The 225508-nt window shown below is 41.6% G+C and overlaps 2 protein-coding genes and 1 non-coding gene across 6 annotated transcripts; 2 read left to right on the plus strand and 1 right to left on the minus strand.

Annotated features, from left to right (window-relative positions):
* Positions 1 to 32003: 32003 nt before the first annotated feature.
* LOC124105587 (U6 spliceosomal RNA) lies at positions 32004 to 32110 on the minus strand. Its single transcript, XR_006855786.1, has one exon. It is a non-coding gene; the product is annotated as a U6 spliceosomal RNA (small nuclear RNA).
* A 29096-nt stretch (positions 32111 to 61206) lies between these two features.
* Seh1l (SEH1 like nucleoporin) lies at positions 61207 to 85667 on the plus strand. Of its 2 annotated transcripts, none has more exons than XM_046462704.2 (9): positions 61207 to 61428; positions 64933 to 64983; positions 70086 to 70232; positions 73077 to 73288; positions 75635 to 75733; positions 79396 to 79536; positions 80477 to 80634; positions 81945 to 82095; positions 84993 to 85667. In XM_046462704.2, exons 1-9 carry the CDS (start codon positions 61318 to 61320, stop codon positions 85198 to 85200), a joined length of 1278 nt encoding a protein of 425 aa, XP_046318660.1. In that variant the 5' UTR covers positions 61207 to 61317; the 3' UTR covers positions 85201 to 85667. The 2 variants fall into 2 exon arrangements, with proteins under 2 accessions (XP_046318660.1, XP_046318661.1); XM_046462705.2 differs by lacking the exon at positions 84993 to 85667 and adding an exon at positions 83363 to 83844 and having other exon boundaries at positions 61211 to 61428.
* A 2794-nt stretch (positions 85668 to 88461) lies between these two features.
* Positions 88462 to 191508, plus strand: Cep192 (centrosomal protein 192). Of its 3 annotated transcripts, none has more exons than XM_046462706.1 (46): positions 88462 to 88559; positions 89077 to 89247; positions 92482 to 92649; positions 93828 to 93953; positions 103722 to 103897; positions 107162 to 107214; positions 108029 to 108146; positions 109742 to 109890; positions 110986 to 111130; positions 111708 to 111835; positions 116924 to 117284; positions 117867 to 118010; positions 123595 to 123659; positions 124517 to 124726; positions 127732 to 127858; positions 128805 to 128935; positions 135370 to 136189; positions 136270 to 136393; positions 142463 to 142661; positions 143930 to 144827; positions 145665 to 145813; positions 147220 to 147450; positions 153309 to 153434; positions 153603 to 153746; positions 153858 to 153921; positions 154342 to 154481; positions 154575 to 154667; positions 155200 to 155318; positions 156210 to 156386; positions 160406 to 160496; positions 160648 to 160824; positions 163616 to 163876; positions 164133 to 164248; positions 165581 to 165690; positions 168255 to 168405; positions 172394 to 172572; positions 173131 to 173254; positions 174740 to 174845; positions 175258 to 175465; positions 177529 to 177608; positions 178397 to 178492; positions 181316 to 181435; positions 182091 to 182212; positions 184291 to 184417; positions 184716 to 184774; positions 191065 to 191508. In XM_046462706.1, exons 1-46 carry the CDS (start codon positions 88465 to 88467, stop codon positions 191201 to 191203), a joined length of 7917 nt encoding a protein of 2638 aa, XP_046318662.1. In that variant the 5' UTR covers positions 88462 to 88464; the 3' UTR covers positions 191204 to 191508. The 3 variants fall into 3 exon arrangements, with proteins under 3 accessions (XP_046318662.1, XP_046318664.1, XP_046318663.1); XM_046462708.1 differs by having other exon boundaries at positions 142463 to 142634; XM_046462707.1 differs by having other exon boundaries at positions 103734 to 103897.
* The last annotated feature ends 34000 nt before the right edge of the window (positions 191509 to 225508 follow it).

Raw genomic sequence — 225508 nt, forward strand, 5'->3', positions numbered from 1 at the left:
TTGTTGAGTACATAGAATATTAAAGCCTCGGTCAAGGAGTTGGGGGATGGAGATTCTTTTCTGCCTTCTCTTCAGAAACCAGAAGGGAAGGGACAGGGACAAAACTGCTATCACACCACAGTTCCAAGGAAAAGTTCCACTGTTTCCCACATTGGCTTCCACCTCCTTTTAAACCAGAATATGCTCTGGAGAAAGGTGTCCTGCTTTGTTGCATTGTTTTTTATTTTGTTTTTCTTTTGGTACTGGAATTAAACTCAGGAGTGCTTTACCGCTGACTATATCCCCAGTATTTTTTATTTTTCATTCTGAGACACATCTCACTAAGTTGCTGAGGCTGGTCTCCAATGTGGGATTCTCCTGCCTTCATCTCCTGAGTAGCTTGTGAGGCATCACCACCCCCTTTGTTCCATCTATCCTGGGGTTTAATGTAGGTGAATAGATGACCCAACTATGTGCACAAGGCTCAGGGGCATAGTTGAACCTGGAAGTTCCTAGGGCTTGTTTGAAGAAGACCTAAATAAAATTAGGAAGAACACAAAAACAAAGGCTCAGTGGGTTTGCTCTGAATCCACAGCCCGATCTCTGATCTTTCCTAGGGGGCCCTGAAAGTGCTCAGACTCAGCCAGCTCTGAGTGTAACCATGGCTTTTGTAACCTAGCCTGTTACTGGCTTAGTCCTTTTTTTCTAGCTCAGAATTTTAGAATAGAAAGATCCCTTTGCCAGGAAGACGTTCATATACGCAAAATTTTGTGTATATGAAAAACTGTGTATATGAAGTTCATATGCCCTTCTCCTTAGGGACCCATGCACCTTGTGTGAGAAAGTCCTGTTATTGTCAGCAAAGTTTGCCAAGCTTTTCCCCTTCAGTCCAACTGGGTTTTACTATTAAGAATATGCAGCAGGGGCTGGGGATGTGGCTCAAGCGGTAGCGCGCTCACCTGGCATGCGTGCGGCCCGGGTTCGATCCTCAGCACCACATACAAACAAAGATGTTGTGTCCGCCGAAAACTGAAAAATAAATATGAAAATTCTCTCTCTCTCTCTCCTCTCTCTCTCTCACTCAAAAAAAAAAAAGTTAAAAAAAAAAAAAAGAATATGCAGCAGATTCCGGTACCATCTATAACTCCAGGAAGTGCCTGCAGTCCCTCTACCCTGCAGGCTTCAAGGTGGAATTTCCTGGTTTTTCTGATGATAGGTCCTTCTTTTACAATCCAGCCCAGGCTGGGGATGTGGATCAGTGGAAGAGCACCTGCTTAGCATGTGGGAGGCCCTGGGTTCAATTGCCAGTATCATGGTTTGGATATGAGGCATCCCCCAAAAGCTCCTGTGTTAATGAAAGATTGTTCCAAGGTGAAATGATTGGACTTTGAGAGCTGGAACCTAATCAGTCTATCCTAAGTTACATGGACTGACTGGATAGTAACTACAGGCAGGTGGTGCTTGGCTGGAGAAAGTGGGTCACTAGGAGCGCACCCTGGAGGGGTGAATATTCTCCAAGGCCGCTCCCTTTTCCTCTCTGCATCCTGAGGTAAGCAGCTTTCTTCTGCTATGCCCTTCCACCATGATGTTCTACCTCATCTTGGGCCCAGAGCAATGGACTTGGCTTACCATAGGCTAAAATCTCTGAAACCTTGAATCAAAATAAGCTTTCCCTCCTCTAAGTTGTTTTTGTCAGGTATTTTATATTTCAGTCACAGCAATGAAAAGGAGAGTTACATACCCAGTATCCACACTTCCTGCCCACCCTCCCACCCCCAAATGAAAAAAGAAAAAAACACGTCAGGAAGGAGTGAACCATTTAGCATGGATGAAATTGGCACTATATGGCCTTCGGGGCCCTAGGCCAGCAGTGTAGTTAGACCTTTTCCTTGTATAGTTTGGACTTCAAAAGTATTGCTCTTTGTTATGCAGTAATGATGTGGTAGACCAGAAATAAGGCTCCTGTTAATCCCAAAGAAAATTTAGGTGATATTGCTTGTGTTTTTCATCAGTGTCCACCCTTTAGGGGGTGTCCCTCTGCCCTCTTCACTCAGCAGCCTCAACCTCCACCTGAGCAATGGTGAAGTTGGCCAGACCAGGTTAGACTTGAAAATATGCTCAACAGTGTTACGCTTTATATTTGAAATGTCCCCAGAAGCTCATGGATGAGACAGTGTAAGAAGGTTCAGAGGTGGTAACTGAAGGCAGGTAGGGAGTAGCTGGAGGAGGTGGATCATGGGGAGAGTGACTTTTTAGTTTATATTTTGTCATGGCAGAAGAAGTCTCTCTTTTTCCCCACCCCCTCTGCTTCCTGGTGCCATGTTCCCAGCTGTTTTCCTTCACCTCATCCTTCTTCCATGATGTTCAGCCTCACCTCGAGCACAGAGTGACATAGCTGGCTGTCCATGGACTGAGACCTCTGAAACCGTAAGCCTCCAAATAAACTTTTCCTCCTCAGATTGCTCTTGTCTTTTGTTCGGGTCTTTTGTTCACAGCAGCGAAAACTAACTGTCGTGTTCCTGGGCCTTTCACATCAGCCTTGCTGCAATTTTGGCTTGTCAGATTCTTAAACATAGCTGTGAAATTGAGTTAGAGTACACAATGCCTTCAATGTGCCAGATTGTGAGGTAATTAATTAGGCTGCTTGGCTCCGCGAAGACTAGATGTTATGGATGCTTCTCTTGTACTGTAAAGCATTATGAAATCAGATTACTTTAAAATGATGTATCATGAAGTCATGGAAAAGCAGTTGTGGGTCTGACGCCCAGAGTTTATCTCTCAGATCTGTCAGATATTAAATATGGGGACAGGGGCTGGAGTTGTGGCTTAACAATAGAACATTCACCTAGCACTTGCGGGGCTCTGGGTTCTATCCTCAGCACCAAATAAAAAATAAAATAAAATAAAATAAAGGTACTGGGTCCAACTACAACTAAAAAACAAAATATTAAGAAAATATACATGGGAACAGTGTTTCTGCTCTTGCCTGTAAGATGGAGCTCATATCCTCTGGCCTGTCTGCCTCACTTGGTGGTGAAAAGAATTAAGCAAAATAATAGTTCTTAGCTTATAATTCTATATGAAGAAAAGAAGTTCTCCTTTTAAAAATTGTGATAGTTATCATAACAAAGAGAAAGAAAGAAATGGCAAGCCAAAAAGTAGAAGTTTTGCAGGGGACAATCCAAAAAAGGAACCAGGCCCCAAAGCTATAAGGGATGCTGTGGAGACAGCTCCATAGGAAAGTTGAGGAGCCATTCAAATAGGGATTTCACGAAGAAGTACAAATGGCCAGCAGACACACCAACCTTGTCCTCAGTCACAGGGAATGCAAATTAAAACCACCTCACCCCAGCAGTAGGGTATGAATGGGAAGCAACTGCAGATACCACCCATTTTATAATAACAAACACCCAAGATGGTCAACTCAGTCAAAGGTTTATTTTGGCTCACAGTTTTGGAGGTTCTGATCCAGGATTGGTTAATCCCTTGCTCTGGGCCCATGGCAGCACATCATGGTGGGAGCAGGCATTAAAATCGCTCACCTGATGCTAAGAGGAGAAAGAGAGAAAGAGACTGACCTCCCACAGTCCCCTTCACGAGCAAACCCACAGTGACCTGAAGACCTCCTGGGGGTCCCCTCTTAAAGGTTCTGTCACCTACCAGTGGCACCAAACCAGGGGCCAAGCCTTTAGCACATGTACCTGCTGGAGAGGTATATTTTGACTAGAATGAGGTAAGATTCTAGCAAATTGAGCCGTGCTGAATCATTCCAGAGAACAGAGGGTGGCATAAAGTCTGCTGGGACAGAAGTTGCCAAGGAGACATGAATATGTAATTTGCCTCTTTGTTACAATAACTATCACAATTTTGCCTTGGTCAGTGTTGGAAGGAGGAAAAAATAATGGGTAAAGGGAGATGAAAGCTAGGTGACTAGGCAAAGTGACACCTGCCTATGATCCCAAGTACTTGGGAGGCTGAGGCAGGAAGATTGCTTGAGTCCAGGAATTCAAGACCAACCTGAACAACAAAGAGAAGGAAATGAAAAGGAAAGAGGGAAGGAATGAAAGAAGGGAAGATAGAAGAGTAAGAGAAAGGAAAATCCAGTGAGCAATCCAGCTGGGTCACTTTGATCGGGAGTCTAAAAGATGAGTTCTCAAGATACTTTATTACAGTCGTGTCCTACTGGATGTGTTAGGTGGTTCTCAGTTCTTCTTAATCATTGAAATCTGGGGCTTCCAATTTATTTTGATACTACAGCTCTGCAGCTATCAATGTCCCACTAGGATATAATTGTAAACTTAAAAAGGATCATCCAAGAGAATTTAAAGCCAGAACAATTTATGAAGTTGCAGGCAAGATTTTTTTTTAATCAATAAAACTGAGTGAAAACCCTGAGTTAGCCTCACTGGGAAAATCCTACAATCCAAAGTTCTGAAGTGGAGGGAAGGGAGCAGTCACTGAGACCCAGAGAACAGGCAGGAGAGGGTGAAGGATGGGGCTGGCTTTCTTTAGAGCAGGAATATATCGTGTATTAATTTCCTATTGTTGCTGTAACAAGTCACTACAAACTTAAAGATTTAAAACAACACAAATTTATTATTTTAGCGATCTCGAGGTCAGAAGCCTGAGAACAGGTATTATGGGTTAAAATCAAAGTGGTGGCAGTGCTGAATTTCTTCTGGAGGCTCCAGAATCTGTTCTTGCCTTTCCCAGCTTCTAGAGACTGCCTGTATTAGCCCTGCACAGTGGTGCACACCTGTAATCCCAGCAACTCAAGAGGCTGAGCCTCATTAACTTATCAAGAGCCCATCTCAAAATAAAAAGGGCTGGAGATGTAGCTCAGTGGTAAAGCACCCCTGGGTTAAATCCCTTATGGCATGGGAGGTCTGTATTCCTTAGCTTAGGACCCTTATTGTTTGGATCTTAAATGTTCCCTGAAGTTCTGCCTGCTGAAGGCTTGGTTCCCAGCCTGTGCCACTATTTGGTGATGGCGGGGGGGGGGGGGGACTTTTAGGATGTGGGGACTTAGGGAAGGAAGTTAGGTCAGTGGGGACGTGCCCTCGAAGAAGATATTGGAACCCAACCCCTTCCTCTCTCTTTCTCTCTGCTTCTCAGCCACCATGAGATGAATAGCTGGTGGCCCATGGATGGGGACAAGTGGCAGAGGGAAAACGAACAGAAAGAGTGGCATCATGGTGAGAGAAGTATATCTCGAGCAAACACAGAAATTCCGTGACCATGGAAATTTGAGGGGAAGGAGCCATGTCTACAGAGAACTCCTGTGAAGGGTTCTGTTGTGCATATTGCGTAAACTCCTGGATGAGTCTTTAAGAAGCCCCGAGGTCTGGCACGCAATCCAGTGGTAGAGGGCATTTGTGTTATACTCGAGCCTTGGTTTCGATTCCCACCACCTCAAAAAAAAAAAAAAATCCTATGATAAAGACCTTCTTCAGGGTTTCTGTAGTTAGGTTTTTGCTGTTTGGGGGTAAATTTTCATACTGACGGAGGTCTTGGAGCCTTGGCTTATCTTCAAGTCATATGAGGGTCTGTAGAAGTGAAACGATGTTGATGCAATCTGTAGAAGTTCAAATTTGGTGTATCCTAATCTGAATTCAATACTTTAACATCTGCTTCTCCTGAATCCTCTATTCCAGTTAGTGACATCACTCATTTTCCCAAGCAAAAACTGGAAAGTTCTCTTTAACACCTATCCTTTATCCTCTGTATCTAATGGGAGCATTTGGTTCTTTTGATTCTTGCCTTCAAAGAATCCCTCCCACCTGAGCTCTTCTGTCTCCCCTGCTGCTGTCCTACTTCAGGTATCCTAGTTTGTCCTGTTCCTGTGTCCTTTCTGCCCCATTTCATAACATTCTATTTGGTACCTCAAGTGCCAGCAGTGCCCAGAATAACGTAGATGGAAAAATCAATGCCATTGAAAGAACAGCTGAATGGATCTTTGTTGGATTATTTCAATTGTTTCCAATTCTCCTATTACAGGAAAATGTTGTAATGTCTTTTATGGCTATAACTCCTCCCCTCCTTTTAAAAACTTGTTTCCTTTGGATAAATACCCAGGAGTAGAATCACTGGACAGAAAGGTATCGCTGTTATCTCTGGGTTTTCTCAGAAACAAACCCTGCAATGGAGATTGGAACACAAGTATTCTATGTGGGAGGTGAGGCCAGGAACGCTGGGAAGGGATTAGGGAAGGGAGAGAGGGGGAAAAAGGAAGCCAGTGGAGGGCTCATTGGCAACCAGATACCATGTGGCAATTGGACCATCCTCCTGGGGAAACCCAGGAGGCCATTCAGAACATACTGTCAAACCAAAGAGCAAGGAAGTGGGGTATCATCCACCAACTCCCCAACAGTTGTGGTTCAAAGGATGTTTCTAGCTTATTAGCTCTAGCTTACCCTGTGTATACGCTGAGTTTGTTTTCATGGCCATGGGAAAAGAAAGGTTTAAGCAGAAAATAATCTCAAAGTATGTAGGTGAATACAGAGGGTATATGGGAAAGGCCCTGCTGAAGATGCTCAGTGGCTTTTGAAATATACCACTAAATTGCTTTATGGAAGAATATAATCAATGCATACTATAAGAAGCAATTCAAAACTGAGGGAGTTTGTCCACGCTCCTACAACCTGGGTAATTATAATTATTCTTAACAAATACAATTTTGGAATGCACATCATTGTTTTTCTTTTGCTTTTAATAAATTAATTTTTTATTTATATATGACAGTGGAATGCATTACAATTCTTATTACACATATAGAGCACAATTTTTCATATCTCTGGTTGTATACAAGTATATTCACACCAATTTGTGTCTTCATACGTTTACTTTGGATAATAATGTCCATCACATTCCACCATCATTTTCTTTTGCTTTTTTTTTTTTTTTTGCAGAAGGAGTTACTAAGGATTGAATCCAAAGGTCCTCTACCACTGAGCTACACCCCCAACCCCTTCTATTTTATTTTGAGACAAGGTGTCTCTAAGCTGTTGAGACTAGATTTGAACTTGCCATCCTCCTGCCTCAGCATCCCAAATAACTGAGAATAACAAGTATGAGTCACAGCACTCGACTAAAGGAAGGCTTTATGATCAATTTTGGCTAATTAAACGGTGATTCCACTTTTAAATAAAATATTAATATGGTTTAGATATGAGGTGTCCTCCAAAAGCTTATATGTGAGACAATGCAGGATCGTTCAGACATGAAGTGATTATAAGAGCTGTAACTGAGAAAGAGTCTTAAAGGAAGGGTCCATGAGCCACTGAGATGCAGAAAGCTCAGTTGTAACAGTTTTTGAGCAACAGGCCCTTGGCCTATTCCCTTGTAAAATGAGGGAAATACTCAAGTGCAGGGAAAACTGGCATGAAATTGTGTAGCTTCACCTTGGCTCCACCAGGAGTCTGGCCCCTGATACAGCCCTTATATAAATGTCCAGACCCCAGCCCAAGGCAAGGCTTCTCACTCTCAAGGAGCCCACATTCTTCCTAAATAAGCCTCTGTCTAGTGCATGCTGAAATTCTTTTTTCCAACATGTATGCCAGAAACCCTGCTGGTTCTGGATCCATTTCTCCCTTCTCTCTCGGAACTCCTTGGACCCTTTTCCAGCGACATCTCCTCTCCTAAGACAGTAACCTAATTAGTGGATTAATAATCCACTTGATGAATTGATAATTTGAATGGAATAATTGACGGTAACTGTAGGCATGTAGGGCATGGCTAGAGGAAGTAGGTCACCAGGAGTATGCCTTTAGGGTTTATAATTTGTTTCTGGGGAAAAGAGATTTCTCTGCTTCCTGATTGTCATGAACTGAGCATCTTCTTCCACCTTCTACCACCATCGGGCCTCACCTCAGGCTCAGAGCTACGAAGTCAGTGGTCCATGAACTGAACCTCTGAAATCAGGAGCCCAAGTGAAGTTTTCCTCCCCTGAGTTGTTCTTGTCATGTCTTTTGGTCATAGTGATGAAAAGATGGCTGAAACAAGCACCAGCACGTAAGCCTTTGTCTCAGACCCTGCTTTCAGGGAACTCAGGCTGAGTTGTTTAGTCTCAGATGTGGTCCTAGAAAGAAGTCTTTCAGGTTAGGGTTTTGGAGCTGAGTCACCCAGCAATACGGAATGCACTGCTGGAGTAAGTGGCATGTTGTCACAGCACCATTGCTAAGGACCCACTTGGAGCTTGGGATGAGGTACAGGTGGGAGGTAGAGTACTGGGCTTGGTGGCAGCCCAGCAGTAAAGTGGTGTTGGTCGATGGTAATTATGAAGATTTTGGAGGTTGCTGGTCTTTGTCAAATGCTTTAGAAGTTTTGTAGATGAAAAGCAAAACACAGAATTTTGTCTGCCAGCTGTCAATAAAAGGCAGGTTAAGGAAGCAAAGGAGCCTCCATGACACAGAATGTGCTAGATAGTAATCAGGCACAGAGATGCACATCAGGAAAATGGACGTAAAGGAGAATGATTGCATGAAAATCATTGACCTGAGAAATCATTGTGCACTTGGACTGGCCTGAGACCTGGCAACTCCGGATGCTTTGGGGCCCTGAAGGCCAACTGATGTATCAATTCTGTTAGATTTGACACCTAAGAAGGTGTCTCCTGATACTGACTTCTCAGGATTGACCCCAGCCATCACTCATTACCTCTAGATTGAGAATCAGGGTCAATGTTCAGCACAGCTTGAATGGGGAAAAATAGTCCATACTCCAGGAAGAAAGATCATACATTGAAAGAATTGTAAGACCTGGGTGATATGAACTAACAGAAAAGGAGCGGGAAATGGACAATTGTAAATATTCAAACACAGGATCAAGGAAGAGGCAAGTGCAGGTATGAGTAGAGGAGAATTTACTGATGTAGGAACACACCCCACTGGCTTGTGAGTTCCAGTGAAGACGTCTGAATCTGCTTCTCATTCACTGCTGAGGTAGCCTTTGGATGATGACTTACAGTTAATGCGGAAGAGATGCTTGAATTTCCTTGACAGAATCCTGGAAAGGCTCAGGGAGGTTAGAAGTTAGATTGGACTTACTATGTGGGATTGATCATAGAACCCACCACCTGGCTATGTTCCTTGAGAGAATTCAGGAGGACTCTCTTTTTAAAGCATAAAGACTATACTGGCATGGGAGTTGTGGCCATCTTTGAGAAGCCTGGTAAGAACTGTCCTTTACAGGCTAGAACTGATCAGTGTGCGATGTTCCCACAGGATGCCACATATCAGTGGGAATGGGAGAATTCTGAAATAGCTGAGGGCAGGTAGCAGCAAAAAGGGAATGGAATTACCATAATGGGCAGCAAGGCCAGAATGGCAATTAGACTCTCTTGACCTGCAGGGATCTGTGGTGGTGCTCTGTTCTAGAGGGTGAGGTAGATGGATAGCTAATTAGGATATGACTTGACTTGGATAATTTATTCTTAAAAACCAAAAGATGGAAAGCTGAAGTTTGAAAGTAGTCACTGTAATGGAAAATCATCATTCAATCTCCAAAGCTAAATCTGACTTGAAGCAGATTGATGGGAAGCCGGCCAGTTCTTAGAGATGAAGGACTCTGTGACACACTAAAGGTAAAAATGATAAATATTACCCAATTCTTCCTTATGGAACCAATTACCATTTAGCAGGCATAATGATACCTACAGAAATGGATAGAAAACTTGAGTTGACAGTTACCACTGGACTTGAAATGCCATTATGTTCCTCCAGTTAGAGTCAGGACTTATGAAGGGAAGATAGTAAATGGAGTTCTGACCAAAGCTACTTTACAAGCGTCCCCTGAGTCCAAGGACCTGCCCTGGGGTTATTTTCTCAGTTCCCATAGGTACAATTGGAATGGATATATTCTTAGATGGCTTAAAACTTACAATGATTTCCTGACATGTAGAATGGGAAACATAGGGGACAAGTCCTTGAAATTGTCCCCAACCCAACCAAGATAAAAATCAGAAGTGTTACTAGGAGGAATTGCAGAATTGAGCACCACCATAGGAGACTTCAAAGTTGGAAGTTAGTGGTCCCCATCAACTTACCCGATGGCCCTTATAAAAATCAGATGGATCATGGTATATTCTGGCATACTACTGTAAACCTAACTAATCTGTAGCCCAACCATGGGTGTCTTGCTTGATGCAGTATGGACTGACCAACCAACATAGTTGGTTCCAGAACTCATGGAATGGCTATGGGGCCATTAACATCATTCTTCCTAAAACTCATCAATAAAGAGAATCAAAAGCAGTTCTTTTTCACTTGGAGAGAGCAGCAAAGTGCATTCACTGTCTTGCCCTAGGACTTTGACTTTCAGACACAATACAGTTCTCAGGGATCTTGGTCTTCTCAGCATCTGCAGAGTAGGACATTGACCCATTATTTGAGGACCTACCATGAACTGGACCTGGTGAGCAGGGAGTAGCAATTCTCTGAAAGCCTTGGTAAGACACATGTTTCAGCGTGTAGGAGGTAAACTATAAATGTTAAGAAATGAAATATTAAGAAATTCACCACATATTAAAAATTTTTAAAGATGCAATGGTCTGGACATAATGGAACATTCTAGAGTAAAGGACTAATTATTATACCTTGCATCTACCTATCATTAAGAAGCAGGCACAGCATTTGGTGGTCACCTTTGAATTTTGGCATCATCATATACTCTACTTAGAAATTCTGCTTCAAACCATTTCTCAGATAACTTCCAGTTTTGAGTGGAGCCCAGAGCAGAATGAAAGTCATTGTGCAATCTGGGCTGGAAGATCTGGAAGATCCATTTATGCTAGCAGTATCTGTGATTTCAAAAGATGCAGTTTGTGGCTCAGTGGTGGCGTGCTCACCTAGCACACGTGAGGCACTGGGTTCAATCCTCAGCACCACATTAAAAAAAATGAAATAAAGATTGTGTGTCCACCTACAACTAAAAAATAAAATTTAAAAAAAGATGCAGTTTGGAGTCTCTGACAGACCCCAACAGCAGAGTCATAGTGCAGACACCTAGGATTCTGTGACAGAGAATTACTTGTCACTTGAAAATAGATCCCAGGATGCTACCGGGCTCTAATAGACTGAGCATATGAACGTGGGATCCAGAGTGGCCGTGCAAACAGAACTGCCCTTCAGTAGCTGAATATTATCAGATCTGTTGAGTCAGAAGGTCAAGAGCTGCAAAAAGAACATTTAAATATTAGGCTCGAGGGGTCCAAGAGGAATGTAGGCACAGGTAAATTGCATACTCGGGTGTCTTGATTTCCCATGGCAATGCCTCTTCCTTATCTCTCATGTTCGGCTTCATTGGGAAGTTTCCTACCACCACCTGATGGATGAGGAAAGAACACTGGCTTAGCTTACAGGTTGGTGCCAGTAGTAAATGGACTATTGCAACCTTACAGCACCACTCTGAGATGATGTCCCAGTGGGTAAAATTGGAAGAAATACATTTGGCATTCATTTAAATAAAGAGAATGGTGTCTGACTCCATCACTGTGCAAAATAGGTTGATTGGTTAGTAACTAGTTTGTTGAGATCCTAGGGTGTGTAAAATTCACAGATTGAAGACAAGGAAGGCTGGGTAAGGGGCCTGTGCATGGGCCTGGAGGTGTAGGCTCAAAGTTGAGCAGATAGTTGTTCCTCATGTTAACGTGCATCAGGCAACATCTACTAAAGAACAGGTGCTAATGGCCAGGTAGAAAGGACGAGTGTGTACACCTGCTGGCCTTGATCCCAGCCCCTCCGAGCCTTGCTCAATGGACTCATAATGAGAATGGTAGCAGGAATGGAAACTCCAGATGGTTCCAGCAGAATGGGCTTCCTCTCACCAAGGCTTCCCTAGCTTTTACCACAGCTGACCACCAGTCTGCCAGAGATAACCCAACACTGAACCCTCAATATGGCACCCCCTCATGAGGAAAATAGCCAACAATTTTGGGCAGCTTTGTTACATTGGAATTCCTCCACCTTAGAGTGGATAGCAATGGCTGATCTATCAGCAGGGTGTCCTGCATGACATTGTCTCAGACCCAGGGACCCCTTTTATGGTAAAGGAGAATTGGTAATGATCATGGAATTATGACATATACTTCTTTTCATATGCCTTATCATTCAGAGGCAGTTGGATTAATAAAACAATAGGATCTCAAGTTAAAGGCTTATTTGAAATGTGCCAGCCCAGGGATGACCCTCTGTGGGATTTGAACACTGTCCTTAAGAATTTGGTGAGGCTGGGGATGTGGCTCAAGCAGTAGCGCGCTCGCCTGGCATGCGTGCGGCCCGGGTTCAATCCTCAGCACCACATACAAAACAAAGATGTTGTATCCGCCGATAACTAAAAAATAAATATTAAAATTCTCTTTCTCTCTCTCTCTCTCTCTCTCTCTCTCTCTCCTCTCTCACTCTCTCTTTAAAAAAAAAAAAAAAGAATTTGGTGAGTATGTTGAACCACTGTTCAATGTATGGTACTGTGTTCCAGTAGATGGAATTCAAGGTCCAGACCATCAGTATTTCCTGTAACCTCTTTGCAGAAATGTGTGTTTCCTGTACACACCATGCGGCTCTGCTTGATCAGAAGTACTCATTCTCAGGCTGGGAAATGCTTCCATTAGAAACAAAATAATGCTTCTCTGAACTCAAAACTACAACTATCACCTGGTCACTTTGGGTTCCTTGTGTCTATGGAGCGCATTGGAGGATTGTGTGAAACCCAAGGGATTTCCTGCAGTATCTTTTAGTGGTTCTGTGCACAATTGATAATGGCGAGTGAACAACTACAGAATAACAAAAGCAAGACAAATAAGGTCATAGATTCTACAGGGATGAATGTTCAAGTCAACCTCACAGTCAAGCCACCTGGACCCGTTGTCAACTCCTTGCACAACTCAGTTCTGGGGAGAAATGAGTTGTGTAAGAGAGGAAAATTGAATTGTGTAAGGAGCGCATTGTATTTTGTGCTTCTTATCTCTTGCTCCAGCCACTAAATGTTTTAAACATGTCTGCACAAGAGCAATGAACAGTGCCTCCTCTCTTGCGTACATACCTCTTGCTTCCTTCCCTGGGGATTTAGGGAATGACTGTAAGAACCCACCCTTCATTCACCAATGGGCAACCCAGAAGTGCTGAGTAATGGACGCCGTAGATCCACCCTTGACCATGGAGGGTTAGGAGAGGACCGATAAATACTTTCTCTTTTCATTATCTGGGCATGCAATTCAAAGTACATTTCATTAAGCTCCTCAAAAAATGCTACTTCAATTGAGCCCCAGTGGCTTATGGTAATGTGTTCTTTCTGGGCTTTCCTTCTTTCTGTTTCACTCCCTCTTTTCTGCACTTCTTCCCCTTCAGGCCCCTTTTGAAATGATTTGCTTATATGCAAACCTTTGTCTCAGGATCTGTTTTCAGTGGCAGCCAGGTGAAGATAATTCCAACTAGGTTTATAAGTTTTAAGTCCCTGATCTAGTTTAACATAATTAATTTTTGTGTATTGTACGGGAAATTAAGATTCATTTTCCCCCGTATGGATGTCCAGTTGTTTCAGTGCCATTTACATTGTATCAGTAATTTTGATGAGGAACAATTGAACAGATATGTGTAGATTCACTTCTAGACTCTCTATTTCATTGGCTTATCCACCTCAGGCTCTTCCAACCTCAGAACTATTGACATTTTAGACTGGATGACTTGTTGTTGTCTTGGGGAGCAAATTTGTGCATAGTGGGATGTTTGGCACCATCCCTGGTCCATCCACTTTATGCCAATAGCAACTCCTCAGATGTGACTGCCAAAAATGTTGCCAAACGTTCCCTTGGGAGTAAAATTGCTCTGGGTAAGCACCATCGGTTATCCATCTCCAGATCTCATTGCTTAATAATCATATGGCAATAAAAGTGCTTGTAGGCCTGGGACCATGAGGTTCCCTGGTGGTGCCTTAGTCCTTCTCATTCCAAAGTGGCCTAATCAACCAGCGGAATGTTTTGTAAGGGGCTCATTTAAAGTACTAGGCAGGGTAAGTCTTTCACATTTGCTCATGGAATTCAAAATTGTTTAGGCCATTGAAGAGCCTTTGAATTTCCATTTAAATTTTTTAATATTTAATGTGTCAACTTCTGTTTCTAAAAAAAAAAAAAAAACTTCTAAATTATTGACTTGGATTGAATGGAGTCTGCAAATTCAAATTAGAAGGAGAATGAACATGTTAACAATGCTGAGTCTTCAAGTTCATGAATATGGTACATCATTCCATTTATTTCAGTCTTTAATATCTGTCAGATACAGATCTTTAAAACTTTTTTATATTTATTTTTTAGTTATAGGTGGGCACAATATCTTTATTTTATTTTTATGTGGTGCCGAGGATCGACCCCAGTGCCCCACACATGCAAGGCAAGCGCTCTCTCTCTGAGCCACAATTGCAGCCGATGTCAGAAATGTTTTACAGAGTTAATGAGACATTTATATACGATTCATTAAGGCTATTTGTAAGTATTTTATCCTTTTTGGTACAATTGTAAAGTATATTTTTAAATTTCATTTTCCAATTGTTTGATATTGATATATATAGAAATATAATTGATTTTTGTATATTGGCTTTGTGTCCTGCAGCCTTGCTAACTTCAATTATTCTGGTCAGTTTTTGTGTGGTTTCATTAGGCTTTTTTATGTAAACAACCATGTTGTTAAAGGCAGTGTTGAATACTTTTCTTTTTTTCAATAGCTAGAATCTGTAGTACAGATTAAGTAGAGGTGGTGAGAGTGTTCATTCTTCTCTTGCTCCTGAACTTAGGGAGAAGGCATTCTGCCTTTCACTAATAAATATGATTCTAGCTGTAGTTTTTTTGGTAGATACTCCTTTTTTTTAGAGAGAGAGAGAAAATTTTTTAATATTTATTTTTTAGTTTCCGGTGGACACAACATCTTTATTTTTTATTTGTATGTGGTGCTGAGGATCAAACCCAGCACTGCACACATGCCAGGCAAGCACACTACCACTTGAGCCACATCCCCAGCCCTGGTAGATACCTTTTATCAAATTTTGCAGCTCCTAGCTACTCTAGTTGACTTAAAGATTTTATCATGAGTGGTGTTGAATATGATAGTTGCATTTCATATTTTAAAAAATATGTGACTACCACACACCTGTAATCTCAGTGGCTTGGGAGGCTGAGGTGAGAGGATCGAAAGTTCAGAGCCAGCCTCATCAACTTAGTGAGGCCCTAAGCAATTTAGCAAGACGCTGTCTCAAAATAAAGCATCTGAAGGGCTGAGGATGTGGCTCAGGGGTAAAGGGCCCCTGTGTTCAATCCCAGTGCCCCCCCAATAAAATAAAAATCTATTAAGGATTTCTTCTCCTTCTTCTTTTAACTTCTAATGTGTTTACTGGAATGGTTTCCCTCTCATTTTGATTCATGATGCTTTTGGTGCTCCCTCCTCCTGAAGGAGGGTCCTAGGAGCTTTGCTTTTCCTCCTGAAGGCTAGCAGAGAATAGAGGAGCAGCTACCACCTACAGCTACCATGGCTAAAGACTGTGGTGATTCTACAACACCCTGGGAATTCACATCCATGAGGTCGGGACTGGGTCACTGCACCACAAGCTTCTTTTTGTGTTTCCTTTCCTCCTCCTCTGGAAAGGGGTGGAGATTCTTTTAAGAGCATGTTCTTGCAGGGAGATTGTCATTGCTGGGAAAATCTATTAAGGATTTCTGCTTCCGTGTTCATGAGTGTTTGTCTGAAATTTTCTTATAAAGTCTCTCTCAGGTTTCGTTATCAAAGTTATCCTGGCCTCATAGAATGGATGGAGATACGGTCCCTTCTCTTACAAGGGATTCTGTTGGATTTCTTTGTATCTAGTCCCCCTCTTCTCACTCTGGAGATTTCATACCTTCCTTCTGATGGCATTTGAGTCCTTTCATATCAATAGACATCTATCTTTGCCTCTGGAGTCTCCTCACTGTACTAGACAGGACCTAAGACCACCCCAACCAGCTCTCCTTTTCACCTGGCCCACCATCTGATTTCTAACAGAAATTAGTCATGCATCTGGGCACAGTGGCACCCAACTGAAATCCTTGCAACTTGGGTGGCTAAGGCAGGAGGATCACAAGTTCGAGGCCAGTCTTGGTGACTTAGTGAGACCCTATCTCAAAATAAAAAAAGATTAAAAGTCTGGAATTGTAGTAAAGCAGTGGTAAAGCACCTTTGGGTTCAATCTCCAGTACAAAAAAGAAAGAAAAGAAAAAGAATCAACCATGCATCCTTTGCCTTCACAAGCTTGATGTGATAGGTTATTTTGTATCAACCTTACAGTGCAATGAGGAACCCATGCTAAACATTTCTGGATGTGTCTTTGAGGGTGTTTCTGGATGAGATTAATGGGAATTGGTAAAGCAGAGTGCCCTCCCCAATGTGGGTGGTCATCCTCCAATCTGATGAGGGCCTAAGCAGAACATAGAGATGGAGACTGGGAATTTTGTCCCTTTTCCTTCCTGTCTCACCATTTGAGCTGGGACATCAGTCTTCTGCCCTTGGATTGGTATCTACATCATTGATTCCCCTAGTTCTCAGGCCTTTGGACTTGGACCAAATGATTGCCTGGTCTGGTTCTCCATCCTACACAAGACGGATTATGGGACTTCTTAACCTCCACAAGCACAGGAGCCAATTCCTCATAATAAATCTCTCTCATATACATATATATACATGTATATGTATATGTATTTTATATGTACATGCATGAATGTGTATGCATGTATGGAGGGAGTTTTATGCATACAGTGATATGTACATGCATATATACCCATATGTACTTTTGTGTATATATATGTACATGTGTCTATGTGTAAATACACACACACACATATATATGTAAATGTGTATCCTATTGGTTCTGTGTCTCTGGAGAATCCCGACTAGCATACTTGGGCAGGCAGCCATGCTCTACACAGCAAAATATCCTCAGAGCAGCTAGCAAGTCAAAGGTTCTGGTGTGTTATAGTTTCAGGTATGAGTTCCCCATGCCTCCCCAGCTCCAGGAAACCCATATCAAAATCTCAGAGAATTTCTGTTGAAATCCCTTTCCTAAATATCCACCCTCACCTTCCCATCCAGGAAGTAAGCTCCCTCCAAAAATGCTTTTCTGATATTCACCACCTGGGCCACTTTCACTTTTTCATTTCCCTCCTGTGGGTAAAGGGGAAAAGGATCACTAAATTCATTTTTAGCTTCCTACTTTTCACAGATGATCTTAATTTGGAATGTGAGACTCATTTGCATATATTTTCTTCAGGGCCCCAGTTGAAACAAAGGCTTCAGTTCTGCTTAATTGATAACCTTTATTTTATTTATTTGTTTGGTATCAGGGATTGAACAGGGGTGCCTACCCCCTGAGCCACATCCTCAGCCCTTTTTTCTTGTTTTGAGACAGGGTCTTGCTGAGTTGCTAAGGCTGCTGATGTGTAGACTCCATGATGTTAAATGATTCATTCACACTATCATGCAACCACCATCGCTATTTCTAGAATTTCTAACCAGAATAAAAACCCTATGTCTTAAATTATTATTTTTAATATTATTTTTTAAATTTTTAAATATTTATTTTTTAGTTATAGGTGGACACAATATCTCTATTTTATTTTTATATGGTGCTGAGGATTGAACCCAGTGCCTCACGCATGCTGGGCGAGCGCGCTACCTCTGAGCCACAACCCCAGCCCCAAATTATTTTTTTTAAATAATAAAATTATAATAGTTAACAAATATTTTTAAAAACAAAAATGGGAACAATTACATTTTTTCCCCCAAGGGTGCTAGCAGGGTGGCAGTCACCACGACAGAGCACTCAGTGGGCGAGGCCACTTCCCAACTGACCCCAAGGACTGCGTAGAGTCTGAGGCCCTGGGGAATGCACTCTGCCCTCAAGGCCTGGGTGACCACCTCAGCCTTCGAGTCTCAGTTTAGACACTGCTTCACTGGGGGGTACTGCTCCATCCTGAAGGCTTCCCTGCTCCCTAAGACTGAGTTATCCTTGCTCCTCTGCCCCTCAAGAGTACCCTGAAGCACCCCTCCTCTGTTTGCTTCCTCGCTCTGCATCTCAACTCCTCAGGGCCGAATTGTGCGGAATTTATCTTTGCAGGTCCCACTTGGCATGGCGCCCAGCGCTGAGGACCTGCTTCGACAAGTTCTGTTAACTTTCCTAGATTCTTGGCTCAAACAGGGTTTTGCAGTGAGATCTAAGCTGGCAGAAGGACTAAGAGCATTGGATGTATGTGGATGCCCTGAGGGAAAAAGGGTCCTTTTTTTTGGTACAGGGGATTACACCCAGGGGTGCTTAATCATGGAGCCACATCCCCAGCCATTTTTTATATTTTATTTAGAGACAGGGTCTCTCACTAAGTTGCTCAGGCCTCACTATGTTGCTGAGGCTGGCTTTGAACTCTCAATCCTCCTGCCTCAGCCTCCTGAGCTGCTGGGATTACAGGCATATGCCAATGCATCTGGCTCCTTGGAAAATATTTAGAGAAACCATCTACTGGAAATCTTAGTTCTCATGCTGATACTCATGAAAAAAAAAATGTAGATTCCCTTAATTTTCATTTTAAAATACAATAGCTGGTGGGGCGGAGCTGGGGCTCAGTGGCAGAGTGCCTGCCTCACACATGTGAAGCACTGGGTTCAATCCTCAGCACCACATTAAAAAAATAAATAAGCAAAATAAAGATATTGCTTCCATCTGTAACTAAAAATATTTTTTAAAAATAAAATAAAATACAATAGCTGGGGGCCGGGGCTGTAGCTCAGTGGCAGAGTACCTACCTCATGTGAGGTCACTGGTTCTATCCTCAGCACCACATAAAAATAAATAAATAAAAATATTGTGCCCATCTACAACTAAAAAAAAATTTAAAAATACAATAGCTGTTCTTTAGATTTCAATTTTATTTTAATATAATCCCATTTAAATGTCCCATTTAAAATGTATTTATTCAGTCCCCTATTATTGGACGTTTTTATTGTTTCTATCTTTTACTTTTAAATAAAAGTAAAAGAAAGAACATTTAGATTCATGATCCCCAGTTTCTCTTTGGGGAAGCTGCACTACAGTGGTACCTTGTCTGTGGTTTTGCTTTCTGAGATTTCAGTTACCCATGGGTCAAACATGGCTTGAAAATATTAAATGAAAAATTCCAGAAATAAAAAATTCACAAGTTTTATTCTATACCTAGAAGATCCAAAAACTTTCACCAGAAAACTTCTAGAACTAGTAAATAAATTCAGCAAAGTAGTAGGATATAAAATCAATACCCATAAACCAAAGGCATTTCTATATATCAGTGACAAATCCTCCGAAAGGGAAATGAGGAAAACTACTCAATTTACGATAGCCTCAAAAAAAAAAAAAAAACAAAAACAAAAAAACCTTGGGAATCAACTTAACAAAAGAGATGAAAGATCTATACAATGAGGACTACAGAACCCTAAAGAAAGAAATCAAAGAAGACCTTAGAAGGTAGAAAGATCTACCTTGTTTTTGGATAGGCAGAATTAATATTATCAAAATGGCCATACTACCAGAAGCATTATACAGAATTAGTGCAATTCCAATCAAAATCCCAATGGCATTCCTCATAGAAATAGAAAAAGCATTGATGAAATTTATCTGGAAAAATAAGAGATCCAGAATGGCTAAAGCAATCCTAAATAGGAAGAGTGAAGCAGGTGGCATCACTATACCTGACCTTAAACTATACTACAGAGTAACAAAACATACATAGTAACAAAAATAGCATTGTACTGGCAACAAACAGATGGGTAGACCAATGGTACAGAATAGAGGACACAGATACTAACCCACAAATTACAATTATCTTATATTAGACAAAGACACCAAAAACATACATTGGAGAAAAGATAGCCTCTTCAACAAATGGTGCTGGGAAACTGGAAATCCATATACAACAAAATGAAATTAAACCCCTATCTCTCGCTATGCACAAAACTCAACTCAAAGTGGATCAAGGACCTAGGAATTAAACCAGAAACCCTTAGTCTACTAGAAAAAAAAAGTAGACCCTAATCTTCATCATGTTTGATTAAGCCCCAACTTCCTCCATAAGACTCCTACAGCACAAGAATTAAAACCAAGAATCAATAAATTGGATGTATTCAAACTAAAAAGTTTCTTCTCAGCAAAAGGAATAATCACTGAGGTGAATAGAGAGCCTACAGAATGGGAGCAAATTTTTATCCCTTACACATCAGATAGAGTACTAATCTCTAGGGTATATAAAGAGCTCAAAAGGCTAAACACCAAAAAATAAAATAACCCAATCAATAAATGGGCCAAGGACCTGAACAGACACTTTTCAGAAGATGATATACAATCAATCAACAAATATGTGAAAAAATGTTCATCATCTCTAGCAATTAGAGAAATGCAAATCAAGACTATTCTAAGATTTCATCTCATTCCAGTCAGAATGGCAGCTATTAAGAATATAAATAACAACAAGTGTTGGTGAGGATGTGGGGAAAAAGGCACACTCATACACTGCTGGTGGGACTGCAAATTGGTGCAGCCAATTTGGAAAGTAGTATGGAGATTCCTTGGAAATCTGGGAATGGAACCACCATTTTACCCAGCTATCCCACTCCTCAGTCTATACCCAAAGGGCTTAAAAACAGCATGCTACAGAAACACAGCCACATCAATGTTTATAGCAGCACAATTCACAATAGCTAAGTTGTGGAACCAAACTAGGTGTCCTTCAGTAGATGAACGGATGAAAAAATGTGGGATATATACACAGTGGAATTTCACTCAACAATAAAAGAGAATAGACTCATGGCATTTACAGGTAGGTAAATGGATGGCGCTGGAGAAGATGCTAAGTGAAGTTAGCCAATCCCAAAATACCAAATGCCAAATGTTTTCTCTGATAAAAGAAGGCTGATTCATAGTGGGGTAGGGAGGGGGAGCATGGGAGGATTAGATGAACTCTAGATAGGGCAAAGGGGTGGGAGGGGAAGAGAGAGAGAGCAGGGAGTTCGAAATGATGGTGGAATGAAATGGACATCATTATCCAAAGTACATGTATGAAAACACAAATGGTTTGAATATACTTTGTATACAACCAGAGATATGAAAAATTGTGTTCTATATGTATAGCATGAATTGTAATGCATTCTGATGTCATATATAACAAATTAGAATAAAAATTTTTTAAAAATTCACAAGTTTTAAATAATGTCTAATGCAGCATATTATTATAATTGCTCTATTTAATTATCTCTAGTTGTTGATTTCTTACTATGCCACCAAAATGACTGAAAAAACTTTTTTTAAAAAATTTTTTTAGTTACACATGGACACAATGTCTTTATTTTATTTGTTTATTTTGTACATGGTGCCGGGATTGAACCCAGCCTCACACATGCTAAGCAAGCGTTCTACCACTGAGTCACAACCCCGGCCCAATGTTTTTGTTTGTTTGTTTTTTGGTACCAGGGATTGAACTCAGGGGTACTTAAGCACTGAGCCACATCCCCAAACCCTTTTTTATATTTTATTTAGAGACAGGGTCTCACTAAGTTGCTTAGGGCCTTGCTAAGTTGCTGAGGCTGGCTTTGAACTCTCAAGCCTCCTGCTTTAGGTAACTGAGCTGCTGGGATTACAGTCAGTACCACTGTGCCTGGTGACAAAAACAACTTAAATGAGGAGAAAATTATTTTGGCTCAGTTTAATAGGTTCAGTCCATGTTCAGCTGACTCCATAGCTCTGGGCCCAAGGTGAGGCAGAAGGGTGTGGTGGGGGAAAGCTACGCAGTTCCTGATACTCAGTTCAGGAAGCAGAGAGGAGTTGGAGAAGCGTACAAGGAGCCGGGGACAAAATATATAATCCCCAAGGCAAACTCTTTGTTTGACTGGAGCAAGTGAGCTGGATACATAAATCTGATGCCCAGACTGTCCTGGTGTGCACAGTGTCCCAGACCAACAAACACAACTTGTTCTAAAGCAAAAACGCACACAATTTGTTTTAAGATTGTGTAACAAAATTATTGGCCCCGTGACTTGTCAATCAACTGATAAAGATTTAGGATAATGGACAGAGGCTGCAGTTCTGCATCTCTTTATCCTCCAGTGTGTGGACATGAGGGTGCCTGGCAGAGCCCGGGCTCCATCTGCGCTCCATCTGCTCTTGCTCTTCTCTGAGTGCTCCTTCCTGTGTAGGTTTCTCTCTCCCATTCTGAGAAAAAAGGCAGCAACACTATCATAGCTCGCCAGGCCTGGCTCTTAGAGCCACTTGTGCTGGAACAACGTGGACCTTCCTGCCTCTGCAGCTCCCCGGGAGCCGCACTTGTGAGCTCACAGTGTCCACCTGCTGCCGTCAAGGCTGGACACTGTGACTCCACTTTGTTGCTGTGCGTCACGGATGACGTCACAGGTGCAGGAGTATGCCGGAAATCACAAAGGATGACTCATGTTCTGATCTTAGTAAATTCACCACTGCAGTGATTATGGCTTAGAATTCAAGAAAAAACCTGCTTGGAAGATTGTTGCTTTCCACCTCGGAGATGCATGAACAGGACTGCCACAGAATAATGAGTGCTACAGGACAGAAGCTTTAGTTTGGGGACTTTTTAGCACTAAGGGAAAGTAACAATCTTCCATCCATGTCTTTTTCTGAACCCTAAGGCATAATCACTGCACCTTAGAATATGATCTGTCACTGTTGACCCCTCCCTGCCTTCCACACCTTGCCAAGGTGGGGTAGAAAGGTAGACATGGAGGCCATGGGCTGAGCAAGAAGCTCATCCTGAGAAAACAAGTCACAATTGGAACCAAGAGAAGATGATTGTAGGTCCCATGAGCACTGGATGACAGAGGCCGGGCAAGTCCGCTGAGGAGACAGTAGGTGGTCTGAAGGGGCATTAAAGTTGCCACTTCAGGTGCCAAAGGTGGGGGCATAGGGGAAAGGACCCTGCTGCCCTTGAGTGCTATCAACCATACAGCATTCAACCCAGGTGGGCTAAGTTGGTCCACACGTAGTAACTGGGAGCTCCAAGCTTGTCATGTGCCTGAAGTGATTGAGGACCACCCAAACCAGGATTTTAGCATCACTCCGATGACCCAGTCTCTCAAGATTCTGGGAAAGAAATGCCGTCGTAGTGAGGGTGTTTAATCTATTCATCTGCTGGAACTGCAGTGGCCACGAGGCCCTGGAAGTACTCCAGAGACAGGGAGCCTTCCCTCGCCTTTGGCCACCTCTGCACTGCTGGCCAGCTGTTTGGGATGAGGAGCTGTGCTCAGGGTGGGAAGTGGAGGGCAGAGTGTGAAGGAGAGAAAAGGTACTGATACCTCTGGGGGAGTCTGGCCTGAGCCTGAGGGGCCTGTTAGGTGCTCCGATCCAGGTGGGAGACTTGGGAAATGACAGGGTGGGCTTCTGAGACAAAGCACCTAGATGCCAAGGCAGAGTGGTGACATCCACCCACAGCAGCCACCGGCTGACGACTTCCACAGAATCTTCACCGAAAGTGGAACTATTTTTGTTCTCAGGGTTGGTGGTGAGTCTAAGACTGGTAGGAAGCAAATGTGGAAAATCTTGTGCTTTCCAACCAGGGGTACCTCAGCCCTCTGTTAGCCAGATTGCTGGCAAAGGTACAGTAACGGCTTATAGAAGAAAGGAGGGGAAGTAGGGAACACACAGTTCTCGTCAACTAAAAATAACCCTCAGTGCTTATTTTTTTAGTAATACTCTTCCAGCTATAAATTTGCTTCATAGGGTTTTGGATGCTTTTCTCCTTTGCTGAGCTCCGAGACTAACTTTTGTTAAATGTTGTAGAAAGGAAGGCTAATGTTTTCCTAAGCCTTGCCAAAATAGATAGGGATGAGCTCTTTTTTTATAACAGTTCCAGGAAACATGGAATGACTTTTTTTAAACAAAGAATTTAGAATGTGGATTTGTGAAAAATGCTGTCCTGATGCTAGCTATAACATTTTGGGGAAGCTTTTAAAGCAAAAAGAATGGTTTAATGAACCAAAAGACATGGTTTAAAGGATTGTGTGTGGGTTGTTGGAATTTTTAAGCTGATTTTAAAAATCTTTTTATGGGCTGGTCAAAATTTCCCTTATATTACCAGGGTAAACAACAGTCATCTGCCTTCATTACATAGATTTTTAAACTCGATAAAATGTGAAGTTTTCAATCATCCTGGGTTTTTAGGTTCTGGCATCAGCTTTCAGATGAAAACTTGATGTAAGCAGTTCTGCCCTTCTAACTTTCTGCCAAGGAAGAGAGAAAAGAAGAAAGGGGTATGGAAGGGCTGGGGCTGGGGCCCAGTGGTAGAGCGCTTGCCTAGCTCATGTGAGGCACTGGGTTTGATCCTCAGCACCATTTAAAAGTAAATAAATAAATAAAGTGATAAATAAAAGAAAGCAGGATGGAAGGAAAGATGGAGAAAAGGAGAGAAAGAAAATAGAAGTTTCTGGATTCATAGTTATGAATCCTCTATCTAATCATGTTGAATGTCCACAAAAAGCCCACATGTTAAAGACTTGGTCCCCAGGCTGGCACCACTGGGAGGTGGTGGGACCTGTAGGAGATGGAGCCAAGTAGGAGGCCTTAGTCACTGGGCCTGTGCTCCCAAAGTGCCCTGTAGAGCCCTGGCCACCTTCTTGTCCCTTGTTTCCTGGTCATGCACTCCCCGCCATGGCTAGCCAGTATGCCTGCCAGAGACTCAAAGCAATGGGTCTGCTTGACCATGGACTCCACCCTCTAAAACTTTGGGCCCAAATAAACCTTTTCCCTTTTAAGTTAATTATCTCAGATCTTTCTTTTTTTTAAAAAAAAAAATAATTTATTTAGAGACAGGATCTCACTGAGTTGCTTAGGGCCTCGCTAAATGAGTAAGGCTGGCTTTGAACTGGCGATCCTCCTGCCTCAGCCTCCCAAACTGCTGGGATTATAGGCATGCACCACCGCACCAACTATCTCAGGTATTTCACTGCAGTTATGGAAGGGGAATAGCACACATCCACTTAAAGGACATGGCCAGCTGCTGAGCATGGCTGTCATGGGTACAGGAGTTGGTGAGAATGACTTCAGAACACTGACTTCTCTCATTCAGACATAGCTTTTCCAGAGCAAAGTATTTTCAGAACATTTCCTGGCAGCATAACACAGATGATATCACAGAAGTAATTCCCGCACTGCTGAGCTGCTTAAGTCCCCAGTTAAACACGCTCTTGTGTCAACAGCCCACAACCAGGAGGACTGCCAGAGTCATGCCACACTTAAGAAGGCCTCTGACCACCCGGGAATGCCGCTTTCCCCTCATCGTAATTTCCAATAAGTTACGCTTTTTTGCTAATCAATATTTGATTTATTTCAGGTTTGAGATTTTAACTACAACTTGAAAATTTGCATTCATTTCGAATGGATTAAGCCTGATGATCCTCTCTATATACTAACATCATATAGAATCAGGGTTAGAAAAGATATGCAGTTGTGGTTTTGTATATTTGCCACACCTTTGTCTCAGGAATATGTTAATTAAGAATGTGGAAAAAAATCAAGAGTATTGGTATCAGAAAGATTATCTTTTAAAAAAAAAGATATCTAGTCCCTCTGTAAGTCTGGTCCTAAGTTTCAATATGTTTTGCATATATGATGGCATTTGTGTATTCTAAGGTCCCTTATAATAGCTTTATCATTCTAATAACTCACTATTTCACCAAAGAAGAGAAGAATTTATGCTTGGGACAAAGGAAGGAATTTAGAGTGCTATAGTTTGGATTTCAATGTCCCATAGTTCTTGGGTTGGTGCCTTGGTTCCCAACCTGGGCTGTTTTGGGGAGGGAGTAAAATCTTTAGTAGGCGGGGCCTCATTAAAGGACCTTAGGTCATTGGAGGTGGCTGTGAAGGGGGTATGGGCACCCTGGCCTCTCCTCTGTCTTTCTTTTTTTGTTTTCCAGCCACCGCCAGGTAAGCAGCTTCCGTGCCAAGGGCTCCACCATGATGGCTTACCATAGGCCCCAAAGCAATGGGTCAACAGATCATGGGCGAGGCCTCCCAGACAGTGAGCCAACACAAATTTTTCCTCCTTTTAAGTTGCCTTATCTTAGTTATTTTTCCCAGGAACAGGAAACTAACACAGTTTCCAAGAAAGATCTTCACTACCAACAAGATCTTGCATTACACTGTAAGAACACTGGGTATAACAGGGGATGAGTAGCCAAGCTTGGAAGATGCGCTGCCATTCCGAGGGCGAGGAGTGCCCGTGCCTTTCCAGATACTCGGCTTCCAGAAAGCATCGCATCCACATTCCTACCAGCCCTACGGCAGAAGACTGCTGCCCCTGGAATTGCGAAGAGGAGTTAGGGCAGGAACTATTTTCAGAGGTGTGGGCAGGGTTCGGGGCACCGACTAGGGACATCAAGGACTATCAGAAGCAGAGAGCCTGTGATACTGGAGCCCAGTGAATTGACCCCACCCCAGGTTATAGCCAACGAGAGGACAGCACTGACACCTTTCACCCAGAAAAACCAATCCCCAAGCTGGGCTAAGCTAGTCATTCTCAAGAAATTGAACATTGCTATCAGAGAGCTCATCACACAGGGTAAGACCCTGGAGCTCTGAGGTCCAGCAGAGCTGCCACCAGCCAGTGACAGCCATATGTAAGAGAAAGCAAGGAGCCACGAGGAGGCTGATCTTGAGAGAGGACAGATCAGAGTGTGTAGAATGACCCTGAGACCCCCAGAAACACAGAGAGATGGCCTCTGCAGAATCTTTGAATCCCACAGTGGCCAGTGTCACTCCTTAAGTCCTTATTTATTAGTGAGTTACAGCTCTTCTATCTTTTGGTTATGCTGGCTTAGAACAACCAAATTCTTCTAAACACTCTTAAATAGTCAATAGTTCATAATGAGAGCAACATACCCCACTTATGAATTAATCTGTGGCTTATTGAATAATTCCCCTATTATTTTCAACATTTTGCATTATAAGCATCTTTTTTTTTAAAGAAAGAGAGAGAGAGAGAGAGAGAGAGAGAGAGAGAATTTTTTTAATATTTATTTTTTAATTTTCGGCAGACACAACATCTTTGTTTGTATGTGGTGCTGAGGATCGAACCCGGGCCGCACACACGCCAGGCAAGCGCGCTACCGCTTGAGCCACATCCCCAGCCCCAAGCATCTTTTTAATTTTATATCTGTGTGTCCATTTTTTTCTAGAGATGCAGTTCAAGGTGCTGGACTGAATGGATATTTTGATGTGTATTGCTTATTGCTTTTGGTTTGACTAGTTTCTACTCAAAACAGGGTATATGGCAACCCAATTTCAACCTGACTTCTAAATATCTTAATTCTTATTTTCTTTTCCATGCCAGTATATTAGATTGAAAACAAGTACTTCTTTGTTAATTTGTATCTTATTGATTGAAACTTTCCCCAAATGTTGGTACACATTTGTTTATGCATATTTGGAGTTTATGAATTTATTTGCTATTGCTATGGTTAACTTCTTTTTTACTGGTTTGTAAGATATTTTCAAATGATCTGTCATCATAGCTTGAACATTTTTTGGGTTGCTTGCTTGCTTTTTTAAAAATCTTGTGTTTTGACATAGAAGTTTCATAATCCCCCATTCATTTTTAAACTAGGGAAATAAACTGATTATCAAAAAACCAAAACAACAAAAAAGTACATTTGTTTAAAAATTGTGAAATCCCCATCTAAACCTTGTCCCAGAGGTAAATGTCAGCAGATGTCTGATATGTATCTTACCATTTTCTAAACAAAGATAGACATATTCATTTGGAGTTTTTGAAAACAAAAATGAGATCATTATATAATTCTACAACTTATTTTTTTAATTACATACTAGAATATATTATAGACAACTTCCCAAGTCAGTAATAAACATACTTCATTTTAAAAAATACATAATATGCGTACGTCTTGTGCTTATGTAACGGCTAACCCATTGATAAACATTTAGGCTGTTCAGTTTGCTTTTTTGCTTGTTTGCTTTTAGTACCAGGGATTGAACCCAGGGGTACTTAACCACTGAGCCACATGCCCATCCCTTTTTATTTTTTATTTTGAGACAGGGTCTCATTAAGTTGTTTAGGGATTCACCAAGTTTCTGAGGCTGGCTTTGAACTTGTGATCCCCCAGCCTCAGCCTCCTGAGCCTCTGGGATTACAGGATGCGCCACCACGCACAGCTAGGCTGCTTTTAATATCATCAACAATACGGCAAGCTAGCATAGGAGACTGAGGCAGGAGAATTGCAACTTTGAAGCCAGCCTCAGCAACTTAGCAAGACTTGTCTCAAAGAATAAAGAGGCGGGGGATGTAGCTCAGTGGTAGAGGACTCCTGGGTTCAATCCTCAATACAATAATAATAGTAATAATAATAATAAACATTACAGCAATAGTCACCACTATACAAGTACTTCTGTGTCTTATGTGAGCATTTCTATGGAATAGATTACCAGGAGAAATTTCTGGATCAATGGGTACATTTAAAACTTTGATACTAACTGTCCTTTAGAAATGCTAGATGAAGAAGAAAAAAAAACCAAAAAACCACTAAACCAAATTACATTTCCTTTGCCAACTGGGAATAAAAGAACCCATGTCCCTCAGTAGATGTTATCAACCTTCTTACTTGTTTTTGATCTCCTAGGTAAAAAGAGCAGATATGTACTTCTACATCCATTTAATAAAACAGTGTTTGTAATAGCAAAACATTGACTAACGGAGATGTCTGTCAACAGGGAACTGTTTAAATGCATTATGGGAAAACATGTACTGGAATCCCATGCAAACATCAGCAAGGAAGAAGGAAAGTTGTGGAACATACTTACTTCGGATATACTGCCTCTTGGTGAAGTGATTAGTGAGGGAAGCATATCTTCACAATATTAGCTGCTTTTCATGTTTCAATTTCTGTGACAGTTTTCTGCTTGCTTATTATAGGAAATGCCACATTTCATTTAATTTAAAGCACCATTGATCATAAGATGCAATACTATATTTTTGTGCAACAAAGAAAAGAAATTGCTGCCAATTAACAGATGGTGTGACTTGATGGGCTTGTCCTAACTTCAGGGACTTTAACATGTAAAAATTTTAAAAAAATCAGAATATCTCATATCAATTATTAAAAAAAAAGTCTTGGGGCTGGGGATGTGGCTCAAGCGGTAGTGCGCTCGCCTGGCATGTGCGCGGCTCTGGGTTCGATCCTCAGCACCACATACAAATAGAAGATGATGTGTCCACCGAAAACTAAAATAAATAAATAAATAAATACTAAATTCTCTCTCTCTCTCTCTCTCTTAAAAAAAAAAAGTCTGGGGCTGGGATTGTGACTCAGTGGTAGAGCACTTGCCTAGCATGTGTGAGGCACTGGGTTGAATTCTCAGCACTGCATATAAATAAATAAAATAAAGGTCCATCAGCAACTAAAATATATACTTACATATATACATATGTATGTATTTAAAAAAAAAAGTCTGGACCTTAGATTCAATGAAACATGATCACACATTTCTTTGTGGTTTAAGTCAAATGAGTTCATTACTTGCAGATATAAGCATCCGCTTAGTACATCCCAGGCTTCCCCAGCTGTAAGAATATGTCTCGAAGATGCACTAGCCAGGTGTGAGAAGATTCTGGGCAGGAAAATTCAGTATTTGTAGTAGTAAAATATTATAGAGGCATACCTTGTCTATGGAGAATAATGGAAGAGTGCATGCTACGCTATGCAGAGCCACCATTTCTGTATGGGTGTGAAAATGTACTTTTATACACATATGTCTTTGTTATACATAATGTATCTCCATCTCAAATGGGACTCAAGAATTTGTAAACATGGTTGCCTCCCAAGAAAGGGACCAAGGAACAGGGAGATTTGCCTTTCATTTTAAGACAACTTTTCACAATTTGATTTTTAAAATATGAATATGTATTACTAATTAAAATTGCATAGTTAAAGAGTTGGATGGGGAGGTGTAGTCTGGTGGTAGAGCACTTGCCTAGCATGCATAAGGCCCTGGATTTTCCATCCCCAGCATGAGACAGGGGGAGTGGAGAGAGGGAAGGGGGTGGGAGGGAGAGGGAGGGGGGTGGGGGGAGAGGAGGGGAGAGAGAAAGAAAGAAAATCTCATACCAAAAAAATACACAAAGAAAATCTCATGCCAAATAATCTCATACCAAGATTGCATAATATTTTTATTCTGTAATTTCTATGATATTGTACTCTGTAGATTTTTCTTCCAGTTACACTAAATACCCGTGGTGTTAGTTTTGGAGCCTCTTTTGAACACTTACCCCTTTAGTAAAGCCATTTGACTGCGTGGCTTTATATACTTCTGATCTCAAACTGATATTCAAATTTCTGTCTTCTACAGATGCCCTCTCCTCTGAACTCCAGGCTCAATTTCACATGTTTCCATATTGATATCCAAAAGCCATCTCAAATGTAACATGCCTATGTCATTAGGAATCTTTTGGCTCTGGGTATGTGTCAGCCACCTCTTTATTGCTGTGATAAATTCCTGAGAAAAAACTATATTTTTGGCGCACGGTTTCAGGGGTTCCAGTCCATGGTTGGCTGACTCCATTGCTGTGGAGCTGAGTCAAGACATAAACTGGTGGAGGAAGAGCATGGCAGAGGAAGCTGCTCAGCTCATGAGAGCCAGGTAACAGAGACAGGAAGGGGCTGGGATAAGAAATACCCTTCCAGTGCATGTCCCAGTTGACCTGCTTCCTCCAACAGGCTCATCAACTACAGTTTCCATCACTTCCTGGTAGCTCATTCATCGATCAAATGGATTAATCCACTGATGATGTCAGAGCCTTCGTGATCCAGTCACTACCCAAAGCCCCACCTCTGAGTATTGCTGCACTGGGACCAAGCTTTCAACACACCAGCCTTCAGGGAACATTCCAGACCCAAACCACAACAACGTCATATAAAATCCAGTTTAAACTCAGGTAATCGTTGACGTAGGTAAATGAAGAAGTCCTGAAATAGCTTGTGGATCAGCAGCAGTTCAATAAGCTCCAGGCTCTTACTGCCACCCCTCTGTGAGGTTTGCTTTGACCTCCAGCTGGATTCCACGTGATTGTGAGAGCACCAGTGGGCTTCTTCACACCACAGTGTTCAGAGGAAGAGGCGCATTGGTTTTTGGTGGGTTCCTCTCAAAGAAGAAAAACATTATTCTCATAACTCATTCTTATATTCTCATAAACATTATTCTCGTTTCTGAACTTTCCTCTTGCCAAGGGGATGCCTGACGTTGATTGACTTAGGCCAGGATTCCTGAATTATTCCATAGAAAGGAGAGATCCAATTACCTTCAGGCCCATTTGGCCCACTCTTGAGAAGATGCGGTCAGCCTTCCTGAGCCACTTGTGGTATATGAGAAACTGGTAAATTCATGAATGAAATCAGAGTGCATCAGGCCAGCTGAAAGGGATGCTGGGTAGGCAGTCCTCAGTGCCTACAGACCACCCAAGAGTTGTGTTTGTTTGTTTGTTACTTCCCTCCCTCCAAGTGATTCCTTCCTAGTTCTCTTTTAGTAAATGGCAGTGGCTTGAGTACATAGGTCTAGTGGCAAGCATAGCTACCTTCTGGGGAATGGCACTGCCACCATCCTGGCTGTCCAGGACCAACCCCCAGGAGCCCTGTTTACAGATCTCTCTGATCTTCTGTGCTATTGCTGACTTAATATGTCTCCTAACACCCATGATATTATGTTGTTACTATTGTCGTCTTACACAGCACATGAAAGAAATTAAAAGAAAAAAATATTATATTCACTAATTTCTTTGTACTTTTTCATATTCCTCATCTCTCCCTGTAGATCTGGGTTTCCATATGGTATGATTTTCCTTCAGCTACTGCTGAACTAGAAATGTCTTATTTTACTTTTGGATAGAGGGTGACAGGTGGCTAGTTTTTTTCCCTTTTTGTACTTTAAAAATGTCATCTCACAGTCTTCTTGCTTTATTTTTCTTATTTCTGTTTAATATGGAATGCTTCATGAATTTGTGTGTCATCCTTGTGCAGGGGCCACACTAATCTGCTCTGTATGGTTCCAAATTTAGAATATGTGCTGCCGACTTGAGCCCTGGCTTGCGTTATTTCTAATGAGAAGTCAACTATCGCTTTTTAATCATTGTCCTGTTGTGTTTTTTCTTTCTCCTCTGGCTGCTTTTAAGCATTTTCTCTCTTTTTGGCTTTTAGGAATTGATAATGCACATAAAGGTAACTTTATTTGTATTTTTCCTGCTGAGCTTGTTGACTTTTTTGAATCTACAGTTAACATTTCTCATTAAAATTGGCAACCTTAGGGATGGAGATATAGCTCAGTTGATAAAATGCTTGCTTTACATGCACAAGGCCCTGGATTCAATCCCCAGCACCAGGGAAAAAAAAAAATTGGGGAATCTTCGCAACAGCTTGGGAGGCTGAGCAGGAGGATTGAAGTTCAAAGCCAGCCTCAGCAAAAGCAAGGGGCTAAGCAACTCAGTGAGACCCTATCTCTAAATAAAATACAGGATAGGGCTGGGGATGTGGCTCAGTGGTCAAGTGCCCCTGAGTTCAATGCCCAGTGCCAAAAAAAGAAAAAGAAAAAAAAGAAAGAAAAAAAAATTGGGAATCTATGGCCATTTTCTTCATGACTTTCTCTGCCCCACCTGTTGTCCCCTTCTTTGTGCCACACCTATTACACAGATACTGGATTGCTTGGTGTCAGAAGTTACTGGTGTTGTATTTATTTATTTATTTTCAGTCTTTTTTTTTTTAAATTTTTTATTGTGGGTTGTTCAAAACATTACAAATTTCTTGACATATCATATTCCACACTTTGATTCAAGTGGGTTATGAACTCCCACCTTCACCCCATACACAGATTGCAGAATCACATCAGTTACACATCCATTGATTTACAAATTGCCATACTAGTGTCTGTTGTGCTCCGCTGCCTTTCCCATCATCCACCCTCCCCCCTCCCCACCTCTCCCCTCCCCTCCCCTCCTCTCTGTCTACCTCCTCCACTGTATAACCCTGAGGGTCTCCTTCCATTACCATGCAATTTCCCTTCTCTCTCCCTTTCCCTCCCACCTCTCATCCCTGTTAAATGTTAATCTTCTTCTCCTGCTCTTCGTCCCTACTCTGTTCTTAGTTACTCTCCTTATATCAAAGAAGACATTTGGCATTTGTTTTTTAGGGATTGGCTAGCTTCACTTAGCATAATCTGCTCTAATGCCATCCATTTCCCTGTAAATTCTATGATTTTGTCATTTTTTAATGCAGAGTAATACTCCATTGTGTATAAATGCCACATTTTTTTTTTATCCATTCGTCTATTGAAGGGCATCTAGGTTGGTTCCACAGTCTTGCTATTGTGAACTGTGCTGCTATGAACATCGATGTAGCAGTGTCCCTGTAGCATGCTCTTTTTAGGTCTTTAGGGAATAGACCAAGAAGGGGAATAGCTGGGTCAAATGGTGGCTCCATTCCCAGCTTTCCAAGAAATCTCCATACTGCTTTCCAAATTGGCTGCACCAATCTGCAGTCCCACCAGCAATGTACAAGTGTACCCTTTTCCCCACATCCTCGCCAGCACTTGTTGTTGTTTGACTTCATAATGGCTGCCAATCTTACTGGAGTGAGATGGTATCTTAGGGTGGTTTTGATTTGCATTTCTCTGACAGCTAGAGATGTTGAGCATTTTTTCATGTACTTGTTGATTGACTGTATGTCCTCCTCTGAGAAGTGTCTGTTCAGGTCCTTGGCCCATTTGTTGATTGGGTTGTTTGTTCTCTTATTGTCTAATTTTTTGAGTTCTTTGTATACTCTGGATATAAGGGCTCTATCTGAAGTGTGAGGAGTAAAGATTTGTTCCCAGGGTGTAGGCTCCCTATTTACCTCTCTTATTGTTTCTTTTGCTGAGAAAAAACTTTTTAGTTTGAGTAAGTCCCATTTGTTGATTCTAGTTATTAACTTTTGTGCTATGGGTGTCCTGTTGAGGAATTTGGAGCCTGACCCCACCGACTGTAGATCGTAGCCAACTTTTTCTTCTATCAGATGGCGCGGCGCGTCTCTGATTTGATATCAAGTTCCTTGATCCATTTTGAATTCACTTTTGTGCATGGCGAGAGAAAGGGATTCAGTTTCATTTTGTTGCATATGGATTTCCAGTTTTCCCAGCACCATTTGTTGAAGATGCTATCCTTCCTCCATTGCATGCTTTTAGCCCCTTTATCAAATATAAGAAAGTTGTAGTTTTGTGGATTGGTTTCTGTGTCCTCTATTCTGTACCATTTTTTTCCCATTTCAGCCTGGATAATTTCCAATGAACTCTCTTCAAGTTCCCTATATCTTCCTTTAGTGTCCAATCTGCTGTTAAACCTATTCTGTGAATTTTTAAATTTATATATATGTATGTATGTATCTGTGTATACAGACACATATGTGTGTGTATATGTGTATGTATATATATATATACATATATGTATGTATATAATTAGTTCTAAAATTTCCATTTGTTTTTTTCCTAAAGATTCACTTCTCTCTTGAAATACCGCTCTCTTTACCTGTATATGTCTTTTGCAAAACTCTTATCATGTTTATAATGGATTTTTAAAATTCCTGTTTGCTAATTCCAGTAGCCAGTTGTCTGTGGATATGTTTCTACTGACGGTTTTCCTTGGTTGTGGGTCTCATTTTTCTTCTTCTTCACGTGTATCATTATCTTTCTATCACTTACATCACAGGGTGCTTAAAAGGTCAGTGGAGTCTGCACATAACTTTGTAGTGTGTGTTGTTTTCTGGCCAGCGCAATTCCTTAACTTTGTCCAGTGGTGATGGTGGAGGCTGACCACCGGGGTCCTTGTGCAGTTGTTGAGTTGGCATCAGGCCACCACTTCAGTTAGGCTGAGTTTGTATGTGACTAGCCTGCCCCTAAGCTCCTCTGTAGCAAGCACTTTCTTGATCCTCTCACAGTTTGATATTGAAGAGAGTTGGACTACAGTTTAGATATTTTTTACTGAACTTTGGCTTAACTCCAGCAGGACCCCAGACCCCAAAAGCTTTGAGGGCTGCCTGGGACTATGCAGTTACTTTACCCCTGCCCACCAGCCCTTCCTCCACTGCTGCCCATTCATTCAGCACCTCTAGGTGAGTTTGAAAATGGGGGGGTATTGTGGGAAATTAAGTTGTATATATTTGGGCTTGGGAACTCTTACAGATTCCAATCGATCCTTCCAGCCTCCGTCATCTGAGGCTTAGCCAGTGTCTCCTCTTCAAGTTCCTCATCTAGAAAGGCTCGTTTCTCCTGCCCTGTGCCAACTGGGTCGCTGCCTCCAGACAGGAAAGCTGGTGCAGCTCTCAGGCCACCTCTGAAGACCTTCCCCTAAGTTCAGTTCACTGAGGCTTACTGCCTGTGCAGAGAAATCACACAGAAAAGTATTTTGTTTGTCCTGTTACTATGGGAAGGAAGCGTTTTCATGTCCCTCTACATCCTGACAGGAATCAGACTGTGTGTTTTAAATTTTCTTGATTATTTTTTCCTTCACTTCTCCCATCCAATTTCTCTGCAAACTCTGACTACCACATCTACACCCCCGTAGTCTCTGCCTCCCGGGCTTCCTCCTCAGAGAGCAGCACCTGTCACTCATCACTTGCCCACTAACTCATCTCCATGTTTGTCTTCTGGACCTCTTTCTAATCCACTGTCCATAGAGAAGTCAGAATGCTCACTTAAATAAAAATCAGAAACTGGGGGTGGTGGCGCAGGCCTAGGGCAATCCCAACTACTCTAGACCCTGGGGCAGGAGGCTCTTAAGTTGAAGGCCAGCCCCAGCAACTTATCGAGACCCTGTTTCAAAATAAAAAATAAAAAGGGCCAGAGATGTAGCTCAGTGGTTAAGTTCTCTTGAGTTGAATCCCCAGTACCCCCCAAAAAAATAAGGCTGGGGAAGCAGTGGTAAAGCACCCCTGACTTCCATCCACAGTACCACATGAAATAAGTAAAAACAAACAAATAAATACAGAGCTGACAAATCAGCCACAGCTTCCACAGCAGCTGGCCCCTCTTGCACCGCTGATCCCGTCTCAGGAGCCTCTTCCTGTTACTCAGCGACTGCCACCTGCACTGGCTTGCTAACTTTGCTACCAGGTGCCCCGGTGTTTCCTTTGGTTCCCCACCTGCTGGCCTTGGCATTGCTCCTAGTTGCCGGGAAGGAGTTGGCTCTCTGCTCTGTTCTTCAGACCCGCCCCCCATCCTCTCTGTGTTGCATGAAACCTGCAAGTGTTCTTCCTGAGGCTCCCTCGCCCACCAGAGGTTGGCTGGCTTCAGCCAAGGAGAGGCACTTGTGAGGGGTTAGTGTGGAGGGAGGGCTTCCCTCTCCTCTGCTGCAGGAGGGCTCTTCAACGGAACCTGCATCTTCTCTGTGGTTCCATTTCTCACCAAGGCCCTGCCTGGGCTCTCGTAAGAGTACCTCCTTTGTCTCTCTTGTGGTTAGGAGTGATTTCCTTCCTGCTCATCTCTGGGATGCTGGACCACACCCTATTTGACGTGAGGGCTCTCCTGACACCTCTGTTTAACTACCTGGCACGAGTTCTTTTTTCCTGAGGGAATTTGGCTCCTGCCCTGGGCAGTGTGTCAACATCCTAGACTAAGCTCACTCACCTCTCTTCAGAAAAACACCCTTGATTTTGTTAGTCAGCCTCGTGTTACTGTAACAACTACCTGAGATCACGGGCTTGTAGTTTTGGAGACTTCAGTTCCTGATCAATTGATCCCATTGCTTTGGGCCTGTGGAGAGGCAGCACATCAGGGAAGAAGTGTTCACAAAACCGCGCACCTCGCAGATGGGACACAGGAGAGAAGGAAGAGCCCAGGGCCACATGGTTCCCTTTGGAAGGCATGCCCGTGTGGCCCACAGACGCCGCTGGGTCCACCTCCTAAAGTTTCTCCCTCTTCCCAGCAAAAGTGGGGACCACCAGCCTTTACCACATGGACCTGGGGAGATACTCAAGATCAAACTGTAGCACTGACCGTCCTGGCCACAGTGGCCTCCCAGTGACTGGACATTTTGCACTCACTTTACCTCATTGGCCCTCTTCTCCCGAGAGAACCCAGACTTCAAGAGAGTTCTGTTGGGGGCTGTCATCTCACGCTGAGAATGAGATATCTCCAACTTAGTAACACCTCAACAAATACATGTGGATCAAATGAAAGTTTTTTTTCTATGTGATTTTAAACTCTTATCAACATTTTAATCCATCAAAATATGTTTTATATAATGTAAAAGATAGGTGTAGATTTTTTAAATTAAATAGCCATTGGCTTAAACCCATTTATTGAAAAATTGCTCCTCCCACATGGTTTGCACTGATCCCTTCCTCACATACTAAATCCTTACACATGTTTGTATCTGCCATCAAGCTTTCTATCCTGTTTAACTGTTCAAATATTTATTCAAATAAGAAAGATGCAAATAATACATCAATTTAATTATTGCATGTTTATAATAATACACTGTAATAGTTGATGGATTAAATTCTTCCCTCAGTATTTTTTAATTTTTAGCTTATTTTTTTTTATTGATGCACTACAATTATACGTAATAGTGGGGTTCAGTATGACATGTTCCTACATGATGACATTTCAGTGTTATTTTTAAAAATCTAACATATATATACAATTTTTATTGCTCTAATGTACTTTAGAATACATTCTAGAGGTCAAAATGCCAAATGCCAAAATGCCATTCAAAATGCCAAAATCTTGTTGGCATTTTGGTGGAATATATAGGTTAATTTTGGGGAAATTGATTTTACAACATTGAATCGCCCTGTGATAATTAGTGTTTCTTTCAATTTGTTCAAGTCATCTGTGTATTGTGCAGTATTTCAGTACAGTTTTTAGAATTCTCCTCACATAAATCCTACATATTTTTTCTTATTAATAATAATAGCTAATATGTATGAGCTGCTATTATGTGTCAGGAATTTTTAAAAATACTATGAGTATGGAGCTGGGGGTGTGGCTCGAGCGGTAGCGTGCTCGCCTGGCATGCATGTGGCCCGGGTTCGATCCTCAGCACCACATACAAACAAAGATGTTCTGTCTGCTAAACTAAAAAAATAAATATTAAAAAATTCTCTCTCTCTCACTCTCTCTCTTTTAAAAAAATACTATGAGTATATTAACATAATTTAATCCATGCAATAACCCTATAGATAGGCAGAATAACATTATTCCTGAATAATTGATGTTTTTTTTATCACCAGGTGAATGGGATGATTTCCCTTGCATTTTCTAACTGGGTATGTTGATATACAGAAAACTATTGATTTTGTAAATATATCTTGTAACTGGAGCATGTGTTTTCTTCCTTCCTTCCTTCCTTCCTTTCTTTCTTTCTTTCTTTCTTTCTTTCAACAATTTAGAGAAATTGCCAGCTTAACAACCACTATGATACATAACTTGTGATTATACACATGTTCACATAGGCTTCTTAGCAAACTTTGTTGAGTATTTGTCATTGACGTATTTAACAAGAATGGCTACTAAGATTTCACTATGTGACAAAGCTGTACTTGACACCTTACGTGTTTGATCTCACCAAATCTTGCCCTGAAACTCTGTGGTAAGAATGATTACACCCATTTGCAAATAAAAAAAAAAAAAAAAAACTGAGGCTCAGAGAGAGTAATTTCTCCCAGATCACACGTTTCTATTCTGTTGTTTTAAATATAACTTGTAAGCATACACCAACTGTGCTCGGTTTTAAAAAGTGTTGATTACACAAGGCTAAATCAGACTTTCATAGCCTAAGATAAAAAGAAGTGAGACTCGTCCCACATGGGATGGATTTCTGTAATGCTGTGTTCTTAAATTTTGGCTTAGAGCAACAGGTTTCCTGTCTCTGAAATTTCACCACAGTTCAAGACAGGAAGGTGTGATGTCGTTCTGAAGGTGCCTTCTGATTCTACTAGCCTATTAGCCTAGAAGGTCATATTTTCTTCTCAAAAAGCTTTAATTTCTCAGGGTAGTAGGAAAAAAAATTCAAAAGAAAATCATATGGATTGTTTCCTACCACCAGGTTATTTGCCTGGACTTTTCATGTCTATCTTTGTATCTTAAGGTATGTCACGGCTTTATCTCAAGCTGTCTCGTCTCATTTCTCCTCAACTTTTTTGCAGCATGCTGATAATGGAACAATTATTCCCATTTTTTTTTCTTTTTCATGATGTGCCAGGTAATAACCAGAAAAAAAGTGATATTTTTCCTTCTTCTTGGAAATCACACCTTTTCTTTCTTTGAGAAAGCTCTTTCTCACAAGGTGCTTTTTATGTTTGAACTTCTTGTTTGAGTTCAGAGTTGCCCTTAAAGTGAAATAGAGTTATTTGACTTATGTAGACACCAGGAGAGGCTGATATTAATGAATTCAAGCAGGATATTTGTTTGATCAAAAGCCTGGGCCCAACCAATGATACTGAATTTGTAAAATTTATTAGAGCTAGGACAAATAAATTAAAGGTTGCTCTTTAGTTTGCAAATTCACTACTAAAAGAAGGACAGTTACAATGAACTGTGATTTTTAGAAATTAAATTTTTTAGGAATTTTAGAAATTAAACTTTTAGAAACTTAATGGCTTTTCATCAAAGACCCGGAGATCACGTAGACTGCTTCACAAAGAAAGGGGACTTGTGTCCCTCATACCACTTACAATAGCATGCCAAACGACATGTCAAGGAGAACGCTGAAGAAAGGCTTCCCGGCCAAACCACAAGCTGATCTGAAAGTGCAAAACAGCAAAGTGAGAAGTTAAACAAAATAAACACGCCAAGACTTCGCCAAGCAGCATGAACCACAGGCCTTAGAAAAGCACACACCGCCCCCCACAGGCCTCACAGTCACACCCAGGACTGCCCGGGAGGTGCCACATGGGGTCCACGCCACACCTCTCACCTCTTGTATGTGGGACCACAGAGGATGCTGGGCCGGGCAGTGTGCCTGCTGGCTGCACCCAGTGATCTTATGTGGACTGTCCTCTCTGCCTTGGCACACACAGAAGTCTCCCTGATGGCTTCAGAGGTTTTTATGTTGTCAAGGAAAATGACCCAAAGTAGCCATCTGCACAATCAATTGTGCCCAAGCCTTTCTCACAAGGCACTTGGTACCTAACAGTTTTATTATTTCCCAAATAAATCACATTGATTAGGAAAGCAGGAAAAGATCTTATTTGTACCCTCAAGCTGCCACTTTTAGAAAAACCTTTTAGCTATTTTAACTGTGAAATAGGCAGATATATACCAAAAAGCTTCTCTAAGCATCTGAGATTACATTTTAACTGCTTATGATAAAGTGAACCTTGAGACATTTCCACGAATAATATCTTGCTTTAATGACTCATTTTCTTTTTTTTTTTTAAAGAGAGAGGGAGAGAGAGAGAGAGAGAGAGAGAGAGAGAGAATTTTAATATTTATTTTTTAGTTTTCAGCGGACACAACATCTTTGTTTGTATGTGGTGCTGAGGATCGAACCTGGGCCGCACACATGCCAGGTGAGCGTGCTACCGCTTGAGCCACATCCCCAGCCCCTAATGACTCATTTTCAAAAGTCAATATATCATTCAAAGGAAGAAGGTGGGCATTGTACAGTGCAGGATTATATACTGTTCAAAGACCTGTACTGAAAATATATACCTCTCAAATGAAGAGCTTAATTGTGGTAAGCTTAGTCAAGAAGATTTCATTAAAGAAATACAATTTAGAAAATGAATTTTTAAAGTTCTTATTTGTTATTGTATTGTTTATAACAGCAACAGATTGAAATCCAAATGACCACCAATAGGAAACTAGTAAAAATTCCTGGCATGTAGTAAATGCTCACTAAATGTTTATTGATTGAGCAAATGAATGGCACAGTTTCCATTGCCTAGAACACTCCCTTGCTTCCCACCCATTTTCCAAGTCAGATATCTAGCTTCTTGTTGATTCTGAGTCTCAATAACTTTCCAATAAATTCTGCCTATGCTTAAGATGGCAACCAAAAAAACCCAAGTGATACATGCATCAAATGTGACAAATACCAAACTCCATCCTATAGCAAACAGTATGACATTTCAGTTCCAATATAATTATAAAGGTATACCTTTTGAATTAGTTTGGTCACTTGCTCATATACCAAATCCCACTTCAGCCCATAAATGGTTTGGAAATAAAGTGAGATCTCGTCACTTGGGTATTGGAATGGAGCACTGGTAATTAAGAAGACTTCTCAGAGATAATAAGCTTCAACTGACAGAGACATGTTCCAAGTGTGCACAAAATAAATAAGGGCACACCAGTGAGAGTTAGTGAGATGCACAAAGTGCATATTGACTTAGTTGCAAGGAGGACCAGCCAAGTACGACAATGAAGAAAAAATACCAAAGAACTGCAAGGAGTCAAGGCTAGCAGATAGTGGTGCTTTGCTGTAGGGCATGGCACATAATAGGTGGTAGGAAACCCAACAAAGTATGGAACCTGAAGTTGAGCCCTGATGGGGAACAGGATAATGCAGCGACGCTGCCCTCCACAAATGCTATCCCCTACACGATCTGTGCTTATTCTTCCAAGCACCCTCACGAGGAGATGAAAGCAGGGAGATGGAATATCCACCAGTGGTGTGCACTTGTTTTCGTTTGGAAGACCCAGAAGGCAGAGCCTGAGCAGAGCCAGTGGGTCCCGTCTGACAGGGAGTGCAATCCAGGACACAAGCCTGAAAAGAGGAAGAGCCAAGGTGACACAGTGGGCCTCCAGCCGGCCACCCTGTGTCCTACCAGATGGAAGTTTACCTCCCAGGAAGCAATGCTCCATCCTCCTGGCACTGAGAGGGCTAAATCTGTGCACCCCGCCTCAGCCGACTGAGAACCCCAGGCAGAGGGCACACAGAGACAAAGCACTGCTCGGCTGCTCCTGCCTGAGGCCAGCTGAAGCCACACAGAGCTGCTTCCTGCAGAGCAGCTGAAACTGAAACATGGAAGGAGGGCAGACCGGAAGTGGGGCCTGGGAAGTGTCTGACATGGTGCTGGTCAGCTGGATCTGCGATGGGTTCCGGGTCTTCCATTATGTCTGGATGATGGAGAGCCTGCAAAGGTAAAGGAGGAGATAGTTATGAGAATCCTGGGAGTATTTATAGTATGATGTAGGACTTTCCACGTAACATACATGTATATTATTACATTTTAATAATAGCATACCTGGACAAAACTGTGGTGTAGGTACAGCCAGAAAGCAATTGCCTTCATGCTGCTCAAAAGATGGTAGCTATTCCTTATCACCACTTGTAAAACACCCTTAATTTGACGTGAGGAATGGAATCAGCCTCAAAATGGGTGAATCACAAAAATATCTGTAGACTGAGGTTCATTTTTGAATCTGATATCATCATTGCCGCAGGTCACACAATGGATATTGAGTTATTATTAGCAAGTTTTATAAGTTGCCTGGAAAACATCCGTCACGAGGTGGTGCAGCACTAACGGGCAGGAACAGGAGCTGTGCATAAAAGCACATTACGTCACCCTCCAGCGTCACTGGAGAAAAATGGCTGCCTGGTAATTCATTGTGAAGGTCCTGACTCCAGGAGGACTTCATGAATAACAAAGTCAATCTCTTCATTCATCACGGGCAGTGGCTGATGTGTGTTTTTCATGCAACTTTCTAAGAATAAAAATTTATTCAGAGAGACAAATACGTGTCATTTTTTTCCTCTGGATGAAATTCTATGTTATGGTCCTGAAAATCAATAATCTAATTTGAATTTACTTGCTCTTCTTACCATCATCTAAGTCATTATTAAATGAAGCCAAATGATACACTTCTCCTCATCTCTAAATGGAAGAGCACATTCAATTTATTTTAAAACATTTTGCAAAGCAGCATCACTTTCGGAAAACACTTAATAATTGCCTGGCAGATTATCCTCTTATGCTATTCTCATCGTCGTCAGGAGGGTCCTGATGCAGGAAAACCTCAGGAGATTGAATAGAAACATTTTCTCTGTTCCAAAATTGGGCCTAGATTCCAATCTCTCTCCCAAAACTTGGACCTTAAATGAGTTAACTTTCACCCTCCTGACCTTGTCTGCTGATAGCTTGGTTAACTCCCATCTCTCTGTTGTACTCAGGCCAAAGGTGCCACCTTATGTGCAGCAGAATAAGGGACGTGAGGCTAAGGGGGAGACAGGGCACCCAGCAGCAGGAAACCTGGGGCGTTGGTAGCCTCTGCCAGGTCTCTGCTCAGTGTGGCTCTTCCTAGTTCAATAGGAAACTGTTTGCACTTCTTCTGGGGGCTCAAACCTAGGAGAGACAGTCTAATACACAAAGGGCAGGCCGTGGGGCACAGATGATTGGAACAACTACTTGTCAGGGATCTATCTGATCTGGTACTTCCCAGTTCAAGGTCAGCCTGCTTGGACCCCTAACCTGCCTCCTTACCTCCGCACGCCCCTGCTCCTTGGGAGTGATTCTAGATACCAAAGAGCAACCAGCACACTTCAGGAGACATGGTCTAGGGCAAGAAATGTGGGAACTGGGCTCTCCTCTGGACAAATGATGGGGTAGAATGAGCCTCAAGATGACAGGAGATGAGAACAGTGCCAAAGAAAGTAAAATAGAAAAAAGACAGACTCATGCCCCACTGACATGTGCTAGGGGACTAGCTCTCCCAACTCCTGGGAGCTGCTCTGTCTCCTGATGGGTGGCTGGGAGTTGATCTCTGTAGCTGGCCGGCTTGGAGCAGTCAGAGACAGCTGCTCTTGCACACACCTGTATCTGGAGCACAGTCCCATGGAAGAAGGCAGGAGTGGTTCAGAGAGAAGACAGCCCCTCAGCATGTCCACTTGGTGTGCTTCTCCTGCCTGACAATACCTGCTTCTTCAGGGAGTTTCACTGACAGCTCAGTTTCCAGGGAGGATTTGGGGAATCCGGAACCTTCCTGCCCAGCTGGGGGGTGCCACACCACTTCCTCCTGTGGGAAAATGTCTCAGTGTGGACAGGTCCCTCAGCCCTGCTGCCTGTGGAACATCCTGATGCCAGTGCACCTGTTGCATCTCAATCACTCCCTGCCGTGGCACCAACACACACCGACACATTTGTAGATAGGTCCAGAATGAGAGGCAATCTCCAGGCCACAGTGGAGCCCTGCTCCCAGGCTGCAAGTCACACTTTCTACATTGTCACACTTTCTTCTTTCCTCCAAGACAGAAGTCCTGGTGAACCTGAGGCCCTCCCTACCACCTCTCCAGCTGCCTGTCTTGGAGGCTGTTAGGAGAAGACCTCTTCTGGTGCAAGGACGCTTTTCTCACCTGACTGTGTTCTTCAGCTCTACCCCCTAATTATTCCTAGGAAAAGAGGACCACATCTCAGGCAAAATGGACTGTGATTGGCAGATCAAGGGGACTTACCCTTGGGTGGTGGTATCTGGTGGTATCAGCCAACTTCTCTGCTCAGAGATCTGTAAATAAAATAATTACTATTGAAGAATGAGACATGTGGCTGGTTGATTCATTAAAATGGAGAGTACGTGCCTGTTGCTTAAAATATGCTCCATGCAATCAGTGTCAGCACCTCCTGGATGTGTATCAGAAATACAAGACCCTGCTTATTTTTTGAGACGGGTTCTTGCTATGTTGCACAGGCTGATCTTGAGCCCCTGGGCTCGAGGGCTTCCCCTGCCTTGGCCTCCTAAGAAATTATTAAGTGACTTGCCAAAGATCACATGGCAGACAAGTGTTGAAGGCCAGCCAAAGCCAGGCAGTCTGACTCCAGACCTGTGCACTGAACCCACCTTTGTCATCCTAGGAGAAAAAGAAAATGAGTCCTAGGCTGGGGGTCTTGACCTTGGCCACACATTGGAATCACCATGGGCACTCTAGAAGACACTCATATCCCACAGACTGGGACAAAGCATTCACAGTTAATTATATTGTTATATTGAGTGCATGTCTCCATATGTAACTGCAAATACCATCTTTATGTACATCTAAAAATGCACCAATAAAAATGTGTGAAAAAAGAAAAAGAGGAAAAATAAATAAAATACATATTACAGTAAAAAGAAAATCCACAGTTTATTTATCTGACATGTCCTATGTCAAGAATCTATAAAGAATCCCCAGGAGTGGGGCTGGGGATATGGCTCAATAGTAGAGTGTTTGCCCAGCATGTGTGAGGTACTGGGTTCCATTCTCAGAACCACATAAAAACAAATAAATATAATAAAGGTGTTGTGTCTATCTACAACTAAAAATAAAAAACAAGAAAAGAATCCCCAGGAATGAACATTAATAAGACATTTCACCTAGAGTCTAAAAACAGGTGAGGGCCTGAACAAATGCTTCATACAAAAAAAAAAAAAATACACAAATGTCCAATAAATACCTGAAAAGATGCCCCCCAAAAGATGTCCTTGTCATCAAGTCTGAAAATGAAATAACAAAGAGATGTTCTTTCATACTCACCAGGAGGGTTAACATTGAAGAGGCCAGCACCCCCAGGGACGGGAAAGATGCAGAGCAACTGAAACTGTCACTCGCAGCTGTGGAGGGTGTCAGGTAGTGGGCTGTGCCAGGGAGCTGTGGCCAATCCACATAGGTCAACATGTCGCCTGAAGGATTGCACTCCCACCTGCTGAGTGGGCATGGAAGTTACTGTACGGTTTCCCAAAGACTGACACCCTCCCAAGGTCAGGGGCGACGGCCAACATTTCTCCTGCTCACAGATCTTGTGGTCAGAACAGAGAAGGGCCACAGTGTAGCAGTCTTTATCTGCCCCAGGATGGCCAGCGTCTGCCATGGCTGGTCTCCAGATGGCTCATTCACCCATCTGGCCTCAAGCTGCACCAGGACTTTCAACCAGTGTCCATCCCTGTGGTGGTCTCAGGGTCCCAGACTTTTCCCATGGCTGCTCAGTCCCAGCTCGAAGAGCCGCCTGGCCCTTTTGTTTACATGGCCTTATGGATTGTATCCCCTGAAGAGCCGCACTGTCCGTGCTAGTCTGTGTGGTTATCCTGCTGTGCCGCAGGCTGGGAATGAGCCACAGGTACTTGCTCTCTCACAGTTCTCAAGGCTGGGCAGTCCCAGGTCAAGGTGGGGTGGCAGCTAATGGATGTCCACTTTGGTCTTTCCCTCCATGTGGAGGGAGAGGGAGAGAGCTCTCTGTCTTTTTGTTTCTAATTTTTAATTGGTATATAATATATAGTGTACGTATTGTAATTCAGTACATGTATAATCAGGTAATTAGCACAGCCATTTCCTGGGATGGTAACATTTCTGCCCATTGGGACCCTTCACACCGCTCTCCTCTAGTTAGGTTGAAATGGGAAACATTGTAGCCATAGTTGCCCTATTCCATTAGAACTACTTCCACCCTAACTGCAGTGGTACCCATGATTCTCCTGTCACTGTGCCCTCCCATTCCCCTTCCTAGCTTCCAGTCACCTCTATTCTACTCTCTACTTGTAAATGGCCAAATTTTTTAGCTTCCACAAATGAGTGAGAATGTGCTATATTTGTTTTTTTCCTCTTTTATGCAACATGAGGCCTATTGAATTAGGTCCTGTTCTATGAATTTGTTAATCCTTAATTACTTCCCTAAAGGCTCTCCTTGCAAATACAGTAATACTGAGGGGTAGAGCTTCAACATAGGAATGGGGGGGGGGCAGGATTCAGTCCAGAATGTTGTCCCTGCCACTATTCTCTGTGAACTGAAGCAATCACAAGCCTGTTGGCTACAGCAGGAGGGGACATAAAGACCACGTCTGATGCAGGAGTGTCAAAGACGGTGTAGCCATGCTTTAAAATCAGGATGCAGGGCCTGGGATGGAGTCTAGTGGTAGAGCAAGACCCCGGAGGGGATCCTCAACTCTGTAAAAATAAGTAAATAAGTAGAGTCCCTCTAAGTTCTATTCATAGCAGCCCCAAACTGCTAACAACTCCCAAATACATCAATATTGATATGGATAAGCAAGTTGTAATATATTCATATATCAAACATTACTCAGCAGTAAAAATAGATATACAACCACATGGAAGAATCTCAAAAACCTAATTTCAAGCAAAAGAAGCAGACCCACCAAAACCAGAAATGCCTTGTGATACCATTTACATCAAGTCCGAGAACACAATAAACTCATCCATGATGACAATGCAGGGTGACCTGGGCAGATCGTGGGCAAGAGGACCTTCACGACTTCCCCACGTGTGTCCAGTGAGCAGTGCAGCTGAGGAGCAGGGCTCAGGCGGCACAAGGTCCTCAGGTGGGGAGGACTCCGGAGCCCCCTTCAGTAAAACCCAGTGCTCGCTCTGTGACTAGCTCTCACACATGTAGCTTGGAACAACCCCAATTTATGCTTTTACGTTCTAAACATCAGAGGTTCAAAGTTAGTCTTAAGGGGATAAAAACCAAAATGCTGGTAGTACTGTGCTCCTCTAGAAGTTCCAGGAGAATATCTTTCCTTCATAATCTGTTGGGGCAGCTACAGCAAAATGCCATCAATTGGGCAGCTTATAAGCAACAAAAATGTATTTCTCACAGTTACAGAGCTTGGAAAGTCCAAGATCAAGGTAAATTTGATGTCTGGTGGGGGCCCGTCTTCTCCCTGTAACTTCAATGGTAGACAAGAGGGCTGGCTGTCTTTTATCAGGATGCTAATCTCAACCATGAGGTTCCACCCTCCCGACGTCCCTAAAGCTCCATTTTGTCATGCCATCACTTTGGGGGGTTCAAATGGAACACACAAATTTGGAGGATACAATCACTTGGACCACAGTATCTCCCTTGCCTCTTCCAGTTTCTAGAGACTGGCCACATCTCTTGGCTCATGGTCGCTTCTCTCCACTCTCTGCTTCTCGTGACATCACCTCCTCCTCAACTCTGATCCTTCTCCATCCCCATCTCAGGATTCTTGTCCTAATCACACCTGCAGAGTTCCTTCATCACATAAGGTGACCCATTCACCAGTCCTGGGAATTCGGATGTGGATGTATTTGAGAGGATGATTTTTCAGCTTACTTCACTGTCCTTTTGGGAAATGTACTTTTTCAGATGTCAAAAAGAGAACAAAATCCTTACACCAAATACTGGAACCCAAAGGACTTAGGAAGTTTCCTCTTTTATCTCAAACGATTTTTTAAAAGTGACCTACAAAATGCTTGTCATCTCCCCAGATGACAGTATTACATCAGCTGTCCCAAATAACCAGGCCCAGGGGTGGTGATCGCATTAACAGAGAACTCAACTTCCCTTCTCAGGTCCCAGGACAGCAAGCCCCGTTACAGTGTGAGAACTTGAGAACAGCCACTGTCCTTTGCTACAAATGGGACAGGAGGTGGAGGACAGGGAGCAAGACTGTAGAGGCTCGTGTTCTCAGCTCTCCTTGTATGTGAGGATGAGAAGTGGGCACCAGCGGACTTGGGACAATGTGTGCTGAAGGACCCACAACAGCCCCTCCTGCGCCCACACTCTCTGACTCCGAAAGCTTATATGGTAAAGAACATGGGGAAAGGGCTGTTAATTCTTCCCTGCACTCTCATTCTTCTGGTTTCTTCCAGGACGTTCCTGCAGTCAACTATTTCCCCACATGTGGACTTGCTCCCCTTGGCCTGCAGGGTGAACACAAAGGTCCCTGGTCTTGTCTGTATTGCATCCTTGGGCAGGATCCACCATCTGAACCTCACACTCCAGCCCAACCAATCTAAGGAGGGACACAAAACTGTCTTCTGTTGTGTTGCTTGAGCACTAAATTCTGGTCATAAATGTCACTAAGGGCCTGTCCTTCCTGCAGGTTATGGCTAAAGATGCCGAGACTGGCCAGTCTTGAAGTAGCTTGAAGACACTACCCACTTTGCAAGGGGTTCACCCCTAATCCCATTCAAGGGCTGCTTCCTCATGCCTCCGTGAGGAAACTTGGACTTTGTCGGAACTGTAGCACCACCTTCTCTCTCTTCTTCTGCTTCATTCAGAAAGGAAAACATGCCCCAGGGCTGCTCCTGGTGAGATAGGGTCTCCCCTCTAAGCTCAAGAGTGAGAGCCCAAGGGTGTCTGTGTGACAGCCTACTGGAGAAGAGGGAGAATGTTGCTCCCCATAGGTTCAGACAGGAGCACCCCCAAGACTGCAGACCTCAGGCATCCACTACTGCCCAGATTGCAGCCTCCTGGTTTGGAGGATCAAGATCAGTGCTCAAGAGGCTAGAGATGTCACACTGGAGCCACATCCTCTGACCCCTTCAAAGGAAAGAGATCAAGTCCTCCATCCCCAGCCCAAAGTTACTGCTTGTCCATAAGAGTGGCTTCCAGTCTAGAGCTCTTCCTGGCCCTCCCAACCTTCCCTTGCCTTCCACACTCCTCTGGTTGTGAGATAACTCTCAGTGGGTGGATGTCCTGCAGTTCTGCATGTCTTGCAAGCAAGGAACTGGCTTTCCCTGGTTCTGGATTATCTTCTCAAGGACGGAAAGTCAGTCTTGGAAGACAAACAATGGTGTCTTTCTCCAACTCAAAGGCAGTTTGCTTTCACACTTTGAAATACAAAGGAGAGCTGGAGATGTGGCTTAAGCTGTAGCGTGCTCGCCTGGTGTGCATGCGGCCTGGGTTCAATCCTCAGCACCACATACAAATAAAGATGTTGTGTTCACCGAAAACTAAAAAATAAATAATAAAATTCTCTCTCTCTCTCTTTAAAAAAAAATAAAAAAATAAAAGATTTCCATTAAAAAAAAAAGAAATACAAAGGCTATTTCCCTCAGGAGCAAAATATCTCTTACCAAATATTCAGGGTCTCCAAACTCAGAGATCCTCCTGAATTATAAGACCCTGAGTATGCTAGTGTTGTCCAGCTTCAACAATGCCTGTGCTCAGGGGCAAGAAATACGAATACTCTGGCTACTACTACTGTTGGGAAGAATTGCACAGCTTCTTCCAGTACCCAAGGAACTGACAGCCCAACTCACTAGCTAGCAAACAGGGTGAAGCCTCAGGCCCTTCTAAGGTGTCTATGCTCCCTAGTGCTAGACTTAGTGCAAAGCAACCCATCCAGACATCCTGTGTCCTCAATAAACATGTCAAGTTGATTGAGTCAAATAATGTCAGATTTAAAATGTAAAGATTTCATTTCCAATTCGACAAGACACTGCTGCTGTTGCAGTCCACTGAAAATTTCAGAGGTTGCTTACACCTGGGACTTTTGAAGTTAGAGCCTTTCAAAGCTTTATAGGAGCTGTTTTAGCGCCACCTACTGGTGATATCTGATAAGGACCTTCAGATGGGCACATGGGCCGACCTATTCTAAAGTCCATCAGTAGCTGAATGGCTACACCTGGGCAAAGTAGAGGTGAATCTCTCAAATATAACGGGAGAGGGGCAAGGGAAGGAATATTTGGTAAGGGATATTTTGCTCCTAAGGGAAATATCCTTTGTATTTCTAAGTGTGAAACTATAAAAAACAAGAGAAACTAATTGAAGCAGTTTTCCACTCACACAGATCTAACAGGAGATAGATACAGATATATATTTTTTTAGTTGTAGTTGGACACAATACCTTTATTCCATTCATTTATTTTTATGTGGTGCTGAGGATCGAACCCAGGGCCCCGCGCATGCTAGGTGAGCGCTCTACTGCTGAGCCACAATCCCAGCCCCCACAGATATATTTTTTAAGGGACTTAAAGGAATTGGCTTATGTGATTGTGGGGTCTGGCAAGCTAGGAATTCTTGTAGAATTTCTGTGTCAGTTTAGAGGTGAAATTCCTTCCCCTTCCCTGTAAAACTTTAGTCTTAAGGCCTTCCATTGAATGGATGGGACACATCTACATTATCAAGGATAATCTCTTTTTTTAAAATTTATTTATTTATATGTGGTGCTGAGAGTCTAACTCAGTGCCTCATACACGCTAGGCGAGTGCTCTACCACTGAGCCATGACTCCAGCCCCAAGGGTAATCTTATCAAAGGCAATTTTCTGCACAGCAACACTCTCTAGTGTTTGAGCAAACAGCCGGGCACCACTGCCTAGTCAGGGTAACACATATAGTGAACCATTACAGGCAATCCTTATTGATTTGGCATTACTCTACCTGACTTCTTTTTTTGTTGGGTGGGATGGGTACTGGGGATTCAACTCAGGGGCACTCGACCACTGAGCCACATCCCCAGCCCTATTTTGTATTTTATTTTTATTTAAAAAAATTTTTTTGCAGTTGTAGATGGACAGCATGCCTTTATTTACATGGTAAGCAAGCACTATGCTGCTGAACTATAGTCCCAGCCCCTATTTTGAATTTTATTTAGAGACAGGGTCTCACTGAGTTGCTTAGTGCCTCGCCGTTGCTGAGGCTGGTTTTGAACTTGAGATCCTCCTGTCTCAGCCTCCTGAGCCACTGAGATTATAGGTGTTTGCCATCATGCCTGGCTGAACCTAACTTTTAAAATCACACTTAATCTCCTCCAAATAAAGACTATAACAACATTAAATTTCTACCTAACCTGATACAACTATCCTGAGTACAAAACTTCACTCCTTCCCAGAAGAGGAGGCAAAATCCTTGGGAAATGCTTATCTTCCTTTTTTTGTTTTTGTTTTTATTATTTTTTAGTTGTAAATGGATCTTTTATTTTATTTATATATTTATATGTAGTGCTGAGGATCAAACCCAGTGCCTCACATATGCCAGGCAAGTGCTCTACCACTGAGCCACAATTCCAGCCCTCTTTGACATCCTGAAATTTAAATACTACCATGGAAAGTTAGTACATCTTAGGTTGTATAAAGGAATAAGAGAGGGAAGGGAAGCAACGATATTATGTATAAGGATTACATTTATAACCAAAAAAGAAAGAAAGATTCATGACAGTCTTAATTTCTGTAACCAGCCATGTGGCTGGGATTTGTAGCTAGTATCCTAGCTGGTATTTGTGATAATTACCCTCTTCCACTGTCATTCCACATTCCCTTGGCCCTCAGCAAGCACTTCAGATAGTTGTGGTTCTTCACCTGGTGAGATGATGACATCTTCATCCCTGAAAGGTCTGGGCCATTATTGTTCCCATCTGCATTAGACTGTTGTGGTTTTCCATGGACCTTAGTCATGGTAACAGTAAGAGATGCCCCACAGGAGCTCTTGCACTCCAGATGTGCTATCCCCTGCTTCCACTGTAGAGTGGCTGCCCAGTCTGCCCTGAGCAGCCAAGATCAGTTCTCCCACAGCATCTGTTGGTTCAGAGGCCTGAGCAAAGCATTTGCTGGCTGCAGGAGAAGCAGCCCATATGTTGCATGCTGATTCAGAGAATACACAGCATTCTGGAGAACCTTGTCCCAGCCTTGCAAGATATAGCCCGTCACTATGCTACATCTGAGTCTTCAAAAGGCCATTTCACCCGTCATTCAATGGAGGGAATCATTGTTAAATCCACGGATTCCATGAGTGTGGGCACACAGAGCAGCGAGTTCCTTGTTCAGAAGCACAGCTATGTGAAATCCACCATCATGGTGGACCAGGCAATCTGCAAGTCCACAAGTGATAGTTTTGGCAGAAGCATGGCCTACAGGGAGGGTGAAGGCACATCCACATATGGAATGTATCAATTCTAAGAAGGATAAAATTCTATGATGGAAACAGTCCACCACACTGGGGAACAACGATGTACCAAGGACTCGGTGTCAATCTCTGCTGCTGACAGAGGCATTCGATGGTGGTCATTGCCAGGTCAGCCTTAGTGAGTGCAAGTCCATGTTGCTGAGCCTGTGTACAATCTTCGTTACTCCCACCATGGCCACTTTATTCATGAGCTTAGTGGGTGGTGACCAGGGTGGCTGCAGAAGGAGACTCATTGTTAGTCACAGAATGGGTACATCCTATGCACTCAATTATTGAAGTCCTTCTCTGCTGAGGTGACCCTTAGGTGAGCATTCATGTGGGACATAAATATTTTCATGGGATTTTTTCCTGCCCACTCAGAGGTTTATCCACCAGAGCTCTTTGTGGGTGCAGGGGTTCCCCCTCTCTTGTTTATTTCTCATTTGTGCTGAAATTGTTTCTCCATCGAATAAAGGTTGTGTGGGTGTTTCTGTTTGTGAATATCCAGTGAATACACTTAAGATATGTGTACATTTTGGAATGCATATTATATGTAATTAAAAAGGGTTAAAATGGTAAAGATAAAGGTAATAAGACAAAAACCAATGGAAACAAGAGAAAGACATTACATTAGATATGTAAAAATTCTAATTTTTTATTGGTGCATTATAGTTGTACCCAGTGTTGGGGATTTGTTGTTATATATTCATACATGCACACAATATAACAATATAGTTTGGCCAGTATCACCCCCAGCACCTTCCCCTCCCTCCTCAATTCCTCCACATTGATCCCTTTCCTCTACTGATCTCCCTTTGATTTTCATGAGATCCCTCCACCTTTCTTCTTCCTCTCTAGCTTTCACATATGAGAGAACACAACCCTTGGCCTTCTGAGTTTGGCTTATTTTGCATAACGTCATGTTGTCAAGTTCCATGCATTTCTGCAGATGACATAATTCCATTTTTCTTTACAGCTGAATAAAACTCCATGGTGTCTGCATTCTCTTTATCCATTCTTCTGTTGAAAGACACCTGACAGACAGGTTCCATAACTTGGCTGTTGTGAATTCTGCTGCTATAAACAGTGGGTATTCAGGTATGACTGTAGTAAGATGACTTTAATTCTTTAGGCTAAATACCGAGGCGTGATATAGCTGGATGATATGGTGGTTCCATGCTGAGTCTTTCAAGGAAACTCCATATTGATTTCTATATTAGTTTTATTAATTTACAGTCCCACCAACAGTGTAAGTGTTCCCTTTTCTAGATGTCATTTTTTTAATTATAAAAAATTACTATTTAGGGATTGGCTAGCTTCACTTAGCATAATCTGCTCTAATGCCATCCATTTCCCTGCAAATTCCATGATTTTGTCATTTTTTAGTGCTGCGTAATACTCCATTGTGTATAAATGCCACATTTTTTTAATCCATTCATCTATTGAAGGGCATCTGGATTGGTTCCACAGTCTAGCTATTGTGAATTGTGCTGCTATGAACATCGATGTGGCAGTATCCCTGTAGTACAATCCCTAAAAATCAAATGCCAAATGTCTTCTTTGATATAATGAGAGCAACTAAGAACAGAACAGGGAGGAAGAGCATGAGGAAAAGATTAACATTAAACAGAGACATGAGGTGAGAGGGAAAGGGAGAGAGAAGGGAAATTGCATGGAAATAGAAGGAGACCCTCACTGTTATACAAAATTACATATAAGAGGTTGTGAGGGGAAAGGGAAAAAAAACAAGGGAGATAATTAAATTACAGCAGATGGGGTAGAGAGAGAAGATGGGAGGGGAGGGGAGGGGGATAGTAGAGGATAGGAAAGGTAGCAGAATACAACAGTTACTAATATGGCATTATGTAAAAATGTGGATGTGTAACCGATGTGATTCTGCAATCTGTATCTGGGGTAAAAATGGGAGTTCATAATCCACTTGAATCTAATGTATGAAATATGATATGTCAAGAGCTTTGTAATGTTTTGAACAACCAATAAAAAAATAAAGTATAATAATAATAAAAAAATTACTATTTATATATATACACATATAATGTATATATTATGTCTGTATACACTATTTATTGATATATATATTTAAGTATCTTGGTAAAATGATTGACTTTTTAAGGAAAATATGAATAATCAAAACTGATTTGAGCCTCTCAGCGTCACCAGTTGCTATGTGCGTGCAAAGGACTGAGCTAGCTCGCAATAAAACCTCTTTGCTGCTTACGTGGATCTTGGTCTTTGGTGGTCTTTTGGGGGTCCTGAATTTGAGCATAACATATGGGGGCTCATCTGGGATCCCCCCTATAAGCCTACTCAAGACACCCCAATTGAGAGGTGATGAAAACGCGGCTGAAGCACTCATCCCCAGATGTCAACCTGTTTTTCCCCAACCAGACTTCAAATGGAACTGACTTCTAAAAGGGAACTCACGTCCCCCATTTCATCCCCTACGTTGTTCCCCACATCGTCGAGCCCCCCTCACGTTCGACGCCCTCTTTCAGCTCTGAAGTAGCCAGAACGAGCCGTCGCCCCTTCTCCTTACAGCAATAAGGAGTTCCTAAAATTAGAGGGGGGAATGAAGCCAGAAATAGACAGACAGTGTAGATAGGTAAATCGAGTCAGGTTGGATCTAGGAGGCCAATTTTGAGTGAGTCTGGGAAGTTGAAGACTGTCCCCTGTGGGTTATTGTTTACCAAGATGTAGAGCCTGCCCAAATATACCCCAAACTGAGGGAACCATGATTTATTCCCAAGTTTCCAGACAAAGGGGGAATGAAAAACCAGCCTCTACCTCAGAGCAAAGCCTGTCCAAGGAAGGGGGCATGACCTTTGTCCTAGGAAAGACCCACAGAGCACTCCAAGGCACATACCCACCCTGCTGAGTTGTTTATCTACAAATAACAGGAGACATCTGCTGTGCCAGATGAGATAGGGAAATACCTGGGATGCCAGATGACCCTCCCAGTAGTTTATGGTGTTTGATAACATGTTGGGAAACCATATAGTTCAGCACGTACACCCCTCGTGGCTTAAAGAATCAGTTCAAACAAATCCCCCTCTTGTACTAACCAATCACCCTTACCCAACTTGTTCCCGCCAGTGAATGTGCTAATCATGTTTTAGAGTTGTTTTATGATTTTCCCGCGGTGTGTGATGATGATCTGCTAAGAGATGCTATGATGTATGTGAAGTCCCTGCCTTCCCCAAAGAATGTACAAAACTGCTGCAAACCCTGGGCTAGGGGCCTCTCAGTGTCACCAGTTGCTGTGTGCACGCAGAGGACTGAGCTAGCTCACAATAAACACCTCTTTGCTGCTTAAAAAAACAAAAACAAAAACAAAAACAAAAAACTGACTTGACAAAAGGCAGAAACATGAAGAGACCAATATTAAAGTAATTTTAAAAGGTGCTTAAAAGTCAACCACCTTATTACCAAAGGCCTCAGGCCTGTTTAATTTTATGGATGCCATCTATCAAATATTCACAAAACAGTAGTTCTTATGTGATTTAAACTGGCCCAGAGCAGCCAAAAACAAAACAAAACAACAAAATCCTTCTTAACTCATTGTAGGTTAATATATTTCATAAATCAGAAAAGGACAAGAACAGCACATAAGCAAAGTATACACAAACTACCACATATTTTAAGGGAAAAAAAAAGAACAAAAAAGTAAAACAAAAACAAGGAAAAATTATCTACCAATATTCCTTATCAATATAAGCAAAAATCTTAAGTGAAATATTAGCGAACCACCAGTGGTAGAGCAACAGGAGTGGAAAAGAGAGAGAGAATGAGAGAGAAATTAAAAGTTCATTTGGTTAATCAGGTTCAGTCACTCTCAGGGACCCTCAGTCCTCTGAACTAATTGCTAGATGCAACATGCTTAGAGAGATCCAATTTGGATGCCAGTCTTGGGGCTTCCAGAACCCTGAATTCTAACAGCCCAATGTGGAGGTGTGTACTTGTGGTCCAAACTACTCAGAAGGCTGAGGCAGGAGGATTACTTGAACTCTGGAGTTCACGGAGAGCCTCAGCAATATGGTGAGACTCTGTCTTTAAAACAGAACAAAACAAACAAATAAAAATAATAATGGTTCAGCATTAGGAATTTTATTAATGTACTGGCAGGAAAAAGTGGATACAGTAAAACAGTATTTCCTATCAAAGCTGTTCAAAAGCTGGAAATAGAAACTTAACCTTGCAAGAGATTCCACTCCAGTAAAAGCACTTTCATTAATATCAGAAAGAGGACAACTATGATCACAGCTATTATTCCACAATGTGCTAGGGTTAGTTCCGGCTTTATCCTCCACCCCTCTTCCTTTCTGTAATACAGAGAACTGAAGGTCTCCAAACTCGTTTCCCAGACTCTACCAGCTCTTAGGTTCTGCCTACAAGAGGTGGTGGTAGGATGTTGGAATGTGGGAGAAACAGAGGCACCTTTGCCTCTCAGAACAGGCAGCTCAGACAACTGCAGTCGCAGTGGCACTGGGAGAGTCTGGCTGCCTGCTCAGGAGTGGATTCTGACAGTGGCCATTGCAGCTTCACTCAGTTCTGGCTGCCGCAGCAGTACCAGCAGCAGCAGCTCCAGGAACCTCAGCTGTTGAGAGCTTGTGGGTCCTTGTTCCTCTGGCCATTGCTAACCTTAGACATCCGTACGTAGTCAGCCGGGGCACTGGCTCCTAGCTTCCTGTCTTATGACGGCAAATGTCCCAACAGCCACCTCAGAGGGTCAGAAATGGCTGTCCCTGGGGAAAACTATATTTTCTTTTATTCTTCCAACCTGAAGACGGGGAACAGTTTCCTTATTAATCTTGGGTAATCTCACATGTTCCCATTTTGCTCATAGTTAACTCTTCCAATGTATTTGTAACCAATTTTTTTATGTGTGTTAAATTATCTGAAATAACTGAAGGGGAAACTGTATTTGTGATTAGATGTTGATTGATACAAAGCATATATACAAATATTTTGCAGATTATGTTTTTACAATATATATATATACCTACAAGAATCAGTGTGCAGTAAAGGAACAGGAAAAAAAAAGTAAATAAGCAAAATTAATAGCTTTCACCTGTATGGTGGTGCATCTCAACAACTCAGGAGGCTGAGGCAGTAGGATCACAAGCTAAAGAGCAGACTAAGCAATGTAGTGAGGCCTTGTCTCAAAATAAAAAATAAAAAGGACTGGGGATATAGCTCAGTGGCAAAAAGCTTCAGGGTTCAATTTCAGTATCAAAAAAAAAAGTTTTTTATAAACAATATTAAAAAACCTCACTCACAAGTGTATAAAAACCATAAAGCATTTTTAAAAAGCCTAATGAGAAATATGCATGACTATATAAAGGAAAACTTTAGAAATATTGTGAAACATATACAATAAAAGCTATATGCATAAAAGAAAGGAAGCAGGCCTATGTTGATCTTATTGTATGTTAGTGCATAAGCAGGGGGATGATGGATAAACTAAAATGTTTGTATTTTGGTTAGAAAGAATAAAAAAATGAATGAGACCCACCATAAAAATATCTTTATGACTTAGTATTTTTTTAATAACCAAAAAAAAAAAAAGATTTTGTATTAGTCTGTGAGAGAGAGAATTTTTTTAATATTTTTTTTTTTTAGTTTTCGGTGGACACAACATCTTTGTTTGTATGTGGTGCTGAGGATCGAACCCGGGCCGCACGCATGGCAGGCGAGCGCACTACCGCCTGAGCCACATCCCCAGCCTATTAGTCTGTTTTCTTTTATCACAATGAAATGCCTGAGGATGGGTAACTTTTATAAAGAAAAGAGGCTTATTTAGCTCACAGTTTTGAAAGTTTGCTAGATTTTGGACCTGGAGTGTGTCTCAAGGGTTCATGTGCTAAAGGCTTGGACCCCAATGTAGCATTGTTCACATGTGCTACTTTTGGGATGTAACTGGCTCATGAGGGCTCTGATCTCATTCAAGGGACTAGTCCAGTGTCAGATCATAATTTAATGGGCTATTGGGAGGTGGTAGGAACTGCAGGCGGCAGAGCATGGTTGGAGGAAGGTCACTGGGGATGTGACCTGGAGTGGTGTATCTTGCCCCAGGCCCTTCATTCCCGGCTTTCTCTGCTTCTCAGCCTTGTGGTGGGCAGCTTTGTTTGGCTGGGCCTGTCCAGGATGATGCTGTGCCTTACTCCAGGCCCAGGGAATGGAGCCAGCCAAGCATAAACTAAAACCTCCAACACCATGAACCCAGATGAATCTTTCTTCCCTTAGGTTGTATTTCTCAGTTATTTTGTCATAGTGACAAAGAAGTGACTAACACAAGGTTCAAGGATGTGGCCCTGCCACTGGCTTAGCTTAGCTCTGGCGAGGCCCTTTTGGCTGTGCATACAAGGTGGAAAGTTAAAGTTGCCTTTCTCCCACAATCTAACCTCCTGTTAAAGAATAAAAATTGTTACTCTGTACCTCTCTGAACTTTTCTTTGTACTTTTATGTAATATAAAGAGAATTTGTGTGTCTTGTCTGCAGAAATTTTGTTTGAATTTTTAAAAATAAAATTTAAAACACCTGCTATGGTTTGGATGTGATTTGTCCTCAAAGGTTACTGGAGCCTTGGTCCTCAGCTTGGAGTGGGACCTTCAAAGGGTAGGGCTTAGTGGGAGGTCTTTAGGTTACTGGGGGTGTGCCCTTGAAAGGGAAAGCAGGTATCCTGGAGGCAGTTCCCAGGAGAGTGACTTTTTATAACTCTCTTTGGCTTTCTGTCTGGCAGTGTGATCTCTCACTCAAAAACAAAACAAAACAAAAAACAAAAAAACACCCCAGAAAAGCCAGGTTGTTTCCCCACCCCTCTGTGTCTGTTTCTGTGCAATCCTTCAGGAGACAGCTGGGACAACCTGTTTTGAAATCTTTCTAACTTGCTTATTTTACCCTGTACCACATTCTTGCCATTCCTGGGCACAACAGGAAGAGCAAGCCCCTTCTGCAGGCTCACTTCTGAATTTTTTCTACATTTTCTCACCCTTGACCCAGGCTTCTGCTCTTTCCCATTCTCCCTAACTTGACCATTAGCCCCTTTTTCTGACCAAAAACACCCCCCCCCCCAAAAAAAGTCATTAAACGCCCTGAAGAATGTTCCTCTGCTTTTTGATCTGACTGAATCCTTGATCTGATCACTACCCTTCACAGGTCTCTCTCTGCCAGTGTTCTTAACATCACCATTGAGGGACTGCAGCTTTCATTTGGGGGTCCTGCCATCCCCATAGATGTCTTATGTTTCTATAAGGAGAACCTTTCATTTGTTCTATTTCCTCATCGCCTGTTCACTTGTTCCAGGGTTGAGGACTTCCAGGAAACCGAGGCAGTGCAAAGTCCCCTTCACACCCCTGTTCTTGCAATCAGATTTCAGACATGTTGCTCACAGTAACAGGCAATGAATGAGTTTATCAGAAAGGATGGGAAAGGGGAGAAGGGGACATGGTGAAGGGACAGAGTGGGTCCTCTCAGAGAGGAGAGGAATAGGTGCCTCTCCTGCACTCCAGTTTTATTGGGGAATCCCAGAGAAGTTTCCAGATAGTCTCACCCAGGTCCACCTCTTGACTTTTGACTGACATCAGGATGACATCACTTTCAAGTGCCTGCTGCCATGACAACTCTAGGTCACTTTGGCCCATGGTGAAAGGTTCTAACTGGATTCTGAGCCATAAATTCTTTTTTTTTAAATTTTGCAGCCCATGAACCAAATCTAGGGCATTTTAAAATATTTATTTATTTATTTTATTTTTGGCAGACACAACATCTTTGTTTGTATGTGATGCTGAGGATCGAACCCGGGCCGCACGCATGCCAGGCGAGTGCGCTACCGCTTGAGCCACATCCCCAGCCCCAGCCATAAATTCTTACACATTTTATGACTAGGAGGAATTATCCTTATCTCTGGGAGTTTTGGGATTTGGTCTATGAATAGGGTCTCTTACCGACATTATTTTGATTCTTCATTTCCCTGCAGATAACAGAAGAGTAAGTAAGCCAACATATCCTGTTCACTTAAGCCAAGGAGGGTACAGTTAAATTGCTTCTTGAAAAAGAAAGTATTGAATTTATAGAATTATTTCCTTACCTCGTGTTCCCACCACTGGCCTGTCTGCCCCATCAAACCTGTGAGGTCTTTGCACACTCTTCCCACTGTGTCGGGCCCTGCCCTCCTGGTGGACCTCCCCAGCTTCTCACCTCTCCCTTCAACTCCATCCCTCCTCTATCCATCCTTCCTGTCCAAATCCAGCAGCTCCGAGTCTCTACGTGTTTGGGGGAGAAACTTCCATAGCTGGCCTAAATAAATTGAAGGCTGTGGATGATATTTTTCACCTTTTCATTTTCTAAATTCGCACTAATATCCAAGCTTTCGCACTGCTCTCACCGCAGGCTCTAGGCACCTTCCAGAGGCAGGCTCTGTCTCGCGTTCGTCACGGGGGCGTGGCCAGCGAGACGGGGGCGTGGCCCACGCGACGGGGGCGTGGCGAGGGGCGGCCCGGCGTGGGGCGAGGTGAGCTAGCCGAGCTCGAGGTGATCGAGCGGGGGGGCGCGGGGCGAGCGGGCCGAAGGAGGCGCCTCGGCGGCTAGGTCCCCGAGCCTGCGGGCCACGCGCCGCCGCCGCCGCCGTCGCCGTCGCCCTCTTCGGAGGCGGGAGGGGCTGGCGGAGGAGGCGCGTCGTCGGAAGCCATGTTTGTGGCGCGCAGCATCGCGGCGGACCACAAGGATCTCATCCACGATGTCTCTTTCGACTTCCACGGACGGCGGATGGCCACCTGCTCCAGCGACCAGAGCGTCAAGGTGCGCGCGGGGCTTCGTCCGGCGGGAGAGGGAGGGAGACCGGCGTGGAGAAAGGGGACTTGTCCCAACTCTAGGGCACGCCACCCAGCTCGAGGCCCGGCGCTCCCGGGGCGGCGGGCGGGTTGCGTGGGGGTCCGGACGTGGCGAAGGCCCTCCGCGCCCGGTATTGTGGGGTCCCGGTCGCGCCGTAGGCCTGCGCTCCGTCCTTGGGCTTCCGGCGCGCCTGCGCAGGCCGCCACGTGCGCGCTCCCGCCGCAGGGCACCGCGGCGCAGGCGTGGCCCGCGCTTCCGGCGTCAGGGTGCGGCCTCGGAGCGGGGAGGCCGGGCCTGGGCTGGCGCTCTCCCCGCTGCAGTAGCGAGGGCCACCCGTGGAGAGTCTCCACTGCCGTGGCCCTCACCTGGGGACCTGGTCCTCAGCGAGTTTCGGATCAGTGCTCGCTTTGTTTCCCAAGAAAGAAACGTGAAAAGCCACTTGCAGTCCCAGCCACGGTCCCTCCTGGGGTCCAGAGTTGTAGTGTTCCTCCACGTTCCCTGAACACCGTTCTCAGAGTCCGCAGGGCTAGGAGACGCGGACGGCGTCTGGGACTTGGGACCCTGGAGATCAAGGGTACTGTCCTGGAGATGAAAGGTCGAGCGTGGGTTATTTGCATTCTGGACAGCTCCAGAGCGCCTGGAAATCTAAGGACGGCTTTTCCTCCTTTTTCGCCTTCAAGTTTGATACCAGTGATCTCTTGAAGGTCAAATTGTAACACCCAGTTACCTATCGAGGAGCCAGTGTTGCAGTACTGGAACGGTCTAGTGTCACTGGGAGAAGTATCTATGTGGTTAACAATATAACCATTTCAAGGCGTGCAGTTTGGTGACATTAAACAGCGTTCCCGTTGTGCAGCCGCTGTCGATGCAGAAGCTCTCCATCATCCTGCCAGGAGCTCGGCTCCCAGCAACTCCTTCCTCCCCAGCCCTCACCCCCGGTAACCTCCCTTCTGCTTCATGAACTTGCCTATTCTGGGTGTCTCATATAAATGGAATCATAGTCTTTATGTCTGATGTATTTCATAACATAGTATTGTCAAGGTTCATCTATATTGTAGCATATGTCAGAACTTCATTCCTTTTTAAAACTGAATAATAATTTGTTGTGTGTATTTATCACATTTCCCTTACTCATTTCATCCATCCACTTTTTGTCTATTGTGAATGTGGCTGCTGTGAATATTGATGTGCAACTATCTCCTAGTTCCTCTTTTCCTGTTTTGGGTATACATTCTCATGTATATAGCTGTCATAAATTGGATGATATGAATAATGTAGGCATATCGATTAAATATATAGGGGAGAGGGTTTATGCTCTGTATGACAGCCTCAGAATAAAACAGACAGCCCTTGTTTTATTGATTTATAAAAAGGTTGTGTGGGAAGGGTGTTATTTTTACAGAAAGTCTTAACTGAGAATAACAACAAAGTACAGGGGTTTATATTTCATGAGTTTTTAGGTTTTTTTTTTTTTTTTTTTTCCTTTTCATTATTTTCTGGCCTAATACCCATTTTTTTCCAGAATACTTTTTTTCTACTAAAGAGCCATATAAATATACACACATATAATTTATTTGTGAAAATGATATATTTCACTTTTAGAAATGTTACTTATAGCTACGTGCAGTGTGGCACATGCCTGTGATCCCAGCTGCTCAGGACTCTGAATCAGGAGGATCACAAGTTCAAAGTTAGCTTCAGTAACTTAGGCCCTAAGCAACTTAGTTAGACCCTGTCTCAAAATATAAAAAGGGTCCAGTAGTTAGCATTTCTGGATTCAATTCTTGGCACCAAAAAAAAAAGAAGTGTTACTTGTAGTTTCATTGCTATCTCAACACTTGTTAATATTTATTGGTAGTCTCTGTTCTTTTGATATTTTAAAAAATTAATGTAAAAAAATTTTTTTTCCATTATTGCTGCACTGTTTCAACAATTACCATTCCTAATGGCATAAGTAATATCTGTTAACTGAACAGACCATACAGTTTTTTCATCATCTGCTTAGTACTGGATCTTTTAGTTGATCCTTCAGTTTGTAGGTTGTCTGTCAGATGTCAATAAAAACTTCATTAACTTAGCATATTATATATTTTGAATTATTTCTTTAGTCTAATTCCAGAAGAGAAGTTAGCAAATATTTTAAAAGCTTTTAAAAATTACTGGAAAATTGCCTTTTTGCACCTTGTTTTTTCTCCCCCTGTAGTGCTGGGGCTCAGATCTAGGGCCTGGCACATGCTAAGTAAACCCTAAGCTACATTCCCAACCCACATTACATTTCTAGGGTGAGTATTGATTTGATAGAATCATTGCCTGTGTTGAGTATTACCATTAAATTTCTTTTTTTTAATATATATTTTTTAGTTGTAGATGGACATTTTGTATTATTTATTTTTATGTGGTGTTGAGGATTGAACCCTGTGCTTCTTCACACATGCTAGGCAAGTGCTCTACCACTGAGTTTACAACCTCAATCTCCCATTACATTTTTTTCACAGGTTAAATTGGCACTTTTTTTTTTTTTTTCCCAAACTAATCTATAACTTTAGGGTATAATAAAATTCAATATTTTACTTTAACTTTTGTTATATAAACAGTTGATCCATGTTATTTATAGAATCTTTATTTGTGAATTTTCTTATTAACTAAAATTTATTTGTACCCACTTGTGCTTTTCCAGTCATTTACAGACTTGTAGAATGGTAAAATGTTTAAATTCCTAGACACACTGTTTCAGCTGAGGTAGAACAAGGTGACAGACACTTTGTGTTTTGACTCACACTATGAACAAATTCTTAGTATGTTCCTTTAGTGCCATGATTTTTGTGTGTCTTGTTCTTTATTAGTGATATTATAGCCTGAAATGGTGTAGTGCTGAAGTGCTGCTTACTGTTCCTAAGCGCAGGCAGGCTGTGACAAGCCTTACAAAGAAAAGCCTCCCTCAGGCCCACATTGCAGTGTTTTTGCCGGCAAGAGCAATGTGATGAATCAACAATGTGTTTTGATTAGTTGATGAAAATGTTAGACTAGAGGCAAGCAGAAGCCTGACCCTGCATTTCCCTTAGGAGCAGTGATACAGAAGTTAAGGCAACTTTACAGAATATAACTACTGTTCGTAATGAGAACAGAGGGCCCAGGGTGTAGCATAGTGGCAGAGTGCTGGCCTAGAGTGCATAAGACTCTGGGTTCAATCTTCGGCACATCAACAAAAAGGAAAAAAAAAGAAAATTGACTGTAACGGTAATTGTCTCTGTTACCTGTTAGAGCTTGGGTTCCTGGATCCCTCAGTCTTGCTTGGCCCAGTGCCTGACACATTCAAGGTTCTTAATCAATAGTTGATTGAAGGAACATTTTCTTAATGGTTTTATTCTTTTGTGAAATTTATTTTCCCCTCTTTGCCTAGACACTGATTCAGTTATATAGCTTATTTGTGGAAATTCTTTGCATAAAATATCTGCCTTTTGTTTTTCATAGGTCTGGGATAAAAGTGAAAGTGGAGATTGGCATTGTACTGCTAGCTGGAAGGTAAGTATTTAATTTCTGTGAAAATATAGCAATTAAAAAAATGAAATAGCTGAGCGTAGTAGTATACACCTGTAATCCCAACAGCTTGGGAGGCTGAAGCAGGAGGATTATGAAGCAGAAGGATCTCAAGTTCAAGGCCAGCCTCAGCAACTTAGTGAGGCCCTAAGTGAGTGAGACCCTGTCTCTAAATAAAATACAAAATAGGGCTGAGGATGTGGCTCAGGGTCAAGTGCCCCTGAGTTCAGTCTCTGGCAACCCCCACCCCAAAACAGAAAATTGCTGGGAATATGGCTCAGTGGTTAAGTGCCCCTGGGTCCAATCCCTAGTACCAAAAAAAAAAAAAAAAAAAAGAAAAAGAAATATTTACTATTTGGTTGTATCAATGAATTGCTGTTCAATTTTGGGAAAATTATAAAATTTATGCATAGTTCTTTTCCTGGAAATATATTTTATTCATTTTTTACTATTAAAGTAATAGAAATATGTTTTGCAATACATGTTTATTTTTTGTAATTACATAGTCAGGAATGAGAATAAGGATTTTTTTGTTCATCATAGGAACATTGCTGGCTTTTGTTCCTGTGGCGAGCAAATGCATCCCCATAACCTCTAGAATTAAAAGTCAAATACAAACGAAGCATGTTTGGTATCTGTCATTAATAGAACATTATTTAGTGACACAACTCTATAGAGAAAAGTCAAGTTATTCAACTCAAAAAATAACTTAAATTTAGGGCTGCAATGTAGAAACCTGTGGAATGAAATTCTGTCTGAAAAAGATATTTTTGGTTAGCATTTACAGGTGGGCATTTTAAAAATGCAGGCTCTGAGTAGCTCCGGTAGAAATCTAGAAATATGCTTTGGAGAATTTTTTTTTTTTAAGTTATAGATGGACACAATATCTTTATTTTATTTTTATGTGATAGTGAGGATCGAACCCAGTGCCTTACACGTGCTAGGCAAGGGCTCTACCACTGAGTTAAAACCCCAGCCCTCAGAGAATTTAGGAATAAGAAAATCTGTAATTCTGTTTCATTCTACATGAGTAGTATTAGCATTTCAACATATTTCTTTACCTTTCTCCTTGACATATATTTTCTTAAAAATATTTTAGTTGTATATGGATATAACACCTTTATTTTATTTATTTATTTTTTTAAATATTTATTTTTTAGTTGTAGTTGGGCACAATATATTTTATTAATTTATTTTTATGTGGTGCTGAGGATCGAACCCAGGTCCTCACATGTGCTAGGTGAGTGCTCTACCACTAAGCCACAACCCCAGCCCAATATTTATTTGGTTTTATGTGGTACTGAGGATCCAACCCAGTGCCTCACATATGCTAGGCCAGAACTCTACCTCTGAGCCTACAACCCCAGCCCCTGACATATTTTTAATAGTTGTGATGTTTTATATGTAGTTTTCTTACTTTTATTTATTTATTTATTTATTTTGGTACTGAGAATTAAACCCAGGGTTGCTTTACCACTAAGGTATGTCCCCAGCTCTTTTTATTTTTTATTTTGAGACAGGGTCTTGCTAAATAGCTGGGGTCTTGCTAAATTTCTGAGGCTGGCCTTGAACTTGAGATCCTTTTGCTTCAGCCTTTGAGTCACTGAGATTATAGGTGTGAGCTATCGTACCTGGCTTAGTTTTATTTCTTGATTTTTTTTTTAAATTTATTTTTCAATTAAAGCACCTTTAGCTGGAGATGGTGGAATATCTCTGTAATCTCAGCTGCTTGGGAAGCCAAGCAGTAGGACTGCAAGTTTGAGGCCAGCCTGGGCAACATAGCAAGACCCTATCTCAAAAATTAAAAAAGGGCTGGAGGTTTAGCTCAGTGGTAGAGGACTTGCCTAGCATGCTTGAGGTCCCAAGTGCAATCTCCAGTACTGTAGAAAAAAAATAATAATAAAAATGAAAACACCTTTGGGGCTGGGGATGTGGCTCAAGCGGTAGCATGCTTGCCTGGCATGCGTGCGGCCCGGGTCCGATCCTCAGCACCACATACAAACAAAGATGTTGTGTCCGCCGAAAACTAAAAAAAAAAAAAAAAAAAAAATGAAAACACCTTTACTCAAGAGTTTTTCATAACTTAAAGGGTCATCAGTTTTAAATGTACAGTTCAGTGAGATTTAGTAAATTTAAATGAATGTGCAGCCATCATCACAGTCCAGCTTTAGGATACTTCATTAGCTTAGAAATTTCCCTTTGCCCATTTACAATTAGTCCCTAGTCCCATTTCAGACTCCCAGCAACTGCTGATCTACAGTTTCATCTTTCCTAGAAATTTCATGTACATGGAATCTTTAAATATTTAGTTCTTGGTGGGTAACTGCTTTCCCTTAGCATGTTGAGGTTCGTCTGCATTATGTAGTGTCAGTAATTTGTTCCTTTTAAAGCTGAATAGTCGATGGTGTAAATATGCTACATTTTGTTTATCTAATGATCAGCTGATGAACATTTGAATTGTTTTTAGTTTTTGTCTATCATGAATAATTTATATTATTCAACACAACACATAACAAAACACCTAAAGTAATAATAAGAGAAAAATTGCATGACTGGTGTGACTATTGTATACAGCCAGAGGAATGAGAAGTTATGCTCCGTTTGTGTACAATGTGTCAAAATGCATTCTCCTGTCAGGTATAACTAGTTAGAACAAAAAAGAGAGAAAAGTAACTGGCTCTTTACTTGTTGGTTGGTCCATTGTTTTTGGGCCTGTGGTGAGGCGGTAGATCATGGCACGGAAATGTATTGGAGCACAGCCATGTGGCCAGGGAGCAAATTGAGAGAGAAGGGGTTGTCCTCCAGGGCACACCTTCAGTGGCAGAAGGGCCATACACCAGGCCTCACCTCTTAAAGTTCCACTGCTTCCTAGTAGCACCTCTGAGGGAACAGGCTTCCAGCACATGGGCTTTTGGGGATGTTTGAGATCCAGACTACCGTAGTGTTGTTAAGAACATGCCATGCAGGACTTTGTTTGGACATATGTTTTCATTTCTCCTGAGTAGATGTTTAGGGTTTATTTCTCTTGAGCAGATGCTAGGCTGTATATGTTTATTAGCTGCCAAATCTTCCGAAGTGACTGTGTCATTTTATATTCGCACAAATGATATATGAAGGTTATAGTTTCTACGTTTTTTCCTACAGTTGATATTATTGTTGTTGTTGTTATTATTATTATTACTTGTTTTGGGGGGGAATGGGGTCTCATTAAATTGCCTTAGGCTGGCCTCAAATTGTCAGTCCTTCTGCCTCAGCCTCCCAGTATCTGGGATTACAGGCAGGTACTGCAGTACCCATCTTCTCTTTTATTATTAGCTTTTTTAGTGGGCATGAAGTGCTATCTCATTGGAGACACACACATACACACACACACACACACTTTAATGTGGTTCTGGGGATTGAACCCAAGGGCTTGAGCATGCTAGGCCAGTGCTCTACCACCATGGTACATCCTCAGACCTTTTCCTATTTTATTTTGAGACAGGGTCTTACTAAGTTGTCCAGACTGATCTTGAATTTGTCATTCTCCTGCCTTACCTCCTGAGTCTCTGGGATTTTAGTCTAACAATATATTTTAAAAATACTTCCCTATGTTTTTAAAGGCTGTATAAATAATAAATATTACCTGTTTTGCTTAACTGATGAATTTTTTTTATTGTGAATATTTTTGTACACACTTTATTCTTTAGTTAGATGTGTTTATTAGGAACCTAACATTTAATAAAATCCTCTGTGTTAGTGCATTTTTTCCAAAATAACTCTGAATGAGAATTGAAGGTGAAGCATAAAGGACTAGAGCAAGCTGGATGAGAAGGGTGCAGAGTGTACCATTGCTGTTACCATGTAGCTGTTCTTCTGCTACTGTCTGTAGAAAGTGCATGAATAGACCCAGCCTACCTGACATCCTTGCTTGGCTGCGAGTGCCCTGTAAACTGTCTGTTATCTCCTTTCTGGATGGTGTGGCTGACTGGTAACTGTATTGTCTTAAGAGGCTGATGTTGTGTGTTGTTTTTTCGGGAAAAGATCAAACCTCACAGTTTGAAGTATCAGTTTGAACCATTGTAGGTTGATGAACATCTGTATTTTCTCAGGGTCCAAGGATTTCAATTTCTCATATTTAACCAGATATCAGTTAGAATCATTTAAACATTTTGTTGTTACAGTCTTTATATACTGTTAGTCTTTTGAATCAAGTTTATTATCATTGCTAATATTATTATTGTACTGGGGATTGAACCTGGCTTTTCTAAGTCACATCCGAGGTCCTTTCTTTCGCACATGCTAGGCAAGCACTTTACCACTAAGCTACACAGCCAGCCTCAAATAATTCTTTTTAAACCAGAATAGTGGTTTTCTTTATTGTTATAATCTGTATGCCATAATATTTACCCATTTAAAAAGTATACAGTTCAGGGAGGCTGAGGGTATAGCTTAGTGGCAGAGCACTTGGCTAGCATGAAATAGGCTTTGGGTTCTATCCTCATTACCACAAAGAAGAAGGAAAAAAACCTTTGACAAGTGTAAATTTAGAGATAGTCAGAATTCTGCACCTATCACCACTTGATAATTCCAGTCCATCTTCATCATCTCAAGAAACCCTGTGTAGTAGCCACTTCCTATTCTGCCCTTTCCCAGCCCTTGGTAACTGCTGATCTACTTTCTGTTTCTATGGATTGTGTAGCAGATAATTTTGGTTAATCCCATTTTATTTATTAGGCTGATGTGTCCTGTAGAAAGAATTGGTAAGTAAAAAATTGTGGACTGGTAGAATCTGTTTCTAAGCTTCATAAAGCCAACCTCTGAAGCAAGACTGCTGCTATGGACACAGGAAACAGTGAACTTTATCCAGTTGGGTTTGTCTTTATTAGTAAAATATTAGGAAAACAACTTTAGGGGCCACTGTTCCAAGTAGAGAATATCTTCTAAAGGTTAAAAAATTCTAGAACTTAACTTTTTATTAAAATATTAAATAGACTAGCTTTTTCCTCTTACTAAAGTAAAAATATCTATTGTTTTCTCAAGTAAAGCCTTGTCAAACTTTGTATGAAATATGAATTAACTATGTTTTTTTTTTTTAAATACCCCAGACCCATAGTGGATCCGTGTGGCGTGTGACGTGGGCCCATCCTGAATTTGGACAGGTTTTGGCTTCCTGTTCTTTTGACCGAACAGCTGCTGTATGGGAAGAAATAGTAGGAGAATCCAATGACAAACTGCGAGGACAGAGTCACTGGGTAAGACTCCTGGTAGTGTTCCTGGGTTGGGGACATATGAGACCACCTTTTAAGAATATCTCGGGTACTTGATAAAACCCGACCCCTTCCTCTATATTTACCAGTTCCACTGTCTTTTCTTCTGTGTTTTTTTCCTACTTGTTTATTTAATTTTGTCTTAGGCCTGAAATGATACTTAGGAGCACTTCTGGCATTAATTATAATTATGATGATGAAGCCAGAGTACTTGATTAATGTTTTGATTTTGCACTTCATATGGTAATTAGTATATAACTTTTCCCACACTCTAAAATCTTTGAAAATTTGTTTTTTCTATTTTGTGGTTACGTGTGTGTGTGTGTGTGTGTGTTGTTGTGTGTTTGATGCTGGGGATTGAATCTAGGTCCTTACTTGTGATAAGCATGTGCTTTACCACTAAGCCACACCCCTAGGTCCTCTCTCTCTTGTGGTTGCTTTCGCTCTACAAAATATACTCTCTTTTATGTGCATCAATTAAATTCTAACTCTGCCTTGATTGGACAATTGATTTTGGACAAGAACATAATCTGTGGGCTACTTAATAAGTTAGTTCCTCAGTCTGTTAGAAAGTTGAACAACAACAACAACAACAAAATAGAAAATAAGTGTTGGAGCCGTCTTAGAGAATATGAAGTGGTATCTCATTATGTTTTTTTTTTTTCATTTTCCTAATGATTAATGATGTTGATAATCTTTTCATGTACTTGTTGGCTAATTGTATATCTTACAGAGGGAAATATTTGTCAAATCCTTTGCCCATTTTTTAATTGAATAATGCGTTTTGTTGTTACTGAGTTGTAGTTCTTTATATATTTTAGGTATTAATCCCTTATCAGATATATGATATGTAAATATTTTTCTTCATTTGTGGGTTGCTTTTTCACTCTCCCTCTTTTTTTTTTAAACCAGGGATTAAGATCAGGGGCCTCAACCATTGAGCCACATCCCCAGCCCTATTTTGTATTTTATTAGAGACAGGGTCTCACTGAGTTGCTTAGCATGTTGTTGTTGCTGAGGCTGGCTTTGAACTCACAATCCTCCTGTCTAAGCCTCTGGAGCTGCTGGGATTCCAGGCATGTACCACTGCGCCCGGCTAGCTTTTTCACTCTTGATCAATATTCTTTGATGCACAAAATTTTAAAATTTTGTTGAAATCGAATTTATTTTTCTTCTGTTTCCTGTGCTTTTTTGTTAGATGCGAGAAATCATTGTCATGAAGACTTTCCCCAATAATTTGTTCTAACAGTTTTATAGTTCTAGAACTATATTTAGGTCTTTGATCCATTTTGTGTTAATTACTTTTGAGGCAGGGCTTTACTATTGCTGAGGCTGTTCTCTAATTTTTGTGCTCAAGCAATCTACTGCCTCAGCCTCCTGTGTAGTTGGAACTATACATGTACACCACCACACTCAGCTGAGTTAATTTTTGAATATGGTGTAAGATAGGGTCCACATTCATTCTTTTGGATGTGAATATTCAGTTTGCCCAACACCATTTTTTGAACAGACTGGCCTTTCTTCTTTTTACATTGTCTTGGCAGACTTCTTGTAAAATCAGTTGACCTTATAAGGACAATTTGTTTTGGAACTATATTTTGTTTTCTTGGTTTGTATGTCTCCTTATGCTCTTACCACTCTATTTTAATTGCTGTCACTTTGTTGCTTGAACAATATTCTTTTTACAACTGTTCCTATAGGGACAGGGGATGTTCTGATTGCTTTTGCACTAGGGCCTTCCTAAGGCAAATGACTGCCTACTGAGGAGGAGAGAAGGAATTTTAGGAGTTTTGGTAGCATATGAAGGATTTTTCTTTTAATTTCAGAGTATTTATTTGTATTTAAAGTAACTATAATTAGTATACTTAGTTTTTTTCATTTGTCTCGATGTGAATTATTTAGTAATATGTAGACAAGAATTTGCTAAGAGGTTATCTTTGATTTTTATGTGATACTGTTTTTTAGAAATTTTTAGTATTGGGAGTCTTTAAGAAGTATTTTGATAATCAGACAATAAACTGTTTTCTAAATTTTATTGATGGTTTTGGGCAAATATTGTGTAATCTAGGTTCCAGAAAATAGCTTTTAAAATGTGATGTTGAAATTCTGTAATTATCATGATGTCATCTTCATTTTCTTAGTTTTTTAAATACTTTCACTTAAAAGTAGATGAGGTTGGTCCAGTGAGGTTACCTGTCCTTTATGCTTGAGAGACTTTGTAACCTTCTATTTACTACAGTTTAAGGATCTTAATTCATTTAATTACTGTTTGCAGCATGCTTTGCATGACAAAGTGACCTATAGTAAATTCTAACAGTTTCTAGTTTTGTGAACAATATGCTTAAGAGAGATTGCTTACATAATAAAGTTAGGCATTTTTTGTCTTTTTGTGGCACTGGGTCAGTTAACCCAGAGTGTGGTACGTGCTAAGGAAGTGCTCTGGTGTTGAATTACCTCCCTCTTTTTTAAGTTTTATTTAAAATTGATCTTGCTAAGTTGCTCGGGCTGCTCTTGCTCTGACTTGTGATCCTCCTGCCTCAGCTGAGATGACAGGCATACATTAGTGTCCTTGGCTAAAGTTAGGCTTTCTAAGGCAGACTTTCTTTTGCCTTAAAAGTAGTAATTAATTTGTTAGTGATTTTTGTGTGTTGTATTTTGCAAAGTGCTTTGTAGGAAATTGAGGCCCAGGTAGGTTTTACTAACTTATTCAAGTTTATACTGCTAGTAAATTGCAAAGGACTTTGTATGTGATTCTAAAGCCTTTGTTCTTTCCACTGTACCATGTTTTGTTTTTGTGTATAATTTAGGTTGATAATTACTGTTTTTCAGGTGAAGAGGACAACTCTAGTGGACAGCAGAACATCGGTTACTGATGTGAAGTTTGCTCCTAAACATATGGGTCTTATGTTAGCGACCTGTTCAGCAGATGGTATAGTAAGAATATATGAGGCACCAGACGTTATGAATCTCAGCCAGTGGTCGCTGCAGCATGAGATCTCATGTAAGCTAAGCTGTAGTTGTATTTCTTGGAACCCTTCAAGGTAAGCTTCTCCATCAAACCTCTGATAATATAATCCTAGTAAAACAGGATAGTAATTTTTTAAAAATATTTTTTAGTTGTAGATGGATACAATACCTTTTTACTTATTTATATTTCTTTATTTTTATGTGGTTCTGAGGAGTGAACCCAGCTCACATGTGCTAGGCACATGCTCTACCAGTGAGCCACAGCCTCAGGCCAGGCTAATAATTTTTAAGCTAATGATTTGATGGTTTATTTTTTTCAAAAATGCTTTTTTTAACTATGTGATCTTGAATTAAAATTTTCACTTTTCTTCCCTGCCATGTCTTTCATCCCTGTGTTTTTACCCCACAGAGGATGCTAGCCATTGTAAATATTCTGAACTTTCTGGGCATTTTCTGAGTATATACAAATAAATATTTGGTGTATTGATAAACGCACAGATGTGCAGATGCATCCAGATGCACTGATGTAGTAGGCACACAACATGATAAGTACATCATGGGCATTTTCCCATCTACAAGTATATTAAGCTCTTTTATATCATTTCTTTTTAACTGCTATGTAGTGTGTAACCTTTTAAAAAATTGTAAGAATCACTTGGTAAAAAAATTTTTAAGTGATGTAGAGGAGTACAAAAGTTCCTTTGGCCTCTAAAAATAAATTGTTGAAGTTATGTTTTTAGACTTTAATCTTGGTGGTCATATTACATTATAAATGATTTACTTCTACCCAGTCTCCTGCTCTGTAGTCTTGCAACAGTATTCATGCTCACTTGTGAAAGATGAATGTAGCACCTTCATAAAACCTTCCACCTCCCACGATAAGACTAGTAAATATTAGATGTTTTATTTGTGGTAACGTTGGTAGTTGTTTTAGTTATGTTGGTAATTATTATCTCAAATTTGTATCTTTCCTTACTGATACATGAGGTTTTAGGTTATATATTGTTTTCACTTTTTAAAAATTTGTTCTTTTTTTTTTTGGTACTAGGGATTGAACTCAGGGACACTCAACTATTGAGCCATATCCCCAGCCCTATTTTGTATTTTTTTAGAGACAGGGCCTCACTGAGTTGCTTAGTGCCTGGCCATTGCTGAGGCTGGCTTTGAGCTCCTGATCCTCCTGTCTCAGCTCAGCCTCTTGAGCCGTTGAGATTACAGGCGTGTGCTACCATGCCCGGATTATTTCTTTTTAGATATACATTATTGTTTTTTTTTCTTAAAAAAGAAGTTAGTTTATTTTGCTTCTCCCTCACATTGATCCTTTATTTTCTAGTATTTATTATATTATTTATAACTGACAGGATTTATGATATTCTAACATATTATGTAAACATTTAATATATGTACGATTATTTTTTTCTTGGACTACTAGTTGATTCTAAAAATTAAATAGTAGCTAGATTTTCTTTGTTAGGTTATGTAAGTATTCATTGTAGATGCAAATGTAATATATTCAGTATAGATGCAGATGTAATAATCTGTTTCTTGAAAACTTTGTTGTTTATGCAAAATAATCTCATGTTAGGTTCTCAGGAATACTCTAATTTCCTACCATAACACTTTGTAGTATACTGTTATTTTTCTTACATTAGAAGACTTGATCTAATTACCTGAAGCTTTAGTAATGAAGAGCTATGTTTTTTTTTTTTTTCCCCTAATGACCACATTTTGCTTTTGGCTTGAAGAGGTTAACGATCACAATAGTGAGGTTAGAGGTTAAACAAGAGTATTACTGAGATATTGTTTAATTTGGTTGAGGGAGGCAAAAGAAATTGATACCTTACTGTAATTTGGTGTAAAAATGTAGAGTGTTTATAATTCACTTTAGTAGAGCCATTCTGATTACTCATCTTCTGCTTTTTTTAAAATGAAGTTGCCTACACACAAATTTTGAGGGGAGCCTGATATGGGAGCATGATTTCCAGGAGGTAGTCTTTCCTACTCTTCCTCCTCCTGCCTGAGTTTCTTCCTTTTGTACAAAGCATTTGGAACTTTGTGTCATCAGGTTCACCACAGTAGGTACCTCTTCATTGCATGTCTGTAGGAGGACAGACTGCTGAGGCATCTCAGGTATCTTTTTTAATCTGTTGAATGAAACTTTCTCTTTTGGGGAAAAAAAGCTCATTTCTAAGCCATAGAAAATGTGTTTTTAGAAATAATTCAGTACAGCTTGACCCATCAGTCCCCTGTGTGACGTCTTTAAACACACATATTGCAAGGTGTGGTTGTGAGGTGAGTGGCAGGGAGCTGGAAGTCAGTAGGGCCAGACTGAAGTGCAGATGCTCAGCTGGTCTTGAGTTTGTGATTCTTGAATCCACTGTCCTGATGATGATGTGAAGTGTTTTTACTCTTCATTTCAGCTCCCGTGCTCATTCTCCAATGATTGCTGTAGGCAGCGATGACAGTAGTCCAAATGCAATGGCCAAGGTTCAGATTTTTGAGTACAACGAAAACACCAGGTCAGTACTGCTTTGATGTTAATTACTGTTCAGAGTTGCCTTTAATATTTAAGAGTATGTTTCCTTTATTCATTAACTGAATTAGGCCAACTTCTGTCCAGGATTTGATGATCTGGGGTTCATGAGGGGAAGGTAATTGTTCTCTCAGTATTTAGCATCTTGCAGGGAAAACAGAAATAATACTGAGAAAGAGGGTGAATTTTATGACCTAAGAAAATTAGAGTTTGAGCAGTTTATACCTGGGGAGCCCTAATCCAGTTTGGGGGCCAGGAAGGGTCATCTGCAGGCTGAGTATAGTCTGTCAGACAAGAAGGGCAGAATCCCTCCATGTGGAGAAGAGTGCAGGTAGGAAGGCCCAGGAACAGGAGTGAGCCAACATATCACAAAAGGCACAAGGGAGAGGTGGTAAGGAGGAGGAGGCAGGACACAGGTCTGCAGGACCTGCTGTCTAGGTTTCCAGAATCTTGTGGTCATGTGAATGGGAGTATCAGCATCGGAGTGTGGTGTACCTCTGCATAGGTGAGGGCAACATGAATGGATTCAGTAGTCCAGGGCCGGGATTTATAGTGGCTTTGTAGTACAGTAGTGGCCCTGGGACAGAAAGAAATGGCCTGTGTGAGAATAGTGGTATCAAGAGGATCAGGTGGCTGATTGAATGTAGGCAGGGAGAAGGGGAAAGGATCAGGATACTTTAATGTACATTATGAAATTTGAATACTATTGAGTAGTGTTGGCATCTTTTATATTAGCACTGTTTTGCAAATGAAGAAACAGAGACCAGCAGTGTAAAACAACCAGTTTATAGGGAGTCAGACCAGAAACAATGTCTTTTTTTTGTTCATTACTTTGTTCATTCCCACTGAGACTCATTTGGTTTCTTTCTTTCTTTTTTTTTTAAATTAACATTTATTTTTTTAGGTGTAGACACAACACAATGTCTTTATTTTTATATGGTGCTGAGGATCAAACCCGGGTCCCGCCCGTACTAGGCAAGTGTTCTACCGCTGAGCCACAATCTCAGCCCTCATTTGGTTTCTTTAGATAGGAAAAATATTAGATAACCATTAATGAAGTATAGCTTATTTCAGGTCCATTAAACAACAACAGAATCATCAAAAGTCAGATTTTTGCAAGAACATTTTACAAGTACCAGGGACTGTACTAAGCCAAAGAAAATATAGTACAGTCCTGTATGTGTGGCGCTCAGAGCCTTTAGCATACAGATGAACATAGTGTAGTGCTGAAGATGTTTTGATGTTTGAAGCATGTGCCAGGGAGAGCAGAAAAGAAGGTCTTGTGAGCCTGAGAGAGGTAAAGTGGGAGGAATTGATGTTGAAGCCTCAGTTTTGAAAGATGGAAGGTGATCTGCAGACAGAGAAGGAAGTAGGAGCAAAGATCAGGAGCATGGCACAACACGGTGAGACATTATACTGCGAGTTCAGGGTGAAGAGGCATGCCAGCAGGCCAGGGCAAGCTTGGCCTCTTTCCTTTCAGTGTTCTGAAGGGTCCTGAAGAGTCATATGTATTTACCTTTTAGGAAGATGATCTTGGGAGCTATTTAGAAGAGAGACCAGGAGCCAGGGAAATTGAGGAATTAATGAAATAGCTCCATTGTGTTAAAGCATGAGAGTGTGTACTAAGGCAGTGGTGGAGAGGAGGGCCTAAGGAGACCCATCCAAGATGTGTAGTGACACTACTGAGTCCCTTTGAGCTCCAATGAGTTCTTCTGATGTGGCTGATAGTAGTGCCACCTGCTGAGATGGGCCTATGGGATGCGACATGAGGGGAGAGGCCATTCACTTCGGAAGTACTTAGTTTGAGGTGTCTTTGGGACATCCAGGTGGGAACATCTAAAGAACAAATGGGCATGAAAGCTAAGATAGTTACCTGTTGCTACACAGCAATTTCACAATCTTAGTAGTGTTTATGAGCTCATGGTTGCTTTGGCCCAGTTCAGGGAGGCTACACTTGGGAGCTCACTTGCTGTTGACAGTGTCCCTGTTTCTCCCTCATGGACCATTTCTGGGGTGGCTCACAGCATGGCAGATGCTTCTTCAAGGCGGCAAGGGGAGTCCTCTCACAAGACGGGCACTGTTAGCTTGTGTATGTGATCACACAAGTGTAATCCTGTTAATTTCCACATTCCTTCCCTTGGTTAAACACAAGTCATGGGCAGGTTTTGCCTGCACTTGTCGGGAGGAGGCTCCAAAAGCCAGACCACCTGAAAGTGGGGTCCTGGGCTCTTTAGAATCTGCCACAATGCTGGTGTCACTCCTACCTTAGGACTTCTTACTAAAGGTCATAGTATAGCCACGATTGAACAGGCTGGGATTTGGACATGGGCACTCTGACTTAATGTGTGTGCTCTTTAGTGCTATCCTTCCCTCTTATCTAGTCTTTGGCAGAAGGGACTGGATTGGAGGTGAGATGCACATGTGTGTGTGTGTGTAAATTTGAATATGAAAACATGTATACACACATATGTTCATTCACATATATGTATATATGGGAATTGATTGGTATATGGGTAGTGAAGCTATGAGCATAGAAACTTTGCTGTCCAGGTAGGTCATCTGTGGATATTGTTAAAATACATGTTCTTGATTGCTTGGGCTTGTGGTGGTGCTGAGTATACATCTCTCAGAAGCTTCCAGGCAGCTGCGGACCACACAGTAGAGGCAAGCATATGGTGGAGACTGCTTAGGTGATTGTGTCTATAAAAAGAGGAGCTCAAAGAGAGGAACTATAGAGGTTTTTTAAGTTGGTAGGTATTCTGAAAGGTGTCAGGGTGAGAAGGTTTAAGAATAGAAGGCAGGGAAGCACCGCTGTTTCGGAGGGTATGTAGAAAACTGACCTGCCAGCTCCTCACTGTTGTCCTTTATCTGTAGATAAATAGATTTGTAAGAGTGAACTAGACTTGGGCAGTTTCCTTTAGTCACCTTGTGAAAAACTTCAATTTCCATTGCTCCCAGCTTTATTATTATTTTTTTTAAATGTACACTCACGCATGTAGCTAATTCCTGGCCTGTTTCTTAAAAACTATATCAATGGTTCCTAAATCAAGACTTAATTTTAGTTAAATTTTTATTAAACTGTTTTAAGTTAAATTATCAAAGGAGTAAACCTGGGAGGTTACATTGGTTTCCTGGGGTTGCCATAACAAATTACCCCAAACTGAGTAACTTAGCCCAGCAGAATTGTTTGCTTATAGTTTTGGAGGCCAGACATCTGAAATCAAGCCATTGACAGGGCTGTACGTTGCCTGAAATCCGTTCTCCTTGGCATTTCTTGCGGCTCCAGGAGTTCTTGGCTTGTGGTGGTGTAACTCCAGTTTCTGCCTCTGTTCACTAGAGCCTTCTTTGCATCTCTGTTTCTCCTTTTGTCTTAGGAAAGGACAGTGAACACTGGATTCAGGGTCCACCTTAAATTCAGGATGAACTCATCCTGAGATCTTTAATTACACAGACCCTTTTTCTGAATAAGGCCAGTTCACAGGTTTGGGAGGTTAGGATTTGGTCCCTTTTTGGGGACTACTATTCAGCCCACTGCAGAGGTGAACATGCCTTGATTATGAGCAGAATGAAAAAAATTGAGGTACTTTGATGTGGAGTTTTGCAAATTTTATTTTCAGAAATTTTAATGTAAATTGTTTTTTTCATTAGGAAATACGCAAAAGCCGAAACTCTCATGACAGTCACTGATCCTGTACATGATATTGCGTTTGCTCCAAACTTGGGAAGATCTTTTCATATTCTAGCAATAGCAACCAAAGATGTCAGAATTTTTACATTAAAGCCTGTGAGGTGAGTTTTAGAAACAATTATGCATTTGAAAATACTCTTGCCCCCTAATTGTCTTTGGAAGAGAGAATTGGTAACTATGATCTGAAGATTGGTTCTTTAATGAACATTGTATATGTAACTATGTCACCTTTTGGGATGGGGAATTGAGTAAAGAGAGGAGACTTACATTCTCTTAACTGTTTTATTTAGGCTAATACTAACAATGAATTGGTACAATGAATTGGTACTCTAAATATAATTGGTACCCTACAAAATGTTCCAAAGATGAGAAGTGGCCATCTACTTAGGAAAAACTAAATTAGCATTGAGATTGAGACATTTTGCAAATAATCTCGCTAGTTTTAATTTTGAAATGTGAGTTTTAGTTCTTTTTCTTTTCATTCTTCCCTTCTTGCTTTTCTTCCTTTTTCAGCTAATTATTATCAAGCATTTGATTCCTCAGCCTTATTTGGGGTAATAATATCCTTATTTATCTCTGAGTATCATTTATGGGCTGGGATCACTCTGGGTTCTGTGGGGGAATCAAATGAAAATGGCACCAGCAGCCTGGTGCAGTGAGTGTGGTGTAATTCCAGAAATTGGGAGACTAAGGCAAGATGATTGAAAGTTTGCTGCTAACCTTAGTAACTTAGTGAGGCCCTAAGCATCTTAGTGAGTCCCTTTCTCAAAACAGGAAATAACAAAGGGTTTGGGCTGTGGCTCAGTAATAAAGTGTCATGGATTCAATCCAAGTACCAAAAAAAAGATGGCCACACTTGACCAGCTCAAGGGCTTGGGGTGGGAGAGTATAAAGATAGGCAAATTACTATAAAATTATGTGGTAAATAAAGTACATGAGATCATTTGTCTTTCTTATTTAGGACAGTACAAATAATTTATCATTAAATTTAAAAACTTCCTTCAGAATTCCTCAGAAAAATTTTTTTCCCCTAATTAACAGGAAAGAACTTACTTCCTCTGGTGGGCCAACAAAATTTGAAATCCACATAGTGGCTCAGTTTGATAATCATAATTCTCAGGTCTGGCGAGTAAGTTGGAATATAACTGGAACAGTGCTGGCCTCTTCAGGAGATGATGGCTGTGTAAGACTGTGGAAAGGTAGGAAAAGTTCCATGGAGGGGTAATTATTGCTTTATATTTTGCTTTTAGAATTTTCATTGAGGAATGTAAATTCTGAAATATTTTGAAAAGAATTACCTTTTATAGCAACTTTAAAATCAGTATCTTATTACTTAGTTCACAGTACTTAATGACTGACGGAATTGTTTCTTTATATAACATGGCAACTTTTAAAAATAATTGTAACAGTATGTAGTATCATCAATAAACAGATACCATTTACTACATACGTAACTTGTGTGGCTCTTCTACAAACTTGGGATAGGACTGAAATCATCTCTTACTATATAATTTTATTAGACAACCAGTCCTTAAATCTAGTGTCCTCTCCACTTCCTTTCTTGGGACTCTGATTCTTTTTTTTTTTTTTTTAGTTGTCAGTGGACTTTTATTTATTTATATGTAGTGCTGAGAATCCAACCCAGTGCCTAACACTCATGCTAGGCAAGCACTCTACCACTGAGCTACAACCCCAGTTCTGGTACTTTGATTCTTAGTTTCTTACTTGTAGCATTCTGAGAGGGAGCTAGGTCTGGGTGGTTGACAAGACTTGTCTCTGTAGCTTGGTTCTGCACTTTTCCACGATTGTTTATCCAGCAGGAGGAAAGTCTGTGGTTTGTACACCACGATGGTGGGCAGCATGCTGTACTTGGCATAACCATATTGTGTCACTTACACTGAGTGGCCATTGTTTCCTGAAGTGCAGTCTGGCTAAACCTTGGGCCTCCCGTGGCAGAAATAGCCCAGATTTTCCTTTCCTCAGTGTCATTTGATTTTAAAAGAACTGTGCTGTCATTTTTCCTCTGGGCCTTAGTCAGGACTCTGCAGCCTCACTTGAATTTTCTGGGCTTTTTGACTGTAGGGCCATGTTGGATAAGCCAGTCCAACCTACAGTCAAAGGTTTTGCTGCTCACATCCATCTGTGAAGATGGCAGGTCCCCACATAACCAAGAAGATATCTTCATTACCTTATGCAGATTCGTTATAGCAGAGATGGAGATTTTATTGTGATATTAACTTCATAACATGATAATGTGGTAAAAAACAAAACAAAATAGAAAATGGGCTGGGGTGTAACTCGGTGGTAGAACACTTGCTTGGCATGCTTGAGGCCCTGGGTTCCATTCCCAGAACCTAAAACAAAAGGTCTTTAATACTTACCTGGAAAGAAATGTAGCCCACGGTTTCTGTCTCATTTCTTTAATTACCGTTTGAGGACATGAATCTGGATTTATGCTATTGTGCACAGGTATCACTCATGTTGATGTCTTTGACCGTTTTTCTTTTAGCTAATTATATGGACAACTGGAAGTGCACTGGCATCTTGAAAGGTAATGGGAGCCCAGTCAATGGGAGTTCTCAGCAAGGAAACTCAAACCCTTCCCTAGGTTCAAATATTCCAAGTCTTCAAAACTCATTAAATGGATCTTCTGCTAGCAGGTAGGCTGTTCTGTGGGAAAAATCAGAAGTTGTCTTCTTTTTAAAATCATTTTGGTCATCACACTAAAGGCATGCTGTTTTATGAATTTTAGGATGAATGAGAAAATGTACAAATTATTAGTGTTAGAATTTAAAAATTGACGTTGTTAGCTCTGAATTTGGCTTACTTGGTCATAATTTTTATAGGTAGTTTGGGAGGCCATTAAACTAAACTATATTCTGAATTGAATGGTCTGTCAGGAGAAATGTTTGTAGCTTTCATATTCTACCTTGCCTCTGCAGCAGTGAGAGGAAGAATAAATAGTTTAATAGTGAGGGTTTTAGTTCTGGATAAGCACTGTTTTTTTAGTGCTTAGAGCATATAGTTTCTGCTTTTGCATTAGGTCAAACAAATTTTGAATAAAATGCATTAAGGCTTTGTAAAAGAGAGTGAGTTAAATGATTTGGCGTTTGTGTTTAAAACTTTAAAGTTTTAAATAAAAACTTTAAAGTTTTATAATCTAAAGTAGATTATAAAAGGAAATGATAACACCCCAGGTCTTGAGTTTTTAGAATATTTAGCATATTATTAGATTCTTGCTTCTCGTAATAAAGAACCTTTAGAACAAAAGAAAACTTGATGTAACCCTAAGAATCATTTTGTTTTCATATCCAAATTTCAAATATGTGACTTTATAAGAAAGTTATTGTAAATATACCCTTTTGGATAATTTGAAATGGAGTTTAGGAAACGTCAAAACTAAGTCTTCACAAACTGATTTGTGCTGTCATTGTGCCATAGCTTGGTTCTGCACATTATCCTTATTGTCATCTTAGATCCTAAATAAAAGAAGAAAATTGTATTTAAAGTTTCTTCAAGTATTATTATGTTGTTATATTTTTATAAAGAAGTCATGAGTATGAGGCCCTGGTTTGATCCCCAGCATTGCAGAAGAAAAAGGAAACAAAGCAAAACAACAACAAAACAAACAAACAAAAAACAGGAAAAAGAAAGTCTTGCTACTTGATTCTGAGATTTTTAGTTTTACATCTATTAAAACAATTTTAGGTTACCACATAAGATGGCAGATTATAAAGATGAGTTCATGAAGCAAAGAATACTAGAGTGTATATTTTAAATCTGGCTTTAGGAGGCTGCCTGTACTGCCCGTTTTCTTTCGTACATAGCTTTGACGTGTTTGATCTGTGTTCTTATTGTGCCAATACCCATCTGTGTTAGATCTGTGATGCATTTTCCCTTCTCCATTTGCATTATGTCCTTTAACAGAAAGCACAGCTGAGTACAAGCTAACTGGAGTAACTCTGCTGTTTTGCTGCTTGTTGCATGCACACAGGAATGGGACGCCAGCTCCTTTCCCCCTTCCCCAGCGCCGTTTGACCTCTCCCAGGACACACCAGCAGCCTGCTTACTACTAAACGCAGCCCCAAAGGCCTTTAGAAATGCAGTTGATATAATTTTTTTTTGTATAGTCAGTTTATTGACACTATTTGAAACTCTTGAGATTTAAATGGAGAGGCTTTTTGTTGAGACATTGACACCAAAACAATTTTTTGAAATGTTGCTGAAACTCAGTTGGATTTGAAAATTAAAAGGATTGTTAAATCCTTATAACTGGTTGGGAGGAGGGAAGATACCATTTTATTCCATTTGGAGAATATAGATATATTTCTTTTGTTTTCTAAATAAGCTAAACATGATGAATTTTTATAATTTTAATTCGAAGATTGAATAAATATTTTTCATAAAGATTGTTTTGAGTGCTAATTTGTTTACCTTTTGTAGAATTGCTTTATAAATGATATTATTTCATACAACTGTCATTCCTTTGTAATATTTAAAAAGTAGTAGTAAATGAGGAAATTAGCAAAGTAGTATTAGTAAGATGAAAGTAATTTGACTGTACAGTTTGTAGCCAAGTGGAGTGTTTGGTATTGTTTCATTCATAATTTGGTGGGAAATGGAAACAGCTTTATATGTTTCCAATCATATTCACTAAAGACTTAAATGTTTCTGATATGTGCATGTATATTTTTGTGATGTGATTTCATGGCTTAAAGTTTCCTTCAAGACACAATTTGGAAATATAATCAGTTACAGTTTTGCTAAAAGTGTGCATGCAAATTAACTTACAAATCCCATGTCTCAGGACTTCCTTTAGTTTGCTGTTTCGGTTTGTTCATGTCCTCTAAGGCTCTGATCTTGATGACATGGCTATAAATCTTTACATTTGCTAAAATGCATAAGTATTACGGGTAAGTTATACAATGGCGCAATAATGATAATAGGGCATAATAATTCTTTGAGTCCTTTTACATATCAAAATTCTGTAGCTATTTTAAGGTTTTTGCAGAAAAATAAGTATATTTAATGATTGTATTTCTTCAAAAGTATGTTGCAATAGCCAGAAATACAATGTGAAAGTGTATTCAAATTGGTTTTCAGTATCATGTATGCACTAAAAAAACGTGTGCCTGCTGCTGCTACAGATGGAGCACTGCTCTCAGCGAGAAAGCACATTAGATTGCCAATTTACAGAACGGCATCAGACATTTCTGAGAGGTTAGACAACATTTTAAATTTATAAAATTAATGTCTTTGTAACATTCATACTGATAATTTCTTTGATATTTTAACAGATTGTATTTCTTCCCTTCAAGTTTCTATACTTGCTTAAGCAGTCTTGATTTGAGTAAGGGTCTTGGTTTGTGCTATTATGTTCTGTTAGTTTGGCATGAATATACTAAAGCTTTTTTTTCCAGCATGTGTTTTCTCCTCTTTGGTTCTCTTTGTATTTACTACTTTTCTCTTTTTCTTCTGTTTTGTTTTTTTCTTTTCTTTTTTTTTTTTTTTTTTCCTGTTTTGTTTTGGTGTTTTGTTCCTGTCTCCGTTGTTTCAGGTATTTCTTTCCCCCTCTGGATTCCCCACGGGCTGGATCGAGATGGTCCAGTTATGCCCAGCTCCTTCCTCCTCCTCCTCCTCCTCCTCCTCCTCCTCTGCTAGAGCCCTCTTGCGATGCTGACACTGCCAACCTCCAGTATCCTCACCCTCGCAGACGATCTCTCTCTCGGCCTCTTAATCCCTTACCTGAGAATGAAGGGGTTTAAAACACTGACTTAATATTTAAAGGCCTTATTCAAATGCTTGTAAATGCTTTCATTCCTGGCTGCTTTTTGTTTTTCTTCTTTTTCTTTCAGAAGACTTTTCTTATTTAGGGTCTGTCTTGCATGTATCACAACCAGAACACAGTGTTTGGAACCTAAACCTGTTTGTGAGTCTGCATCAAAGGAACATTGGCTTCACTGGTTGATAACCTTTGATGAAATGTGTACAAATAACATCAACTGTGAAAATTACACAGTAGCTGACTTCCAAGTGCCTGTTTTGTAAATTTTATTTTGAATTGTTATCATAGTCTTAAATTCTGCTTTGTCATACTGGTTAATGTGAAAACATCATTATGGAATTCATTCTGCCTTTGAGACATATTAAGAAATGTTTTTAATTTTTACAGGCTAAATGTTGTGACTAATGTGTAAAATAAATCATTCCTGTGTATAAAGCAGCAAAACAATATGGATATTTTGTCTTTTTTTTTTTTTTTTTTTTTAAGGAAATTGTCTTTCACTACTTGGAATTTCTATTTAAAGCCTCTGTAATTATTATCCAAGTAGTTATTTAATAAAATCTATTTTAAAAGACATGAATCTGTTGCCTTATAAAAATAGAAAGTAATTTACTTAAGATTGTTCATACGACTTACTCTCCTTCTACCACGTCACAGAAACCAAAAAATCCAAACAAAAGGAAAATAAAGGGATTAGGATGCCAACATGAAAATTAAATCTAGAACTGAGAGATGTTGATTATCACTAACTTGGTTATTCAACATTGGAATAGATTATTTTCTAAAATATTTTTAAGTTAGAGATTAGAATATATACTTGATAATATGGTGAAGTGATTAAAACTATGAGGCTACTAATATTCTTATAGGTTCACATTTTCTTAGGATCTGGCAAGAATTTAACCTTCAGGGCTAAAAGGAGGTGTATTTTGAATAGTATTTCAAATATGGCTAAGTTGCTGACCCTGGCCTTTAACTTGCAGTCCTCTTGCCTCAACTCTGTAAGTTACTGAGATTACAGGCATGTGCCACTGCATCCAGCCTCATAGTTTTTTTTTTTTTAATATTTTTATTTTTTTAGTTGTAGTTGGACACAATACCTTTATTTTATTTATTTTTATGTGGTGCTGAGGATCGAACCCAGTGTCTCATATGTGCTAGGGGAGCGCTCTGCCACTGAGCCCCAGCCCCAGCCTCATAGGTTTTTAACGTTCATAGGATAGAGAGCAGATAGAATATATACTACATTTAGTTTAAGGAATATATGAATTTTGTTTTTAATTAAGATGTTTTGTCTGTAAAGTTAACATTCCAGTGTAAAAAGAAATCCCTTTCAAATAATTCTTGATGGTTTTCCTTTTGTTAAAGGACTTTTAAGATTATGTCGGATCAAAGCAAAGACTCCAATTTAAGGATGGATCTAGCTCAGAATTAATAATTCATATCTTTGAGGTTTCCATCATTTTGGAGTTAACTGGGGTTGAGTGACAAAGAGTTGAGACCATTCTCCAATTTAGTGAATACTGGGCACTTACTATGTGCAAAACACCATATAAGAAATAGAAAAGTAGTTGGCATACATTCTGGTGGGAGAAGGCATTTCCAGTTTACAAAAGGAAATGGGTTCTGCTTTGTAAGAAAGGTAGAAACTGTATAGTTGGCATAAAAACCATTTACTTAACTGAGCTGGCAAGATTTGGAAGGGATGTGGGATTTCAACAGGTGGAGTTGAGGTGGAGGAAGGTGAAACAGGGTAAAGTGCTTAGGAAATAGGTAAAAGTCTGATGGAAGAGCAGAGAACATTTAGGGAGCCAGTGGGAGATTAATCTGGAATCATTCATTGTGGAAGGTTTTGAATATTTGTGGCTGAGGCGTAACATTTAGAGCACTTGGTAAAGAAGCTATGGGAGATGTTTGACTTTGAGGCATCCATGACTATGGGGCGGGCCTGTGTTGGCTCTACTAAATGTCTAAGGAGATTTGGAGTCAAGAGTTCTATTCCTCCTTTTCAGTGGGCAAGAAGGTTAGATATTGAGGTGTAAGATGATGGCTAATGTTTGTTGAGTACGGTTGTGTACCAATTCTTTTCTAGATGCTTTACATGAGTTAACTGCTTTATATCCTCACAGCAAGCCTCTGGGGCCAGTCATCTAAATATGCTTTTACAGATGAGAAAACTGGGCTTATTGCTACTCATCCAAGGTACAAAGCTAGGATGAAACAAGGGAGAGCCAGCACTCAGATGTAGGTAGCTTGGCTTTACTGCCTGCAGATCTCTTTGTCACTAGAAAATCATGAATATAGCAAAGTGACCAAAAAGTGGTAAACAAATGACCAAGTCTGGAAAACACTGTCATAAAATTCATACCATCAATAGAGAACCTACAAGTTGGCCCTTGGTTCAACTTGACCCTAATCACAGTACTCAGGAGATCCTACTGGCTCTGGAGGGTTTTAAGAGGAGAGATCAAGAGAGGTGCAAAGAGGCCATAAAGCAGAATAATGGAAGGTGTGTGTATGTATAGAGAGGAGCAGCATTTTTCATAGAGAAGGGAACCAGTAGAAAGGGTAAACAGGATTAATAACTGGGCAGTTTTTTTTTTTTTTTTTTTTTGAGGAAACAATCAAATGAATGGATCAAGTTTAAACCAAGTTTAAATTCAACTCGGTGTTTTCCCCTCTTCATTCCTCCCAAGTGCATATTTAAAAAATATCCAGTAACTGCTGAATGAAGTTAAGGAATTAGCTTTGGGAAAGAGGGACCTCTTTCACCTGACACTATATGGAAGAAATTTTGAGGTAAAGGACTGTATGAAAACTTTGTGCGATAAATTTTGAATGAAAGGTACGCAAGACCTTTTTGGTCTGAATGACTGAAAGCAGACTGCCACATTTCAGCGCCTGCCAAGAGGTGGTAGGAAAGGTCCGCGGCTGCTAAGGACGGGAGGATATCATTCGCGGGGGTAAAAGCCAGTGTCCTGGGGTCCCAAAGTGAACGCAGTGAGCTCCGCTTCCAAGCAGGCCAGGGCGTCAGGGGCGGCACCCCAACTCCGCTACCCGGCGGCCGTGGCCGCGCAGCTTCAAACCCAGGGCGCGCGGGCCCCTCCAATCAGCGGCTCCAGCCGCTCTGTCACCCCGCACCACCCAATCCACGGCCGGCTCTGCGCCCCCGCCCTTCGCCTTCTGACGCGAACTGACGTAAACCCGAGGGCCCACGGTAAGGCCGGCTGGGGGCGGTACGCACATGCGCACGCGCACTGGCGGTGCCGCCGGACGCGCCTTCCCTCCGTGGGCGTCTTTGCAGCAGTGTCTGCTCCCGAAGCCTTGCGGGTGGACTGGGTGAGTAGGGGCGGTGTCTCGCGTGCACCCACGCCCGGGGCGGCAGCTCTATTCGGGGCTGGGGGGTGGCGATGGTTGGCGCGGAGGCGGGCGGGCGGCGGGCCGCGGCCCCCGGGCTGTTCGGGCCCTGCGAGGCCACTGCGGGCGGGCGAGCGGGGCTCTGGGCCTTGCGGTAGGCTTCTGGTGGGTGGCGCCCTTGCTTCCCCACCCCTCGTTTGGTGTCTGGTAACTGCGGAGGGACAGACGCCTTGTTCTGGAGTTGCCTGCAGGGCCTCTGCCTTCGTGGGCATTGTGGTGACGGTTCTGGCTTCTTTCTGTCTAAACTGACCCGGGTGGTAACATCGTTCACGTCGAGGGTTCTGTTGGTATACCCAGTCACTCAGTCACTCCCTTAGGCTTCTGTGTTCACCTTCATTCCTAAAACCTTCCATTTCTTACCTATGATTTTCTTAGGAACAGAACGTTGAATTAGATAATGTTTAATATCAATGTGTTTTTGCGTTGCTCTTCATTTCAGACTTTGTTTAGTAAAGCATGAGGTTCTTCTCCATGCTGTCGTTTGGAGGACAGCTGTGTATATGACAGTGTTTCCATCTGTGGTTACCACTTTGAAGTCATTCTACTGGAGTTTTATCTGCTGGAAAATCAACTTTTTCTCCAAATTTCAATATTACTGGCGAAGTTTGAGGTAAGCTTTGAAAAGTAACATATTAAATGTTTAGCTAATTCTGAATTTTATCTTCAAGGTGCCAAGAGTAAATGATGAATGTTGGGAAGTTTGACTAGGTTTTGGGTTCCACAGCATGCACTTTTAAACATATTTAATTGGATATGTTAATTAAAAAAAAAATGGATATGTTGATCTACAGCTAAGGACTGCAGAAAATAACCTTTTATGTATCCAGAAATATTATTAAACTGATTTAATGCTAGTAAAGCCATATGTGAAATGGTGAAGATGGCTACTTGTTTCAAATATTGCAGAGGAAAAGATATCAGTGTGTTCACTTTAAATGGTGGAGGAAGTGTGAATAATGCAATGCAGAGGGAAGTTAGGGAATTTTTCCCTCTAGGAAAGCTTTAGGAATGTGGGTTTGTTCATGAAGGGTCTAGAACAGTATAATCCTTTCTGGAAACAAGACAGACAGGTACTAGATTACATCTTGAGGAATTTCTTAATAGGTTGTGTTTCCATAGCAAATCTCTGCTGAAGCACTTAGCTGTCTATTCTTTGACAGGGATTATCAGCTTCCTAAGGAGGCCACCATATTTATTTTTGCATTCCTGATCCCAAGTACAGTGGTTTTTGCTTGATAATGATTGTTGCATGTGTGATCTTTGAGTAATAACAGAAGTTTCCTTGGATTTGACCCCTTCTATGTAGGGATAACCATTGAAGAGTTCTCTCTGTGTGTGTGTGTGTGTGTGTGTGTGTGTGTGTGTGTGTATATATATATATATATATATTTTTTTTTTTAAATAACTTTATTTATTTTTGTATGTGGTGCTGAGAATCAAACCCAGTGCGTCACATGTGCTCGCCAAGTGCTGTACCACTGAGCCACAATCCCAGCCCTCACTATATATTTTAAGTAGTTTGTATGTTTAGAAATGAATGAATATCTTAGTAATTATAAAACTGGACTTGGGCATGCTACTTTTGGGAGTCTTATGCAATAATTTTGAAGTAAGAAGTAGCAAGCATGGGGAATGTAGCAGTGGGCCTCAGCTCCAGAGATGTATTTGAAGTTAGAACTATTATACACTGATAACTCATTGAGAGCAGGAGAGATCAGAATGGTCCTAGGTGTCTTGGTAATAGGCAGTGAATAAGGATGACATCAAGACTGAAGATAACTGGAGGGGTTGGTGGAGGAAAGGTACTAGTTTGGTTTTGTATTTGTTGGCTTTGCATTACCTGAGGGACATTCAGGGATAAGGTATAGTTGTCAAAGAGCCATTTGGAAATCAGGATCTAGATCTCAGGATAGAGGTCCTGGCTGAAGGTGATTTGAAGATGAGGGAGGTGGCATTAATATGGAAGAAAGAACACTCTAGGACCAGACTTACTTAGTGGGAATCCCCCTGCTGTCTCACTTGCATCCTATAACTTGGAAAAGTATCTAGATTCTCTCTCTTGTTTCCTTGATAGTAGGGATAATGGCTACTTTATAAACTTGACAAAAGGATTAGGAAAATTATAAAATATTAAGTACATAATTTGATAATAAAGTAGACATGGAATATCAACTTGTATTCCCAGCTTGTATATTAGATTCTGGAAATGTATTTGAACAAGAAAGACAATTTCCCAAGAAATGGACCTTCTAAATATACAGGTATTAAAGTCAAAGATGAGGCAAATGCCAAGAATGTTGCCCCTCTTTCAGTTTACAAATATTTATCGAGTAGCTACTGTTTGCTAGGTGTTGTTCTAGAGATTGGGTAATAGTGATGGACAGATAGGCAGGCCCCTGCACTCAGATGGCATTGGTTTCAGTGGAAGAAGACAGACATACAAAAATCAGTAGTGGTAAGTGTAGAATGGATGTGATAGGCTGTGGGGTTACATTTGACTTAATGATAAGGGAGAACCTTTCTTAGCAGGTGACATTTAAGTTGAGATGAAAGGAAGACACTAGCTATGAAGAAATTTGGGAGAAGAATTTGAGTAGTATCTTCTGAGTACTGTGATCAGGGTCAAGTTGAACCAAGGGCCAACGTAAACTTGTAGATTCTCTATTGATGGTATAAATTTTATGACAGTGTTTTCCAGACTTGGTCATTTGTTTACCACTTCTTGGTCACTTTGCTATGTTCATGTTCCAGTTGTGCTTTATTTAACTGAAAATTTTTCTTTGAATGGGTTTGCTGTTTAAACTGCATACTCTGAGCATGGGTATTGTTCAGTGGTAGTGTGTGTGCCTAGCACACTCAAGGCTCTAGGTTCATTCCCCAGCACCAAAACACAAAAACCTAGAACGTATTTTCTGAAACTAGAGTTTTGCTTTTGTTGTTTGTATTTGTCTATTCTATTTAAAAATGACTATCAAATTGCCAAACTTTTTTTTTTTTTTCTTTTTTTCTTTGTGGTGCTAGGAATAGAACCCAGGACCTCAAACATGCTAGGCAAGCACTCTACCCTCTAAGCTATGGTCTCAGTCTACTGCCAGATTTTTTTTTTTTTTGGTACCGGGGGTTGAACTCAGGTGCACTGAACCACTGAGCCACATCCTCAGCCTTATTTTTTATTTTATTTAGAGACAGAGTCTCACTGTGTTGCTTAGCACCTCGCCTTTGCTGAGGCTGGCTTTGAACTCCTGATCCTCTTGCCTCAGCCTTCCGAGCTGCTGGGATTTCAGGTGTTTCCCACTGTGCCTGGCCCACTGCCAGACTTTTTAAAAAAAAATTTTTAGTTTTATATTTTTTTAGTTGTATATGGACAATAGTACCTTTATTTTGTTTATTTATGTGGTGCTGAGGAATTGAACCCAGTGCCCCAAGCATGTGAGGCAAGCGCTCTACAACTGAGCCACAACCCCAGCCCTAGACTTTTAAACACACCCTATAATCATCTGTGTATGCCATCTGTATTATGCCTGATCCTTGCTTTCTTTATTAGATAAGTTTGTGGTAATTCATGTTCCTGGCCATACCAGGCCAATGGTACTTTAAACTCCTGTATTTTCACTACTGTGTTAAGAAGATAAGTTTAATGTTGATGTGTATATTCTGAGCTCTAAAGTAGCATGATATTCTGAGTCTTACTCAACCTCAGAATAGTATTCCTTTTTAGCGATGTTGCAAAAACATCATTTTCTAAGGGTATTACTTTTCTAAGATTTATGGGACTTGTACTCTTCATCATTAGAAAAAGTTTTATAGTAATACTTGATTTATAGAAATGCTTTTGTTGTTGCAGTGAGATGGATGATTTTCGAGGTATAGCAGAAGAGTCATTTCCAAGCTTTTTAACAAATTCATTGCTTGGTAATAGTGGGATTTTGGAAAATGTCACTCTTACTTCAAATCTCGGCTTGCCTGTTGCTGTTTCCACGCTTGCTCGGAATAGAACCAGCACTGATAACAGGTAAGATTTATCTGAACATATATTTTCTTCAGGTCTATAACATACTAATACACAGAAGAACTGTTTTTCCTGAAGGGATGTGAGTCAGGGTCCAGGAAGTGCTAAGACTTGGATTTCTGTCATTCCACTTCTCTGTGTGCTTCTCTCTCTCTGAAACTCTGTAGTTTGCTATTCTTTCTCTCAATTCACTGGTTTTATCTGCTTTCCTGTTCCATGTTGCAGAATAGTGTTGCAGAATACTGCAACACAAACTGAAAAGGCACCTGTGAATTGCATTTTGTGAATTGCTGGTCCAGCGTAGTTTAGGTGTCCATTCCAGAGCCAGCTGGAATGGACATGTATCATTACATGTAGGATCTTTAGTAACATACAAAGCTTGTCCATGTTTAACTGATCACTCTTTCATCTCCTCTCAAACTAGCCAACAGGGTTAGATAAACTCTCTAAAAACTTAGCATTAAGATTTCTTTTTTCTTTTTTTTAAATATGATTCTTTTTTTGAATTTGTTCTTTTAAAAAATTTTTTAATACCTTTATTTTTTTAAATGTATTATATTTATGCGGTGCCGGGGATTGAACCTAGTATCTCCCACATGCTAGGCAAGTGCTCTACCACTAGGCTACATCTCCAGCCCAGTGTGTTCTTTTTAGATATACGTGACAGAGTATATTTTGACATAATGTACATACATGGACTATAACTTGTTAGAATCCCATTCTTATGGTTGTACATGATGTAGCGTTAAGATTTCTGTGACTGGGGCTGGGGTTGTGGCTCAGCGTGGTAGAGTGCTCACCTGGCATGTGCGAGGCCTTGGGTTCAATCCTCAGCACCACATAAAAATAAATAAAAATAAAGGTATTGTGTTCAACTACAATTAAAAAATAATTATAAAAAAAGATTTCTGTGTCTGTATTTTTGCTTTTGTTTTTAATTGAGGCGGCACAGAGATTTATTTAGGAAAGTAAGGATTATACACTCGATCGCACAGCTATCTGTAGAATGAGGAGCCAAATCAGTTATTGATACAGATGAATATCCCAGTGCAGATCTACTGGTTTCTGGTGCTTTTCACAGAGGATTATGGTTTTGGTGGTGGTTGGTTTTACTGTCATGTAGCACTATGTCATGGTGAATTTTAAATGTATCTAATTTAATTCTTGACAAATTTGTGTAGGTATCCTGATATCCAGACATCCTACTTAGTAGATGGGAGGTTTTCTGTTCCATCTTCATCATCTCCCAGTTGCCAGAGTGATGCTACACCAAGAGAGAGGTTACAGCTTAGCTTCCGGGATGATGAGTAAGTTCATATCTTTATTACCTTTCACTACATTAGAAGTTGGCCTTACTCTATGGAAAATGTAAGTATAACTGGGCATTGTGGTATGCACCTGTGCTACTTGGGAGGTTGAGGCAGGAGGATTACAAGTTTGAGGTCAGTATGGGCAATGTAGAAGAGATGCCATCTCAAAATTAAAAAAAAAAAAAAAAGGACTGGGGATATGGCTCAGTGGTAAAGCACACCTAGGTTTAATCCCCTGTACCAAAAAAAAATTTTTTTAAATGTAAGTATAATTGTGCCTCTGATTAATTATAACCATTTTTAAGAGTGTTTTTTCATGTGTTTTAATTATATTCTTGGCCTTTTGAAAACATTTTTTCTGATTCTAAAAGTAATATATATTCATTGGGAATAAAATAGAAAGTACACAGAACTGTTAGACAGAAAAATTCCTATAATCCTGTTAATTAGAGAATAGCCACTGATTACATTATCACTTATAGTCTTCAAGACTATTTTCTCTGTGCATATTTGTATTTAAAAATTTCTTACAAAATAAGATTGAATTATTGTTTTTAACTTTTAAAAATTAATATATTTTGTTCATCTTTTTATTATAATTAATATAAATCTGTTATGGTGTTTATGACTGTGTACTCAAGTCTGTTGTGGGCATTTAGAAAATTATAGTTTTGCTCCTATTAAAAGTAATGAATTCTTTTGGCAGTAGTGGGGTTTCAATCCAAGGCCTTGCACATGCTAGGAAAGCACTCTAGTACTCTGTCACTGAGCTACATCCCCAGCCCTATAATGGACTTCTTTAAACATATACTTTTATACATACATTTTGCACACCTAGGACATTATTAAGATAAATTTGTAGGATTTAAATTGCTGAGTTAAAAGTGTTTTCATTGTAAAGATTGTTATCAACACATTACTCTTTAGAAAGCTTGTACCAGTTTACCTGCTCACTAGATATATATGAGAATGCTTATTTGTATGAGCCCCACCCAACATTTGTTACTATTATTTTTAATCTTTGATTTTAGAGATAAAAATAATGTATACATGTGCCCATATGCATGGAAGGAAAGTCTGTCAGTCCATAAAATCAAAATGTAAATGGAAGTTACTTCTTGGTTGCGGTATTATAATCTTAAGATTTTCTGTGTTTTAAATTCATATTTGAGTATTTACAGGACTGAACATACTTTAACATTCATTACTTACGTGTCAGTTGTGAATTACCTATTGGTAGCCTGTATATATAAATACTTTCTGTATGTTAAAGATATCAACTTCTTGTACGTTCATTTACTCCCTGTGTATTTTTGATTGATTGCCTAGTATGCACTATTCTATCATTAGGAAGTATCAATGAACAAAACAGATGTTTAATGGAAATTATAAAAATATGCCAGTTTCATGGTATATTAAAAGGAAAAAGTGCTAGAGGAAAATAAATCATGATAAGGAGGGTTTTGGAAAGGCCAAAGGCATTGTCAGTGTGGGTCTCCTTGAGGACATAAGATGTGAGCCAGAACTCAAGGGAGAATGTTCGCTCCGTGGACACTGGGGGAAAGAAGAGGACCTCAGCAAAGGGTTACTTGAAGACACTGAGGTTGGAGCACACCCATTGTGTTCACAAGGCAGCAGGGGCCAAGGCAGGTGAGCAGGACCCTGATTCTGACCCTAAGTGAAATGAGAAACCATTAGGGGTCTCATTGAAATTACCTTTGAAAAGCCTTACTCTGGCTACTGTGTGGGGAATAGACCATAGTGGTGAGATGGAAGCAGGAAGACCACCAAGGAGGCTGGCTTTCAAGGAGAGGGGGAGATAGAGAAGAGAGAAATGCACTGGGCATATCTTTAGGTACTTCAGCATTGAGAAAATGGGGACAAGAGGGAGAGACAAAGACTAAGAATTAGTGATCAGAGGCAGGAAGAAAATAGTCTTCAAATCTGTGTCAAAAACATGTACATATATAGTGGGTGTAGTGGTACACACCTGTAATCCCAGCTACTCAGGAGTGGAGGTAGGAGGATCACTTGAGCCTAGGATTTGAGGCCAGCCTGGGCAACATCTCAAAAATAAAAATCCAAAAAAGATAGGGGAAAAAAACCCTGCAATTGAAAACACAATAAACTATCAAATAAAACGTGAGGAAGAATTGACCACCAGAAAAGAGGGGGAAAACAAAAAGAATCACCCACCAGGATTATCATAGGTTAGGCCATCAGTAACCTTCACAAGCAGTTTGATGGACATAGAGAGAGGCACAGTAGCCTGCTGAGCATGAGTTTAAGAGAATGGAAGGTTGGTTTAGAGGCCAAGGACAGCACATGGCATCTTGCTGCAAAGGAGGAGAAAAATGGGTCCGTGGTGGCTGTTGGATGTAGTGGGTCAGGAGACCTTTTGCCTTTTTTGAGGCAGGAGACATTACTGCATGTTTGCATGATAATACGAATGATCTCCAGGAAAGGTAAAACTTCATTATGTAGAAAGAGTAAATGAGCCACAGCTGTGTCTGGGGTGCCCCGGAGGGAGTAGCTTTAGATGGCTGGACCATGGACAGCTCCCATGTGCTCTCTGGTGCACCTGGTGGTAGGAATCTGTGCATTCCCTCTTCAGAGCCTCAGGTTAAAAGCTGGCCCAGTGAAGTAGGAAATGTGGCCATCAAGTCGGAGTGAGGGTTGAAAAAGAGCAGTTGGTGGTTTGGAAAAAGAAAAAAAGAAGTAAAATAATCCTATGGTAGTAAAGAAAAGAGTTGGACAGCATTGGGGCTCATTTGAAGGGTTATGTCAGGAATATAGTGTGACACCAGTGTGATTGCACATTGAGCTGCAGAGGTGCAGGTGAGGAGTATGTGAGAGTTGATTTAACCAAGCTGTGGTTTGATGAAGGCGATGAGAGAGGAGAGCTGAGGATGTGTGATGGCCATGGGATTCAGGTTAGGGAGGAGGAGTCCGTAGCAGAGGGTGAGGAAACATGGCTTGTGGTGGTGGTGGGGAAGGGTTGGAGGCACAGGTGGGTCAGAGGATTATAGAGTTTTGGTACTGGAGGCAGGTGACATGAGGAGTGGCAGGGGACTCAAAGCTGTGAGGCTCTGGGAGAGTTACCTGGAGGTGGTAATGAGGGTCAAGGAAGGCACATGCATTCCGTCTACATGCCCAGTGATGCCAGGGTTGCAGAAGGAACAGTGGCCCTTTGGACAGAGCCCAGGGAAAGCACTGACCTCATGGGATATCCCTGCTTCCATTAAGGCAGTAAAGCCAAAGGAATGTGAGGAAGAGACTCAGAAATAACCGACCTTGCTGGTCCAGAAGGCACAGTGGAAGAGTTCTGTTTGATGGAGAGGAAAGGGAGATGTACAGTTTTATGGGGCCTAGGGTGCCGGCAGTGAAGGGTCCTGGGCTTGTTGTAGGAACTGAAATGGATCAGTGAATGGCATCATAGACTCCCTCTTCCACTGATGTTGGTAGGGAGACAGTGACAGGAGGGGTGGGGTGGATCTTGGATTAACCTGATTCTTGATGGGAACCAGGAGGTCTAGAGAGTATCTTGCTGATGGACAGGAGGCATGGTGAGGGTAATCTTGGATGCAGTGTGTGGCCTCTCTCACTGACTCCATCAGGGAAGAGATTAGTGTTTGAGGCTGTCCCTTCACTCTTGAATGATCTGAAGACCCGGGTGCAAGGGCTTCCTTTGGCCACTAATGGAGAATTGACAGCTGGAGAGGCATGGTCTTATAAGGGACAGCTTCTTTGACTCTTGGAGGGTGTGCACGCAGATTTATATGTTTTACAATGTCTTTATTCTAACTCTGGATTAAATGCTTTAACAGACTCTAGGTGGGACGGGACATCATGGCAGAAGATGAAAATAAGCTTAACAAAATTTTGAAGGCATATTAGAGAAGCCTAATGCCATTTCTTTTTTCTTTTTAATTTTATTTTTTTGTGTGTGTACTGGAAATTTAACACAGGATCACTTTAACACTGAGCTATATCCCCAACCCTTATTATTTTTTGAGACAGAGTCTCACTAAGCTGTTTAGTGCCTCCCTAAATTGCTGAGGCTAGCCTTGAACTTTTGGTCCTTCTGTCTCAGTCTCAAGTTGCTGGGATTATATAGGCCTGCCACCATCCCTGGACTGAGGCCTGAGGCTATATTATTACTTTTTTTTGCATTTGAATAATTTTTTTCCTCTGGAAACTTAGAATCTTTTGGGTCCCTTGTAGGTGGAGGTATTTTCTATTTGGCATCAGTGTGGAGATTTGTGTTTTTCTTCTAGATAATTGTTATTTCTTCAGCGGTTGATTCCATTTTCTTTCTTTTTCTGAAAGAGAGGTTTGAATTTCCGGGATTAATCTTTTTCCATTTTTTTCTTCTATTTTTTCTGTTTTTGGTGAAAAAAGACAATGTTCTAGATAAATTTCTCCTCTTTGTTTCTCTTTAGTGAATCACTTGGCAATCATAATTTTGAGAGCTTATTTGTCTTTTAATTTTTTAAAGGCCACTGTGTGTGTGGATGTAAATAGCTACTTGAATATTTTCGAGGATTCTAATTAGAAAATTTTCAAAATACTATACATTATTCCTTATGTCAGGTTATTTAGTTTGTTCTCTTTCATCTCTTGAACTGTTCTTTTTTTCCTTGTGTCTGATTTGTGGCTATCTTCTGGGATGTGAGTGTGGGTATTTGTTTTAGTTATTAGCCTTTTTGCCACTGTGGTAAAAGGATCCAACCAGAACAACTATAGAGGAGGAAAGGTTTATTTAAAAACTCTGCGTTTCATAGCCTCCATGACCCCCTAAATCCATAGACAAAAGGTGCCATTCCTCAGGGCTTGAAGTGAGCAGGACATCATGGTGGAAGAGAGGGCGAGAAGGAACCAGCTCACACGATGATCAGGAAGCAGAGACTCCACTCTTCAGATACAAAATATATATCCCAAAGGTATGCCCCCAAAGAACCACTTCCTCCAGCCACACCTCACCTGCCTCTGGCCCTTTACCCAGTTAATCCCATCAGGAATTAATCCACCAATTATATTAAGGCTATGATCCGAGAAATGATGTGAGCTCTTGGAGTACACCTTGTATTCAAACCATAACATTCCACCCTGGCCCCCAAAAACTGATGGCCATCTCAAAATACAAAATATGTTTAGTCCATTTCTTTTTTTTTTCTTTCTTTCTTTCTTTTTTCTTTTCTTTTTTTTTTTTTTTTTATGGTGCTGGGGATTGGGGATTGAACTCACGGCCTTGTGCATGCAAGGCAAGCACTCTGCCAACTGAGCTCTATCCCCAGCCCTATGTTTAGTCCATTTGTAAGAGTCCCCATAGTCTCAACATTTTCAGGAGTGCCCAAAAGTTCATGTTCAAAATTTCCTGAGGCTCAGGGCAAGCCTGCATCATAAGTTCCTGTAAAAATAAAAAAATGAGTTATGAATATTCAAGATATAGAAGCATAAAAAGAAGGGATGGAACTGATACCGCCCCACGTTGAAATTTGAACATTAGAGAAGCACACCCAGGCAAGCATACAAAGCAGGGTTTATTTAAAAAGGTTAACATAGACTTCTCCCCTCCTGCGAAGGAGAAGGGGTCCATAGCTCGTAACCTGGTATCCCCAGAAGGGAGGTGTTCTGCCCTTTTTATATGTCCTAGGCTTCCTTTGTTCTCCTGCCTTTCCTCCTTATCTTTCTCCTTCCTGGGTCCTCTCTCTATGACTAGGCCCAGGAATGCTTGGTGGGATGGGCCTCAGGACACATTAACAACCTTAGAGCTCCTTGTAGGGAGGCAATTCTTAGGACAGGTTACCTTGGCAACAGGTTGTAGCAGGGGCAGGTTCTTGATAAGGTGTGGAGGAAGGGCTCTGAAGGAATTAACTTTTCAATCCCTCAGGGGACAGTCTCCAACTTGCCTTGGAGACTAACTCAAAATTGGTCTCCTTGATCCTACCCGTCTTTATTTACCTATCTATACTGACTGCCTGTCTAATTTTGGCTTCAGAACCAAAGCAGGACTGAAATCTGGCTGGGCAAACAAGTCCTGTAGTTCTCTGTCTGTCATCTTAAGTATATAACATCGTGATGTTCTCTCCAAAGGGCTTGTGTAGATCTGCCCTCTTGGCCTGTTGGTTCCAGCCCAAGTGGCCTTTCTGTTGGCTTGTCTTTGCTTAATTCTTGCAGCTTCCCTAGAATGATGTCCTGTGTAACTGGAATTTCTTAATCTTGAGGGGCTTCACTGCAGCTTCATCTTCCCCCTCATATCTCCACACTTTGCCTTCTTAGTCTGACCCTCCTGTGCTTTGCCTGGCCTCCCAGGCCTTCCTTTGGAAGCCTCCATGACCCCCTAACTCCAGCATCCTGCATTTCTGCAGAACCAGCACCTTATGGTTTACACAAAGGTCTGCCATCATCTCAAATAGGATTAAAGCCTCCAGGTTCCTTGGCTGCAGTAGTCTCTGATGGTCTGGGTGACAAAGTATTTTGGAAAACCTTCCTCTAGTATAGGAAGGATGCCCCGCTGGTCATTTCAAGAGAATTTTTACTTTAACTGCATTGAGCCTGAGATGGGTATGGTCTTTTCAGCTCCTGAGATGCCCTCAAACCATTTTTCTCTTTGTCTCTAGATAGAGTCTTTAGCATTTGCTTAGTAGTGTTAAAGTCTTTAACAACTATAAATTCCTTAGCCTCAGTTTTATTCCTGCCTTTCAAGTTCAGGTTTTCCCAGTATGCTCTGCTTTCTGCTCCTGAATTTCACAATAAATCTGGCTAAAAGTCACTAGCAATATCCATACCATTTGAATGCTATGCTGCCTAGAAATTTTTCTGCCATATTAAGAAGTTCATTGCTTTTAAAGTCAGCCTCACAGAAAGTCTCAGGACATGGGCAAAATGCAGACAGTTTCTCACTCAGAACATAACGTGAGTGGCCTCTAGTCCAGTTAAGAAGAGTGTTCTCCTTTTCCTCTAAACCATCTTGAGCCCTGATTTTACTGTCCAGAGTTCTATTGGCATTCCGGTCTTCTGAGCTCCCACCAGAATCAGCCATGAAGCATCGCTTGTAACAACCTAAAGCATTTCCAGCTTGCACTGCTAAACATCTCAGAATTCCTTCCACCAATTCCAAAAAGCTCAAAATGCTTATGAACCACATGGTCAGGTTAGTCACAGCAATGACCCCATTCCTGGTACCAATTTCTGTTTCAGTCAGCTTTTGTGCTGCTGTGATGAAAGGAGCTGGACCAGAACAACTGTAGAGGAGGAAAGGTTTATTTACAGGCTTACGTTTTAGCGGTCTCAATCCATAGACAGCAGGCTCCATTCCTTGGGCCTTGAGATGAGGCAGTATATCATGGCAGAAGAGAGTGGTAAAAAGGGAACCAGCTCACATGATGATCAGAAACCACAGAGAGAGAGAGAGAGAGAGAGAGAGAGAGAGAGAGAGAGAGAGACAGCCACTTTGAACTCGAGATACAGAATTTATACCCCTTTCTGTGCCCCTAATTCTCACCTCCTCCATGATAAACAGTCTGATTCCCTCTTAAAATTGGGAGCCATCTTGCCACAAAGACGTAAAAAGCTAATTTCAGCTTTACTATAATAAATTACTGCAGATTCTAAACTGCTTGGAATGCCTGCCCGTGCCTTGAACTCACCCATGCCTGGCTTTTCCTGACCAGATAACAGCCCTCTCTGAGGCTCTAATGACCTTCATAAATTCTGATGTCGGGGCCAGCAAAAATATAACTAGTCTTTATATTATGCTCGTCAGAGTTTTATTATCTGTAGCCCCCTTTGTGTAACTTTCTGGGTTATAAAGCTGCGCTGCAAGAAAGCTGTCTTTGGCTTCCTTGGTTTTTGTTGGGAGAGGCAGCCTGGCCGGTCGAAATAATAAGCTTGCTTTAATTTGATTTTAATTGGAGTCAGTGGTCTTTTCTTTGCGTGTCTAACACTGCAGACACACCCCACCTGCCTCTGGCCCCTATCTAGTTAATCCCATCAAGGAGTCAATTCACTGATTGTGTTACAGTTATGACCCAATCTTTTCTCCTCCAGACCTCCTGGCATTATCTCACAAGTGAGCTCTTGCGGGGCACCACATCTAAACTGTTCAGCATCTTTGGCAGCTGTGGGTAGGTCTCATATCCTTTAGACTTTCACATGAATTCGCAGATTAGGAGTCTTAAACTTAAGCCAAGTGTTTAAACCATATTCTGCATTTCTTTGTCCCCACAGGCATTTATATCCTTGTCAACTGGGGAGTCCTTGCACTGCCCCCTTGCCTGGTGTTCTGTGTCATGTTTACAAAGCCATTTTGTTTGTTTGGCCTGCCTGGTAGACTTTCTCCTGCCCTTCTTCATTCCAGCTGTAGTAATGAAACATTTCTGCGGTTCTCACTGGCAGGTTTGTTTTTTCCTGTGCTTCTGGGCCCTTTTATTATAGTTCTCATTGTGGCTTCTTTTCTCCTGCACATCCCATCTACCTTTCAGGTTCTAGAACCTAGGGTACGCCTGGCTTAGGACAGGAGGTGAATCTCATGCAGATTGCTTTAACTTTTATAGATTTCCTTATCATTATTCATTGGACTCCTGGAAGTTGCTTTTGCTTCTTTGACTTGAAGCTCATGACTTATTCTGAAAAGTTTTCATGGGCTAATGAAAACAAAGGATGGCTGTAGTTTGGGGAAGGATTTGTTTTAAGGGGTGATGGTGAGTTTAGAATGCCCCATCCTTCACTCTCTCTATTAACCTAAAGTTCTGATGGTCTCTTGGTCATACTGTATGCTTTTCTCAAGGGAGGACTCTAACACATGGAAGTTAACCTGAATGTCTCGACTTGTTTCTTATTTATTCATGTCACTATCTTTCCCCCTTTTCTTTCTGTTCTCTGACAAATGGCTTTCTGTCCATAGATACTCTTCCTGCCTGCCCTTGCCCGCTTTTACTGAGGGTGACATTTTCCTGTACCTACTTGTGAGTGTACTTTTGGCTTAAGCTATTGGCCTTTACTGTAGCCCCAGAAAAGACTGGGAAATAAATTGTAGTTAAGGTTGCAGAATTGCTTCTGCCAGAGAGGTTAGGGAAATATGGAAAGATCATTTTTCTCTTCATCCTTCAGGACTGAATTTAAGTCTGGCTCTAGGTATCTCTGTCAGTTGGTGAATTTATTGCACTAAGAGGCTTTTTCCCAAAGTTTCATTTCCATTTGGCTTTGGTAAGCTGCTACAGAATCGAGGTCTTTTACTGGATTCAGAGGAAAATTGTCCTTAAGGAAAAATATTTTCATCTACATATAAAAAAGCAGTGGTAAGTAGAAAGTTAGGGCTAACAGTAGGTGCAGATAAAAGGAGAATTCTAAAATCTTTATTAATTCAGAGATTTAGCTCTTTTGGCAGTTATACCAGTATTCTTTAAACCTTTCTTGTTTTTAGAAAGCTGAGGTTTTTCTGGACATAATAGTTTCAGGAGTATTTAGTGTAGGAAAGAAGAAAAATATCATTTTATCCCTTGAGAGACAGAGTAGCAGTACCATGTCCCCCTTGGTTTTGGTAGACTGGTTTCTGGACCCAGTCTGTTGATTCAGTTCCTCGAGTAACGACAGTATTACCAGTTGCATGTTCTAGTCGTACTTAGAGGTGTTTCTTTTCATTGTCTGTATCCATTTTTTTTTCCTTTTTGAAAGGTGAAATATGTAACTGGTAAATACACATTTTAGAGATTTACCCAAGGTGACTAACATTTTTGTCTTTATTCTGTTCTCTAATAAAAGTTCTATCTCTAGGAAAAAGAACTACATGGAAAGTCCACGTTTGTCCAATGCTCTCATGGAACAGTCAGCTTTTCACACTGTCATGCCAAGAGCACAAGAGGAAGAGGCCAGAGTTTCAGCTTCCTCTCAGGGTCAGGATCTTTTGGACCGGGTTTCACCACTGGAGCAAGTACAAGGTCCTGAACTATTAGAAGTTATTTCTTAATGCAGACCATTTAATTTCTTTTTTTTGTTTCCCTTTCTTTGGACTGGTATTTATCTTATGCTATTGTGTGAAAAACTGAAAATGTTTTGGTTTGTTATATTCTCAATAATCTAATATTTATAGTACTTTCATAGGGAATGGCCTCTTCACTGATCTTATAACTGTTTTCACTGATTAAGCTGAAACCTCCTTTCCTTTGCTGTCAGGTGACCACAATATGCTTTATGTTCAAGACAAGGAGCTTGTTTCTACCACACCTCTCACTTTTTGTCCCAACAGTTAATTGCTCTCATCAAGTCATTTTTGTTCTTAAACTTATTTTTATGTAACTGGTGAAATATGAACTCTAAAAGAAATTATTGTTTCCAAGAAAATCAAGGTGAATACTTTGGAAAGACTAAAAAGTGAGTCATTTAAAAAATTGCTACCAGCTGGCTATGATGGAACACACCCAGCAGTCTGGGAAGGTGAGGCAGGAAGACAACAGCCTCAGTGACTTAGTGAGACCCTGTCTCAAGATAAAAATTATCAAGGATTAAGGATGTAGCTCAGTTTAGAGCACCCCTGTGTTTAGTCCTAGTTCAAGGAGTGGGGGGAACTTAGATATTGGGGGGAAACTATAAGAATGTGGGAAAAATTGTTAGGAAAAAGAGTTACAGGTTTTTATCTTGTTCAACTTTGCCACTGCACTCCCATTGAACCCAGGGTCTGTGCTGAGCTATGTCTCCAGCCTTCTGATTTCTTTTATGTATTCTGCATTTTTAAATTTTTTGTTGGGGGAGGGGGTACCAGGGATTGAACTCAGGGGCACTCAACCATTGAGCCACATCCTCAGCCGTATTTTGTATTTTATTTAGAGACAGGGTCTCACTGAGTTGCTTAGGGCCTCGCTGTTGCTAAGGCTGGCTTTGAACTCGCGATCCTCCTGCCTCAGCCTCCTGAGCTGCTGGTATTTCAGGCGTGCAGCACTGCATCCAACTACATTTTCTTTCTTTATTTTTCAAAACTGGAAATGGAAAATTGCATGCTTTTAGGTCATATAGCAATAACATGTGATTCTAAACTGTAGTTCAATACCCAAAGACCTTGGTTGATCAAGATTGATGAATGAGGGCTGGGGTTTGTGGATCAGTGGTAGAGCGCTCGCCTACCATGCGTGAGGCACCTGGGTTCACTCCTCAGCACCTCATAAAAATAAATAAAATAAAGGCAATATGTCCAACTACAACTAAACAATAAATACTTAAAAAAATTGATGAATGAATGCACATTCATGTGTTTTAGTAAAAAATTTTAATGGACGTTTGTGTTTTCTTTCTTTTTTATTTTTTAATTTTTTTGTGGGGGTGGGTACCAGGGATTGAACTCAGGGGCACTCAACCACTGAGCCCCATCTCCAGCTCCATCACCCATTTTTTTTGTATTTTATTTAGAGACAGGGTCTCACTGAGTTGGTTAGTGCCTTGCTTTTGCCGAGGCGGGCTTTGTACTTGCAATCCTCCTGCCTCCGCTTTCTGAGCCACTGGGATTAAAGGTGCGTGCCACCACACCCAGCCTCATTTGTGTTTTTCGTAATGAAGAATGGCAAATAGTATTAAAGTGGAATATTAGGCAATAAAAGAAATAAATAAAGTAGACTTCATCAAAATTTAAAATTAAGGCTTCAAAAGACATCAAGAAAGTAAAAAAAAAAAAAAAACGAATGGGAGAAAATATTTGTGAATCAAATATGTTGAAAGTAAGTAGTATTCAGAATATCTGAAGAACTCCAATAATTCAACATTAAAAAGACAAATGGGTAAAGGATTTGAAAAGACATTTCTCTATAGTAGTTCTCTAAATGGTCAGTAACACCTGAAAAGATACTTAATGTCGTTATCATGAGGAAAATGTAGTTCAGCAATCACAGTGCCAGTTCACATGTGAACCAAGACTGGAACCAGCAAGTGTTGGTGAAGGTGTGGAGATATTGAAGCCTCCTGTATTGCTGGTGGAAATGGGAAATGGTGCAACCACTGTGGCAAACAGTTTGGTAGTTTCTTAAAACATTACACCACATTACCCAGCACTTCCACTCTATGCACACACTCAAGAGAAGGAAAAACATGCCCATACAAAAACTTGTGCATGAATGTTCATAGCAGTATTATTCACAATAGACTAAAAGTAGAAACTGTCAAGTATCTATGAGTGGTAAAAGGGTAAACTCAATGTATTCAGTTCACATGATGGAGTATTACTAATTCATAAAAAGGAGCAAAATACTGGTATGTGCTATAATATAGATGAACCTTGAAAATATCAGACACAAAAGGCCACAAAATACATGTTTATATTTATCCATAGGCACTTCCATAGAGATAGAAAATTGATTTATGGGTCATCTGGGGGTGGGAGAGAGAGGAATGGAGGGAGAGAGATTGCTAATAGGTTTAGTGTTTTTGGAATGAAGGAAATATTCTGGAATGTTAAAGTGATGATGGCTGTACAGTCTTGTGAATATACCAGAACCACTGAATTGTAGGCAGTAGGAGGGTGAATTTTATAATATGTAGATTATATATTTTATAAAACCCTCCCATATTTGAAATAAAATTTTGTCAATCTTGATTCATTTCTCTTCAGTTTCTCTCCTGAGTCAAACTTAAACTTAGGGCCTCATGTATAGTGGACAAGGGCTTCACCTCTGAGAAACACCTCCAGCTCCCTCCCTTTTTTCCAAAATTCCAGATGTCATTTCATTTCTATATATTTTAGTGTATGTTTATTTTCTTATGTGACCACAGTGCTGTTAACACAGCTGACAGTTCTTCATCTAGTACGGTAGTTGTTTTGCTTGAGTGGGGTGTGAGGAAGATGACTGTGTCACGGTGCACTCATTACAGCTCTAATGTGCATACTTGGAGTAAGCAGTGCCTGTCACATGTAGTTTGCCCCTCTGGTTGGACTTATGCACTTGGCTGGTTCTTTGTCATCTCTCCCTACCTACCCACAGGCAGAAGTTCATGTTGCAGTCTTGAGATTCATACTCAAGTTCTGTGGCACGTGAATGCCTCTATGATTCTCCACCCAAACTTAAGAATTTGACCAATGATGGATTTTTGTGCCATGTTTGAAAGAGCTTCTATTTCATGATAAAAACATTGAGTTCATTAACTTGCTGTTTTTAGGTGTATGAGTATTTGGGTGATAAAGTAGTTTGTGCTCTCAGTTTTGGTCTTTGTTTTCTTAACAGACTCATCTGTTGATTTTCATTTACAATCATGGATTAATAATCAGGAAGACAAGGTAAATTTTTATGTGTTATTGATTTCTGGAGTGTCATAGGGGGAGCAAAAGGCATGTTTCATAAGTGTGTTAGTTAAGATTAACTACCCTTCTAACCTCTAGGGACCTTCTGATAGTACAGCATAACTACAGTTGATCCAGCTTCAGCAAAAATGAGAGTTTAGCTCAAGTAATAAGAAAGTTCAAGGGTAGCACTGGTACTATGCAGTGCCTTAGGTATTTATATGACTTGCTTTGTACTGTTTTCTGTAAAATTACATTAAGATCTCATGTTATTATAATAAAAAAATAGTATATATTTTGCAATCTATGTAGCTATCTATTTTAGTGTGAAATAAAATCGAATCTTAGAGGGAAATGTTACATTTTCATTCTGGGCCTAGAGTAGTAAATTGCTGTGTACCTTCAGGGTTATGTGGTTCCTGTGTTGAGGAGCGGAGAACAGTCACTTCAGTGAGGGTTACGTGTCCAACTTTCTGTTACCTTCACCAACGAAGCAAGCCTCGCGCTGCTCAGGGTTTAGTTGTGCATTTCTGTAGTGACTGTCTTAGTGGGTTCTCTAAGCATGTAGAAGCAATATGGTAGATGCCTTAAATTTTAAGAGTGTCTTTCTGATCCGTTGGTGGGAGGTGGGGAATGGAGTGAGGGCACGCAATACATGTAAAACAGTTTTCATTTCTTTGACTAAATTTTGATTTCAGATACTGAGCACATTATAGATTGAGGAAATACTTGATCCCTTTTGTAGACTTATATATACTGTGCTCTTTAAAGCAATGTGCTTCTCCCTTATACACCTTATTCTTTCTTTTAGATTGTTGTGCCTGATGCTGGAAAACAATTTGAATACAGGACTCCAAACAGTGACTTCAGCCATATCTTACTAGAAAATGAGAAACTTATGTCACTGACAAGCTTGGAAGATTCTTCTGGTACTGCTGAAGTAACTTTTGTTTTCCTAGTCCTTACCTTGCCATGCCACTTTATTTTACGTCTCTGTTGCAATCATTATTATGTCCAATTTGGGGAATTTTTGCCTTTCTCTTTTTCTCCTACCCAGCAGCATTTCCATTGAGTGATAGGATTTAAAAATTTTTTTAATGATCTATCCTAATACTTTAGTTTAACAACATCAGGGTACAAAGTATCTACCTAAAGGTGGTACTTATTGTGAAACACTGTGTTAAGAAAATGGGGAATAATAAAATATTTAGCCTTAGCTCTAAGAGACCTCAGCCAAGTGCAGGAAAGAGCTGCACAGCCACACTTCAGATTGTGTGAGGTCTCCTTTCTACACTATGAAGATGTGCTTGGGAACCCTAGGGATGATGAGTTAATTCTGACTAAGGAAGCTCCCTGCAAAAAGATGGGCCCAGATGAGGCCTTGGCGGAGAAGTGTTTCAGGAAGGAGCAGCCGCTTTAGCCAAGGCTCTGCCCTGCAACACACAGGGCACAAGTGGGAACTAGGCAGTGACTTTGTGTGGCAGGTTTACAGCACCCATAGGAGGCTGCATTGGGCCTAAAGGCAAGCCTGTGAGCTGAGTGGAAAAAACATTGCACAGTTCAGGGCAAAGATCACTGCAAAACGAGTTAAAATAGAATTGTGGATAAGGACTTGATGATATGAATTTATCAGATCTTTCGTTGTTTTTAGTAGGCTGCCTGCTTAGAGGGGAAATTACTAAGTCAAAGGTAATGATCATTAATGTTAGTTGTAGAATTAACTCTAGCCAGGTGTGGTGGTACACATCGTAATCCTAGTGACCTGGGAGGCTGAAGCAGAAGGCTCAGCCTGGGCAACTTGGTGAGACCCTGTCTCCAGATAAAAAAATAAAATAAAGGGGCTGGGGTTGTGGCTCAGCAGTAGAGCGCTTGCCTAGTATGTGCAAGGCCCTGGGTATGAGCCTCAGCACCACATAAAAATAAAATGAAGGTATTGGCAACTACCACTAAAAAATAAATATTAAAAAGATAAATAAATAAAAATAAAAAGGGCTGGGGTTGTAGCTCAGTGGTAGAGATCCCTAAATTTAAACTTGTGTACTATAAAACAAAACAAAGAGGCGGTGCCACCTTATATTATTACTGTGGTTGAGAGTTACTCTGTCTTAACCTTTGCCAAACTTAAGTCATAGCATCGAAAACCCTTGCAGTGTCATCTCTCTTTCTCTTCACTTCTGTGATAGACTTATCCAGCCTTTGTTGGTAGCACTGACCACTTACTACACTGTTTGCAGAATATTACACTCTTTTCCCACTGGTTTGTGATGCCACATGTATCATATCCTACCTAACTTTCTGTGATATGCCAGGATCTGTTTTTATCCTTTTCTCTCAAGGAGGTTAAATATTGTATTTAAAAAGTGTTCATAAGTGACTTAATAAATGACTGAATTATAAGTTTTCTCATGTCAAATGTGAAAATAAAATCATACCATCCACTTGTTTTATAGCCTTTTGGTTAAAATTGTGTATAGTTCAGTTCCTACTCTAAAGTACATTGTATTTTGCTCCATTTTATCAACAGATGATGACATTAATGATGAAGAGTTTTATGATGATCATTTGGAGGCTTACTTTGAACAGCTGGCAATTCCAGGAATGATATATGAAGATCTAGGAGGACAGGAATCTCCAGAAAAGGATTTCAAGTTGCCTTCAAGGGATCCTAGTCAGGTATGTTCTGGTCTTGATGATTTTTCAGAAATTGGACATTTAAAAATTACTCTTGATCTCATTGGATATTAACATTAAATTTAAGCCTGTGTTTTTCTTTAAACTCTTATTTTTCACCAGATACCAATTGATGAGCAATGTCTGTTTTTTTCCCACTACTTCTTCCTCTTATTTGCCCTCACCCACAGAAAATGATAAGAGGGTAGTTGAGTGGCTGTCTGTTTTTCCTTTCTGTACATTACCAGTTGTCAATGTCTTGTTACCTTTGCATTTCTTTCTCTGTAAGTACTTTCTTCTCTGAATCATTTGAAAGGAAGTTACCAACATTTTATGACATTTCACTCCAACACTTCAGCATTTATCTCATGAATAAGAACATTTTCCCTACATCATCCAATTTTATCATCTAATTTCGATGTATAAATTTAGATTAATATACTATCTGTTCAAATTTGCCCTTGTTGTCCCCAACACATTCTAAGAATTTATTGAGAGATCATATTTGCTTGTGGTTGTCATTTTTGTTTGTGCTCTTTTAATTTGAATTTATTTCATGAATGTTTCCTGGGCTCCTGATTTTTTTAGAATAACCCATAATCTAGATACATTTGCTTACTTTTTCCCCTGCTTCCTTGATTAAACCAAGTATTTTGGTAAGCATTTAGGTGGTGTGTCTTTCTTGTGTGTGGATTCACGTTAAACAGACCATACTGTGTTATCTCATTGCTTCACATCAAGAGACATGGCTTTTTGTCCCAAATGGTGTTGCTGTTTGATAGTTTTGGTTAAGCTGATGGTAGCCAGATGTCTCCTGGTAAAGCTGCCTTAACCTTTTGTTATTAAGTCATTGTAGGATGACCCATCAAGGTTTTGTGAACATCCTGTCCCCAACAGCTCTTTATGAACTGAGTCACTTAGTTCCATTGCTTTAGCCTCTTGGAAGTAGGTGTTGAGTGGTGATTTTTCTAATTGCTTCTACATTTGTTACCTGGCATCTTTCAGGGAATCAGACCTCCTGTGCTCCCCCTCTTTTCCTCCTCAAAATGTTTAATTTTAATTAAAAAAATTAATACAGCTAAGATATTCTTTCAACAGGCAAATGAAAACAGTAGCTCAAACTCCAAGTGTCAGTCAGAAAATAACAGCTCTCCAGTTTCCTGTGGCTCACATTCTTCAAGAAGTTCTGCAACCACTCATGGAGAGGGCAAGGAAGGCTGGGTTGTCTGCTCACCTGGGACCAGTGAGTGTTGAAATATGATTCCTTTGTTTTTAAATTTTGTGTTGACTACCTTAAAAAAAATCATTGCTTTGTTTTGAATTATTATATATTTATTGTCTATTCCCTCAAATCATTGGATAGTCTAAAACTTTTTAAAAGAGCTTTCGTAATACCTTAGTGTATCATTCATCTCCCAGGTTAAATTTGCTCCTGAGTAGTTTTGTATTGTATGTTGTTAAATATGAGATTTTTTAAAAAAATTATTTTTAACATAGTTACTTGTTAAAGAGACACTAAAGTAAAAATAATACCTCGTTAAGTTGGTGCTGTTAGAAATACCACAGTATGTACTTTTTGGATTCACTGTTATGAATGATGATATTCAGACATTTGAGAATTGGAAACTGATTCTCTGTATGGTGGCAGCTTGTCCTGTTTATTGCCTTTCCATGCTTATTTTCTCTTGCTGCAGTTTGCCAACCTTGTCACATGAATGCTAAGTATTAGGTTCACATAAAGTAATTGGATTGGCAAGAAGCAGTTATGTTAGACTACTAAAACGTTGACATTGCTTTGTGATCTTTTTTCTTTATTTCAGGTAACTATGGAGGTACTAGAGATAGCAGAAGATATGTAGATGGTGTGTTACTGTTTTCCTGTAATTCCTGGAAAAGTGAGAAGGAGAAGGTAGAAGGTTTGAAGGGTATGGTTCCAGATCATAGCAGAGTAAGTTTATATATTTATTTTCATTCATATGGAAAACAATAAGGAGTCTTTTGTGTTTGTATGTACTACATTTTTAAAGTCATTTTATTTTTTTTGTTTATTTTTATGTTGTGCTGAGGATTGAACCCAGTGCTTCACATGTGCTGGGCAAGCATGCTACCAGTGAGCTACAGTCCCAGTGCCTACTACATTTTGTTTTAAAGAAACAATTATTGTTGGTGTTTGAAAAAGATAAAGTATCAGAATCACTCTTGATGATGTTGTGTGTGTGTATGTGTGTGTGTAGATATCTGTATCACTAAGATTATGTAAATATACATTTATTGTATGTATTCTTATATTTAAACATTTACTGACTTAGATGCATTTGCTGAGTTCCTTAGCCCAATATGTAACCATTAAATAAAAAGCAAACTGATCATCTTTTACCTTACTCAGCATCTTTGTTTCGTAGTTTCAGCTTTTCCTGCTTGTTAATGGCACCCTGTTTTTCCTGTGCTTGAAACAGATCACTACTTCGGGATTCTTGTCTGTTCTTTGTCTCTTCTTTTGTAACATGTATGCCTCAGCATTGCTCAGTGGTTTTTAATATAGAGGGAGTGTGTTTGCTTACATATAGAAAGAGATGGTCATTTCTCCTCACATTAATCCTTTGTGTGCATCAAAGCAGCGAGTGATGGGGTTGTCGTTGTGAGAGAGGTGGAGTCCAAAAGACTGGCACCCATCGGTGTGTCCTGGCCTGTCTTAGACTTACTCTTTTTTGTTTCGTTCCTTTACCTCCATCTGATTTACTGCCCCACTTACACTGTTTGTTTCTACTGCTCTGTCCTTCCTGTGAACACCACACTTTTGTCACATTAATTTTTTTTTTTTATGTACTGTCTGCTGTGCCCTGTCTCATACTGATGGCCTGGAGGTGCCTGTCATCTGGTCCTAGAGCATGTTGACTGTCTGGATGCTGCACTCAGGCCAGCAGTGAATTCGAGTTCCTTTTGCTCCATGTCTTTGTCAGCACTTTGTGGAGTTCATGTTTTGGAGCTTGGCCACTCTAATAAGTGTGTAATGGTACCTGATTGCTTTAACTTGCATTTTTTTTTAGGATCGTCTTTTCATGTGCTTATGTGCCAGATGTGCATCTTTTTTTGGTAAATGAATTTTTATCTTAAAAATTTTTTAAATACTGATAAACAAATCATTATTGTATATATTTATGTGACACCATGTGAGGTTTTGTTATTTTTTTTTTGTTGTTTTCTTTTGCTTTTTCAGTACTGGGGCTTAAACTCAAGGGTGCTTTACCACTGAGCTACACTTTTTCTCTTCTGCTGTGACACAGGGTCTTGCTAAGTTGTCTAGGCTGTCCTTGAACTTGAGATCCTCTTGTCTCAGCCTCTCTACTAGTTGGGATTATGGGCACGTGCCATTGTGCCTGGCTTAATATCTGTGTACAGTATGGAATGATAAACTGAAGTTATTAACATATCCATTACCTCATTTTTCCTTTTTTTGTGATGAAACATTTGAAGTTTACTTCTTTGGTTATTTTGAAATGTATGTTATATTACATTTTTATTGATATAATATTGTTAATAATAATATGTATATTATTCAGTGTAGGTTTCACAATTTATTCTTCTTGTCTAACTAAAACCTTGCACCCTTTGACCAACAAACAGCTCCACACCATCTCCTTCGCCATGTTCCCCTGCCTCTGGTAAAAGCACTCTACTCTTTGCTTTTATAAGTCTGAACTTGGTAGAGTCCATATGTAAGTGAGATCATGCAGTTTTTTTTCTGTGTCTAGCTTCATTTAGACATTTTAATGTCTCCCAGCTTCATCTATGTTTTCACAAATGACAGAATTTTCTGTTTTAAAGACTAAATAATATTGAATTCTAAATACTTGCCACATTTTAAAAAATCTGTTCATCCTTTAATGAACACTTAGGTTGAAAAGACTTTCTGCTCCATTGTATTGTCTGCTTACTTGTCAAAGCTCAGTTGGTGATGTTTCGTAGGTTTCCTTCTGGGCCCTCTGTTCTGTTGAGTTGACATGTGATCTAGTCTTTGACTAGTACCACACTGTCTTATTCCAGTGGCTTTATAGTAGTAAGTCCTGAAGTTGGATAGTGTCAGTCTTCACACCTTATTCTTATTCTTCAATACTGTGTTGGCCATTCTGAGTTTTTTGCCTTTCCATGTAAATGTTAGAATCATCTTGTCATTATCCAAAAGTTGGGATTATATCAGAGGTATAGATCAACTTGGAAATTCTCTCCATTTTATCCATTGCAGCCCTTGGCATATTAATCATAATTGTTTGAATTTTTGGTCTGGTAATTTCATCATCCTATTTTCTCTGCTTCTGCTTTTTGTTCTTTCCCCTCTAAACTGTGTTTCTTGCCCTTTGGTATGCCTTGTAGTTTTTTTTTTTTCTTGGTAGCTGGGCATGAAAAATCAAAAAGAGCTGCTGTTTGTAGGTGTTGGGGACAGGAGCGTTCCATTCTACAGTTAGGTCTTGTGTTTTAGAGTGCCTGTTCCTCTGGGCTGTGGATTTTACAGGTGATTCTCAGTTATTTTCCTCTGCTTCATTCTCAACAAGATGGCTAGAGGAAGCTGGAGTTTCTCCCAAGTTAGTTAGGCTCTGAAAAAACCCTAGCAGGTTAGGTTCTGGTTAACTGGTTTTCCTAAGGGGTAACTCTGTTAAAAAAAATGGTTCCTCTTCCCTTCTTGCCAGAAGCCTGAGGGATTTTTCTCCAGTATTTGTTTTGAGAACCTAGTTGAGCTGCTGGAGGAAGTAAAACTCAAAAAAGTGTGGGAATCCCCCTGTGAGAGGGTCCCCTGGAGTTTTCAAAACCTCTGAGGCTTATCCACACTGAGCCTGCAACTTCAGCTGCCGTTCAGGTGTTCTGTGCAGGTCTTCATTGCTGTGGAGGCTTCTGCTCAGGAGTTTGTGCTTCAGCGTGTGTGTTCTCTCTGCCTGACAGTTTCTCCAGGTTGGAGGCAGTCATCCTGTCTTGGGATCTCACTTCTCTCACAGATCCAGTACGACACGTCTTGTTAGTGTGGTACTAACACTGTTGATTTGTCAGTTTGTTGGTGACTTCTGTGTTCCTAACATGCAGATCCAGAAACTGGAAATCACACCTGTATTACATAGTCAGGATTATTTTAAGTTGTTTCATGGGTAAGATAGCTAGTTTTCCACATTTAAAAAAAAATTTTTTTTTAGTTATACATGGATACGATATCTATATTTTGTTTGTTTATTTTTATGTGGTGCTGAGGATCGAACCCAGGGTCTCTCACGTGCGAGGTGAGCACTCTACCACTGAGCCACAACCCCAGCCCCTTTCCACATTTTTTTAAAAAGTCTTTGCTGTTGTCATATATGAAAAGCAGTTATCTAGTTTTAAGTGTCATTTCCTGGTCATCTTTGTTTTTTCCCTCCTGGGGGATTAATAGTTTCCTGATTTTATAAAGTCTCTGTGATATGGAAATATAGTGATGTTTATGTAGTTTGGACTTCAATATTTGTGTTAGTTCCTCAGGGTTGCCAGAGTGAATTGCCTCATTCTTGCTGTCTTCAGACAGTGGAAATGTGTCCCCTCAAAGTTCTGAAGGCCAAAAGTCTTACCAGGGCAGTGCTCACTTCAGGGGGTTCTAGAGGAGAGTCCTCCCGGCCCCTCCCAGTTTCTGGTGGCCCTTGGCATTCCTTGCCTTACAGTGGCATCCTGCACTCATCCTCCGTGTTCACTTGGCTTCTGTGTATCTGTAGTTTTCTTCTCATTTCTCTTATCAGAACATTGGTCTTTGTACTTAGGGCCCACGATAAATTCAGGATCATCTGTTCTCAAGATCCTTAGGTTAATTACATTGCAGTGACCTTGTTTCAGAATAAGGTCAGGGCTTACATGTTCTGTGTTTAGGATTGGGGTATATCTTTTGTGGGGAACACAGTTCAAAATACTATAGTATTATGTTAGAAAATGCTGTCTACTAATGAATGGAAAACTTATGTGGATTTTGTCCTATACTTTTACATCTAAATCATGTAGAATTTGTTTTGATACAGGGTAGAGAGGTAATTTTATTTTGTATAATAATGTTGTAAATTCATTCAGTTATTCAATGACAGCACTAAGAGTTAAATCTTTCTTCTTCCAAACTCACCGTGTATTCTCTTATATAGAACTACCCCTCTTACTATTTTAACTTGAAACTTTGCTGATCAGACTGTTTTGTTATTATACATCATATTATAACAAGAACTATCGTTACAGGTTTCATTGGCATTTAAGATCATGGTGGTAGCTGACTGTCTAAAAAGAGTATTACAGGCAGTTGAGCCTTTCTCCAGTGATTGTAATTATAGAAAAGAATAAATGGCATTTTGGGAAAGTGTTGGAGATCATAATTTTAAGTCACTGGCTTAACTGATACAGTTATTATTGGGTTCTTCAGGGGCATTTATAGTACCTGATGTTTTGCTCCTATTAAAAGATATTAATGAGTGTTTTCATTGGCTTTTATTCGTATTAATGAGACTGGTCATATAGGACTTAGCCACACTTATAGAGACTTATTGGTAACTACGAAAGTCAGATTTACAGTTTTATTGTCCTGTAATGTAACAAGACAGAGGATCTACTTTTTTTTTTTTTTTTTTTTTAATACGGGGGTTGAACTCAGGGACAATCAACCACTGAGCCACATCCCCAGCCCTATTTTATATTTTATTTAGAGACGGGTCTCGCTAAGTTGCTTAGGGCCTCTCTAAGTTGCTGAGGCTGGCTTTGTAATCGTGATCCTCCTGTCTCAGCCTCCCGAGCTGCAGAGATTACAGGCATGTGCCACTGTGCCTGGCGAGGATCCACTTTTGGCTTCTAAATCTGTTGATGTTATTTTGCCATGACCACATTTTAAAGTTCTTTGGTAAATTGCTTAACATTGATTCATATATAGACTATAGTGAATATGTATAAGCTGTTCCTTCATATAATATAATTTTATATCAAAGGTACAATTTTTCCTATAATATTATAAAATGAGTTCTGAAAAACTCTGTTCTGTCCCTGATTTTTAAAGGAAAGTGCAAGAGAGGATGTTCTGGTGAAGACTGTCAGCACTACCAATGAGAAACTTAACCCTGTTTGTTTTTCTGACAAAACCACTGATAACAGTGGTTTTGATCTGACTGACTCCGTCAATCAGCAGGCAATGGTTCCTTATCAAAATAAGCACATGGCATCAGATTCAGAAACAGTTTTGCACACAGATGGATGCTTAGACACAGAGACTTCTACCATGTCCATTCAAAAAGATGTTTGCATAGCATCTTTGAAGCCCATCAGTGACAATGGAATTAGTTCCACTGATATTCTGTGGTCACCAACTTGTGACAGGAGAACATGTGACTATTACGAGTCTGTTGAAAAGAATGAAGACCGTAAGTGGACTCTTTTATCTTTTTGAATAGAATTAAAGAAACATGTAAGATGTTTACACTTTTTTAAAAATATTTTTTTAATTGTAGTTCGATGCAATACCTTTATTTTATTTATTTATTTTTGTGTGGTCCTGAGGATTGAATCCACTGCCTCACGCGTTCCAGGCAAGTGCTCTACCACCAAGCCACAACCCCAGCCCTATGCATTTTTAATAGGTTAAGTTTCTATGTTGGACTTTCCAGTCTTTCATATTGAAATGGATTTCAAATGTTTAATGGATTTTAAAGGTTTTTTAAATATACCAATATTAGAGGATTTTTCCCAGAAATAATATTCGTGAGCAGAAGCAGAGCTCTTGTGCAGGTGCCTGGAGAGGTCCTAATCCCCTTTTCCTTTACCCTCATTTTCTACTGTGGACTTTTGTGAGTGAGGCTGAGCACTCCCGCCATCAGGGAGATGGATGTTCCCTTTCTGAGAGGAAGGGCAGACTTCAATACTCCTTGTGACTACAGCAGTTAACTTACTTGAGATGGATTCACCATTGCAATTCTGCATGTGTTGTGTGGGATTTTGTTTTCTAGAACCGGATCTCCTACAGAGTGTGATCTATCAAAACGAGGAGGGCAAGTGGGTCACTGACCTTGCCTATTACACATCTTTTGATAATGAACAGGATGTGAATATTTCTCTAACTGATGAGATGAATGAAGACTTCAGATCTGGTTGTAAGTATATTTGACAGCCCCTTTTATTGTGCCCATTGTGTTGTTTCTGGTGGTGTTCTGAGAGCACTCTGTGTATGCTGATTAGCCGTATCACATTAGACCCCTTCTGAAACCCAGCAGTGTTGTGCATGTGCTTCACTGGCTTTTATAGGAACAAAGGCTTGAGCTGGTCAGGCTTAACCACCTCCTCAAGCAAGCACAGTGGTCAGACTAGCACGCTTCTACTTCTGTTTAGGATCTGTGGGGTTGTAGGGCTGAAAAGGACTTTAGGCTTACGTAGTCACTTTTAAATTCTGTCATGAGCAAAAGAAATGTTCTGATAAGTGTACAGTTACCAACGGCCGAGTCCATTTTGGATAAAAACTTAAGAAATGACAGTGAAAATGATGGAAATGACAAAAAAGATAAATGAGATCTCAGAGGATGGGAGCAGTAAGAGAAGCAGTTGTTGGTTACATACCCTCTGATGTTGGAAATATATGGGTTTAGGTCTGCAGATACAGGTCCGGCCTCACCCTGGGAAGGCATCCCTATGCTGCAACCTTCGGTGCTTTAGCAGCTCTGCAGCTGGTATGAGGAGAGAGGCACTCAGTGGCCTCTAAAGCCAACTTGTTTTCAGTAGTCTGGTAGTCTCCAAGGCACCAGAGGAACAAGTATGCTAACTACTGCCTGTGCCAAGCTTCTCCTAAAGGTCCAGCGATGCAGCAGTACAGTTGAATAATGTGGTATGTCAGCCCTTGAGACGCTGTCAGCCAGAAAGGGTAATTTAAGAATAAAAAACACACAGCAGCGTAACAGACACAAACCAAATGCCTTTGAAGTTTAGAGGAGAAATAACTTGCATGAGTGGGTAGCAAAAGGATTTCATAGAGATCATTTTGTGGTACAGTTACAATAGGTAGTCATCTGGGGACATTAAAAAATTCTAAAAGGAAGGAAAAACTCAAGTTGAAAGAATGAACTGATACAGCCTGGGTACTTTTTGAGAAGGTGAATGGTCTAGTGTGTTGACACTCAGGCCAAAATAAGGGGCGAGTAACAAAAGAGGTCAGGCAGGGCCAGGGTGTCAGAGAGTTTTGACTCCAGTGGTAAGCAGTAGAACCAGACGCTCCTCTTAACTGGACCGCTCCTCTTAACTGGCTCTGCAAGCCATCTTCTGGCAGTATTGATTGGTTGAATGGGAAATGGAAAAAAGTAGCTAATGGAAGACATGGAAGTAGAGCAATTAGGATTTGGTGGCTAGATTTCAGAAGATGGTAGAAAGGCATAAAAAGAGAGGATTGTGTTTTGAGTTGCTTGGGAAAATGGCAATACCATTAACTGAGATGGGGATATCAGAAGAAATTGTTGGTTTTTGCTATTGTGTTTTGAGATGGAGGTATTTACTAGTTGGAAGTATGGATTAGAAATCTGTAGGTAAGTTATAGTTGGACTTGGTCAGTACATCTTGATTTAAAAAGGACAATGAGGGCTGGGGTTGTGGCTTAGAAATAGAGCACTTGCCTAGCATGCATGAGGGTTTGATCCTCAGTACCACATAAAATAAAATAAAGACTTTGTGTCTACCTATAATTAAAAAATAAATATTTAAAATAAAAGTAAAAAGAACAATGACGGCAGAGCATGAGCAGTGAATATTTACTTTGTCACTTAAAAAGTCAGAATTCATGAGCTTCTCATGTATTGCTGTTGGGAATATAAATTGATTCACCATATTGGAAGGCTGTTTGGCAGTGTCTTGTAAAGGTGAACTTTATGAACTTCATACTACAAGACCTAAAAATTCAAAACCCAAGAATATACTAGCAGATAGGGTGTATCTATTAACCAGATAACACCCACTAGAATGCTTATAGCAGCATGGATTGTAGTAGCCTCATATTGGAAAGCTCCCTAGTTCTTATCAGCAGGTTAACTAATACCCTATAATGTCATGTGATGTGATGTGACAGAGTGTAAAACTTAATAAGGCTGTACACTTATGAAGTATATTGTAGGCTGTATACTTACCAAAGTATACTTTGGTAAGCAATTTTTTTTTAAATTGGTGCATTGTAGTTGTACACAACCGTGAGATTTGTTGCTACATATTTGCGCACGTGCATAGAAAAACAATATAATTTCGCCAGTAATCATTCCCAGTATTTCCCCTTTCACTCCCTTCCTCATTTCCCCTTATCCCTTTCCTCTACTCTACTGATCTCCCTTCATTTTCATGGGATTTTCCCCCACACTCCCATTTTTCTTTTCCTCTCCCTATAGAAGGCAAAGTTTTTAAAAATTAGTGATTTAACTATAAAAAATTTAATTTGCAATTTATGTTATAGGTTAAAGGCCAATTCCTTAATACATAGATAGTTCTAAAATCCAATAAGAAAAACACCTGCTACTCAATATAGAATTGTATAAAGGTTATAAACAGTTTATAGAAAAGGAAATTAAAATTGTTTTCAGATGTGCAAAAACATTCATTCTTACTCATGGAGAGAAATGTAGTGTAAATCTACTCAATGATAATATTTTTCATTTATTTTATTGGCAGTAATCCCAGAGGTTGGTAATAACACTGTGTTGGCAAGGTTGTGAGGGAAGCATGTATTCTAGCCCATAGTTGGCACAGCCCTAGCAGTGGCAGTATTGCAGCATCTAACAAAGTTGCAAATGCACACATCAAACAACCAGGCCATTCCACGTGGGGAATTCATTCTCAGGCACTCCTGCACAAATGGTATGTGATAAACACACAGGGTGAAGCAGCCTTTTTATAGGAAGGGAGGGGGGAAATTTCTTAAATGTAAAAGAAGGTGATGTTCAGAGCATAAAGGTTGGATCCAGGGCTCAATTTCATAAAACTTCCCTACTTATGGACTTTCATCAGAAGAGTTACCTAAGAGAAATGAGCCTCTTTCCCGTCTTCCTGACCCTTCTCTGATGGCCTTGAGTTTTGCATTACTTCTGCCTTCGGCCAAGATTTAAGCACTGGGGCTGGGGGAAGCACACGGTTGTTTTAAAGTCCAGCCTGTGAAGGCTTCAGGTGACTAATGAGAGGACAGTTAGTTGGAGGCTTGGCAAATAATTGAGCAAGGATTCCTATAAGAAACGAAACTCTGCTTCTGTAACATCTGTGACTGACTGATGATGAGCAACCAAAATAACAGGATACTCTCAACAGTCCCTTCCAGTTGAGCTATCTTCCCAGTGATTGAAAAACCATAAATGAGAAATTATATCCCAACTGATTCAAAGGTAAAAAATAAATAAATTAATTAAAAAAAAAAAAGAAAAACCATGTGACACTTGAGTAAATTAACTTTTTTCTGGGTGACCTTTTAAGAGACTGAGTTTCCTCCTTCCTCTCTTGGCTGTTGGAACTGGTTGGTTGAACTTTCATATGAATGATCATGGTTTTAGCTTATTTGAGTCTGAGGTCCACAGGAGTCTCACAGGACATATTTATGTGGAATGTGTGCTGTTTTGCGTGTAATTTGGTGGCTGTGCCATAGGTCGAATGCCCTTGGGTAAAGAATGTGTTTTGAGTGAGAAGTGACTGCTTCCCACAGTGCCTGTGGGCACTGGACTGTTCTCTCTGTGAGGACCTTACGCTGTCTGTGGTACTCTGCTTTTCCTGACTGGGGCCATTACGCTGAGTTTCTCAGGATGTGAATATAGATGGTCCAGGTTTCCGAAGGGGCAGTTTGGATCTAGTTAGTCCCTGATGACCATCTGAGAGTGGAGAGTATCTCCCTTGTTTAGGCCATGGAGGGACTGTTCCTTCTGGCTTCAGTCTGCACCCTTCTTCCGTCTTTTTTTTTTTTAATGAACTTCATGACATTTCCAAATCTTATTTTGTGACTCACTAAGGCACTTATCTCCAATTTAAAAAATCATGGAAGTTTACAGGATATTATTCCATTCACGGATAATACTGTCTGTACATGTGAATTTTCATTGTTGTCTCCTCCCAGGTTTGAGGTCTCCAGATAGAACTCCCTTTGATTTACTAAGGATAAGATTAGTGCCTTGAAAAACATGATTTCCTTCTGGTTTATAGGGTATATTATATATTATTTTTTTCCATACAAGTATGGAATATATCTTATTCTAATTAGGATCCCAGTTCTGTGGGTGGTGAGATTTACTGTGGTGTATTCATGTTTTACATAGGAAAGTATATTACCTAAGACCCAGTAGGAACTTGGAGATGGGAGAGACTTCAACAAAGATATTACTTACAAAGGAATGATCAGAGTTAATAAAGTTCATCACAGGAAGTGTATCCCTGGGATAATAGCAACAAGAAGCTATTACCACCTCTAGGCCTCAGAAGGCAAAGAGAGAGCAGTTACAAGAACCTTGGAGAGTTGCTGAAGAAGGTGATCTTGGGCGAAGTGTTCAGGCATAGGGTGGGACAGTGAAAGAACTAGGGAAACGAACACAACAGTCTCACGCTCCTTCTGCCTTCCAAGTACCAGGGATTGGGTGGGGTGCTACTGGACCTCGTGATGAGGTGCTCTTGGACCCCGTGAAAGTTTAGTTGATGCTATCTGTGAACATCAGCTTCCTGGGCCACTCTGCTCCTCTCTGCACAGCCCTCTAGTGCCTGCAGGGGCCCAGAGTGTGCGGCAGACTTGGCAGCATGTTTAAAATTCCTTCTGTTCACATGCTTGGCAAGATCACATGCTTCTTGGCCTTCTTTGCTCATTGGCCCCCAGTTTCTGAGGCTTTGATGTGGAGATAACCTTTGTGAGTGAGCTGACATTCATCTTACCTTAGAGTGGAGGTGCTCTGTGGGGACTTTGAGGGTAGGCATTAGGGGCCCACCTGTCCCTGAGGCTTCCTAGGATGTAGGATTTTATAAAACTGGTGTGTTCCTTGGCGCACAAGTGATTTGAAATCCTACCTAGATGTCTTTGTGACTACTTTATAGAGAGGTTTGTCTGTCTGGTGGTGCCAGGTGAAATTCTGTGTGTATTCATGGGTGGTGAGTACCTAAACTCAGGTATGCCAGATTCTTCAAACTAAAATAATTGTCCACATTCTGGGGTGCTTTTTGGCACCCTGGATTGAACACAGGGCACTTAACCACTGAGCCACATCCCAAGCCCTTCCTAGTTTTTATTTTGAGACAGGGTCTTGCTAAATTACTGAGACTGGCCTTGAATTTATGATCCTCCTGCCTCAGCCTCTGAGCCACTGGGATTATAGGCATGTGTAAACTCTCTTTTTTTCTGGGTAGGATGTTGCCTAGGTTGGCCACAAACTCCTGGGCTCAAACATCCCTCCTGTCTCAGACTCCAAGTAGCTGGGACTATAGGAGTGTACCATCATGAAAAATGCATTATAAAGCCCCTTTGGGCAAATTGGGGCAAATTAGTAAGTGACTGAATAATCATAGTAGTGTTGTGTTCATTATCCAAAGTTCGATAACCATAGATTTACATACTTACAGATGCATAACTTATGTGAATGGGAGTGTTCACATACTTGTAGAAATGTGTTTCTTCAATATTTCATTTTCCTAACTAACTTTTACTTGTCTACCAGCATAATGTAATTTTATAAACTTGTTCTTATTTTTTTTAAGCTGAAGCATTGAATATGATTGCACAAGATGAGGAAAAATTTAATAAAGAGCATCAATTTATACAGGTTTGTAATTACTTATGAAAAGTAAATTTTTAAACTTTTCTTACATTTAAGTACAGGCAGAATGTTCATTTTTTTGAATGATTGGTATAGAATCATTTATTTTTCTTATGTTAAGAAAGTTTCTTCTTTTTCCTTCTCAATTATTAATTGAAGAACTCTGGCCTACCAAAATACATCTTCAGACTAGGAGTGCAGCTTAGTGGTACAGTGCTTGCCTTGCATTCATGAGGCACTGTGTTCATTCCCCAGTACCACAAAAAGATTAATAAGTAAAATATGGCTTTAATTCGCTTACTGCTTTAAATGCCTTCATGGATATTTCTGTAGTTTTTAATCCTGTTTCTTTTAGTGAAGATGTATGCTTTTTAAAAATTCTTGCTCATTATGATCAGTGTTTGATTAAGCAGTATATTAGGACAATGCACTTTATAACTTGAGCATTAAAAAATGAGTTTCTTGCTGGGCGCAGTGACACAGGCTAGTAATCCCAGCGACTTGGGAGACTGAGGCAGGAGGATCGCAAGTTCAAAGCCAGCCCCAGCAATGGCGAGGCACTAAGTAATTCAGTGAGACCTTGTCTCTAAATAAAATAATAAAAAGGACTGGGTTGCGACCCAGTGGTCAATTGCCCCCGAGTTCAATCCCTGGTGCCCCCCCCTCCCCCCCAAAAAAGTTCTCCCTTTTGGACTTCATTAGTTTTAGTAGCTGCTTATGCTTGAATTTGTTTATTTTTTTTTCCTGATTTTTAAGTTTTCATAGTTAATTTTGTTGTTGTTGCTTTTATTTAGTTTCACATATTAGAATAACAGAAGATTTGCAGGGGGAAAGAATGAAACAATGACTTTTTTTCTTCCTAGGAAGAAAACATAGAAGCTCAGAATATTTCGGTTGCACTAGCAGACACATCCTGGGTTGCTACAGTCAATTATAATCTGTTGAGGAAATCACTTAGCACATCAGAGCTGGGCAGAGATGATGCCAGTTACATACGTCTATCATTAGGAGAGTTTTTTGCACAAAGATCTGAAGCTCTTGGTTGCCTTGGTGGTGGAAATAGCGTGAAAAGAGTAAGTACAGAACATGCTTAAGTGGTTAAAGTCTCTGACATCTGAGGATGTTTTGAATTACTTTATCACAACACCAAACACTGGATAAAATAAAAGAAAAGAGGTTTGCTTTGGCTTACGATTTTGGAATCTGGGAAGTCTAAGACTAGGTGGCTACATCTGGTTAGCCTCTGATGAGGGCTTGGTGCTGCAGCTCCTCATGGTGGAGAAGGAGATGTGTTTGAGAAGGAGAAGCAGATGTGCCAGAACTGGGAAGGGGTGCCAGACTTCCTTGCCTGCTCTGCAAGAGCTGCATTAGGCCCTTCTTGAGGGCGGACCCCTCAGAACCCAGAAGCCTCTGAAAGACCCACCACCACCTCTCAGAGCCCTTAGGTGGTGACCTTAACTTGAATTTTGGTGGGGACAAATGATACTTTGAATTTTGACTGTCATGATGGTATTGCTAGAGCATAGTAACTTTAAAGCAGGGGCAGAATAGGAATATGATAGAACAATGGGGAGACTGAGATTTTGAGTCACAGTTAGACCTGACTCCTCGCTAGCCCTGCCTTTCAACTAGTTCTGTGACTTTGAAGAATGCATGTAGCTCTTCAATGCTTAATTTCCCCAACTCTAAAAGTAAGAGTCTGTTTTACAGATGTAAACACATTGGTACATAGAAAGCCTTTAGCCCCAGCGTGTGGCATTTGTCTCTGTCGTTGTATGTTTAACAGGTCGGAAGAAAATTCTAAGATTCACTTTTTAAACCTGTCTAAAAAGATATTTCAAAATGTAGAGTATTTTGATTTAATAAAAGGTAGTACGTGTACAAATTTTTAAATGCAAATGATTATTGCTGCAAAGAATGAGTGTAGGGAAGGCACTGCTTCACCTGTGCTGGTCAGGATGATGTCCGAGGGGATGACATTGAGCAGGTGCCTAAAGAATGACAAAGAGGCAACTGCTTAGAGCTCTGGAGACCCAATGTTCCCAACAAAGGGAGACCATCCATGAGCGTCCTGGAAGTGGGAGCCAGAGTGGTAAGATGAAGGCAGGCAGAGCTAATGTGAGGGGCCAGTGGTGTCAGGTAGGGTGGGGTAATGTTCAGTTCCAAGGGCCCAGTCATGTGAGTTCCTTGTAGGAGTGGGGTTGTATCTCACATGAACAAGCAGGAAGTGCTTGGAGGCAGGGAGCAACTCTGTCATGGTGCTGGGGCCCATCTCCAGGTGTAATAACATGCCACCATTTTTATAACTTGAGCATTAAAAAATGAGTTTCTTGCTGAGTGCGGGGTGGCACACGCCTGTAATCCCAGTGACTCAGGAGGCTCAGGCAGGAGGATCACGAGTTCAAATCCAGCCATCTTTGTTGGGACCCTGGGTGAGGAAAGTCACTGAAGCATAGAGGAACAAAAGTAGGCAGAGGCTTAGTGAACAGGAAGAAAGGTGATGAAGATTGGGGACTAGGTTGACATGCAGAAACATAATAAGTATAAGGATTCAAGATTTGTTCTGAAGGTAAAGTCAAGGATTTGTTGATAAACTCAACATGGGGAATTAGAGTAATTAGAGAGTATTTAAGTTGGATTTCATGAAGGGTATGTATTAGCTTTCTGTCACTGTGACAAAATACTTGAGATAACCAACTTATTTAGTAGAAAAGGTTTATTTTTGGTTCATGGTTTTAAAGGTGTCAGTCCATGGTGGTTTGGCCCTGTTGCTTTGGGCCTTGTGGCAGTACAGTACGTCATGACAGGGGAAACTGCTCACCTTATGGCAGCCCAGAAGCAAAGGAAGACCAGAGGTGGTCAGGATCCCAATGTCCCCTTCAAGAGCATGTCCTCCATAACCTAACTTCCTTCCACTGGGCTTCACCTCGTACTGGCTGGTGACTGAGACTTGAATGCTTAGACAGGGAATAGTTTTGAAATAATTGATGTAGTGCTAGAAATCACAGTTGATTAACAGAACTTAAGTTTGAAATTGTACCGCCCTCCTGTCTCATCTGTGCAGTGAGTGATGAAGGAAAAATAATAAATATGTGAAAGAGGTGGATTTTCCTGCCTGGATTGATTGGGATTTTTTGAGATTTTGGGAGAAGTTGAAGAGTAACTGAATTTCTTCTTAAACATGTGAACAGAGCACTGGATCATGGAAAAATATATCTATTTTTATTAGTTATGAGTTATGATATTTTATATGCACTAAATTTACTGGATCAAGGGAAGAAATTCCCAAGTGAAGACAAATCAAAAACTGAATTCTTGTTTTAGATTTGTCATTTGAAAGTAGCATAGGAAAGATGAGTGGGAATTCTGTGGCTGTGACCTAGCTCTTTGAATGCAGATCTTTCTAAAGCTCTCATTGCAAGTCAGCAGAAATATACCTAATCGTAATGCGTATTTTTTTTTTTTTTTTTGGTACCGGGGATTGAACTCAGGGCACTCCTCCAGTCCTGTTTTGTATTTTATTAGAGACAGGGTCTCACTGAGTTGCTTAGTGCCTGGCTAGATTGTTGAGACTGGCTTTGAACTTGCCATCCTCCTACCTCTGCCTCCCGAGCTGCTGAGATTACAGGCATGCGCCACTGTGCCCAGCCATAATGCATATTTTTGAGGGTGTATTTATTGTATAAAACAAATGTCCTATACCCTAAGTTTAAGGAGGCAGGAATTTTTATCTTTTTTCCCTCATTGATTTGTCCCTGAAGATTAGAATAGTTCCTGACACTTAGTGGTTGCTAACAACAGTTACTGAAAGAATGAAGTTGTTTTAATTTGGATTTTTTAGTAAGGTTAACTTATTTGACTCTATTGCTGCTAACGTCTAAAAGCTAGCTGGTATTAAGGAAATAAAAGGTTTTCTCTGGACTTCTGAAGTTCATTTCTAATTATTTGATATTAAGAAGGAAGAAGAGTTTTGCCAAAGTCACTTAGTTGTGTTACCAGTATTAGATAAAATAGTCTAGAATTTATCAAAGCAGTTGAAAATTAAGGAAAATTAATTCATGTCTAATTATTTTTGTAGCCATCATTTGGTTATTTTATTAGCTCACCGGAGAAGAGAGAACCTGTTGCTTTAATAAGCAAATCTGATGTGTCAGGAAGTGATTTGGAGAAGAGAGTGGCTCATCCTAACCAGGATCTGTCTTCAGGTACGGATAAAGTGAACTGTGTTTTAGAGGAAACTTTTTTTCTTAAACCGCAACTTAGTACTTGTGTGATAATGTTTTTTATGAATGAAAACATGGATACTACTTCATAATTTTTCATTATTGGTTGCAGATTTGATTTATATGTAGCCCTATATTTCCTACTCAATCTACTTTCCTAAAGCAGACACAAGTCAGCCCAAATTCACCCAAATTCACCCAAATCCTTTTTAAAAAAAACCACAGTAAATGAAATAATTTTAAAAGAATGAGTTAACTTTGGCTTATTAAATTACCAAGTTAATGAATAAAAGATATTATATCAATAAATTTTAGTTAAAGGTGTTTTGAAGTTTAGACTGTGGTAATCTAAATATGACAAATATCTCTGAAAAGCATTTATGATAAATATTTTAAATAAAATTTTCTTGGTTAACTTACAATTATTGAGCCATTCTTTTCCCCCAATACAATATGTTTTTCTACATATCATATGAGGTTGTATGAAATCTGCTCCATTTCTTTAAAGAGCCTATATTCCAATAGGAGTGTTGGGGTAAAAGGCCTGTGTGTGTAGTTGGTTCATTTCCTACTTCTCTTAAGTAGTACCTATTTTGAATCAATGAGAAATGTTAAAAGCTGAAAAAAATTAATGTTTTCGTTTTGTTGATTGATTAAAAATATATTGACTGGACATATAGTATGAAGCCAGCATTACATACAGACCCAGTTCTTCCTAAGTGAAATTAAATGAGTATTTGAAATCCAGTCTTCTTCCAAGTTTGTTCTTTGTCCAGGTGGCTATATGGTTGCTGTCTTAGTAAGGAGAACTCATGTTTGAGGTATGAAGATTATTCCTTGGCAATTAATCATTTTGACTAGTCCAATTCCAGACTGTTTCTGTGAGGGAGTGCATCTTATAATTCAAGTAATCCTTTGTTTTCTGCAGGATATTTAGATGAACAGTCTGAGACACAGCCAAGTGAAGGATCAATTACACTTCGGGTTGAAGCCCTGGAGGGCACCTCTCTAGTGGATGAAAGTGATGTGACTTTAACCGCCAACAAAGACAAAACAGAGGTAGTAGCTCACACCTTTCCTGAAGGAAAGCTAAGATTATCTTATCACGGGTCTGCGATCAGATCACCTGAGAAGAATATATGCGGCTTCACATGTGTTTTTATTTTCTTGGATTCAGTTTTATTACAAATGTCTTTAATTTTTTTCCATCAATTTTTAATATACATGTGAAAGACTTTATAAAACAAATCTACAGTTGATGAATTAATGGTCACAACGTGTGCATGCCCCAGGGCAAGGAAGAGAACACTGAGAGACACTTATAGACACACTCCCTGTATCTTGCCAGTTGATGTCTGGTGCCACCTCAGGACTAGACTAGCAAGAAGGCCATTGCCAGGTGCAGCCCCCAACCTTGTGCATCAGAACCAGGAGCCAAAATAAACTTCTTTTCTTCATAACTTAAAATAATAATAGAGTAAAAAAAGAAAAGAGATCATTGCCAATAGCCCAGAAAACATTTTGCCCCCTCCTAAACACTCTGCCCTTCATTAGTCCCCTGATGTCTCTAGCACTGTATTAATTTTGTCTGCTTTTGAACTTTATATAAAAGAAACCACGTAGCATTTATTCCTTTTCTTTGACTGTTTTCACTTCATCTTATGCTTATAACAAGCCTATATATTCTGTTGTATGAATATTTGCAGCTTATATATCCATTCTATGGTCGATATACTTTCATTATGTTTTTGGTGTTGGGCAATTATAAGATGATGCTCTCTGAACAACCTCGTGCCTGTGTTTTGTTGGCAGTGTGCGCACTTGTGAGGTGTTCACCGAGTGGAACTCATAGCTTGTAGGGTTTGTATTCCTTCATTTTTTTTTCTGGAATGGTTGTACCAGTGTAGATTCCTTCCAGTAGTGTTTGATTCCTATTACCACACATCCTCACAGCATTTTGTAGGTGTGTGGTTCTCTGATTGCTGATGGAGTCGAGTATTATACATTTACTGGCCTTTTGTTTTCAAACGGGCTTTTTAAATTTTTTTGGTGAAGTGCCTGTTCAAGTCTCTTGAACATTTTTCTAGCGGAATGTTTTTCCCGTTGATGTGGGAATTCTTTACATATTCTGGATAGGATCCGTTTGCCCATTATGAGTGTTTCACATATCTTCTCCCAATTCTTGACTTGCTTTTTCACTTGTTTAATGTTATCTTTATTGATTAGATCATTGCTTTCTTGTTTTGTTATAAATCAGATATCCGTGGTGGTGTGGATCTTTGTCTACGTTCTCTGTTGTTTTTTTGGTCTCTTTGTCAACCTAGTGTCATGAGGACTTTGGTAAATATTTTTGCTTTATAATGAACTTTGGTATCCATAGAGTAAATCCTTTATATTTCATACCTAATTTTAATATCAGATTGTCAGCTTCCACACACCAATGAACTAATCCACCAGGAACCCTGTTGGACTTTTGTTGGGAATACATTTAATCTATAGAACATTAAAATTGACATCTTTATAATACTGATACTTGAACTCTATGAAAATTAAAGTCTTCAGTTTATTTGTTTTAATCTCTGTGTATTTTATAATTCTTCATGCAGATTTTTTATGTCTCTTGTTAGACCTCTCTCTGAATTGTTGAAACATTTTAGTGTTTTACTTAGCTTCATTTTCTGTTCATTGTGACTATTCAAAGTATAGTTTCTTTTTTTTTTTTTTAATATTCTCACCTTATATCCAGCAAATTTATCTTTTGACTTCCCTCCCCATTTAATTTGTGCAATAGTCATATATAATGGTGGAATTGTTACATATTCATACATGTACCGGTATAATTGGGCCAGTGTCACTCCCCAATTTTTCCCCTTGCACTTTCCTTCTCCCTCTCCCTTTCATGTACTCTGCTGATCTGCCTTCAATTTTCATGAGATTCATCCTGCCCACCTTTCTAGTTCTTTTTCCTCTCTTGCTTACACATATGAGAGAAAATATGACCCTTGACTTTCTGAGTTTGGCTTATTGTGCTTAACATAATGTTCCCAGGTTCCATTCATTTTCCTACAAATGACATAATTTTATTCTTCTTTATGGCTCAGTGAAACTCCATTATGTATATATACCACATTTTTTAAAATCAATTCATCCATTGATGAATACCTAGATTGATTCCATAGTTTGCTATGAATTTGCAGCTATACACATGGGTCACATGTATCACTCACACTAGGTGGCTGACTTTAATTCTTCAGGAAGAATAATGTAGCAGGTCATATGGAAGTTCCATGCCTAGTCTTTTGAGGAGTCTCCATAGTGATTTCCATAGTGATTGTACTAATTTACAATCCTACCAACAGTGTAAAAGTGTTCCTTTTTCTTCAGATTCTCTCCAGCATTTTTTATTGTTTATATTCTTGATGGGTGCCATTCTAACTGGAGTGAGAGGAAATCGGGGTGCAGTTTTGATTTGCATTTCCCTAATTGTTGATGATATTGAACATTTTTAAAATAAATTTATTGGCCATTTGTATTTCTTCTTTTTTTAAAAAAATTGATTTATTTTAATTAGGTATATATGGCAGCAGAATGCATTTTGATTCATTGTGCACAATCACAGCACAACTTTTTACTTCTCTGGTTGCACATGATGTTGCGTCACATCATATGTGCAGTCACACATGTACCTAGGGTAATGATGTCCACCTCATTCCGCCATCTTTTTCTGCCCCTATAACCTTTGCCCATCCTCCCCTTTGCCCAAAGTTCCTCCATTTCTCCCCACCTCCCCACATCATGGATCAGCATCCACTTATCAGAAGGAACATTCAGCCTTTGATTTTGTGGGATTGGCTTACTTCTCTTAGTATGATATTCTCCAGCTCCATCCATTTACTTATAAATGCCATGATTTTATTCTCTTTTATTGCTGAGTAATATTCCGTTGTGTATTTATACCAAAGTTTCTTTATCCATTCATCTATTGAAAGGCACCTAGGTTGATTCCACAGTGTAGCTATTGTGAATTGAGCTGCTATAAGCATTCATGTGGCTGTGTTACTATAGTATGCTGATTTTAAGTCCTTAGGGTATAGACCCAGGAATGAGACAGCTGTGTCAAATGGTGGTTCCATTCCAAGTTTTTAAAGGAATCTTCATACTGCTTTCCAGAGTGGTTGCACCAATTTGCAGTCCCACCATCAATGTATGAGTGTGCCTTCCTGCTACATCTTTGTCAACACTTATTGTTGTTTGTATTCTTGATGACTGGCATGAGATTAAATCTTAGAGTTGTTTTGATTTGCATTTCTTTATTATGAGAGATATACACAGTTATAGCTTTTGCTATTCTTGGTCTTTTATTTTTCCAAATTAATTTTAGGAGTATTTTATCTAGTTCCATGAAAAATATCATTGATATTTTGATTTGAATTGCATTGAATCTGTATATTGAATCTGTTTGTTGTATGTCTATCTTGCTTTTGGGAATAGAGCCATTTTAACAATACTGATTCTAACTATATGAACAGGAGAGGTCTGTCTTCTTTGGGCTTCTTCATTGTAGAGATCTTTTATCTCCTTGATTAGATTTATTCCTAGTCTTTTGTTATTTTTTGAGGCTTTTGTAAATGAGATTGTTTGATTTCTTTCTCAACATATTCATTATTGGTGTATAGGAAAGCTATTGATTTTATGTTGCTTTTGTAACCTAGTACTTTGTTGAATTTGTTTATAACTTCCAAGTCTTCTGGTGGAGCTTTTTTGTATCCTTGCATCCCTGGAATGAAAACAACTTGGTAATGATGTACAGTCTTATTATGTATTTGAATGTAATTGCTAATATTTTATTAAGGATATTTGCACCTGAGGTCATCAGGGATATTGGTCAGTACTTTTCTTGATGTGTCCTTATTCTTTTTTTTCTTTTTTTTTTTAAAAAGGTTGATACTCGTTTCTGAGAATGAATTTGGAAGTGTCCTATCCATATTTTGTGGTATAATTTGAGAAACATTGGCATTAGTTTTTCTTTAAAGATCTGGTAGAATTCAACTGAAAATCTATCTGGCTCTGGCTTGGTCTTTTTTGGAAAGCTTTTTATTATTAATGCTTCCATCTCATTGTTAGTTATTGGTCTGTTTAGGTTTTCTGTGTCCTGGATTCAATTTTGGCAGGTCACTTGTGTATCCATTTTTTTCTAGGTTTAATGGATTATTAGTTTAAATCTAATCAAGGAGATAAAAGATTTCTACAATGAAAACTATAGAATGAATATTGAATGGAATATTAAGTTTTCAAACAGTCCTTAAAGATCCTCTGGATTTTTGTGATGTTTGTGGTGATTTCTCCTTTTCATCTCTAATTTTGTTAATTTGGGTCTTCTTTCTTTATTAGTTTGGCTGAGGGTTTATCCAGCATTTTTTATCTTTTCAAAGAACCAACTCTTCATTTCATTGATCCTTTGTATTTTTTTATTTTCAATTTCATTGATTTGGTTCTGATCTTAATTATTTCCTTCTTATTTTGAAATTGGTTTACTCTTTATTTTCCAAGAGCCTTGAGATGTATCCTTAGGTTGTTTATTTGGGATCTCTCTGATTTTCTTATGTAGGCACTCATACTCAAACTCTCCTCCTAGAACCCCTTTCTTCCAGATGTTCTGGTATGTTGTATCACTCTTGTTTGATTCTAAGAATTTTAAAATCTTTCCCTTGATTTCTTCCGTCACCCACTTATCATTCAGGAGTGTATTGTTTAATCTTCCTGTGTTTATGTAGTTTCTGTAGGGTTTTTTGGTGTTGTTTCTAATTTCATTCTGTTATGATCAGTTAGGATGCAAAGAATTATCTTTTTTTTTTTTTTTTTTTTTCTGTTTTCTGAGAGTTGTTTCATGGCCTAAAGTATGGTGTGTTTTGGAGAAGTTTCCATGAACAGTTAAGAACAAAGTATGTTAGACTGTTGTTGGATGAAATATTCGATAGATGTCTGTTAAGTCCATTTAATTTACAATATATTTTAGGACTAAAGAGTCTATACTGAGGGCTGGGGTTGTGGCTTAGTGGTAGAGCACTTCCTTGGCACATGCCAATGGGTTCCAATCCTCACAAAAATAAATAAAAACAAAACATAGGTATTGTGTACATCTATAGCTTAAAAAAATTAAAGAAAAAAGGTCTATACTGAATTTATGTCTGGAAGACCCATCTATTGGTGAGAAAAGTGTGCTGAAATCTCCCAGTATTATTGTAATGGGATCTGTTTGAGTCTTTTAATTCATGTAATATCTGTTTTATATAATCAGGTGCACCAATGTTGGGGCATAAATATTTACTGTCACTGTGTCTTCCCATTGCATTGTTCCCTTTACCAGTGTGAAACCATGATATTCTCTTGGGATCCTTTATTATCTTTGGTTCTTAAACTTCATCTTCTTTTTAATTTATGATACTGATTTTTTGCCACTTTCTCTTTTTTCTTGGTCAGTCTCACCTGGTAGTTCTCAGTTTTATTAAATTATCAATTTGATTTGTTCTTTATTCTGTGTTTTTGTTTCATACTTTCTGGTCTTCTTGTGCTTTCTGTGGATATAATTTATTGTTTTTCTGACTTCTTAAGATAAGTGTATAGCCCACTAATTTTTCTGTCTTACTTTCCTAATATATGCCTCTAAGAATACAAATTTCCCTGAAAGCAGAGCTTTGGTTGGATTCATATATTTTTTTTCCTTTTGTCACTTATTTTCTGATGTGTTATATTTTCATTATCATTCTGTTTAATGTTTTCTAATTTCTTAGGCCCTTGAGTTTTTTGTAAGTTTATAGTTTATTTTCTAAGCATTTGGGAGATTTTTCCCATTTTTGAAATACTGATTTTAGGCCTAAATCAGTATTGTACTTTGATCAGGGATTTTGGTTCTAGTCCTTTAAAATTTGTTAAGACATGATGAATGATTCAGCATTTGTTCATTTTTTATGCACTTGAAGAGACTGCCCGTCACAGTGACTGTTGGCTCTTCTTTTTGTTTCATGTAGAAGAGATTTATTAAATTAGGATGTTTAGGTTGCTTGCATTCTTAAAATTACTATGCTGTTCTTTCAGTTAGTTAGGTTTTAACATTTCTTGCTAAGATAGCATATTTGCCTGTTATTCATTGTGGGTTTGTCTATATTTGCTTGAAACTTCTCGAGACTGTATTTTTGAGACTGTATTCTCTGGAAATCAGATTTCTCACATAACATTATATATGTCTCCCTCTTTCTATAGTGATCTCCTGCTGTGCCTTATTTTATAAGTTAAACTTTATTGTGTGTGTGTATGTAGGACAAAACACAGTTCTTAGTATATAGAGGGTTCAGTGCCCACTGGTTTTAGTCATCTAGTGACAGTCTTGAAACATACCTCATGGGTAAAGGGGGATGCTGTAAATAAATATTAAACTAGAATGTACAAGTCTGTGGAATCGGGTCAATCTACATGATGTAACTTCTCATTTCTAGGGCACAGGCAGGAAAAATAAACTCCCAGTATGCAATGACCAGCTCCAAGATAGTGGTGATTCTGTACTCAGAATAAGCACCATTGCTTCAGCCATTGCAGATGCTTCAGTTAGCACGGAGCCTTCCCAGCTTGCTGCCATGTTGAAGGCACTTACAAATAAAGCAAAGGACAAAATTTTACAAGAAGACGATGAAGAGGACTCTTCCACGGTGTCTCATTTTGTACCTAATGATTCTGAAAAAAGTAATGGATCCAGTGCATTTGATATGGAGAAATATCTTATAAAAACAGAGATCAGTAGACATGAAGGTGGGTTGGAAACTGTTTCAAGAACTGGCATGTCTGATATTTGGGATTTATCTTTGCCAAAAGAACAGACTATTCAAGACATCCACACAGTTGACTCTGGAGCTACTAATACAACTGTTACAGAGCCAAAAGAAAATACAGAAGCTGTTTTTTGTGTTGAAAATGGTGAGAGTCAGGAATCATTTAAAGCAGTAAACTCTTCAAATTCAGTTCTTACAAATACAAGAGAGAATGAGAGTGTGGTAGTTGGTATGAAGACACTTTCCACTGACCACAGATTACCAGACATTGGTAGCAAGGAGAAGGCTGCTTCCATTTCCACTTCAACTTCTAATAGTTATTCATCACTAAGGAACCCCATAGTGACATCCCTGTGCCTCTTAGAAGAATGTGAAGAAAAACAAGCTAGCAGAGAAAATCAGAGGCAGCAAGAGTATGTCAGTGAAACAAGCGGCAGTGACAGACATGTGACTTTTGATCAGCACTGCAGAGTCTCACCTAAAAATGTTGGTAAGTGCCTGTGTAATTGACCACATTTATAGAAGTAAAGTCTTGTTCTGTTCTCATTGGGAAATGTACCTTTCTGATAGATTTGAAAAACGCCTCTCCTGAGCATGGGGGATCAGGCTCAGAGGACCAGGAGAGCTTCAGACCCTCTACTTCACCACTCAGTCATTCTTCTCCTGGTGAAATTTCTGGAACAAGTTTATCAAGGTAGGTGCTGACTTAAATTCTTTCTTTCTTTTTTTCTTTAATAACTATGTGCTATGTGTAGGAATATTAGAAAAAGGTATAAAGAAGAAACATTTCCCATTTATAGGTTCATCTCTCAAAGGTAACCATTGTAAATATTTTGTAAATTTCTTTCTGCTCAAGCTTTTGTATTGTGCTTTTTCATTTACAATTATTTTCTGAATTTTAAAGAAAAGTAATTTATGTTTCAAACTGCATAATGGGTCTTTCATGGTTTATTTAATACTTCTGGTGGATACTTAGTATCTGTGTTTTGCTATTTCAGTGACATTGAGATGAATCATTTTTCTCAAAATTTTATCTTATGTTTTCTTTGGTGACTTTGTAAGATATAAGTCACCAAAGAAAACATAAGATAAAATAAGAAAACATAAGATAAAAGTTTCTCTGTTGAAAGAAACTAAAAAATAAATGGAAATTTTTGCCTAACTAGTGAAATAATCAAAATATTAAATATAGTTTTTATTTATTTCAAAATACTGGATTTCAAATTTATCTAATAATTATTTCCTAAGTTGCCAATGAAGTTTTTCATATTTATCTGAAATATGGTATGGGTTGGCTAGAATTAAATAGCAATGGAGAGCTTAGTTCCACGTTTCAGTGACTTTTTTTTATGCCTCTGCTTTTATTTATTTATTTTTATGTGGTGCTGAGGATGGAACCCAGGGCCTCCCACACACTAGGCGAGTGCTCTACCGCTAAGCCACAACCCCAGCCCCTCAGTGACTCTTTGTAGGACCCTTATTTTGAAACACTTTCATATGCACATCTACTTCTTATTTAATAGTTAATTTTGTGCTCTAAAGGACATTAGAAGTCATCTAGCCCAACAGATTTCATCATCTATGACGTGCTAGCAAGTTTTAAATCTTTGGCTTTATACTTTCTTCCCCTAAGTGTAGTGGTTCCCCCCCCCCCCCCCCCCCCGCCCAGTATGGAGGATAGAACCTGGTCCTCGAATATGCTAGGCAAACGCTTTACCACTAAGCTACACCCCAGCCCTTTTTTATTTTGAAGCAGGGTCTCACTGAGTTGTCCAGGCTGGTCTCAAACTTGTGATCCTCCTGTCTTAGCCTCCTGAGTAGCTGGAATTACAGGCATGAGCCACTGTGCCCATCTTCCCTGATTTATTACAGTGATTGCTGTACTGTCTCTATGAAAGTTGAAGGAAAATCTGGGACTAGTCTAATTTTTTTTTGCTTTGGAATTGACTTGATCTTTTTGCAAGGGTTGGCAAAAGATTCTTTGTTTTTCAAGTCTAGTAATTTTATTAACCTGCATCTCTTTGTTGACTGCCATTGCTGCTTTTCCCTATTACACACAGTGTGTACCCTTTCACTGAGGATTTGGGCATTGTCCTGCTCCATTCCCTCCTGTGCCTACCAACTCTGGTTGAAAGAAGACTGGCACAGGACTGATCATAGGCACACCAATGACAGGCATAGCAGATTTATTGTCAGGCACCTGGCAAGGCTGTGTCGTGCAGAAAATAGCAGGAGAGAGGGAGCAGCAGCAGCTCCCCCTTGAGCATTATCTTTTACAGGCCAGAATCATGGCTGCCCCATTAGGGGCAGGTTTAGCCCTTGTGATTGGCATTGCAAGCATCACCTGATTTTGCAGAAAGCAAGTTTCTGTTTCTTGGGAACAGAAATGGGCAGCTCCTGTTTTTTTTTCTTTTTAAATTTTTTGTTTTGGGACAAGTTGGTGTTGCTAAGTTGGTGAGGTTGGCCCCAACCTCCTGAGTTGCTGGGATTATAGACCTGTACCACCAGCCTGGCTTAAACTACGATTTTTAAAAAATAATTTGTTTCTTTGTTCTAATCAGTTATACATGACAGCAGAGTGCTCTTTGATTCATTGTACACAAATGGGGTGCAGTTTTTCACTTCTCTGGTTGTACACAAAGTAGGGTCTCACCATTCGTGCAATCACACATGTACCTGGAATAATGATGTCCATTTCATTCCACCATCTTTCCTGTCCCATGCCCCCACCCCTCCTCTCCCTCCCCTTTGGCCAATCCAAAGTTCCTCCACTGATCCCATCCCCTCCCCCCACCCCCCATGGATTAGCATGCACTTATCAGAACATTTGGCCTTTGGTTTTGTGGGATTGGCTTACTTCGCTTAGCATTATATTCTCCAATTCCATCCATTTACCTGCAAATGCTATGTTTTAGTCTCTTATTGCTGAATAATACTCCATTGTGTATGTATACCACAGTTTCTTTATCCATTCATCTATTGAAGGGTATTTAGGTTGATTCCACAGTTTGACTATTGTGAATTGTGCTGCTATAAACATTGATGTGGCTGCATCATGGTAAAATGCTCTTTTTAAGTCCTTTGGGTATAGACCAAGGGGTGGGATAGCTGGGTCAAGTCTTTTATCTTTCAAGGAGAGAACAGAGACTGGCAAGCCTTTATCTCACAAGGAGAGGAGAATAAAAACAGTATTCATAAAGTGGGGATGGGGAAAGGGAGATGGCTGTGCTTATGCCAACACTGGTGATGCATATGAAGAATCTATTTTATTTGACTTCTGCATTTATAGTCTCCCAATTTTTGAAAAACTTTTTGATTTTGAAATATTTGTAGATTCACAGGAAGTTGCAAAGATGATATAGAGATCAAAGAATCCGTCACCCAGTTTTTCCCAGTGGTCACCTCATACATAATTATAGGGCAGTTTCACAACCAGGATCTTGACATAGGAGCCAAGTGTGGATAGGGGTCAGTGTCATTTTATCACAGGTGTGAATTCAGTCTACAGTCCCCACAAAGTTACTGAAACTTCTGTCAGCACTGGCTCTTTTTTCATTTCTCTTTGATTGTTTACATTTCACATTTCTGATCTCTAGACTCCTGGCAGTGTTTTCTGCAGTCTTTTTTCCCTTATGTACTTTGCAGTTTCATCTTGATTTCTTTGATATGGACTTTTAGAAGGAATTTAATAAAAACTAAGACTCTGCTGGGTGCACTAGCATATACCTGTAATCCCAGGGGCTTGGGAGGCTGAGACACGAAGAGTTCAAGCCAGCCTCAGCAACTGCGAGGCACTAAGCAACTCAGTGAGACCCTGTCTCTAAATAAAATAGGGCTGGGGATGTGGCTCAGTGGTTGGGTGCCCTTGAGTTCAATCCCTGGTCCACCGCCTCAAAAGAAACAACTAAATACTCTGTAATGACTTAAGTTATTATGATTTTCTCCTTCAAATTGTACTTTTAAGAAAATCTTCTTACTCATTAATGTAGGTGACATAACTTGAGGAATACTGACCTTTTCAGGAACTTGAAGTGTGGTCACATGCTTTTACCTTTCTGAAGTGACTCTGAAATTGGTCAGCTAACTCCACATGGGTACATTGGCCAAGCAGTAGCACCCTTTATCTCTCAGTGTTGGGTAGAACCATGGGACTTAGAAAAGTGTCAATTTATAAGACAGTATATTCTGAACTATAGCTGCTGAGGAATACCACAGGAGAGTGATCTCGTGTTGCCAGCTTTGTTGGCAAATCTTTTTTTGTTGTTGTTGCCACACTCACTAAAGCAAGTGCTAGTTGATATCTTTTGGGTAGTGTCTGCATGTCGATCAATCTGAATTATCCAAGGACAGGGAAGTGCACAGTCAAATTTTGGTCCACTGCTGACCCAATTTTATGATTTCCCAGTATGCATTTTTGTCACATTTTTTAATTGAAGCTTAATTAAAATACAATAAAATGCACAACTATTAGGAGTTTCAGTCAATGAGGTTTGACACATATTATGCCTATGTAAACACCTGCCCCTAAAAAATATGGAGAAATTCTGCCACCCTTTAACTAGCCTTGGCTCTTTTATAGTCAGTTCTGCTTCTCCTCCTGTCACCCTAGAATCCACTCTCTGATTTGTGCACCCATGTAGGTGCACGTCATACAGTAGCTGAAGTAGGCCTGAAGCAGTTTGGTTAATAATATTTTGTCTCCATTGGTTCCAGTGAAGACAGAGAAAAGGGAATAGGGTAGACAGCAAAATAACCAGTGCCAGGCATGGTGGTGCCTGCCTGTAATCCCAGGTTGAGACAGGAGAACTGCAAATTCAAAGCCAGCCTCAGCAACTTATTGAGGTCCTGAAGAACTTAGCAAGATCCTGTCTCAAAATAAAACATAAAAGGGGATGTGGCTCAGCGGTTAAGTTCCCCTGGGTTCAATCCCTGGTACAAAAAACAACAACAAAAAAACTTACTAACAAGGGTTTTGAAAATGCCATCTTAATGTGGGGCTTTTAAAAAATGTTTAAAACTCAAATATCAGTTTTCTCTGTGTGTTCCTTGCCTAGCTGAGTATTCTGACATTGTGCAAAATTGAAAAAATAAAAAATGGTGGGGGATAAAATCTTCTCAGGTCAAGGACTCAAGTGAAATTCAGTGGTAGAGTGTCTGGAGGTATGGGAACTGTTTACAGAGTTGGCTTGACAGCTTTCCAGTCCTCTCTGTGCTCTTCCGCCTGGGACTGTGCAGTCAGCTTATTCTCTCTTTGCATCTTAGCTAGATGTTCTGGTGGATAATAAAAAACAAAGTGAAGTAGAAGTAATATTTCTATCTGTTAAATGCATTTGTACATAGTAAATGTGTGTGGGATTCTCAAATTTTTTTGTTTCCTAATCCTTTTTTAAAATTCAATGTATCATGAACATCTTTGTGAGCCAAGTGATAGTATTGAACAGCACGGGTATTGGGTTTTTTGTTTTCATTTTATTTTCAGTCCTGGGGATCAAACCAAGGACCTCACACATGCCAAGCAAATGCCGTACCACTGAATTAACTCCCAGTTATATTAGCATGTTTTTTTTTTAATGGTTGCAATGTTTTATTGTATGTTTTTGCCATAATTTCCCTAACCTGCTTCCTCCTCTGTGACAATTAAGATTGCCTATTTTGTTATCAATAACAATGTGATGACTTTTTCTTTGTGGAGTCTTTATCTTTAGTTTTTCCTTAGGATGCAGTCAGAGATGCAGAACATCTGAGTTGAGGGGTTTTTGAAACATGTCACTTAATTGCTCAGCTGTACTACTTGATAAGGGCATTTCTTTGCCCTCATCTACGTAATTCTCCGTTTTTGTTTTTTTTTTTTTTTTTGGTTCCAACTTCTGAGCCACATCCCCAGTCCTTTTTATTTTGAGACAGGTTCTCACTAAGTTGATGAGGCTGGCCTTAAACTTGTGAACTTGTGTGATCCTTTGTCTCAGTCTCCAATACACTGGGATGACAGGCATTACCGTCATGCCTGGCTCTCCTAACTCCTCTGAGGAAAGCCTACAGGATTTACTGTGTTTCCTTTTGCCTTTTGCTGCTGAGGATCGGAACCAGGGCCTCCTCACACAGCCTCAGCCTGGGCTCTTCCACTGACTGAGCTGTGCTCCCAGCCATCCTCTGGTTCCTTAGTCCGTCTCTCCCTCCCTCCTTTCTCCCTCCCTCACTCCCTCCCTTCTCCCTCCCTCCTACTCCTCTCTCTTTCTTCCTTTCTTTCCTTCCAGGAGCACACAACTACTGAGCCACAACCCCAGCCCAGCCCAGCCCAGCCCTTTTTTATTTTGAGATATGGTCTTGCTAGTTTACTCAGGATCTTGCTAAGTTGCTGAGACTGGCTTTGATCTTCCTCCTCAGTTTCTTGAATTGCTGGGTTACAGATGTGTGCCACTGTGCCCAGTTGGCTTTACTCTTTGAGGGCAGGAAGTTTTAATGCTTTTGTTAATTGCTTTATATCAGGTACTCAATACATTCTTTTAAATAAGTAGCTAATGTTGTTATGTGACTGCATGTGGTATTTAGTAATGAAAATGCCACATTTTTATTTTACAGTAGCTTATCAGATAGGTCATTCAGTAGGAATGTATAATTTATAATTTTTTTTGTTTGTAATAATTTACAGTTTTAGATAATTAAATGTAAATGTTGAACCCACGGTTGAATTACTTCCAAGTTTATAGGCAGGCAGCAGTAAAGCGTAGATGATTCCAACATGAGGTATTCATTTCCTTTTCAGGTGTGTTTTGGAGTCTCTTGATTCTGCAGCTTGTCACCAAAAGTCCTCTTCTGAGAGCGAGTTGTCTCAGTTGGTGTGTTCCCATACTGATATGAGCAGGCTGACTTACGTCTCTGAACAGGAGAGCGCCTGTCCTCCCACAACTGCTGGCAGTGGCCCAGAGGATTGCAAGGTGGGAGGCACTTGGACTGCTGCTTTAGTAAGGCTTTGTGTCCTTCTCTTTGACTCTGACTGAGTTCAGGCCTCTTTAACTGTTGCGTTGCTGATTTACCTTTAAAATGAATTAGTGTGTGCATGTGTATGTGCATATGAGTTCATGCTTGGTGGGCACTAGAGGTCCGTATGGGGAGCTCCAGAGTCTGCCCTCAGAAGCTCTCTGTCTGGTGCAAAGAGCTATATTGTGTGCTGTAACAAAGTATATAGGGCACCCAGATGCTGTGGGGATTCCTAGAGAGGTGGCCAAAAGTCTCACCACAGGATGGGGGTAGTTCAGCAGGTTTATGAGAGGGAGTTTGGTGAAGCCTGATTTTGCAGAGCTACTTGCAGTTGACGGAGGAAGCCAGGTAACAGATGGAGGAAGATGGGGAATGGGGAGCTGTGTGTAGAAGGGTGGCAGTGAATCTCACACATGGGAAAGGAGAAGGGTAGAAAAGAAGGTGGGCCCAAGGGAGAGAGGCTTGGATGTATAACTTAGTGTGAAGGCTTCTAAGGTGGACACCAACAGGATATGTTTTCCTATCTTAAAAGCTCATTCCAATAGCAGTGTGGTGGAGGGAGTCGGGGAGAGCAAGATTAAAATCAGGGAGGTTTGACATGAAGCTACTGTAGTCATTCAGGTAAGAGACAGTATGAGCCTGTCTTAAGGAAGTGTGTGTGTGTGGCGAGTGTGACAGAAGTGAGTTTCTTAAGGAGCTGAATTTGATTATTGTGGGCCTGTGGTGTAGACCTCCTCCACCAATCTGTGAAATACAGGGTGCAGTGTTAGGGTGGAGTATTACATCCATTTCATTGAATACTATCTTTTTGGTGGTGGTAGATATTGACTCTGTGTTCTTCGCCTAGTGGTTAAGAACTGAGTGATGGCGTCAGACAGCCTGTCCTCTGTTGCTTCCTCAGACAGACTAAACCTTCCTAAACCTGTTTCTTCACCCTTGAGGAGGAATACTATGTGAGGGCAGTGCTTGTCGCCTACTACTTGGCCCCCAAATATCTATTGTTATTGTTAATAACCAACAAATAATCTTTCTTTATCAATATCTTTGTTTTTAAAGCTTTGGTCCAGAGGAGGTTTCCATACCTACATTTCACAGCTTCCAGGCTACTTTTCTTTGTGTAAACCAGCTCATTTTCAGAGAGATAATGTCAGATCCTTTTCTGATTTTGTGTGAGATTATAACAGTATGGTTTGAATTTGTTATATTCAATCTATCTGTGGATAATTTTGAAAATTATTTTGTTACACTCAAGAGTGATATCACCAGTGAGTTGAGCACCACAATTATTCAATCAAGCCTAGCACCATTGGAGGAACATGCTATGGAAAAGCTGAGAAAAAAGGTTCCATTTCAGAGTAGAGGAAGAAGAGCCTCATCATCTCTTATTCAGAGCCAGTCTGATTTGAAAAATGTGACTGAAACTACTTCTCTGAGTAGCAGACCTGAGGGTGGAGAATCAAGTCAAGATCCTTCCTCCAAAAGAGGAGAGCCATTGGAAACCAGTGAAGAACGTTTGACATCAAACCGCAGTGACCTGGATCCAGTCAGCGAGGCTCTCCTGAGCAAGCCAGGTCTGAGCCATCAGGTGGAGGGGCTAGCCTCATCTCACCTTGCTGTGTCCTGCCTGAGGTCCATGGAAGAAGGTCAGAGAGTCATTTCTAAAGACACCTCGAGCACCAACAGTGAGTTCAGTGGCCAGATTCCTAATCAGAACACCTCTGGAAACCTGCGAGGCCCCGTCTCCCAACTCAGGGCTCACGGCTCTGCTGAGGAGGTGCAGAATGTACCTGCAGTGCACCCCACACTCTGGACGGCACATTCTCTCAGCACCGCTCCCTTGAACCAGCAGTATGTGGGTACACTGTCTTCAGCAGGGAACGTTGCCTTGCCTCAGTGCCATTCAGGCAGCGCCTCGGCCTGTGGGTTCTCAGGATGCTTTACTTACCCTGCTATCTCAGGAGACCACGTTCAGAACTCCATGGCTATGGGGATTTACCTGGGACCCGATCTCACCCCTGGATTGATGGGTCCCACTTCTCTCTATACCCGGTGTTCTAATACCTTACATCAGAACCTGCTAAGCTCAGTACCATCTTTTACTGTGCAGTCTGGAGTGGAATCCTGGGATTCAGGAACCATGTCAGGATGTGGTGAGATGCTTCTTGTCTCTTTTTTTCTACTGTTCCTTTTACTATTTAAAGGTTGCTTTTTGTCAAATGGGATTGTCAAACCAGTGTTTCAAGGGTATACTGGCCATACTTTCTTACAAGTTTTGTTCTCTGTTTGGAGAACAGAATAATATTTCTACACAGAAGTCCCTTAAGTTGGCTTAGAACAGTAAGCTTATGCAGGTGGAAAGCTTCCTTGACTTTCTCCTCATTCTTCTGCTCTATGCTTGGATTTTTGTTCTTTCAACTAGGAAGTGACCACGTTAGGAGTCCTTGACATACCTTAGGAGTTCAGAGAGGTGATATGGTGGTGGGCAGAACTCCTGCTCTCCCCACAGGGATAGGTATCTCCCTGACAGTGGTCTGCTCAACAGGGCTGGGCACTGTACCCGCCCACCGTAGTACTGTCTTCTCTGTCCTTCAAGGTGTTTGCGTGAGGATGGAAAAGATGGGGGAAAGATGGCACTTCTGAAGATTAGAGCCTCTGTGGTTTCTTTCTAATTCAGGCAGTGGCTTATAATTTGGGAGAGGAAAAAGGACAGATTTCCAACTAATAATAACATGAGTGAGTTAATTGGCTGTACGTTGTGAGTTTGAAAAATTATAATTTTTTTTTTCTTCTCCTGGTCTGGATAGAGGAGGAATAATTGTTAGCAGGCCTCCACTCAGGTTTGTGCAGCATCAAGGGCTCCTGCACACCCAGGGCACTGTCCTGGGACTCGTAAAGTAGGCAGTCTTATATTATAAATTCCATTTAACCTCTCCTGCTTTTAACAAGGTGTTTGATCTGAATGCTTGTTTTGATGTCTTCTCATGCAGATAGCGTCAGAGTGCCTGAGGAGTTGAAGTTTCCTCATGCTTGCTGTGTCAGTATTGCTTCGCAGACCTACCTTAGTGTACTCAATCCAACTGGCCGTTGGCTACAAGTCAGCATTGGGGTTCTCAGTGTTAGCATTAATGGTGAAAAGGTAAGCTTTCTGCGTCTTCCTGGCTTCACAGCCATGCATGGGGAACCACTGACTTCCCTCTGGATTCGTCCACCCTGCGCACATGCACTGGAATGGGATTCTTCTTCAGTGCCCTTTTGGTTGTTTTACTCACAGTGGAAGAAGTGACATCTGAACGTGTTTTGCGTTTTCCATTGGCTATTATTAATCATTGTTTTATCGTTTATTTATTAAAGTATGTCACGTTGCTTTTAGTGCTGTTAAATCACTGAATGTTTTGAGTTTCTGGTCTCTACTTGTTGGTTTCTTGAGATAGGATTGGCTATAAGTTGCTATCATATATCCAAAAAAAAGGAAAGAAAGAAACACGTCACCCTTGGGGTTATGTCTTTATTGAGTTAAGGGTAGTCTTTTTGACTAATTGATATGATCATTTTCCTACACGATCTTTTGAAATACTTGGAAAAAAACCCAGTTTTTTTAAAAAAGTATGTTTTCCCTTAGTTGTTGATAGATCTTTATTTTATTTATACATGGTGCTAAGAATTGAACCCAGTGCCTCACACATGCAAGGCAAGAGCGCTACCACTGAGCCCTAGCCCCAGCCCCCAAAAAACCCAGTTTTAACACGTTAACATTAACTTGCATGGTCTGGGTCTCCCACATGGTCAGTGACTGCTGCTTTAATTCCAGATGTAGATCTCATTTGAACAGAGTGAGCAGGGAAGGGGGAATATTGTCCATGGCTGCCTTCTGACGTGTCTTGTCTGCAGTACTGCTTGCTAGCCAGCGTTGGCAGATAAACTTGCTCCTCCCTTTTTCCTCCTAAAGTAAAAGTGTCTCTACCTTGCCACTTCCTTTCCTCCCTGCTTTCAGATCCTTGGTCATGAAAAGCAGGTGATTGGAGGAAGGCTTGAGAGTGGAAGGTGAGATTTGATTAAGGGCATCTGGGAGTCTGCGTAGTCCTGTCTGTGGATGTGGGAGTGGGAAGAAGATCCCCATCTACAGTGAGGAGGAACTGTCTAATGGGAGCCATAATTGCAGTACTGGGGTCTTATTGAGGCCCTGAGAGATCAGCCTGACTCCCTGCCCCACATGGTGCAGATGCAGAAGCCATGTTCCAGAGAGCTTTCCAGGGCCAAGTGCTTCCACTTTTAGTGCCTCTTTTAAGAAGAGTGAGAGTATAGATAAATGTGTTTGCTTTAAAATAGGCTAGGGAGACCCATTCTTGATGCAGTAAGAGTAGTTCAAACTGGGGAGCGAGTTGACAGATAGTAAGTTGTAAAATGTGAGTATTTTCGAAGAGATAATAAATGTCTAGATTTTCAATTAACTGTGAAAAGGAATTTTAAACTTGGATATTCTCCTTGATTTTCAATGCAAAGCCATTTCTTAACAAATCCTGTGGGTTTTTTTTTTTTTTAAAGGTGGATCTTTCAACATGTCCTTGTCTAGTTTTCAAGAATAAAGTCATCATAAGACCTCATGCCACAGAGGAGATAAAAGTACTTTTCATACCATCCAGTCCTGGGATTTTCCGATGTATGTTCAGTGTTGCTTCTTGGCCATTTTCAGCAGATTCTGAGACAATAGCACAAGCAGAAGCTTTGGCGAGCAAAGTCATTTTCACTGCTATCGCCGAGACCCCTGTTATTGAGGTAAACGAGTCTTGTCATTCCTGGTGTTTTAATATAGGCTGTTTAACCTTAGATGTAATATTTGGGAAAAATAAATGTGGGCCAATGTGCCACAAAGTTAATTTCAAGCTGAACATTAGTTCTTAGAATCTTGTATTCCAGAATTTGAAATTATTTTGTTTTTTATTACAGGAAACATAAATACACTTACTAAGATGTTTGTAAAGCAGAGTTTTAAACCCTATTTCCCACTGATTCCATTGTGTATTTGACATACACTTAGGAGAGCACTAGGTACATGCTGCTTCTCCTTTCTCTGTGCCTGAAGAGTCCTTGCTAGCTGCAAGCCTTCCTCTTCTACAGTCATGCATTTTCTGAAAGTGAAAGAAAAATCAGTCTACCCAAACTGGGATGATATAAATGCTCCTTGGATGACACACCTGTTAAGGACAGTAGGTTCCTGCCCTGGCTGCACGTTGGAATGACACGGGGAGCTTTCTAGGCTCCCCAAGACCTACTTAGTCAGAGGGATTACAGAAGGCAGCCTTAGCTATAGTGTAGGTACTTCCAAGAAGTGCCTCTTCTTAAGCAGTAATGAAATTAGAACTAACAGGGCAGGATGGAGGAACGGGAGAGGGCACAGACAAGAATGCTCATTAAAGCGAGTTGATTCCTAAAAGTTTAACAGAACCTAACATGTTTATTTAATCCACAGGTGTTACTGAGCTCCTACTAAAGCTAATTTGTTGTTTTGTTCAACAAAACCGTAGCAGTGACTTGTAGTTTAGAGCTGGGATGTGGGTGTGAGGGCCAAGGCAGCCTCTCGGGAGGCTGAGGAAAATTATCCCAGGGTTTTCTCACAGTACACTTTTCCCAGAGGAATGCTTATTAACTTCACCCGACAATTTCTAGGGTAGGGAGGAGAAAGTAGAATTCGTAGATGTTCTCTTTATTATAAACTGTTAATGATCTTTTTCTGAAGTGCCAGTTTATGTATTTCTCCATCAACTCTGCTGTGATTGCTTTTCTCTTGATCAGTTTTCAACTTTAACACTATTGACATTTTGGGCTCAAATTCTTTACTGGTGAGGGTCCCGTCTTTTGTTGTATGGGATGTTGAGTGTTGTCCCTGGCCTACGTTTGTTAGATACCAGTAATAGTCCTTTCCCAGTCCTGATAACCCAAAACATCTCCGGGAGGTGTTGCATTCCCCCCTCAACCGCCCCCCAATTGAGAACACAGCTGTTAATCATCTGCGTGTCAGTATGTGTACACGAGGCTTTTGAACCTGCACTTAAGGAGCTTACATTTTTGTAGCACACATGAAAATCACTGCTAGGCCATATTTAAAGTTGTCACGTCATGTGTGAGCAGCTCAAGTCAGTGGCATTGAGCAGTGTAAGGCATTGTTCCAAAACAGGGCTGTGCATTGGAATCAGTTGATGAACTTCAAGAATCCCGATGTTTGTGTCAGAGCTTTGAGTCTACCCGACAGTTTTGGGGACCACTGGAGTAAGTAAGGATCATTCAGCATCATCCAGACCAATTAAAGTTGATTTCTTAGAGGAGTGGACATGGGCCCTGAGGGACAAGCAGGGTTGAGTAGGGAGTGTGAGGCATGGTTCAAGAATGGTATAGAGGCCCCACCCACAGAAACAGAGCGATTGGCGGAGGATCTCCCAGGTACTACAGCAAACATACGTAGCAGTGTGCGTATCTTTATTTTTGTATCTTTGCCAATTTACTCTCTTAATTTATGTGCCCACAAGAAATGTATGAGAGCTCCTATTAGTGCTAACATTAGGGTTAGTTTTCTAATTGTTTACTTGTTTTAAATTGGTTGCTTATTTCTTGGATGTGGCTTATATTTTAATTTGTGTGCTTGGATTACTAGTTACATTTAGTATCTTTTTCTCTTTGTCGTTAACTATATTTGCTTTCCCTTTCTCTGCCCATTTTTCTTTTGTTTTGAAAGTATTGATTTTTTGTAGATATTCCTTATATTCTGGATTATAATTGTTTGCTAATTATTATGCTTTGTGGTTATTTTTTCCCATTCTTGTTCCCTTTCAACTTATTATCTTTAGTTGGGCTGAAATTTTAAATATAACACAGTCAGGTAGGACTCTATATACCAGATATAAAAATATCTCTGGGAATAGGGGGAGAAGCTGGGTCCTGCTGTGTCCTTCCCTACATATTCTCTCCTTGGGGAAATGCATTATTACTTGAGTGGATATTAGTGTGATATGTTTGAACAGTCATTTGGCATAATTGATGGTAAAAAAGGACATTGAAATTTAACCAGATTATGTAAGTAAATTATACACTAGCTTTTAAGTATCACTTTAAGAAGCAGTATGGTAAGTAAGCAGTGGGGGAAATCTTGAATATATGTGTGTAGAATAAATAAAATCAAATATTCTGAACTGTGGTCCAGCTTAGTAGCAGAGCACTTGCCTAGCATGACAGGGCCTTGGGTATAGTCTCCAGCACCACAAGAGCAAACAGCTGTTCTTTGTTATATGAATTAGTGCAGCTTGCAATAGTTTTCAGTGACAACATCACACATAGATGAAAAAGTGCTGTGGGAGTGAGCTTTCTGGACACCTATGGACAGCTCAGGAGCAGTTTCAGTGGTGGAGAAGCCCCTGCTGTTGATGTTGCTGGGCTCAGTTTGGGTGCCTTCGCCTTCTGAGTAGGATCCTCCTCCCACGGATGATGGCAGGCTTCACTCTCATGTCTCTGGGCCTCTGAAGGGATGTCACCTGACTCTGTGAAGGGATTGGCAGTTCCCCCTGCCTCTCACCCCACCCTCCCCTTCTCTTTGGCTTACTTTGCTCTTTCACTGGACACCTTTCATCATCTGACAGCATAAGTCATCACTAAGTTATAGCCTCTGTTCCTTGTGTGTTGTTGCTGTCTACCCTCTTTGCCCTACTAAAGTGTGAGCCCCTTGTGGGCAGCATCTGTATTTCTGTTGTTCATATCCAGAATGTGCCTGGCACACAGGGGCTTGATTAATATTTTTTGAGCTCTTGATTCAAATCAGAAGTACAGATAGCAATATTTCTAAATTACATGGTTTTTAGAATATTGTATTTCATAGGTACATCCCAGAAGTTTGTGTACTAAAGTTCTAAAGTACTAAAGTTGCCTAGAAAGTCTTCAAATGCTTTTGTGGTTTCCAGCTATGTGGGGGTGTTGGGATGCCCCCCTTCCTTTTTGTGCCCCCCTTCCTTTTTGTGCCCCCCTTCCTTTTTGTGCTCAAATACAAGATGGAGATCATCTGAAGCCCGTGTGTGTTCAGTCCTGCTGCTCCTGCCTGTCTAAAAGGCACGGTGGTTCTTCTCTTCAGTCCTGAGTGCGTATGTGTCCTGGAGTTCTTTTCCTTTCCCTGTGTCCTTGCCAACACGTTGGTTAGCTTAGACTTTCAGCTTCTGAGAGAGGTGGCTGTAGATTTGGGATTTCTCCTATATGGAGAATTATAATTTCTATCAGTTTTGTCTTTGGTGTCCTGCAGCTGTATTGTCATGTGTGTTTTAGGCTCAGAATTGCTTTATCTTTTACATGAAATGCTTCCTTTTAAGCAGCAATGCTTTTTATCCGTTCTGTATTAAAGTCTCTTTTGTCTGGAGTTAATATTTCTATCATCTTTTGTTAACTAATTTCTTTTTTAAAAAAATATTTTTATTAGTTGTTGATGGATATTTATTTATTTATTTATTTATTTATATGTGGTGCTGAGAATCGAACCCCGTGCCTCATACATGCTAGGCAAGAGCTCTACCTATGAGCCACAGCCCAGCCCCTTGTTAACTAATTTCTTAGATATCTATTTCCATCTCTCTATTTTTCAGTATGCAGCATATATTTTATTATAGTATCTTTTAAAAATTCAGTGTTTTTCTTGCCCTTCTTTGGACTAGTTTTGGAAATTATACATTTTATTTCTATTTTTATCACATTGGTTACCTAAGTCTAAAGCTAATCAGGAGTGCTGTTCTATCCCCCAAACAATACATTTTGATCATTTTAGGACTCATCTTTTTCTTACTGTTTTTAATTTCCTAGTTCCAAATAGCGTTTTATATCTCAACATTAAGATATGTTAATAGATATGGTCGATCCAGCTGTGCATACATTGGTTTTGCTCACCATTGCTTTATGAATATTCTGCTTTCCCCTCCATCATGGATCCTGTTGTATCTGTATTTAAGATGAACTTATACAGATGTGCCTCAGTTTACAATGGGGTTGTATCTTGATAAACTCATCATAAGTGGAAATATTATAAATGGAAAGTGCATTTAATACCTCAAACCTACCAAATATTATAGCTGAGTCTAAGCTACCTTAAACTACTCAGAGCACTTACCTTAGCCTGCAGCTGGGCAGAACTATCTAGCATAGAGCCTATTTTATACTCGTGTCAGCTCTCTCATGAATACAGATGCAGTGTGCTCTGGATATACTGTCACTGTTTCTTTTTGTGGCCACGTGGCTTAGGGGAGCCATAGCAGGCTGCCACTGCCTGGCACTGAGAGACCACTGTGTTTCCCTAGCCCTAATAAAGTTAGGGACCCTCTAGTTTATTTCAGGTTCTGGAGGTACTAGTGCTTCTGTTAATTATTTATTTATTTATTTATTTAGTCTTCTTGATTATTTTCTTCACGTGGCTTCTGATTTTTTTAAATTGATACTTACAAGTTTTAACATAAGCGCACATTCATTTAGGCTGCTTTTGCTGTAGGGGGCCCATGTTGCCCTGGTCTTTGGAGCACTCCTGGAGATCATGTTGCAGAGTCTCAGCTGGGGCTCCTCAGGCCTAAGTTCAGGTTTTCCTGTTCTCCATGTGATTCTTCAGGCACCCCCATGCCTAGACAGGCTCCCTGGTATTTTTCCAGGCATGGGAACAGAGTTTTTTCCAGTTCCCTTTTAATTTCTAAAAAGGGCACTTCTTTTAATTTTGGGGTTTTTTGCATGAAGTTCAATTTCCATTCTGTCCCACCCTGCCCCCAGCAAGCGAGCTTGAAGTCCTGTCTTCCAAGGGTATTAAAGCTCAACCATCTTGGGGTTGACTCTGGACCCCAGACCCTCATGGGACACCAGAGTCAGTTCCCTCCCACTGGGCAGTCTGCCTTTGGTTTCCTTGTATTTTATGTTTGGTTAGATAAAAAAAAGAAAGAAAAAAAGTGTTAAATATTGCCTAGCATTTCTACATTGGTCAGGCTATGAGCATCTACTAGGTGTCCTTCCACATTTGAAAAAGTCAGTGTTGTCATGTAGTAAGCACCTGCTTTAAACTTTTGATATATCTAGTTAAATGTCATTTTAAATATTTTCATAGTATCAGAAGTTTGGATGCAATCTGAAAATGCCAAGATATTCATGATAGTTTTTTTTTTAAATATTTTTATTGTATTTGTTTATCTATGTATTTATTTTTTTATGTGGTGCTGAGGATCAAACCCAGGGCCTTGCAAGTGCTAGGCAAGCGCTCTACTGCTGAGCCACAACCCCACGCCTTCATGATAGTTTTGAAGGGAACTGAGAAATGTATATTCTAAGAATTGAACTCATTGAAGGGAGATTTATATACTTTATAAAATTCTCATTTTCTCTTAAGATCCAGTAGTTTTTTCAGAATAGCAGCAGCTAATCTTAGGAATTTATGTACATGAACTCCCTAAAAAGAAGAATTTAACATTTAGTTTTGTTGAAAATAAGCAATTATAAAATAGCTTAGGAAAAACTTAGGTCTAAATTCACTTTCAACATTGAGTAGTGATTGTGGTCAGAAGAGGCAGTTATATGTACATAAGGTATGGTCTTTATTCATGTATGTTTTTCATAAATCAGTTTTTTCTCATACTTAGGTAGAAACAGAAGAGAAAGGTGTTCTTAATTTTGGTGACTTGACTTATGGTGGCTGGAAGGCTCTACCACTAAAGCTGATAAACAGGACACATGCCACTGTCCCGGTCAGGCTGACCATTAATGCTGTGAGTATCAACAGAGTAGGAAACGTTACAGAGGACATGGTTTGGAATTATAGACTACTGATACCCTTGGCTGATTTTTCTGGTGGAAGTAAATTGTGTTGTTGAGGGTTCTGTTGCCAGAGATAGCACTGTGGCTTTACTGAACTTGACCCTTCTGTTTCTGAATAGAACGCCTTAGCCTGGTGCTGCTTCACCTTTTCCAAGGAACCCATTCATGCTTCTCTGAAAGCTGCTCCTTATGCCGATGTGATTGCTCAGCTGGCAGCCCCCTCTGTGGTCAGTCATGTGATGCCTGCCAGTCAGGAAGGACAGGTAGGCTAGGCGGGTTGAGGAGCTGGCTCTTCTCTCATTAAGACTTTATTCTTATTTTAACTAGTATACACTAAAATAATAATAATAATTCTTTTTTTTTCTGTTTTGTAGGATCCTGAATTTCTGATAATTTGGGTTCTTTTTCATAGTCCAAAGAAACAAATTGCTTCTTCAGGTATCATATTTGTATTTTGTGGGAATTACTTATATCTAAATAAACTATAAATTTCAAGCTTATTTTCTCTCTCATTAAAAGTGACTATTTTGACAATTGTTAAGAATTTTATGTTTAGAAAATGGGCAGATGGTATGATATTTTGGGTCAAACCTGTGTATTTATGGGTAACCCAACCAAGTGTCATAGAAAACCTGTGGGGGAGTTTGTTCTCTCTCTCTCTCTCTCTCTCCCCTCACATCTCCCTCTCTCCCCCTCTCTCCCCCCACCCCTTTCCAATCTTTTCTGTTTCTCCTTTAATTCTTTAAAAAAAACTCTTGTCTAAATCTTCTTGTGTTCCCTAAGGGCATTGTGTTGGCTGATGAGGGCATTAGGATTAAATAACTCTAGTCTCTGAACTAAAAGAATGAACTTTTGTAGAGATTCTAGACCCTGCAGAAGAATTCTTGGCGAGAGTGGATATAGAAGTTGACAGCCCAAACCCTACACCAGTTCTTAGCAGTGTGGGTCTCCGAGGAAGAGCAGGAGTGGCTCGAATCCATGCTCCTAGGGACTTACAGGTACCTCAGTTCCTGGCTGTCGCTGTTTTGTGTGCCGGCTGATGCATTGAATCAGGTCCATTTTGTAAGTGTGGGTTTTGTCCTGTCCTTTAGACTGTGCACTTGCTGGCTGGTGTGAATTCCTCAACAAAGCAGTACCTGCCTTTGAAAAATGCTGGCAATATTGAAGTTTACTTAGATATCAAGGTAAGAGTTTCTTTCATTCGATCTCTCTTTTGACTGTAAAGATCTCACTTCTGAAGGCTCCAGGACTTCCTGTCCTGGCAGAGCCTAAGGGTCAAACTAGAGAATCGTCTGTGTTGTGAGAGCTGGGTGCCGCTGGCAGGCAGCATGCCCCAGTGCCCTTGTGTCAGAGCCTGAGGTCCTGAGTTCAAGAACCGGCTTCTGACTAGTGCTGAAAAAAATGTGTGTATCATCTCGTGGTGAGATAGGATGGAGAAGATTGGTCCCCACGGTGGACGTGAGTTGATACCTGTGGGTAGACCTGGGAGAGGGTGGAAGGACTGGGCTTTGGGGGTAGAGGGGAGATAGGTTTGTTATGGAGGAATAAGGAGAAAAAATATATATTCTTCAAAAGAATAAATAAGTTGGGACAGTGATGGACAAGGAAGAAGGGACAAATAACCTGTCATAGTGAAAAGTGCACATAGGACAAGCTTGACTGAGGGTGGGCTGCACTTGGATGAGTCAACACTGAGTGATGGCTATGATTGTTCAGGTCCCAGGACCAGGAAGTCACTTTTCAGTGGATCCAGAAAATTTATTCCTTAAGCCTGGTGAAGAACATGAAGTCCTAGTTTCATTTATGCCAAAGGATCCCAAGGTCTGTGAGGAAAGGTAAGGTGAACATACTTATGTGAAGCCCTTACTCATGTCACAACAGCCACTTGCTCCAACATACTTCACCTGGGGCTTGAATGCAGAAGTACGTGTCTGACTTCTCGTACCTGATAGAGCTCTACCTCTTTTTCTTTAAGCCTCAGATTTTTGTTGTTGTTGTTGTTGTTGTTGTAAAAAATCTTGTTTTAAACCAACTGAATAGAAATTAAGAAATTACTATTTTCAAGTATATTCTGACAAAAGTAAATAATAAAACATCAATATTGGTGTTTATCAGTTTTGATGTTTCTCATTAATTTTTTCTTTTTCTCCCAGGAAACCTTTAATTGACCTTGTTGCTTATTAATTTAGTACTATTTCCAGTCCCTTTTCCAGGCCTGTGGTTTTTTGGCCCCCAAATCATAAGCAAATATCAACTTATAGCCAGAATACCGCTATTGTTTGTATTTGAACTTGAGTGCATAAACCTAGCTTAACACATACCACCTCTGAGACTCATTGCTTGCCGCCTGCCTGGGGTACAGTCTGCTATTGGGACCCTGCAGAAGAAGAGAGCAATCTGGCTGCACCAGTGTGAAAGCTTGTGTCTGGAATGCTTGCCCTAAACTCCCCTGGGCAAGTCCCTTCTGGGAAACTTTCCTGACTTCCCAAGTTTCTCATAAGTTGTATCCCCATAACACCATGACCATCTCATGTCACCCCATGTGGATGTGATCCTGATTGTCCCCTTGCTCTGACTGCACTCTTTTCTGGACTGTGAGCTCTAACGGCAGGAATATCATGGTACCCCTGGCACCTAGCTCTGTTTCTTGGATAAAGAAGCACTTAAAAAACAGTTGCCAAAAGAACGGATACAGGACATTTGACATAGATTTTTCTCTTTGTTAGGATCTTGAAAATATTTGTGCAGCCATTTGGACCCCAGTATGAAGTTGTGTTAAAGGGCGAGGTGGTTTCTTCAGGAGGTAACCCTCTGCTGCCAGGACCTTGTGGCTCAGATGTTCCATTGATCTTGTCCAACAGGCAGTTTCTGGCCTGGGGAGGTGTCCCGCTCGGCAGAACACAGTAAGTGTGCACGGGCCATCCACGGTGCTGAGGATTGCTCATTAATGTTGTTCTCTCCTGGGTGATTATGACCGTGTTATTGTTTCTAGAGTTGATAAAGCTATCTTATGTTCACTTAATCTTCCTACTCTGAATTTTCATGTTTGCAGTACAAAATTTTCCTCTTTTCAAAATATATCCCAAAGAAATAGGTTTGAGGGTTTTTTGGCTCTTCAGCAAATTCTCTGCTGATTACCAAATGTAAGCAGTTAAGAGTTTGTGGGTTCCTTCTGTGGAAAGGAAGGAGGAAAAAGTAGAGATGTTATCAACTTGTTACAGTCTTGTTTGTGAGTGTTTGGTGCTGCAGTGTTAAAGACTGCAAGGTGTCTCTAGTGGAGCAGATGCGTACTGTTTAATCTCTGTATTTGATTCTAAATAAATTTGTAAAGAAACAACTAGAAATACATAAATTAATACAACTATGAGAATAGTACACATCATAATTAAGATTAATTTGCATGTAATATATTTAGTATATTAAGTGTTTCCCTTTATAAACATAACAATATAATCAACTTTTCTTTTTACAAGCCTCAAATTAGTAAACAAATGCTTATAATGACCTAATAATGACTAGGCTGAGGGTTTACTCTTCCATATTTTGTACTTTTGTATTTTTCCTTAAATGTCTTACACATACACTTCCATGGTACCTGAGAGATAGGAACTCCTGGCTGAACTTCTACTCTGATTGTGAAGAAATTGCTTTTTAAAAACTTATTTCTTTAGTTCTGAAAGGGTCTGCTTGAACCTCTTCACTTGCAGAGTTCATCCATGCCTTAGTTGTCTCTGTCTTGTTACAAAAGCAGCTTTCAAAAAGACGAGTAAGATGAGAACAAGTGGAAAGTGACTCCTGTGGGAAGTAGGAGGAGGTGATGTACAAAGGCAGGGAGAGCCCCAGTGCCTGCCGAGGCCCTGTGTGTCCCCACCTCCGGTAGGCTCAGGCCTGCACTGAAAATCTGCCCGCACTGTGGAGAACCACACCATCAGTTACCCGGATCCCAGTGTGCAGAAGTGAAGCACAGACTGGTTACTGCCTGGGAGAAGTATGACTCCTCCTGCCCCAGCTTTTGAGATGTATCTCCCCATAGATCTGTGCAGTGCAGTGAATCTCACAGATAAACAGCAGATTCAGATACCATTTCCAGAGACCCCTCTCCCACTTAGTTGCTTCTGTGTGGTCTGATAGTGGGGTGCCCAGGCATGGTACAGCAAAGCATTTATCTGGGCCTTGCCAGATCCATGTAATCGCAGCTTGAAATGATTCAGGTCATTTCAAGAATGGGCAGCCTGTGTATTCTTCAAGCACCTCACGGTAGACATTTCTCTCAGCCAGGCTTTTAGCAGTTAATTTGAAGTAATGATCCCTCTCCAGCAGCTCTTTTGCTGCTGGTCATGTGTGTCCTTGTGCTTTTGCAGCCAGCTAGATGGTTAGAACTGAAGAATATGTTGAGAGCAAGGCTGAGCAAGGCCATGTGTCTGTCTAGAAAGCTCTTCTAGCTCTCTGCAGTTGAGCATGAACAGTGCCTACATGACAGAACGTCCCTTGCTTCCCCAGACGTTGACTTGTGGTCTGCTGTAATACACGTACACACAGTTGTTTGAGGTCCTTAAGTAAGTTCTGTGCTATGGAAGGCAACCAAAATCGTTTTGGTTAAGGTGGGGGCTGTAAAAGGCTAGTGTCCATTTTGACACACAGCTTTTCTCATAGCTGATCTTATCTGTTAAGTCAAAAGGCAGAAAAAAGTTGAATCATTCTTGCACTGATCCTGAAGATTTTTCTGCCCTGTGAGAAAGGTGTAATAAATGATCACTGTGGTAGGGATGGCTGTTCTTAAGATCCAGCCTCTCCTCAGATGCCATGCCTTCCTGAAACCTCACTTTCAGCTTACCAAAAGTCGAATTAATGTGTGCTGAATTATTTTAAAATAAAAAATAGTTAAATTGGGACTGGGGTTATGGTTCAGCAGGAGAGCGCTCACCTAGCATGTGAAAGGCCCTGGGTTCAATCCTCAGCACTACATAAAAATAAAAATATTGTGTCCAACTACAACTAAAAAAAATATTTAAAAAAATAACTATAAAAAATTAGTTAAATTGAATAAGAGCAGTGTGTTGCCCGTGCTTTTGTCCTTGTCACTGGTGTTTCTGCCCTAGTGTCTTCCTGAGTGAAAGGCCTTCAGACTCTCCTCGCTTCATGGCTTCACTTCCTTGTGGAGAGTTCTTGGGCTCCGACAGGTGCAAGAGTGTCCCTTACTTACAATAGTTGGGTAGATAAATTTGCCTCAACTGGAGGAATGTGCCAGTCCTGTGGGAACTGCTCTACCTGTGGTTGGTGAAAGCTGGGCTCTGAAAACAACATCCCGAGCATTAGTGGACATGACGCTAATAAGCACAAGGTATTTTGTGCTGCACTTAGTGAATCTGTGGATTCTGTAATTCTCCTCACCCCGTTTTTGTGTCCTGCATAGAAAAAAAGTGTTTTTCCATCACAAATGGTGCATGCTGCCCCTCTATGAGGGTTTTACGACAGAATTCAGGATAAAGAGGCACATTTATTGTCTGCTTAGAAAGGAAACTTCCTGTTTTTCCCCTACCATGAAATGTCCTAGGAGGCAGCTGAGGCTGTGCTGAGAGGGGGCAGATCATGTGTCTGCTGGGACCCCCATGCCTCTCCTCTTGTAGGAGAAGGTCCTGTTGCAGAATGTGGAGTACAGAGGACAAATTAATAAATGATAATGTTGGGGAAAATGTGATTAAATTAATGGATTTCGCTTCTGTTGCAGAAAGGAATGATAATAAATTACAGTTGTATTTTCCAAGCATAGAATGATCCAAAGATAGTATTTAATATCAAATTTTGGATTCCTACTTAAAAATCTTCATTTTTCCACAATCTGCTTATTCATTCTGGTTTCTTTCTTATATGTGTGCTTAAACACTTCAGTCCTTTAGATTTTTTCTCATTAATTTTTGTGAATTCCTTGAAGAATAAAGATATTAATCCTTTTTGATTATGGAATTCCTATTTTAAACTGGAAACCGAGTTCTCTTCCCCTCAACTTGATAACTCTACTTCTTAAAATAATAACTATGTTTCTTTAAAAATTAAAAAATAATAGGCTGAGGATGTGGCTCAAGCGGTAGTGCGCTCGCCTGGCATGCGTGCGACCTGGGTTCGATTCTCAGCACCACATACAAACAAAGATGTTATTTCCGCCGAAAACTAAAAAATAAATAAATATTTTTTAAAAAAAGAAGAATTTAAAAATTAAAAAATAAGTAAAAATGAAAGCTTTACCAAATAGCATTCCTCCAAGTCAAGTCTTCCCTAGGCAACATAGCTATGGGTGGTTTTCCTAGGGGTGCGGACAGCTGGAGCTTAGTCTTTCCCTTTGAACACCAGGTGGACAAGGCCAAGACCACAGCTTCCATGTTGAACTGCTCATCTTCACATTTTGGGTGAAATAGGGCTTGGCCCACATACTCAGTATTCCCCAATGGAGAGGCAAGTCACATGGTTTCAGAAATTCAAAGGGTTTCCTACCAGCCAGTTGTTATCACATGTTTGTTTTCCTTGCAGTGGAACTTTTTAAAAGCAGGATGAATTCAGCACACTGCTAGGAGCACTTGTTTGCCTGAAAGCTAAATTGAGCCAGATATTCCCCTTAGCTGTGGCATTGACTTAATGATTGAATTTCTTCAGTGATGTTCATTAATTTTTTTATAAGGCAGACAATATGACAGAGAATAAGGCCCGCCGAGGAGCTGTAATTGGAGAGAGATTAAGCCAAAAAGCTCGTCTGCTAAGGTGACCCCCACGCCTTCTGTTTTTAGAAGCGAGGGCCCAAGACTGTGAGGATGACACTGGCCTGCTAAGATGGTGTATGCCACCAGCCCAGGTCTGCAAATGCCACGGTTGGTTTTGACTGGCTTTATTTTTGATAGTTGTAGCATTTGAAACATGTAATTGTTTCCAGACTTCAGAAGCTGGCATTGAGAAGTAACTCCACATCCATGGCCCAGCACTTGCGGCTGCTTATCAAAGGACAGGACCAGGACTGCTTTCAGGTCTGTAGAATGCATGGCCTTTGTTTTGCCCCATGTTTTGTCTCCATCCAGACAGTCACATATGCAGGCAGGTTTTTTACATTTTGTATTAGTAGTGTGTTTTGTTTGTGCTATTATTTTGTTTTATGCAGTGATTATTTTTAAATTATAGCTTCAGAACACTTTTGGCTTAGAAGAGCGATTGACCAGTAACTGTGAGATCAGAATGCAGCCAAAAGAAGACATTGTAATCTCAGTATTATTTGCACCTACTCGGTTATCTTGTATGTTGGCTAAACTGGAAATCAAACAGCTTGGAAATCAATCACAACCAGGCATTAAGTTCATGGTAAGATAACTCCATTGCTTCTTTCCTCACAGGCAGTTTTTGACAAGTTATAACTACTGGTTGGCAAGTTATATCATCCATCTTTTACAAGCAAGTTAGGGACAATTGTCAAGTTATAAAAGCAACCAATTAAGTATTTGTTTTTTTTTTTTTTTTTAAAGAATTTTAATATTTATTTTTTAGATATCAGCGGACACAACATCTTTGTATATGGTGCTGAGGATCGAACCCGGGCCACACGCATGCCATGCAAGCGCACTACCGCTTGAGCCACATCCCAGCCCAAGTATTTGTATTTTCTAACGTTTTTAGGTGTCATTTCAGTTTGAGGATTTTGAAATGATTCTGACTTTTTAGGAACACATTTTTTGGTAAATTCAGGTAGAGCTTTGTTTAAGATACTGACTTTCCAAGTAAATTTTTATCTTTTCAATTGGGCAAAAATACTAAAAAAAGTTTTTAAAAAGATAAAAGATTTTTATCTTTTCAATTGGCAGTCTGTCTGGTCTGCTGTAACCAAATGGGTAAATTTATAAACATTTATATTTGATCGAGGTGCCAGCAGATTCATTGTCTTCAGAGGGTTGCCGTCTGCTTCAGACATGGTGCCTTCATGTTGGGTCTTCACATGATGAAAGGAGCAAAGGCACTCCCTTCGTATTTGTTTTATTTATTTATTTTTCTTGTGGTACTAGGGGTGGATCCTAGGGCCTGGTGCATGCGAGGCGAGTTCTCCACCACTGAGCTATATCTCTATCCTGCCCTCATCCGCTTTTTAATGAGGGCACTATTCCCATTTTCAAGGACAGGGCCCTCACGTAATTCAGACTTCTGAAAGGACCTCACCTCTTAACACTATCATTTGGAGATTAAGTTTCAACATTCAAATTTGGGGGGACACTGACCTTCAGACCATAGCAAATATCTGTTGATAGAATTGCTAGACTCTTTTGTAAATATAGAGATACAAGGACAAGTTTTTATATTTTGCCTATTCCCAGCATAATTTTTAAAAGCGATTTGAGGCTGTTTACATAACTACATTCAGAGCAACTAGAGATAAAAGGAATAAATTATTGAGGAAAGAAAATAAGAGCCTAATAGTCAGTGCAACTTGAGCTGCATGCTATTGCACACCTTCACACCACACAGTCACCTGGCAGTGGGGCTGGGACCACCAGCCGCAGAGGGCATGTGATGATTAGAGGATTGGCCAGGATAGCTTTGTTTGACTCTGGCATTGACTTCTTCTGTGTGGAGCCAGTTGATTGGCCCCACCGTGGGCAGAATTGTTTAAAGACCTAAGAGGTTGTTTTTAAACGTGGCATCCGTAAATGTGACAAAACACTATGTACCTGAGTGCATAGCTCTCTAATAATTTGGTTTCATGTAAAGATAAAATTTGGTTAGTGGAGAAGACCAAATGGGCTGTGTTTTAAGGTTATCCTGATTATTTTTTGAATAGTGTTCAGGTTTACTAGCCAATGTTTGAGGTTCTTAGTAAAGAAGATTCCCTAGAGAACTAATAACTGGTGATTTAGGGTAGAACTATTTGATTTGACAGTCACCAAGCCCATGTTTGGGTTTGACGTACTCTTAAAGAAACCAGGGTCCTTGTGGGGTTTCTACTGAAGTCATTGACCACCTCATCTTTTTATAGAGGTGGGCTGAGTACGGCTCCCCAGGGGCTTTATTTCACAGGAGCATCAAGACCACGAACCGGGTGTGTTTTTCTTCACTCTTAGTAGAGTGGTGGATGACACTTCACTGACACTTCTCCCCTGGACAAGGGAATCCAGGGAGCCATCCCTGTCTGTCACTTAGACTCACCGTGAGTCAGTCCCTTCACTTTCTCTGACATGCAGCAACTTGCCATCCCAGTTTTTTTTGCAGAATTATTTAGTAGTTGAAAGAATTATGCAATAATACTCACATACCCTACCACTTAGATTGTAAAATCATATTTCACTATATTTCTCTTTCCCGTATTTAACCATCTATCAGTTCATCTTTTTTTTTGGTTACCGGGGATTGAACTTGGGGGCACTCGACCTCTGAGCCACATCCCCAGCCCTGTTACTATGTAGCTATCAGTTACTTTTTTAATTATTAGAGAGCTATGCACTCAGGTACATAGTGTTTTGTACATAGTATTTTGTATTTTAATTAGGCGCAGGATCTCACTGAGTTGCTTAGGGCCTCGCTGTTACTGAGGCTAGCTTTGAATTTGCAATCCTCCTGTCTCAGCCTCTCAAGCCACTGGGATTACAGGCATCCGTCACCACACCCGGCTGTTGCAGTTCATCTTTTTTATGCATTTCAGGGTAAATTACAAATATCAGTATGTTGAACCCTAAAAACTTCTTAAGCAAGCATGTCTACTCTAATGCTTGGATCATTCCTCTGTCATCTAGGCTTGGCTTTTGTAACAGTGAAATGATTATTTTCAACATACTAAAGGGCATGTAATTTTGCAACTCTTTATTTTTCCTTTATGATAAGGTTTTTAGGGGCTGGGTTGTGGCTCAATGGTAGAGAGCTTTCCTGGCACATGTGAAGCACTGGGTTTAATCGTCAGCACCACATAAAATAAAGGTATTGTGTCTGTCTACAACTAAAAAATATTTAATAAAAAAACCAGATGAGGGCTTTATATAATGCTGGACTGGAAGTGGGATAACTTCTAGCCCAAGTATGCAGAGACACATGAAATCATTCTGTATCATCTTCTGACTATAATTAAATCTGCTTTCTTACATAAAAATAATTTTGTATGTGTATATTCTTTTAGATACCTTTGTCTGGATATGGAGGAACAAGTAATCTTATTTTGGAAGGTGTTAAAAAATTAACTGATAGCTACATGGTAACAGTGAATGACTTAATACCTGGCAAAGAAAGTAAAGTTGTTGTTTCTGTCCGAAACACCGGCTCTCGAGCAGCTTTTGTCAAGGCAATAGGTTTTAAGGATTCTCAGAAAAAAGTTTTGCTGGATCCCAAAGTATTGAAGATTTTTCCAGATAAATTTGTGCTCAAGGAAAGAACACAGGAAGTAAGTACAAAAGTCTCTGCCCTAAAAAATTCAACTCATTTGTAGATTAATAATGCTGTATTTTATGGTCAAAAGCTAAAATAGTATTTGGAAGTAATGTAGGAGTTGAAGTGCTAGTCCAGTCTTCTTGGAAGTGCCACACGTATGCAGTTGTGCCTGTGTTGGACGTTTAGGCTCCTAAGACTGTTTATCCAGAGTGAACTGACTTACTCAAGAAAAATACTTAATATTCACTTCTGATTTTTCTTGGCATTAGGATGTTACTATAATATATAATCCGCCAGACAGAAAGAATGACTGTAAAACTGCAACAGAACTGTCAACTATATACTTCTTTGGTGGAGATGAAATTTCCAGACAGCAGTATCGAAGGTAGATTGCTTCCTTTAGACAATGTTGGGAATTTTTCAGTGGAAATAATGAAGGTGTAAATGTTTTGATATTTGGGATTATTAACATACTTCACTGTGTACTAGTGAACTGGCAAGTGACAATAGATCAGTGTCAGGAGAGATTTTAAGAACCACTGAGATTATATTGCATAAACATACCAATTTGAAATATTTCTGGGAATTCTGTGAATTATTAGAAAGAATTATATTTTAGAAGTGTGTAAGATATCTGAACTTCAAGCTGCTTAAAGCATGTACTTTTGTAGAATTTGATATATCTAAATATGATTTACTATGCTGAACTTCTGACAAATTTTAAGATTTTGATCTAGGTCTAGGTGTGATTTAAACATAAGTTACATCCTTAGGTGTTAAATTCCGGAATATTTTATATAAAATTCCGTTTCTTAGCCTGGAGGACCTGATTATGGGACATGTGGCGCTCATGACACTCATCTCTTAGTAGAAGTCATTGGCTGCAGTATGGCATGCAGTGAATACGCAGGTTTCCTTCCAGCCCTTTGTACTCTGCTTTGTTTTCTTCTCAAGATAATTTGGGAAACAGTTTAATTTTTAATTTGTTCGGGCTCATTGGAATGTTTGATAACAAGTAGTTAGTGGTGACTTGCTACAGGATGCTGGAACAGGCCACATGTGAAAAGCTCACCTTGGAAACTTGGCTCTATTTATTATTGTAGAAGTAGAACCTGACTTTTAGAGAAGTCAGATTGCCAAGTTTTCTGGATTTTTAAAATTTCTGTCCAGTGGGATATAGAAGTTGGTGTATTGTTTCAAACCTTTCTTTGCCAAAAATTTACAGCAGTGAGATTTCCTTATGAACATTTGGGAGTATTATAAAATAATTTACAGTTGAGTTTTCACTTCAGAGATCTCTAGAAGAGCCTAGAATAGGTATACTTATATGGTAATTTAAGTATTTTCCTCTAATGTCTTATCAGTTTTTCCATGTTCTTTTTCCCCCCATGTTCTTTTTTTGAGACAGATTTCTGACAAATTATCGTTATCACAAATAATGAAAATGTAAGACCTGAAAAGAATCTAATTTTACTATTCTTTTTATTCTTACATTAGAGAGTTCTTGTTTTGGTATAAATATTTAATGGAAGCTAGTGATTTTACTACCATATGTACTGTACAAAACAGATTTTTCTTTTAAAAGTACTTGTGTTAGGAATTAAAATATGAGATCTCTAAACTAATGTGATGTGCTGTTAGTAGGTCTTGCCAATGCATAAATGAAGAGACTATTTTAATACATCAAATCATTTTGAATAAAACTCTTCCCTGGCAGAGCCCTGTTGGATAACCCAGGGGTTGTAAGACAGATCCTTCCAGAACACAGCGTGCTGCACAGCGTGAATTTTGCTGAAGTGTTCCGAGATGAGATGCTAGACAATGAAGGTAAGCGTCTCAGTGTGTCTTCAGTCTCTTGGTCACTTCATGATGTCATCTGCATCATGATGTGGCCGAAGAAGGAAGATGTTAATTGGATGTGTTATCAGGCTGAACTTGAGCCACAGCTGTGCTACCATGACTTGGAACAAATGGTGTCACTGAGTGAGACTCAGTTCTCATCTGTCAAGTGGGAAGAGTGGCATCTAGCTTCTCATCCATGGAGAGTTGTTCTGAGGATCGTGGAAGAGCTTTGCCTCATCAGTGTTCTGGGTGTTAGTAATATGTCCCCACACATGTTCTGTGGGTAGGCTTGTAAAAAGGGCAGAGCCATTGGTAAGCCCAGGTTATCTCATGTCATAAGTGTGAACTTATGGTCATGTTGAGGGCTCTGGGCTCCTGTGCCTACTGTAAGATTTATGAAGGATTTGATGGTAGCAAAACATTCAAAACAGGCATGGTAACTGACTGTAATCTAAGTGATGGGCCCTATTTGAGAAAAACAGTTAAAATGTTTAATAATGTCTGCTCTCATACAAAATAAATGTACCAAGATGTGCAAATGGTGTAAAAATATATGTACATATTTCCAACATAGTACTATTTATAAAAGAAGTAAGACTAGGCATTTAGGTTTAATTTTGCAGTTTTAAGTGGTATGAATATATAAATGACAGAAAACTCTTCATCTATTTAGGGAAGCATTATTTTAAAATTTTGTGTAATATGATCTCATTTTGACAAAAATTATATGTAAATATTCATGCAAATAAAATTGCAGGAGTTTGCTCTCCAAACTGAATATTAGGTGGTTTTTGTTGTGGTAGGATTTCAGATGATAGCTTTTGCCCTTTATTTCCTAGTTTTTTAATGATGGAATTATTTCTGAAATATAGGACAGCAAAGGAAAAGGACATTTGTACCTCTAAACAGGTAATATAGAATAAGCTGATCTTTTCCATAAATTAGGAGTCTAGGTCATCTGCTCCAGGGGATGGCAGGCATGGATTAGACAAAAGTGATACACAGATTTATAATGGACATGTATATCCTCAGTGTGCCAAGGAGCAGGGCATGGAGAACAAACCTTGGTGGTGGAAGCTAAGGCAGGGCCATCTCTGTCAGTTCTGCCCTTCTTCTCTTCTCTAGGAAGGGTCCAAGTCAGAGTGGACCTGAGCTGTGCTTTGGCAAGGGAGCACAGACTCTAGTGACACTGCAGCGTGTTGAGCACCGAGGTCACAGGCAGGTAGCAAGGGCTTACACAAGCAGGATGGACACTTGCCTTTCAGGGTGTGGACAGCAGGATGTGTCCTGACCACAGGGCCAAGAATTGAAGCTTGCTAGAGCATGTTTAAGAATGCGGGAGAACACCAGGAGCGGCCTTCCATTGAGAATGAGGTGACCGAGGTGCTGATGGGGAGGGGCAGGCCTGGACAGGGAGCTGCCCGTTCCACACTTCAAGAGGAGTGTGCTTTCAGGGTTGTCCAGGGACCCAGCCAAGCACTGCAGCAGCCCATCCAAGGTAGGGGAGAGCTGGGACTTTGGCCAGGTCTTCGGGACATCAGGTCTTTGGGACATCAACTCTCAATACAGTGGTATGTTTATTGTCCACATGAATAAAGGTAGTAATCCCACATTTTCATGTTGGTGAGTGCCACACACTGCCTGTGAGGACGCTGCAGTTGCACTTTTTTGATTACTTTAAATGACATTTGCTTGTACATATTACAAGTATTGATGATAGTGATCTCACGTTTATAAACTGATTTATAGCAAATATTCTCATGATAGATTTAAATTTTTATAATCAAATACCTTGGCTAATGTATTTTTAAATTTATAGTCACTATTTTTAATTTCCCATTTAAAATATATAATTTATAATGATTACCATATTTTGCATAAAATATAAGTACATTTTATAAAATTTAATGTATATGAAAATTCAGCTGACCTAATCTAGAGGTGTTTTGTCTGAGTAGTATTTTATTGATCTGCAAATTTTTACTTAAACTGGGCGTGTTTTGTGTTTCTGGGTGCTCTGGTTGGCTGTCTGTGTGACCTTCACTTACATATTGTGCATTCTTAGCCCCTTTGTACTTCAGATTCCTCGTTTTTGAAGAAGACATAATACCTACCTCAAAGAATTGTTCTGAAACTTTAGTTAATATAAAGGGGCTAGAATGATGCCTGGCCCACAGTAAGTTTTATATAAATGTTGTTGTCATGTTCAAAAACATTTTTTGTTGAGAGGATCACAATACCACCTGAGAGAGGTTGTTACTTCATATTATAATAGAGGAAACTAAAGCTCAGAGAGGTTAGTAACTTGCCAAAGGTCACAGAGCTAATGAGAAGCAAGGGTAGTAAATGTTCAACTCAGAGCCAGAGCCGTCAACCACTGATGCTGAACTGCCTGTAATTTCATGCCAGCCTGTTGAATTAAAATCAGAATGTCACCTATCCCAACCTAGGAAAATAACATTCTATGGCTATTAGCATATAAACTTATGTATTTTGTGTTGTATTTATGTAATGATTGATGTATTTCAAAATACTGTTTTCTTTTTCAGTGTATGATCTTCCTCAATGGCCTATTGATATTCATCTCTTTTATGGAAACATGCGAAAAATTACCCTTTCAGTAATTGGAGAATTCAGAGATTCTGTCTCCTGCCATGAGTTTCTTCAGCCACCTTCTAAAGCTACCTTGGAATCTAAAAGGTAAAACAAATGTAACTCCGACCAGATTTGAGGATTGGTTTATAGTAGAACTGATGTTTTTCCCCTATACTTCTTTCAAAATGTTTATTTCACCTTTATTTTTTAGTTTAAGTTAAACATCATTTCAGACTTACAGGAAAGTTTAGAAATAGTACAGAGAACTCAAACCCTGTCCCCAGTACCCCTCATTTGCAATTTACTGTATTCAGCAAACTTAGCCACTGAGGCACATCCTCAGCCCTTTCTTATTTATTTATTTATTTTAAATTTTGTGGTACTGGAAGTGAACCAGGGTCTTGTGCACGTGAGCACTCTACCAACTGAGCTCTGTCCCCAGTCCCTCACTAAACTGCTCAGGGCCTCAGCCTCCTGAGTCGCTGGGATCCTGAGTGTGTGCCACCCTCCCTCGCTGCCTTGTCATCTTGATTTGAATAGATCTTTTTCCTGAATCACTAAGTGTGAGCTGTAGGCACGGTGTGACAGTAAGCCCTGAAGTTGCGAAACCACTCTCTGTGTAGTCATGGTAAACTCCACAGAATCAGAACATGTCATGCTAATACAGTGGTATCATTTAAGGATCCCATACACATTTCCCAGTTGTTAGAATAATATTCTCTATATTTAAATCAAACCACAAAGCAAAAAACTTCCTTTTTTTCCTTCCTCTGTGGTTCAAAGTTGAATCTGAGCTCACATGCCTCTGTACTGTCTCTCAGTATAGAAAGAGTTCTCCGTCCTTCCTCACCTTTCTCAAGTGAGCTAGCAGGGTGGGGTTACCAAATCAGATCTGTGGATTCAAAAGACATTCGGCTTTACTAATAATTTTAGGCAAAGCCTGGGGAAGTCTGGAGCTGCCTATGGCACTTTCTAGATACTTTTTACAGCATTCATTTACCTGTGCTCTGGTTCAAGTTTTACATAAGTTTTCCAGGTTGGGCCTGTGGTCTTTGGATGACACGAATGGTAGTTGTTCAAGGCTGAAAGTTCTGTTTTATACTTTGATAATTATGTAACGTGATAGTTCTTCACAGGACTGTATCCATAAACCTGTAAGTTTCAGGTTTCCTTATCACAACACAGTTCTGGAGAGATCAGGTCTATCCTGTTAAGAGCCTTCCATAGATGAGCTGGGAGATCTGTCATTGGCAGGATTTCCAGATTTGTCCAAGTCACCTTTCATTTCTCTGAGTTTTTGCTGGTGACATGGAGAAAACAGGCTCCAAGCTAGCTGCTGATAACTCACCCTTGTCCTGCAGCGACTTTGAGATTGAGGCAGCCTCCAGACCTTACAGATTCAGGTCTCATGCTTGGCAGAACACCCGGGAAGTGCTGCTACTCTTTTTTTGGTGCGTTTTCTCAGGTGGTGCACAGTTCTGGTCTGTCCTGCTGCTCACAATATTTATCATGTAGTTGGAAATAGTGTCTCACACACCAGCTTTCTCATGCAGCTATACTCAGGAGATACTAAATTGTCTTGTTGCTTAACATATTCTTCATATCCATCAATAGTAGCTGCCTGAGTCACACTGTTACACTTACAGTCACCAAGGGGTGATATTTAGAATTCTGTTGTTCTCCACTTATTAGCTGGCTTTGCATTCTGAGGAAGAGGTTTCGTGTCTTTTATTCACTTACATTAGGATGGACTCAGGGGTTCCATGTTGTTCTTCACTGTCCTTGCATTTTGTATCCGCCTCCCTGATCCCTTCCGTCTCTTTTTGGCTCCACACATGTTTTAGGCTCACCCCCCACTCCTCCACCAGCCCTAGGGCAGCTAATTCTCCTGGGGGGCATAGCTTCTTTCAGCAGAGACTGGCACGGGGAGCCAGGAGGTTGGCTAGCGCTCACTCCTGTGGTGTCACTGCCCTAGTCCGCACAGTGGGCAGAGCTCGTGTGTGAATCAACACACAGGTCCACCACAGCGACGCTGTTTCTGTTTGTAAATATGTTGAAGCCATGAGTTTTGCCAGACCCTCTAATTCTGCTCTCGCCACAGTGCTCTTTTCCTGAATTGGACCCTTTTTCTCCAGTACCAGGGATCCTGTCCCTGTTATCCCTAGCATGTTTACCTTTTCCCTCCATCCCCTGCTGTTCACTCCTCTTTCTGGCACAAGGGCCGTCTTCCTGAGCCCAGTGCTGCCAGTGAGTCCTGGCTGAGCCCCCTTGAGGGCTAGTGCTCCAGGGCCCTCCCACCTACCTTGCACCCTGGCCACCAGCCTGCTCTCTTTCCTGTTCTTTTAGTGCTGAACTTCATTCAGAGACATTCACGGAAAGACTTAAAGGTAATAGTTATATACGTTAAAAATCACCTTGAAACTCTTTATTTTATGAGGAACTAATGCTTAATTAGCAAAAAAGTCAAGAATGTTAAATGTTGTTATGGTTTAAATATTGCATCTGACTTGTGGCCAGTGCTGCATTGTTTTCTGGAGCTATAGAGGTCTGTTCTATTTGTTTTTTGTCACACCGGGGATTGAACCCAAGGGTGCTCTACCACTGAGCTACATGCCAGGCGCTTTTTTTGAGACAGAGTCTCACTAAGTTTTCCAGGCTGGCCTTAAACTTGCCATCCTCCTGCCCTCAGCTTCCAGAGTTTCAGGGATTACAGGCTAGAGCCAGTGCCTAGCTAGAAGTCTGATTTGAAAAGCAGGGGAGGGAGGGCCTGCTTAAGAGGTAGAGACAGGGGTTCCTTTCTTTGCCGTGTGTTGACTTGAAGTAAACAAGGCTCTGCCACATGATGGATGAATTTGGGCACTGCATAAAGTTTAATTACATCATGTGCTTTGGTGATTACAAAATTCATTTGAACTAAATGTATTTAAAAATCTAAGGTTTATTAGAAAACACCTAATAGAAAGTCTTTCTAAGTTATATTAGCATTTTGTCCTCTAACATTTTTCCAAGAAGACTCCTGCTTGTGTATGTATGTGTGTGTGTACGAGAGAGAGAGAAGTGCGGCTTATTGTTAGCTTTATTGCCTATAATCTGTAAGACTCAACTTCATTGTGCCTTTGCAAATAGGATGTATCTTAAAAAACTGATCAGACTTTTCCATACATATAGCTTTATGTAAAAGATTACAGTCCAACGCTATTTTTGTTATTATTGAAATGCTATAGAACAACCAGGCGCAGTGGCACACACCTGTAATCCCAGCAGCTTGGGAGGCTGGGATGTGGCTCAGTGGTTAAGCACCCTGGGTTCAGTCCCCAGTACCAGAAAGAAAAGAAATGCCATAGAACTCAAGAGCACAGGATAAGCACAATGAATATAATTCTGAGCCACCTGAACAGACAATTTGATAAGTCTTTAGTGTAAATGTAGAAAATATGAAGGAGAAAACAGCACACACATGCCGCAGTCATGAGTATACTGCCCCAGACACTGCCCTTGACACTGCCCTTGCCAGGCCCAGGCCCCCATAGGCATTTCCTCTGTCCAGGACATGTACCTCCTGCCTCTTGTGGCCACTCACCCTGTGCAGTTACCCAGACATCAAGAGTCTGGTTTTCCCTCAAGTCCCAATGTTGAGTCATTTCCTAGTGAATCTTCTAAGGGACTTCACATGCAGAAGTCAGCCAGAAAAAAGATTAGAAGTCACTGAATTTTCTAATTATAGCGTATTTACTGTTTGACTTACACTGTACTTGACTTTTTATACTGTTTTTCTTTTTCTCTCAGTTTTTTTTTCTTTTGTAATGTTTTTCTTTTCCTTTTGCGAAAAGTGCTGGATGTTGAACCCAGAGCCTTGGGCGTGCTGGGCAAGCTCTCTGAACTGTATCCCCAAGCTGTATGCTACTTTTAAGTGTCTAAAATATGGCGGATTTTTATTCACTGAAAAACCCATGACATATAATGTCCTTTTAGATTTGTCTTAATGTTTTTAGAGTTATGAAGAATTAATATAAGATATATGAAACAAACTGTCTTTTCATAATTTTTTCCCTCTTTCTCTGATTTTTTTTAATTAAAAATTTTTGTTTTCTAGTGAATTGGGAACTTCTGGAAAACACAGTGGCCATGTCTCTTTGGATGTTTTACCAGTTAGAGGTCCTCAGGGTTCTCCTTTTCTCTCACAAACTAGCCACCCACCTCAAGATAACTCGGCCTCTGAAGAGACTTGGACTGTCCAGCCAGAGCACTTGATTCTGATAGCACCTTCTTCTTGTGAGTAGTGAGGCAACAGCATGTCAGCAGTGGGTTTGGGAATTGAGAGCTGCACCCCAGCACCCAGGGCTCAGCTGGGGTACACACGGCTTCGTGCACTCTGGACTGATGGCCTATCCAGGACCAGCTTCTGCCACTGAGACCTGACTCAGACGTGACTTGGGTGTGGTCCTCACCCTGAGACGGTGCTCAGCAGAGCCACAGTGCACCCCACGAGCTCACCGGCACTTGGCCTGTCCTTCCTGTGACACTGACATAATTTGTAGTAGGAACATACTAGGTACATGCACATGTGCCAGAGTGCACACCAGCCGGGAGCAGCCTTCATGTCTGTTTTTCTCTTAATGTTGTTTAGTGTTGCCAGTTAGTTTTAAGGTTTATCAGATAGACTTATTTTAACAGGGGTTTGAAATTTTTATGAGTGAGTGGTTGAGAAGAGCAAAATAAGCTGCTCTACTAGTTTATTTATTTAGGATTCACTTTTATTACTGACATGTCTTTTTTTTTTTTTTAATCTAGTTCAGTAGATAACACATGGCATTTATCTCTTGATAACAGATGGCATGGCAAAAACTGGATGTTTCCAGATTGCAAATCATTCTGTCAGATTGCTGAAATTTGAGCTGTACTGGCCAGCACATTGCCTGACAGTCACACCACAGCATGGGTTTATCGCCCCTGAGTAAGTATATCCTTGTGCTCTTCAGGTGCTATCATGGGTCAGATAATAGATTACTTAAATTTGTTCAGGGGCTGGGGGTGTGGCTCAGTGGTAAAGTACTTTACCTACCATGTATGATGGTAGGTTCTGTCCCTAACACTGCAAACACTGTGACAGTTTGTACTATGCTGACTACAGAGTGCAGCAGGCTCTGTGGGGCATCCGGGGGTTCAAGAGATCACATACACATCAGGGCTGGTGGCCTGACGTGGCAGACAGGCGTGTTTGAGGTGGAACAGTGACCCTGGGATGGAAGGTTGAAGAACGTTCTAATGCAGCACTCCACCTCCAGAATCCCCTGGCAGTGATAAACCAGGGCACTGGATGAGGGATAGAGGGATCTTAAAACCAGATGGTCTGCCTTTTACCTCCTTGGTTTGGATTATATATTCTGTTTGTTTATGAAGGACTGTTTATACTCAGAGCTTCCTGACTTATAGGATAGCTAAGCCATAACCCAGCTGATCATTTTCTACACAGAATCGTGTGAGAAGTCTTTCAGGGTAGGCAGTTCATGCACAGTTCCCCCTGTATGAAGCTAATTACCAATAGTGGGTAAAGCTGCAACTCTGCAGCTTTTCAGGGACTTTACCTGGACTAGCCCAGAGCTTTCCCATCTGGAAGTTGCTTCACACTTGAGATTAGCAGATCTGCAGAACGAATGGAGTTTACTTACTTTTGCCCAAGTGATGAATGTACTTTTTAGAGTTTACCTGGCGGAGACTGAACAAAGGCAGGGACAGGAACACTTCAGAGAAACATTGCAGGGACCTGAGCAGTCAGCTCCGCATGCACTTGGGGTTTCCTAAGCACCGTGTGCAGCAGGCCCTTTCCAACTAGTGCTTGAGAACACCTTCTTCACAATTCACTTTCTCCACGGCCTTGTATATATAACCAATTGCAGTGGAAAATAACCTCACTCTACCATTTTTGACATGTGTAACTAATAATTTCTTTTAGTCATACATCTGATCATGTGATTTACGTTTAAACTCCTTTTTGGCACTCGTGGGTATTAAAGAATTTTGTGCTCAGGAAAGATCAGTAAGTGGGTGACAAAGAAACCGATTTCCCACTTCACGTCTCCTCTCCCTCATCTCCTCAAACCCTTTCTTCCAGTCTGCTCTCCAGCTGTTGTCTTCTTATCTAGAGGCCCAGAGCATTTGTAGAGTGAGACCTTCTGTTCTAATCGCTTTTGAGATGGTGTTTCTCTGGCATGGTTGTTTTCACCTGCACCTTGCCCATGCCTGGTGGGTTTTGTAATTCACCTGTTAGCCTTTGAGCTGCGCATGGGAATGTGGGGAGCTGACTTCATTCTCTGCTGTCTCCCAGACACAGGAAATAGTCGGTCGCTGGTAGAACAGTATTTGTGACTCTTATCAGTCTGCTATGGAAGTACAGGATATTCATGGTTTTTATTGTGAAATTCTTTTTTTTTTTTTTAAGGAGTAAACTACAAATTCTTGTGAGTCCTAATTCCTCCTTATCCACAAAGCAGACAATGTTCCCATGGAGTGGTTTGATCTATATACACTGTGACAGTGGACAGAAGGTACTTGTAAAGTGTTTTTCTGAACAACATTTATTTTGTCACTTCAGTTTCATAATCCATATTAACCCTTACATTTCAGAAGTCATGTGAAGGTGTTCTTCCAGCCCAGTGAGGTTTATTTAGCTAGAGCACTTAGTACAGAATTTGCCTTTAGTGATCTGAGCGATTCTCTTAGGGGTTGAGAGTGAGGCCTAAAAGCCATTGCTAATTTGCAAAATTTTCCTTAAAAAAAAAAAAAAAAAAAAGGTGGTTGGGGAGATAGACTCAAAGTTGAGGTCTGAATAAACTTTAATTTCTAAGTCAGCATTTCATTCTTTTGGCATTTCTTTTCTCTACCATAAATTTAGAATCAGAATTGTCTCTTTTATGATGGGTTTATTTGTCTCTTATTCTTTTATTCGGCTCATTTCAGAAAACTGTGAAAGTTCAAATTCGAGAAGATTTGACTCAAAGAGAACTCTTACCTCACTCGGCCTCTGGTCTATCTGGAGTTCTTACCCCAGCACCTGAGCCTTCCTTTCGTCATTTGGTGAAACCATTGACAAAGCCACCTTCCACGAAAATTGAAATAAGAAGCAAAACTGTTACTTTTCCCACAACAGAACCTGGTAAAACTTCAGGTATGTATCACGGTATTAGGTGGGTCAAATGTCTATGGCTATCGAGTCTTTATGTTCAATTGTTTTTTAGTTAAATTAATTCGTTTTTGTGATGCTGGGCATTGAATCCTGGGCCTCGCATAGGGAGACAGCCACTGTACCACTGAGCTGTGCCCCCAGCCCCTAATGCTCTCTTCTAAGTTAACCTTTGCATAGTGATGAGTGTAAATTTCTCCCCGGCTTCAGGAGAAAATCCAGTGTCACTGACAGTCATTTCAGTGGTGGGCTGGATTTGGAAATGTAATCTTGAAGTATGAAATCTAGGCACTCAGTAACTCTGTGGATTCCAAGAATCTTAGATTTTATTTGATGATGAACCATTCCTCTCCAACTCTCACCAGAATTGATGAATGAGTAGATAGAGAAGGAAAGTGGGCACAGCCGGGTTCACACACCACCTGTACAATAGCCATATAACCATGTTGTCGAGGATACCCCTCAGATATCCTGAGGTCATTTCTCCTTTACCTCTGTCTCTCCTCCTTTCTAATGGAAAGGAATGGTGGCTAGGACACAGAATGGCCCTCCCTGGGCCCCTGGCTTCTGGCCTCTTACTGGTTTTTTCTGTCCTTCTGCCTCAGTTTCCTTCTTCCTTGGGCCTCTCCTGGACCTTGCTCTTCACCCCTGATTGCTCACCTTGCTTGCAGACAGTGTCAAGCCTGACTCTTGGCTGACTGTTGGTCACCACCCTCTCCAGCTCACTCACTCTGGGATTGCAGCAGTTCTCTGACCTTGCTGAGGCCTCCAGCCTGAAACCCTGCAGCCTTGGCACTCCCCACCACCCTGCTCAGATCCCCTCCTCCTAGGCCCCTAGGATCCTATGCTCTGCCATCATGGCCACTGTCTCACATCCTTCCTTAACTGTCTTGTGTGCCTCTCCTTCTACATTCTGACCCAGGTTCAATCCGCCTGTCTTGTATTCCATGTCCCTAGCACGGAACAGTCCTAGACAAAACGGTATAGCCATTGCTGACAGATTCATGGTCAAATGCCCCTTTATCCGGAGGCTTTGGACCCAACCTCCCAGCTGCGTGTGTCTCTTCTCCCTCATAGGTCTGTCTCATCTGCACTTTCTCTCTCTTTTCCAGCTCTCAGTGGTGCCCCACACAGGAATCGGGAAGCTGTTAAATGAGAATGGAAGGCTTCTGTTTCTCTCATAAACAGGGCCTCTGCTTGGAGTCTCACCACCTGTTCTTGCCTGCTCAGGGACTTTCTCCATGCCTCCTGGGTCATGAGTGCCTCTATTTCCATCAGCCCCAAGGTCACCTGTGCCACCACAGTCAAGGAGGTGCCTCCTGGGCTGCCACCTCTCCCTGCAGCTGCCTGCTTTCCACGTCCCTCCTGCTCTCAGGTTGTGCTGCCTGCCTTCCCTTCCTCAGGCCCAGAGCTGCTGAAACTGCTCCAGCTGTGGAGGTCACTGTAGAGCCCCATTTCCCTTTGAGTTTCAGCCTCTCCTTCCTCCTTAGAACACCTCTCATAGCCTCTTGGATGCTGATGCTCCAGGTTTTCCAGCCTCACTTGCTCTTTGTTAGATTTCTTTGTGAACTTCAGCCTCAACTTCCAAAGCTTGACATGTCTGGATCCTGGACCTGCCATACCCCTCTCTCTCTGTGTTCTTCTGAGCAGTTTCCTGTCATCCCTAACTCTGTGCTCAGGTGAGCTCCCTGAGGTACCTGCCTAGCACTGGCTCAGCTCCTGCACCTGAGCATCTTTCAGGTGTGTCAGAGTAACATGCCCACGACAGGCCTTCTCCTGTCCCAGTCTCTCCATGTCAGTGGGTGGCACTGCTGTCTTTCCATTTCACTGTCATCTTGTTCTCTTGCTGTAGCCGTTCAGCATCTTTGTCTTAGGCTTAAAATAGGATCAATAAGTATCTGACCACTTGAGTTTTTTAAGAAAATTCTGAAGCTCCTGTTGGACTACAAAGGGCTCCCTCCTTGTAGCAAGGTCACGAGGCCTGTCACAGAGGGCTACTCATCACTGGACTCTCTCAGAGTGAGTTGTGGTATGTCTGTTCCTTTTAGAGAACTGCCTGGAGCTCGAGAATCATGGCCCTGCAGACGCGAGGTGGCACTTGTCGTCTTTTGCTCCACCATATGTCAAGGTCAGTCATGATGATCTCGAATGCACCCGTCTCGCTGCCTTAGTTCTGTATGGGGTGTTGGAGCACGAGCTGATGCTGCAGTTGTTTGTCCCACCAGTTCATTTACTTGATTTTCCTAGTAGATGGGATGATACATATCTTTTTAACTGACAGGTTAAAATAATTTGTGTAAAAATATGTGCTAGCTCCATTTAATTGTGTCTCTGAGTCCTGATTTTTATCTGAAATGATTTCAGGGTCATCTTATCAGGCACTGTAGTGTGCTCACTGGCTTCCTCTCCACGCTGATGTGGCTGTGGTGCAGGAGGGGGCACTGCCTGAAATGAGCAGGCTTGTCATCTGTGTTGTTACAACACTGGAGCCTCTCTGCCTTGGATTTTTCATGAAAATTAGTTTTGAGCCATAAACTAAAAACAATAAAATGTGTGCAAAAGATAGTTTTCACACCTAATACAGAGATGTGACGAACTGGTATTGTTTGGGATGTTGAGGTGTAGGTCCTGGCCTTTGAGGGAAGGCAGTCACTTGACACTGTAAACAGAATCATGAAGGACACTGGGGCCAAAGAGGTTCTAGAGATTGCCACGCATGGCCTCCGTGTGGTGAGGACAGCCATCATGATGGGCCCAGCCATGGGACGCACCGTTTTCTGGGAGTGCTTTGCGCCCTCCTCATCTGCTGTGACCTGGGCTGCTCTGTCCTTGATAACCGTAAAGGTAATTGTGTCTCTGAAGTGATCCATTCATTCCTTCAATTTTTGCTTAATTGTTTAAATTACCACTTTGCAGGGAGTTGATGAAAGTGGAGATGTTTTTAGAGCTACCTATGCAGCATTCATATGTTCTCCTATTTCTGGGATTCTGAAAAGCAGTGGAATCCAGAAGGTGAGTTGGGAGTTATTTTATAGCTAGTTGGCAGGTCAGGCTGCTCCTTTGATCTAGCCACATGTTTCTTTCCCTTGTCCCAGCCCTGGCCTCAGGGAAAGGGGCCTCCTCGCTGCAGTCAGCACCTTCCACTGCTACAGCAGGAAGTCTCGCTGTGAGGGAATTGGCAGCTAAACGAGCACCCTGCTCAGGGTAAGGGCCTCAGCTGCCAGCGCTTCCAGTGCATGTCACTGCCTACATGACAGTTGTGCCTACCAGCCAGAGCCAGGGAAACCTGCTGCTGCTCAGGAAGAGCTCTGTGTTCGTGGCTCAGTCCCCAGTGTGTCTTCCAGCTGCTGTGAATCTCTGTGGTCTTCATTCATCTCTGGACCTGATTCAGCCCCTTCAGATGTCCCCCATGGTGCTCGACAGCCCCTGGGATTCAGCAGTGCTCTTCTTCATCCCAAGGGCTGAAGTCCATTTAGACCATGGGAGGATGGGGAGTGGCTGCTGATGGTGTAGGACTTCGTTTTGGATTGTTGGAAATATCTTAAGACTGGTTCATGGTTCACAGTTGTCTAAATGCACTGAAAACCACTGACTGCCTTTGGCCTGGGTAACCTGTGCGGTGTTCTGTGTTCTTCCACAGTCAGTTGCTGCTATAAAGGGACACAAGGGAGGCATAAGAAAATCAAGGTTTATTGTTCTCACTGGTCTCAGAGGTTACTCATGCCGAGCTGGAAGGAGGAGCGGTCAGCAAGTTGTTCAGATGGCAGAAAACGGGAACCAGGGGTAGCTCATACCACAGCTGCTCGTGAGATTCCCATAGGAAAACAAGGCAGCGCAAGTGAGCAGGTTGGGATTGGCTAGCTTGATAAATTTTGGCCAAGTGTCAGCTGATTGACAGAGAGAAGCCCTGCTTCCCAGGATGGGTTCTCTGTGAGTGAGTTTGCATGTCTAAGGCATGCCCCTGCCCAGGCCCTGGCTGTCTCTAAGGACTGGGCAGCCCAGCCAAAGAAGGTGTTTAACATGCAAGACATTGTATGCTTGGGAGTGTTTATATAAATATATAAATAAAGTATGGTATGTGAATTGTGTCTCAGGAAAGCTGTAGGAAAGAGAAGGTGTGGGCTAGATTGTGTCCCTAGAGTTTATCCCTTTCATAAAATACGTAACAGCAACATAAGCTCTGTGAGGGCCTTGATTTTTGTTGTTTGGCATGTCAAACAACAAAAATCAAGGGTTGAACTAATTATTTATCACTTTGCAGGTAGTTGGTAAATGTGTCAGATGGCTTCTAGTCCTCCTCACTTAATTTGTATTAAGGAAATTAGCAAAACACATTATTCGGAGTCCATTTAGGAAAGTATTACCCTATAGCACAATCACTGATGTATATAATAGTGACCCAGCAGGGGGGAAAGGTAGTTACAACCTTGTTCTTTTTTTTTTTTTTTTAATTTTAATATTTATTTTTTTTTAGTATTTGGCGGACACAACATCTTTGTTTGTATGTGGTGCTGAGGATCGAACCCGGGCCGCACGCATGCCGGGCAAGCGCGCTACCGCTTGAGCCACATCCCCAGCCCCACAACCTTGTTCTTAAAGTAGCAGACACAATTTTTTTTTTTTTTTAAACATTGGTTGTGTGATATGAGGATAGTAAGCATCAGAGTTCTTAGTGTTACCTAATATTACAGGCAGTGTTATCCGTCTTTTTCTTTCCTCTTTGTGTTGGGTGTCTGACAGGTGTGATTGTGGTTAGGAGTCTCCTTGGCGTTTCTGCCCTTGCTTCCTCATCATAGTCTGGGCCCTCTTTAGAGTTTAGTCCCCTCCTTGGGCTGCCATCACCTGACAGGCCTACCTATCCTCCTATCTGTCAGAAGCCTTCACCTCCAGCTGCTTGGAGGTTTCTTGTGTTCTTCAGGGGTAGAAATGAGGTCACTTACGTATTTCACATTTAGGTTCAAACACAGATTCTGACTCATTGTTAGTTGAACTGGTGATCAATATTATCAACACTGAAATCTTTGATAAAGCTGAAGCTCTTAACACTGGTAAATGGCATAAAATACCATTTCAAAAATATTCATAACTTCTTTTCAGGATGTGGTGGCGCACACCTGTAATCCCCTTGATTTGGGAGGCAGAGGCAGGAGGATTGAAGTTCAAGGCCAGCCTCAGCAGTTATTAAAACCCTGTCTCAAAAAAAAAAAAAAAAAAAAGCTGAGAATGTAGCTCAGTGGTATAGCACCCCTGGGTTCAATCCCCAGGACCGTGTGTGTGTGTGTGTGTGTGTGTTCACAGCCTTCTCATTGAGCTTTTCACAGGTTGTACACATGCAGGTTTGTGTGTGACCTTGAACGATGTCATCAGGACAGCTGGCTCTGCTGGTGCTCTGATCACTGAGTCCCAGCTCTTCCCTTGTTCTTCCTGGTAGCCTCCAACCCTACCTCTGCAGCTTTGTCCTTGTGCATTATGGCCAGCAGAGGGGGACATAAGCATGTTGGTCAAAAGCCAGATTGTTTTTCTGGTAGGACTCCCCCCCCCCCCCAACCCCGGTCTTTTGCTTGAATGCTCTAGTACTTTGAAACTTTTTCTCCAAAATGTATACTGTGAATTTTGAGGAATGTGTTGTATAAAGCCTTAAACAAAAGTACCTGGTATAGATACTGAGCCCAGTGGAAATAAAACTGTTCAAATTCTCTTTGAATTATTAAGCAAACTAACCATTGCAAAAGCATTTGTTCCTTTAGTTTTTAATACCAAAATTTTGTATTGCTAATCTAACTGCATGTGTGTGGTGTTCAGGGTATGAACATTTCTTCTGGGTGTGTCTTATAGGTCTCCATCACATTTTTGCCCAGAGATAGAGGGGATTATGCCCAGTTTTGGGATGTTGAGTGTCATCCTGTTAAAGAGCCTCACAAAAAGCACACGTTGAGAGTCCAGTTCTCAGGACAAGTGAGTATTAAACTGCAGTTAGCCAGATTGTTTGTGTATTAAAGTGAAACCTGTGTGAAAAACTTCTGAAGATGGAGAATATTTTTCTGATATTATTTCATTCTCACTAATTCTTTTTTTTTTTTTTTTTTTTTTTGGTGCTAGGGATTGAACTCAGGGGCACTTGACCACTGAGCCATATCCCCAGCCCTGTTTTGTATTTTATTTAGAGACAGGGTCTCACTGAGTTGCTTAGGGTCTCGCTAAATTGCTGAGACTGGCTTTGAACTCACGATCCTCCTGCCTCAGGCTCCCTAGCTGCTGGGATTACAGGCGTGTGCCACCATACCCTGCTCAGTTTCACTAATTTTTAAATTTTCTTTTGTGTATTAATTGATACGTTTGACGTCAGGGTTTGGCTCGCTTGTTCATAAACTTCATAAAACTAGTGTTTGACTTCATTATATGATGCTATCTGTGAGTATGTGTGCATACACATAAAAAGGAAAGAAGAAAGGGAGACTAGACAAAGTAGGTAATAGGACTAGTAGTTCAGAAGTTTTTAAAATCATAAGTCTTTAAAAAGTTTAAAGGAAATGATAGAATTACAAAATGTTAATGTATATTTTCTAGAGTGTTCATTTCTCCTTCCCACCTTGTGATTTTTTTCATACAGAGTGTCAGAGCTGAAAACAAGCCTGAAAATGCACACCCTTCCACAGACACCCTCATTAAAGTGGATAATGCACTCACTCCTCGAAGACGTGCTGTGTCAGAGACCTCTGGTGTCCTGCCCAGGTGTGTTGGTGGTCATCTTGGGGGGGTCAGTAGTCAGTAAGAGGCTTGCTGTGGTCAGTAAGAGGCTCAGTGACTTCACCCGTGTTTCCACATGGGCCTCTACCATGCCAGTCAAGGTACGAAACAGAGTGTGCCTCTCACCTCAGAAGGTTCTTTTTTGTTTTTGTTTTTGGGTCCTAGGGTTGGAACCTAGGGCCTCATGACATGCTAGGTAGGTGCTCTGCCCCTGAGTTACACCCCAGCCTAGCCTCACCCTAAAAAAAAGTCCTCAGTGTGTCCTTTTGTGGTCCAGATTTGTTCTGCTCCAGTTTCTATCATCATGGATTAGTTTTGTTTGAATGTCATGTACACACACACTCTTCATGTCTTTTTCCATCAGAAAGTTTTCTGAGATTCATTCATGCTATCGAATATATCTATAGTTTTTTAATTGTTTAGTATTCCTTTATATGATCACATCACGATTTATTCATTTTCCTGTTGACGCTTAGGTGTCTCATAATTTGGACCTATAATGAATCAAGATATATTAACATTATTATATGGAATTTTTGTGGATATATGTTTTTATTTGGAGTAAGCGTAATGTGATTTTACTCAGAATTGGTGAGTCACTGCTTAGTGTGTATTTAAGTTTAAAATAAATTGCCCCGTTTTCCCACAGTGACTGCCATTTTACACCCCCACAAGTAGCATATGCAAGTATATTCTTAAAAACTTTAAAATGTATACAACTTTAATAATGATATTAAAAAATCCTACCTAATGAAATTTTTCTATTCATCCTAATTAATAATTAAGCTTAATTTAGTTTTGGAATAAGGTGCTTAAAAGAAAAAATATGTTAAGCAACTGCTAAATTTACTATAAATTTGGTCACTTATTTTCTAATAGGAGCAATAATATATTTGGGGAGAAATTAGAAACCTTAACAAGAGCACACTGTGCTCCCAGCACACTGCTGACTTCCACCTGTCTCCCTCCACCTGCTGAGGGCTTGCTGTTTGGTGGGCTGAGAGGGGGGGACTCAGAGGGACTCCCCTAGTCCCACCTCCGGGGACTCCTCCTGCAGGAGGAGCCACAGCACATTTGATTGCAAACCATGGAGAGGACCGGAGAGAAGTAAATGGGAAGCATGGCCGAAGTTGCTTGTCTGTGGTAGCTGGAAAGAGCTTCCTTGAAAAGGGACACTTAAGCAGAGGAGGATGGGTGGACATGGCCCAGGTGAAAGGGGCAGGCGGGTTCCCCTTGGTCTCTGGGTTCCCCTGTGTAGAGACCAGTGGAGATTGTGGGCTCTGAGCCCATGTGGGAAGGGAGAGGCACGACAGGAGGCTCGATGTGTGTGTTGTGCAGACCGTGACAGGCCTTGTGCGAGCGGGAGCAGGGCCGCTTCTCTGGAGAGCTGCCGGGAGCCGTGGAGTGACATGGTCTTCTGTGTTTATAGAGCTTCCTCTGCCATAGTGTAGGCTGAGTCATAGCAAGCCTAGGCATGCACACGAGCCTACCGCTATATCTGTGTCCAGGAGGGAGGTGGTGTTGAGGGGGTGCGAAAACTCTGAAGGAAGACCATGAGACCTCCATGGTGTAGACCCAAGGATGTGAGAGGGAAGAGGATGTTGGGATGGCTGCCAGAACCAGCCCTAGGACAGAAACTGTTGGAGGACCAGGTCTGAGTAGAGATCATGGTTTTAGTCTTGTGTTGCAGGACCTGGGATGTTTTGGAGGTGTCCAGAGGGAGGGAGGGTGTCACGACTGCAGATAGGGGATGCTGCCAGAGGCTGCCCGAGCCTCCATACAAGTCAGCGTGTTGAGGAGCTCCCTGCAGCATGGGACTGCCTGGAGGGAGGGTCACTTGACCCTTGGGGAAGGGCTGCAGAGAGGTGAGCCAGGTTTACTAGGAGGGGAGGAAGGCAGCGCCCCAAGAGTGTCACCTAACGGCACTATTGTGAGAGCCCCCCTGTAGACATCACTCATGTAGATCAGGTAGGTGCCATTATAAGGCAGCACCACAAAGTTTGATAAAGAGTTTGTTACTATAGGTTTCACATAGTTACCTTTCAAACTTGTTTCCAAAACAGGCTAGTGGACTTGAATCACCGAGGAGTCTATGCCCCAGAAGATGTGTACACATTTCTGCCAACCAAAGTTGGAGAATCAAGGACACTAAAAGTCAATTTGCGAAATAATTCTTTCATTACACATGCAGTAAGTTGGGAGATTCCAGTGGGTTTGGGAAAAGATAGATTCAGCTATTGGATAAACATCTTCCTGGTGATTAAAAGTACTCTAGAGAGTACATTTAGGTTTTAATTAGTTAATTTCCTAAATGCCCTATACTGTATTGGAAAAAAAAAAAAAGTCATTGAAATTATGATCCTGTATTTAAAAATCAAAATTTTGTTTTAATAATGTATCTTCAGTTAAAGCAATATGGAGTATGTTTGATATATGCTCAAGTGCCTAATTTGCATAACTTCATGAAATATTTCCTGTTGAATTCCAGCTGAAGTTTTTGACTCTCCAGGAGCCTTTCTACATCAAACATTCCAAATACTCTTTGAGGTGAGTTTGTCAGAAATCTTAATGTTCTCTGTGGTGCAGGACTTGTGTCTGGGGAGTAGGGTACGAAAGAGCCTCCTCTGTACTAGCCCCTGTTGTCAATACCAGTAGCACAGAGCTTTCAGCCCATGCATCTGCACAAGTAGCAAAAGGGAAGGTACCTGCAAGGGCATGTGTCAGGGTGCTCTGCACTTGGCACGTGGCAGCCTGGCAGTATTGGGCCAGCATGTGATTTCTCTCACTGAGGATTTCGCCACTTCATCAATATCTTAATGATCTCATGCTTAACTTTTAGAATTCATGCTTCAAATGATGTTTTCACTGGTGGTATACTGAGAACTAAAGACTTAAATTTTCATTAATTAGGACAAAACTTTTCCTGGTTAATTGGTAAAGCTTTTTATTGTATTTTTCACTTATCATTCTTCAAATACTTTGTATTATTCTTACATCAGGGCCCTACTTCTTGTCTTCCCTCCCCTGACCTCTGAAATAAATGGGCTTATTGAGTTATTATAAATGTTAGTCAGAAAAAGGACCAAGTCCTAGTACAAGTTTTCATAAATCCCCAGCAGTAAGGCTAGATAGCAGCTGGAAAATGTCTACCAACTCTAGAGCCTAGAGTATTTTTATAAGCTCTGGAGGAAGGAAAGCTTTGCTTACATTGAACCACGTAGGCTGTAGATAAGAGAGGCAGGATTCAGAAAGTGGGCAGAGCTCTGGGATAGAAGGGTGGTCCAAAGGAGGAGTAATTGCTTCTTCTGGGTGGCTTGGGGTGAAAGTCGGGGAAGCCCATGTATGAACACCGCACGTGGCCCTGCTGGTGACGAGGGTAGCCAAGGCTGCAGTGTGTATTGGGGAGTGGCAACACTCTCCTGTTGGTTGGTCTGCAGCCTTTAACAGATTAACTTCCCTCAGCTCTTCCCACACAGCCTTATTTCTTATCATTCTTGCTGATTCTCTTTTTCTATTTGTACATTTAAGTTGAAATCTCAAACAGGGGTATCACTATTTTCTAGAATTTAACAGTAGGGTTCCATTGGGCTTAGTACTAAAGAATCTCTCATTTTAGTGTTAGGGAGCTATTCCAGAAACATGACCTGTGCTGTGAAAGTACAAAACAATTCTGCAAGCATTTCAGGACTCCCTTTGACCAGCAGTGCTCTCTGAGAGAGGCTGGACAGATGGCTTGGTTGAGGACTCTTCTCTGTGCTGCTTCCCTCTGTTCTCGCTGTCCTCTCTTCAGCGCCCTTCCATGCTCTGTTCTGTCAGACATTGCTATCTACCTGTGGGCTGAACACTTCCTTTCCCTCCTGGGAGACTGCCATAAAGGCAAAAACTTTAGATATCATTTCTGCAAACTCAGCAGTCAGTGCATGTAGAAAATTATCATGTGTTTAATCTCTCTAAGCCTCAGTTTCTTTATTTGCAAAATGGGGATGATGCTGCTTCTGGCAGCAAGGAATTGGGAGAGGAGGGGGGCGGGGGGGGATAATAGTGTCAGAGCGTGTGGACTTAGCAGATGTTAGTGTCCTCCTGCTCCTCATCAGGTCTCTGTAGGTGCCTCTATTTATTCCAGGATTGATTTGTTTGTTGTGCAGTACTAAGGGTTGAACTAGGGGTAGCTTCACCACTAAGCCACATCCCTCTCTAGTGTTATTTTTCATTTTGAGATAGAGTCTTGCTAAATTTTCAAAGCTGGCCTCAAACTTATGATCTTCCTGCCTCAGCCTCTTGAATTACAGGTGTATGCCAACATGCTCAGCTTCTTATTTTTGAAAAATGACTTTAACAACAACAAGAAAAAAGCTTCTAAAAATAAGTTCCATTTTCAAAAAAAAGTCCTCTTGAAGAGCTTAGTATCAACCTTTTTAAAAACAGTATTCACCTCATCTGTAGTTTTGGTAAAGAATCATGTTTAAAGTGGCTGGTTAAATTGCTGAGCTTTGTGTCACTGCTTTCTACTTCAAGGTTAGAAGATGAGGAAGTCAGAACCTACCAGGAGTTAATTAAACAGACACTTTGCAACTTTCGTCACTGAACACATTGTGGTTTCAAATTCTCCTTAGATATTGTATATTGTATATTTGTTTAATTTTTTTCCCATAGTTGTTTTTACAGTGCTCTTCAGCTAGAATCTGTAAGCCAGATCAGCTGTGTTTTGGCCTTTGCAGAAGGGCTGGTCTTAGTCCTTTGCAATAGTGTTACAGTGGAGTGTGGGAGCTGGACCAGGCAGGCAGAGAGATAGGAGGTGGGTTGGGGATGGATAATGCTTCTGTGCCAGCCAAGTCCATTTGCTCTGCTGTAACAGTACCATCACAGATGGCTCACAAATAACAGCAGGCCAAGATCAAGGTGGCAGCAGATTTGGCGTCTGGTGAGGCCCTCTTCCTGGTTCCCATTGGCCCTTCTCTCCCTGGGGCCTCCCGTGGGCACTCACCTGTGACTTGAAGATTTCAACATAAGAGTTTGTTGAAATTCTTAAACACACAAACATTCACTCGAGTGAATATACTACAGTTACAGTTGGCTGTCATTTGAGGTCTCATGTTTATGGAACACGGACGGTATCTAAATTGAAATAGAATTAATCGTTAAGCAGGCTCCCTCTTTCTGTGTGAAGCTGCTTGGATATAATGGTGGTTTTCTGCTCTTCGTGTAGATTCTGCCTGCTCCATTACAGACATGGTAGGAGTGATGAGAAATCCACAACTTTGGCATGAGATAGCTCTTCTTTAGTTTCATCCTGTTCGAGTTTTGAAATGGAAGTCGTCATCATTTGGAAATAGAGGTGTTTGTGGGGGTGACTGTGGACTTGCTGACCCAGTGCTGCCCTAAGTCAGAGCCTGGGCCATGCTGACAGCTTCTGAGGAAACTTCCACACAGGAACAGACTTCTGAGTTCAGCAGACCATGGGTAGTTCAGATGAGCCAGCCTTTTAAATAGCATCACAAGATACATTTTGTCTATCCACTTCAAGCATACTTAAATTTAAATTTGCCTTTAGACTTTTACACCCTGAAGACAAATTAAAATGAGATAGTTTTGTACTTCATTAGTGGCCAGGTACTTACGTTGTTCAAATCAAGAGTTTCCTGAAAGTGTTCGTCAACACTCACCGTCACCATGTGACCATGGGGTGGGTGCACAGCATTACATACCCCAGCAGGGGCTTTCACAGTGAGTGAATCACAACATCCTGTGTGAAGCACTGACTGTGACCTGTGTAGCCAAGAGGAATGACACACCCATAGGTGGCGTGGATCAGGTGGAATGGCCAGCTTTCTCCCCATCCCGAGCAGCAGGACAGCAGCATACAAAATGAAGCAGTGGGCACTCATTCTTCCTGTGGGTTGAGGGCTGTTGTGTCTGTCCCCAACACTGGACACTCTGGACAAAGGTACTCCTAGAAAGTGATCGCTAAGAGTGACAGTTGGCTTGCTCTGGCAAGTGGACCAAAAGCTGTGTTCGTAGAACCCTGAGGAGCAGTGCCCGTCTTTCACTGATCACGTTTTCTACTTACTAGCACATGGTCTGCTCAGTGACGCTTCTAAGCACACGCTGTAGAATGAAGATGGCTTAGTGATCTGCAGGTCACAGCACACGCTGGCCACAGCCGCAGGGCCTGCTGGGCTGTGTTGGCTAGTCCCCGCACTCATGGGTACAAGTGGTGTGTCCCTCGGGCTGTTTGCTGACTGCGGCACACAGAGGCAGACGAGATCCCGGAAGTCACGGGAGTTAGGCCCAGTGCAAAGGCGGGGCTATTTCACCCCCATAAAGTGACAGAATGGGAGAAACATTGGTAACATTTTCTTGGATAAAGATTCTTTTGGGGGCCCTTAATTGATCATCTCTTGTGTCTTTAGAAAAAAACTTGTTCATGTTTCCATTGAATCCCCAGATCCCCCTTGTAATCTGTGGTTCTGTGCACATCTGTCCTAACTGAGGTGTTGGAGCCAGTGGGTTTCAACTGGTCTGTGCCCCATGTCCACACCCACAGCAAGCTGCTCAGTCCTGGCGAGCTCCTTCTGAGCTGGCGAGCCCCACTGTGTCATTTCAGAGGGAAGGACGGTTCACACAGAAGCCACAGTCGGGCATCATCAGTGAGCTGTTGGATCTCTGCTGATGGCACAGGAACAAATCATTTGTATTTTTTTCAGTTTCTTTGATAATGATGGTACCTTGAGTGTACTAACATTGCTAGCTTTTTTCTACAAAAAGTGCTCCTTTGAAATTAGAGGTGGGGGAGAAAACTTATGAAGACAAATTAAATAGATAGAATTGCTAGGTTCTGCTAAGCCCTTTCTGCGTAAGCAGGGCCTGGGGGTGGGTGGGTGAGGTGGGCTGGTGTGTGCGGTGCTCTTCGAGTTTCAGCTCTGTGTATGTTTGCTGTCCTGTCAGTCATGAGCTACTAAGAAGATTGAACTAGGCTTCCTGTGAGCTCCGCAGACTTTTCTTGTTTTCCCACATATGTGAAGAGGCAGATGAAACAGTTAATAATGGTACAAAGTAGTATCTTAAATATGTCCGTCTTGCTGGGGGTATCGAAGAGAGATGTTAAGCTCATGGTTCTTTCTGAATTGCATTCTGGTTAATTCAAATATCTGTACTTTAGGTTATCAGGTACCAAAGGGAGGTGACACATTTTATCACAGTACATTTTTAAAGACCATTTCTTAGTTGAACATAGGATACTACTATGTCCTATATTAAAATTCATTAATAATGGACTCTTTGAGAGATTTATTTTGGGCTACTTCATTATTTCCAATGAATTATTAGCAATAGAGTCTCTTAAGTTGGCAACTTCTGAGTGCTGAAATGCTAACATGACAGACAAAATTGTAGTTAATGCCATGGACTAGATTTCATTTAAAAAACAAAAAGCACATTAGCTTTGATATGGTGAAGTATATGCGTTTGGAGAAAATAACCCAGACTTTAAGTAAAAATATGGAAGTTGGGGATAAGCTGGGTGAAACAGCACTTGCCTCACATGCATAAGGCTTTGGTATTAATCCACAGCACCACAAGTAAGTAAGAAAGAATGTACAGGTAGCCATAGAGATACACATCTGTGTCTTTGCTGTTCAGACACACGTGAAGTCAGCCCTCTGAATCCATGCATTACCAACTATGAATTGAAAATATTCAGAAAAAACTGTGCCGAACATGTACAGGCCTCTTATGATCCCTAACCAGCACAGTAAAACGACTACGTGTGTGCGTATTATTTGCATTGTGTCTAGAGATGACGTAGTAGAGGATGCACACAGGTCACATGTGAGAACTATATGACACTATAGCAGGAACTCCAGAGCTTCTGGGCTTGGGTGTCCGTGGGGTCCTGGAGACAGAGGGATGCCTGCGCCTGCTGTAGGTAGGTAAAGATAAACATATATATGCTGTCCTTACGCAGGGAAAAGGGCTGGAAGTCAGTTTTCTAAATCGCTATCCCTCAATCTGGGCTTTGTCGAGTCGGGAAAGACAACAAACAAGAGCATATGTCACTGTGACCCCCCCCACACTTGAAGATGTGTGGTCTGGGAGGACACTAGGGTGAGGTGCCTTTCTGTGAGGAAAAGTCTGAAGGCTCTTGAGACAATGGAGACAGAAAGGTGATGACAACATTTAGGCTGTATGTGAAGTACCTGTGCGGCCAGGAAGGCATATTTGGGGGGACAGTTTTGTGGATATAAACTCCCCCCAATACTGCTTTTAAATGTGGACACTTATTGTCTGACTCTGCATAAAATAAGTTAGTTTTAAGGCTCTGACTGAGGTTTCATGTCACTCTTAGAGCAAAACTGCACAGTGATGGAAATGCAGGGACAGCCAGCTGTCCTTCCGGCGTGGCATGCTCCCGAGTTAAGAGTAGCCTGAGCTCTGGGTCTTTGAGTTTCTCTTCACCCTTCCTCAGGTGGACAGTGACCTGTTTTTGCAGGTAGCAGGAAGCTCAACATGTAAGAGGTCAGACCTCGTTTCCCTTTTTCTGTTGAAAAGCCAGGAATATAGATGTGACACTATTTCAATCCCATTTTATTTTACCTTTCTATGATGCTAGGGATCAAACCCAGGGGCCTTATGCATACTAGACAAGCTCTCTATAGCCCAACTACACCAATTTTAGTTCTTTCTCTCCTTTGTACCAGTTTTTTATTAAATAATAAATCAAAGAAATTAGAAATGGATTTCTGCAGAGAGTGACTTGGTTCTCATCAAGCTGGTGCTGCTTGGGCCATGCAGATGGCTGGTCCTGCTGACCTCACTGCTGCTGTTTCCTTCCTTTGCAGAGCCCGGCATTACATCCACATCCCCGTGCACTTCAGGCCAAAGTCCGCTGGCAAATTTGAAGCTTTGCTCATTATTCAGACAGATGAAGGCAAGAGTGTTGCTGTGCGACTGACTGGTGAAGCCCTTGAAAAAGATTAACTAGAACTCATTTTTTTGTAAAGTAAATTACATAAGTTATATTTTTGCAACTTCTTTTTTTCTACACTACGATTATGCTGTTGTGTATATTTTGTATGATAAATTGATGTGTACAACTGTAGATATTCTTGGTTTTGAGAAGTTAACCCTGAAAACCTGACTAATATATCATGTATCCAGTCCATAGAATTGTATTAACTTTTCAGGGAGAAGAGAGTTCTATTTTTGCATTGATGATATATTCCTAATAAATATGGCATATATTTTAATGTGATATGTCCAAAAATAAACTTAATTTCCATTGAGCCTTTTTGTGTGCTGTCATATAAAGATTAGAGTATCGCCTCATACTGCTAGGGATATCCAAGCTTGGAGTCTGTTCTCGATTTTTCTGTCACAGCTTCCTCTCCCCTGAGAAGCCTCATCTTGGTTCCTTCTGCCTTTAGCTCATTGCCCACAGTAGAAAGCACAGATTATCTTCAGAGAAGCTGCTTTTCTCCAGAGCAGGGGCGGGAAGGGGTGGGTGGAGCCCTCCAGCAGGCTGGCAGCCCTCCAGCCCTCCGCCGGGAGGCTCTCTCCTGTCCCTCCCCACGTGGAGGTCTTCACTCTACCTTAGAGGCCACTTTGCCATCAAGGAAACCTATCAGACCTGAGAGGCCCTGCCTGCCCCAGATGCTGCCTCACCACTGTCTTGTGACTTAGTCAAAGCCCTGGCTGGATGTCTGGCCCTTGTCCCTCACATTGGCTCCCTGAACAGTGTCCTACAGCCGTCTCCACCATTTGCCCCAGCAGTCTGAGCAGAAGCATCTCGACAGACTCCTTGGCTCTGGAACACTCTCCATCATAGGCAGATGTGCACACAAAGTTCCTGGGGCCAGGAGGCCCTCATCCCCTGCCCTTCCCTCCATCCCCTGCTGTGCCAGCCTCCTGCCTTTCCAGTGGAGCCAAGCTCTTCTCCAGAACTTCGCCTGGCTGGCTCACCCTCACCACCCTCTCCAAGGCAGTACCTTCCTTTCCCTCCTCGTGTGGCACAGCTCTGTGTACAATCCCTCGTCTCCACCTCATGCCTTTCTTGCTGACTTGTTTGCTAGTTAATTGTCTGTCTCTCATAGGTAACAACCCTGGAAGAAGAAGACCTGGCCTTCTGCCCAACCTGTACTCCCAGCACTTGGAGAGCACCTTGCACAGCACGGATACTGCCTCTGGCTGCCAGCGTCCAGCACATTCACTGTGCTCCCCCATTCTGGAAGGCTCTCTGCTCACCATCCTGATGCAGGTGTCCAGCTGCTCCTTCTCTCCACTGCCAGCAAGTTTATGCTTCTTAGGAGGGTCTCCACCCTTCCCTCAAGTATTTCTTATCTAGCTTCTTATCAATGTCCTCCACACACATTTCCTGATTGTAAGAAGTGATTGATTTCTGAGTACCTGCAATGTGCCAGGAGTGCCCCACATGCCACTTAGTCGTGCTTAGTTCTCAATAGACGTTGGGCCTTTTATGGCAGGGAGGCTGGGACAGAGCCCTTCCTTCTGCAACAGCCTCCAAATTCGGCAGCAGCCTCTTAGACAGACGGGTTTATAGGGGTAAGAGGTGGGCCTGGTCTGGCTTATGAGGTTGAAACTTGTCTTTATCAATGGAAAAACTAAACTTGGAGAGGTGAAGTCACACAAAAATCAGTTGAAAGAGTTTGAGCCAGGACTCCAACCCTACTTTTCCTGACTTTAGCATCCAGTTGCAGAGAATAGAGATGACTCTGGGTAGAATTGAGGAAAATGGAACATCTTGTGGGGCTGCTTTAAAGGTCTGATTCTTCTCTGATGATAAAACAGCCCTCCAATTGCCGATGGATGTGTTTTGCCGGTTGAGCTCATTGGAGTCCACACAAGTGACGATGTCTCTCTCGTCAACCAGGTGGGACGTTCAGCAAGCAAGACCTGCACCTCCACAGAACTTGGTGGTGATGAATATGCATCATTAACTGATCCAGTTTATCCATAAATGAGATGGAGTAAGAGTGTGTCTGTTTTTAGTAGTCAGTTGGGATGATCTTACCTGATATGCAGTGCATATGCTTTATGGAACGTGGCTCTCTGTGTGCTGTTAACGTGGGCAGAGAAAAAATGAGAACAGACTCCAAGCTTGGGTATCAGGACCATAACATTGTTTTTGCTCTGTTCCTTAAGTGGCTGTACTCCCTTGTCTATTTAGTATTAATTTTTTAACTTAATACTTAACATGGTAGGTTATTTTATAGAGGTTTGATTAAAAACCTCATTCTGAAGTCAAAAGCTATTTGCCCAGCCTCTTTCCAGATGAGATTATCTTTCCAGTTAATCATATCTTAGAAAAATATGTCTTTTCCATTTAATGAAAACTTACCATGTCAGTTCTCTAAAAGGTGAATTTCTCAGCCACTACACATTTTGGATAGGATGTATTGACTTTGCGTTTGTTCCCAAACAGCAGCAGATTCATTTGCTCTCCGATAGTTTCACTCTCCAAATTTTATGCAAACTGTAGCTTTTTAGGTTTTCTACTTGACTGTTGAATTTCATGTGTCGATATGAATCCTTTCAGCCCTAGGTCCTGCTTGTGGCCAGTTCATGCATGTGGTCATTCTTACAAGTATGGTGCTCCTTGTCCCCGAACCTCTTCCTAAATCCACATGCCACAGGACCATGTTTGGGGAAACTCTTTTCATTACTACTTCCTCCGTCATTTTTTGGGGGGGATAGATACCAGGGATTGAACTCAGGGGCAATCGACCACTGAGCCACATCCCCAGCCCTATTTTGTATTTTATTTAGAGACAGGGTCTCACTGAGTTGTTTAATGCCTCACCATTGCTGAGGCTGGTTTTGAACTTGTGATCTTCCTGCCTTAGCCTCCCAACCCGCTGGGATTCCTCTGTCATTATTAAGAGGCCAGTGACACATTAAAATAGTGAACTATACATTTCAAGTATTAGATTTATTTTCCGTAAAGATGGATTAGTTAATTCATATATTTTGTCCATATGACATTTCCTGTATTACCCTAGTCTGGGTAGAAGAGTGAGCAGGTAACTTTAAAAATGTTCGTAGCTGTACTAATCTAAAACTAGTCCCTGGGAGTATTATTAAAGAGCATGGTGGGGTGTGGCAGGCAGCCTCAGACGGTGCGTGGTGAGCCCCACTGGACAGCATTCCCAGCCTCCTGTAACCCCCTCTCTGTAACTTGTCTCTAACCAGGAGAGTGGCTCAGCATTGGTGGACATGCCACTTGCCTGATTAGGTCACAAGAGTCTGACTGCCATGTTGTTGAGGAGGTGTCCCACACACAGGCTGCAGTGTGGGGTCTCGGGGGTCATTAGGAAGGCATATTTCACGTTATGCTAGAACCTACTTTTGAATAAGATCCAGTAACTAGAACTGCCAGTTCTCCCTGAACTGACCTCCGCCTGTAGTGCCTCTTCAGTAAGAATACCTACCAGGGGTCTGTCACAGCAGAGAAGTGGTTCTGAAGTGGAAGGAACAAGCCAGGAGGGAGTCCAGGGCTATGCCCAGGGGAACAAGGACAAGCTGGGGCAGCCGCAGGCTGCGGCTGCCTTACCTCACCCCAGCCTCTGGGAGGAACCAGGCCTCAGGAGTCCCATCTCCGCTCCCGCTGGTAGTTGAATCTAACTCTAGCGGCCACAGAGGTGTCAAGCTGGATTTCAGCCTTCCTCTGTCTGCTGATGGTGTGGAGAGTGCCAGGGATGGACTCACCAGCCACTTCCATCCAGACAAAAGGGATTCACGTGGCCTGGGTGAAGCCGGCATGTACAGAAAGATCAACCAAACTAAGTGGAATCCAGCAAGGACAATGCACACAGAATTTAATACGTAGGAAATGTGGCATTTCAGTGGGAAAGAGATGGATTACCGCTGCAAGAGTTCATGCCTTTCCAATTAGAAACAAAAAGAAGTCGTATAAGAAAGATATAAACTCAGTCACGGACGTTTAAATTATTCTAGTGGAAAAAAAACAACAACCGTAGTCCAAAAGCAGATGACAAACTGGGAAGAGTATTTTAATAAGGATAAACCAACCTCCATCAAAAAATAGGCAGAACACATGCACCGGCAGTTAACAGGAAGAAAGTGCAAATAACACATTGATTTAAAAATGTGAGCATTAACTTTCAAGCAACCTCAGTCTCAGCAGGTGTGTTGCTGGGACAAAATGAACAGGAAAGTCAGTTCACAAGGAGGAAAGGGTTATTTTGCTTGTGCTTTCTGTCCATGGCCACTTGTCCAGGGTTGGGGTCTTTGGGCCTGTGGTGGTGGCATGTGGGAGCATGTGGCTCCTCCTTCACGGCAGCAGAGAAGCAAAGGAAGGGTCAGGGTTCAAGGCTGCGCCTCTGCTGACCTAACTTCCTCCCCTGGGCCCCACTTCCCAAGGTGCCACAGGCTGGAGGCCATGCCTAGCATCTGAGCCTGGGGACATTTAAAATCCACACCATTAACAATAGTCTGAAGTAAGTTCTGTGCTGAGCTGCTCAGCCGTGGGCTGCAGGCTGGGCCTAAGTGGCTCCCGTGTGGCCCAGTAGGGGTCCTGGACTCCCTGTGGTGTTGGAGGAAGAAGAGAAACAGGCCATGAGCCTTGGGACTTTGGCCTGGAACCAGCAACTTTGGCCGGTGTCACAGGGCCCCTCAGGGGGAGGCAGTCACAGGACAAAGACAGAATGTGGCGACAGCCCAGCTCACCGGAGTGGACTGGGCCGAGCAGGTAGCTTTTGCACTGGTATAAAATGCAGAGGTCTCAGTGAGTGCTCCTCCCTCTCCCCTTAGGGCAATGGCTAATCGGACCTGCGGAGTCGCTGTCAGTGCAGGTGCTGGTCTTTGGGGACCCTGTCAGCAAGGCCATGTGACAGCCGGACTTCAGGCAGGCCCACAGGGCAGGAGGAAGGCTGTGGTCAAGTGTAACTGTCTTTGTAATTATAAGTTTTTAAAACAAACATTAATATGATTGTTTCACTGAGGTTTTGAAATCTGAGCATCACTGCTGATACTCAGTAAGCTTGATAAGAACACAAGGTGCTATTAATCAAGGTGTTTGAGCTCGTCTTTTGGGCAAATGCTGCCTGTTGCTGGGGGTGTTTCTCAGAGGGCTTTTGAAATCAGCTCCTGGTAAAGTTCTGGGCTGATTTTCCCTGAGTTTGAATCCCTAGATAATCTCATAGGTGTCCCTGCTGAGTTCCAGGTGACATCTCCCTCCAGTGCAGCAGGTCAGCAGACTTAGCCAGGTGGCTTTTGGCTGGGACTCTGGCTTTGCTCACCAAACGTTCTACTGTGGCACTTGCAGGACAGGCTGAGCCCACTCAGGGGTTTGGTTGCCTTCTGGACTACCAAGAGTCCCCTGCTCCAGCATCCACGCTGCGGTGGGGCTGACTGGGGCCATGCCGTCCTGGCCTCATGCACATTGCTCTGTCGCACACAGGTTTGGTTTTCCTCTTTGTGCTATTTTAATGTCAATCTTAAAGCTACCTAAGAGCTTTTAGAAGTGTCTGGTCATTCAAATCTCCAGACCATTGTCTTCCTGGGTGCTGAGGGGGAGGGCAACGGGCCAGGTCCCTTCCCAAGCCTAAGTTTGAGCAGAGAAGCCAAGACCCAGGAGCAGGCGGGCTGAGGTCTCCCGAAGAGCATCACGTCAGCCAGCAGCCGCGCAGAATCTCCTGGGGAACAAGCTCCACGGAACGACCAGCTTGCTTTGGGGAAGGAAGGGGATCGTAGGAATGGTCACAGATTTATCTCTGTCACACTGTCTTTTTGAATAATCAATATTTTTTTTTCCTATGGCCTGAAAAGAAAAGTAAGAGACAAAGACCAAAAGTCAGAGCATATAACCAACCAATCCAGTGCACCTGAGGCTAAGGAAGCCATCTAAATATCTGATCGCAGCGTGGATTCCCACAGGCTGCCCAGGATCCAGCTGCAGTCAGATTCAGCAGCACTGGGGCTTCTCTGTAGGTCTTGTGCATCTGTACTTTAGTGCACCTTCTACTGACACAGTGTGTCTGCACATAGTGTGTCTGCACAGGGTGTCTGCCCCGCGTGTGCCTGAATGTCTGTGCCTGCACATGGCTTCCTGCATGTGCTGTGCACCAGCCTGTGGTATGCCCAGGGCACCGGTAGGGGTTGTAGGGCCACCCGCCTGGCCAAGACAGAACAGGACACACAGACCACCTTGCGGGGCTGGCACGGTCAGGCCGTGAGATCTGTCCTGCAGCCTCCCCACTTCCCAAGCTGGGCAGGGTGCCCAGCTTGCTGTTGGGCAGCAGGGAGGGATGAGGTGGGTGTGTCAGGTGGCCTTGCTCCTTGTACCCTGGGCTCTCAAGTTAAAGCAAGAGCCACACCTTCCTGTCCTGTTTCCCTGTGAGGCCAGCAGGCGGTGGGGCTCATCCCACCAAAGCCGACCCGCATTGTGGCCGCCCTGTCACCAGCCAGAGCTGTCAGGTGTGTCAGTCATGCTGCTTTGTGGCCGTGTCACCGGCATAATCAGCGAGATTAGGTGGCCACAAAGAGCCATGAATGAGGTGGTAATTGCTTTGGGGGGGGGGGGGGGAAGAGCGTTAAAGAAAGACAGACTTTCCTTTCTCACAGACCCATGAAAGAAGTGACAGCTCATATTTTAAAGCTGGAACAAGATAATTGTGGTAAGAGATCTTTGTATGTTCTTAGAAAAATGCTGCATGCTCACAATAAATATTCAAATGCTCATTTTGTGTTGTGAATACCAGATAACCGTTTCCAGTGGGGCCATTTGCATTGGCCATTTTGAGACATTCCAGCCCCGTCCTGTGCTGTCAGGAGCTCACCACACAGCCCAGGAATGCCTGGATGCCAGGGTGCCACCTGAGTCACTGTAGGGGACAGCACAGGCGCCCTAGGCCCCTTCCAGGCACATCCCAGAGCTTCATGGGGAAGGGGACAGGTGCAGGTTCAAGTGTGAGCACCCATCGTCCCTGCAAAAGAGATGCTCCTACTTGGGAGTCCTTAGGAGACGAAAAGGGAAGAAAACAACACAAAAGCAGTCTGCAGTCGCCCCCATGGGGAAAAGGCCATCAGCCTGTTTTCTAGCATTGAGTGAGTGACATCAGCGGCGGGAGGTGCCCTGACTGAAGTGTCTCATTGAGAGAAGACTGACATCAGGCTGCAGGTGTGCGCCTGGCTGCAGGTGACTCCTGCGGGACCCGGGTTGCTCCTGTGTGGAGCTCTTGCTGTGGCAAAGGAGGAAACCTGACCCGCCTCCATGCTGAAGACCATTCACCAAATGCTGCTTTCTTTTTTTGTGTGTTATTTTTTTTCTCTCTCTCTCTGAACATCCTAAATCGAGCCTTTGGACATGTTGACAGCTGACAAATTCCGTTTCTCACATTTTCATCACACTCCTTTATCAGTCCCTCAAAGTTGCTTTCTTTCTTTTTTATTTTCCAGTTGGCATCTCTAAAGTTCCGGTGACTAGAACCGTGTGAGCCTCAAAACCACACACAGACTCGCGAGCCTGTGAACCGGCTGCAGAAACCCCTGTGAGTTTCTCAAGCTTTTATGCGCTGCAGGTTTTATAGACAAAAAACTACAGGGGTCCCATTTAGAGGCTTCTATCCGCGCTCACATCGGAGGGGCAGCCTTTCTCGCTAAAGTGCCCTCTTCTGAGCCCATTAAGCGATCCCACTTGCTCTCCACTCTCAGGGTGGGAAATGCCCTGAGGAGCCAGCCATGCCCCCAGAGCCCGTCCCCTCTCCCAGGATGCCTCGCTTCAGTGCATGGTGCCCTGACCTTGCCTCAAGTGTCTTGAGTCTCATCACAATGACTCAGTATGTCCCTCTGTCCTTCTGCCTCAGTGCATCTAAATGCACCACAGATGACACCTTGCAAAGGGAAACCGGCAGCGATGCCCCTGTGTTGGCTGCACCCCACTGCCAACCTGGCTGGCAAGGCTTACTTGCCCAGGGAGGAGAGAGCGGAGTGGGTGCAGGGCTTGGTGCAGGGGTTCTGCTGCAGGAGGCCCAAGCACCTGTGGGGCGTCCAGCTCCCCCCAGGCCCTGAGTGGCTTCAGAGTCAGGGGCAGGGAGGGGACATGAGCCAGAGGTAGGGAGGCTCACAAAGGGGGCAGCTAGAATGGTCAGGGACTCACGGCTTCCACAAGGGGTGAGAGGAGGAAATAGAGGTTCCCCGTGAGGCGGGAGGGCAGGTGGCAGGGAGGGGGATGGTTCTTCATGGGCTTCCCCCAGGTACACCTTGAATTTTGAAAGAAAGGATAAGAAGATCCCCCTCTTGTTTACATCATATTTTAGCTAAAGCAGGACATTCAGTCTTCTGCAGAGGCCGGGCAGGCCAGGTGTCACTAGGATAAAACGTGTTGCTGAGCTCAGAGTCTGGCCGCTGCAGGGTAGTGGGGCTGTGGGGCTCTTCACATACTGCAGCTGTGTTCAGAGCTCCCCACCACTCTGGCGCTCATACGGGTCCCAAGTGGAGGCTTGGCATGGGGCACATTCCTGATAGGCAGACACCGTGGAGGGGGCGATGCAGGAAGCTGGTCCTTCACATGGGCCCCAGGTGCCTGTCCCTGGGACTCCCAGACCATGGCTGATCCACCAATCTGTGTGTCTGCTCCCCTCGCCTCACCACAGCCCCTCTCCCTCACCCTCTACCTTCTTTCCCCTGCCTCCCGAGTCCACCTGTTTCTCCCTAGTTTCCCCAGGGAGCTAATATATGCACTGACCCTCCTGAGCTGGGTGTGGCGAGCAGTGCCAGCTTGAGGACAGTGGTGACTGCCTGGGTTCAGCTGCCTATCCTCCCAGACCGTGGTACCTAACCACTCTGTGCCTCAGTTTCCTCATCTAAACATAGGGTTTATCATTTCACTGACCTCACAGGAGGTGAGTGGCACGAGCTTATTCAGCAAAGAGGTTCGAGGAAGGTGGCCATTGCTGGGTGCTACACCCTCCCATCTCATGAATCCTTTGTGTGCATCCGTCTCAGGAGGGTTGGTCATGTTGGTCAGCTCTTGCCAGGGTCTCGCCTCTAGAAGTGTTGTGCTCTCTTTGGGTTTTGCTCATTTGGTCTGCAAGAGCTGCCTGAGGAGGTGCAGAGACCCATCCCTGGAGATCCCTCCCTGATGCTGCGCTCCCACCAGGCTCAGGACCCACGCAATGGCTGCAGCAGCCTCTGCTCAGCTGTGGATGTGTACGCATCTTGGTTTGTGGTCAGTCTGGCCACCCAATTCATGTGTGTTGTCCAGTCTTTGAGAGCAGAAATAAAAATGCGGTCATTCACAAGCTGATTGTACCAGGTATGTGCAGTGGCAGGATGTCATCTCCCTGGAAGGAGACGAGGACAGATGTTCAGCACGCTGGTGTAAAGCCCAATGCCAAAGAGTGAATCCAGGTCACAAGGGACTTAGGGACAAGCAAATGTGCAGACCTCATCCGGATCCTGACTGAGACAAGCTCAGGAGGGCTGTAGATCCACACCACTCTCCACCCAGCCACCCTCGGCTACCCCTCTGCTCCCTGTCCTTTTTTACTGTCTCGGGAGGTGGAGAAGTCAGTAGCATTGCAGCCCACTGGTAACGACTGGGTGTCTGGAACTGAGTAGGACTAGCGAGCGCCACTTGCACCAGCCAACACCAGCCCCTGCTTTAGGAGCTTATCCATCTCTGCCCTCACACGGCCTGCAGGGACCTACGTGCAGGGAGCACTACTGCACTCAGTCCACGGCATCCCAATAGAGTGGCCTGCACATGCTCAGAGGGTGCAATGGGGGTGTGTGTTGGCTGATTCATGCACTAGAACCATGGCCAACGGGCGCCAGGAAGAGTGAGGTGGGGCTTATGTGAAAAACATCTAAGCTACGCCATCCATGAAAACACCAGGTTGCCTACCAATATGGAACATGCGTTTCCTTAAGAGCAGAGAGAGGGACGGGTCCTGTAATAGATGTAAGGATATCAATCAGGGACATCTTGGAGACTTCTTTAATAAGTCTTTAGCACTGGAAATGTGTGTTTTTAAAATTCTATAGTAATATTTTAATTATATAAACAGAATCTGAAATGATGGGGGTGATGAGCAAGGGGCTTGTTGATTCCACCCTGGAAAGGAGGCCCCGTGCTTTCCTAGGTGCTGGACCAGGGCCAAGGAGCCACCAGGGACACAGTGTGGGGAGTTTGGGGTACCCTTGGCTCCAACAGCCTCCGAATTCCAGCTCTAGGTTTGAGAGTGATTGACCAGCCCGAGAGTGACTCCATGGACCTGCAGCCGCAAGGACCAAAGTGAAGGTGGGACGCTGGGCTGGGGTGTGGGCTCAGCCAGAGCCTCTGCTAGAGCTCACTGGGGGTGGAGCCCCAGGTGCCAGATGCCGCCTGTCCTCTCAAGGTCCTGGGCCCACTTCCTAGTCACCAGCATGGGGCCTGGGGCACTGCACACTGGCTGCTTTGTCATGGTGGTGAGTGTTGAGTCTTTTCACCTGTCCTAACTCACATTCTCCTGGACTCAGCAAGGATGTGGGCCCCGCATACCTAGGTCCCTCTCAGGTCATTCAAATGACATGACGTGATAATACACCCACATCAACATTATAAATGTTGGTTTTGGTTTTCCTTCTATCTTGTCACTCAGAAGTAGTTTTTCGTAGCATATTATATTCAGGAAGAACTTTTAAAAGTAGGTAAGATAAAAATAATTCCCAAGACCTCCAGTGAATGCAGTTAGAGTGGTGGCAGCTTGTTTCCTTCACGGTTTCTCCAGGCCCTTTATGCACCAGATACCCACCAATTTCTTGCATCAATTTCATTATTTACCACATTATTTGTTCTCATATAAGAACATAGTTTAAAACTATAATAAAATTGCCACTCCTTTTTTTCCCAGAGAGCTGAGCTTTGTGACTTTATTTTATCTAAAACTGAGTTATATCCACCCAGGGAAATACTGATTGTGACTTAAATCTGAATATGATTCTGAAAGTTTATCTCCTTCAGAATTCTTGGGATTATTATTTATTAACACTTTATGTTACTATGATATGCAAATGCACATCAATCCAAAGACTTTTCCAAAATGTATTATTCTTTAGGGAGTCAACACTGTTTAACATTCCAGAAACTGTGTGCACATGTTCAGTCTTAAAGCCCATATAGAATGCTTCTTGGGGGCTGGGGATGTGGCTCAAGCGGTAGCGCGCTCTCCTGGCATGCGTGCGGCCCGGGTTCGATCCTCAGCACCACATACAAACAAAGATGTTGTGTCCACCAAATACTAAAAAATAAATATTAAAAAAAAAAAAAGAATGCTTCTTGGAAAAGTGCAGGTAACTTGTCCTAATTTCACTCCTGGGTGCACATCACTGCATGTTTAATTCTGAAAAAAAAAATCCAATATGTCATACAAATTGAAGGCAGTGGTCATAGTCCCTGGAGAGTTATAATTAACTTATTTTTTAATGTGAACTTTTGCCTAATAGTTTTTTAGTCCATTGTTTTGTGTGAGTAAAAATAAGTAAAATCGTAATTTTTATGTTAAAGAATTATTTTAAGATCATGTTTATAACACAATCTTTTCTGGACTCATTCCAACATGAAATAATAAATGCACCTGCTTAGACCTCTTCATCTCATGATGGAGGCAAATGTATTCATTCAGTGCCTTGCTCTTAATGGAATTCATAGTCTGTACTTATGTAAGAACTTCGTTTCACCAGATAGGTCAGTTTTCTTTGAATAGCTATGGAACTTCACATGTAAACATCTGTTCCCTTACTCAGCTTTCATGCCGTACCAGGGATTCCTGGTAATTCTGTTCACCAACCTGCCAGGGCATACCTAGGCTGACACAGGTTACAGTACATTGATGTTTTATTGATATTCATCTGTTTAATTAAAGTTTTCAAAATTGTTGAGATAGCATTTCAATGTAGAAACACTTAAATCTGGCAAAATATGTGCAAGATATATATGCTTAAAACTACAAATGCTTAGGAAAAGAAAAAAACTAGTTGGATGTGGTGGTGGTGCATGCCTGTACGTCAGTAACTCAGACAGCTGAAGGAGGATGACAAGTTTGAGGCCAGCCCTCGTGACTTAGCAAGACCCTGTCTCAAAATAAAAAAATAAGCTGAGCATGGTGGTGCATACCTGTAATCCCAGCAACTCAGGAGGCTGAGACAGGAAAATTACAAGTTCAAAGCCAGCCTTAATAATTTTAGCAAAGTCCTAAGCAACTTAGTTAAACCCTGTCTCAAAAAAATAAAATGTAGGGATGTAGCATGGCTTTGGTTGTAACCCATGACGGGTTGGCATTCTCTCTGCTTCATCTTTTTTTTTAATAGTTATTTTTTTAGTTGTGGTTGGACACAATATATTTATTTATTTATTCTTATGTGGTTCTGAGAATCGAACCAAGGGCCCCGCACTTGCTAGGTGAGCGCTCTACCACTGAGCCACAGCCTAGCCCATGCTTCATCTCCACTAATACTGTGACTATTGCTCCCTTCAGTTCTTTGACTATTTGCTTCCTCCACTTGGGTTTGTGCTGTTGGAGGCGTAGATATCTATAAAGGGTGTGTCTTCATGGTGCACTGATCCATTTATGGCTGTATAATATCCTTCTTTATCCCTCATGTCAGTTTTTGTCTTAAAGTCTAATTGCCTGAAGTACCCACAAAGTATCTTTCCATCTTTTTACTTTCAGCCTGTGTATCTTTATCTCTGGAGTGTCTTGTAGGCAGTATATTGCTTAGGTTTTTGGTCCATTCCATCTTTTGGTTAAAAACTTTTTATCTATTTACATTTAAAGTAATTCTTGATAGAGATGGACTTACTACTGCCATCTTGTTGTTTTTTATATATCTTGTAGTTATTTTGTCCTTCTTTCCTGCTCTTCCAGCCTTCCTTTGTGGGTCATTGATTTTTTTTTTTTTTAATATTGGCATGTTTTGATTCCTTTCTCATTTTCTTCTGTGCATTTTCTATAAGTGTTTTCTTTGTGATTACCATATGGATTACATTATACCATAAGGATCATGTCATCATAGTGATCTGTTTTAAACTGATACCAACTTAATTTTCAATCACAGATAAAAACCTTTGCGCTTCAGATCTTTCTCCTTTATGCTATCAAGGTCACAAATTATATCTTTCTATATTTTGTATCCATTGATACAGTTTTATATCAGTTACTTTTGTACTTTCATTTTTTAAGTTCTATTCCAGAAGTAAAAGCAATTTGTATACCATCATTGGTAGTATTATAGGAACCTGTCTATATGTTTACCTTTAGCAGAGAGCTCTATATTTTTGTATGCTTTTATGTTGCTTTCTAGCATCCTTTCATTTCAACTTGAAGGACTCCCTTTAGCAATTTTTGTAAGTCAGGTTCAGTGATGATTAAACTCCCTCAGCTTTTGTATCTCTGGTAAGGTATTTATTTCAACTTCATTTTTCAAAGACATTTTTACTGTATAATAGTATTTTTAGTTATCTTTTCCTTTCAATTCCTAGAATATATCATCCTACTCCCTTCTAGTCTCTAATGTTTCTGCTAAGAAATTTTCCAACAGTTTCATGGGAGTTCCCCTGTATACAACAAGTTACTTCCTCTTAATGCTTTCAAGCTTCTTTCTTTATCTTTGACTTTTGAGTTTAATGTGTCTTGAGATGGGCCTCTGAGTTCATTCTAGTTGAAATTCTTTGCACTTCTTGAACTTGGATGTCTATTTTCTTTCCAGATTTGATAAGTTTTCAACCATTGTTTTAAAAAATAATCTCTCTCTCTCTCTCTCTCTCTCTCTCTCTCAGACTTCTATGATACATATATTTGTTTGCTTGATAGTTTCTAAAATTTCTTTAGAATTTCCTTTTTTCCCTATTCAATAATTTCAAATAACTTGTCTTTGAGTTTTCTAATTCTCTTTTACTTGATCATTCTCCTATTGAAACCTCCTGACAAATTTTTAAATTTAGTTATTGTATTCATCAGCTCTAGAGTTTGTTTCTTTTGTTGTAGTCTCCTTTTGTTGTAATCTCATTTTGTTGATGCATCAGTTTCCTGATTTCTTTTAGTTGTTTATCTGTGTTCTCTTTATATGAGCTTCTTTAAGGCAAATATTTTAAATCATTTGCCAATATTTAATAGGCCTATCTTTCTGGGCGTTTGTTTGTTCCTCTGATTATACTATGTTTTCCTGTTTCATCATATGTCTTTTTGTTTTTGCTTTGATTTATTCTTTGAAAAACCAGCCACCTCTCATAGTCCTTAAAGACAAGCTTCATAAGGGAAGACCTTCACTAATCATTCTGATCAGAAATTCTAGGCAGGTTTTCAAATCTTTTCTGGGGAGATGTCTTCCCTTCCTATTAGAGAGGTTTGCTGGTTTCTTTCTCAGGTGCTGTAATCTCTTGCTCCCCCTTGTGTCTGTATGTGTTACTGCAGATCCTCTGCTACAAACTCCTACTGGATTTTCTTCTGTTCTCTGGCCCAAGGCATCCCCAGTAAAGGCCATCCCAATTTACAGTGGGTCTACTTCAAGTTTTGCTACTTTATGGTGGTGTGAAAGTGATACTCATTTGGTAAAAAACATACTTTGAAGTTTTGAATTTTGGCTAGTGATATGCAATCTAATTCTCCCTGATGACGCCAGCCAGTGGCAGCAAGCCAGGTCACAATGCAAACATCCAATATATCATGGTACGGTGTCTGTGTTGCTAAGCTATGACGTTTGGCAGGTCAGGTGCAATGAATGCATTTTGAATTGTGGCATCTTCAGCTTAGATGGGCTTTCGAGAATGTCACCCTGCATACATCAAGGAGCAGCTGTATGTCAGTCCTTCAGCGCTCCACCAAGCAAGACCGGAGCTGGTGCTTTGAGCAGCCCCTGGAGAGTCGGATTGTTGGACACCTGTCCAGTTTCTTCCCCTCTTGAGGGAGAAGCTGAGAGTGAGGTGCTCGCTCCCACTTGTGCTGTTTTGGAGAGTGGCGTTTTAGGGCCAAGATGGAACAGCTTCTCTTACCTGTGCCCACCTGTGTGTCCTGGGCTCTGAGCTGCCTGGGGACCACAGCTGCTCAAGTGGTTTCTGGACCTTCCATAAAGTTTTTGGCCATACATCACGGTGTAGTCATTGTCTCTGGTGGGGAGTGACATCTGGGCCTACCTGTTCCGCCATGTTGAGGATGTCACTTTGTTGGCTCATTAGGACAGCAATAGAGAGCAGATGTCAGAGTCACAGGGACACAGTGAGCAACATCCACCTTGTGAGGAGCTGGAGGACTAGTGACTTCCCACCAAGGAGTCAAGTCTGAGGGATGCCTCGCCTCCCTCCCTTCCCCATGGACAGAGAAGTCAGCCAGTTAGCTTCTGGGAGCCCCTCTCCTCTATCACACATTGGCCACGTGCTGGGGTCTCTGTCTCAGTCTTGGAAGCTTCTCAGGGAGGTAAAACGTCCCTAGTTGGTACAGCTACTGAGGAGCAGGTGTCCTGATGAGCAGGGAGAAAAGGAGGTCAGAGGAGACACTGTGGGAAGGTGGGCTGGGCTGCGTGGGAGGGACTCTGACAGGTGTATGGGGCTGGGAGGATGGGCGTGCGCTGGGTGGGGAGTAAATAGACATATATAACTTGCTGCTTCAGCAATTCTCAAGTGTCAAGTTCAGTGACATCAACCCGGGAGTGTTTTTGAGCAAGAAGTGATTTTAATTTGGGAAGGATAATCCAGTGCTGGCTATTTCAATGAAAGGACTGAAATCCTTTCAGGGGTAAAAAGCAGGTGGCTAGTGAACAGGTAATGAAGCTGTGAAGAAAATTAAGCGTTGTTTGTAGTGTGGTTGAAGCAGTGACACTTTGTATAATAGCCAGTGTGACACCCCCGTTTCCCAGATAGAAGCCCTAGGTGGGGTTGAGTGGCCTGCTCCATCTGCCCCACTGGAAGGCAGGGCAGGCGGGCCTCCTGCAAGCCTCTGCTCTCCCCCTTCTCCGTGGCCTCTGTCCTGAAACCGAGTATCTCTGCTGTGTGCAAAATTACCTCGCAGGAGGAACACAGGTGCCAGAGCGGGTGAGGAACAGGTGACAGCAGCGACAGGACTCTGAGCCAGGGGAGCTGGACACGTTGTCCCTGGGCAGCCCCACTTCAGTTCTAGCCAGCTACGAGAACAGTTCAGCACGTCGGGAAGAGGGTTCGGATTTCGTGTTTATGTGAATCCCATTTGTTGAGAGGCACCGTCCCTTGTCCCATCCTCCACAGTGAAGCCGTCTGCCCAGTGCCAATTGCTGGGGCCCTGGAATCAGAATGTCGCAGTTGTCTCATTGTGCCCGGGGACCACAAGAACGAGCTGTCTGCTGGCTAGAATGCACCACGCTGGGAAAATGTCCCCAGAATAGATCTGGGAAGCTCCAGAGACCTGTAGATCCTCAGCCAGGGCTGAGCACCTCCTGTGCACCATTCAGGGACAGCACCATTCTGGGTACATGGTGATGCACCCTCAGGACGACTTTGTAGAAGCCAGGAATGAAGCCAGGCTTAAGGACAGCACTAGAGGGTCCTCCCCGCTCTACACCCCAAGACATTGTCACTCCTGCCCTCACCACTAAGGCAAAACATCCCTAGCCACCCCAGCAGGCTGTGTGCCGATGGCCCTCAGGGCAATGGAAGTAAGTACCACACCCAAAGTTGAACCTTTGTCCCTCCACCATGGGCCCAATGGGCCTGTCACACTGATCAAGGAGAAGTTACACTCTGATATAACACTACTGACAATTCAAGCAATTTGGTCACATAATCAATTTGTCCAATTAAAACCTTATAAAAAAGGAGATCTGATTCTTATTGAACCTGTGCAAATAATGCCAATTAAAGCAAAGAAACTCGATATTTGATTATGAATCCTGAGAGAGAATTAAGAATAAAATATTGAAGAATGTTCATCTTGAAAAAAACATTGTTGGCTAACTTGAAGGGAAGAGAGAGATTGAGAAGTGGAGAAAGGGCTCCATCATAATCACCGGCCAAAGAACACATCGTTCATGTCAGCAAAAATCAGATTTCCCTCTTCATCCATTCGGTCTTTCTTCCTTAATCATGACAAGGCTCTCGTACCCAGAGTTTTTGGCTTCTGGACTAAAGCGTTCTGGATCCTGACTCAGTGCCCTGATACCATCTGGCAGTGTCTCAGCAATGTCAGCTCAAAAGCCTTCATCCAGGGTGCCCTCAGAGTTTCCTGGTCACCCCACCTGGCAGTCCTTTCCACAGGGCCCGAGGTGTCCCTCTGTTGAGGATGCATATTCACTCCTGGTCTTGTCCCCTGTGCAGCTAACTCAGAGGGACCCATGTACCCAGAATGATGCTGTCCCTGAATGGTGCTGGCGGGGAGAAGCCCTCCTGGGGAAACAAGGTGATAGCCTCCTGTAGGCCACCAGGGTCAGGCAATGAGGACAGACACAGAGGTTCCATCATGTCCTTTTTCTTCCTCAAGGCTCCTGGTGACAGTAGCTCAGGGCCATCCTAGACCCAGAGGCAGCAGCCTCTTCATACCTGTCTACCAGCACCACACGCCCACCTGGCACCTGAGCAGACTGACCCCTCAACAGGTGGGACCTGGCATCTGTCTCCCCAGTGGGGAATCTGCTGGCCCCAGACTGGCAGTCTCCTGAGTGCAGATGACCCCTGCCTTTGCTTTTCTGTAATTTTAGAACCCAGTTCCTGAACTCACAAGCCAAATGCATCATGCATGCCTGTGCGCGTGCGTGCGCGCACACACACACACACACACACACAGACACTTCACATGCACACACGTTGTTCAGTTTTCTGTGACTTTGAAATTACAAACCTGACACTCAGATTATTTTTTGTTCAGTGTTTTTGGTGATCCATGCTGGTGCATTATTGCCATAGTAATTTATCACTTTTTGAATAGCCCACTAAGTACCCCAGGACCACTTTGCCCTTTTAATAAAGAAACAAATTCTAGTGTTACATTAATGTGATATTTGGCAGTGAACGGTTCATATGCTTTAATTTTATTCTTATGAACAAACCCATTAAGGTTGAACAAATTTTGCCAAAATCATGACACATTTCTTTGTTTCTTTTCAGACTTATTTGCAGATATTTGGGATGAAGTTTATTTAAGTTTATTTACTTAAATAAAGTTTATTTAAGCCTTTCATAGTTTCCTATTTTCATTCACCTGTGTCTTTCACTACACTCTCTCATTCTACAGAAAACCACCACTTTTTAAAAAAAAATTATTTATTTTTATGTGGTGCTGAGGATCAAACCCAGTGCCTCACATGTGTGAGGCAAGTGCTGTGCCACTGAGCCCCAGCCCCGGCCCCCCAACACTTTTCTTTAGGCAAGACCATTCTTTTTTTTTTCCCTGATAAAGGCACCTCCCACCAAATATGCTGTTATATTTTGCCACTGTATACATATGCTACTGTATACGTATGCCACTGTATGCTGACATATTTCTTTGCTCCTAGTATAGTCTTTTTTTTCTTTTTGTACCAGGGATCAAACCTAAGGGTGCTTAACCACTGAGCAATATCTCCATCCCTTTTTTAAAATAAAAATTTATTTGTTCTTCTTAGTTAAACATGGCAGCATAATGTTTTTGACCTATTATACATACATGGAGTGTATGTGTAGCTTCCCATTCTTGTTGAACATGAGGTAGAGTTTCACTGGTCATATATTCATATATGAACATAGAAAAGTTATGTCCGATTCATTCCACTGTATTTCCTATTCCCAGCCCCTGTCCCTTCCCTTCATTTCCCTTGACTAATCCAGTGAACTTCTGTTCTTCTGTCTCCACCTTATTGTCTGTTAGCATTGTTATATAAGAGAGAACACGTGGCCTTTGTTTTTTTTTTTTTTTTGGGGGGGGGATTAGCTTATTTCACTTAACATGATAGTCTCCAGTTCCATCCATTTACCAACAAATGCCATAATTTCATTCTTCTTTAATGGCTAAATAATATTCCATTGTGTACCATAATTTCTTTATCCACTAATCTGTTGAAGGATACCTAAGCTGGTTCCATAGTTCCATAGCTTAGCTATTGTAAATTGATGTGGCTGCATCACTATAGTATGCTGTTGTTAAATCCTTTGGGTGTATGCCAAGGAGTGGGATAGCTGGGTCAAATGGTGGTTCCATTCCAAGTTTTATCCCCAGCCCATTTTTTTATTTTTTGAGACAGGTATCACTAAATTGCCCAGACTGTCCTGGAACTTGTGATCCTCCTGCCTCAGCCTACCCAGTTGCTGGGATAAGAGAAGTGTGCCACTGTACCCGGCACTTCTAGTATAGACTTAATCCCAGGGTGAATTGTAAATGTTAAAGTCAGAAACATCCACCTCACAGACAGAACTGGGAGGTGGGAACAGGACTGTGTACAAGGTGTTTTATCAGAAGTGCCATGTCGCAGGTGAGGGCCTTTGGACACAGTTACAGAGATGGAGCTGGACCTTTAGGCCCCACACTTGGGAACGATGGGGAGGGAGAAGGGTCAGCAGAAGGAGGAGTCAACCACTTGTAGGCCAAGCCAGCAGGGGTCTTAGGTCAAAGGTGAGAGCAGGAAGGTCCCTTGGCTGACAGGTGGGGTTCAGTCACAGGTGTGGCCCAGGTGGTGCAACTCTCGGGCCAGGCACCTCTCTGCCCCTGAGCAGGACCTGAGTCCACCACAACCAGAGGCATTCAGGGGCACGTTGGCGAGGACCCCGGAGCACACACACCTCAGGCTGCAGCTTATAGACAGTGTAAATGTTATGAGTCAAAAGTGAACCCACTGTCACCATGGCCCAAAGGTACAGCCCCTCTGTAGATCGTAAAAGCAACAATAAGTATTTAAGGATTATCCATTGATTGACTCACTATAAATCTTAAAGTTTATTAAGGTCTTTGGAAATCATATGTCAAACAACATACCACAGAGAATAATTACTATTGGTATAACAAAATTTGTTAGAATTCTTCAATTTAGTTGAGCACGATGTTACATTGTTTTGAATTTAAAACTTTACATCAAAGTAATATTAGCTTATTTGCTTAGAAAATCAACATAAGAAGTTAAGGAAGACCAGATTTTCTAGATTAGCCAAGATAAAGCAAACTCACGTACAAGTTGAAAATAAGAATAGTGGTGGCCAGAAACTGGGGGGAAGGGGAGGATGGGAGAAGGGGCAGAGTCGTTGGATACACTGTTATTGATTGTTTGGGAGGAGGAGGAGGATCTTTTGGTCCATGGTAGAGCAGGGTGAATGTAGTTTTCAATAGAGCATTGCATGTCCCAAAATAGGAGAGAAATCTGAACAAACACATCATAAACAAGTGATAAAAGTCTAAGGTGATGGGAACACTCTACCCCATCATTGATCCCATGATTGATCAAAACATAACATTGTAGCTCGTAAATAGTGTGAATATTATGAGTCAATCAAAAATTGAAAAGTAAAAATATATAGTTGCATTATATTTCACATAAATAAAATCAAGAAAAAGCTTATTAGCTGTTTTAAACCAAACTTCTCTATTTAAGCACTTTGTGTTAACTTAGTTTCTTATAGAAAAAAATGCTCAGAAGAAGTAGTTTTTTCTTTAAAAAGCCTGAGATTGAAAATATGAGTTCAGTTGTGAATCTTCTGGCAGTTCTGAGGGTGCCAAACTCACCAGGCACGTATGGCCTTCTATGTGCCAGGAAGACAGAGACTCCTTTTCTGCAATGAAATAACTGAAGTTATTAGTAGGCTCCACATAAGAAAATACCTCAGACAGACACAGAGAGCCGAGGCTCTCCTCAGTCAGGCACTCGCAGACCACAGCACCTCGACCCTCACTCCACCACTTCAGCCACAGGCCAGTGCAGAGGCCAGCCCCTCACCATCCAGGTCCTAAAACCCGTTCTCCTTCCACGTGGTCCTTGGATGGGGCACAACTCACAGACGGAAGGAAAAGAGCAAGCCAGGTTTTCTGTCCTCTGTGACCCAGCGTAGACGGAGCCCTCCTGGCCCATGGATGGAAACCCAGTGGGTGAATGGAAAGGCCTGCCCACAGTCAGTCATGGTGGATGGAAGGGCCTGCCCATGGTCATGGTGGATAGAAAGGCCTTCCCATGGTCGGTCATGCTGGATGGAAGGACCTGCCCATGGTCATGGTGGATAGAAAGGCCTTCCCATGGTCGGTCATGCTGGATGGAAGGACCTGCCCATGGTCATGGTGGATAGAAAGGCCTGCCCATGGTCATGGTGGATAGAAGGGCCTGCCCACGGGCATGGTGGATGGAAAGGCCTGCCCATGGTCAGTCATGGTGGCTGCCACAGTGAGTCATGTATGGTCCCAAACCAGAACCAGACCAGTGCTGGCCCAAACCAGAAACAAACCTGGATTCACAGCCAGGAGTCAGAGGGGAAAGCTGTTTGAGATCTACTCTGGGAATCCAGGATTTCTAAAAAGACAACAGCATTTGAATGTTGTCACCACAAAGAAATGACAAATGCTGAGGTCAAGGGTGGGTAAAAGCCCTGACTTGTTTACCACGCCATGTGTACATCACACTGCTTGTAAGTTTGTAACACTGTTCTGTCTCGATTAAAAACAAGAGTCCCCTGGGGCTGGGGCTGGGGCTGGGGCTCAGTGGCAGAGCACTTGCCTAGCACGGATGAGGCCCTGGGCTCGGTCCTCAGTACCACAAAAAAATAAATAAACAAAACACAGATACTGTGTCCATCTACAACTAAAAAAAAATTTTTTTTTAAAGAGTCCCTGTCTCTATAGCCACTAGGCACACTCTGGGCAAATGAAGTCCGTTGGCTCTGCAGTTGTGGGGCTCCAAAACTATCCAACTAATCTGCAAATAGATAAAACATAACTTTCCTCCAAATATAAAGATATCACCAGCTTATTGAAAGGTTAACAAGGGAGCCAGAGCAGACAGAGCTGGTCACTTTTCTGGTGAGCCTAGCTGCATCTGATGGCTTCTGTGAGACAAAGTCATCCCAGTCTCCTCCAGATGGGACACAGCTGAGGTCCCTGGCTATAGCCCTCTGCAAGGGACTGATGATGTCCCTGACCCCAGACAGAAACAGGAGGCCCCCACAGTCCCTCTGAGCAGCCAGCTGCTGACCAGTCCTGGTCCTCGGAAGCCCGTGGGCATTCTGAGGTTGGAATCTGATGTGTGCAGAGCCATCAGCCCAGGGAGCCTGTGGCCATCACATCAGGGACGCTGGCCCAGTTAGCCTCTGTCGGCAGGTCCATGGAGGTCTTCCCTCCTTTCCTCCAGTGTTATGTAGGAAAAAGAAATCTGTTTTTCTTCCCCAGAGATCATTGTTTTCAACCAGGGCAGAGGGTTTTGTTTTGTTTGCATAGCAAAATGTTACTGAAAAGTTCACTCTAAATTAAAAGCAACAATATAATTTCTGCAAATAACCAGTTTCCCTCAGCATAGTTTATTTCACAACAAGCAGCATCACAATATCATGATGTCCTGACGCGATTCTCAAAACTCCTGTGGCTGATGACGGGTTTCCGCCTGCTCTCAGCCCAGCTGGAGTCCCCACCCCATCAGCTTGGGTGACCACAGAATCCAAGGCCCCTCTCTAGCTGTCCTCCTCCTGGGATTTCTAGGCTGCTCACTTTCTATTCTTTGGTTCTTCAAGGCAACAGAGTTGCAGGTTTTCTGTCTGAGTTCTTGCCACCTCCACTTCTCCTGGACGGGGCCCCTGGGGAGGGACACGGTGATCTGAAGCATTCCCCTTCTCCTGTAAGGAGGGACGTCTCACCAAAACCTCTGAGGATAGAATACTTCTACTTTTAAAAATCTTTTTTTTTTAGTTACTGTCTTCTCTGTGTGTATGACACGTGCCACCTTCTCAGCTTATTATGGTGACCCTTCCTTGCTTGGTTCTCCCTGTCCCCCCTTCCCCTCTCTGCCGACATCAGCCTTGGGGGGGGCACTTACATCTCACAAGGACTTTGACTCAAAGGTCTTTATTTGGTTGGTTTGTGAAACGGCAGAGCCGACCTCATTGTGACTTTTTATAGAGAAGCGGCAGAACCTCTGAGAATCTGAGCCACCAGCCTGGGGTGACGGGGTGGAACTGAGAGCACCGGAGTTCAGACAGTTCTCAGTCTGTATTAGAGGTGTCACTACACTTACCAGAATACAGGGACTTTCAGAAACCTGTCAATTGGGCTTCGACAAGGCATTTTTCCAAGTCCCTTTTGGTCCCTGGTGCTGGGGATGGAACCCAGGGCCTGGCACAGGCCGGGCAAGCGCCCCACCACTGAGCCACATCTGCAGCTCTTTTTAGTTTTCATTTTGAGACAGGCTCCCACTAAGTTGCCGAGGCTGCCTTCAAATTTGCCATCCTCCTGCTCAGCCTCCCGAATGGCTGGGATCACAGACGTGTGCCACTATGCCTGGCCGCCCGTGTCTCTTAACACGGGGACACAATTTGAAAAACACGTTGCTAGATGATTTCACCACTGTGCCAGCCCTGTGCAGGCACTTAGGTAAACTCAGACGGCTAACGGCCACTGGAGGATATGGCGTTCTGTTCTCCTTTGTTTGGAGTATAATAATTACTTCCCTGACTGGACTATGAAAAAGGACACTGATTTTAATGCCAGCTGTAAATTTTTAGCATCTGTTAATTAGAGTTTGTTAACTTTCACAGATGAGGCTGTCGGACAAGCCACATAGAAGGACGTAGACACGATGTTACAAAAACTCATACTCGTTTATAAATGTTAGGGACAGATTTTTTTTTTCCCCAGGTTTAGATAATTTGGTATCTGTCCCTGAAACTGTGGGGTGGATTCACAAGTAAAGAGCTTAGCCTTGGACCTGCTCCAGGGCCCAGGGTTGGTGGCCCATAGCACAGGGCCACTCCAAGTCCCCACTGGCTCAGTGGGCACAACAAAGAGTATGTGTGTTGGGCACTTTGCACCCCTCCCTGTCAGCAGGTGCCCCACCCTCTCTGAGATCCACCCTCCATTCTGCTCTGGCACGAGGCCTGTTGCCAACAAAATATTTGATACACTTTATTTTGTTAAGACATAGGCAGAGGGGCTCTCTTAGAGAGTCCAGCTACACTTTAGGAAAAACGGGATATCATTATTCTGGGACCTGACACGGGGTCATTATTACTGATTTCTTTTTAGCATTTTTGTTTGTTAGCTTTGACAGCTTTATTAACATATAACTGGCATTCGATCAGAGAACGCCGGACTGACTCTGTCCAGCCCCAATGGAGAACCTTCCAAACAGCAGGAGAGTGCAGAGAGGTTTCCAACTCCATTCAGGGTGACAGGGGAGTGTCAACTGCTAAAGTGTTTTACATATGAAACTGATAATCTGCCAGGTGTGGAGCACACCTGTCATCGCAGCAACTCTGGAGGCTGAGGCAGGAGGATCCCAAGTTCAAAGCCAGCCTCAGCAGTTTATTGAGGCCCTAAGCAATTTAGTGAGACCCTGTCTCAAAAAATTAAAAAAATAAATGTCTATGGATGTGGCTTTAATCCCTGGCACCAAAACAAAATCCAGATAATTATTTTATATATGAAATATATATGAAATATATAAATGCATATTACATATTTTATAGGGTTATTAAACTTCTTTTTAAATTTCTGCATGTACCAGATTAAAGTAAATAAGTAATGAGGTTAAGATCGTAGCAATCAAGATTCTTTTGGGGGCGGTGGGGATTGAACCCAGAGTTTCACACATGCTTAGTACATGCTCTGCTACTGAGGTGCAGATCCTGTAACCAAACATGGTCTATTTTGTTTGGCGTCCTTGGGTGGGCACAAAGCAACCAAGATTGTATTTTTTTATTTTTTTGATACTGGAGATTGAACCCAGGGCTGCTTTACTAGTGAACCACATCCCCAGAACTTTTTAATTTTTATTTTTAGACAGTGTCTTGCCAAATTACTTGGGGCCTCAATAAATTACTCAGGGCCTCACTAAATTGCTGAGGCTGGCCTTGAACTTGCTATCCTTCTGTCTCAGCCTAAGTGGCTGTGATTACAGGCAAGTGCCAAGGTGCCCAGCAGCAACCAAGACTTGAGAAGATAAAATGTTATGATACAAAGATAAAATCAAGATATTAAGTCTCTTTGAAGTTAAATTTATATTAGAGCTATTGACTTACACTCATGACTTAAAGAAATCCACATTTCTAGCTCTTTCCACTGAAAATGCCCACAAGCAAATGTGACTCTTGAACAATGGTACCTCTAGAAAACATAGGCCTGCACACAGTCCTGGCTGCTGTGTGTCTCCAATTATATGAAGCAATGTAATTCAGAAAATAAAGACCTGAAGCTGATGTTCACGAGTTGTCATATGGTGTCTACACTGTACAGATTCTCCTGGATGCCTGTGATCATGAGTCAACATGAAGGAGCCCCAGCTCACGTTTTATTCCAGTGTTCATATGACCGACTAATGCCAGGTTCCAACTCCATTCTAGTTACATGGGAACATGACATGCCAGTCTCTAATTACTAAGTTAAAAAAAGCAGGAAGGTGAGTAATGGGACTAAAAGAGAAACATAAATATGGACTCATCACATCAACAGCTGGAAAACCATTTGCTTTTGAATCCACAACGTATTCAAAGGTAAATTCCAGGGTTGGGCATGTGGCTCAGTGGTAGAGCACTCACCTAGCACAGGTGAGGCCCTGGGTTTGATCCTCAGCACCACATAAAAATAGATAAATAAAGGTATTGTGTCCAACTACAACTAAAAAATAAAATATTTTTTAAAAAAGTAAATTCCAAACTGGCTGAAAACTTTAGTGTAAAAAATTAAACCATAACATTAGAAGAAATTTTATTTTTATTCATTTTAATTTTTATTTGTTCTTTTTATTTATATGTAATAGTAGAATGTATTTTGGCATATTATACATACAAGGAGCATAATTTTCCATTCTTGTGGTTGTATGTGTTATGGAATTATACTAGTCATGTAAGAAGAAATTTTAAGACTATTTCTCTAAGTTTGAATGTTTGCATAGGAGAGAACTTCTTAAACAGGAAAGTAAATCCAGAAGCCATAAAGAAAAAAAATGTGTGTGTGGGGGGGTATATACATATACACACACATACACACACATATATTTTGGTACCAGGGACTGAACTCAGGGGTGCTTAACAGCTAAGCCACAATCCCAGCCCTTTTTACTTATTTATTTTTAGTTGTAGATGAACATAATATCTTTATTTTTATTTATTTATTTTTATATGGTGCTGAGGATTGAACCCAGGGCCTCACGCTTGCGAAGCAAGTGCTCTACCTCTGAGCCACAACCCCAGCCTCCTTTCTAATTTTTATTGGAGACAGAGTCTTGCTAAGTGGATGAGGCTGGCCTCCTCATCCACTTATCCACTCATCCACTTAGCCTTCTCCTCAGCCTCCTCCTGCCTCAGCCTCCCAAGTTGCTGGAATTATAGGTGTGCACCACTACACCCAGCCAATATGCATATATATGGGGGTGGTGTGTGTGTGTGTGCGTGCACCTGCATGTATGTGTATACTTATGCTGTACTAAATATGCATAAAATGTATCATTTTTATCCATTGTTAAGTTTAGCGCTGAGGGGCACTAGGTACCTTCGCATTGCTGCACAACAGTCACCACCATCTGACTCCAGAACTTTCCTGTCTTCCCAGCAGACCCAGTTTAACACCTAATGTTCACATTTGCACAGCCAAGATATCATAAGCAAAGGCAAGAGACGAGAGAGTTGGTAAGGACTTTGGAACACTTAACTATTTCTACACACAAAGCTCTGCTGTAAATCGACTTAGAGACAGCGCAGCGGAGGAGGGGATGGTGTTCACACAATCTGAAGGTCAAGGGGCCTACTTCAAGGGTGATGTCACAGTGAAGTGCCATTTTTTTGACCCATCTGACTGACAGAAGTCAAATTGAGTCACATCCTGCTGCTGCTGCAGTGTGAATTGCGATTTCAGGTGTGGGGAAGGCAGACGAGGCAAGAGGGAGATATTTTTCTTACTCATCAAATCAACAGAAATTAAAATGAGGCAGAGATCCTTACATTGCTTGTAGGACTATGAACCACTAAATTTTTTGGGAATATGATCTAAAAGTACTTGTTAACTATGAAAATCCTCTGAGTCATATTCAGGACTCTGTCCTATACAACAAGAGCATCCCTAGGTAGACATACCTATGTGTAAGGAGGGCCACCTTATCGTCACAGCAAAAGTCCCGACCAATGTCTACCATTTGGGCTGTACACATCAGGATGTGCCAGCTTATCCAGAGGAAATAGACAAAGAGCTCCAAAAAACCAATGACTTAAAAACGGCAAGCTTATTTTCTGCTCACACAATAGAAGCAAATGCAAGATTGTAGGGTCGCTGTGGTCATCACACTCGCTTCAGGAAGGTGGGGCTGAGAGGGTCCCCCTTGGATGGACCTTGACGCTCACCGCACTGGGTGAGCAGCAGACATCCTGACCTGCACTTAACATGGAAAGGCTTCACCTGGAATGGAAGCTCCTGATTGTGCCCCAGAGGGTAGCAGGAATATCTATCCAGCTGTGTCATATTGAGTAGTCCTCATCAGCCGACAGCCTTCATGCAGAATTGCTTCTGCACCCAGAACTTTGTGGAAGGACACATTGCTTCCATCAGGGTGACTAAGGACTGGGAGAGATTTTATGTAGTGGAAGATTTTGTCTTTGGGTAGTTACACTTGTAAACAGCCTATTGGCTTTTCTAATTTTAAATGGAAGTTATATAAAGACGATAATGTAAAAGTTAATGAAGGAAAATCCTTGACATTTCTAGATGAGGATCTTTTGGCCCTAAGGCCATATAAATTAATAAAATGGAATACTTAACTTCACAATGTGGTTGAAGGTTTTTTTTTCTAAAATTGGCTGCACCAGATCTGCCATCTCTTGTCCTGGTTTTCACACGCTCTGCTCCCAAGCAAAAGTGGGATGGATTTCTCCACCCCTAGCTATGGAAAGCGGGCCTATGCCAAGCACAGGAGTAGCCCTCAGCTGGCCTCAGCTCTGCCTCTGTCCTTCCTTCCGGAAGCTGGGCACCAGGGGAAAGGAATGCAAATGCCCTGAAACACCTGCCGAGATCCCCAGGCTGCTGCTGGAGAAGCCCCAGCGCCCTGGAGCCCACGGAGAACTGAGTGAGCTGGATGCTGGCCCCAGGCACCCTGGCTGATGGTCGGTGGGCAGAGGCTGCCACGCTGTTCAGACTTCCCCAAGTTCCTGACCCACAAATATGGATGCAAAATAAAGTGGTCATTTGATGTCATCAAGTCTTAGGGCAGTTTGTTACGCAGCAATCATAAGCAAACTACACGTTGGCAGCCTTGGTTTAAAAAAAAGTCTCATCTGCTATTGCCTTACATGATTTATTTCCTTTTTATATAAAATGTTAATGTATTTTGCTTTTTTTAAGCAAATCTATCTCCATTTGTTGACAGACTTCAAATAAGCAATTTAAAATAAGATCCAAAAGATAAAGAGTTAAGTTTTATAATATTGATATATATTTTGGGGGAAAAAACTATAACCACAGGCAACAATCTCCTTTTTTGCAAAATAAGCTACATTGTCTCTTATTTTAGTAGGTAGTACCTTGTAATTGCTGGTCTTTATTATCCTTTTACATGTTTTAAACTTGGCCAGCAAAGCCTTCCTAACACTGCTGAAGAGACAGTTTTCCTGCTTACTTGGCAAAGTTTGCTCTCCAAATTAAAAAAAAAAATAGTGAGGGTTGTGTTCATTCTTGTCTCTCTCTCCCTCCCTCCTCTTTATCCTTACTCCTTCTTCTTTCCGCTTCCCCTCTACTCTCTTCTGCTTCCCCCCATAACCTGTCAATCATAGGTGTTTTGGGTAAGTGACAGGATTTGACTCTTGCTCTCTCGGGGAGGAAGGGAACTCCAGAGGCAGACACCGCACACTTCATCCGGCTTGTCCCTCCCTTTTGATGAACTTGTCTTCCAGTACTTGGCACTTCCGTAAGCCCCTTGCTTGAGCCCTGCGGAGCACCTAACTGGCTTGGGTTCCGTGTTGCTCCTGTTGAATGAGGAGAAGGGAACATTATAGGGAAGGAGATGGGGTTGCTGGTAGGAAAGGTTCGGGTGTTGTCCATAAATGGCCACCACAAATTCAATTTCATCAGAATTCTGTGTAGAAAAGAAGTCATTAAAAACTAACGATGAACATACCCTAAAACCAAGAAATCTCATTCTGATACAGACACTTAAGAAAGACTCTGACATTTGTGTACAAAGAGACATGAATAAGGATGTTCACTGCATTAATGTTGTAAAACTGGAAAAAAAATGGAAATACCATAACGTCTGGAAGGGGAGGACAGGTAAGTACACTATGGCCAGTTAAATTAAGTGAACTAGAACTACAGGTGTCAACCTGAGTGAGCTCTGATGAAGTCAAGGAGGGCAGAAAAGGTGAATGCATACCTTGACAACCTTCAGGCAAAGTTAAGAAACATACAAAGTTGGGCTGGGGATGTGGCTCAAGCGGTAGCGCGCTTGCCTGGCATGCGTGCGGCCCGGGTTCGATCCTCAGCACCACATACAAACAAAGATGTTGTGTCCGCCGAGAACTAAAAAATAAATATTAAAAAATTCTCTCTCTCAAAAAAAAAAAAAAAGAAACATACAAAGCAATACCATATATATGGCTCAGGAGCATGTTCTGTGTTCTATGGCTCAGGAGCATGTTCTATGCAGCGTAACTACACAGACTTGAGCAGCGAGAAATATGTTACTGTTGGGAGATGATTCTCCTTTGGTCTTTGCCGGCAGCATGTAGGGCTCGCATCATGTATCAGCATGTCTTACAAATTACTGATGACCTTTGTTCTGGGTCATCTTTTGAAGAACGTGTTATATTCAGCAGACTTGGAAGATACAGATGGTGTCCGGTTGGGGAAAAGCCCAGTCATACTGATTGTCCAGCATAAAAGACTTGAGTCCCAGAACTTTGGGCTGCTTTCCTGCAGTGCAGTCCCCTGTGCAGGTAAGTGTCCACTAGAACCTCTTCACATCACCATGGGAATCGGAGTTCAGGATACTGGTGCAGAAATGCTGAGGCTACTGTTGCTGTGGAAGAATTGTTTTTTGTCTCTGACCCAGGAATCGCGTGTCTTCTGCCAGCATCTAAGGAACAGCAACAGGCCAGCTTATTTATTTAAAAGTGAGGCAAAATTTCAGATTCTTTATTGCTCTTGGGAATTCCCTTCAAGGTAAGAGTTTTCTATAGCCCTCTTTTCTACCTCCATTTCCGTGATTCTGGAAGCTGCTTGCATTTCTCAGCTTCTGTTGTCAGTCACATTGCACCTTCAGATCTCTCCTCTACCCCTCTCTCTCTCCACCATCACCTCTCCTCATAGGACTCTGAATCCTCTGCTTTTTCCTTATCAGGACACTTGTGATTATATCGGACTCACCCAGATAATCCAGGATAATCTCATCTCAAACTCCCAAATTTAATCACAGCTGCAAAATTTCTTTTCCTATATAAAATAGCATATTCACAGATTGTGGGGATCGGGGCACGGATGTCTTTGGGGGTCATTAATTGGCTCGCCAAACCAAGCAGGTGCTCATCCTACCACTCAGCAATCTCACGGTTGTCAGCCTTAGACTCTGATATTTATACAAAAATATATGTTCAAGGATGCTAACTGCAACACTCTGTAAAGTAGTTAAAATTGGAAATAACTTGTTTTTGGCATAGTGTACTTGCTAACAGATAACTCTGAAGTCAAACATCTATTGAAATTCCAGCTCAGGCGTTTTCCAGCTGCATGCCTTGAGAAGTTCACTGAAGTTCTCTGGTTTTCTCACCCCCTAAAGCACCGTCACAGTAATGCACACATCATGCATTATTTTGTGGATTAAAGGACTTCAAGTGCTCAGGTAGTACGTGGTGCACTGAAAGTGCTATGGGAGTGACTATTTTTATTACAGCACAGGAATATCTAAAAAATGAGATTTGTTCATTTAATGCCATTCTCTCCAGCAGTTAAAATGAACATCCTCACTCTCATCTGTGGAGATATCTCAAATATATTACACTGAGTGAGTATGGAAAGTTGCAATGATATATACTGTAGGATATTCTTTATGTAACTTTAAAAACACAAAGCAATAGTTCTGATTGTTTACAGATGTAATAATGGGCAATAAAAATGTAAGTGGGTTTGATACAATCTTCACAGTAATGTTTACTGTGAGGAAAGAAAAAAAATTCTGTTGCAGATATATATCTATATCATATATATAAAATATATATTATATATATTATACATATATTATTCATATATATTCTTTTTGCAAATCTATCAATCCATCTATCTATTTCTATCTATTTGAGACAGAATCTTGCTCAGTTGCTTAGCACCTCATTTTTGCTGGGGCTGGCTTTGAACTCATGATCCTCCTGCCTCAGCCTCCCGAGTTGCTGGGATCATAGGCGTGCACCACCATGCCCGGAGGTGTATATTTTTTTATCTCAATTAGTTTATCTGTTCATCCTGGCAGAACGCTCCTGACTCAATCCTTTTTAAGGATCCCTCCTCTCAACACTCTTGCTTTGGGGATTAAGTTGGCAGCACACAAACTTCCTGGGACACATTCAAACCGTGGTAGAATCCAATCCCAGGTTCTCACCATGACCTTCAGACCCTATAGGATCAGGTCCCCAGCCGCCTCTCCACGTTATCCCTATGTCCCCCCAGATCCTGTATGCCTGGCGCCCCCTGTGCCCGTGTGATCTTGCTTCAGCCTCTGTAGTCCCCTGCCAGAGCCCTTGTCCCTGAGTCCTGGCAGGGCCCATCCCTTCATCCATTCTCTGCTTCATGTCACCTGCTCTGCAATGCTTCCACTGACCCCTCTCTAAAGCAGAAGTCCCCTGCTCTCTGCCCCATTGGCACTTCCGTTTTCCTTCAGCTCTACCTGAACACATACATACGTGTTTATTTCCTGTTTGCCTGCTAGGACACATGTTCCATGAGGTCAAGGGTTTTGTCTGGTTTTCTGGTTTTGTTTGTTTTGTTTTGTTTTTTGCAGTGCCAGAAATTGAACCCAAGGACTGGTGCAGGCAAGACAAGTGCTCTACCACTGATTCACTGTGAATCCCCTAAAAAAGTTATCTGGTACAAAATCACACTCAATTAATCTTTGTTGAAGAAATGCCTGAAGGCAAAGCAGAGAGTTCTCAGTTCCCCACTTTGCCTTTCTGCCTTGAGCCTCTTGCTTACTTTTGTGTTCCTCATCTTCAACCTCTTGGAGGGGGTAAATCACCAGACCAGTCTCTACACATGCTTTATTCCCAGATGTGCACCTTTCCTCTGTTAGTCAGTTTTCTATTACTGTAACAAAATAACCTGAGATAATCAACTTAAAAAGTGGAGAGGTTTATTTTGGCTCACAGTTTTGGATGTTCAGTCCGTGGTCAGTTGGCCCCATTCATTCTGGACCTATAGCAAGGCAATACATCAGTAGGGGAATGTAGAGGAGGAAGCCCGTTCATCTCATGACCAGAAATCAAAAGCAGAAAGAAAGAGACCTACATTCCATAATCCGCTTCCAGGGCAGGTGCCCCAGCTCTTAGTGGTTCTACCACCTTCCAGCAGTGCCATGCTGAGGCCCAGGCCTTGAACCCTGTGTCTTTAGGGGACGTCTCAGATCCACACCATAGTCCCCCTTCTGCCACTCCAGATGTCCCCAGGGTTGGGGCATCTTGACACCATGGCCTATGTATTCATGCACCCCTGGGTGCTCCTCTAAGTGACCCCCGTCCTTTTCCCACTCTCCAAGGATCCTCAGAACTCCTCAGAACCTGTGTCTTGGATGTGGTGTGCGTTTTGCACTTTGTCTCTCCTCTCACCATTGAAGCAGGAGTTTTGAAAGGGAACAATGAACACAGGAGGCTAATCTGACCGCTCGACTGAAGGCCCAAGACCGTTCTTGTCCCACAAAATACTTTTTAAGAACCACGTATCATTGTCAAATTTGATTATTGAGGCAACAAATGCGGCATGATAAATTGTGAGCCCAACAGAATAGCAGAATAACCAGGACTAACGTTGATATCACTGGATACACGCCTGGGTTTGGTAGAGATTGCTGAAGACCGTCCCTTGGCTCATCACACCTGTGAGGCATAGATAACTACCTTGTTATTGGACTGCTCTTAAGTTGGCGTTACATCAGTAACAGAAGCACTGGCTTCATCTCATGTCAGTCCATTTTTGGAGGTGGATAGATAAGAAAATAACAGTTTTATTTTAATGAATAAACTTTTTTTTTGGAGCACTTTTGGGTTTGCAGAAAGATTGAGTGATAAGCACAGAGGATTCTCATAGGTCCTCTCATGGTCCCTCACCACACTCAGTCTCCTGCATTTTAAGGCCTAGCGTTGGTGTGAGATGCTAAAGTTAGTAGACAGGCCAGCGCTGATACGTTATTAGTAACTACCGTCCACAGTTGAGACTAGGTTCACTCGAGGTGTTGGCTATTCAACGGGTTTGGACAAGTGTATAACGCCAAGTGTCCACCATTACAGTATTGTGCAGGACATTCCACCACCCCAAAGACCCTCTGCGCATTGCCGATTTGTCTGTCTTTCCCCAGCTTCTGGAAACCACTGTTTCCTTCCTTCCTTCCTTCGTTCCTTCCTTCCTTCCTTCCTTCCTTCCTTCCTTCTTTCCTTCCTTCCCTTCCTATCTCTACCATTCTCTATTTCCAAAATGTCATACAGCTGGAATCATACAGTATGTAGGGTTTTTGAGGCTGTCTCCTTCATTCACGACTCAAGTTGCTCCCATCGCGGATCACCATCATTTCTTTTTGTGGCTGAAGACTATTCCATTATTGGTGTGTGTTGTAGTTACTTTACCCCAGTCACCTACTGAAGGGCATCTTGGTTGCTTCCCGTTTGAGGCAATTATGAATAAAGCTGCTGCAAACATTCACATGCATCGAATGAATACCAAAGAGCATGGCTGTTGGACCCTGTGGTCAACGTGGTCTTGGTTTTATAAAATTGTTTTTTAAGTTTCATTTACTACTATTTTATACTTGTCCTCACCTTAGTTTGCAGGTCACTTCATCTCTACATTCTCCATATATTAAATAATACATTTTATCTCTTTATCTTAATATTTAAAAAGGACATGAACACTGATTTTTTTCACGCTTACTCCAATTATATCTTTTTTTTTTTTTGAGAAAAAGGAAAAGATGGTTTAT

This window comes from Marmota monax, unplaced genomic scaffold (assembly GCF_021218885.2).
Source record: "Marmota monax isolate L192 unplaced genomic scaffold, Marmota_monax_Labrador192_F-V1.1 WCK01_AAM20220418_F8-fsc00180, whole genome shotgun sequence".
Lineage (NCBI taxonomy): Eukaryota > Metazoa > Chordata > Mammalia > Rodentia > Sciuridae > Marmota > Marmota monax.

Bases quoted from the DNA above. Each gene is read 5' to 3' on its own strand.
- Seh1l (XM_046462704.2), top strand. From the start codon at position 61,318: ATGTTTGTGGCGCGCAGCATCGCGGCGGACCACAAGGATCTCATCCAC. The intron at 79,537-80,476 runs GTGAGTTTTAGA...CCTAATTAACAG, and splicing joins TTTACATTAAAGCCTGTGAG to GAAAGAACTTACTTCCTCTG. The intron at 82,096-84,992 runs GTAGGCTGTTCT...CCGTTGTTTCAG, and splicing joins AATGGATCTTCTGCTAGCAG to GTATTTCTTTCCCCCTCTGG.
- Cep192 (XM_046462706.1), top strand. From the start codon at position 88,465: ATGCGCACGCGCACTGGCGGTGCCGCCGGACGCGCCTTCCCTCCGTGG. The intron at 160,497-160,647 runs GTCTGTAGAATG...TTTAAATTATAG, and splicing joins AGGACCAGGACTGCTTTCAG to CTTCAGAACACTTTTGGCTT. The intron at 182,213-184,290 runs GTGTGTTGGTGG...TTTCCAAAACAG, and splicing joins ACCTCTGGTGTCCTGCCCAG to GCTAGTGGACTTGAATCACC.